This window comes from Staurois parvus, unplaced genomic scaffold (assembly GCF_062004578.1).
Source record: "Staurois parvus isolate SC_StPar_1 unplaced genomic scaffold, SC_StPar_1.0 ptg000472l, whole genome shotgun sequence".
NCBI classification, from domain to species: domain Eukaryota; kingdom Metazoa; phylum Chordata; class Amphibia; order Anura; family Ranidae; genus Staurois; species Staurois parvus.
In genome coordinates this window covers 2,815,046-3,060,000 of record NW_028318268.1, presented here as the reverse complement: position 1 = coordinate 3,060,000, position 244,955 = coordinate 2,815,046, and the positions used below count along the sequence as shown (strand labels likewise).

At 41.5% G+C, this 244,955-nt stretch overlaps 2 protein-coding genes across 4 annotated transcripts in view; both read left to right on the top strand.

Annotated features, from left to right (window-relative positions):
- The window catches only part of LOC149452452 (lamin-B3-like), an 81,896-nt gene extending 30,071 nt beyond the window's left edge, over nt 1–51,825 (top strand). The window contains exons 5-12 of one of the 3 annotated variants that reach the window (XM_089689397.1): nt 15,511–15,636; nt 16,638–16,858; nt 19,314–19,542; nt 27,281–27,388; nt 32,130–32,249; nt 34,986–35,081; nt 35,178–35,231; nt 51,404–51,825. In XM_089689397.1, the coding sequence (XP_089545523.1) occupies nt 15,511–15,636; nt 16,638–16,858; nt 19,314–19,542; nt 27,281–27,388; nt 32,130–32,249; nt 34,986–35,081; nt 35,178–35,216 (939 nt within the window). In that variant the 3' untranslated portion in view covers nt 35,217–35,231; nt 51,404–51,825. The remainder of the gene's footprint in view (nt 1–15,510; nt 15,637–16,637; nt 16,859–19,313; nt 19,543–27,280; nt 27,389–32,129; nt 32,250–34,985; nt 35,082–35,177; nt 35,232–51,403) is intronic. The other 2 variants (XM_089689399.1, XM_089689398.1) reach the window with 2 other exon arrangements.
- Nucleotides 51,826–80,369: 28,544 nt separating this feature from the next.
- On the top strand, nt 80,370–238,143 carry SH3GL3 (SH3 domain containing GRB2 like 3, endophilin A3). Its single transcript, XM_089689396.1, is given in 10 exon segments — nt 80,370–80,527; nt 179,926–179,994; nt 186,902–186,974; nt 192,023–192,166; nt 199,339–199,388; nt 199,390–199,469; nt 201,428–201,590; nt 219,245–219,348; nt 224,629–224,753; nt 237,430–238,143. Coding segments are annotated over 10 exon segments (1,059 nt in total). The 5' UTR covers nt 80,370–80,482; the 3' UTR covers nt 237,636–238,143.
- The last annotated feature ends 6,812 nt before the right edge of the window (nt 238,144–244,955 follow it).

Genomic DNA, 244,955 nt, shown 5'->3' with positions numbered 1-244,955 from the left:
TTGACAGGTACCCGCTTCCTCTTCCGTGGAGGTGTCCTCCCTTTAGTGCAGGAACCTGGCTGTGACAGTCGGGTGCTCACTGCGCATGCGTGAGAAGCGCTGAGCTTTGTGAATGGCCCGGCATCTTCTGGGACACATAACAGGTCCCAGAAGACGCCTGGCCATTCACAAAGCGCAGCGCTTCTCGCGCATGCGCAGTGAGCACCCGACTGTCACGGCCGGGTTCCCACACTAAAGATGCCGGCGGGGGAAGAATAAGATAAGGTCCTGCTGCAGGGAAGAGCTGAGCGACTGGCCCGGTATTCTGACACGGTGTCGGTGATAAATACCGGACTGGCCGCTCTATATTCACTCCATAAGACGCACGGACATTTTCCCCCCTTTTTGGGGGGAAAAAGTGCGTCTTATGGAGCAAAAAATACAGTAAATTTAGCTGGATCAACAGAAAGTGAGCATTTTAGAGAGGGAAGCAGCTAGCACAGAGTTGGTGACAAGCCAAAAAATAAAGGGAATAGGTGCAGCGCTTGAATAAAGTGCATATGAAATATAAATATCAGTTAAAATAAATTCACATATAAATAATTACAGCATATGAGAGTGATATAACCAACCTAAAACATTTTAAGAGATCTAAATTACCACCACAAAGTGGTCTGTGGTAGTACCTGGAAAGATGAGCGATCTGCGGAGGTTGTAATATGCTTTGGCGCAATTACATACTATCTTCTGGTGAGTGCATAGTGGTGGTGGATTCAATCAAGGAGATTTCACCGTTTTGACTGTCTACACGGATGAATTATGTATGAAGAGTCTCTTTATTTATTTTTTTTTATTTTTTTTTTGGACTGAGCACTTTGTTTTAACACTGTTTTATTCACTTTGTGTTGGTAATTTATACATCTTAAATTTTTGTTAGGTTGGTTATTTAGCTGAGTGCATTTCCAGATCTACTTTAGATGTGATCTGTTTGCTCACATAAATATGGAGTTCAAGGCCTACTGGCTGACTGGATATAAATGTAATGCATTGTTTAGGTAAGGCCTCAGACTATGTAGATACAGCATTAGATAAAAAAAAAACAATTTGCCTACATCAAAGGAAAGGTGTGTCAGTGTCCAGATGAACCAGTGCTGATCCAACACAATATTTCCAACATTCCTGTTCGGGAGGAGCTGATTCCTAGGTCGACACCTCTCTATTTAGGAATGGATTGAAATTTAGCCGGTCCTGCTGAACCAGACAAATTTTGATCCATCTACAGTATGGCTAGCTTAAGGAATGTGAAATGTTCAATGATGTCAAATTTGTGGAGAAGGAAAGGGAAGCTTTTCTTTTATCGGTACAATAGTAAAAATGGTTCTGTGTTTTTGGCCCTGTCTACCTGGAAGGCATGTATTCAATACCAATTAACTATTTATACTTAAAATGATCCTTTTACATACACTTTTTTTTTTTAAACAAACCTGTTATACTTGCCTGCTCTGTGTATTGGTTTTTGCATCGAACAGCCCTGATCCTCCTGTTTTCGGGTCCCCGGCTGGTGCTCCTGGCTTCTGCCCCTGCTGAGTGCCCCCATAGCAATCAGCCTCCACTCGTGCAGGCTTGCCCCCAAGCCATGCTCTGTGTGTCCATTGACACACAGAGCACAGCTTGGCCGCCAAGGGGAAAAGGCATTACTTTTTGAATTCTCATATTGTCTTCATTATAAGATTTGAACACAGCTTAGAGATGTAAAGCTGAACTCCTGACAAATGAATACAAAAATTTTAATTCATATATGGGATCTTTTTTACCTGCTTTGTATATTTGTCTATACAGTCCTGTGTTGTACTTAGGAAGTCTTCAGGATGTGACTGGACAGTGAAGGAGAAGAGCAGACTGATAAGGTCCTCTTATATTCACTCTGGTCTGTCAACATGTTCCTCTCTAGCAGATGAGCAGTTCAGCACATTAGCATCTTTTTGATTTGTGTCACCCTCTCCCAGTCTGATCCCTGCTGTACAGGAGATTACAAGACAGCAATTGCCTTTAATCCACCAATTAAATGCCTTTTAATCCTTTCGCTGCCAGGTCCTGACTGGGGAGGTTTACACACAATCGGGTAGCTGTAGCCCGCAGGATTGTGTATAGTACTGACAGGCAGACGCCTGCCAGGTGGAAGCATTCGGGCGGCAGCGCTGCCACCTGATTACTTCCACAGCACACACCTTGCCATGTATTCTGGGCTCCGCTTGCCCATCTGTGTGCCTGGGGCTGACATGGCGGGTGCTGACGGGTAGAGGAGAAAGAGGAGAATGGACACATGTCTGCTCTCCTCCCCTTCTTGTATGCTGTGACCTGGAAAGCGATGTGTATTACTTCACTTCTGGGTCACTCTGTCACTTTTCCTAGCTAAAATAGCTATGGAGGAATGTATTGCAATGCGACCTGCATTGCAATACATTCAGTGGATCCCAGAGGAGACATGCAAAGGAAAGGTTAAGCAAAAAAAAAAAAAAAAATGTTTTGCAATATTCAAAAAAAAAAAAAGTTACACCCAAGCACATGGCATCATTCTCCACTAGCCTTGGAGTTCCAAAACAGTAGGGGACTGCTCCACATACAGTACATTCATGAAGTATTCAGAGCCCCAATATGTGCCTACAGTCGTTTTAAATTCCTGTTTTCTTCCTCATTAATCTACACTCGCCCCAAAGTTAAAACAGAATTTTAGAAATGCTTGCAAATTTATGAAAGAGAAACTGAAATATCACATTGCCATAAATATTGCAACTCTTTGTAACGACACTAAAATTTTGGCTCAGGTGCCTCCCATTTCTCTTGATTGTTGCTGAGATGTTTCTACGTCTTGATTGGAATCCACCTGTGGTAAATTAAATTGATTGGACATGATTTGCAAAGGCACACACCTCTCTATAAAAGGCCTCAAGCTGACCGTGCATATTGTATCAAAGCTATGAGGTTAAAACTGCCTGCAGAGCTCAGACAGGATTATTGCAAGACACAGATCTGGCTACAAAAGAAATTCTGCACTGAAAGCTCCCAAGAGCACAGTGGCTTCCATAATTCTTAAATGGAAGAAGTTTAGCACAACCGGGACTTTTCCAAGAGCTGGCCAAACTGAGCAACTGGCGTTCGTAAGAGAGGTGACCAAGAACCTGATGGTCACTCTGAGCTCTAGAGATCCTGTGTGAAGATGGGACAAAGTTTGAGAAGGACAACCATCCCTTCAACCCTCCACCGATCTGGGCTTTATGGCAGAGTGGCTAGGTGAAAGCCTATCCTTAGTGCAAAACACATGAAAAACCCAATGACATCCCAATAGTGAAGCATGTTGGTGGCAGCATCATGCTTTGGGGGTGTTTTTCAGCAGCAGGGTCTGGGAGACTGGTCAGGGTCGAGGGAACGCTAAACGGAACAAAGTACAGAGATTTCCTCAATGAAAACCTGTTCTATAGTGCTCAGGACCACAGACTGGGCCAAAGGTTCACTTTTCAACATGACAACAATCCTAAGCACACAGCCCACACAACACAGGAGTGGCTTAGGGACAGCTGTGTGCTAGAGTGGCCCAGCCAGAGCCCTAGTTTGAACCCCTTTTGAACATCTCTGGAGAGACCTAAAAATGGCTGTCCAATGACTGCTCCCATCCAACCCGAATGAGCTTTAGAGGATGTGCAAAGAAGAATGGTAGAGGATCCCCCAATCCAGGTGTGCAAAGCTTGTCGTGTCAAAAGACACAAGGCTGTAATTGCTGCCAAAGGTGCTCAACAAAGTACTGTGTAAAAGGTCTGAACACTTGTATATGTGATACTTCAATTTTTTCTTTGTAGCCTCCCTGCCAGTATTCCTGAGTGTAGCTCGGGGTAAAGTTTCAGTACCAGAAGCGGTAACCCCGAGCTACACTCAGGCTTTCCATGCAGCGCTACACCGGGATCTGTTCTTCTCTTACCTTGTCCTGCACTCCCGTGATGTGTCCCCTGTAATGTCCTCCGGCCGATGCCGGCATCTGTCTTCTGGGTTCCGTTCCCTGCGACGTCGGGACATACGGGGGACGGAACGGTGGGAAATTTTGAAAATGACAAAAAGTGACATTCACTAAAATCACATAGTAAAACATTACTGTATCAAACCATTTCACATACATTTTGTCCCGAGTGCTTTGTCCTGTGCCCTGCCTACATTTTGACTGTTCTTTCTGACTGGAAACTGAGAAACGTCCATGGCGTCCAAAAAGCGTCCCTTTAGTTCAAAATCGGTTTTAGACCAGCTAGAGGAGCGATAGTAAGTAAATTAAAACCACTTGCAGAATTGAGTGATAATAATTTGTGGGGAAATTCGTCATCAGACACTGAAAACGATTTTGCGACTTTGCTCAGTGATGTGCCAATTTATTTCAAATTTCAGTGTTTTTGGTTTGATTATATTATTGAATTAAATTTATTATATTTTTTATGATTATTTATTAAATTATAATTTATGTTTTCGTGTTTCAAATTTTAACATACCCAGGATGTTTACTAGACTCCTTGTTCGGACAGATTTCAGTGAGTTATTCCTAAAAATTAGAGGCCTACAATAAAAAAAAAAATACATATATCCATGCAAAAAAAAAGTACCGCTTTGAGCACAGAAATATGAATATAATCAGACCGCTAGGGAGGTTAATAAATTCCGACCTTTCTAAAATTCTATTTTCACTTTATCATTATGGGATAATATATTAATTTTAAACAAGTGTAGTATCAGGCTGCCACATAACATGGAAAAAAGTGAAGGGGGTCTGAATACTTTAAGAATGCTCTATATGTAGTTAGGGGAATTATTGCCAGACAGTAAGGTGCAGTAACAATCGGTTTCACTAATAGGTCCCCTCTTAAGAAATGAGATGCATTAGAATCATTCCTGGGAGGATCCTTTGTGTATTATAGGCATGATTGGAAAAATAACATGAAAGCCCAATCTGACAAAATCAATGACTCAAGCAGTACACTACATTCTCATCGTTCATTGGACATCTTGGGCAGAGTATATCTGCTTTAAATATTTTTTTTCTCTTTAAAACCCTGCCTGATGCCTCTTACTGTATGCAAAAGGCTCAGTGGTATTTTGTTTCTTCTTTTCTTAGTTAGTAATCCTCCCTGAATATTGTTGAAACCACCACATATCTGACTACAAAACACAGGCCTTGCCTTCCATAACTTGCATACATATTACCTCTCAGCCCAAATGGATAACACCTGCCACTGACTTTGCCTGTCCAAAGATAATGCCTGTATGACGATTCAGGCAGCAATTGTTTCTTCCTCCAAATTCCTTCATAATGTACCACAAATATTGAATCCTCTTTAAAAATAATTCAATATGTAGTAAAAACCTTCTTTACTGAAAACTGGTCAACCACTCCTAGTAGGACTATTTTGGCTAAACTCCTGCTTTCCAGAATTTCTCACACTTCCACATATACCTAGCTGGACTTCTTGGAATCCAATATCTACACTAAATATTTTGCCTCTGGTGAAATATAGCCAAACTATAATTCTCCTATGTATCTCAGAGTGCACTCTTGTGGCCTGTTTTCAGCTGACAACTGGCTTAAAGCCTGCTGTCATCACTCAGCTGGTCCAGGTCAAGATCCACCCAGATGCCTGGACCAGCAGCTGGCTCAGCATCCCGGCGAGTAGCTGATAGCCTGAACCAGCCGCTCCCGCCCCCTTCACAATCTGGCTATCCAGTGAGCGCTGGAGGGACAGAGCAGAGCACCCTGTGACTGTTCTCTCGCTCTGGGAGGACGGTAAATGACTTCCTCCCATTCTAACCGCGCATGCGCGGCGATCGGCGGTGCACTGTGTCCCTCAGACACAGATCACAGAAAGAGCCAAAGATGTTGGCTCGGTCATGTGATCAGCTGTGTCCAATCACAGCTGATCACATGTAAACAGGGAAATGCCGGTTATCGGCATTTCTCTCCCCACGAGCTGTCACGCTGACAGCTCGTGAGGAGAGGAGAGCCGGTAATCGGCATTCCTTGGAGGGGACATGTACACAGATCATCAGAGCACTGATTATCTGTGTAGCCGCAGCAGCGCCATGTCAGTGTACAGCAGTGCTCATCCATGCCACCTGCCAGTGCCACATCAATGCCACATATCGGTGCCCATCTGAGCTGCCTTTCAGTGTCACCCATCAGTGCTACCAATCAGGGTCGCCTATCGGTGCCATGTGAGTGCTGCCTTTCAGTTCCCATCAGTGATGCCTTTCACTGTCCATCAGTGTCCATCAGTGCAGCCTCATTAGTGCACATCAGTGAAGGAGAAAAATCACTTATTTACAAAATTTTATAACAAAAACTAAAACTTTTTTATTTCAAAATTTTCAGTGGTTTTTGGTTTAAGAAAAAATAAAAAAACCCAGAGGTGATTAAACACCACCAAAATAAAGCTCTATCTGTCTCAAAAAAATGATAAAAATTTCATATGGGTACAGTGTTCTATGACCGCGCAATTGTCATTCAAAGTGCAACAGCGCTGAAAGCTGGAAATTGGCCTGTACAGGAAGGGGGTATAAGTGCCCTTTAGGCTAGTGGTTAAAAACGCACTACTAAAGATGATAAAGCCAATGAGAAATGGCACAACCAACTTACCCAGCTAAAAAAGTAAGAATCTTGCCCTCCGGAAGTTTAACTGACGTGTGCCGTCATGCAATGCTGTTCATAAATGAAGTTTTTATGTCAGTTTTTTTCCCAAAAATAGTGTTTTTCTTTTGGTGGTATTTGATCACCTCCTGGGTTTTTTTGTTTTTTTGTTTTTGTTTTGCTATAAACAAACAAAAGACCAAAGATGTTGGAAAATAATATTTTCTCATTTGTTATAAAAAAAAAATATCCAATAAACGAATTTTGTCATAAATTCAGTCCAAAATGTATTTTACTACATGTCTTTGGGGGAAAAAAAATCCTGATAAGTGTATATTAATTGATTTAGGTGAACGTTTATAGCGTCTACAACTATGGCATAAATACTGGAAGTTACACAGCTTTTACTTTGACTGCCTGTCACATTTTCTTGAGGTGCTAAAATGCCAGGGCAGTAAAAACACCCCCAAATGACCCTTTTTCGGAAAGTAGACACCCTAAGCTATGCAGAGAGGCATGTTGAGCCAATGGAAGACTTATTTGTTTTTTTTGTTTTTTCTACAAGTTTTTCTAAAATGGCAAAAATGGTTTTGTGTTTTTTTTTGTCTTTTTTTTTAAATGGTATATTGCTAACACATGGGTATATTTGGAATTCCACTCCATAATATATTCTACTACTTCTCCTGAGTATGGGGACACCACATGTGAGACTTTTTTTGGCAGCTTAGCCGCAGACAGGAGCCCGCAATCCACTGACAGTAAATTCCTTATTCCACTTCCTCACTACCTATCACAGTTTCAGAGGCTCTGAAATTCCAGGATAGTTCAAAACTCCACAAATTACCCCTTTTTGGAAAGTAGACACTCCAGACTATTTTGCTGAGAGGCAGGTTGAGTCAGTATAATACTTTATTATAAATTGTAAATACTTGTAAATACTTTACAAGTTTTTGGAAAATTAACAAAAAAAAAAAAACTTTTTTGTTTTATACAAAGTTGTCACTTAAATGATGTATTCCTCAGACGTACAATGGGTATATGTGGAATTACACCCCACAATACATTCTTCCACTTCTACCGAGCATGTGGATACCACATGTGTGAGACTTTTTGGGAACCTTAAGAGACATGTTGAGTATTTTGCAGATCTCCTTTTTAATTTTTGTTTTTTTTCTTCATTTTCCAAAAACTTGTGGCAACAAACGAGATCTGCAAAATACTCCCATGCTTCTTATCTAATTTCTTGGGGTGTCTACTTTCCAAAAAAGGGTTTTGTACTATTCTGGCATTTCAGGGTCTCCGCAACTGTAGTCGGGAAGTGTAATGAGGAAATAAAGTCCTTTAAAAGCCTGAAGGTGCTTATTTGATTTTGGGGTCCCATATGCGGCTAGACTGCCAAAAAGTCTCACATGTGGTATCACCATACCCAGGAGAAGTAGCAGAAGGTATTTTGGGGAGTAATTCCACATGTACCCATGGCATTTGTGAGCAATATATTATTTAAGTGACAACTTTGTGTGTAAACAAAAAAAAATAATAATTTTCCAGAAACTTGTGGTAATAAATAAATTCTTCTATTGACTCAAAATTCCTCCCAGCAAATAGTTTGGAGTGTTTACTTTCCAAAAAGGGGTCTTGGGGGGTGTTTATCTTCGCAGCATTAGAAGTTTATGCAACACATCACTCACTCTTCTAACCACTTTAAGACCAAGCCTTTTCTGATGCTTTTTGTTCACATGAAAAAAAAACAGTATATTTTGCTAGAACGTTAATTTCAACCCCCAAACATATATTTTTAAAACAGATGCCTTAGTGAATAAAATGGTGGGTGTTGCAATTTTTTATATTACATAGTGCTTGCGCAGTGATTTTTCAAACACAATTTTTTTTGGAAACAATACACTTTTTTTTTTTATTTTAATGCACAAAAACACAATATATTGGCCAATTGATTGGTAAGATATAAAGGTGATGGCATGCAAAGTATATGGATACCAAACATGACATGCTGTAAAACTGCGAACCCCTTTGTGCAACAGCGACAAACTACATACATTTGTAATATCCATAGGCGATTGCTTTAAAAGCCTTTACAGGTTACCATTTTATATTTACACAGGAGGTCTAGTGCTAGAAATCTCACGTTCGCTGCAATGCCTCACATGCGTGGTGCAACTGCTGTTTACATACCGACGCAGGGCCAGTGCTTGCTTATGCCATTGCGTGGGGATGAGGGTGCTTTTAGTTTTATGGGGTTTTGTTTTTTGTTTAAGATCACTTTTACTGTTCTCACCACAGGGAGTGGAAATATCCCTTATGATAGCAATAAGCAGTGACAGGTATTCATTTTTGAGAAATCTGGTGTTCATTAGACTCCTAGATATTGGTGTGATCAGATGATTTCCCAATTTAAAAATGGCGCTGTTTATATCCGGCGAAACTGAAGTGATGAAATGCTTGTAGCTTCTGGTTTATTAAACTATAGAGATGATTGGCGCCATTCCGGTCTCTAATCAGCTCTATGGTCAGCTGGCGGAAACGCCTGCTGCATTCTCAGGTTCCATAATGGCACAGGACTGCCTGAGAAAGCCGTGGCAGGAGGGGAGGGGGGGCGGGGGCAGGCCATCTCCTCCCGCTGCTTGTTCTTGCCAAGCAACATCCTGGTATAACCACTCAAACTCCACTGATATACCCAACAAGGACCAGCGACATACTGGTACGTGGGTTTTTTTTTTTTTGTTTTTTTGTTTTTTTTTTTTTTTTTTTTTATGCAGCCTGTGAGCTGAATGGGGGGGAAAAAAGAAATTAAATCTCTTCCAGAAAAAGTTGTGGTATGCCACCCACTTCTGATGTTGGGCATACACAAAATGTTTTTTTTTGTTGTTTTTTTTTTTCCTTCAGCCCGTGGGCCGAATGCAAAACAAGAACCTTACAGATTCCTCTATTCACATGGATCGATGTGGATGAAGAAATCTCTGCCTAAAAATATATGCTGATGCATAGGTGTGATCCACCCCAGGCCCCCATGCTTGGGCATAATATGGTCTTTTTTTAACTGTGGATGAAAAATCTCATCCAACAACACTGCACAAACTGATGTATATTCTGAGACCCTGTTGCTGTCAGAATAAACAGGTTGGTGCTGCAGCTGAATGGCATTCCTGCAAAGAAAAGAACAATGGTTACCAATAAAACAGTAACTCAATAAAACAGAAGACGCCTATGTGAAGCCAAGCTATCTGCAAGAAACCCCCGCAAAGTCCCATTGTTGAAAAAAAAGACGTGCTGAAGAGGTTACAATTTGCCAAAAAGCACATTGACTGGCCTAAAGAGAAATGGCGCAACATTTTGTAGACTGATGAAAGTAAGATTGTTCTTTTTGGGTCTAGTGGCTGGAGACCGTTTGTCAGATGACCCCCAAACACTGAATTCAAGCCACAGTACACTGTGAAGACAATGAAGCATGGTTGCGCAAGTATCATGATATGGGGATGTTTCTCATACTACGGTGTTGGGCCTATTTATCGCATACCAGGGATCATGGATCAGTTTGAATACATTGGAATACTTGAAGAGGTCATGCTGCCTTATGCTAAAGAGGAAATGACCTTGAAATGGGTGTTCCAACAAGACATCGACCCCAAACACACCAGTAAACGTGCAACATCTTGGTTCCAGACCAACAAGATTGACATTATGGAGTGGCCAGCCCAATCCCCGGATCTTAATCCAATAGAAAACCTGTGGGGTGACATCAAAAATGCAGTTTCTGAGGCAAAACCAAGAAATAGAGAAGAACTGTGGAATGTAGTCCAATCATCCTGGCCTGGAATACCTGTTCACAGATGCCAGAAGTTGGTTGACTCCATGCAACACAGATGTACAGCAGTTCTCAGAAACTGTGGTTATACAACTAAATATTAATTGATTCAAAGGAAAGCAATCTTCAAACATTTTTCAGTTTGAATTTGTAAAGAATACAAACACTGCTATTTTTTTGAACAGTCTAATCCAGCAATGGGCAAACTACGGCCCGGCGGACCTTTTAATCCGGCCCGCGGAGCGTGATACTGTCAGGATGATCTGTCCCCCTCGACGTATCTGCGCATGTGCCGGAGATCGCCGATCGGCTGCTAATCCCTGAAACTGGCACATGCGCAGATACGTCGAGGGGGACAGATCCTCATAGGAGACAGATTTTCATGCTACACCGGAACGGCGCGGGAACACGGCGAGAGGAACGCGCGGAGCAAAGGTAAGTGAATTGACACAGGGGGGGCTTGGGGACTTAATATGGGGGATGAATTAATATGGGGAATGAATTACTATGGGGGGGGGATGAATTACTATAGGGGGGATGAATTACTATATGGGGGATTAATTACTATGCTTACTATGGGGGAATATTACTATACTTACTATGGATGACACATACACATCATTCATCTACTCTTGGTCCGGCCCCCGGGTCCAATATATGAACCCATTGCGGCCCTCAAGTCAAAAAGTTTGCCCACCCCTGGTCTAATCACTTTTCAAATTCAGGAACAACACAAATTTGATCTATTTTTCTTCATATTTTGAATAGAATGTGTAGTGTTCCCAATGCATTTGTGTGTATGGAAATAAAAGCTATTAGAAGGATTTTGAGCTTTATTCACTTTCTTCAACACACTATTATTTTGAACACAACTGAATGTGCCCTAGACTGTGCCATGCTGTACCCTATACTAATAGTCCACTAGTGTATGGTAGGAACTGAAGCAGTCCTTGAGGCAGAAACCAGGTTGGCCAGGACAGGAGGGACAAAAAAAGCGGGTGTCATGCCTAATTCCGTGTCTACTACAGACTCATCTTTTTTGGGGTGACTTTTTGGGTTGGGGTACCAGGAATGGCATCAGGAAAATGCCTCTCATGCAGCCAGCTCACTGCTTCTGGGTGGGGGTTTGGGCCACAGCACCTTCTGGATACAAAAGGGCTGTGATGATCTCTTCCTGGAATTTTAGGAAGGATCCACTTCATCGAGTTGCTTTGTGAAGCAAAAAAGAGTTGTACAGAGCAAATTTAAATAAATATACAGACAATTTTTTGGGAAGCTAAATATGGCTTTATCATCTGGTCGTTGAAGTCCAGCCTTCCCATGTTAAGGTTATAGACGTGGACACAGAGAGGCTTCTCAACAACACCAGCTGCCGTGGAAATGGTCGTATCTGCGTGAACAGGACGAAAACATCCCGCTTGTCCTTCCATTTCACTGCGAGAAATTCATCATTTTTCAAGCAGGCCTTGTATAAGTGGTACCCCATATGGAAAAAGGGTGACACCAAGCCACAGCTTCCCATGTAGTCTGGGCATCCGGGGGGCTCCACGTGACTATCTTTTCCCTTGTAAATCTGAAAATTAGAAACTACTAGAAAAAGACTAGTTGCGGACTCACCTGGAGTAGGGAATTTGTAAATGCTCAAGGATAATGATTCAAACAAAGGAGAAGGTGATCAATGGCCCATGAAAACTTTTGTTAACCCAGACAAAATTAAAAGTATAAAACAAAACACAAAAAATTGTACCAAACTCCACAGGTCAAGAAACCAGAAGTATGAACATATAGCTCACTGTGTAGCAGTGGGACTGTGGTGGGCATTCTGACACTGGGTGGGAACTGACTACCTGCCGCTGACATCCCCAGTGACACTAATACATTGATCAGTGCTAATAAAACTAGTACACTGACACTGTACTAATGACACTGGGCAGGAAGGGGTTAACTTTTGGGTGCTGAAAGGGTTAACTGTGTGCTGTATGTGTTTTACCTTGGAGACATGCTGTGCAGAGAAATACAAAGCAGCATGTCCTTGTTGGCAGGAGAGAGACCTATTTTATTTACACACAGGTCTCTCCCCTGTCAGTTTTGCATGGCAATCGTTGGGTGCCGGTGGGGAATCTCTGGACGGGACCCGGTGATTGACATGCTTAGCCGCCAATGTCCGCACAGGACATTTTTATCAGTTTCCTCCTCTCTTATCTCTTCCATTAGATGATTTTCTAAACGCCTCCCATTTTTCCCAAAATCTCATCATTTTATCCTCTAGCATATGGCGGAGTTCTTCCACCTTATACACGTAATCTACTCTGCTTATCCAGTCTTTCACTTTCGGTACTTCTTGTTCTTGAAAAAGTTTAGGTATAAGTCTCTTTGCCGCATTTATCGTATGAAATGTCACCATATGTTTATATTTTTCTACCGTGTTCTCTGTTTTGTGAAATAGACATGTGCCTGGATCTTTTGGGACACTAACTTCTTTAATCTCCTGTATTTGGTATACTGCATCTGCAGTAAGAATTTTATAAATTCGAGAAGTACCCTGTTTTTTTGTATCCCTCTTCTACTGAACAATTGTTCAAATGGATTAAAATCTGCCACCATCCTAAGGGGTTTATGGAGCGTTACTAAAAAGTGTCTTAATTGAAGATATCACATTCATCTAAACTAAAGAATAACTCCTTATTTCTTAGCTCCTGAAAGGAGCAGATTTCATCCCCCTTCAATATATCTTTTAATTGTACGTTTCTTTTTTTTTTTGTCCATTTACCTGAAATAGTTTCTTTCCCTGGTGGGAAGGAATCTGAGGCTGCCAATGGCATCAATGTAGAGTTATACTCCCACCCCTTTTTGTTTGTGTATTATTATATCCCATACCCTAATTACATTCCATGCATATGTGCTCATACTCTGTGCCAACTTACTGTGCTTGGGCGGTAACCATACCATCTTATCCAACTGTGTCTTATTGTGTTTTCTATATCCACCCAAATTTTCTTTTATTGCATTATGTGTCCAATCAAAAATACATGCCAATATTACTGAGTAATAGTATCTCCTAAAATCTGGTGCATTTAATCCCCCACTCTCCTTATCTCTACACAATACTTCATAGTTTATTCTCAACCTTTTGTTCTTCCAGATAAACCTCAATATCAATTTTTTAACTATCTTAAAATAGGTTCCCAGACGTTGTATAGGTAACATATGAAATTTGTAGAGCATTTTCGGGAAAATAACCATTTTTACCAAATTTATTCGTCCTATCCAAGATATGGGTTCTACCGCTAATCTCCTTAGTTCCTCCTTAATTTCATTTTTAAATGAGACATAATTTATTGTATATAAATTTTTTTATGGAGGGGGTCAATTTTATTCCCAAATACTTTAATTCTCTTTCCCTCCCATGAAAAGGGAATTCTCTGTGTAGGGCATTATTTTCGACATTTAAAATCTCTGATTTAACCATATTAATTTTTAAATTTGATAGCTCTCCATAGTATTTCATAATGTTCATCAAATTAAGAGAATGTCAACCTAGGATTAACCACATAAAATAGCATGTCATCAGCATATGTTGCTACATTATGTTCAGTCTCTCCTATCCGAATTCCTCACACGTCTATACTCTTCCTTTATCATTGCTAAGAGGGGTTCCAAAGACAGAACAAACCGCAACGGCGAAAGCGGGCAACCTTGTCTTGTCCCATTATACAGCCTGAAAAACACCAATATTGAGCCATTGACTTTTACTGTTGCTGAGGGACGACTATATAGCTTTCCTATCCACTCTCTCATTTTAGGGCCAATTCCCAGCACTTCCAACGTTCCTAATTACTCCCAATATACTCCGTCAAAAGCTTTCTCTGCATCTACTGATATCGTCAGGACAGGGATTTTTCTTTATTACTTTTTTGAATGAGGAGTAGTGATCTCAATCCCTCCCTCCAGAGCACAAACCCCACCTGATCCAGGTGGATTCAGTCTGACATTAGGTCTTTCAACCTGTTTTCCAGTACCTCTGCGTATAATTTGGTATCTGTATTTAACAGAGAAATGCCTACAGCCACACCACCCTGAATGGGCCCGATCTCGTCCGACCCATTTTTATATCAGACTTGAAAGGAATATTACGTTATATCATTCTTTGCTACAAATTAACTTATGAGGTAGGCTATAAACCTCAACACTTTGAGAACATTTGGGACCTTTGTCCAAATCTCCTAACACTTCTGTTTCAAAACCTGGTGAACTGGAATCTGTATAAAATGTGTGATGCAATTCAATGTTTTGTGATGGCTTTATGTTTGGGTGCTGTACCAAGGAACAAAAGCCTTTTTTTGTATTTAGCAAGGAAGAACTGCTTTTAACACAAAAAAGCTTACTTTTTATTGAATTAATACCTGTTGCAATTGATGTTTATTTGCCTAGAGTTTAGTTTCTTTGATAGTATACATCTGTAATTCTACTCACAGTAGACATAATACAATAAAAGATTCCTGTTTGATTTACTTGACTTTCTTCCTCTCCCCACTGTCCACCTGTTCTTTTGTCTTAACTGTTTATGCCCACAATCTACTGATTTTCAAATAAAAAGTCCAGCTCGCCTCAAGTTTGTGTTTTAATTGTTAAATGAACAAGTACCATATTATAGCTGTATCAGGTGTGTAATCAGTCTCAGACATTTACAATTTGTGTAAAATAGTAAGGTCCCTTTTCCTCTTAGTGCCTGGTCATACCGGTACAATTTGGGAATTGAAATCGCATCTAATGAATGTGAATATCCATTTCTTAATATTTTGTAATTAGCTGTAGCGCGATTTCTAAAGTAGTTCTCGCATTACTTTTTTTGCAGTTTTGTTGCGATTTCACATACATAGAATGTAATGTAAACGGCACTGCAATTTGCAAGAAATCGTTGAAAATCTTTATAAGTATCTTTCTGAAGTTGTGCTGAAATTGCACACAAATTGCAATTTTAAATCGCAGCAGTGTGACTGGTGACTTAAAGTACATTGTGATATGTATAGTGATAGATGTTGTTGATTTCTCACAGTTGGAGAACGCACAGCTTGCAGCTGCCAAGAACAGTGATTATGCCAGTGCAACCAGGGAAGAGATCATGTCTACGAAAATCAGAATAGATACTTTGGCCTCACAGCTAAACCAGTGTCAAAAACAGGTACTGATTTCTCTTTCCTAAATAGAAATGTATTCATTGTACTTGGGGTTTTTTTTTTGTATGTGTTAGTATAGTGGGCACTTGCCAACCGCTCACAATACATTTTACTACAGGCGGGGGCGGCACATACAGGCAAAGTGACTTGCCTGTACCAACTCGGAGCGTGCAGCACTGACCACTGTGTCCACCAGACACAGCAGAATGCGAATCCCAGTACTCGGGACCTGCTGATCATGTTATCGCTGTACAATCACATGATCACAATGTCAACAAAGCTGTTAATCAATATGATTCTTAATATCTTTGTTTCCTTTACTAGTCCGCTGCTATCACATGGTATCTGGGCCAATCACAGCACCCTGTACCATGTGATTAGCTATACCCAATCACAAATCACTAGTATTCACAGCTGTCATGAGCTTAACCCACTCATGACAGTTCAAAGCATTGCTGGTAGAATGATCTTTGTTGTGCCAGCAATTAAAGTGTAAAAAAAAGTAAACACAGAAATTGCAGCATGTGAGAGATTTCGAAACTCACTGCAGCCCTTACTAGATAAAAAAAAATATATATATATGTGAATGAGAACAAGAGCATTTCTTTCTTTCCTGTTCTGCTGTGTCTGCCAGTCAATCACTGATCAATAGCGTAATGCTAGCCCAGCTCGTGTGCTGCGTAGATGAGAACAAAGGATGTCCAATCGGCTGCAGCCCAAACAATCCACTTTATTGAGCCAAGATAAATCCAATAGATACAGTGGGGGGACTGGCATGTAAATGCATTTCACGCTAAAGACAGCACTTATTCATTACCCCTAAGGAATAAGCGCTGTCTTTGGCATGAAACGCGTTTACCTGCCAGTCCCCCACTGTATTTCCACTGTCTGTATTGGTTTTATCTTGGTTCAATAAAGTGGATTGTTTGCAGTGCAGCCGATCGGACGTCCTTTGTTCTCATAAGTAACTGTTATTTATTTGCTAACGGAATAAAACTTTTGGTAGAACTCTGCACTAGAAAACAAAGTGAGAGAGCTTCAAGAGATGCTGGACCACACACACGATTTGCATCGGAGACAGATGTCTGAGAAAGACCGAGAAGTGGCTGAGATGAGGCACAAACTGCAAGAACAGTTGGAGGAATATGAGCAATTGCTGGATGTGAAGCTTGCATTAGACATGGAAATAAATGCCTACAGAAAAATGCTGGAAGGAGAAGAACAAAGGTGAGGAGATATACAGTACATATGTGTAACTTTTTGTGAGGACTATTATAAAGTAGGCAATGGTTTAGAGAGTGCAGTGTGTGCCAAGGTTTTAACTTTAAAGTTGAACGCCGGGTATGATCTTTATTGCATACTTACATTTGGTCCAATTTTTTATTTTTTTTCTCAGGGGTTGTAAACTCTGGCAAATTTTAATAATAAAAAGCCTTCCAAGGCATAATATGTTAGTATACATTGCATACTAGCACTTATGAAAAACTTGCATACTAGCACATATGACAGACTTGCCTTTTTAAAATTAAGCCCTCCAGTGGCACGCTGTCACCACTGACAGAGCTTCCATCTTTACCCGGTTTTCTATCGGGGTTCGCGGGATCCGGTCTTTCGAATGGCCGAGCTGCAATGACTTCACTCTTGCACATCTGCTCTGAAGTCATAGGTACGGCACAGAGCTCTGAAGGGACGGTATGAGTATGCCATCCCTTCAGAGTGCATGTGCCCGTGACCTCACCTGCTGCAGCAACAGTGAAACTTTCCTAAGCGGTGCACATTTAGGATAGATTTACTGTATTTACAGGTAGGCTGTATTATAGGCTTAGCTGTAGGTACAATTGAAGAAAAATTTAGTTTACTACCACTTTTTTTAATGCAAGGTGTTCTTGTGTGGCAACTAATAGGGAGACAGTTCTGCAGAATGACAATCCTGTTTTTTTTTTTCCTGTTATTTTTTTTTTACTTTGATAAAGAGGGTATACATACCCTGAAAATTGTTTTGTACTATATGGTACTTTTAGTAAATTGGTGTTCTGGTAGTTAAAGTGGTTGTAAAGCTTTCTTGTTTACCTGTACTGTGCAATAGTTTTTGCACAGAGAAACACTAATCCTCCTCTTTTCGGGTCCCTGTCCCTTCCCTCCTGCCGTACGTGCTCGCTCCCAAGCCAGCTCTGTATCTCCATAAGACATGCAGAGCGCAGTTTTGCCCCGCCCTCTGTTCCCATTGTGTCTCAGCCAGTGAGGAGAGAGAGACCCGGAAGAGCTGAGGCTCTCATGCACAGTGCTGGATTGTTATCAGGCTCAGGTTAGTATTAGAGGGGCTGAGGGGAGAGCTGCCCACTGAAGGTTTTTTAACTTCATTGAATGTATGAAGGTAAAAAAGCCTGCAGCCATTATAACAAGTTTAACCTTTCTACATTGGTGTGGAAATTTTTAAAAAAAAAACTGCTTGTCCAGGGGCTAAATCAGGGCCCCAATCTACTTGTCACTCATGACAATCTACTTGTCTTGATGAGAAAAAAACAAAACTTATTTAAATCCTGCTTTAAGTAATGTCTGGGGCTTTTAAAAACAAAAGGGGCACTGTACCCGGGGACTAGCAGGGAGGGGAGAGACCTTGCAGTGTAATCAGCACTGATTGGCTGCTTGTCAGGAAAGGGGGAGTGTCAGGCTGATCATTTATCCCTTTAACTGCCTGAGCAGTTTTTGCATTTTTTGCACAAGTTTTTAAAAAATCATTTAAGGCCTGAAGATTACACAACTCCAAAACATGATATTTTTTGAAATCGGAGACCCTAGAGAATAAAATAGCGATAGTTCCAATTTTTTATGTCCCTTGATATCACAAAGGTCTAGGAAACACAACATTTCAGTAAACAATACACTTAAGTTAATTTTAGGGTCCAAAAAGCAATAAATTTATCCTTTTTTTTTTTTTTGTAAAATATAAGATAAGGTTGCATTGAGTAAATAGATATCCAACATGTTGACTCTTAAATTTGCGCGTGCTCGTGAAATGGTAACAAATTTTAGTAACTGTATATTTTCTATAGGTGATGCTTTTAAAAAGCCCCTTTTATAGGTCATCAGTTTAGTGTTACAGAGGAAGTCTGGTGTTAGAATTATTGCTCTCATTCTGTCATGTCGTGGCAATATGAAACGTGTATCGCAATAGTTTTTTTTTTTTTTTTTTTTTCTATCACATAGGGGACAAAAAGGACCCTATGTGATGATTTTTAGTGACAGGTTCTCTTTTTTGAGACATCCAGGGTCTAAAAGACATTGCATGTCTCCCCTGTGCTTCGCTGAATGTAATGCAGTGCACATCGCAGGAAGCTGGCACCATAGTGGTCTGCGTGGAAGCAATCGGATGCAGTGCTGCCGCCTGAATGCTTCCACCTGACAGGTGAGCCCTGCTACTACATGTCCCGGGTGTCGGGCGATATGAACTGCACATCCCTGCTGCTAACACCTCCTCCCTATGGTCCTCAGGAACCTTGTCTGTTTTTGTTTTGGATCTTTCCTGCCTTTTAGGTTTTAATGACCATTGTCAATGGGATGGGAATCTGGAATTCTGCTGTTCCTACTGGAACAGGAGTTAGTCTTCCAATGGGGACAAACAATCCAGGTATAGCTGTCGTAGAGGAAATAAACTATTTAATTTTTTTGTCCTAAAATCTAGGCTGAATCTATCTCCAAGCCCTGCACAGAGGAGTACAGTCTCTCGAACCAGCTCAAGACACACAAGCCGTTTAGTACGAGGGAAAAAGAGGAAATTGGATGAAAGTGAAAGAACATCGAGCAGACCTGGGTATAAGATCATTCAGAATGCCAACGTTTCAGGACCCATATCTATAGAAGCTGTAGACCCTGACGGGATGTATGTGAGACTTTTGAACAATTCGGATCAGGTACTTTTCACATTTCATTTGACAGTCTAGATAATTCTGTTTTCATTAACAAAGATGTCACAAAGTGAGCCAATTCTGTAAAAGAGCAATAGCATGTCTCACTGTGTTACGAGTTGTTGGTACTCATCTGCGGTCAGGTTTGTGTCACAGCTGCCATGCTGCAGTTTAAAACTGGTCATACACGGGTCGTATTTAGGTTGGGACATCAGGAAATTTGCTTTGTGGGCGGCCCTGTTGGTCACACCCCCCTTTTTGACTTTCCACGATTGAAAAATTGGAGGAGTCTGGTGGTAAATTGGCAGGTGAACAATGGCTGCATCCAGTCAGATGCAGCCACTGTTTTGGTATTCTGGCAGCCGCCATCCGTCAGCATACAATAGCATAGCTATTCCAGCTATATAGCATAGATGGAGAAATGTTACTTTTTTTCTAGTTAACTTGAAGGTTGACCTTTTAAATATAATGGGGCAGGCCAGCTCAACTTTACAAAAAGTACTTCTAAGGGTTCATGTACACTGCAGCTGATAAACTGACGTTCAGGAGCTTTTCTGGGGGGGGTTTCAGCAGCCCCTGAACTCTCCCTAATGTTTTCCTATGTGTCCATGTACACACGTCTACAGGAAGTTAAGTTTAGTCGTGTTTGTGTGTTTTGTTTTTTTTTTTGTTTTGTTTTTTTACGCACCAAACTTGCGTTCAGGAGTAGATTTTATCAGTGTTTCAAACGCTTGTAAACGCAGCTAACTGCGTTTATAAGCGTTTGCGTTTATAAGCGTTTTTTAACTGTTCCATATCCAGATGCTGTCCAGAGCCTTTTTTTCATCATCAGAAATGCACGCAAAGCAGTTTCCATGTATTCAAATGGACCCGGTACACCAGCGCAGTCAGTTCCAGTCAGTTCGCAGTCAGTTCCAGGTTTCGCGTGAAGGAAAAATGGTAGAACGTGCCACATTATGCTCATGATGGGATCCATAGTGAATACAAGCAGATAAGACAGGTGCTCTCTCTGCTTCTGCTCTCTCTGTCTCTCAGTGTCTGAAATAGTTAATTTTTTACTGTTTTTCAGTGCATTCTGGGCATTTTGGAAGGTCTGCTGATGTTATCTTTAAAAAATGCTTCTAAACGTAAATGCGCATAAACACGGTATGCAAATGCGGCTAAACAGACGTGTTTTTTAACCTACATTTTCCAGCAGTCAATTTCCATCGTTCAGAAGTGTTTTCCAAATGTCCTGTGTACATGGAGCCTTAAATGCATTGTGTATTCTGCAGTGCTGCAACAGGTTTTTTTTTTTTTTTTTTTATCTTTTCACTGCTGCACTTAGGGAATAGGTCACATAATCATGTTTGCCATATTGCTTTTTTGTGAATTTGTTTTTATTTTGGTGCTGCACCATTGATTAGTGTGTAGTCATACAGGAAGGAAAGACCGTATTACAAAAGAATCTATGAAAACATAAGTACTTGGAGAGAGCACTTTCTGTCTTGGGTTTAGGGAGATCTTTGTAGACATAGTGGAACACCGATCACTGTACAGGACCTCTGTGTGAGGTCCTGATCATATGATCACTGATTGGCCAATCAGTGATCACATGAATAGTAGTAAGCAAGATGTCACTTTGACATCATTGCTTACTACTAGTGAAATCTGTGAATAATCACAGCTCTCACAGTATTTCTCAATGGCTGCAGGAATGCAGCCAGAGAGAAGGAGAAATGACTGCTTTTACAGCCTTTATGGGTGTAAAAGCAATCGGTGTAAAAAAAAAAAAAAATCTTCATTACTCTCCACAAGTAGTAAAGTGTCTCTATGGTGACACTGTACTGCTAGGGTGATGGTATGTTAAAAAAAAAAACAAATAGTATAAAAAACATTTTAAAAAAATTGTGAAAAATTTATAATTTTTGGTTATAAACTAATTTGGGTATTTTTGTGTTTTTTTGTTTTTGGGTTTTTTTGTTTTTTTTTTTTACTAAAAAGATAACCGAATAAATTTTGGCCAAGATTTATGAAAGATTATTTGCAAAATGTTATAAGAAAAACATTTTTTTTTTCAAACTTTTTTGCCTTTCATTTATATAGCAAAAATAAAAATCCCAGTGGTGAATAAATACCACCAAAAAAAAGTTTTCTGTCTCAAAAAAATGCATATGGGTACAGTGTTGCATGACCGCGCAATTGGCATTCAAAGTGTGCTAGCACTGAAAGCCGAAAATTGGCCTGTTCAGGAAGGGGGTGAAAGTGTCCGGACTTGAAGTGGTTAATCTGCATTTTGGCTAGAAAATGACTTGGAATCCTCCAAAAAATATTTCTGAAAGCAGAGGTCCTGTAGAATAAAGTGGTGACATTTGCAATTTTTTTTATGATGCACGTATGCGCAGCGGTTTATCAAAAATGCATATTTTTCAGGGGGGAAAAAACAACATAGAAATAAAATGAATGACGTATAATCTATGATACAAGCTCGATTTTCTCCAAAGAGGTTCTTGTCATATAATATCAATGAGCAGTTTCTCCCTAGTATAGTACACGAGCAGTTCGCTTTTGCTTACAAAATAGTCAAGACAAAAATAATGAAAGGTTTATATAGAGCTGAACAATAAAAATAATCAATAGAGAAGTATAACTAAATCAAAGCCTTTCAGGTGTATATTGGTAAAACCAATAATATCAATGGACACAAGAGGGCGCCCAATCACTGCAATTTAAGATGACAAGGAACAGAGATGATGTAATCTCAAAAGTTAAAAAAAAAAAAAAAAAGTCTGTAAAACCAACAAAAAAATTTGTCCCAAATAAAAGGAAACCTCCAGGTCAAACTCACTCTGACATGCTGCTAATAAGTGTGGGTGTCCTTGGGCAAGATGGCCCCCAAAGGGCTCAACTACTTATACCCCTCCATTTGATCGAAGAGTAGATGCAAGACTCCACCGCATATGTGCAGCCCAGGAATGGCACCGGTGTCACCCATACTCAAACCCTGCCCTCTCTAATCACTAGAAAACAAGGGAGTAACTGTCAGCACAGCACCAACCATAGACTAGATGACACACGTTTTTCCAAGGCCATCCAACAATCCTGATAAACTCCCTGAAGAGCTATACATCTCCTTTGTGGTCAGAGGCTAGGAACTGTGCGGGGAGCCTCCCCCCCCCCCCCCCAGCTACCCACATATTCTAAGCCAGTGGGTACAGGGTACAAAGCAAGGCCCCACAGAGGCCACAATCATCCTTTATGAACTACCAAAAATATCATCCCCCTCACCCAACTGGAGGTGGCCAGGAACAGCCGCTTGATGGCACTTACGAGGTGCCCTACAACCTGCCCACGGAGCTACCAAGCCTACAAGAGTGACAGTCACAAAAAAAAACAATATGTAAACATAGTACAAAAAACACATCACATAATACTAGAAACCTTACTAAAACAATAACCAAATATCACTAATAGTACATTCAGATTGGGAACAGCTGGGAAAACCTTCACAGAAATGATTTGTAACCAATAGCCTCATCAAGGCCAGAATGTACTGTTGCTTTGAGATTGTGTATCCATAGTCTCCCTTTGAAGCAAGAGTTTGTCAACATTGCCACCCCATTCATGTTGGGGGACATACAAAAAATTGTATTTTGAAAGTATTAAAGTTATGATACAAACCAGCGTGTCCGCTAATGGGAGTTCCTATGTTGCCATTAGAAATAAGTTCAATATAGTCTTGAATCTGTTTTCGGAAAGACCTCTTTGTTTTCCCGATATAGATATATGAATGAGGCACCATAGCTGCAGGTCATGATGTAGACTATTTGAGAACTCTGGCAGTTCACAAGGTATTTTGGGGTCCAAAGGTGTCTATTATGGAGAAATATTTCCCTTCCCCGTATACATCCATGGACATTGCTTACAAACCCCACAAGGGAAAATCCCACAGAATTTAAATTATTTATATTTCTTTTGTCCATATGACTCTGGACTAGTTGATCATGAATAGAACATGATCTCTTGAATGTTCTGAATAGTTTTTGTTATAGTTGCTGGCAACTTAATCCAAAGTTAGAAGATGCCAATATTTCAAAAAGATCTTGCATGTCTTCTTTGCTGCCTTATATATTGGTACTCAATGCATGTGGTATTAGGTTGCAACTGGGTGTTTGTATGGAAAATGATGTAATTTGCCGCCTTAAGAACAGATTTGGTTTATAACCCCATCCCGCAATCTCGCTTGTAGGTCTCTAAGGCTGCGCTCACACCTGGGCGTTTTGATTCGTGTGCAGAATCGCTGCGATTCTGCCTGCGATTTCAAAACACTCTGGTAAAATGGCAAATTGCACAGCAATCATTTTAGATGCCATTTTGTTTTAATGGCACCGAAAAACGTGGTGCCGTTCTGTTACGATTGTAAATCGTGCTGTAGTCGTGGCAAAACCGCATTGCTTGAAGCTCGACACCCAAAAGAAGCTCTTGAACTTTTTTGGGTGACAAACTTCAAAGGATGTGGTTTGCTGCCATTGCAGTGTGATTTATCGCAGCAGAAACGCACCATATTTTTAGGGGCCATTAAAATGGCATTTAAAATTCACATTGCGCGATTTTGTCATTTTTATCAGTGTTTTGTGTTTGAATCAATGTGATTCTGCCCACACTTCAAAATGCTCAGGCATAAATACAGCCTTCCTTCCCTCCCCCCTATGCTTTTATGCTGTTTGTGCTTTCAGTATTTTTTTTCTCTATACCATACAGTGGGGTTTATTTACTGAAGTTGGTTCACTCAGAATCTCGTGCAATTCTGCATAGAAACCAATCAGTTTCCAGGTTTTATTGCTTAAGCTTAGTTGAACAAGCTGAGGTTAGAAGCTGATTGGCTACCACGCACAGCTGTACCAGATTCTAAGTGAGCCAGCTTTCTTAAATAAACACCAGTATTTTCAAGTAGTTTACATTCCTGATGACTAACCCCAAAACACGTTGACGTTAACTGTCTGCGTACATGGAAGAAAAATATATTTGAAATATATTTTAAAAATATTCTTCCCAAATATATTGCCATATATTTTAAATACTAACATTTTGGTGTGTATGTGTATATGTGTGGATAGATAGATAGATAGATATAAATTAATATATATAAATGTACAGGTTTGAGTAGCTGAGATGTGACCTGTAGCAATATGTAATCATAAATGTAGTTTCATTCCTTGTTATTAAAGAGGTATGCAGAGGTATTTAGAGACAGGTGCTCACCCATTAGCATCTGAAAAGACAGAGCAGCTTCCTCAGGCTGGAAGTAACACCTATGTGCCAATAAGATTTGTCACCTTCCAGGAAACCTGGAAGGAAATGGCTTGAGACCGTTTGGCTGCAGATGACCAGTGGGGCTCAGATTTGTCTGGGGAGCTTTAAAGTATATACATAGATCAAAGGAATATGTTTAATCTCTCATAAAAGCTAAAATATTAGTTGCAGAGAGATGAAGATACTTCCTTCTGATTAGGCACTTTGTGGGCTACATTTGCATGTAAAAAACGTATTTGTGGCCTATGTAGAATGCCAGAAAAATGCAGGAAATGGTTATGTGGTGCCGGATCGCGACAGCTGAACAGTGATTGGTACTGTCGCAATCGGACTGATGAGCTGGTGTCGGAAATTCAATCCCTGACTTGGTGATTCAAACCGTTCCTGGTCCAATCGACTTTGGGCATTTCAGGACCCAGAACATTCTGTGGGCGGGTGCAGGAACACCCCCCAGAGCCAATTGGCCAAGAACTCATGTCCAGCCCATGTCCATATTCCCATAAATTGAGGACCCTGATGTATGGACATGGTGATTCGTATGGAGCCCGTCCTTATTGATTGACGGATCGCGGACTTTCTCTGACTTGCTCCAGTTGCAGGATAAATCTTGGTAAAAGTTTTTTATGACTTTTGTTCCCTTTTTATTTTATAGTGAATAGCCAATTGTGTGTCTTCTTGTATTTTTTGTATTTTCTGTAACTTTTTATACTTTGTATATATTTTATGCACTGCCCACTTTGGGATATTAAGTCATAAAATTAATAAGTGACTTCTGGGTACTTAAGCTCGGGCTCATATCTCCGGAGAGATTAGATTGTATTGTATTTTAGTGTCTTTATTTGCTCGGTCAAGTTCATTGCCAATCTGTATACAACTGCACTGCATGTTGGCAGATTGTAAAAGTAACAGGTCTGCCAGACGGAGATCTGTGTGTGTGTGTGGTGTCCCATCAGGCCAGTAAAACTGTTGGGTGGTGGCAAACTACCATTTGTGATGTGTGTGGTGGTGTGTGGACAGTGGAAGAGTGATTAACACCGGGGTTCTAGCTTGGAGGATAGCTGGAGGAATCCTAGAAGGGTGTGCGATTGCTAGGCTGCTCCTCAATTCTAATTAGTGCACCAAATTGTATGTAAGATTTGTGTCTGCCTGTGTGTTGGGAGGACAGCTGGATCGGCGTGGAGTCTCCCTCCAGTGGTGGCCAAGAGGTAGTGCCGTCTGTGGAAGTATATCACGGCCGGTCTTATATACTTTTTATATATTCAAAGTTAAGTCCCCCTTATTCCCTCTTTACCCCAAGTCGCGGCCGCACGTGCGCGCCTCGTTTAGCCAGTCGCTGTGGGCGTGGCATGTGGGTAAACCGTGAGATATATAGATAGGGACATATATATATATATATATATATATATATATATATATATATATATATATATATATGAGACAGAGAGAGATATTCTCATGTTGAAATGCGTTTTTTATTCCGAAATATATGAATGTTTTTAAAAATACATTTTAAAAAAAAATAATATTTTTATATTTTTGATTTTTGGTGTTAGTGGTATATGTTTTTCTGACACTGTTAAATTCCCATACCTCTATCGTTTTTGTATTTTGTAGGGGTTAATAGAACTAAGGGGCTGTCACAGGCTCTCATCGAGAGCACAACTAGACCCACCCTGGCTAGTTACACCATTCATAAAAGCTGGTATGACAGTGTCTGTGAATTGAAAACAATATACAGTATGAATGGGGGGCAGGCACATTATTGAAAGGTCAGCCCCTCCAATCATAGATCTGATTTCATTTAGGCAAGTTGTAGTACAACTTCTATGGATCCATGAGCTTGCCCCGCCGCCCTGTAAGATTATGGCGGCTAAGGTTGGGGGGGTGCATTGACGGAGGAGGATTTCACCTAACAGAAGAGGTATCTGCAGAAGAGACCCTTCCTACTGGGTGTAAGTATTATCCTTTGTGCTGATTTTCTAATTTTTGTGTTTATTTTTGCTGCACTTAGGCTTTAATTGATGGTGGGTTTTTATTGCAGTTCTTGGCTTTATATTTAAACAGCACTGGTTTCCCATATTCTTAATTTTTTAGGATCTAGGTCCCCACCGGAATTCAGTTTTGAAAAGCATGTTCTGCTTCCACACAAAATCGGCCACAAAACATTTATTTATTTTCTTTGCATTGTGAAGATGTCTCTTGTGAGCTATTCAAAATCTTTTCTACAAGCTTGTACCGCAGTGCACCCAACACACGTATAAGGTTCAACTTGCAAAGTTTTAACAGAGATAAGCATCTTTATTTTGGCCGTGTGGCTGAAATTTTTAAATCTCATTGGACTCATCTGTAAATTCCCCCTTTTTTAATTTTCCTACTGTAAGGTTTATTAGGTATATATTTTTACATGTTTCACTGAATGGTATGAACTGTAATAAAACTACTTGTTACACAGGATCAACAAATAAGTGGATGGACAATTAAAAGACAGCATGGAAGCCTTCCTGAAATTGTTTATAAACTTCCAGGGCGATTCATCCTTAAAGCTGGCCAGCGTGTTACAGTAAGTACTAAATGAAGAGACTTTGTAATTCCATGTTTTATGCGAACGGCTGCATTTTCCAGTTCCAAGTAAAAAGAGAGAAGGCCAATGGTAACTTATAGAAGAGAACCTTAAAAAGCAGCTGTGGAAAAAATGTAGCGCAACTAAAATGTTTTTAATCCAATATACAGTAAATGTGCAAAAAAAATCTCCTTAACCATACCAGGCCGCATGCCCTCAACATGGGGGGGGGGGGTGCTTTGGGGCAGGGGGCTCCCCACAACCTCTTCCCCACAACCCTCAGATAACGCCCCCCCCCCCCCATGTGAGTATGGGGTACATGGTACCACTACTCATTCATTAACAAAAAGTGTAGTGTGAAAAAAGACAGGAGACAGTCTTTGACTGTCCAATGTCAATCACGATGCCCGCCAACATTCAGCTGTCAGTGGGGAACCCCGCTGATAGCTGATGACTAAAAACTGATGTAAGCTCACCCGTTTTTTTTCTTTGAAAAAAAACATGGCTGAACTGATGGAAAAAACAGAATGCCCGTGTGAGTGGACCCTTAGAGGTTTTGTTCTTGTTTGTTTTTTTTTTTTTGTTTTTTGTTTTTTTCTTCTCAACCATTGAGGGACACAAGAAGCCTTCAACTTTCAGATTATACTATTTCCAGTATAGGACATTGGCAATAAGAAAACAAAAAACTGTAGGCTAGTCCAGGATATAACCTTTTCTACTACAGACATGTCTCTGTTGTTTGCTAGAGTCCTAGGAGAATTAATGTATTTTATTTTTCTCTGTTTTAACCACTTCAGCTCTGGAAGGTTTTACCCTCTTCATGACCAGGCCATTTTATGCTATTTTGCAATGGACTACTTTAACTGACAATTGCGTATTTAAGCAACACTATTTGCAAATTACATTTGTCATTTTTTACATACAAATGGTGCTTTCATTTGGTGGTATTTGATCAGCTTTGATTATTAGTTTTCTCTGGCTACAGCTAATCACATGGTACACGGTGCTGTGGTTGGCCCAGGTACCATGTGATAGCTGTGGGCTGGTCGCAGCTCACTGGTAAAGGAAGCAGAGCTGGTATGAGTCAGATTAATTCATAACTGCTTTGCTGACATTGTGATCGTATACCGGTGAACACAGCAGTTGTCGGGAGTGGTACATGTACGTGACCCAGCCTGCATGTGCCACCTGCCCGAAATAAATGTACTGTGGGCGGTCAGCAACTGGTTACAGATCAACCTAGGTTTGTGTGTGTTTTTGTGTGTTTGTTTTTTTGTTTTGTTTTTTGTTTTTTTTTAGCTGCTACTGTACTTCTCTTCGCTCACAGCTATCAAGCACATTCATCCTTGGCCTGCCATTTGGACCGTAGTGTACTAGACCCCCACTATGCTGGATGAGTAAGTGGTCCATTCCCACTGTACATCCAGCCGTTTCACCTTAACGAGTTGGCTGCCATAACCTTGGAGAGTGCCCCTGCATTAAGGGACCCAGCTGTTGGAGGTAGTTTTCAGAAATGTTCTTGTTGGTGGATCCTGTCCTACACCTGATGTTGCTGTGATTTTGCTTTGCCAAACCATGCCTGATTGGTCATATTTCTAAAAAGGGATCTAACTGCTGATGCCATTGACTTTCAGATTATTGAGCACGTGGAACATACTGTATGTTTTGTGTCGTTTTAAAGGCTAGTTGTGATGGCTTCACATTAGTCTCTTATTAGAGCACATGTATAGGGCCTTCTAGTTAAAGTGGTGGACTGCAGAACTTTCTTGAAAGAAACTTTCCACGAGTTGGCCTTTGAGCGACATCTCTTTGGGCTGGCTCTAATTGCAGTCATCTGAGATGCTACTGAGAACAAAAGTTTTCCTCTTCCCCAGCAGAAAAACCTAAGGAGCAGATGAAGTCCTTTCCCTTTTGTTCCTGCCCAGAATTTTCTTCTGTAACTTCCAAGAAGTGTTCTTTTTTTTGTTTCAACTTCCACATTGTGACCCCCTTCCTTCCCAAGGGTGGTATTCCAGGCACAAGGTTTGGCACTCCAGGGCTGCCCAATTCATTGGCAAGCCTGCTTCTGTGAGTTGTTGCTTCAGGGGCCTTTGGTTGATGGAGGAATCTTGTTTCCCAATCAACATCTTGGAACGTCATGTAATCTGGATGTCCCTTTGAATTAACCCAGCATTGAATTAACCTTTTTGGGGGCAATCTGATTTGGATTCAGTTGAACCATCAAATAGGTAACATGACATCTTGCAAAGGCAAGAGGTAGTGCAGATGCTGTTCTGGGTGGAACGTTCTGTGCTTGCCTTATCAGCCAATTACAGTCTGGGTATAGACAATAGGCAAGCACATTTTATTATCTGAAAATGTCTGAACCTGGGAGAATAGTTCCTGCACCCAGAGCAGATATAGGACCTATGTCACATGTAGGGTACACAGGATGTGTACTTCCAGTTTCATCAACGAACTGGATAGGTTTGTATCTAGGTTCATGTATCTACTAAACGGTTAATACTCTGGTGGCTCCGTGGGATCAGTAAACCCTGATCTGTGCATTTCTTCCTCTGAAACTTGTCTGATCTGCAGAATGAAGATGGAGTGCATTCTGGTGCCCCTCATTGTTCCACATTGGCCCAGACAGATACAGTATTCCAACCTGGTAAATCTTTTTGCAATTGCAGCTTCATCAGACTGTATCTGTTGTCACAGGGACAGATTTACTACCCTGTTTCTTGCTCACTGGCTTTAACAGTATTTCTGAAGCTCAGGTTCTAAAGGACATATGGACTTCTGAGTCTGTGATTCATACACTCCTCGAGACTATGAAGTCCACTTTCTGCAAGGCCTACCATCAGACATGAAAGGTGTACTTTGCTTAAAGTGACATTAAGGGCTTTCACTGTGGAATAGATACTTTTTTCCTGCAGTTGGACCATTGTTTGGCTCTTAATAAAAGGGCCAGATAAAATGCCCTTTCTGTTCTGTTTCAAGGACCATTTGGCTTTCCACATTCTTATTAGGACCTTTGTGCAGGGGATCTCCCTGTGTGGTTCCTCCAGTCTCTAGACTTTGTTTCTGTGGGATTTGAATCTGGTTCTTTGCATACTGCAGAAGCCGCTTTTTATGCCTCTCCCTTTTCTGACCCACAAGGTTGTATTTCTTGTGGCCATCACCTTGGCTTAGCTAATTTCCGAGCTGGTGTTCTTATCTGCAAGCAATTTTTCTTTTTGGTTTTGGACAAGGTGGTATGACCTGTGACTTTCATTCAAGTTAGTTTCTGCTTTCCACCTTAATCTTGATATGATTCTTCCATCCCATTCTCTGGCTGTAGTTCATCAGAGGGAAATTTTCCCTCCATTCTTTGGATGTGGTTCAGGCTGTGCAAGCCTTTCAGCCACTGCTTCTTTCAGGAAGACTGATTCCCTTTTATATAATTTTGGGCAGGAAGGGGGCATCGGCTTCTCAATCCACTATCTCTAAGTGGCTTAGACAGGCTGCCGCTCAAGCTTATGGGTTTAAAATCAGGCATACAAAGCAATAAATTACCCATATTTTGTAAAATATAAAAGATGAGGTTGCGCCGAGTACATAGATACCCAACATGTCCAGCCTTCACCTTATGTGTGCCCGTGAAATGACGACTAACTTCAGTACCATATATTTTCCATAGGCGACACTATAAAGGCCCCCTATTGGTCTTCAGTTTAACATTACAGACGAGGTCAGGTGTTGGACATATTTCTCTCATTCCGGCATGCAGTGATATGTAATATGTGTAGTCAATGTTTTCAAGCATAGGCACCCCCGTCATTATGATTTTTTTGGTTACAGGTTCTCTTTAATGAGACCTACAGGGTCTAAAAGATGCATTACATTCTTTCCCAGCCATACTGGCTGGGGAAACTTACAGAACGCCCGTAAATAACACTATATACATTGCTTCTAGGTAAGCAACAAGAAGGGTAGGAGATTGGATGTGAATATATGGTGGCGGTATACTTTACCGGGGGTTTTTGGAAGCAATCAGACGGCAGCGCAGCCACCAGAATGCGTCCATCTCACAGGCGTCAGTCTGCTTGCCAGATATACCCACTCTCCTGGTGGCTGCAGCTGCCCCAGGAGTGTGTGTAAACAGCCCCCCACTGTCAGGTCCATAGAACTTGGCAACAAAAGGTTAAACCAGCATTAAAGTGGAGCTCCACCCAAAAGGGGAAGTTCCGCTTTAAGCCTTTGTCCCCTGATCCCCATTAAGGATTTTTCACCTTTTGGGAGTGGGGGGGGAGCAGGTACCTGCTCCCACTTCCGCTGCAGTTGTCTAAGGCGATCAGAAGCGGAAGTTGTCCTCCCCTCCCTGTAGTCTCCTGGGACACGTGACAGGTCCCAGAAGACTACGAGGCCATTCACAAAGTGCAGCACTTCTCGCGGATGCGCAGTGGGCACCCGGTATGAAGCCGCAAGCTGTCACAGCCGGGTGCCCACACTGAAAATGCCGGCGCCAGGGAGAGAAGACAGCCGGTGAAACCAGCCGTGGTGAGGACACCGCTGGACCAAGGGACAGGTAAGTGGCTGTATTTTAAAAGTCAGCAGCTACAGTTTTTGTAGCTGCTGACTTTTATTTTTTTTTTCAGCTGGAACTCCGCTTTAAGTATCATTTTAATGCCTGTTTAATGCACAGACAAGCTCCTATTGTCTGTTTTTAACACTGCTTTTTAAAGGCATTGCTTACATTTGTGTCATGTAATTATAACAGATTTGGGCTGCTGGAGCTGGAGCGTTACACAGTCCTCCCACTGACCTTGTCTGGAAATCCCAAAAGTCCTGGGGAACAGGGGATGATGTCAAATTAACTCTATTAGATTCTACCGGAGAGGTGAGTTGTTTTTTTGTTTTTTTTGTTCTTCTGAACCCTTCATTTACATTTAATACTGAATATGGCATCTTTGAAGCTTGCAGTCAATGATATTTTCACTTTTAATTTGCAAAATCACAATTCTTTCACAGAATTATTGGATTTCCCATGCACTGCATTTCTTAAATGGCTTTTTATCACATCTCCCATCATAGTGGGTGTAATGTAAGGGACCCAGCATTGCTAATGGACATTTTTTCCTTCTTTATAAATTTTCATTTTTCTTGTATGCAGGTCTGTAGTTGCTGAAAGTACGCTTGTACAAAAGTGCATTACTATTAAAGATGAAAGACTCTTTTAACTTTAATTGCAATAACCACCATAAAAGCTGCTAGTAGCAACTCGTACATTTTTATGTTTTTTTTTTGTTCTGTTGATTTTTTTCATTAGTATTCATGGAGGAGTCAAAATGGATGGTAATGGAATACATTATTTGAAAATGTATGTCTGTGCAAATAAAAGAAAATTATTATATATGTGTGTATATATGAGTGTGTGTATACATGTGTGTGTGTGTGTGTGTGTATATATATATATGTGTGTGTGTGTGTGTATGTGTATATATATATATGTGTGTGTGTGTGTGTGTGTGTGTATATGTGTATGTATGTATATATATATATATATGTATGCGCAGTGTTTAGTCCTGCTCTGTTCTCTTCTGCTTGGCTACAGAAAAAACATCTCCCTCTTACCTCCATAACTAATAGGAGAGTTGTTCTGTAGTTCAGAGTTAGGGCTGGGCAGGGCTAACACTGCTTGACATCGCAGTATGGCAGAATGGAAGTGAAGTTAGATGCTGCTTGGATTATCAACAGACTTGCCGCATGTATTGCAGGCATATACTAAATGTTTTTAAATCATGATTCAACTTCTTGTTACCATTAAACATTTTTTGTTTGTTTTTTGACGAAGAGTTGGAATTTGTGGAATTTTTTTTTTTTTGTGAGCTCATTTTGGCGATTTCCTGTCAGTGTGTTTATCTGTCCTAGACAAGAAATCAGGGTTGCATCCTCTGGCTGAAATCCTCTCCTACTGTCACCAGTGATTGCCACATGGGAGGCAGCCCTATACAAGTATCAGAGGGCTGTCTGCTCTAACTAAGCAGCGGCAGGCACAAGTTTCTAGCATATAATAAGTCCGATGCCCTTAAAGTGTCACCAAACCCAGGACCCTGCATTCACTATATCTGGTCTCCCACAGTATACAGAACATGGAAATGGAAATATTTTAGTAAATATAAACTGCTAAATACCTTTTCTCATCAGCAGTATATAGCACTCTTGTAACATCCATCAGTGTCCAGCTGAGCACTGGTTTAAAGCTGGTAGAAGGAGTTTTCCTTCTCCACTGATTGTCTTATGCAGCTGCAAAACCCCTGACCCTCTGTCTGGACAGCACTGATTGGCCCTGTGCTGATCACATGCACTTTCTCAAGAAAAAAAAACAAAACACTCTAGCAATACACTCCAAACTGAGCATGTGCAGCTTGCCCCAAGGCTCTGTTCTGTCAGCAGATGGATTGGGGACAGTAGAAGAAGGGGAAGATCAAAGAACACAGGTTCAACCATCCTTTTTACACAATGTGGAAGATTAACCCTTTAGGTTCCAGAGTGAGTTTAACAAGCATTCTTTACTGCATATACAGACTGAAATTACTTTTGTGGGTTTAGTAACACTTTAGGGCTAGTTTTCATACTGTGAATGGTCCATGGATCACACAGGAATGTGCACTGCATATCCATGCAGTTCACATTCAATTCATTGTGGTGCGATTAGAGTCCATTCATTTTGAATGGGCTCAAATTGCACCATATTTCACCAAAGTAGTGCATGCACTACTTTTGGAAATGCACTGCAACTGGATCTCGTTTTACTTTTGTACCATGCATCTGGTGCAGGCAAACACAGTGCATTTCAGACCTGCATTTGGTGTGTTGTTAACATTGCACTTCTCACAAGGGCAGTGAGATTTGAATGTAGTGTGGGAAATGTGCACAGATCACGGGTTTCCAGCACCGTATTCTACTGTGAACCGGGACTTCAGTCATCTTATGCTGCGAGTGGTGTTGACATATATTGAAAATAGAATTGGAAGACACTTTGTTTTTATACATTAGGGCATAAACTTTATCGATTGCTTTAAAGTGTATGGTCACATTTTCACAAAAAATGAATAGGAAAGCAAACACCGTATACTCCCCTTGCCCACCTGTCTCTGCTTCAATGTCTGTGGATGACTAGCTTTCACTGCCCACACAGCCAATGCGGGGATCTGGATATTTGAAAGCTGCCTCTTTTGGGACTGATCAGAGCAATTCTGATTGCAGCCACTTTGACCAGTCAGAATTGCTCTGATCCACCCTGGTGGCCCGAGGGATAGAAGGGGAAGAAAACCATGGATTTCAAATTCCCAGACCCTTGCGTGAGCAGGGAAAGCTAATCATACTCAGAGGTGAGTACAGCAAGGACTGTGGGGAGGGTGTACAGTGTTGCTTAGCCTTTTCATTTTTGTGAAGGTGAAATTACTTTTAATTCTGTGGTTTTGTTTAGTGTACTGTACTTGTTGACCGTAACCTGCATTGCATGCAGATGTCCATAAGTGCAGTGACCAGAGTATAGGATTGTGTCTGTTGCTTCCATTCAGCACTCTCCCATCTCAAATACACTTTTTTTTTATATTTTTTTTTCCTCCAGGAGTGTGCTGAATTTACCCTCGTTAGGGTACAGAGGGAAGAAGGAGAGACTGATGATGAGTTTTTGGAAGAGGAGTTATCAGAGTTTCATGTTAGGGTATGTAAACGGCTTGATTTAATTTGATCATGTATTTCTAGAAGAGATTTGATTACACTGTCTTATACACATTGCTGTTTCTGTTTGGTGATTCAGCCAAAACGAAAGAAAAAGAAATGTTGCTTAATGTCATGATGGCAGTGTGTGCAGGTGAGGTCTCTTGCATGGATCGTTGTTTGCATGCTGCATCCTATATAAATAAATATTACATGTGCTCCTGTTGACTGCCATTCTGTTTTCCTCATATACTGACAGCCATCTCATAGCTTGTAATCCTCATTTTATGGAATTAACTGAATATAATATATATCTAATTGATTCTGTAATTCTTAGCAATGTTCGGCTGTTTTGTCTCCCTGCTTTGCGCATGTGTTTTTATTTACCTTTGCTCAAGTTCATTAAATTTTTTTGCATCCTTTACAATGTATGTGTTTATAATCTATATGAAGGCAGAATACACTGAGAAGGTGGTTCATCCGCCTTTTTTTTTTCTCGGCTGAACGTTTATCACTCCCAGTGGTGCCATAATTTAATGTGTGGCTGTATATTTCTATAATTGCAGTTCAGCAGCTGACCAGCCTCCATGACTTATTTTGGCCTGTTCCAGAACTGTGACACACTGATAGTTCTGTATGACTGTACAAGGCTGTAGCAGGAGATGTCCTGTAGGTGGATGTAGTCCACTACCTCTGGAATGGTAAAGGGTTGTACTCAGATATTTCTGCCCTAGGCATGTGTCATTGGCTTTTTTTTTTTTTGACTATCCACATACTTCACCCACCTAATGGACAATGCTGTTGGGGGTGCAGTGTTTATCCCCTTTATGACCGTGTAACACGCTATATCCAGGAAGTGGGAATTAATTCTGGGCACCACATATGTGGTAGTCTGTACTAGAACCACACTCCCAGCAGTTGGCACTGACACGTGGCTTACAGTTTCGCCTAGATGGGACCTGGCAACAGCTAAGCTATCACAGTGATCATTCTTCCTGTACCCATTCACTGTGTTGTCTTTTGTGAAAAGGAGAAACAGACTTCTCTGCTAGCGAAGAAGAAATATCAGTTAGTGGAAGTGGCAATGCAAGTGTTTGTTAGTGGCAGTTATATGGTCAGTGTGTTTTCAGGTTAAAAAAAAAAAAGGTTTTATATCTAGTGTCAGTGCGAGTTTTAGTGTCAGTGTGTTTTTAGGTAGGACAAAAAAAAATGAATTCATACTGTTGTTTCTTGGCCCTACTAGGGGTACAAAGAACAAATCATGCACACATATGTGGTATTGCTGCGATTTTTCAGGAGTAAGCTTTTCGTCCGCCTACACTGTTCAACAGGTAAAAAGTTTTGGGCATAAAATTAGCTAATCTTACATAATTTTGGGGTGCTGAAAATGAAAATGACCCTAAAAAATGTTGATTGGCTCTAGTTTCCATGATATATTCACCCATCTAATGACGTAAGCCATTCAAAATTATGATGCAACTTCAGCTGCATATTGCGCAATTGATACTGGTGACCAATAGAAAATTGCATGTATACTGAGATGATGCAATATTAGCCTTTAATTGCATCACTTCACTGCAAAAAAGCTGCAGTATCTGTAGCTGATTGTAGTTCGACAGCGTCTTTACATTTCGTTTTATGCTTATATAGGCTACTCAGTAATGCCTCGAACTTGTGTGAATAAAGCAGATAATTTCTGCTATATCTGCGGTGAAATAACTTTTATCTCACAAAAAAGGAGGATAACAGGAATGATTAAGAAAGCCTACAACTTGTATTTTGGCTGCAAGATAGGAGACCAGGACAAGAGCTGGGCAACACATATATGCTGCAATTCTTGTAGGACGGCACTGGAGCAATGGTTGAATGGAAAAAAGGCATCTATGCCTTTCGCTGTGCCAATGATTTGGAGAGAGCCAACAGATCATGTTAGTAATTGTTACTTTTGTATGGTGCCTCCAACAAAAGGGCTAAATAAGAAGAAAAAGTTATCTGTGCACTATCCAAATATTCCATCGGCAATACGTCCAGTTCCTCATGGAGAGGGGCTACCAATTCCTAAAGCACCAGAATCCTTCGTGGTTGAGTCAAGTGAGGAAGAACCTGAAGCGTGTAGTCATCAACCGTCAACCTCACATGACCCAGACTTTCTTCCATCCACACCCACTGAACCACACCTCATTACACAAGTGGAATTGAGCGATCTTATCAGAGACCTGGATCTTCCGAAGAACAAGGCAGAGCTTTTGGGGTCAAGACTACAACAGTGGAATCTCCTAGCAAGTGATGTTCGTACGTCTTTTTACCGTCATCGTCAGAAAGATCTGATCCCATTCTTCGTCCAGGAAGGTGATATTGCTGTATGTAACAATGTTCATGGTTTAATCTCAGCCATCGGCGTATGCTATGATCCCGATGAGTGGAGGCTGTTCATTGATGCTTCAAAGGCGAGTCTTAAAGCTGTTTTGCTCCATAATGGCAATCAGCTGCCGTCAGTTCCAGTTGCTTACGCAGTTTCAATGAAAGAAACGTATGAAAACTTGAAAGAGCTTTTAAGGTGCATCAACTATGATGAACATCAATGGTCGATTTGTGGTGACCTGAAGGTGATTGCTATCCTACTTGGACTTCAAGGTGGATATACTAAGTACTGCTGCTTCCTCTGTGAGTGGGACAGTCGTGCGAGAGAAATGCACTATGCCAAAAGAGACTGGCCATTACGCCAGTCATTGCAGCCTGGAGAAAAAAATGTTAACTATCCAGCACTTGTAGACAGCAATAAGATCTTATTACCTCCATTACACATCAAGTTGGGATTAATGAAAAACTTTGTTAAGGCAATGGACAAGAATAAAGCAGGTTTCAAGTACCTGATTAGCAAATTTCCAGCACTTAGTGCTGCAAAAATAAATGAAGGAGTCTTTGTTGGGCCACAGATTCGTAAACTTATTCATGATGATGAGTTTCTTTCTCTGTTGCGTGGAAAGGAAAAGGCTGCCTGGACAGCATTTGTATCAGTGACATCAAATTTTCTTGGAAACAATAAAACACCAGACTACAAGAAAGTGGTAGAAAAACTCATCCAGACGTACAGAAATCTGGGTTGCAACATGTCTCTAAAAATTCATTTTCTACATTCGCATCTGGATTTTTTCCCACCAAACTGTGGAGCAGTGAGTGATGAACATGGAGAGCGCTTCCATCAAGACATTGCAGCTATGGAAAGAAGATATCAAGGTAAATGGAGCCCATCAATGCTTGCTAACTATTGCTGGATAGTTGTAAGAGATAGCCCTTTCCTCGAATACAAGAGAAAAGCCAAGAGAAGCAAAACCGACACAAACTGAAGACAAAACTAGTGAGAATCCTAAGTATTAAAATGATTCAACTTGGCTTATGGCTATAATTTTTCTTGGTAATCCTATGCAATATATTATGCCATTTAGGCTTTATGTAGTCAATATCACTTGCTTTATATTTGTGGAAAGACATCTATCTATATAATTATTGTGCATTATGTAGTCATTACGCCTATAGTAGAAAACTTTCCGTTTACAGAAAAACTAGAGCCAATTGACAAATTTCATTGTTATATTTGAACTCAGAATGTGAAATTCATTAAGAAATGGATCCTTTTGTTTCCAAAACTGGCAAAAAATAAAAATTTGTTGAACAGTGCTATAAATGGCAGACTGTAGGCAGCACTGATGTGGGTTAATGTACCTGTACATCAGTCCCCATCAGCAACTCCTGCGTGGCTCACCCGGACTCAGCAGATCACATTATCAGAGAAAACCATTGCTATAGCCTGTTACTGTAGGCCGCATGTACACTCAGAACCGCACTCATCACCTGTCCCAGTGTCACCAGTTCTCACGCCATATCCCAAACTAGTGACCTGATCACAGCCATATCCCATACCAGCATCTTGATCACCGCCATTCTCTATACCAGTGCCCTGATCACAATATGCCATACTGGCACCATGATCACCATCATTCACCATATCAGAGCCCTGGTCCCAGCAACACACCATATCAACATCCTGATCACAAGCATAACCTGTATCAGCGATCTGATCACCACCATACCCCATACCGGTGTCCTGATCACTGCCATACCCCATACCAGCATCCTGATTAGTATCAACAAAGCCAGTGTCCCCAATTTTTTGCGTCCAAAAATGTGATGGTCAGGAAATTACATGCGTAATTTATGCCCCTAGAACGCCTTAACTGCTTCCTGTCCTGCGACGTACCAGTACTGGAAATTCCAAAGCTGGTAAAAGTATAAAAGTAATCCAAGCAGCTAAAGAGCCGCTTGATTACTTTTACAGGCAGCAGAAGAGGCCCCCTTTTTTTTTTTTTTTTTTTTTTCGCCGCCACCTTTACTGGGCTTTCCTGAAGGACCGGGAGCCTGGTAACGAAACGTCTAGCAGTATCTGGCTCCAAGCACACAGCGAGAGTAACTGATGTTCCTTCCACTGCGTGATTTCTGGAACTGGAAGCGATGAGGAGCTCGTCACTTCTGGTTTCAGTTCTTTATTTACTTGGCCATTACCAGCTAGGGAAGCAGCCGATCAGACCGATCTGTGTCTGATCCGCTGCACTGGAGGCCACAGGCCATAAAGAGCACCTGTCACAGCCTATGCTGTCACGAGATGTTGTTCATCCCTTGTGATAGGGATAACGTTGATATAAAAAGAAAAAATCCACACAAACTATACACTGTTTTTTTGTTTTTGTTTTTTTTAATTTTATTTGTAAATAAATGAGAAACCATTTTTAAAACACCCCTGTCCCCCAGTGCTCGTGCACAGATGCAAATACATGCAGTTGTACCACACATATATGTAAACCGCAATCACATATGTAAGGTATCGCTGTGAATGTCGGAGTGAGAGCAATAATTCTAGCTCCAGGCCTCCTGTGTAACCCTAAACTGGTAACCTGTAAAGGCTTTTAAAGTGTCGCCTATGGGAGTTTTTAGGTATCGTAGTTTGGTGCCATTCCACAGGCGGACACAATTTTAAAGTGTGCTATCTATATACTCATCATAAACTCATCTTTTATATGTAAAAAAAAAAAAATTAGGCATGCTATTGTATTAAAGCAGAGCTCCACCCAAAAGAGGAAGCTCCGCTTGTTTGTACCCCCCCTCCTTCCACTGGCACATTTGGCACTTCTTGGGGGAGGAATATATATATATATATATATATATATATATATATATATATATATATATATATATATATATATATATATATATATACACACACACAGTCAGGTCCATAAATATTGGGACATCGACACAATTCTAACATTTTTGGCTCTATACACCACCACAATGGATTTGAAGTTAAACAAACAAGTTATGCTTTAACTGCAGACTGTCAGCTTTAATTTGAGGGTATTTACATCCAAATAAGGTGAACAGTGTAGGAATTACAACATTTTGCATATGTGCCTCCCACTTGTTAAGGGACCTTCCAGGTCTTTTGGTGTTGCTGAGCTCACCGGTGCGTTCCTTCTTTTTAAGAATGTTCCAAACAGTTGTTTTGGCCACGCCTAATGTTTTTGCTATCTCTGATGGGTTTGTTTTGTTTTTTCAGCCTAATGATGGCTTGCTTCACTGATAGTGACAGCTCTTTGGATCTCATCTTGAGAGTTGACAGCAACAGATTCCAAATGCAAATAGCACACTTGAAATGAACTCTGGACCTTTTATCTGCTCATTGTAATTGAGATAATGAGGGAATAACACACACCTGGCCATGGAACAGCTATGAAGCCAATTGTCCCATTACTTTTGATCCCTTAACAAGTGGGAGGCACATATGCAAACTGTTGTAATTCCTACACCGTTCACCTGATTTGGATGTAAATACCCTCAAATTAAAGCTGACAGTCTGCAGGTAAAGCACATCTTGTTCGTTTCATTTCATATCCATTGTGGTGGTGTATAGAGCCAAAAATGTTAGAATTGTGTTGATGTCCCAATATTTATGAACCTGACTGTGTATATATACAGTTGCAAGAAAAAGTATGTGAACCCCTTGGGATTACGTGGAGTTTTGCATGAATTGGGCATAAAATGTGCTCTGAACGTCATCTAAGTCACAACAATAGAAGAACACAGTCTGCTGAACATAATACTACACAAACATTAGATGTTGCCATGGTTTAATTGCACATAACATGTAAACATTCACAGTGCAGGGAGGAAAAAGTATGTGAACCTTTGGACTTAATAACTGGTTGACCCTCCTTTGGCAGCAATAACCTCAACCAAACGTTTCCTGTAGTTGCAGATCAGACCTGCACAACGATCTGGAGTAATTTTGGACCACTCCTCTTCACAAAACTGTTTCAGTGTAGCAATATTCTTGGGATGTCTGGTGTGAATCGCTCTCTTAAGGTCATGCCACAGCATTTCAATCGGGTTGAGGTCAGGACTCTGACTGGGCCACTCCAGAAGGCGTATTCTGTGCTGTTGCAGCCATTGTTTTGTTTAATTACTTGTATGCTCTGGGTCATTGTCCTGTTGCATCACCCATCCTCTGCGGACAGATGGTCGTACGTTTTCCTGCAAAATGTCTTGATAAACTCTGGAATTCATTTTCCCATCAATGACAACAATCCATCCAGGCCCTGAGGCAGCAAAGCAGCCCGAAACCATAATGCTCCCTCCGCCATGTTTTACAGTGGAGATGAGGTTTTGATGTTGGTGTGCTGTGCCTTTTTTTCTCCACACATAGTGTTGTGTGTTCCTCCCAAACAACTCAATCTTGGTTTCATCTGTCCACAGTATATTTTGCCAGTAGTGCTGTGGAACATCCAGGTGCTCTTTTGCAAACTTCAAACATGCTGCAATATTCTTTTTGGACAGCAATGGCTTCCTCCGTGGTGTCCTCCCATGTACTCCATTCTTGTTTAATGTTTTCCTTATTGTAGATGTGTCAACAAAAATGTTAGCACGTGCCAGAGATTTCTGTAGGTCTTTAGCTGACACTCTGGGATTCTTATTTACCTCATGCAGCATTCTGCGCTGTGCTCTTGCAGTCATTTTTACAGGACGACCATGCCTAGGGAGAGTAGCAACAGTGATAAACTTTCTGCATTTGTAGACAGTCTGTCTTACCGTGGACACATGAACATCAAGGCTTTGGAGATACTTTTGTAACCCTTTCCAGCTTCATGCAAGTCAACAATTCTTGATCGTAGGTCTTGTGAGAGCTCTTTTCTGCGAGGCATGGTTCACATCAGACAGTGCTTCTTGAAACCAGTAAACCCAAAACAGGTGTGTGGTTTTTTAAGGGCAGGACAGCTGTCAGCAACACATCCAATATCATCACACTGATTGGAGTCAAGGTTGGCTCACTACTGGCTCCAATTAGCTCTGGGAGAAGTCATTAAGCTAGGGCCTCACATACTTTTTCCTCCCTGCACTGTGAATGTTTACATGTTATGTGCAATTAAACCATGGCAACATCTAATGTTTGTGTAGTATTATGTTCAGCAGACTGTGCTCTTCTATTGTTGTGACTTAGATGACATTCAGAGCACATTTTATGCCCCAATTCATGCAAAACTCCACGTAATCCCAAGGGGTTCACATACTTTTTCTTGCAAGTGTGTGTGTGTGTGTGTGTGTGTGTGTGTGTGTGTGTGTGTGTGTGTGTGTATAGATAGATAGATAGATAGATAGATAGATAGAGATAGATATCTATATATAGATATATATCTATATCGCTCATAGATAGATATATAGATATATATATATATATCGCTCATAGATAGATAGATATATATATATATATATCGCTCATAGATAGATAGATATATATATCGCTCATAGATAGATAGATATATATATCGCTCATAGATAGATAGATAGATAGATATATATATCGCTCATAGATAGATAGATAGATAGATATATAGATAGATATATCGCTCATAGATAGATAGATAGATATATAGATAGATATATCGCTCCTAGATAGATAGATAGATAGATATATATATATCGCTCATAGATAGATAGATAGATAGATATATATATCGCTCATAGATAGATATAGATAGATAGATATATATATCGCTCATAGATAGATATAGATAGATAGATAGATATATATAGATATATATATATCGCTCATAGATATATATATATAGATATATATATGTATATGTATGTCAAAAGAAAAAATTCATTTGGGCGCTGTGTTGCATGCCTGTGTACTGTAATTGTCACGCAGAGTGTGGGAGAGCTGAAAATTTGCCTGGGCTGGAAGGAGGGTGAAAGTGTCCGGATTTGAAGTGGTTAAAAAAAAATGTATTTTGCACCAGTTTTAATTTCTTATTAAAAAAAAAATCAGGATATATCCTTTAATATTTCCCACCAAATAAAAGCCCAATTTGTCCTGGAAAAAATGAGGTATAAGCCACCTGGATACACAAAGTAGTTGCGATGATATGTAGTTACAGTGCTCAGCATAAATGAGTACACCCCAACAGATTTGTCAGAAAACCTTTACTTTCCTTTCAGAATCAGCATTTTCTTTTGGGACACTATACTACAAAATACTCCCACAAAGGATTGCAAAAAAGAATACACCCCAATGAAAGTCTTGGGAGCAAAGCTAAATTTTAGACCACAAAATCCTAATTAACAAGAAATCAACTACAGGCGAGTCTACTTATTCATTAAACAGGTGTCCAGTAGATTATAAAAGGGTGTTACTTAACAAAGAAAACCCCTTTCCGTTTCATGCTGTCAGCAATGGCACCATATGGAAGAGAAATTTCACAAGGCCTGAGAAAGAAAATTCATTTCAGAAGAAAGGTGAAGGCTACAAGAAGATCAGCAAAGCTTGACTTATCAATCAGAATACTATAGCAACAGTGATAGAAAAATTTAACAAGGATGGAACTGCAACCATCTCACAGAGATGTCCAGGCCATCCACTGAACTTGACAGGAGTGTCTTCTGATAAGAGTTCAAGAAAATCGCCATACAAGTTCACTGCAGTTGGCTAAAGAAATGGAATTCAAAGTGGGGTGATTGTTTCCTGTGACACAATATGACATACACTGCAAAGGCATGGCATGCATGGATGTTGTCCATGAAGAAAGCCTCTCCTAAAGCCCATGCACAAAAATGCCTGCCTAGAATTTGCCAGGGCCCATGCTGAAAAAAGAAGACTACTGGGACTCTATACTCTGGAGTGATGAGACCAAGATGAATGTTTTTGGAACGAATGGCTTCAAAACTGTATGGCGTTGCAAAGGTGAGGAGTACAAAGAGAAATGCAAGGTGCCTACAGTGAAACATGATGGTGTTAGTGTCCTTCTGTGGGGCTGCATGATTGCTGCTGGTGTCGGAGATCTGCATTTCATTGATGGTACTATGAATTCCGATGTAATGCTCTATATTGAAAGAGAAGATGCTACCATCACTCCGTGCCCTTGGTCATTGTACATTTTTTCAACATGACAATGATTCAAAACACATCTAAAGCCTCTGTTGCATTTCTGAAGAGCAGGGTGAAAGTGATTCAGTGGCCAAGTACTGTATGTCTCCTGATCTGAACCCAATCGAACACCTATGGGTAATTCTGAAGAGATAAGTTGAGCATCACTCTCTATCCAGCATCCACGCTCTAAAAGAGCGAAGTCCTTGAAGAATGAAAAAAGATTGATGTAATATGTCGCCAACTTGTTCGTTCATTGCCTAGAAGACTCGGCGCTGTCCTTAAAAATCATGGAGGTCATACAAAATACTAGATGGAGTAGTTTTTGTTGTGAGGTGTATTCATCAGGTATTTTGTAACCTAAGTGATATTGGTAACCTTACTTTTATGTAATGAGCTAAACAAATGTTCTATAAAACAGTTTTGTCAAAATTTTGGAAATTGTTCTTTTGCTCACTGAGATATTGATTAAAATCTTACTTGTCAAAAGGGGTGTACTCATTTATGCTGAGCACTGTATACTAATGCATGTCAAACTTCCAAAATTGGGCTTGGGTGTTGATTTGTTTTGACCTTGGTCATGAAGGGGGTTAAGGGACCAATCCCTCATCTTTTATATACAGAGAGTTGATGGGATGACCACTTCAACTGCCAAAAATGCAAGATTCCTGGGGTAATATGACCTACACAAGCATAACTGCTTAAAGATGGAAACAGAATGGTTACCTCCTATTTGATTCAATATAAATTTGTAGATATCTAAATTAATGTGGTGGAATGCCATGTTTTTATGCATGGCCTTTGATATGGACTGGGAAATATATGGGTAGTCTGCAAATAAGGTAAGGATGTGCCCATTCTGTTTTTGTGTTTAACCGCCTCCCACCCTCCATATAGTAATATGGACGCAAGGTGGTTCTCTTGTTCTGGGAGGACGTCATATGACGTCCTCCCATTCTCACCGTGCATGCGCGGCTCAGGGAGCGCGCAGCGCGGCGATCGCCGGTGCGCTGTGTCCCTCGGACACAGTGAATCACCGATCATGGAAAGAGCCGGAGATGTCGGCTCGGTCATGTGATCAGTTGTGTCCAATCACAGCTGATTACATATAAACAGGGAAATGCCAGTTATCGGCATTTCTCGCCTCTCGAGCTGTCACGCTGACAGCTCGAGAGGAGAGCCGGTAATCAGCTTTCCGCGGATGGGACATGTACGCTGATCATCAAGGCACTGATGTAGCCTCAGCAGTGCCACCTGTCAGTGTCCATCAGTGCCTTGTGTCAGTGCCTCGTGCCAGTGCCACATCAATGCCACATATCAGTGCACATCAGTGCCTATCTGAGCTGCCTTTCAGTGCCGCCTATCCGTGCCAGTCAGTGTTGCCTATCAGTGCCATGTATCAGTGCTGCCTTTCAGTGCCCATCAGTGATGCCTGTCAATGCCCATCAGTGCCTCCTCATCAGTGCCACCTATCAGTGCCCATCACTGCAGCCTCATTAGCGCACATCAGTGAAGGAGAAAAATCACTTATTTACGAAATTTTATAACAAAAACTAAGAAAAACCTTTTTTCAAAATTTTCAGTGGTTTTTGGTTTAAGACAAAATAAAAAATACAGAGGTGATTAAATACCACCAAAATAAAGCTCTGTCTGTCACAAAAAAATGCAAAAAATTTCATATGGGTACACTGTTGCATGACCGCGCAATTGTCACTCAAAATGCGACCGCGCTGAAAGCTGGAAATTGGCCTGGGCAGGAAGGGGGTATAAGTGCCCTGTAGGCTTGTGTTTAATTGATGGGTAGTTCCTTGTTCTTCCCCAAAGCTTGTTTCACTTAATTTGCCCTAAATAGATTAACATCTCAACATATAGAGAAAAAGAGTAAAAGTAGAATTCAAGGATTATCTTCACTAATTATAAAAATACTCCTTCCCCGCCTAACGCCTATGCCAAGGTTTCTCAACTGGGGTTCCACGAGAGGCCTTCAGGAGGTCGCAGGCAGCGGATGGGTAGATTGCACTCCTCCGCATGTAGAGCATTGCAGGCAAAAAAGGAATTTCTCCTCTGTTTGCTGCAATCTCCTCCTCCCCTCCTGTCCATTTCAGGTATGTGATATCACCTGGTATGGACAGGAAGAGAGGAGGGGCCTGCAGGAAACAGTGCACCGCAAACGGAAAAATCACAGCTGCTTCCCTGCCATCCTATCCATATGAAACCAGTAGGAAATGAGTACTGTAATGTGCCGCACTCGAGCTGTGTGCCCCCTAATTTGTCCTTCTGTGTGCCCCATAATGTGCGCTGCTCCTACTGAATGTGCCCTGCTGCTCATCCCCATGTACACGGTTTCTCAATTTGGACCCAGAATTGAGCATTTCTGCAGAAATAAAGCAAGGCCGTGTTTCAAATTAAATAGGAACGTTTTAAAACTCCATGATTTAATGCTATTTCTAAAAATGTTCTATTGGCTCACTGATCATACCAGTGTTCCGTGGAACATTATTTCAGGGGTTCCCTGACGTCTCAAGCTTTTTGCCAAGAGCCAAGGGTAAAAGATTGAAAAACCTTGATCTACATAAACCTGTGGAAGAAAGATGTAAATTCTTGCCTGTTTTCAGGTTGCCCTGGTTTGGTCATGTGGTTGGTTCCCTTGTGTCTGCCAATGCTGGCTGCAGGAGAGGGGAGGGAGCACCTACAACAGATGGGCTAGTAAGCCTATGGGTGATTGATGTCATTGCTTAGGCATTACTAGCCATTGCCAAGCACTCTCTCTGTTCCCCTGTAGCTGCTAGGTGCAGATCACGTGTTTTTTGTTTTGCATCTTTCTTCCACAGATTAGTTGGTACAGGTTCTAGGAGGGAAAGGGAGCCTTTAAAAAAAAAAAAAAAAAATTTAAAATAAAAAAAAAAAACCCTCAAAAACATTTTCACCTTTCCACCCCCCTTCCTTGTTTTTTGATGGAGTGGAGAGGGAATAGAATCCCTGTCAGCTTTTATTGCTGTCTTCGTCCCCATTTAAGGAGATTCACCCTCTCTATTTGTCCTGTTTACCATTATCATTGAAAGTGAAAGTTAAAAATCCCAAATTTTGTGTTGTCCCCATAAAAGTAATGAAATCTTCCAATGGGGACACTAGCTCTGGTGACCTGGGGGTCCCAAAGGAATTCCCCTAATTTGCAAGGGTTTCTTCTCACTTTGTTTTGGCTCAAGAAATTGTCCAGCCCCCAACCCCTAAAACCCCCATGCACGTCACTCACTAATGACTTGCATTATCCTCACTTTGCCACCTGGGGTGTGCTTTTCCATCTCCCAGGAGGCACGGTCTTTCATTCAGTAAAGGGGGGGCGAGCTTAGCGCATCATCAGGAGACGCTCCGGCTGAATCTGTAACAGCTGGCAACCTCTCGACTAACGTCACACCAAAACATGGTGGCACATGACCAAGCGCTGCCAGAGGAGGTGAGGATCTCAGCTGGATCTGCTGGGTGGGTGAGTATCTGAAATATGCAGAACACATCACCAGGTAAGCTGGGGTTTAAAAAAAAAAAAAAAAAGGGGGGGGGGGGGGGGGGGAGTCCACTTTTAAGATTAGTTAGTCATGTAAACCTCACACATGAAATATGAACAAACCATATCACTATAGTGTGTACTTGTCTCAATTAAAACCACTAAAGCTGACCATACACATATAGATTGTCATTTGAGAATGTTCGTTTCAATAATACTCATTTGATTTTCTAATTGTTAATGGGGTCACAACGATGTTCATTTCCGACATTTGAAGGGGCAGGAAGGAAACCTTTTTTTCGATCAAACTAATTTTTGACAAGTGTATGTGGTTATCCTACAGAAACTACATTCATTTTTATATTCGAATGTTAAAAGCAAAGGACAATTTTTGAACGACATTCGTCCATCGAATGTTCAAAGAATTTTCGGACGACTTTTAAGAACATTCTCATCTGAAATCCTAAACTTGTATGGGCAGCTTTTTCTTTTCCTTCTTTTTTTTTTTTTTTTTTTTTTTGATTGTACACACAATACAAAAACATACAAACAATTCTGATCCAAGACCAGACCTACGGTGAATATAAAAAGTCTACACACCCCTGTTAAAATGTCAGGTTTTTGTGATGTAAAAAAAGAGACAAAGATAAATCATTTCAAAATGTTTTCCACCTTTAATGAAACCTATAAACTGTACAACTCAGTTGAACAACAAATTGAAATCTTTTAAATGGAGGGAAGTAAAAATAAAAAAACTAAAATAATATGGTTGCATAAGTGTACACACCCTTAAACTAATACTTTGTTGAAGCACCTTTTGATGTGATTCCCGCACTCAGTCTTTTTGGGTATGAGTCTATCAGCATGGCACATCTTGACTTTGCAATATACGCCCGCTCTTCCTTGCAAAAACATTCCAAATCTGCCAGAAGGCATCTCCTGTGCACAGCCCTCTTCAGACCAACCCACAGATTTTCGATCAGATTCAGGTCTGGGCTCTGGCTGGACCATTCCAAAACTTTCATCTCCTTTTTCTGAAGCCATTCTTTTCTTGATTTGGATGTATGCTTTGGGTCGTCATGCTGAAAGATGAAGTACCTTTTCATGTTCAGCTTTCTAGCAGAAGCCTGAAGGTTTTGTGCCGAGATTGACTGGTATTTGGAACTGTTCATAATTCCCTCTACCTTGACTAAGGCCCCAGTTCCAGCTGAAGAAAAACAGTCCCAAAGCATGATTCTGCCACCACCATGCTTTACTGTGGGTATGGAGTTCTTTTGGTGATGTTCAGTGTTGTTTTTGCGCCAAACATATCTTTTGGAATTATGGCCAAAAAGCTCAACCTTGGTTTCATCAGACCATAACACATTTTCCCACATGCTTTTGGGAGACTTCAGATGTGTTTTTTCAAAATTTGGCTGAGCTTGGATGTTTTTCTTCGTAAGAAAAGGCTTCCATCTTGCCAATCTACCCCATAGCCCAGACATATGAAGAATACTAGAGACTTGTCACATGTACCACACAGCCAGTACTTGCCGGATATTCCTCGATGTAAGTATGTGGCCTTGTATAAGGGCAAGGATTTATTAATTATACCTTTACAAAACGACAGATGGGGCTTCAGACTTTCCAATAGAGTAATAGAGATTTGCAGGCATAGAATAAAGTAACAGACAAGAATGTCCTCTGTGCTCTAGTTGGCACTATTTCTTCGACCAGCCCCAGGAGGTGGTGTATGGCCAGCTTATGTGTCATTTCTGTCTGCTGCTGCGTTCTTCTGCTGTCAGCATTAATCACTTCTAACAAGTTTTCCTGACACCAGGAGAAGAGTGGTGACAGGGGAGGAACCTCTATCAGATTGACAACCTCAGCTCTGTTCCTTTTGAGGTGTGGGGGGGGATACTGAGCTCTGCAGTGTGTAATTTCTCCTCCTCCTCCTCCTCCTCCTCCTCCCTCCTCCCCCCTCCTCCTCCTCCCTCCTCCCCCCTCCTCCTCCCCCCCTCCTCCCTCCCTCCCTCCCTCCTCCTCCTCCCCCCCACAAGCTTTATAAATTGTGGACTTTGACTAGATGTAGAGAAGAGATAGCTATAGACAGGTACAACTCATGTAGGAGGATTTGTGTCATCTCTGTGTATCACCTGAGGCCAGTCACTTCTACTTCTAGATTCTAAGATCTAGCTGGGTCCCTAGAGCAAGCTTTCTCAACCAGGGTTCAATTGAACTCAACAGGTTCCTTCAGAGAGGTTACCATGGATTCCTTGAGCAGTGGAAGATTGATCTCCTACTACTTACAATGACCACCAATGTAAGGTGACAGTTTCCCACTGACATCCAGTGTATGGGGTCACTTCTACACATCAATGTATAGGGGATTTTCTCCACTGACCATCAAAGTAAGGAGACCTTTTTCTATTGACAACTAGTGTAAAGGGAGGCTTTGTCGGGTTGTCAGTACTCCAGTTTTGTCATTTTTCTTTGTTCTTCAAATGTTCCGCAACTTGCTGATCATGTTAATGTGTCATGTCCTGTAGATATCTTTTCTAGCAGTGGTTTCCTGAAAATTATTTTAGGGGATCCTCTAGGGCTGCCTTCCTTAACCCTTTTATCCTAAACTATACACTTTTTGCTGGCAGAGAAGGGCAGTTTGTACTTGTTTTAATCTCAGGTTACCTTTCCTTAAAGCACCTCTGGCCCTATGCCTTGGAAGGAGATTCTATGTCCAGCCTTGGAATATTTTCTTCAATGCCTTCAAGCCAAATTGTTCAGCCTTTCCCTTACAAGTCTTAATGAAATCATATGGAAACTTATGGAAAGGGCTTTTATTTGTGACCAAATGACACGGTAATGGCTGGAGGTGTGCTGTGATTGTTTTGGAAGCATCAGCTGGTCTTGCTGAAATTGTACAATAATAAGGCTGTAGGTGCTGTTTGAAAATTGAATAAATAATGAGATTTCTCTGGGTGAATGAACTTTGCAAATATCAATTGCCCTCTGTTCTATTACTGAATAAGATGGCAAATGTGGCTACAGAGCACTGTAGAAATCAGATTTTATGCTAGCCGTAGTGGTGAGAGTGGGCTAATTGGGGGAAAACAATTATTGTCCAGACACGAGGGTCAGTTTCAGCATTGTAAAAGTAGATTGTTGTTGAAATGTCCTCATTATTGACATGATACTGATGAAGACTTTGTGTCATACTATGTGTACTAATTGTGCTGGATTGGTGTTCTTGCTTTCTTGAATTTATTTTCTGAATAAAATCTATTTAATTTTTAGTGTTTTTTGGGGGGGTTTTGTGGGGAAAAAAAGTAGATTGACAATTGATTTCTTTCCTTTTGCACTTTTTCTTTAGGCTCACCAGACAGGGGATCCCAGCTGTTCTGTCATGTAATCCAGCCACTGAAGTGTGAAAATGAAGTCCAAGTGGAGAAGTTCAATTTTTTTTTCTTATGTTTGCATTTGGCCAGATGCCTTTTTTTTAATGCTACTCACAGATTTGTCATCTCATTTAGAAGAATAAAGGCGTATGGTCTAGAAGAGCATTTCTAATTTAGTCCACAAATGAAGGACTCTGCACAGTTTCGCACAGGTTTTGAAGTTGCACTGATTTGACTTGGGATAGTTGTATTTGTGTTTTCTGTCCCTCCTTTTTGCTGCACATATTCATAACATCTTGAGGGAAAATAACTTTATAGCACTGTATATTGGTTCATTTTTATATTTTCATTTTCTATTTATAGTTGTAAAATATAAATAAAAGATATTATTTCTCAAGCCAGAGAAGATTGCTAGTCTTGCTGTGCACTGAAATGGTGGCTATTAAAACTAATTTCACATTTAAGTCCATAAATACAGGGGATTATACTGTATGGTAGAGCTATAGTGTAGTGTGGCCTTCTTTGCACAATACATTTTTCTTACTTGACATTTGTACTAGTAGCAGTTAACTACTTCCTGTCCGGCCCATGTAGATAAACGGGCGGACGGGAGCCCTGCCAATGCGGGTGGACGTTTCTAAACGTTCCCCCGCATCCATTGCCTGTGTGCGCTTCCTGGGAACACAGATCGCTGTACGGGACCTCTGTGTGAGGTCCCGATTCATGTGATCACTGATCGGCCAATCAGTGATCACATGAACAGTAGTAAACCAGATGCCACTTGCTGACATTGCTTACTACTGAAATCTGCGCATGATCAGAGGTCACATGGTACAGGGCTATTTACAACAGCCTTGTACCATGTGACAAGCTGTGACCAATCACAGCTCGCCCAGTATTTCTTAATGGCTGCAGGAATGCAGCCAGAGAGAAGGAGAAATGATTGCTTTTAGAGCCTTTAATGGGTGTAAAAGCAATCAGTTTAAAAAAAAAAAAACAAAAAAAAAAATCTTCATCACCCCCACAAGTAGTACAGTGTCACTATGGTGACACTGTACTGCTAGGATGACAGTATGTTAAAAAGAAACATAAATAATATAAAAATGTAAAAAAAAGTTGAAAAATTATCATTTTTGGTTATAAACTAATTTTTTTTTTTTTTTTTACCTAAAAAGGTAGATTAATACATTTTGGCCAAGATTTATTTATTTATTTTAGATGAAGAAAGATTATTTATTTGCCAAATTTTATAAGAAACACTTTTTTTTTCCGAAATTTTTGGACCTTTTCATTTATATTGCAAGAAAATAAAAATCCCAGTGGTAAAACAAATACCACCAAAATAAAGTTTTATCCATCTCAAAAAAATGCAAAAAAATTTCATATGGGTACAGTGTTGCATGACTGCACAATTATCATTCAAAATGTGATAGCACTGAAAGCTGAAAATTGGCCTGGACAGGAAGGGGGTAAAAGTGTCCGGAATTGAAGTGGTTAAGAGACTGGAATGGAGCTATACTGGTATTGCTGATCCAGAACTAAAATAATGGAAATCTGGTGTCCTTTAAGCATTTCTTTTATGTCCAGATTGTTCGTAAGATTACTCCATCAAAATTGGGTAATTTAGCTCATCATCTATCCAGAATTCAACTGAAATCCTGAGATCATACATCCAATTACTTTGTAAGATCTTACTACCTAATTCTTGGTTCTGCTGATCTCGCACCAAGTGTGTCTTTTCCTGTTGCGTCTCAGGTAGAAGACACTGTTGGTGAACATGGAAACTGGGGTAGATGGAAAAATAAATGTTATCACTGTAAGATATTATGATCAGTCCTGTAAATGCCTTAAAAAGAATCTGATTATACAAAGTAGAACTGGTTCCAACAAATGCAAACCTGGAGGGGTTTCTCTATGAGATTATTATATTTGTTTTTTTTTTTTTTTTTTGCTGCTTTTTAATTAAATGTTGCTATCGCATGGCTATTGTATTGCCATCATCTCAGATTCAGTGAATCCTTTTTTTGCCAATCTTTTTTTCAGCTGGCAACATACATTTTGGTTGGATAATCTGTCTAAATATTAAAATCTAACATCATCCGCCTGCCTCTTCACCTCAGATAATCAGAGGAACCTTTGCATTCTATGAAGAAATACAAAAGTTTCTGGTGAAAGGCTGAGCAGCACTCCTGAGTATATTTTGTTCTAAGAGTGGGACGGGAAGTTTGTCACACTTCCAGAACAAGGCGCTGTATACTGTATGTAGCTGAGAATATATATAGGTAATACAGAAGGCCCAGCAAGCACAACTGTTTGTTTGGGCCAAGCTGCTACAAGCTATTTACTGCACTATTTAGAGGGACATTTAAAAGTGGAGTTAGGCTTTAAATGAAACCTGTTCTAAGAGACATATGTAGGCTGTCGCTGCTAACGTCTCCTTCTGAATATAAAAACTAAGTCGAGAAGGAACATCCTAGTCGCACAGTACAGGACACGGCTGTGTAGTCTTAGACCCTGGGCTATAAACTTGCACATTCACATGATTGGACACTGGTAAAGATCAGGCACTGATGTCGGACAAGAAGGCTGCTCCGTTCTAATTCACCCAATGGTGTTCTATCGGGTTGAGGTCAGGACTCTGTGCAGGCCAGTCAAGTTCCTCCACCCAAACTCGCTCATCCATGTCTTTATGGACCTTGCTTTGTGTACTGGTGTGCAGTCATGTTGGAACAGGAAGGGACCATCCCCAAACTGTTCCCACAAAGTTGGAAGCATGGAATTGTCCAAAATGTCTTGGTATGCTGATGCCTTAAGAGTTCGCTTCACTGGAAATAAGGGGCCAAGCCCAACCCCTAAAAACCCCACACCATAATCCCCCCTCCACCAAACTTTACACTTGGCGCAATGCAGTCAGGCAAGTACCGTTCTCCTGGCAACTGCCAAACCCAGACACGTCCATCGGATTGCCAGACAGAGAAGCGTGATTCTCATTTTTTTCACAAATGTTTGTAGAAGCAGTCTGCTTGTCTAGGTGCTTGATTTTCCACACCTGTGGCCATGGAGGTGATTGGAACACTGGAATCCAATGATTTGGAGGGGTGTCCCAATACTTTTGGCAATATAATGTATGTAGGAGAGTGTCCAAAAATTGACCTTACATTTTTTTGGTTAAGTGCAGGTAAAGGGTCATGATCCAAACAGTCATTTAATGTTTGCATTTTATTTATACCAGGTACAGATACAAGGATGTACATGAGCCCTTACTGATTCATTTAGAGCTTTCACATAGGCAATAAATTCTAAAGCAACCTTTAACGCGCTTCAATGCACCTATAATGTTAATGAGCATTTTGGATGTGCTGCACACACGTTCAAGATGCATCAGGTAATGCCCTCTGAAATGTGTTTATTTTTTACTAAGCTCAAATGGGAAATGATCTCTGTTGATGCACATTACAGTATGGGGTTGATTTACAAAAGGCAATAAGGCTGTGCACTGCAAATGCAGTTGCTTTGGATCTGAGGGGAAGCTCTTCTCATTTCTTTCATCCAATCATTTGTAAGCAGTGTACTTGAAGTGCACAACCTATTTTCCTTCAGTAAATTAACCCCTATGTGTTTACAGCATGCTTGTGATCTGTTTCACTAGAAGTGAATGGAGGCGGTTGCAAACCTTTAATGCCTGCCAAACGCTTCAGATATATCGTGTATATCTAGATACATCAATCTCTACATCTCAAATACCATACATCAAGTTAAATTGCCTCCAATCTTTGGCAGACCCTATAATATTATTATACAGGACTTGTATAGCACTGACCGTTTGCTCAGCGCTTTACATTATGGAGGGAGACAGTACAGTAACATTACAGTTCAATACAAGAGTGATTAGAGGGCCCTGCTCCTTGGAGCTTACAATCTAGTAGGGAGGGGATAGTGGTACAAGAGGTAATTAGCTGTGGGGGATGGAGTGGTAGGAAGAGTAGAGGATTCCAATATTAGCTGGGGTCGGGGTAGGCTTCCCTGAAGAGATGGGTTTTCAGAGTGCGCCTAAAAGTGATACACCAAGGATTGAAGTTACACCTACTTGTCTTCAATGCGCCAATCTTGTAGCTGCATTAATTACTTGTTCTTCTCTAACCACCATGTTTTGGATTGGAAACCTTCTATAGACATAAGGTTCTTTGTGTGGTCCAACCGTTCCCCTATTTTTCTAACTTTGGCACTTCTTCAAACGCAGTGGCCAAATTGGTCATGGTGTCTGAATTACACTCTAATGGCTGAATCAGAATGGCATCAGGTGATTATAGTTGCTATCTGTAATTTTATATTGGACCTTCAAGATGTTACATCTCTCCCCACCCAGTGGAAAGCTTTGAAAGCTGTATTGTGTGGCATTTTCATTCAACATGGTGCTAGGCTAAGGAAAGAAAAGTCTAAATTTATCATGGATATTCTTCATAAGTTACACTCTCTGGAAATTCGGCACAAATCTACACCTACCCCAGAGCTGTTGGAGCTTTCAGCGATCAGGTCTTCCCTTTTGCAGCTCTATGATGTTGCTCACAAAAATTACCAGGATAGATTCTTGCTTGGCAGATTTTGTCAGTGACAAATGTCAGTGGTCTCTTGTGCTTTCTCTTCACCCACGCACTGCTCAGACATATCTATTACTAAAACTGCAGTGGGGAACTTAACTTCCTCTCCTTCCCTCATTGACACATTTCAAACATTTTTCTCTATTTTAAATCCTCCCTTCTGACACTTCAGAGTTCCTCCATCTCCTCTCCAGTGCCTCAGGGTCTTTATAGAGGAAACCTCCTTAGCGACTGTAGATGACACCACTAGGAAAACTTTCACCATTGAAGAACGTCTTGCTACTATCATCTCTACTCCAGCAGGTAAGAGCCCTGGCCTTGATGGGTTTACCCCAAAATTCTACTACACTTACAAGGAACTTCTTTCACTCAGGGCATTTAATTCAATCTCAGAAGAAACCACATTTTTACCTCGGAGTCTAGAGGCTCATACCTAATTAATCCCTCCCAATGTTCTAATTACCATCTCATTTCTTTAATAGGTGTAGATTTAAACATCTATGCTAAGATGTTAGACTCCCATTTACAGCCACTTCTTCCCCAGCTTATGTACTTGGACTAGGTGGGATTTGTCCAGGGGTGGGAAGCCTGCAACAATGTCCTATCTCACCTCTGGTAACTCTGATGTCACTTGGCTCTTCTCCACATGTATCGTCACGTGACTTCGTAAGCCAACAACAATACCCTTAAGACTCTCTGTATTATGGATCACGCGCATAATCACAAAACCTTCCTTTTTCTTTCTATCACTTGATGCCAAGGAGGCATTTGACAGGGTCAGTTGACCTTTTCTCCAGCAGAGCGTAAAGCAATTGGTACTGGGCCCCAACATGCGACACAAAATCCTGGCATTATATGCCATCCCAGGTTCTAGGTTAAGAGTCAATGGCTATCTTTCCCAGGGATTTCCTATTAGGAATGGCACCTGTCAAGGCCTACTCTACATTACAGTGATTGAGCATTTGGCTAATGCCTTCAGTATATCCTTTGATCTCAGGAGTGAGTTTGGGCTCACTTCACATAAAGGTATAATTTTTTTTTTTTTTTTGCTGGCGACCAGTTACTGTGTGGAACTAGTCCCCATATCTCCATGCCCTCCATATTGCACAGATTCCAGAGATTTAGTACCCATAGCAATTTTAAAGTCAATCTGTCAAAATCAGAAATCCTCCAATGTCACCTTATCCCCTAAACAAATCTCTGCCCAACAAACTAATTTCTCCTTCAAATTTTGCACCTTGGCAATCAAATACCTGGGTATTCATGTTCCTTCTGACCCTGCCTAACTCTATACCTGTGGTTTCTAAACTGTGGCCTGGGGGCCAGATGTGGCTTTTTGCTCGCCTTTAACTGGACCTTGAGGCACTTTTCCTTCCATTGATAGATGACACTATCCCTCCCACTGAAACCAACAATGAGCAATATTCTTGCTACTGATATAAACAATCGGACACTATTCCTCCCATTGATGCCAACAATGGAGCACACTTCCTCCCACTGACACCAGCGATGGGGAACTCTTCCTCCCACTGACACCAGCGATGGGGAACTCTTCCTCCCACTGACACCAGCGATGGGGCACTATTCCTCACGTTGTCACCAGCGATGGGGCACTATTCCTCCTGTTGACACCAGCAATGGGGCACTCTTTCCCCCGTTGACACCAGTGATGGGGCACTCTTTCCACCAGCCCCTGTTGACACCAATGATTGAGCACGCTTCCTCATACTGACACCAGCAATTTGGGGTACTCTTCATCCCACTGACACCAGCGATGGCGTACTCTTCCTCCTCCTAAAGATGCATTGTTAACACCCACTGATGCCAGAACACTTTATACTCCCAATGGCCGCAGTCCGGCCCACCTAAAGTCTAGAGGACCGTAAATTGGCCCTTTTTCTCAAAAAGTTTGGAGACCCCCAGCTCTAAACTATGATTGTGCAATGGACCATATCTTATCGGATTGTAAACCATATGACTGTAAATGGTATTCATAGTTTAACAGGATTCATATTTTTAAAATGGATATTATCCATAGATTTCTATACACTACCTAAGTAGCCCCTTACAGATTATTAAATCCCTCCAAACTGCTTTAGTTACCTTCATTTGGGAACACAGCCGACCTCACCTATGTAGGACATTCCTGTCTCTAAAGTTAAATGTGGTGCGGGGGCTCTTGACGTATTTTGTATCATACAGCGATTATTTTAAATATAATGGTTAATTGCTTCCTCTAGGTCCTCTCTATGCTTCCAGGCTCCATAATAAGTGGGACATGTTTCAGTATTTTCTCACCGATTATTCCCCCGCTACTGGAGATCACTGCAGGATTCCACTTTCTTAGAATAGGTCACTGATTAGATCACATAGAGTAAATGGAGTCACTCTTGGCTCAGGAAATGGAACATACGAACTGTGCCATAGAATCTGGATTTCCTGGAAAGTGTCTAGAGAATCACAACAACTCAGATTTTCTCTCTGGGTAAGGAACATGATGTATTTGATCCACCACTTAGGAGTTGGACCCTCAGAGATCATCCCCTCCTTCCCTCCCCCCCCCCCTTCTGTGTTTCTTCCCTTTTTTACTCTTTTTATTTCCCTTTTTTTTTTTTTTCCTTTCTTTCTCCTTTTTTAATTTTTTCACTACTTTTTTCTTTTATTGAACTTTGGCATTGAGAGTCTGCCAAGTCATACTTTGATGTATACTGCACTCCAACAAATGAGGGCAACATTTTATTTGATCTTTTATTTATTTATTTTCAAATTCTTTATGATCTTTTATCTTTTCTTCTTCAAACAATTTTATTAACAATAAACCGGAATTACACAAACAAGGAGACATTGTTAATGTATACTAGGCATTAAAGTGGCAGCAGGACATAATAAAATGAATGAGGGTCAAGGTATTACAATTAGGGGTAAAATTTGCGATTCTCGCTGGGACCAAGTACCAGCGGGTTAAAACTTTATAATTTCCACTTCCCATTTATGGGTATATAGAGGGGGGGACGTGGTGGTCGAAGTGGCGAAGAGTGAGTATAAGTAGGAGATAAGCCCACGTCTATGAGGGTCTTTGCAACACGCTCGTTCAAAGAGAGATCTGGTGTCTGGCCGATTGGTTATTGTAGCGTAGGGGGCGTAAAAGTGTTGTAGCTGCAAGTATCTAAATATCTCGGAGGCTGGGAGGCTATGCGTTTCCCGCAGCGAGGCAAAGGATTTAAACTTATTCCTCTGTAGGAAGTGATGCGTACGGAGCAAATTAGCAGAGGACCAGGCTTTGAATAAACTGGGTGTCTGCCAGGCCGGGGGAAAAGCTGGGTTTCGTAGAAACGAGAGCATAGGATTATGCAGTGATTGGAGGAGATAACGGGTTTTCAGTTTATCCCATAAGGATAAAAAGTGAGAAGTGATGGGGTTGGTTATAGAGTGGCGGTCTATTGGCCTCAATCAGAGTAGGTTAGCTGTGGATAAGGGATCACATTCTATTGATTCAAGTGCAACCCATTGAGGGATTTCAAAGGTTGCATGATATTTAGGTAATTGGGCTAAATGCGCTGCTTGATAATATTTGCCGATGTCGGGTAGGCCTAGACCTCCATTGAGCTTAGGGCGGTATAGGGTGGAGCGGGGTATACGAGGTAATGAGGGGGGACTGGGACTGGAAGGACTCTAAACAGATATAGAATTTTTGGGAGGGTTGACATCTTGATAACTGCTATTCTGCCTAGCCATGTGAGGGGGAGGGAAGACCATTTGGACAGAAGAGCAGAAAGGTGGTTCAGCATCGGAAGATAGTTAGCTGCGTAAAGGTCTGATAACTTAGGAGTCGGTTTGATTCCCAAGAAAGGGATATGACACTGTGACCACGGGAATGGTAAAATCTGTTTCAGATGTGTCAACTCTATAGGGGAGAGAGAAATGTTGAGTGCTGTAGATTTATTAGGGTTTATTATTAGACCAGAGAGCGAGCCAAACGCCTCGAGAAGCCGAAGTAGGGAGGGAGAGGAAGTCAACGGAGATGTAAGAAAGAGCAAGACGTCATCCGCAAAGAGACATAACTTATGGTGTGTGCCCCCTATCTCGAGTCCCCTGACATCCAGGTTAGCTCTAATTAAGAGGGCTGGGGGCTCTATAGCCAGAGCAAAGAGCAAGGGGGACAGAGGGCAGCCCTGTCTTGTGCCTCTGGAGATCGGGAACTGAGCTGACCTGTGCCCCAGATACCTAATTCTGGTCGAAGGCTCTCGATACAGCGAGAAGATCCAGGTTAAGAAGTGTGGGCCAAAACCCCACCGATGCAAAATATAATCGAGGTATGGCCATGAGACTGTATCAAATGCTTTCCGGATATCTAGGGACAAGAAATATGCGGGAATATTACGAGATCTTGCTAAGTTTGCCAAAAGGGATGCACATCTGATGTTCTCTCCCGCTTGTCTAGTTGGGATAAAGCCCACTTGGTCATTGTGAATTAGAGAGCCAATATACAGGTTAAGACGTGAAGAAAGGATTTTTGCTAGCAGTTTGATGTCAATGTTAAGGAGAGAGATTGGCCTATAATTGGACCACTGCGTGTCATCAGAATTCGGCTTTGGGATCATTGAAATGTTCGCTTGCACTGTTTCATGACTGAAGGTTTGGCCAAATAGTAAAGCGTTAAAAGCATTAGTGAGGATAGGTGTGAGGAGATGAGCAAATTTTTTAGAGTAAGTGGCTGAGAAGCCATCTGGCCCTGGGCGTTTACGTAGCTTTAGAATTTTAATACCGTCTAAGGTTTCGGCTGGGGAGATGGGTCGTTCAAGTGCCGCTAACTGGCACTCTGAGAGTTTCGGGAAAGAAATGGAAGTTAGAAGGGTATCAGCTTGTGCGGGGTCGAAAGGTGTGGAAGAGGAGTAAAGCTGTGACAGGTGTTTATGGAACGTCCGTAGAATGTGTTCCGGGTTACTAGTGAGGTTGCCAGAGGAGGTGTGTATCCTGATAGGTTTAGTGAGCTGGTCGAGCCTGCGAAGTGAGAGAGCCAGGAATGTGTTGGGTTTATTTGCCCTAGTATAGTATTTGTGCCTAGATCTACGGAGTGAGAGTTCCGCTTGGTCTGTGAGAAAGAGAGATCTAGGGCCAATCTAGATCGCTCCAGGACTTCACGGTTGGCAGGCGTAGGAGCCGCCTGGAAGGCTTGATGAGAACGATCATAGGTTTGCTCCAGTAAGAGACGTTGTTGCCTTTTGGTTTTATTTAAGAAGGATGCTTTGCTAATGCAAAACCCTCGCAATACCGGTTTATGCGCTTCCCATAACAGGAGAGGGGAAATATCAGGTGACTGATTAAGAGAAAAATAGTCTTTTAAGGGCTGCTTCTATTTCTAGACAATGAGCTGGGTTTGCAAGCAGGTTATCATTAATGATCCAAGAGGATTCAGCAGGGGATGGGGCCAACGAAGCCATAGATGTGAACACGGCGCAATGGTCAGACCAGGGGATGGGAATTATTTCAGAAGTCAGAAGTCGGGGGAAGAGGCGGTGGTGATGAAAATATGATCTATCCTAGAGAATGACCGGGGGGGGGGGGGGTGAGAATAGAAGGTGTATAGGCGTTTGGTCGGGTTGAGTTCTCGCCATGAGTCTATCAAAGAATAATGTTGTAGTATGGTTTGGAAGGTTCGTTTAGAAGCAGGGATAGGAGATGGTTGAGGAGATTTGTCGAGAAAGGGATATATTACACTGTTAGAGTCTCTGCTAACAACTAAAGTTCCGCGTTTATGGTGGTCTATAACCGAGAGTATGTGTGAAAGGAATGGTAAAGGGTCTTGGTTTGGGGCATAGTATGCAACAATGGTGTCATCTACGTCAAGGAGTTGCCCCACTAACAGGAGGTAACGACCCTCCGGGTCTTTGATTTCGGTGCATAGCGTGAAAGGTGTTGTGCGATGGAAGGCAATCAGTACCCCCCTACGTTTGGCGGTGGCAGAGGCTGTATAGACCTGAGGTTATCGAGGACCAAAAAACTTAGGACTGGAGTTGGGAGTGAAGTGTGTTTCCTGTAGACAGACCACGTGGGCTTTAAGTGTAGCAAAGGTTCGGAAAGCCTTATTACGTTTCTGCGGGATATTGAGGCCCTGAACATTCAGGGTAAGGACATTTAACGAGCCCATGGGGAAAGCGCATAGTGGTTTGGATAGCATGGCACCATTGCCCAGGGTGGAGCCTGACGATTACTGCGGGGGATGAGATTGTTACGGAGTATGTTGTGCAAAGTCGTGGAGTCATGTTGGAGGGAGGGAAATGATCTTTATATTTTATGCTATATTACTTCTCACCCTTGGGATGCTTCATCTTAAAGCATTATTTTACTCAATGGAACTTTTGTTGCCATTTTCCTTTTCCATTTCATGTTCCTTTGTGTGGATTGTGACACATGCAGTTGTGACTAGATTGTTAGTAGAATGACGCCACAATTTTTGTATCCTTGGTTTCCAATATTCTGAAAGTCTTTTTTCTTTTGAAAAAAATAAATTGAACAAATGCATGTAAACTCGCAAGCAAGATTGCTCATTGAACGTGGAGATTCTGTTATAAACGAGCCCTTAGTGCAGAAACTCTTATTGAGAACAGACAGAAGAAGATGTGTATTATGCACAATGCTGACAGACTGCACTTTGATAATTGCCCACTAAATTGTGAGCCACCTCCTCTAATATTAAGAAAGCATTCCACATTCAGTCCATTTCTGAACACAATCTTTATCTCGCTCCAGTTTGTGCCTCTTATATATCTGATTCCCCATGCAATTTTTGCCTAATTGTGTAAGTTCCCTAATTTTTTAACTGTTCTAATTCTAATGCACTGATGACTCAATGTTTTCTCTGTATTACAGATGATGACAGATATGTTCCCGTTTCTTTTTGAAAATATTCCACTGTAAGGGTCCATGCATGCTGTGCTTAAGATAACCAGTTCCCTTGGCAGAAAAAAAAACATCTTCGGCTCATGCACACTGGCTTAAAAAAAGCAGAAAAGAATGCTAATTTGGAGTGTTTTATACTAGTGTTTAGGAGCATTTAGCGGGTTTTTTTCTGCCAGAAAATGCTATCAAAAACACAAAACAGAAGAGTTTTTTTTCTACCGTTAAACGTTGAACTTAAGAAAAACACCTCTAGACTACCTAATGTGCATGGACACATAGGATACCATTGAGCTGCTTCTCCAGGCAACATGCTAGATTCCTCTAGAAGCAGTATTTTTTTAAGCTAGTGTGCATGGACCTTAAAAGTCATAAAATCAAATGAGCATTTCTTCAAAATTTGTGCAAACTTCATTTCAAACACATCACGTTGCAAAAAATAGAGTAGGAGTAGTACTCTGTTTTTGTAGGATCAACTGTAATCTAAGGTATTCACATAATATAACAACATGCAAATTATAAGACCGTTTATTTGAAGCACTTTCATATCCTCACGTTATTTGTTGTATCAGTGCAGATGACACATCATAGCTGAGATAATGAATATCTCTTTTCCACAAGTATCTCACAAAGGATAGTACTAACAACTTGTCCTGTACTGAATATTTGTGATGGGTTGCACAATCTTTTAGCTTCTGTGTTGACTCCACTATATAGAAATATGGTGTGGGCAGTAAGTGCAGGAGAGGAGTGTGGAGGGTATGACAACGGGCAATATGTTTAGGAGGGGAATTTGGAGCATAGGGTAGCAGGATATATACAGTTGTGTTCAAAATAATAGCAGTGTGTTGAAAAAAGTGAATAAAGCTCAAAATCCTTCTAATAGCTTTTATTTCCATGCACACAAATGCATTGGGAACACTACACATTCTATTCCAAATCAAAACATGAAGAAAAATATATCAAATTTGTGTTGTTCCTCTAAAAAAAATTGAAAAGTGAATATTAGACTGTTCAAAAAAATAGCAGTGTTTGTATTCTTTACAGACACAAACATTCACTATATAAACTGAAAAATGTTTGAAGATTTTGCTTTCCTTTGAATCACTTAATTAATATTTTGTTGTATAAGCACTGTTTCTGAGAACTGCTGTACATCTGTGTTGCATGGAGTCAACCAACTTCTGGCACCTGTGAACAGGTATTCCAGCCCAGGATGATTGGACTACATTCCACAGTTCTTCTCTATTTCTTGTTTTTGCCTCAGAAACTGCATTTTTGATGTCACCCCACAAGTTTTCTATTGGATTAAGATCCGGGGATTGGGCTGGCCACTCCATAACGTCAATCTTGTTGGTCTGGAACCAAGATGTTGCACGTTTACTGGTGTGTTTGGGGTTGTTGTCTTGTTGGAACACCCATTTCAAGGGCATTTCCTCTTCAGCATAAGGCAGCATGACCTCTTCAAGTATTCTGATGTATTCAAACTGATCCATGATCCCTGGTATGCGATAAATAGGCCCAACACGTAGTATGAGAAACATCCCCATATCATGATGCTTGCGCAACCATGCTTCGCTGTCTTCACAGTGTACTGTGGCTTGAATTCAGTGTTTGGGGGTCGTCTGACAAACTGTCTCCGGCCACTAGACCCAACAAGAACAATCTTACTTTCATCAGTCCACAAAATGTTGGGCCATTTCTCTTTAGGCCAGTCAATGTGCTCCTTGGCAAATAGTAACCTCTTCAGCACATGTCTTTTTTTCAACAGTGGGACTTTGTGGGGGCTTCTTGCAGATAGCTTGGCTTCACATAGGTATCTTCTAATTGTAACAGTACTCACAGGTAACTTTAGACCTTCTTTGATCTTCCTGGAGCTGATTGTTGGCTGAGTCCTTGCCATTTTGGCTATTCTTCTATCCATTCGAATGGTAGTTTTTCACTTTCTTCCACGTCTTTCAGGTTTTGGTTGCCATTTTATATTTCAATATTTTTATTGAGAAACAAGCATAATAAAACGTAAAACAAGATGGCAAACAATAAAAGAGAAAAAGAAAGGGCCCACCCACAAGGTGGAACAAGATTCAGAATCATAAGCATAACACTGGTAGGTAAATAAAACAAATTAGCAGACAATAGCATTACAATTCACATAAAAAATGTCATAGCCATGAAAACATACAGGTTTCATAGATCAATAAACAAAAATTAAGTCAAAATGGACCAAAAATAACAGAGAGAAAAAAAATATTTCAACAAATAGTAGAAAAAGAGAGGAAGAGAGAGACGAAAAGGAAAGTACTCTTAATTGAAAGAAAAAGAAAAAAGAAAAAAAAATATAAGAGGGGGGGGTCAGCTGCCAGACACTCACGATACAGTAATATAAGTAATCCAAGAATCCCAAGTCCTCTCAAATCTGGACACATCATCAGTGACGATACTCGTCAGTTTATCATTAACCATTATCCAGTTGAGTTTTTGTTTCACCCTATCCAGCGGGATCAAGGATTGCTTCCAACTCTTAGCTATGGTAATGCGAGCCGCCAATATGATATATAAAATTAATTTAATCAATTTTTTGGGAACATCAGAGGGTAGTATATTAAGCAAGGCCACTTCTGGCGATCTATGGATATTAATTCCTGTCACTGAGTAAAGAAAATTAAATATGCGGATCCAGAACCTACTCACGACTGGACATTTCCACCAGACGTGGAATATGGTGCCCTCTTGACCACAGCATCGGAAACAGCCAGATGAAACGGAAGGATATATTATGGCTAGGCGAGCAGGAACCAAATACCACCGAAGTAGCGTTTTGTAATTAGATTCAACAAGATCAGTGTTAATCGAAATCTTCGATAGGGCATGGGCCGCAGTCCGCCAGGTATCCAAATCCAACGAACTATTTAAATCCCGTTCCCATAGAATCGTGTAAGATAATTTAGTTAGGGGATCAACTAACAAAGCATAAACAATGGACAAGCGACCTCGCATCATCCCACTTGCCCCACAGGAGACCTCGAGGGAAGTAAGCGCACAAGGTTCTGTGAGTAGTCTAAGTTTGCTATCAATAAAAGAGCGAAGTTGATGGTAATGAAATATCTCTCCACGAGGCATCCCACAAAAATTCACAAAATAATGAAGAGACCGAGGGCGAACCCCATCCAAATAATCACCAATACGTAGCAACCCCTTATTAATCCACCATTGGAACCTCGCGAAAGACAAACCCGGGGCAAACTCAGGATTACCAAACACCGGAGCCAACGGGGTATGCGGAGAGAAGAAAGGTTTACGAGCTCACCATCTATCCCACACTGACAATGAATAGGATAGAGTAGGACACAAAATAGGAGGGCGCAATCCATTGGGAAGCCACATGAGAGTACCAATAGCATATGGACGGCACGAAAGAGCCTCAATCCCAACCTATTGGGGGACATATCCCCTGGCCGTAGTACAAGATAGTTGTGCTATTTGGGCCGCCTGAAAATATGCGAAAAGATTAGGGAGTCCCAAACCACCATGCCTCTTTAAAGAAAATAAGGTAGATTTGTTCAGCCTAGGGCGCTTTCCCCTCTATACAAATCTGGAGACTGCAGCCTGTAGTAAGGCTAGTTCTCGTTTGGGAATCAGAATTGGTAATGAAATTCCTGAAATAGTATAATAATCTAGGTAGGAAGGTCATTTTAATAGAATTCTACCGAACCAGGAAAGTGAAAGATCCTGCCAGGCTAGTAAGTCATTTTTAAGTCGTTTGAAAAGCGGGAGATAGTTGGCCTGGTATAGCGTTGATAAAGATTTCGTAAGGAGAATCCCCAGATAGGGGAGAGAACCAGGGGCCCACTGAAAATCAAAGTTTTCCCGGCAGTAGCGAACCTCTGAATCGGGTAACGAGATATTTAAAGCAACAGTTTTAGATGAGTTGAGCGTAAGACCGGAGACCTCAGAAAACCGATGAAACAGATGGAAGAAACCAGGTAGAGACGTTCGAGGATCAGATATGTACATAAGAACATCGTCGGCAAATAGGGCGCATTTATGAACCCTTTGACCACAGGTAACACCCGATATAGAGGAATCAGCGCGAATAGCAATCGCAAGAGGTTCCATCGCCAACGCAAAGAGCAACAGAGAAAGAGGACATCCCTGTCTAGTTCCTCGCTCTATCGAAAAAGGGACTGATTTATGTCCACGAATGGAAACTTGAGCTGACGGGGTAGAATAGAGGGCCCGCAACAGCGTTGTAAAATAAGGGCCAAACCCAAACCTGTCCAATGTTCTAAACAAATAGTCCCAGGATAGACTGTCGAATGCCTTCTGAATATCCAGTGACAGTAGTAAAATTTCCCTTTGTGACGATCCATCCCAATTGGACTGCACAGCTGACAGCAAAGCTATAGTCCGCCTAATTTGGTCCGATGTTTGTCGACCACTTATGAATCAAGATTGGTCATCATGAATGTATAAAGCTAAGAAGTTATGGAGCCGTAGGGCCAGGATTTTAGTAAGAATCTTTAAATCACAATTAATTAAAGAAATAGGCCGGTAATTGGAGACCACAGCGGCATCCTTGAAAGGCTTGGGAATGACACTAATGAATGCCTTATTTTCCTCTGGGAGAACCACTCCCCCCTCCCGCAAATAATTAAAGTACAGGGCCATATGGGGTATCAGAATGTCCGGGAAAGCTTTATAGTAAGTATTGGGAAGACCATCTGGTCCCGGGGCCTTATGAAAGGCCAGGGATTTCACCGCATTCCCAACTTCTTCACAGGAGATGGGTTGTTCCATTAGCTCCCTATGTGCCTCCCGGAGGGGGGGAAATGAGATAGACTCCAAAAAAGCCTCCAGAGAGGAAGAAGAACAACCCCCCATGGGCGAACTATAAAGCTGAGAGTAAAAAGACTGGAATTTGTGGAGGATCTTACCCGGGTCCTAGGATAACGAACCGTTGTCCAGTCTGAGCTTGGGGAGGGCCGTCTGGGAATGTCTAGGAGTCAGCTTGCGTGCCAACAGCGTGCCAGGCCTGTCCCTCCAAGTAAAGAATTTATGATTAGACCAACGAAGTTGTTTATCCGCAGTGGTAGTAAGACATAAGTTAAGTTCCAGTCGGGCCTGGTCAAGTTTAAGTAACAAATCAGAACTGGGATGTTGCTTATGTTGAGCAACCAGGTCAGTATACAACTGAGTTTTAGTAGCAAGTAGGTCATTTCGGGCTTTTTTTAAACGAGAAGAGAGTTGAATAATATATCCCCTGACTGAGGCCTTATGAGCTGCCCAATTAATCGCCGGGTTCGTGTCCTCTGCTTTATTAAAATCAAAAAACATTTGTAGGTGTGAGGAAATTTCCCGACAATGAGAGGGATTACCCAAAATAGAGTCATTAAGACTCCAATGAAAAGCCGTCTTACCAAGAGTCTCGGACGACAAGGTGATAGAAACTGGGTCGTGGTCAGACCAGGGCGTGGAAAAGATTTTAGCAGTGACAAGTTTGGGGAGTGAATATGTAGGAAGAAAAATATGGTCAATGCGAGAATAACTATTATGAGCCCTGGAGTAGTGGGAGTAGTCTCGAGAAGTAGGATTAGCCTCCCTCCATGCATCAATAAAATCATATCGATATAAAAGTTGAGCCAATTTACGGCTCTGTCTAGAAGGAGGCTGAAGCGTGGCGGTTTGGGAACGATCCAGAGTCTGGTCCAATGCTAAATTAGAGTCACCAGCTAGAATAACGTGACCCTCAAATTCTCCGACCAGAGTGCTTAGCAAAGATTGGAAAAATTCAACCTGATTGGCATTGGGGGTATAATAAATTATAAAAGTGATAAGGTTTCCTCCCAAGTGGCCTTTCACCAAAAGATATCGCCCCTCCTTGTCCCGGATAATTTTAGATTCAACAAAGGACACTCGGCGAGAAAAGCATAGGGCCACCCCCCGCTTTTTCTCTGTAGCATTAGCAAAAAAGCAAAGAAGGGTAATTTTTATGAATATAACGTAGAGAGAAGGAGGGGGGAAAATGAGTCTCCTGTAAGGCAACTATATCCGCCCCAAGGGAGTGGTATGAGCTAAAAGCCTGTATGCGTTTGGATGGGGAATTGAACCCCTGAACATTGTGAGAAAGGAAGCAAATTTCTCTGCTAGTGGACCGTACGGAAGACATGATAAATAATTATGAAACTAAGCATAATAAAGACCCCTCGTTCCTTAAAAGTATGAAGATCCCTAGAAGTCCCTAAATGTCGCCAGCTGACCCCCCAAAAAATCAGAAAAAAACAAAGAGAAAAAAATCGGAAGAAAAAAGAAAAGAGAACATTCGGAACACAAAAGTCCAAATGCCAAGTGACCGCGGTACACGAAACAGTACTAGTAAATGAATGAAACAATGTACCAGGAAATACAGAGCAATAGCCCTGTAGTGGAATAGGTCTGCCCAGAGAAACATTCCCGGGGAAGAGTCTTCCAATCAGGGAGAGCGCAAAGACACTCTCCGGCACCAACAGCAATTACAACCCATCAACAATAAATCAAACGCACAGCGCATTGAACATAAAAACAAAGCAATTAAAACCACTTGAAATGGTATTCAGCAAACAGATGCAATTAACACCCCAAGTCCCACCCCCAGCCCATCCCCCTGCACCAATACAGCAACAGAGGCCAACGCTCCTAAGAGCCACAGAGAGGCCGCCATCAACGAACACATCCCAGCGAAAAGAACACAAAAGTTCAAGAAATCCTCCCAGGCGGATTCCCGGGACCCCTTCTTCTTAGATGATGGAGTAGTCCACAATGGCTGGAGCAGCGGAGGTCGAGGAGCCGATCCCGTAGGAGAATGGAACGTCGGACTGCGAGATATAATACCCAGGTGAAGCAGCAACTCCTCGCCATCCTGGAATGTAGCAAACCCATAGGACTTTCCATTAAGAGTGAACTGTAGACGAAAAGGGTAGGCCCAACGATATTTAATGTCCTTTTGAACCAAGTGAGAGAGAAGTGGCTTGAGGGATCGCCGTCTCTGGATAGTGGCCGACAGACATCAGCAAAGATTTGTACCTTGTGCCCTGCAAGCTCTATATCTGGATTCTCCCTGCCAAACCGCATAACCGCTTCCTTAACCTGGAAAAAATGAGGCTTGACGATGATATCTCTAGGAGGCCCCCCTTGCCGGGGGGGGATCAGTGCTCGGTGAATGCGATCAATCTCAAGGTGAAGGTCATCAATAGCAGGCATAGCAGACCGCATGAGGGTGTGTGCGCAGCTAGTAAGCTCCTTAACCGACTCAGGAAGACCTCGAATGCGAAAATTGTATCGCCTGGCCCGATTCTCCAGGTCATCAATTTTAAAATACGCCTCCTCCAGGCGATCTTGCAAGTCGGTGATCATGTTAGAATTTTGGGAGATACTTTGGACTGTCGCATCAACTTTAGCCTCAATACTGTCTAGACGGTGGCCCAAGGCCTGAAAATCCTGCTTTAGATCAGCCGCCAGTTTTGAGGTAGCTCTGTCTAATTCGCGTTGCAGCAAATCTGCGAACCGAGCTATCAAAGTCGTATCACCAGAGTATAGAGGCGGGTCAGGAGGAATCGTTGGCGAGGAAGCCGGGCTATCATCCACGGGCTCAGGACCGCTATGCTGGCTTGAAAAAATGGCAGCTATTTTGCTGCTCAAGGGCGAGGATGCAGGGGAGTCATGGCTCAATGAACAGGCCGAAGCCTGGGACTCTAATGGCACAGGGGTGGAGGGTGACTGGGGGGGCTGCAGGGAGTCATTCACCCCCAGCTGATGATGATGCTGCTGCAGTCCTCCCTGGACCAGCGTGGGACGAGGAGCCCATCTTCTCCCTCCGAGGGAGAGGTGCTGCTGCAAGAGAGGCAGAGGAGACACCAGGAGCCGCGGGCGCCGATCCGGCCGCCATCTTGGATCTCCCAGGCCCCGCAGGGAGCTGCAGCTGGGAGCCTCCATGGCTCTTCATCGCCGTCTTTCCGGGCATATGAACAGAAGCCCGAGATCCGGAGAGAGGCAGGGGGGGGCCCCGGGGGTGAAGCGGCACTATGCCCTTTTATGGGCTGCTGTCAGTGCCGGAGATGTGCGGAGCTAGTGCCGGGACATCCGATTTTAGCTGAGCAGCCTATCATTTTCTGCACTTCCTTATATGTTTTCCCCTCTCCAATCAACTTTTTAATCAAGGTACGCTGTTCTTTTGTACAATGTCTGGAACGACCCATTTTCCTCAGGATTTCAGAGAGAAATGCACTGTAACCAGCATGTACAACATTTGCTGCCTTCCTTCCTTCCTTAAGGGCAATAATTGCCACCTGTTTTTCAAAGAATGAATGACCTCACTAATAGAACTCCACACTGCTATTATTTTGAACATGCCCCTTTCAATTAGTGATTCAATTACACAGAATCAGCAGCATGCATGTCATGACTGTTGGGTCTGTTGGATTTCTATTACTCTACTACACCTGCCAGTAAATTATTTGCCATGTAGAAATATCATTTCTACCAAAAACAGTGATTGATCAGGTTAGTGATGTCTGACTGCTATTATTGTGAACACAACTGTATATGAATAATTTTTTTTTCATCCAAAAAAGTTATTTGTTTTGAAATGGGTATGAAGTAACAACACTGCTGCTGCCAAAGACATGCATCTATACTGTTATGTTGTACATATTCAGTCACTCGAATGGACAAGACAAGGTCTCTGCAATATAATATACACAAAAGGAATGTACTGCATAGATGATTGCCTAGTTATCAAATTGCTGAGCACAAAGGAGATGAGAGACCGAATCATAGATCACAGTGTAAAATAATATAGCAAAGCCCATGTAATTGAACTATATTCAGTTGGAAACAACAAAAAAATACCCAGCACACTTACCAGCTAGCCTTCCAAAAAAAAAAATTATGCCAGTATTAGAGGTTTCCGCCACACAGCCACTCACTCTTTTGGGTTAGGCTGCAAAAAAAAAAAAAAAAAATTACATATATGCCCATGTGCTAATTCTAATGTTGGGCATACCATACATTTTTCCTGGCAGAGATTTCTTCATCCTCGTCAATTGATGTGAATGGAGTAATGGTGCGCACAAGAAAAGAACCTAACAGATTCCTCCATTCACATCAATTGATATGGATGAAGAAATCTCAGCCTGAAAAAGTGTGTGGTATGCCCAACATTAGAATCGCCTGTCACTCATCCACCCACTTTTCTAATCTTGGGCAAACATTCAATTTTATTTATTACAGGTACTTACAGTATATAGCGGCATTAGTTTATGCAACATTTTACATGTACATTTTACATTCACAGTCCCTGCCCTTAAGGAGCTTACTATCTAAGGTCCCTAATTCACATTCACACATAGTAGGCTCAATTTAGACAGGATCCAATTAACCTAGCAGAATGTCTGTGGAGTGTGGAAGGAAACCCATGCAGGCACAGGGAGAACATATAAACTTCTGTGGTTGGGATTCGAACCAACAACCCTGGTGCTGCTAGGTGGAAGTGCTAACCACTTAGCTACTATGCTGCCCATTTAATGTTTATTTTTTTGTTCAGCTCGTGGGTTTTGGGCCACAGCACCTTCTGGTTACAAAAGGGCTGTGATGATTGCTTCATGAAATTTTAGGAAGTATCCAGTTCTTCCAATTTCTTTGTAAATTACAAAAGCATTGTATACAGCCAATTGAAATAAATATATAGAAATTTTATTATACCAGTGTCTAACTCTGCATGATGCTAAATACGGCGACATCAGTTGGTTGTTTAAAACTATGACTCCCATAAAAGGATTATAATCGTGGACACAGGGAGGCTTTTTAATGACCCCAGATGCCGTGGTAATTTGGACCGCTGTGCCTGCATGAATAGAAGACAGGATGAATACATCCTGTCTGTCCTTCCACTTAACTGTGAGTAGTTCTTTGTTGTGCAAGCAGGCTTTAACCCTTCCCCCCCACACCTCACCTTTTATGTCCGATGTTAACGAGCTGTTCGGGGAAGTTCCTGCAGTTAGGTCGCATAGTACCACAGCAGCCAATTCCTAGATTGAACAAATGTCTAAAAGGTGGCTTGCTCATTTAAAAGTTGTCCACATACAAATGGTATCCCTTACAGAACAAGAGTGACACGAAGTCCCACACTATTGCCACTGTTCCGCATTTAGTCTGGGTGTTTGGGGGGCTCCACTTGACTGTCTTAAGTTCAAAATTTGTATGTATAGCCTGTTGCCCTGTCACAGAGCTTATACATTTTGACCACATATCTGGCATGCTTGCTGGGGAGATAATTTATTGCAAGCCTGGCCCTTGCAGCAGGGTACTAGGTATATGATGTATCGGGTCTGTGGACCAATATAACCGCAAGTCATTCTTTTTTGTAATGCTCATATTAAGGGTTAGGCCAAAAATGTAAAATTTGGAAACTGTCAAAGGTTTCCACCCGAATGGCCTGGCAAGGTTTGGATTTAGGTTAGCAGTGATATTGTTGGGCAGAAAGATTTCATTGGTCCACAATCAAATTGTAAAGGTCTCCAGTGAAAAACAGATAAAAAAAAAAAACAAATCAAGGGGGCATTAACCTCCCTGGAGTTTCAGCACCACAAGCGGTAACCCCAAGCTACATTCGGGAATACCTTGCAGCGTTGCTGTGGGATTCCTTCTGCACTTACCTTGTCCTGCGCTCCCGTGATGTCCCCCCTGCAGCATCCCCGGCAATGTCCTCCGGCCAATGCCGGCATCTGTCTTCGGGGTTCCGTTCCCTGCGACGTCGGGACGTACGGGGATGGAACGGCGGGAAATTTAAAAATGTCAAAAAGTAACATTCACTAAATACACTAAAATCACAAAGTAAAACATTATTGTATCAAACCATTTCACATACATTTTGTCCCGAGTGCTTTGTCCTGTGCCCTGCCTGTATTTTTACTGTTCATTTTGCCTTGATACTGAGCTTGTTCCATAGACACAGACAGTGGAACTCAGCCCTGCCCCCCACTCCCTTCTCACTGACTGTGATTGACAGCAGTGGGAGGAGTCTGAGGGTTCTACTCCCTAGCGAACTCCTTCCCCCTCTCCACCAGATTTCTCCCAGCTCCCTCACGACTCCTCCCAGCTTTCTAACAAACTCCTCCCTACTGCCTGACAAATGTCTCCCTGTTCCATCACAGGCCTTCCCCTCTGCCCTGAAGACTCCTCCCTTCTCCCTCAAAGACTTTCCTGCTCCCCCACACAGATTTCCCACTCACTAGGCAACTCTTCCCATCAGTCTTCTCCAAGCTGTCCTACAAACCCCTCCCTTCTTGCTCACAGACTCCTTCCCACTCCCCGACAGACTACTCGCTCCCCTGCATACTCCACTCTGCACATTCAAATACTCATCCCTGTTTCCCTGTAGGCTCCCTGCTTCCTTGGATCCCTAGTAAACTCAGTCTTCAATCAAAGGAGTGGAGACCGAATCTATTAGGGAATGGGGAGGAGTCTGCAGGGGACTAGGGAATGAGTGAAGCAGGGAGGAGTCTGGGGGGAACAAGTATGAATCTTCAAAGGAGAAGTGAGGAACAGTCTGGTGGGGAATGGGAAGAGGTCTGTGAGCTTGGAGAAGACTGGTTGGAAGAGAAAAAGTCAGCCAGTGAATAGGGAGGGGTCTGCTGGGGGGGGGGGGTATGAGGGAGTTGGGAAAAGTTTGTGAGGGAGGAGGGAGGAAAATGTGATGCAGGTGGGAAAAGTTTGTCAGGGCGCTGTTATGAGCCTGCAAGGGAGCTGGGAGAATTCTGTAAGGAGCAGGGAGGAGTCTACAAGGGAGCTACTCCCAAGCCAGGTTATAAGGAGGGATTTTGAATGGTGACAGCAGATGTCTTGTCACTTTATGCAGTATACCACACAATTTAGGTTTAACGGTGGAATATTATTTGGATAGGTGGTCTGATTTACCCACTACTCAGACTTCCTCATGGCATCACTGAGGTTCGTGGACACCCATAACTATTTTTGATTTGGTGGTCAGTTTTTTTCCTCAAAAGAATGGAGTGGCTATGGGGGCTAAATATGCCCCAGTTTGACCAACCTATTTATATACAAGTGGGAGGAGAATGTCGTCTATGCCCATCGTCCATCAGAACTTATGATGTCGGCTAGATGTATAGATGACATCCTCCTCCTTTTGGGATGGACCTCCTGAATCCCTGGAGGATTACATGCAAGTTTTTAACAATAATGATAGAGGCATCTAGCTAGAATTTTGAGGCTAGCCAAACATAAATACAAGTTGTTGACCTAAAAATTTCTAATGTAGGAACTAATTTCATCACCTCCACTTTTTTTTTTTTTTTTTTTAAACAACCGACCGAAATTCATTTATCCCTACAGATAGTTGTCTCTATCATTCAAGGTTAAAATCTATTCCTCGTAGTCAATTTATGTGCATTAGGTATAACAGCGCTAGAATACAAAATTACTCATTTCAAGCAGAGATACTGAAGAAACATTTTATTAAAAAGAGGTATAATGTTGACATTCTGTGCAGTCCTATTCAGTTGGTCCAGGAGTTGGATAGAAATATATTGTTGACTGAAAGGCCAGTACAAGCAGATGATAGTGCTAATATGAAGGGATTTGCATGGTCCCTGGTTACCTTGTTTTTTTTTTTTCTACACAACACTTTTTGGTGATGAAAATCGTGACCAAACATTGGCACATTTTGTAAAATTATAGGGTTCTTGGACCCAAGTTTCCCCCTAGGCCACAGGTGGTGTTTAGGGGTGCTCCTTCTTTAAGAGATCACCCAACATATTTGATCTCCCTGAGGATCTAACTTTTTTCACAATATGACGGGGTTTTTTAGTTGTAGAAAGTGCAACATATGCCAGTTTAATGCATTTAGCAAGAAAAAGGCTGAGACCTTTACATCTACTGCCACTGCTTGGAGCTTTGCAATTAAGCCTTTACGTGCTCAATGGCTAGTGTGGTTTACCTCCTGCAGTGTCCTTGTGGCCTCCAATATATTTGAAGAACCACCTGGACACTGCAGGTTTGACTTGGAGAACATTTGGGGAATATCAGGCAAGGCTTCAAGGGACACAGTCTCCCAAGGCATTATGCTACCATCCATAATAAGGATCCCACTAAGACACTATTAGGAATAGATACATTTGTCCCCCATTGGAGGGGCAGTGCAGTTAGATGTTAGATGGGAAAGTCTTATGTCCCATATGGTCTAAATGTAGATTGGGACGTCTACGCATTTAAATAATAATGTGGGACATCCCCTACATTAGGATATGCATTTTCTTATTGGAATTTTTCCTTTCCCCTATGGATATGTGACTTTCCTCCTATAGTAGACATATTTTTAGAGAGAGGGCTAATTTGCCCTTTCATTTAAGTATATGAATATTTTAACATTGTTTTTGTGGTTTTAATCTTTGTGAGTTTATTTATTAATACGGTGTTCTTTTGTTATTTGTATAGAGGTAAAATAACTATTTTAAGTGCTGCTTTGATCAGGTTGTAATTTTTACTTTATCTCAGACACCAAAAATACATTTCTAATATTACTGTGAGTGCCCACAAGATGGCGCTTTGATTTTTTTTTTTTTTTTTTTCTTGCTCCTTCAGTGGACTGTAGTAATTAGAAATATATTCCATTTTTTTTTTTTTTTTTTTTTTTTTTTATTCGTCGTGCACTTGGTGTCATTTGTTTTGTGCAAATAGTGTATGGGGAATCTTTTAGTTTGTTTGATGTATGGGATTTAACATAAGGCTGCGGTCAATTTCCAGGCATCTCTTATATTTAAGTTGAGACTCGGTTGTGAGCCAGCCTTGAGGGAAACAAGGCTTGGGGAGCAGGTTTACTGTATTTTGTGGTATGTCAAAAAACAAACCGAATTACCCTAACAGTTCATTTTAAAACAAGGGGTTTAGTTTGCACACATTTGCAAATGCATGTGTAAGCTGCAGCGGCCACGTCATGGCACCCCAATATATCTACAGCCTAAGGCTAAGTTTACACTAGCTTTGTCAGCAGGCATCAGACAGGCCTTTGAGAAGCGTTAAAAACACTTACCAAACGCCTGTCTAGCATCTGTCAAACGCTGTAGGGGTGTTTGGCAAGCTTTCGAAATTAGTCAAGTGTAAACGGGCCCTTAATTCTATACATTTTGAGAGTCTCCAAAGCTGGAGCACATGGATAGATTAAGGGCAGGTATGGCAGGAGGGAGCCCGCCCCTCCTTAAAGGGTATAGGGATGAACTGGTCACCCAGAAATAGTACAGTGGCAGCAAAGGTATCCAGTGTGTCCCCTCACCAGTTCACCAGCAGTACAAACAAATGGCAACCACCCCAACCTATAATTGGCCTTTGTGGTATGTTACCAAAACAAGGCTTGGATAAACAACTGAAAATGAGGCTTGGTTGAAATGAACTGTGTATATATACGTGATGATGCAGCATGGTGTCCATGACCCAGAAGGCGTCCTTTGATGACAAAACGCGTTGGACGGAGCCTCCTGCTAACATCATGGTGTACCAGAAGCGCATGCCAGCTCAGTCATTTCATTTCAATGCACAATGTTTTTATTCGTGTGTGAGAGTATTTTCATGCTAAATAAATGTATTAGAATATTTTACACTACAAGGCATATCTGTTTATTCCACACGAGTCTTACCGCTGGGACCTGCCAAGGTTGTTTGGATCTGGGAATGTGTGGGAGATGCTATTAATGTCTATGCTAATTGGTTGAGCTTTCTATGACCGCTCTGAGAAAAGGGGTCATGTAGACCTAGTAAGCCTGCACTCTATCACCTTTGCTGGCATTGGATGCTGATGACACTATCAACTTAGTTCTTGTTCTGCAAAGAGATCTTTATGGTCTGTCTCAAGGACTTTTTTTTTTTTTTTTTCCCTTTTCCTTGATTTTGTTTGGACTGTCCTGGACATTCATTTAACTCACAGTGAAGGAAATAAGTATTTGATCCCCTGCTGATTTTGAATGTTTTCCTACTCACAAAGAAATGATCAGTCTAAAAATCGAATGGTAGATGTATTGTAACACTGAGAGAATAGCAACAAAAAATTCAAAATCTCTAACAAATGATGCACTGATTTGTATGTTGATGAGGGAAATAAGTATTTGATCCCCTATCATTCAGCAGAATTTCTGGCTACCAGGTGTCTTTCATACAGGTAACAAGCTGAGATTAGAAGCAGTGTCTTAAAAGGAGTGCTGCTAATCTCATTTTGTTACCTGTATAAAAGACACCTGTCCACAGGAGCACTCAAACAATCAGATTCCAAACTCTCCACTATGGCAAAGAGTAGACCAAAGCGCTGTCCAAGGATGTCAGGGACAAGATTGTAGACCTACACAAGGCTGGACTGGGCTACCAAACTATTGTCAAGCAGGTTGGTGAGAAGGTGACAACAGTTGGTGCAATGATTCACAAATGGAAGAAACACAAAACAACTGTCAGTCTCCCTAGGTCTGGTGCACCATGCAAGATCTCACCTCGTGGAGTGTCAATGATCATGAGAACAGTGAGGAATCATCCCAGAACTACACGTGAGGATCTTGTCAATGATCTCCAGGCAGCTGGGACCACAGTCACCAAGAAAACAATTGGTAACACACTACGCCGACAAGGATTGAAATCCTGCAGTGCTCGCAAGGTCCTTCTGCTCAAGAATGCACATATCCAGGCCTGTCTGAAGTTTGCCACTGAACATCTGAATGATGCAGAGGAGGACTGGTTGAAAGTGTTGTGGTCAGATGAGGCCAAAATCGAGCTCTTTGGTATCAACTCAACTCGCCGTGTTTGACAGTTGGGATGGTGTTCTTGGGGTTATAGGCAGCATTCCTCCTCCTCCTCCAAACATGGTGGTGGAAACAATCTGCTTTGGGGGTGTTTTTCTGCTAAGGGGACAGGACAACTGCACCACATCAAAGGGACGATGGACAGGGTAATGTACCTTCAAATCTTGGGTGAGAACCTTCTTCCCTCAGCCTGGGCATTGAAAATGGGTCGTGGATGGGTGTTCCAGCATAACAATGACCCACCACACACGGCCAAGGCAACAAAGGAGTGGCTCAAGAAGAAGCACATTAAGGTCCTGGAGTGGCCTAGCCAGTCTCCAGACCTTAATCCGATCGAAAATCTGTGGAGGGAGCTGAAAGTTTGAGTTGCCAAACGTCAGCCACCAAACCCTAATGACTTGGAGAGGATCTGCCAAGAGGAGTGGGCCAAAATCCCTCCTGAGATGTGTGCAAACCTGGGGGCCAACTACAGGAAATGTCTGACCTCTGTGATTGCCAACAAGGGATTTGCCACCACGTACTAAGTCATGTTTTGTGAAGGGGGTCAAATACTTATTTCCCCCATGAACATGCAAATCAGTGCATAATTTGTTAGACGCATTTCTGCTGAATTTTATGTTGCTATTCTGTCTCTCAGTGTTACAATACACCTACCATTCGAAGTTTAGACTGATCATTTCTTTATGAGTGGGCAAACATTCAAAATCAGCAGGGGATCAAATACGTATTTCCTTCACTGTATTTTGCTTTTTGTATTTATGTTATTAATGTTATGCTATTATTAATTTTTTTTTACACTTCTGTCACTTGTCATAACACAACAGTGGTATTTTATTTTAGACTGACCCACCCACCCCCGCCTAATAACACCCACCCCCAACCACTGACACCCCCTCTGACACTGACTGCCATCCCAGACTGACCCCCCCCCCATCCCCTCTAGACTATCAACACCCACCACCACCACCACCAACTCTGACCCCACCGCCATCCCAGACTGACCCCCCAACACCCTCATCTACCCCAGACTGCCCCCCAACACCCTCATCTACCCCAGACTGACCCCCCCCCATTCTCATCCAGACTAGCCCCCAACCACTGACACCTCAAACTGCCCCCCCCCTTACCGCCATCTACCCCAGAATTCTCCCCCTCCCAACCCCACGTCTGTCCCATCCCGTCTAACCGACCCGCACTCCCTGGACCAGGGGCGGACTGACAACTCATGGGGCCCCTGGGCAATAGGGGATCATGTGGCCCCTGTATCCTTGCCCAAATTCAAAAAAGCCTATGAAAAAGGTACCAGGGGCATCTCATGGGTCCCCCTACTGACCCCGGGCCCTCCGGCAGTGCCCGAGTTTCCAAATGGTCAGTCTGCCCCTGCCCTCTACACCCAACTTCTGACCCCCCCACACTGATTAGTTGGGGGATGTGTGTTCAGCTCCCGCACATAAAGTCACATCCCCCGTGTCACTAATTTCCCCCGGCACTTATGGGGTTACTGATGCTCCTCGGGATCCCGCCCAGCGCCCCGCCCCCTCCACCGATCACTGCTTGTAAGACCGGAGCCGAGCCTGCAGTGATTAGACTGGGGGGGTTGGGCTTCTGACTGCTCCAATCACACACAGGGGGCGGGGCTCGTGCATCTCCAGACGTCTGCCGCTCCTCTGTGTTCTGTCAAAAGAGGATCGCCGGACACCGGGCTCCCCTCACCTATCATCCCCAGGACAGCATGTCGGTGGCCGGGCTGAAGAAACAATTCCACAAAGCCAGCCAGGTGAGACGATGACCCAGTGTGTCCCCCCCGTTATCTGTCACACTGTACTCCTTCCATCTGTACACCCCCCATGTGGACACCATACACCCTCCATCCGTACAACGTGCTCCCCACTGTCCATACACCGTGCAACCTCCATCCTTACACCATACACACCCCAAGTGGACACCCTGCACCCCCCATCCGTACTCCGCGCAGCCCCCCCATCATCTGTACTCTGCTCACCCCCATCATCTGTACTCTGTGCGTAGCCCCCCCATCCGTAGTCCGCGCACCCCCCCATCCGTACTCCGCGCGCACCCCCATCCGTACTCCGCGCACCCCCCCATCATCTGTACTCCGCGCACCCCCCCATCCGTAGTCTGCACGCATCTCCATCCGTACTCTGCGCGCAGCCCCCCCATCCGTACTCTGCGTGCAGCCCCCCCCATCCGTACTCTGCGTGCAGCCCCCCCATCCGTACACTGCGCGCAGCCCCCCCCATCCGTACTCTGACTCTGCGCACCCCCCCCCATCCGTACTCTGCGCACCCCCCCCCCATCCGTACTCTGCGCACCCCCCCCCCATCCGTACTCTGCGCACCCCCCCCCATCCGTACTCTGCGCACCCCCCCCCCATCCGTACTCTGCGCACCCCCCCATCCGTACTCTGCGCACCCCCTCCATCCGTACTCTGCGCACCCCCCCCCCATCCGTACTCTGCGCACCCCCCCCATCCGTACTCTGCGCACCCCCCCCATCCGTACTCTGCGCACCCCCCCCATCCGTACTCTGCGCACCCCCCCCATCCGTACTCTGCGCACCCCCCCCCCATCCGTACTCTGCGCACCCCCCCCATCCGTACTCTGCGCACCCCCCCCATCCGTACTCTGCGCACCCCCCCCATCCGTACTCTGCGCACCCCCCCCATCCGTACTCTGCGCACCCCCCCCATCCGTACTCTGCGCACCCCCCCCCCATCCGTACTCTGCGCACCCCCCCCCATCCGTACTCTGCGCACCCCCCCCCATCCGTACTCTGCGCACCCCCCCCATCCGTACTCTGCGCACCCCCCCATCCGTACTCTGCGCATCCCCCCCATCCGTACTCTGCGCACCCCCCCCATCCGTACTCTGCGCCCCCCCCCATCCGTACTCTGCGCACCCCCCCATCCGTACTCTGCGCACCCCCCCCCATCCGTACTCTGCGCACCCCCCCCATCCGTACTCTGCGCACCCCCCCCATCCGTACTCTGCGCACCCCCCCCATCCGTACTCTTCGCGCTGCCCCCCCCCATCCGTACTCTTCGCGCTGCCCCCCTTATCCGTACTCTGCGCACCCCCCACCCTGGTTCCCGGTCATTATTTTCCATGCATACCCCTGCCTACCCCTACACACGTGTACACACATAGATCACACCCCCTTGAAACAAAACCTGCAAGAAAAGTCCCCAGGATCATTGATTAGAATATTAATGTAAGATCTTCATGTGATTGAGCCTCGTGGGAGGTGGAGGGATTGGACCCACTTATAGGGATGAGTACACCTCTGTACGGAGCACACACCGGCACTATACGGATCATCCTACTCACTCTTCATTCTTCCAGCAAGATTTGGTGTAGAAGCGTCAGTCCTGTGTGCAGGGAGCCCTAAGCCTCGCTCATAGGGGCGTATTATGGTCTGTGCCCATGGAGGGCCGTGGTTCCCTTCACCGGGGAGGCACAGGTGTTCCATGCGCAGTCAGTCTCATGTCATTCGAGATGCAGTAGCTGCACATGCACACACTGCTCCCAATCTGACATCCATTCAGGTAAGCACGGCTCTCCACAGGCACACGCTTTAGTACGTCCCATGTGAACGAGGCCGTAATGGTGGCCTGACACTTTGGTTTCTTTTAGCAATCGATTTCCCCCTTATAGGAATAATTGATCTATAGTTGGTAATCCATTCCATTGATACGCCACCCACAGGGAAGAGGATATGGATTGATATTTGGAATTGATGATCGGAAGCAGGGGCGGACTGACAACTCATGGGGCCCCCGGGCAATAGGGGATCATGGGGCCCCTGTGTCCTTGCCCAAACTCAAAAAAGCCTATGAAAAAGGTACCAGGGGCATCTCATTGGGCCCCCTACTGACCCTGGGCCCTCGGGCAGTGCCCTAGTTTCCAAATGGTCAGTCCGCCCCTGATTGGAAGTTATCATTCATACAGTGCTGTAAAAAAGTATTTGCCCCTTTTTTCTGATTTTTTTTTTTTTTAATAATTTTTGCATATTTGTCACACTTAAATGATTCAGATCCTCAAACAATTTTAAATATTAAACAAATATAACCCAAGTAAATACAAAATGCAGTTTTTGATGATTTTATTTATTAAGGGGGAAAAAAGCTGCCCAAACCTGCCTGGACGGGTGTGAAAACGTAATTTCCCCCCTTGCTAAATTAAGAATGAACTGTGATTAACCAAATATTTTTATAAAGCGGAGTTAAATTTCACTTTCCGCACCCAGGCCTGATTACTGCCAGACCTGGTAAATCAAGAAATCGCTTAAATAGAAGCTGTCTGACAAAGTGAAGCATGCTAAAAGATCCCAAAAAGCAACAGATCACGCAGCAATCTAAAGAAATTCAGGAACAGATGGGAAACAAAGTCATTGACATGTATCAGTTTGGAAAAGGGTTAAAAAACCATTTCTAAGGCTTTGAGACTCTAGTGAACCATTCTGAGAGACAATTATCCACAAATGGAGAAAACTTGGAACAGCGGTGAACCTTCCGAGAGGTGGGTGGCCTACCAAAAGTACACCAAGAGCACAACGAGTCATGCAGGAGGTCATAAAAGAACCCAGAACAACATCTAAAGAACTGCAAGGCTCAGTTACCTCAGTTAGGGTCAGTGTTCACGATTCAACAATAAGAAAGAGACTGGGCAAAAATGGCATCCATGGGAGAGTTCCAAGGGGAAACCCACTGCTGACCAAAAAAGGACACAAAGGCTTGTCTCATATTTGCCAAAAACATCTTGATTATCCCCAAGACTTTTGGGCAAATATTCTGTGGACTGATGAGACAAAAGTTGAACTTTTTGGAAGGTGTCCGTCCCTTTACCATATGGCATAAAACTTACAGAGCGTTTCATAGAACATCATACCAACAGTCACATATGGTGGTGGTTGTGTGATGGTCCGGGGCTGCTTTCCAGCTTCAGGACCTGGACGACTTGCCATAAATGATGGAACCATGAATTCTGCGCTCTACCAGAAAATCCTGAAGGAGAATGTCCGGCCACCAGTTGGTGACCTCAAGCGCACTTGGGTTATGCAGCAGGACAATGATCCGAAACACACCACCAAGTCTGCTTTTGAATGGCTCAAAAAACAAAAAAATGAAGGTCTTGGAGTGGCCTAGTCAAAGTCCGGACTTAAATCCAATTGAGATGCTGTGGCACGACCTTATACAGGTTGTTGATGCTTGAAAACACACCAATGGGGCTGAATGAAACAATTCTGCAAAGAAGAGTGGGCCAAAATTCCTCCACAGCGAAGGGAAAGACTCATTGGCAGTTATCGCAAACACTTGATTGCACTTGTTGCCGCCAACAATTGTGGCATAATCAGTTATTAGGTTTAGGGGGCAATTACTTTTTCACATAGGGCCAGGCAGGTTTGGACAGATTTTTTTCCTTAATAAATGAAATCATTTAACCGCTTCCCCGCCGCCCTATAGCACAAATGCTGCGGCAGGGCTGCACCGAATCACGTGTGTATATATGCTTGATTTAGCATGTCTGGGTAGGGGGCGCGCATTGCTCTACCCGCGCCGCCATTGACGACTATGGCTGTCAATCACAGGGTCCCGGACGGAGACTCCTCTCCGGCACCCGCTGATTGCCGAAGAACAGTGACAGAGGAGAAGTGTGTATGTAAACAATACAGATCTCTCCCTTGTCAGCTTCAGCATGCTGCTTTGTTTTGCTCTGCAGAGCAGAGCAATACAAAGCAGCATGTTTACACAGTAAATCGCACACACAGTAAAACAGCACACAGTTAACCTTTTGTTCACCCCCAGATGTTAACCCCTTCCTGCCCAGTGTCATTAGTATAGTGTCAGTGCTTTTTATTTTTTTTAGCACTGATTAGTGTCTCTGGGGATGCCAGTGACAGTTAGTGCCAGAATGCCCTCCGAAGTCCTGCTATAAGTTGCTGATCAGCGCCATTACTAGTATTAAAAAAAAAAAAAAAAATTCCAGTATATATACCGCCATTTGTAGACGCTATAACTGTCATGTAAACCAATTCATTTACATGTATTGGAAATTTTTTTTCTTTTTTTTTTTTTTTTTTAGCAAAGACATGGACAGTTTGGCCTAAATTTATGACGAAATTTGATTTTACAAATTTTTTTTTAACTGGATATGTTTTATAGCAAAAAGTAAAAATTTTTTTTTCTTCTTTTCAAAATTGTTAGTCATTTTTTGTTTATAGTGCAAAAAATAAAAAAACGTACAGCCAATCAAATGCCACCAAAAGAAAAGCTCTATTTATGGGAAAAAAGGACTTGCATTTCATTGGATGCAGCATTGCATGACCGTGCAATTGTCGGTTAAAACAGCGCAGCACCGTATTGCAAAAAATGGCCTGGTCAGGATGGGGGGTAAATCCTCTGAAGGGCAAGTGGTTAAAATCTGCGTTTTGTGTTTACTCGGGGTTATCTTTGTGTAATATTGAAACTTACATATTTGTCACACTTAAATGATTCAGATCATCAAACAAAAAAAATCAGAAAGGGGGCAAATATTTTTTCACAGCACTGTATTTCTGATTTCCTCATACAATCGAATAATCTGACTAATCGAAATATGATCACATTCATGAGCAAAGCATCTCCGTGCTGCTGATTGATGCCAACATGATCGATAACTTTCCATCCTGGCTGATTTTGACTCTAAATCGAGTCTAAACTGAACAGAAGGGAGGTTATAGCAATTCCACTACTTACTGATTCACTAGTTTTGATCCATTCACACATCCATCGGATAATAAACTGAAGCTTGTATAGTGTATGTGCTGGTCTCAGGGATTCGTGTTTGTCCGTGCACAGATTTTATTTCTATCGGTACCTGGGATAACATGTAATCAATGATGCATAGGGGTCCTGCGTGTTTTGCTTGATAAACGACCGTTATTACTCTTCTCTTTCATGAAAGGATATACGAATGATACTTTTGTGTCACTTTTATAAATCTGGAATAACGGCTGAGAGAATTTTGTGTTTTAATTAGAGAAATGACAGTTGGAGGGATGTCTTGCGTTACCCTACATATTCCTTGTAGCACTTCTTAGACTAAAATGTGTATCTATCTTCTAGTACAGGGGTGTCAAACTGGCGGCCCTCCAGCTGTTGTGAAACTACAAGTCCCATCATGCCTCTGCCTTTGGGAGTCATACTTGTAACTATCACTCTTGCAATGCCTCATGCACACGGGACGATTTTACAGCGGCTGTTTTTGGTTTTTGACGGGTTTTTTTTCTACAGCTAATAAACCCCCCAGCATGTTATCCTATGTGTCCATGCACACAGACTGTAATCAACTTTTTTTGGCTGGAGAAAAACCCAGGACTAGTGGGTTTCTAGCAGATTTTTTTTTAGCTGTAAAAACACTCGAACGCTGAAAAACACGGTAAAATGCCACAAACTGGTGTTTTTGAACTTTGTTTGACCAAAAAAAAAAAGAAACGCTAAAAAAATAAACTCGGGTAAATGCGAATGCAAAAAATGCTAAAAAAAAGCGCGGAAAAAACACATATTTTTTAACGTGATTTTACACAGCTAATGTTACCAGCGTGATCAAAACGTCCCGTGTGCATGAGGACTAAAGGGTTAGTTCACCTTTTTTCATTAAAAAAAAACTGAACTCTCAACATCCCCCCACCCTGTACCCCACTGCACTTGGCTCCTTTCATGATTATCTCCTGCTGCCCATGCGAGCATTAGAAGTGCCGGTGTAGTGGCATCATCATGCTTGCAATGGCAAGCAGTCATTGGTCAGCACAGCCATGTCACCATGCTGACCAATGAGAATCTCTCTGAGCCCTCTGTGTTCTGGGATGACACCCTGGAAGACTGAAGGGCACTTTTTAAATGCCTGTGCCCAGGGTCGGACTGACCATTTGGAAACTCGTGCACTGCCCGAGGGCCCGGGTCACTAGGGGGCCCCATGAGATGCCCCTGGTACCTTTTTCATAGGCTCTTTTGAGTTTGGGCAAGGACACAGGGGCCCCATGATCCCCTATTGCCATGAGTTGTCAGTCCGCCCCTGCCTGTGCCACTACATTGGGTAATGTGGGCAGTGGCAGATAATCATAGAAGGAGCGAAGTGCAATTGGTGGGGGGTTGTGAATTCACTTACCTTCCCATTTTTTGTGAAACGGGGAACTAAAGCTGGCCATAGAATCTCAGCCAGTTTAGCAGGGACCCAATTTGATGGTTGTATGAATTGGGTACAACCAGCCTGTTGGATTTTTTTGTGTGATTATTGCCAGTGGCTATAGCTGCTAGCAACAACTGCTGTCTTCAGGGCCCCCACCCCTACCCCACTGGGAAAAATTCAATAACTCTGCGGAAGGGATTCCCCATCAACACTGACTGTTGATGGGTGGGAATCAAGTGATTTTTTTTTTTTCTTTTCTGCAACACAGAAAAGTTTTGAGCACTCCACAATCGCTGTCTTTGCGCATGCATTTGCAGCACAAAAAAAAAAAAATCATAAAAAGTTTTATCCAATTATGATTGGAGTTTGGGAGGAGCCTGGGCAAACTGAGACTTAAGCTGGCCATACGTGGATCGAAATGTCAGGTTCAGCTGGGACCAGACAAATGTTGATCCTTGTACAGGCAGGCTGGTGTATTGATCGACTTGTGTATAACCAACCTGTTGGAAAATATTCTCTCAATCAGTGTTGCCAGCTATAGCTGATGGTGCTAATTAGTGTATTCTGACAGCAGGGAAGTCTCCCCACTGTCAGAATGCAAAGACTGTCCGGGTGTGATTTCCCCCAATCCACATCGAGCGTTGGATAGGGGATTTGAGTTGTTTTCATGTGTTCAAAAAAAAAAAAAAGGTTTTGTCTGGCATTAGGTTTTAATGAAGATCCAACCAGAGGATAACCCCCTCCATAAGGACTATAGCACGGGAAGTCATGGGGATGTTGGTGCACAAATATCATGGATGGATTTCATCACCGTAACTGAACAATCTATTGCTTCTACTTAAGTGATCCTTTTGAGTCTGCTTTTTTTTTTTTTTTTCTGCATTTGGGGTTTATTTCCTTTTTGGTGTTTTGAATTACGGGTGGAATTGCCACGATTCTGCCCGCAATATAAAAATGCGCTGTTAAAATGTCAAATCCCTCATCAGCGTGTTCAGGTGCTATTCATTTTGCACGACAAGCTGTGCGATGCATGTTACCCAAAAGATGTTTCGGAGCACAAGTTACACAATTTGGTTTGCGAAATTGCAGGGTGAGAGTTGCGGCAGAATCGCACCGCATCTTTTAGATGTCATTGAAATGAATGGCACCTAAACATGCGGATGTGCAATTTGACATTTTTAGCAGCGTGATTCAAAACGCCTATATGTGAACGGAGCGTTAATACAAATGTTATGCTGGAAGCGGTTACAATAAAACAGCCAATACTGCCATCAGCCACATTTTGAACCATGGGTGACCATGTCTGCACCACCCATCCCGACAAGTCAGGATGAAAAATGATCGACCAAACAGTGGTTGCATCCAGAGGTACTTGCTGTTACTGTGGATGCTGTGGCTGTCTGAATACCGTAGCGGGTACTGCAGGTTCCTCCATTCACACTGTTTAGTGGATTTAAGTGTGAAGCACATCTGGGAAAATGAAGTCAGTGGAGCAACTGTACATCGTCACATGACAGCGCAGGGAACGCCCTAGAACTTTGTATGCATACTACCACCCTTGACCCTGCTTTCACTATATCTGGTCTCCCACAGTACACAGAAATAAATTTATATTAATAAATATTAACTGCTAAATACCTTTTCTCATCAGCAGTTAGAGCAGTATTTTGACCTCTATCAGTGTCCAGCAGAGCACTGGTTAAAGCTCGTAGGAGGGGTTTTATGTTCTGACTGTCCTGTGAGGCTGTACAATCCCTGACCCTCTGTCTGAGTGCTGATTGGCCCTGTTATTATCACATGCACCCTCCCAAAGAAAGAAAACAACCCTCTACCAACACCAAACAGAACATGTGCAGAGTGACTCGTAGAGCTCTGTACTATCAACATATGGATTGGGGACAGTAGGGAAAGGGGAGGATCAGAGAAGACAGGATCAAACAGCCTTTTTACACAGGGCAGAAGATTAACCCCTTCTGTTCCACAGTGAGAATAACAAGCAAGTTTTACTGCATATACAGACTGATTTTACTGTTGTGGGTTTAGTAACACTTTAATACAGAGCAATCAGGTATTTTAAGAAAGGCCATAGATGATACGATTTTTCTTTCCCGCAAAGACAATTGCTCAATTTCCTCATCAACACAGTATTGATGGGGGAATCCCTCCCGTGGAGCTATTGTGTTCTCCTGGGGGAGGGGATCCATCCCTGCTGGGAAAACAAAATGAATATTGCTAGTAGCTATAGCCGCTGGCATTAATCGCATCCAAAAAATCTGACATGCTGGTTGTGCCCAAGTTAATACATGGATCATCTTGGGTACAATCCGCTTCCCATACATGGTTCAACTCTCAGCCGGCCACTGCTGAACAGGCTGAGATTTGAACCATCTGTGGCCAGACTAATTTTCCTTTGTCTAATTAGAATATTTTTTACCTTTATCTCAAGCTAAAATGTGAAATTTAGTGTGAATTGGAATTTATTATGAAAAAAATGTTACCTGTAAATTAAACAAAATCAGCATTTCTGGCTTCTCCCTTATTATTTCATCCCTCATATTCTTCATATAATCTCAGTTTATTCCCTCAGATTCCGAGGTTATATGAAATGTTCTGACATCAGACGTGCATTTGGTCATGCTTTGATGGGTATAATCCGGTGCTATGAGAGATGGTGACACAGCGGACCTGATATTATTTTTCCTTGTAGTGAGGATTTACTAATTATTGTTTTTCAGTTCAGGAAACAGGTATTTCCTGCATCAGAGTGACGTGCTTTCAGACCACTCTATTCATTAAAAAACAAATGTACAGAATACAAAAGAGAAAATGGCACAGCAATGTGTGTGTGTATATATATGTATATATATGTATGTATGTATATATATGTATATGTATGTATGTATGTATATATATATATTTATTAGTATGTGTTGTATATAGGTGAGCACTGACAATAAATAAATATCAAGCCGCTAGCACACAAGGTATAGGTAACAATCCCCACAAATATAAAAAAAAAGGTGCAGCGCTAAAATCACAGTACAAAGCTTTATAAATCAAGTGGAACAGTAAAATGCATCATATAAGTGCACTTAAAGTGCAAGGAAAAAAAAAGAATATTCAGCAAATAGTATTATGGTAATAATGTCTGTGATTACAAGTGATAATCCGTAAAGCAATAAAAATAAAATGGTATAGTCCAAAAAGGTATAAATAAATGTCCGTAGGACACAAGGTGCAGCAATCTTGGGTGTCAAAATATATTTATTTATTTCAGGTACTTGTATAGCGCCGTTAATTTACGCAGCGCTTTACATATATATTATACATTCACATCAGTCCCTAACCCTCAAGGGGTGTACAATCTAAGGTCCCTAGCTCACATTCATACGTACTAGGACCAATTTAGACAGGAGCCAATTAACCTACCAGCATGTCTTTGGAGTGTGGGAGGAAACCGGAGTACCCGGAGGAAACCCACGCAGGCACAGGGAGAACATGCAAACTCCAGGCAGGTGGTGCCGTGGGATCCGAACCAACGACCCTAGTACTGCCAGGCGGAAGTGCTAACCACTTAGCCACTGTGCTGCCCAAATATATATTCTCTTTTGTATTTTAAGGAAGTTTACAATGCCTTTTGGGTACTACAGCTTTGCACAGTTATTATTGTAGTGAGTACGAGATTTGTTTTTTACCCCAATTGTACAGGAATATTCTACTATTATTTTATTTTTTTCTTTCAAAGAATGAGCTAGTAGACCTTCCTTCCTTTTTTTTTTTTTTTCTTTAAATTACCGTAAACCGTCTTAAACATGTAGTTGGCAACTTATAACAACTAATTAGGTTCACGCTTTTCCAACCTCAAGTCTCAAATCAGTTTCCAGGAGAGGATAGAATCTTCATGGATGCTCTAAAGTTGCCATAATTTCTTCTCATTCAGTTTTATAAATGAGGTTTACTATGATTTTATGGTTGGACTTCTGCTCTGCCCTAAAATTCTCTAAATAATTTAAAGCAGATATTCAGGGTTCTGGATATTGCATTCTTGAATTGTGTAACATCAGGATTTAGTTTTCTGTGGTGCTGGAACATCTGCATTGGGTGTGATCCTTGGTAGGTCGTTGGCTGTTTATTATATTGTTTGAGCAAGACATGAACTCGTGATTTGGTGAGTTGTTGCAGGTCAGTTATTCGATCATTAAATCTGAACTCTGGGACTTAGACAAAAATGTACCCTTGCAGTGGGCCCCCTGCACTGCAAGGGTTAAAGGCTTGTGTAGCCTGGGGGTGCAGGGGTAAGATGTATTATTGACCTGATTTCTGGCTCCTAGATTCTCCAGCACTGTCCTTGAGCTCCAGGCTGTTGGTAGTCCCTTAGCGTCGCCATGTTCGGTGCAGGGATATTAACCCTGTATTCAGGGGCGGACTGACAACTCATGGGGCCCCCGGGCAATAGGGGATCATGGGGCCCCTTTATCCTTGCCCAAACTCAAAAAAGCCTATGAAAAAGGTACCAGGGGCATCTCATGGGGCCCCCTGCTGACCCCGGGCCCTCAAGCAGTGCCCGAGTTTCCAAATGGTCAGTCTGCCCCTGCCTGTATTGTATGTGAGGAGGCAAATCTGTAACCACGGCCTGAAGCTGCTATGAGCAGACACTGAGGGAAATCTGTTGCATAGATTGAGGGACACTGCTGGATTAAACTGAACCTCAGCATGTTTTTTTCTAAAAATCCTCCTATGCATTTCAATAACGTGACTAGGGCACACCAACTCCTTTTGCAAATGCTGCACCTGCCGGGCACTCTTGCCTGTCAATCTGTGCAGTGCGGTCTTTTCTAGCCACAATTGTAGCAATCAGCCCATCCTGCAAATAGCTTTGAGGGGTCAGCGTATTTTTCTTTTTCCCTTTTTATTAAGATGAGCCCCCCCGTCCTTCTTTCAGAGCTTCATGTGTAATGGGGCTGGTGGTGCATTTGATGTAGTATCGCTGGTGAGCTCTGTTCAGGGGATATAGCATTGCATAGGGGCTTTTTGGAAAATGTTGCTGTAGGTGAACTCAGACCTTTGGGTAGGTAATACATCTTATCCCTGCACTCCTAGACTAAACAATCAGTTATTTCTTGCAGTGCAAATTGGGGACCTCCACTGCAAGAGTCCATTTTTTTTTCCCCCATTTCCAGAGTTCAGTCAAAGCATCAATATGACAGCCAGGCAACTAGCATTTTCAGAAGGGGAGGTCAACATTGGCAGTGATTCTCTCACAGCAGGCTTCTTTTTATTAATGGGGTTTTCAAGTTGACTTGATGGGTTTGCGTTTTAAAGATTTTATTTTTTATTAGCAAGGCAGCTCTTCCATTCAGTTCTTCTATTTCCGTCAAGTCACGTCATTGAGATTCTTCAGATCTTAAGATGATTGAAATACAAACACATTTCTTCTATAAAGTATATGGATCTCGGCTGAGAAGACCTGACACTGAACATCTTGTCTCCGATTGATAATTACGTCCTCTTGGTGATCGTCTTCCAACGCTGACCTGTTCTCCAGGCCTGTACAGTGCACTCATCATGAATGGCAGTGAATCAGCCGCTATGTATTATTCACAAGTCGCTGTCATCACATGTAGAAATGCAGGCCTGCTAATAGGTTCCATTTTGATGGATGTTCATGCTGAATTACTGATTAGTCAGAAGCCAGCCTGTGATCTCTCCTTCCATTCAGCAGCTATTCATGAGGGTTATGGTCCATTCACAAGGATGTCATCCTGTATTCAAGCACGGTGAATAATGGAAACAAGGATGAAGTATACACAAGGGAGAATTAGCGTGTTTGTTTTTTTGGTTTTTTTTTGTTTGTTTTTTTTCAGTGTAGCTGTGCTAGTTCAATATTTGAATTTAATGGACAATATCTAAACAAAATCAATTAGAACGATGGCCATACACCTATAAATACAGTATGGATGGAGGAAGCTCCCACTGAGGCCTTTGTATTCTAACAGCCGACACCATAGGCTGCATAGGATCTGATTGGATGTAGCTGCGGTTCAGCCGCCAATCTTCTGCCTGGCTCCTTCCATTTTTCGATGGGGTGTTGGGCGGTGGGGTGATGATGGGGCCAATCATGGAGCGAATTGTGGCCAGTTCATCAGGAACTCACTGCAGTTCACATAGTACATGGTCAGCTTTAGGCCAAGTTCACACTGAGCATCAGCTTCCTTTTAAAGTGGAACTTTACACATAACAACTTGATAACAAAATAATGTTCTTGAGCAAGAAACCTTCATTCCACATGAATAATTCTGCTACCATCATTGATGTGCGCTGTAAACTACCTCCAGCCTTGCTCCTGTGTCTTCCTTCTGGAGGCTGCCATTTTGCTGAAGACCAGAGTCTTGAGCAGCATTTATTTATTATGAATGCTGCTGCTAGACTCATACGTCTTACCAACCGATCAGTGACTGCTGCCCCTCTCTGCCAATCCCTTCATTGGCTTCCACTAACCCAACATATAAAATTCAAAATACTATCCACAGCTTAGAAAGCCATCCACAACACTGCCCCTAGCTACATCACCAACCTCATCCACAGATACCGCCCAAATCACCCACTCCACTCCTCCCATGATATCCTCCTCTCTAGCTCCCTCATCACCTCCTCCCACACTCGCCTCCAGGACTTCTCCAGAGCCTCTCCCATCCTCTGGAACTCCCTACCACAGCATGTCCGGTCAGCCCCCACCCTATCTGCCTTTAGGTGATCTTCACTTCTTCAGGGAAGCCTACCCCACCTCCACCTAAGAATTTTGCTTGAATCACCTCCGCCAGATCATCCCCCGCAGCTATCACCTTTTGTATCACCTCCCCCTGCCTTTAGATTGTAAGCTCCACGAGCCGGGCCCTCCTATTCCTTCTGTACTGAAATGTATTGTAATTGTACTGTCTCCCCTATATTGTAAAGTGCTGCACAAACTGCTGGCACTATATAAATCCCGTATAATAAAAATAATATTTATTTCAGGTACTTATATAGCGCCATTAATTTGCGCAGCACCTTACATATATATTGTACATTCATACCAGTCCCTAACCCTCAAGGGGCGTACAATCTAAGGTTCTAACTCACATTCATACATACACATACTAGGGACAATTTAGGCAGGAGCCAACTCATCTACCAGCATGTCTTTGGAGTGTGGGAGGAAACCAGAGTACCCGGAGGAAACCCACGCAGGCACAGGAAGAACATGAAAACTCCAGGCAGGTGGTGCCGTGGTTGGGATTCGAACCAATGACCCAAGTGCTGCCAGGTGGAAGTGCTAACCATTTAGCCACTGTGCTGCCTTTAAATCTTTAGACTGTCAGCAGAGTGGTCTCTTCAAATTTGGCACAGTGCCTACAAATCGAGAGCAACTGAGCATGTGCAGAGGAGGGTGAGACAATAGATCACTGGATTATAAACAGTATAGGCACTTATTGTTAATGTTTTACATAGCTATACCTGAAATAGGGGCTGGCTGAAGTACAATTTTTTTTGAATGAACAGTGTCATCAGCACATTTGACAACTAGATAAAATGTCACTCAAGTACTTCAAATATAGATTTGCTTTTAACATTCAATTTTGGAATTAATGGACTTTCACTGTTAAAAATGTGTTCATTTAAGAAAAATTTTCTTCCTCTCCCTTCGAATTTTTTTATCACTGTAGTAAAAAATGGAAATCGATTTGACCCCTCTGATCATTACAAAATGAACATTTTCAAACAATTTTCTAACTAAAGTTCCACTTTAGGCTCTTTTTTTTTTTTTTTTTTTTTAATGGTCATTTAGGCCAATTGAAAGCAAGCAAATGGAGGAAGGGAGTTACTAGGAGGAAGAGACTTAGGTGTGACAATACGTGTTACATGCATTTTTTAGGTGCCCAAATTGAAGTCTTCAGCACCAAAACTTGTGATCCTGCCCCACAAAGTGCCTGTACTTTGGTACAAGGACATCATGGGCAGAACAGTGGCTAAATGGTTAGCACTTCTGCCTGGCAGTACTAGGGTCGTTGGTTCGAATCCCAACCACGGCACCACCTGCCTGTAGTTTGCATGTTCTCCCTGTGCCTGCCTGGGTTTCCTCCGGGTACTCTGGTTTCCTGCCACACTCCAAAGACATGCTGGTAGGTTAATTGGCTCCTGTCTAAATTGGCCCTAATATGTGTATGTATGAATGTGAGTTAGGGACCTTAGATTGTACACCCCTTGAGGGTTAGGGACTGATATGAATGTACAATATATATGTAAGCGCTACGTAAATTGACAGCACTATATTTATATATATATATATTTATATAATAAAATAAATAAAAATCATTCAGATGTAAGTAGGACCCCTAGAATAAAATGGAAATCTTACTGATGAGTGGTGTCCTGACAATTTACTTAGGTGTCAGCAGGGACTTTGTCATTCTAAATCAATGTATTTTAGCCAGACAACTTTTCTTGCTGCTCCTTTTTTTTTTTTTTTTTTTTTTTTTTTCCTGCGATTCTATAGAGACACTTGATGCACTGATAGCATTTACTTTACAATGTGAGTCTTTACAAATCGTTGCTGGGCATGACTAAAGCTGGCCATACACTAATAGAATTTTTGTTTTGAAATTTTTCATTTTGGGGTCAAATCGATGTCCATCTACAGTGATGAGAAAATTTGAAGGAGGAAGGAAATTTTTCTTAAATGAACACATTTTTAACAGTGAAAGTGCATTCATTCCAAAATTTTTCTTTATTTGAAGATCATAAAATTGTAATAGAGGAAACATGGGAGACAGGACATGCATTTGAAGGAGCCTGTAGTGGGTACTATTGGGTAAAACTGGCCAGATACTAGAATTTGTAAAGGGGAAAAAAAATCATTTTTGGAACACATGTTAGATTTATTAACCTCCCTGGCGGTATGATCATGTCAGGAATTTTGTGCTGAAAGCGGTACCATTTTTTTGCATGGAAATATGTAGTTTTTAATTGTAGGCTGTAATTTTTAGGAATAACTCACTGAAATCTATCCGAAAAAGAGTCTATTAAACATTCCGGATATGATAAAACTTGAAACACGAAATCATAAATTATAATTTAATAAATAATCATAAAAAATAATAATATAATAATAAATTTAATTCAATAATATAATCAAACCAAAAACACTGAAATTTGAAATACAGAGGCAAATTCGCACATCGCTGAGCAAAGTCACAAAATCGTTTTCAGTGTCTGATGACGAATTTCCCCACAAATCATCACTCAATTCTGCAAGTGGTTCTGATTTACTATCGCTGTTCTAAAACCGCTTTTGATGTAAAGGGACGCTTTTTGGCCGCCATGGACTTTTCTAAGTTTCCAGGCAGAAAGAACAGTCAAAATGCAGGCAGGGCACAGGACAAAGCAGTGGGGACACAATGTATGTGAAATGCAGTGAAAAAGCAATGACAGCAAAAATGTCATTTTTTAAAAAATTTCAAATTTCCCGCCGGTTCTGCCGCCCGAACGTTCCGACGTCACGGGGACCGGAACACGGAAGTCAGATGCCGGCATCCGCCGGAGGAGATGGACGGGGACGCTGCAGGGGACACATCGTGGGAGCGAAGGACAAGGTAAGTGCTGCAGGGACCCCCAGAGAACGCTGCATAGTAAGCCCGAGTGTAGCTCGGGGTTACCGTTCTTGGTATAGAAATTCTACCCCGAGCTACACTCGGGAACACCGCCAAGGAGGTTAATAGTTAATGGGATCCAAAAATGATATACATTTTTTCAGCATTCAACAAGTGATAAAAGCGTACACATATTTTATAATGAATATGAATGAAAATAATTAAAAACCGAAAATATTAAATTGGAACTTAATTATATGAATATGTTTAGTAATTATATTTTTATTAAAATGAATAAATGCATGCTAAACTTCAGACATAAGTTATATAGTTAATAATAATAGAGGTTTTTAAAAGTGTCTCCAAAATTTCTTTGGAGCAGGGTGTGCTGAGGGCTAATGGTGCCTCTCTCCCTTAACTTCCCTTTCCCTGTCATCGCTTTGCTGTTGGGGCCGCCTCTCACCCTTAGCTTCCCAGCATTGTGAGCAGAGCTGGCTGTTTGTAAAATCCCCCCACTTGTTCCAACCCATCCTTCGCCCCGCAGTGAACTTTAAATCATCACAGAGCACGAGAACTAGCAGTGTAGCAGTGGCTCATGGGTTATGTAAGTAAAACACACTGATTAATTTTCTGCATAGAAGGAATATATACAATGGTATTACTGGGAAAAATAAGCACAGCTCTCTCTGTCAGGCGTGTTCTGTGTTTAGTGTCTGCCATCCAGAAGGACATATCCTGTGAGATATAGAGAAAATAGACTGAGCTATAGAGCGAGTTCCTGTGCCTTCTAACCCAAGCTGGGGGTATATGCTGCTGTGTGATACCACATCATACAGTACCTGATTGTGGAGACAGACTAACATTCTAATTTTGTAATTTAGATGTTTTAACATTTTTATACATCTCATAAATTTAATATACATTATTTATTATAAACATTGGTGTATTTAGCAATTTTTGATCATTTAAAAATAATTATAAAATTATGTAATGCATATCGTTATATAATGTACATTTTAATAATTGAATATTTTTTCATATATGAATTTAAAAAATATACTTTTTTTAATAATGATAAAAATTAAATATACAGTGGATATAAAAAGTTTACACACCCCTTTTGAAATGTCAGGTTTCTGTGATGTAAAAAAAATGAGACAAAGAAAAATAATTTCAGAACTTTTTCCACCTTTTAATGTAACCTATAAACTGGACAACTCAGTTGAACAACAAAATATGGTTGCATAAGTGTGCGCACCCTTAAACTAATACTTTTGTTGAACCACCTTTTTGATGTGATTCCAGCACTCAGTCTTTTTGGGTATACGTTTATCAGCATGGCACATCTTGACTTTGCAATATTTGCCCACTCTTCTTTGCAAAAACACTCCAAATCTGTCAGAATACGAGGTCATCTCCTGTGCACAGCCCTCTTTAGATCACCCCACAGATTTTCCATTGGATTCAGGTCTGGGCTCTGGCTGGGCCATTCCAAAACTATAATCTTCTGGTGAAGCCATTCCTTTGTTGATTTGGATGTATGTTTTGGGTCGTTGTCATGCTGAAAGATGAAGTTTCTCTTCATGTTCAGCTTTCTAGCAGAAGCCTGAAGGTTTTGTGCCAATATTGACTGGTATTTGGAACCGTTCATAATTCCCTCTACCTTGACTAATGGTTCCATCAGACCATAACACTTTTTCCCACATGCTTTTGGGAGACTTCAGATGTGTTTTATGCAAAAGTTAGCCGGGCTTGGATGTTTTTCTTCATAGGAAAAGGCTTTCTTCTTGCCACTCTACCCCATAGCCCAGACATATGAAGAATATGGGAGATTGTTGTCACATGTACCACACAGCCAGTACTTGCCAGATATTCCTGCAGCTCCTTTAATGTTGCTGTAGGCCTCTTGGCAGCCTCCCAGACCAGTTTTCTTTTCGTCTTTTCATCCATTTTGGAGGGATGTCCAGTTCTTGGTAAAGTCACTGTTGCACCATATTTTCTCCACTTGATGATTGTCTTCACTGTGTTCAATGATCTCTCTAATGCTGCCTTGGAAATTCTTTTGTACCCTTCTCCTGACTTGCCTTTTAACAATGAGATCCCTCTGATGCTTTGGGAGCTCTCTGCGGACCATGGCTTTTGCTGTAGGATGTGACTAAGAAAATGTCAGGAAAGACCTACTAGAACAGCTGAACTTTATTTGGGGTTAATGAGAGGCACTTTAAATGATGGCAGGTGTGTACTGACTCCTATTAAACATGATTTTGAATGTGATTGCTTAATTATGAATTCGGCTATATCCCCAGTTATAAGAGGGTGTGCACACTTATGCAACCATTTTAGTTTTTTATGTTTACTCCCCCCCCCCCCCCCACAAAGATTCCAGTTAGTTTTTCAATTGAGTTGTACAGTTTATAGGTCACATTTATGGTGGAAAGAGTTCTGAAATTATTTTGTTGCATTTTTTTACATCAGAAACCTGACATTTTAACGGGTGTGAAGACGTTTTTTATTTTCACTGTATAAAAATATTTAATTATTATTTAAATAGTAATTCTTCAATAAAAAATAATATAATATTTTAAGATTTAATTTCAATAAATGTATTCTATAAATTAAACAAAATGTATTTTTATTTATTTTTAAACATATTAAGATTTTTAAAATTTTTAGTAATTTATATTCAGTTTGAGAATACAAAATGGTGATGCGAAGATGTGCATTTTTTTTTCATTATATCATCACTATTTAATTGTAAATATTGAAAAGTTCATACTATGTGTGTCAGATGTAGTTGGAGATACACAAGTGCAAAATATTGTAACCTTTTGCTTATTTACTTTTGCTTTTTGTTTGTTGGATTTGTCTCTGTAAAGTAACTTTTGTCGTCGAGGAGTAACTGAACTTGCTTGCTTCAAGGATGATCTAGGCCTATGTCAACATCCCCTGTGATTTGGCAAGTCACATGGGGTGTTTCAGCAAATAACTGTGGGTCAGCCGTCGTGATATTGCAGTGCAGCATGTGCCGATGACAGACATGGCAGGAGGATGTCTTCACTGACGTCACACAGAGCATGCTGTGGATGACAGAGAAATAGTGCCTATATAAGTACCTGAAATAATAATAGTGCATGCGTGGTGACGTCACTGTAGTAAAAATCGGGCTAAATCAACATAACTGTGCAAGTGAGGACAGGATGAAGGGCAGTGACAAGTAAGTAATAGCACATTGATTATAATGTGGAAAAGTCTGGATTGTGAGTTTACTACTCCTTTTGGGGGTTTTAAATTAGATTAGCTGACTCAGTGATGGCAAAATGACATGTTCTGAATTATTTTTGAGAATTTCCGTATGAACAGAACTGTTCGTTTTTAAAAAACGCAGTTTTGTAGAGTATGGTAGAATGAATAATGGTCATAAAACGGCAGATGTTCTTGTCACACAACACATGCACACAGTGAGGACATGACACCGGGGCCCTTATGTGTGAGAGAGGTTTGTTCATGTATCTGGAGCAATGTGGAGCTGCATGCAGGCAGCCTGTGTTATTCAGTAGAGATGCAGTGACTGTACGGACCCACCTGTACTTATGAATTTCAGAGGTGTGCAGGGATCGGTGTATGCTGTTTGGGCGTGTGTGTGTGTCCTTAGATGTGTCACCAGCACTCTTCTCAATGCAGTAGATCAGGGGTCTCCAAACTTTCTTAACAAAGGGCAGGTTTACTGTCCTTCAGACTTTAGGAGGGCCAGAGGGGCCAGTGGGAGTGGAAAATGTCCCAGCATCAATGGGAGTTAAAAAAATGACATACTGCTTGTAGTTAGTGGAAGGAGGAATAGTGCCCCATCATTGGTATTGGTTGGAGGAATAGTGCCCCATCATTGTTATCAGTGGGAGGAATAGTGCCCCATCATTGGTATCAGTGGGAGGAATAGTGCCCCATCATTGGTATTAGTGGGAGGAATAGTGCCCCATCATTGGTATTGGTGGGAGGAATAGTGCCCCATCATTGGTATCAGTGGGAGGAATAGTGCCCCATCATTGGTATTAGTGGGAGGAATAGTGCCCCATCATTGGTATTAGTGGGAGGAATAGTGCCCCATCATTGGTATTGGTGGGAGGAATAGTGCCCCATCATTGGTGTCAGGGGGAAGGAACCGTGCCCCGTCATTGGTGTCAGGGGGATGAATAGCGCCCCGTCATTGGTATCAGTGGGAGGAATAGCGCCCCGTCATTGGTATCAGTGGGAGGAATAGCGCCCCGTCATTGGTATCAGTGGGAGGAATAGCGCCCCGTCATTGGTATCAGTGGGAGGAATAGCGCCCCGTCATTGGTATCAGTGGGAGGAATAGCGCCCCCGTCATTGGTATCAGTGGGAGGAATAGCGCCCCGTCATTGGTATCAGTGGGAGGAATAGCGCCCCGTCATTGGTATCAGTGGGAGGAATAGCGCCCCGTCATTGGTATCAGTGGGAGGAATAGCGCCCCGTCATTGGTATCAGTGGGAGGAATAGCGCCCCGTCATTGGTATCAGTGGGAGGAATAGCGCCCCGTCATTGGTATCAGTGGGAGGAATATCGCCCCGTCATTGGTATCAGTGGGAGGAATAGCGCCCCGTCATTGGTATCAGTGGGAGGAATAGCGCCCCGTCATTGGTATCAGTGGGAGGAACCGTGCCCCATCCTTGGTGTCAGGGGGAAGGAACCGTGCCCCATCCTTGGTGTCAGGGGGAAGGAACCGTGCCCCATCCTTGGTGTCGGGGGGAAGGAACCGTGCCCCATCCTTGGTGTCAGGGGGAAGGAACCGTGCCCCATAGTTGATGCCAGTGGAAGAAATGGTTCCCTTGAGGACTGGATAGAGGCAAGCAAAGGGTCGCAGTTTGGAGACCACTGCAATAGATGAATGATTGCAGTGCAGTAAAAATGTTTCCTTTTATAGAAATGGGAATGATTGAGCTGCAGAGATTTCCCAGCATGCTGAGATGTTTTGTAATAATGAACGTTTCTGGTGACCTCCATTTGCAATGTGGCTAGTTCAGTTCTATGATCCTGCTACTTAAGGAGAACCTCCCTAAGTGTTTTTGCAGCCAATATGCTTTTCTTCCCCTTTTCTCTCTGTAATTGTGCAGACAATGATCACAAGTGTGGGAAGTAATTACAAAACTGAGCTCATTGCATGCACTCTTATTTAATTAATTAAACATTAACTATGTCCCGGTGCCTTGCTGTTTTCTGTTCTATATCTGCTGTTGTGGTAACTAAATAGTCACTCCTCCGAATGGACCAGAGATGCTGACAGTCTAGGTCAGGCAAACCTGAAAAGAAATTCTGTCATAGAAAACACAATATTTTATTATTTTCAGTTTATCAAGCTGAAATAGGATCTTTTCTGTATTGGCCATAACAGATTATATTTCAGCCATATTCATGCATTAGAGAGAATCTGTGGTGGTGAGAAGATGTGGTGGCACATTCAGTCCCTGTTCTGTAGAGTTTGCCAAATTATGATTTTTTTATTTTTTTTTAATAATTATTATTATTATTGTACCTAACCATATAAAATAATTACCTATTAATGTACAGGTCCGATACAGTGGAGATGAGGGGTTTAATGTGCAGAATAAGCAAGGTAACGTCTTACTATACAGATCACTAAGGAGACAGAATAAAGATGAGATGTCCCAGGGGTTGGGGGAGTTAAAAGGTTGAAAAGATTCCACAATCAAATTATCAAAACCACCCCACCTTGAATCTGCTGCTCACTTTGATCCCTTCCCTCATTAAAGGGGAGGCCGTGTTTACCTTTTGCGATCACTGTGAGTGGCCATCACAGCAACCACAAGGCACAGAGGCTCTCTGATTGGCTTTGTACATTTTGCCTGTGATCTGCGCTGTCTACCTGCTGTGTTTTCTGTATGGCAGTAGTAAGGTGGTTACATTTAATAACTAGGGCACTCTTTTGGTCAGGTTGTAGGTGTAAAGTCAGCCATACATGGATCAAAATTTAGTCGGTTCAGCAGGGACTGGCCAAATGTCAATCCATGTATTGGCTGACTGGTTGTACATAAGTCGACCAGGCTGTTGGGTTTTTCACAAATGATTGGTGCCATCGGCAATAGCTGGCAACACTAATTGTGTTCTGCCAGCAAGGAAGCCTCCCCGCCAGCAGAAAATAGTGCTGCAGGAGTGATTCCCGTATCAACACTGTGCTGATAAGGGAATCCCAAGCAATTTTTTTTCCTTCGACCCATGGTAGACAGAAAATTGCATAATCTATGGCCTGTTAATGTATTCTGTGTTTACATTAGAATGCTTCTAAGTCACTGTTGGGAGAGAATGCAGAGTGAGATAACACCGCTTAGAATCTGACTACAATGCAACCAAAGTGCCTTTATGACAATTGAAGACAAATTGTTCCACAGTGCATGCAGCTAAATAGATCCATGAGAGCTTTAAAGCTTGTTAGGAACAGGTATACTGGCTACAGGTTATCTTTTAACAGCAGAGTTTACCTCTTCCAGAAAATAGCCAATGCTGATTTGTGAAAAGTTCATTAATTTTATTGTCACACCTGTGCTCTATAAACGACTTCAGTCTTGCAAAAAATTGCCTTGTAGGCCCATAGTTTTGGACAATGGTATCCAATTTTTTGAGATAGAACAGAGCCTTTTAAGTTCCCCTTTTACTTCCTGCCCTGATTTGAAAGGCCATACATATTCATTCACACACTCCCTCTTGCAGAAATGTTGAAGGAAAGGAAGACTAGACCTAGTGAATGAAAGTTGGTCAGAGAAGAACCATTGCCATCAGTTTCTCCCTGTCATATTTCTACCTCTACATTCAACAAAATGGAACATTAAGTGCACCAAAGATTGTCATATCACGTAAATTAAATAAAGAGCAGTTAAATACTTAAATATAATAATAATGAAAACATTTTTAGAACACCCCCCCTCTTCAGGAGTAAGATTCATGACCAATAAAATCAATGTAAATGTGGCAAAACGGTTTAAAGCTAGTGTATTATCAGCAATCCTCAGACTAGTCATTCAAGGGGGCCACGAGAGAGTCACCAAACAGCAACCAGGATTCTGATGTTAAAGTGAGAAGTCAACATTGAATTAGAGTATAAATGCAGTGAAAGTCCACCATATGCACAAGCCCCAGTGTTGGGCCCCAGGATCACAACCAAGTCACTGTGGTCCATTTTTCAAATTTGTTCCCCAATAGATGTATCCTATGTATCCAGGAAGATCCTATGGCTATTGCCGGAACATAAATCCTATTAGTGTTCTCTCTGGTGGTCCAGGGATTTCCCAAAATATACTGGCTATAAACAGGTTGTGCCACATTCACATTGGCTTTATTGGTCACCAGTCATCACTCTTGAAGAAGCTGGAAGTCTCTCAACAGAAAGTGTAGAATATATTGCTCAGTTAGTCTTCCACCATTATTTCTATTGTATATCTAGCATACTGTGAAATGGTATTGTGCAAACAAACGGTTATAAACTGTGTGAGCTTCTTTCAGTGTCATGTGTAATAAGATATGGGGGGGGTGTGTGTATGTATGTGATAATAAAGATAGATATAGATAGATAGATATATATATAGGATAGAGATAGATAGATAGAGATATATATATATATATATGTACATGTGTGTGTATTTTCTGGCGTATAAGACTGCTTTTTATACTTAAAAATATACCCCAAAAATTGGGGGTCGTTTTATACGCGGGGTATAAAATGTGAACCTTGAGTTTGTTTGGGTCAAGCTGGCTGGATGTGTGGTAACACTGTACATACAGTATACCGTGCTGAGCCAAGCTGGCTCAAAACAAGTGTCCCTATGACAGATTAATCTGTCAGCCCGCTGGATGTGCGGTATATACAGTATACTGCGCTGAGACAAGCTGTTTCAAAACGTACCGGTACGTCCCTACTGTAATCAATCCGCTGGATGTGTGTATGTACGGTAGCTGCGGCTACATACAGTATAAACTGGGCCAATCACGGCGAGTGCTGTATTCTACTAATGAATACAAAGCCTGCTCGGATTGGCTGAGTGAGAGAGGTGGGCTGATGATGTCACAACCTCAGCCAATCCGAGCAGGCTTTGTATTCATTAGTAGAATACATCGCTCGTCGTGATTGGCCCAGCGTATACTGTATGTAGCCGCAGCTACCGTACATACACGCATCCAGCAGGCTGACTACAGTAGGGACATACCGGTACGTTTTGAAACAGCTTGGCTCAGCGCAGTATACTGTATATACCGCACATCCAGCGGGGTGACAGATTAATCTGTCATAGGGACATTTGTTTTGAGCCAGCTTGGCTCAGCGTGGTATACTGTATGTACATTACTGCACATCCAGCGGGCTGTATATATACTGTATGTAACCGACGCTACCGTATTACCGCACATCCAGCGGGCTGTATATATATACTGTATGTAGCCGAAGCTACCGTATTACCGCACATCCAGTGGTAACCATCTGATTTGGAATTTGATCCATATGATGACTGTCTTACAAATGTATCACAAGATGTCATTCATGAACTTATGATGTCAGAGGATGAACATGAGGATTTTGAAGGACTTTAAGTACCAGTAAGTCATAACCATTTCAATTAAAAAATCTGATGTTTTTAAATGGTGTTGCCTCGGAAGGGGGGTAGTCTTATACGGCGAGTATAGCCCAAAACCTATGTTTTAACTGGAAAATTAGGGGGTCGTCCTATACACCCAGTCGCCTTATACGCCGGAAAATATGGTATATATTTTTTTTTTTATAAATTATAGGTATTAAGACTTTCTTTGATACCTTGAAAGTCCAATTTTGTTGAATGTAAAATTAAATTGTGCAAGAGGGATGTGGGTACCTATATTCTGATTATTGAATAACCTGGATCCATATAGACTGCCATATTTCTAGGACTGGTTAGAATGAAAGGGAGAAGATCTGATTGCTAGGAGTGGAGTTCATCATTCAGACACTTCATATCATAAGGCTCAGAATTTAATGCATCCTATAAAGAGCTAGGCCTACAGTGGATATAGAAAAGAATCATTTGCTTTAAAATCACATTTTGTAGCTTTGCAGACTGAAATGGACACAGTTTTTGTTTTATCCAGCTGTATTTACTGTTCAACTTATAACATACAAGTGAAAGCTATACCACCAAAATGTCAGAAACAAAATTCAAAAACAGAACTAAGTTGGGAAAAATCTCCTCCTAAAAGTGACTTGTAAACTCAATTAAGTGTAACTAATCACCTTCTCTATGACACACAAAGCCATTTAACTTTTCAACTGTGATCATGGTCATTTTGACTAGCTCCACATGAAAAGAACTTTCCTGGAGCATTTCAGTCCCTGGCAGTGCTACTGAAGCAAACCATCAGCTATGGGTGGCAAGGCACTGTCAAAAGATCTCCAGAATAAAGTTGGAGAGGCACAAGTTAGGACATGGATACAAAAACATTTCAAAGGCTTTATCAATGCCTAGAAGCACAGTGAAGTCTATTATTAAGAGGTGGAAGGTATTTGGTACAACACAGACCCTCCCTGGGTCAGGACATCACTCCAAACTGGATGAAAGAGCCAGGAGAAAACTGGTCAGAGAGGCTACTGAGAGGCCTACAGCAACTCTGAAGCAGTTGCAGGAATTGATGACAAAGAGTGGTCATTGTGTGCATGTGACAACAATATCACAAATTCTCCACAAATGTGGCTTGTATGGGAGGGTTGCAATTAAAAAGCCATTCCTGAGGAAGGGCCACATGCAGTCATGACTGAGCTTTGTCAAAAGATTCTTGAAGATTCTGAGGTCACATGGAAAAAGGTGTTCTGGTCAGATGAGACGAAAATTGAATTACTTGGCCTCAACACTAAACTATATGTCTGGTGGAAATCCAATCCAGCTCACCATCCAAATAACACCATTCCTACAGTAGAGCATGGAGGTGATAATATCCTGTTATGGGGGTTCTCTGCAGCAGGGACTAGAGCACTTGTCAGAATAGAAGGAAAAATGGATGGGGCAAAATACCATCAAATTCCTGAGGAAAATGTTGTGCCCACTGCCGGAAGGTTGTCAGTGGGAAAAAGGTTTACCTTCCAACATTACAATGACCCAAAGCACACAGCAAAAATGACCACACAATGGTTGAAGGAGAAAAAGGTGAATGTCCTTGCATGGCCAAGTCAGAGCCCAGACTTAAACACCATTGAAAATCTGTGGAATGACTTGAAGACTGCAGTCCACAAATGGTCACCATGAAATTTAACTGAGCTTGAGCAGTTCTGCAAAGAAGAGCGGGCAAATATTACAGAGTCTAGATGTGCAAAGTTAGTGGAGACATATCCTGACAGACTAAAGGCTGGAAATAAAGCAAAATGGGGTTCAACAAAATACTGACACAAGGGGGTGATCCGTTTTCCTAATCTGTGATCCTGTTTTTTGGATTTTTAAAAAAATGTTCTGAAATGGCATTATATCTTTCACTTGGATGTTATAATATTTGCACTGAATAAATACAGCTGGATAAAACAAACTGTTTCTGTCTTCATTTCAGGCTGCAAAGCAACAAAATGAGATTAATATAAAGGGGGGGATTGCTTTCATTACCCACTGTATATACAATGACATCGCTCTTGTAAATCAGCAGTTTACTTTGTCATTACATACACGTAGTTAGTCTGGTTGAAAAAAAGTCCATCCAGTTCAACCAGTTATTGTTTCGACGTTCTGATGGTAACGGTAAAGGCGACGAGAGAGAGAGATCCACAGAGAGAGATAGAGAGAGAGATCCACAGAGAGAGATAGAGAGAGAGATCCACAGAGAGAGATAGAGAGAGAGATCCATAGAGAGAGATAGAGAGAGAGATCCACAGAGAGAGATAGAGAGAGAGATCCACAGAGAGTGATAGAGTGAGAGAGAGAGAGATCCACAGAGAGAGAGAGAGAGATCCACAGAGAGAGAGAGAGAGATCCACAGCGAGAGATCCACAGAGAGATCCACAGCGAGAGAGAGGGAGATCCACAGAGAGAGAGATCGATCCACAAGCTCAGAAGAAATGGTTAATTCAGACAAATGAAATGGGTAGATGCGGTTCTGCAGGGAAATCATTGTTCGGGCCTTGACAGTTTCTGTTTGTGTTGTATTTCACTCTTGTTTCTTAAAACATATCAAGTAACAGCTGTGAATCCGAAACATGAACACAACCTTGGCAGAGCTCGATGTCAGGGGAAATATGGCCTACTTACTATTCTTACTAATCTAAATCAGGATCGGGGCCAAGGAAGAGCCGCCTATCGAGCAAAAGCCTTTCTTTGGATGCCTTTTACGAAGGAAACATTGGTAAATGATTCAATATTGATGACAAATTATTCGTTCTGACCGGCTGTTCTAGTTGGTCATACAAAATAGTGAAAAAATTCTAATATAGACATGGATCTCTCTATTCATCTGTATATCATACATTTCTTTATGCTTTTATCAATCCAGATTGATTTAAAGAAGTAATGCTCTTATAAGGTGTGTTGTGTGAAATCTGTTTCATTTTTCCTATTACTTACATTTTCAGGGTCCATGCACGATAGGGACAGAAAAAAATTCCAGAACATCTGGCAGAAAAAAAGCCACATAAAGTGCTCATAGTGGCTTGTGTTGCACAAGAGTTTGAGATTTTAGGGCATTTGCTTTTATGGCTCCATGCATAAAAAATGTGAGTTTAGTGTTTTGCCCGTAAAAGCAGTTCAATATTATCCTATGTGTCCATGCACATTATTTATTTCAGGTACTTGTATAGCGCCATAAATTTACACAGTGCTTTACATATATATTGTACATTCACATCAGTCCCTAACCCTCAAGGGGCGTACAATCTAAGGTCCCTAACTCACATTCATACATACACATATTAGGGCCAATTTAGACAGGATCCAATTCACCTACCAGCATGTCTTTGGAGTGTGGGAGGAAACCGGAGTACCCGGAGGAAACCCACGCAGTCACAGGGAGAACATGCAAACTCCAGGCAGGTGGTGCCATGGCTGGCATTTGAACCAACAACCCTAGTACTGCCAGGCGGAAGTGCTAACCATTTAGCCACTGTGCTTCCCATTAGCATGATTAGAGTTAAGCTCAATGTTTAGAGGCAGGAAAAAAACCCTTCTGTACTGTGTCTTTTGACTGGACCTTTCTGGCAGAAAAAAAATGCTAAGGGAACTGCCATTTTTTTTTTTGGTTTGTTTTTTTAAGTCCAGTGTGCATGGAGCCTATAAGTGCTGTGTGTTTTCATCTTGTTTTTTTAAAGCCTCCTAAATGCAGCATTTATAAGTGTTACGTTTTTTTTTCTGCCCAAAAGTTCCTTTAAAAAATGAGAGGCAGTAAAAAAAACCTTCAGAATCACATTTTTTTTAAAGGAACTATTGGGCAGAAAAAAAAAAAAACTTAACACTCATAAATGCTGCGTTTTTAGGAGGCTTCAACATTTTGAAGTGTACATTGAAAAACAAGCAAAGGAATGTTTTAGAAGAAGACAAAAAATAAAAAAAAACACACAAAACACTTATAGACTCCATGCACACTGGACTTAAAAAAAAAAGTTCCCTTGGCAGGACTCTCCCCCCACACTGATATAGAGTGTTTTTGTACACAGTTTAGGTGAGTTTAGCATTTTTTTTTCTGCCAGAAAGCTCCAATCAAAGACAGTGCAGAAGGGTTTTTTTTTCTGCCTCTAAGCACTGACAATATGCCAGTAAACTCACTAATGTGCATGGACATATAGGCTAACAGAGCTGTTTTTGCAGGCTGAAGAAAAAACATGCAAAATACCTGTATAAGCAGCATTTTTTTTTTTTTTTTTTTTTTTTTTTTTTTTTATGCCCAGTGTGCACTGTGCAGGCTTATAATGGACATGCTAGCATTGCCTGAAACTGGGAGGTGAGATATTTACATAGTTAGTTAGTCTGGCTAAAAAAAAAGACAAAAGTCCATCTAGTTAAAAAAAAAAAAAAAGAAGTTATCCTATACCCACAGTTGATCCAGAGGAAGGAAAAAAACCAGCAAAACATGATCCAATTTGCTTCTGCAGGGGAAAAAAATCCTTCCTGATCCCCGAGAGGCAATCAGATATTCCCTGGATCAACTTTACCTATAAATGTTAGTATCCAGTTATATTCTGTGTATCCAAGAAAGAATCCAGGACTTTTTTAAAGCAATCCACTGAGCTGGCCAGAACCAACTCTTGAGGATGTCTATTCCACATTTTCACAGCTCTCACTGTGAAGAAACCTTTCCGTGTTTGGAGATTACATCTTTTTTCCTCCAGACGTAAAGAGTGCTCCTTGTCCTCTGTAATGACCTCAGGGTGAATAGCTCTACACCGAGTTCACTATATGAACCACTGATGTATTTATACATGGAGATCATATCCCCCCATAATCTCCTCTTCTCAAGAGAGAATAAATTCAGTCCCTCTAATCTTTCCTCATAGCTGAGCTCCTCCATGCCTCTTATCAGTTTGGTTGCCCTTCTCTGTACTTTCTCCAGTTCCCCAATGTTCTTTTTGTGAATTGGTGCCCAAAACTGAACTGCATAATCCAGATGAGGTCTTACTAATGATTTGTACCGGGGTAAGATGATATCTCTCTCTCTGGAGTCTATACCTCTCAATACAAGAGATGAAATAGAGACAGAACAGCCCTTGTTAGGCTCCATGCACACTGGCTTAAGAATCGCTGCTTCTACAGGAGTTTTATGTTTTTCCTGTAGAAGCAGCTCAGTGTTATCCTATGTGTGCACATTTGAATGATTAGAGGCATATTTTAAGCCCGACATTTAGAGCCAGGAGAAAAAAAACTTTCTGGTTTGCATTTTTGATTGGAGCTTATCTGGCAGAAAAAATGCTAAACTCCCCTAAACTGTGTTCAAAAAGCTCTATATCAGTGCTTTTTTTTTTTCTGTCAAGGGAACTGGCTTTTCTTTTTCTTTCTTCCTTCTTTTTTTTTTTTTTCTTTTTTTCTTCTTTTTTTTTTTTTAAGCCCAGGGTGCATGGAGCCCTTCGCGGTTAGCCGCATATATAAGCGTTTGGCATTTGAAACTCTATTAAAATCTACTCCTCAACACAAGTTTGGTGTGTTCAAAAAAAACAAACTGTAAACTCAACTGCCTGTAAACAACGATGTGTACATGGACACATAGGAAAACATTAGGGAGAGTTCAGGGGCTGCTGAAAAAAACACAGAAAAGCTTCTCAGCTGCAGTGTATATGGAGCCTAATAGTTTTTAATGTGATTGGTGAAGGCAGCAGCAGAGACGGGCACTCCTACTGATCCTGTATAAAAGTGTAGGCTGATTTTTGCAGTGGATTACATAGAAATCAAATTTTAAAAAAACTTAATGGCTTTTCTCATTTTGTTGTTTTTATTTGCAAATTTTTGATGTTTTTCCCATGTGCTAAAATGCACATCATGGAGTTAAATATTTATAAAGGGTCCCCTCCCCAATATTGTATGTTTTCTGAAAGTGGAGGACCTATATATTAAAATACATCATCTCTGAGTTTTGCACCTCCTACATTACTGAGCTAATATTGATCAAAACCACTACTGCAGCTGTGAACGTTTCCTAAGTTGTAGTTACAGCAGTGGCAGTAATAGATCTCAGGATCTCCTTCGTCCAGATGGTGTGATGATATCTCATCTGTCAGCTGACCACTCTTGGGGGGGGAAGACAGTCGGGAAGGTTAAGCAAACTGGTCTATTAACTGTTACTTACTGCTAGCTGAGGGTGAACGTCTTTGTAGCTCTCTGAGGGGAGTTGTAATAACTCTGCATAACTGACTTCCCTACAATGTCTATCAACATCCTAAATCTATGCATACATCATGAATCCGTAGATTCTTCCATCCAATTTGCACAGCATGGATGGGGGAATCTGTATTGCCAGATATTGTGTTCAAGTAACCACAGCACCCGTGACTCTCCATGTCTGATCACTGGTTGCATTGGATTTAATTCAGTTGCTGTTCAGTCATAAATGTTTGCCTTGCTCAGTCATTTTTTTTTTTTTTTTTTTTAATGAAGTTTTGTTGAGCCGGGTGCTGCCAATAGGGCCTCCTACAGCTCAAATTTCTTAGATTTAGCAAGAATTGCCAAAATTCAAGCCGTGTACGGCCAACTTAATCAGGAGGAAGGGTTAGTTATGGAGTAATATAATTATTATTATTATACAGTATTTATATAGCGCCAAAAAGTTTCCTCAGCGCTGTACAATATAGTGGGGCACAGTACATGAGACAATACAGTAACAAAACAATGTTCGAGGGCCCTGCTCCTTTGAGTTTACAATCTAGGAGGGAGGGGATAGTGGTACAGGAGGAAGTGGCTGTGGGGGATGGAGTGGTGGGAGGAGTGGAGGAGATCAGCTGTTAGGTGAGGGTGGGGTAGACTTCCCTGAAGAGATAGGTTTTCAGGGTGTGCCTAAAGGTGAGGAGGGTAGTTGACAGTCTGATGGAGTGGGGTAGTGAGTTCCAGAGGATGGGGGAAGTCCTGGAGAAGTCTTGCAGTCGGGCGTGGGAGGAGGAGACCAGGGAGCTAGAAAGTAGGAGGTCTTGTGAGGAGCGAAGAGTACGGGTTGGGTGGTATTTGGGTATCAGGTCGTGAGGTAGTTTGGGGCAGTGTTATGAATGGCTTTGTACGTCAATGTTAGTAGTATGAATTTAATGCTTTGGGCAATCGGGAGCCAGTGGAGGGAATGACAGAGGGGGTGGCGGATGCGGAGCGGTTGGTAAGGTGGATGAGTCTGGCCGCTGAGTTCAGGATAGACTGAAACGGGGATAGTCTGTGTTGGGGTAGGCCGGTGAGGAGGGAGTTGCAGTAGTCGAGTCGTGAGATAATAAGGGACTGAATGAGTTGTTTAGTAGTGTCTGGGGTTAGGAATGGACGTATTTTGGAGATGTTGCAGAGGTGGAGCCTGCATGAGTTTGCCAGCGATTGGACATGGGGTTGGAAGAACAGATTTGAGTCTAGAGTGACACCTAGGACTTTGGCTTGCAGGGTGGGACTGATGGTGGCGTTGTTGGTCTTGATGGAGAGGGTGGGAGGGATATAAGTGGGCGCTCAGGTAATGTGGTGACCCTTTTCAGGCTAAAGCAGCTTCGTAGCATAAGAGGACGATGGCAGAAACGAGGACTGGCAGACCAGGTGGGCAGTGGCCATAACTGCTTGAAAAGGAGTTCTCTTTTGTGATCGGAGTTCCTCTTTACATTTATAGCAGTGACCTGTCTTCTGCAGCCTTGAATACATGAGCAGATTTAGCTTGGCTGAAATTTTACAAGTAGTGATCTGGGGTAAGAGATCTCGTATTTTATGAACCGGGATAGCTTGTTACACTTTTTAATATCTTTTGCTGTTTTGGTCATTGAATATCCTTTATTAAACCATTATTTCCAGGATCCTTCCCTTTTTTCTTTTTAAGTCATCAATATTAAATAATGGAATAGTTTGTACTAAAAAGAAAACCTTTCCAGAGAGAATATGTGGTTAACGTGAAGCTCAAAGCTTGTGCTGTGAGGTAGTGGAAGCATTTGAGGAACGTGTGTGGGGGTGATCTGGAAGTAATCTCACAGGACAGATATCTGTGGAGAGTACAGCACTGTACCAATCAAAAATGAATTCTACCTTATATGAACCTTCGCAGATAAGGTCTTCTGATAGTATATGCTTAGTTGTGAAACGCTACAAATAAATGAACAGAAACCTAAAATTCATATTTTGAATTTCTTCTCATCTCTGCAATACTGGAGACTTGTAGGTGAGGCCTTGTATGCAGAGCTTTCTTTAGGTGCTCATGTGTACAAGTTCCTGACATCCCATTGTAGGCAAGTGCAGTCTACAGTCTCTACTGCAGGTGCCGCTCAATGGCAGTGCAACTGGAGGAGGGCATCGAGAGAATCTGGGTTTCCTCGGTCCCCTGGAGCAGCCAGTTGGTTATGCTGGCTCCATGTGACCCTGGTGGCCATCTTGGGTCAAGCACTCTTTTTAAGTCTTTGCCCCTGGGTTTTGGTGTGTTTTGCCAGTGGCTAGCGTAGGGAGAGGAAACTCATTCAGGCGGAGGGTCTAGAGAAGTATGGAAAGAGCAGGGCCTATGTCTACGAAACGCCCCTTTGGGTTGGACCGGCCAAGCCGCACGCCGCTCCTTGTTGGACGCTATCTACAACTCTGACTTGCATATCGCTGACTCTCTGCTTTGAACTTTGTTTCCTGGTCAGGTTTGTTTCCCTGCCGAACTTGTTGAGGTTTCTCAAGTTTTTGGCAATCTGGGACTCTGCATGATTTCAGCCACTGCACCCAGCACACTGACTGCTCACTTTATATACAAGATTATGATTGAAAACTGTTTTTCTCCATTTGTGGGTACTTACTACATGGCCTAAACATTTTACTATCTCAAAGGTGCACATGGCAGCATTGGTCCAGATTGATGCTGCAGCCTTCTGTCCTATGCCCTCTGTCCCCTCAGCCAACAGACCATGGCTTGCTTTCTGTCATTTTGTATGGTTGTGCATGTTGTAAGCCTAACCGCATCTCAATAGTGTCAGTATTTAACATCTTAATGCTGAGCTCCAAGGAAAATTAAATATCCTTCCTTGCAGTGAGTTGCCCCCACTGCAAGGCTAAATATTCAGGGACCAAAAAAGGAGCCCCAACAAGCTCCCTCCCAGGCTTTAAGGCTGGTGTCCGTAGCCTCTTCTCTTCTTCACCTGGTGGTCTAAGGTCCTCAAGTACAATGCAGTGCCCATATCCCCGCATTGCATGTGAGGACACCGAGGGACTGTCCACAAGCCAGAGCATAGGGGAGCACTGGCTGCTAAAGAAGAGGGGATCATGTAAGTAAAACTGCTTTTCTAATACCCTAGACACAATTGCGCATTTTACCCCTTACAGTGAGGGGGCAGGCCCACTGCAAGGAAGGATTTTTGTTTTCCCCCAGAGAAAAGCATTAAATAACTTTGAACAATGCAAAAACCTTCATCAAAGAGAACCTTTGGGTAAGGTTACTGAGAAAACGTGCAGCATTCGAAAATAGTTACCAGCATAATCTGTCAGTTTAAACCTATTTTGTTTTATGGTTTTGATCCTCTAGTGCTGCTTTGGGTCCCCAAAATATGGCACACCACCTTACCTACACCCCAAAGTGCAATGTCTGGGGCCTCAGTGCCTAAATGGCCCATCTCCTGGCCCCAGCATTGCCATAAATATCAACATTTAGACATTTGTTGATGGGTTTTTCAAAAACATTAGGCACAGTACAGCCAGACGACATATATGTTTGGTACGAGGGTGGCAACTCCCCCCCCAAATGATGACCCAATAAACGTCTAAATAGGTTCTGCTGGTGTAAACCCAAAGTCTCATTGGATTCATAGGTTGAGAGATTTATTGGAATGGACCTGGAACTATGTGTTTTCAAGCTCATTGCTGATTATCTCCTCCATAGAGGCATCTCATAAATATTACATGGTCATGTTGGAAAGTAGAAGTACAAATGTAGAAGAAGGAAGATTCATGGATAGAGAGGCATTAGAACATTGGAAATCCAGGATGGACTAGAGGGCAGAAAGAGATAAGATTGGGGGGGTGTTATGTGGCAGGGGCAGGGAGGCAGGCCCCTCAGTGTGTGAGCTGAGTAAGTTCAAAAGGACAATGGCTCGTGTGAATCTGAGAAAGCATCTATATGGTCCAAGTGACGATGTATGTGGAGTATCTGTCATGATGAAGGCCTATCAGTTCTTCCATGTGCTGCAGGTGAGATAGCTCTGTGCACTGTTCTTCCATTGTAGGAGAGGATGTTGATTTCCAGTGCATTGGAATGACATTCCTGGCAGCCAGGAGGAAGACGTGGAGCAGAACATCATGGCTGTAGAGTTGTGGTCAGGAAACATGGAGAGTAGGACAATGGTGGAGATACAAGTGTTTGCATATCGGACAGTGTTGTAGGTGTGAAAGATGCAAGACAAAAGTGGTGTATTTGGGGATGGGACCACCACATGTCCCGTACATCCAGCAGGTGTTTTTGGAGTAAAAGGAAAAATCCTATGAGGAGCGGTCAATGGCTATAGTACATAAGAATCTTGTAACTCTGGTTTTTTTCACCGCTGTCGGCACCACATCTCTCATTGCAGCTTCTCTGATTTCCTTTTGGGTGGGAGCATCCTCTTACCCGTGTTAAAGGGAACAGCCAGTCAGTTTGAAGGAGGGGAGAGGCTTGCATGGGCTGTGTGTTTGAATCAGTCTGTTCAGGACTTGTCCTGGCCTGGAGCAGCTCTTAAAGAAGAACTCCAGGGAAAAAATGTCCCCCATGCATTGGGGCTGTGCCCACACTGTATGGGTTAACTGCTTGTTTTTGGCTAGGGGAGAGGATATATCCACCAATCCTCCCGGTGTAAGACCGGTCCCTGCTGCTCCTGCCTCTCCTTGTTTTCTTGTGCTCTGGACGTGAGAATGGCAGTAACAGTCCAACACTGGACATGGGGGAGCGCCATTTTCTGGAGGATCAAAGGATCGGGTGAGTATAAGCTCTGTGTTCACCCCTAGACAAAGCGAGCAATTAACAACCCATGCAATGCAGGCACAGCCCCACTACATGGGGGAAGAACCCTTTAGGAGAAAGGTGACACCCTGAGTCCTCATGTACACGGGACATTTTGATAATGTTGGTAACTTTAGATGTGTAACGTCACGTTAAAAACTTGAGGTTTTTTTGCATTAGCATTTAGCAGCGTTTTCCGGTGTCTGTGTTTTTTTTTTTTTTTTTTTTTTTTTTTTTTTGTGGGGTTTTTTTTGTAAAAAAAAATGGCCAAAAACGCTGGTTTGCGACATTTTACCGTGTTTTTCAGCATTAGAGTATTTTTCCAGCCAAAAAAATGTTGATTACAGTCTGTGTGCATGGACACATAGGAAAACATGCTGGGGGGTTTACTGGCTGTAGAAAAAAACATCAAAAGCCAAAAACAGCCGCTGTAAAAACATCAAGTTTGCATGAGGACTGAATCTTTATATTGTGCAAGTGATGGGGGATGGGCAGAAGCAGCAGGAATAAAGAAAGTTGGAGGCAGCATCTGATGTAGAAGACTTTAGCTGGTGAAATTTTATTCTAAAATTGTATCCTTTTAGTATTACTTTGCCTGACTCCCAGCATACAACTATGAAACATGAACATGTGACCCAAAAGCACCAAAAACACAACTGTGATACGTTTATCATTCATCTCAATGAGGAGCTGCGTTTTTGGTGTGGTTTTGAAAAGCAGCATGCAGGACTTTTTCAAAATGCATCACACCCATAGCACAGTGGTTTGAAGAGTCATAGGATTTAAAGGGCAATATTTCTTATTGTGTTTTTAGCAAGGTAAAAATGCAACAAAAATGCATCAGTGTGAAAGCAGCTGGGTGGTTTTAGTGAAAAGAGAAGTGGAATCCGAAAAAAAACAAAAAAAATACCCTACTCGCCTAGATGGTTGCAGCACTGATCCCAGATGCAGTTTTTCACTGCCAACTCTACACTGGGAACTGAGTAATCAAGCACCGCTGATCGCTCCGTTCCCAGTTTTTCAGTGACCAGAGAGTGACTGTCAGTCACCGGTTCTCTGCTCTGCCCCTCCAGCAGTCACTGGAGTGCTGAGCTGTGAAGAGGGCAGGAACAGCTGGTTCAGACAGGCTGAGCCAGCTGCCAGGCAGGCATCTGGGTGGATCCTGATATTATTGTCAGGATCCCTGCAGAGCCTGGATTAGCTCTGTGATGTCAGCTGACAGCATACTTTAGACCACTGTCACTGAATCTGGGTCACAGGAGTGCAGAATGAAGTCCACTCCTATGACCTACAGGAAAAGTACAGCCAAAATAGCTTTGGTCATACTTCTCCTTAAGTAAAAATCCTTTTTTTGTGGAGTGATGAGTGTGGATACACTCCCTTCTGAAAATATTCATAGTCTGTCTTAATTGACAATTTTTTTTTTTTTTTAATTATCTGGCAAGAATTAGGATGATGGAAGATTGGCTGGTGGTGAGCATTCACTCCAATGGGTAGCATTACCACTGCCATATTTTTATTTACATTTTTTTTTTTTATTATAAGGGGGTTGCTATTGCTAACCTTCTTCAGCTAGCTGCCTGGTCGTTATGCTGACCACTAACTCTACTACTGTCTGAGTCCCTGACCTGGGATAAGGATGCAGATGGGGAAGGACTGAGAATGTCAGAAGTTGTTACAAACTTGTTCTAATCAGTGACCTAATGTTCTGAAGCAGGAGGATCTGCTAGACAGCCAGACAACTAGCTTTTTAAAAAGGAGAGCTCCGCAATGGATACTTCCATATCTCTGTTTTCCGTTTTTTTAATAAAAGCATTGCACACGTGGTAATACTTTCCAGCCTTGCAAAAGGGAGAGATCCAGTTCTTTTTCCATTTAAACCCATCTCTGGAGAGAACACATGTGCTCCCTTGTAGTGGGGCTGTCCCCATACTGCGAGGTTTAAATGCTTGTTTATTTCTAGAATGTTACAAACAGCACTTTTACTTACTTGATCCTCCGCTCCCCTGACGGCTGGCGCGCTCCCCTGACGGCTGGCGCGCTCCCCTGACGGCTGGCGCGCTCCCCTGACAGCTGGCGCGCTCCCCTGACAGCTGGCGCGCTCCCCTGCTCCCCTGACAGCTGGCGCGCTCCCCTGACAGCTGGCGCGCTCCCCTGACAGCTGGCGCGCTCCCCTGACAGCTGGCGCGCTCCCCTGACAGCTGGCGCGCTCCTCCGCTCCCCTGACAGCTGGCGCGCTCCCCTGACAGCTGGCGCGCTCCTCCGCTCTACTGACAGCTGGCGCGCTGCTCCGCTCTACTGACAGCTGGCGCGCTGCTCCGCTCTACTGACAGCTGGCACGCTGCTCCGCTCTACTGACAGCTGGCACGCTGCTCCGCTCTACTGACAGCTGGCACGCTGCTCCGCTCCCCTGACAGCTGGTGCGGTCCCCTGACAGCTGGCGCGCTCCTCCGCTCCCCTGACATCTGGCGCGCTCCCCTGACAGCTGGCGCGCTCCCCCGCTCCCCTGACAGCTGGCGCACTCCTCCGCTCCCCTGACAGCTGGCGCGCTCCCCTGACAGCTGGCGCGCTCCTCCGCTCCCCTGACATCTGGCGCACTCCTCCGCTCCCCTGACAGCTGGTGCGCTCCCCTGACAGCTGGTGCGCTCCCCTGACAGCTGGTGCGCTCCCCTGACAGCTGGTGCGCTCCCCTGACAGCTGGCGCACACCTCCGCTCCCCTGACAGCTGGCGTGCTCCCCTGACAGCTGGCGCACACCTCCGCTCCCCTGAGGACTGGTCCTCAATGTCCACACATCTAATGCATAGCTATGGACCCTGCATTGTACTTGATGATGTCCAGAGATGTGCTACTATTAGGGCACAAGGAACAATAAGCTTCAGGGGGCCAGTATTAGTTTAGAGGGAGTCTGTGGTAGCTAAAGGTTGGGTAAGTAAAAGTGCTTTTTGTCCCCCCCCCCCCCCCCCCCCCAAGACTTAAACACGCACTCAAACTTAAACAATAACCTTCTCCAAGAATAATCCATACACATCCACTACTTAGTGGCTCTAAATTCTATTTTTCATAGCTCCATATGCTCCTGAACCTCTCCTTTTCCCCCTCATTTCTGTTTGTTCGTAATGAGCAGTTAATTTTAGTTGCAGTCATGTGCACTGCTCTCTGCACACTACACATCCCATAGTCCATCTCAGGAGTGAGCAAGAAACGTGGCTACGTTCCTACATACAATGGGAACATGGAGAACGAATGTAGCCGCCTTCTAACAGATTACAGCAGCAAAAAAAGGGAATTTGGAGGAGGCTGAGCTCAACAGAAAGGAGTTTCTAGTTTAAGAATACATACCTGAATAGAGTAGAATAAACCAGATTTTTTTAGTGTTTTTAAGCTGCGGAAATTACTTAGAGTAGGGTTTAATATCCCTAGAATTGTTTATTTCAGGTACTTATATAGCACCATCAATTTACGCAGCACTTTACATATATATTGTACATTCACATCAGTCCCTAACCCTCAAGGGGTGTACAATCTAAGGTCCCTATCTTACATTCATATATACACGTACTAGGGACAATTTAGACAGAAGCCAGTTCATCTCCCAGCATGTCTTTTGAAGTGTGTTTAGGAAACCGGAGAAAACCTACGCAGGCACAGGGAGAACATGCAAACTCCAGGCAGGTGGTGCCATGGCTGGGATTTGAACCGACGCCCCTAGTACTGCCAGGCAGAAGTGCTAACCATTTAGCCACTGTGCTGCCCTTAGAAGTATAATCTTGGGAAGGATTTACCCAATGCACACTAGGAGGGTAAAAAAATATTTTTCGGGGAGAATAAACAAATATTTTTATTTTTCCAAAGGCTGTTTTCTAGTTTTTGCTTTTTCCACTAAACCTTATCTGGGTTTTCTCCAAGATGAAGAGTTTGACATCTAAATCCTCTTCTGTAGGGACAGCCCTCTGTAAAGTTGTCGGCTCTCTGCAGGTTTGCTGTCTGCTCTTTTCTAATACACATTGTGTTACGGAGGGGCTGTTTAAAGGTTTCTGTATACTCTGAAAGTGCGTCAGAAGAGGTCAATTATGCACAGAAACTGTCCTGGAATTCAGCACAGAGAACACTGAAATAAACGCTAGACCACGAAAATATCTGTTAAATAAACCGTGCACAAGAATCGGGTTATGTTACATGGTTTATAATGCTGAAAAAGACACCAGTCTATCCAGTTCAACCCATGTGTGTGATTTTCATTTTCCAACAATTCCCATAGCCCTGTATATTGTGCTCCTGATCCATGGGCATGAGAGGTCAGTTTGTTAGGACAGGGGGGGGGGAGATTTACTAAGTCTGGAGCACTCAGAGTCTGGTGCAGCTCTGCATGGTAGCCAATCCACTTCTAACTTCAGCTTGTTAAGAAATGAAGGCCATGCATGGCTCTAATTCCGACGTTTTTTTGTCCGAAAATCGAAAGCGTTGTTCGCTCGGTAATCCGATGGTGCCATCAATGATTTTGAAAATTGGCCGACCAAGTCATAAAGTTCACCCCATATAACAGGCAAAACTTCTGTTCCTTCCAGATCACGGCTCATGTGCATATTCTTTTCGGAAAAATGATCGTACAATTTGACCATCATTAAGTCGAAAATTGGTTGTTTTTCACAAATTTTCCAACATGCCCGATCACCGAAAAGGGGAGGAACCACGAAAATCGGACAGTGCCAATGACCCACTAACAGAACGAAAATCGGCCGATTATTCTTAGGTCCGATTTTCGGAAAAATCGGTCGCATTTCGACCCATGTATGGCCGGCCTAAGGCTAGGTTCACATCTGTGCGGGTGGTGCCGCTGAGGATCTGCACAAAAATCCATGCAGCCGCACCACCCACACAGAAGAATGCGGACCCGTGGGCGGGTACTATTCTAATGGCACGCCACCCACACTGGAAATTGCAACCGCACTGGGAACCGAGGGCTGCGGTTTCCAAAGAAGTGCAGGAACTTCTTCCCTGCATGTCCCAGGGCACGGGAGTCCATTCAAATAAATGGGCTCTCGTGCCCTTGCAGAAAACGTGGCCCTCAGGAAAACGTGGCCCTCAGGAACGCGGATATGTAAACCAGGGGTTAAAGGATAAGTTTACCTTTCATAACATGTTACACCCATATTCAGGATGCACCTGTATCACTATCCCCCCCCCCCCTCCTAGATTGTAAGATCGAAAGAGCAGGGCCCTCGAACCCCTCGTGTATCACATTGTATTGTTATTGTACTGTCGCATGTACTGTCTCCCATTGTAATCTACAGCACTGAGCGATCTGTTGGCGCTATATAAATACTGTATAATAATATTAATGAATAGACTGGCCCCCACTTTGACAACTAGTGGGGGATCTTATCCTCCTGGCTAAATGGTCAGTCCGCTCCTGTCCACCACTGTTGTCTTCCGTGGACGTTCATGCCTTTTTATGTTTCTGAGCTCACCAGTGCGTTCTTCTTTCCTCAGAGTGTACCAATTTGGCCACTCATAATGTTGTTGCTATCTCTCTGATGGATTTGTTTTTTGAAGCCTTACAATGGCCTGTTTTACTTACATGGACCGCTCCTTTGAACGCATGATGCAAATACCACACTTAGAATCAACTCCAGACCTTTTACCTGCTTAACCGATGAAGAAATAACGGAGTAGCCCACACCTGGCCATGAAACAGCTTTTGATTCAACTGCCCAATTACTTTTAGTCTCTTGAAAATGGGGGTATGGCTACTCTTAAGAGCTGTAATTCCTAAACCCTTTCTCCAATTTGGATGTACATACCCTCAAATTAAACCCGAGAGTGTGCACTTTCAGCCCTAATCCCTTATATAACTATAGCTTGAATATGTTTTGATAAATACGTGAAAAATCTAAAATTGTGCCTGTGTCCAAATATATATGGACCTAACTGTATAAAGAAGTGCAAAAACAGGCTGCTCAGCTAAAATGATCTCAAATGCTTTAAAATTGCTACCAGAAAGATGTGGAAGAAAATTGAAACCTACCATTCAAATAGGGTTGCGACCTCATCCCATTAAACCGAACACATATTAATTACACAGATTCTGAGGCTAATTTAATGCAGATAAGGCACTAGGTGAATTTAATTACCACCTTAATCAACCACAGAAGCTGTGCAATTGATACGTGTTTGGTTTTAAAGGGCTAAGGTGACAACCCTACATTCGGATGAATAAAAGCCAAAATGGCAAAGACTCAGTCAATGATCAGCTCCAGAGTCTAAAGTTCTCTGTGAGTACTGTTACAATTAGAAGATACCTATGTGAAGCCAAGCTATCTGCAAGAAGCCCCCGCAAAGTCCCACTGTTGAAAAAAATGACGTGTTGAAGAGGTTACAATTTTGCCAAAGAGCACATTGACTGGCCTAAACAAAATGCTGCAACAGTTTGTGGACTGATGAAAGTAAGATTGTTCTTTTTGGGTCTAGTAGCCAGAGACAGTTTGTCAGACGACCCCCAAACACTGAATTCAAGCCACAGTACACTGTGAAGACAGTGAAGCATGGTGGTGCAAGCATCATGATATGGGGATGTTTCTCATACTACGGTGTTGGGCCTATTTATCGCATACCAGGGATCATGGATCAGTTTGAATACATCAGAATACTTGAAGAGGTCATGCTGCCTTATGCTGAAGAGGAAATGCCCTTGAAATGGGTGTTCCAACAAGACAACGACCCCAAACACACCAATAAATGTGCAACATCTTGGTTCCAGACCAACAAGATTGACGTTATGGAGTGGCCAGCCCAATCCCCGAATCTTAATCCAATAGAAAACTTGTGGGGTGACATCAAAAATGCGGTTTCTGAGGCAAAACCAAGAAATAGAGAAGAACTGTGGAATGTAGTCCAATCATCCTGGGCTGGAATACCTGTTCACAGGTGCCAGAAGTTGGTTGACTCCATGCAACACAGATGTACAGCAGTTCTCAGAAACAGAGCTTATACAACTAGATATTCAGTGGTTTTTCTTCATGTTTTGATTTGGAATAGACTGTGTAGTGTTCCCAACACATTTGTGTGTATGGAAATAAAAGCTATTATAAGGATTTACTCACTTTTTTAAACGCACTGCTATTTTTAACACAACTGGGTATATGTATGTGTGTGCATACAGTGGATATAAAAAGTCTACACACCCCTGTTTAAAATGTCAAGTTTCTGTGATGTAAAAAATGAGACAAAGATCAATAATTTCAGAACTTTTTCCACCTTTTAATGTAACCTATAAACTGTACAACTCAGTTGAACAACAAACCGAAATCTTTTAGGTGGAGGAAAGTAAAAATAAAAAAACTAAAACAATAGGGTTGCATAAGTGTGCACACCCTTAAACGAATACTTTGTTGAAGCACCTTTTGATTGTATCACAACAGTCAGTCCTTTCGGGTATGAGTCTATCAGCATGACACATCTTGACTTGGCAATATTTGCCCACTCTTCCTTGCAAAAACACTCCAAATCTGTTAGATTGCGAGGGCATCTCCTGTGCACAGCCCTCTTCAGATCACCACACAGATTTTCCATTGGATTCAGGTCTGGGCTCTGACTGGGCCATTCCAAAACTTTAATCTTCTGGTGAAGCCATTCCTTTGTTGATTTGGATGTATGCTTTGGGTCGTTGTCATGCTGAGGGATGAAGTTCCTTTTCATGTTCAGCTTTCTAGCAGAAGCCTGAGGGTTTTGTGACAATATTGACTGGTATTTAGAATTGTTCATAATTCCCTCTACCTTGATTAAGGCCCCAGTTCCAGCTGATGGAAAACAGCCCCAAAGCATGATGCTGCCACCGCCATGCTTCACTGTGGGTATGGTGTTCTTTTGGTGATGTGCAGTGTTGTTTTTGCACCAAACATCTTTTTTTTAATTATTATACAGGATTTATATAGCGCCAACAGTTGGAGCAGCACTTTACAATATAGAGGGAGACAGTACAATTACAATACATTTCAGTAGAGAAGGAATAGGAGGGCCCTGCTCATGAAGTTTACAATCTGAAGAAAGGGGGAGGTGGTACAAAAGGTGACAGCTATGGGGGATGATCTGGTGGTGGTGGCTCAAGTACAGTTCTTAGGTGGAGGTGGGGTGGTCTTCAGTGAATAAGTGAGTTTTTTCAAATATCATGTAAAGGTAGGCAGGGTGGGGGCTGACCCGACATACTGTGGTACGGAGAGGCTCTGGAGAAGCCCTGGATGTGAGCATGGGAGGAGATGACAAGGGAGCTAGAGAGCAAGATGTCTTGGGAGGAGCCAAAAAGTTCACCATTGGTTTCATCAGACCATAACACATTTTCCCACATGCTTTTAGGAGACTTCAGATGGGTTTTTGCAAAATTTGGCCGGGCTTGGATGTTTTTTCGAAAGACGAGTCTTCCTTCTTGCCACTCTACCCCATAGCCCAGACATATGAAGAATACGGGAGATTGGTGTCACATGTACCACACAGCCAGTACTTGCCAGATATTCCTGCAGCTCCTTTAATGTTGCTGTAGGCCTCTTGGCCGCCTCCCAGACCAGATTTCTTCTCGTCTTTTCATCAATTTTGGGGGGACATCCAGTTCTTGGTAAGGTCACTGTTGCGCCATATATTCTCCACTTGATGATGACTGTCTTCACTGTGTTCCATGGTATAGCTAATGCCTTGGAAGTTCTTTTGTAATTTTTCTCCTGACTGATACCTTTTAACAATGATATCCCTCTGATGCGTTTGACGCTCGCTGCGGACCATGGCTTTTGCTGTAGGATGCAACTAAGAAAATGTCAGACAAGACCTACTAGAACAGCTGAACTTTATTTGGGGTTAATGAGAGGCACTTTAAATGACAGGTGTGTACTGACTTCACATGATTTTGAATGTGATTGCTTAATTCTCAACACAGCTACATTCGTTATGAGAGGGTGTGCACACTTATGCAATCACATTATTTTAGTTTTTTTTTATGTTTACAAATCCCCCCCCCAAAAGATTTCAGTTTGGCCTCTTTCACATAGTTGTTCAGTTTTTCATCAGTTTACAGCCGTTTTTTTTTCTGCCGTGTTATGTCCATTCTCGTCCGTTTACATGCATTTTTCGTCTGTTTACATCTGTTTTCCGTCTCTTCCTTTTTTTTTTTTAACAGAAGAAAAATAGGGTTTTCTTCCGTTCCAAAAAACGGATGAGGACAATAACAGAATGCCCATGTGAAAGGGGCCTTTATATATATATATAATAATATAATCTCCCTTCATTCCTTCTGTGGCTATGATGAGGGGTTTCCTCTCACCCTAATTGAATTTGTTTTTTCTTTGTTATATAGTATACAGGTATAGTTGGAGTATCCTAGACAGGTAAACCCCCCCCCCCCCCCTCCCATTCACATGAGATTTAACTCTGAGGTGCCAAAACTGTCCACATCTAGCTGTAGGAGTACACTGGATTCTTTCTGGCTGCAGCTGTGACTTAAACCCCGTATGGATGAAGTCTTAAGCTGCCCATACACTATCCAAATTGAATTGACTGAAATTTGCTTCATGCATGGCTCTGTCACCATCCTCCCACTTGACATCCATCAATTCAAAAAGTGAAGGCGCAAGATAGAAAATTGATGGCTAAACAGCACCTGCATCCAGTCAGATGCCACTGCTGTTCGGGTATTCATAGACGCTGGTGCCCGCTGTCAGAATACAATACCCACAAGGGGAGACGCAACCATTCCTGCTGTTTGGTGTAAATGGTAGAATCTGAGGGTTTTTTTTTTTAAATCTTTTTATTCAACCCACAGGAGCAAATGTATGGCCAGCTTTAGAGGTCAGGGGCTGACTACCCATCAATACAGATCTTTTTGTTTGTGTTCCACGTAGATAAATGCATGTATAGTGCAGGACACTTTCATTTTTTTTGTCGGCAAAACACATGCAGGAAACTTCAGCAAAAACTCACTCTAACAGTAACAATTCATATTACAGTGAATATGTAAAGTGTAGAACTATGCCTAGGCCCCAAACCTGTGCTTCACACTGTGCAAAACCCATATACAGGCTACAGTGGAATCCCATCAATTCCAAGTGTCCCTGTAATGGAGATAAGTGACATTGATTATCTCTATTGATCAGCAGTACATGAGATTAGTGGAGCTCTTGCTGACTCAGGTTGCGTAAGCTGTATGTAATTAATGAGGTGTGCTGGCGATGGTGACTGCTGGAGAATGAAAGGGAAGATTAGATCCACCCTGTGTTAATGGGTGCTGCGTATAAATTATTCACATCTACATATGTCCCATTCTGAAGTGACATGGCTGTTTTTATAGGACGGAGTGTGGAAGGGGAAGAGTCGGGATTGGGCTCTTACTGCTGTCCTGGTTCTCTCATTGGGGATACAATGCTTTGAAAAAGTCTTCATACCCCTTGAAATGTTCCACATTTTGTCATGTTACAACCAAAAACATAAACGTATTTTATTGTAATTTTATGTGATAGACCAACACAAAGTGGCACATAATTGTGAAGTGGAAGGAAAATTATAAATGGTTTTAAAATTATTTTTTTTTTAAAGATAAATATATGAAAAGTGTGGTGTGCATTCATATTCAGCCCCCCGGAGTCAATATGTTGTAGGACCACCTTTCGCTGCAATTACAGCTGCAAGTCTTTTTGGGGATGTCTCTACCAGCTTTGCACATCTAGAGAGGGAAATTTTTGCCCATTCTTCTTTGCAAAATAGCTCAAGGTCTGTCAGATTGGATGGAGATCATCTGTGAACAGCAATTTTCAAGTCACAAGCCACAGATTCTCAATTGGATTTAGGTCTGGACTGTGACTGGGCCATTCTAACACATGAATATGCTTTGATTTCAACCATTCCATTGTAGTTCTGGCTGTATGTTTCGGGTCGTTGTCTTGCTGGACAGTGAACCTCCACCTCGGTCTCAAGTCTTTTGCAGACTCTAACGGGTTTTCTTTTAAGATTGCAGTAATATTTGGTTCATCTATCTTCCCATCAACCCTGTCCCTGCTGAAGAAAAGCATCCCCACAACATGATGCTGCCACCACCATGTTTCACGGTGGGGATGGGTGTGTTCAGAGTGATGTGCAGTGTTCGTTTTCTGCCACACATAGCGTTTTGCTTTTAGGCCAAAAAGTTAAATTTTGGTCTCATCTGACCAGAGCACCTTCTTCCACATTTTGCTGTCCCCCCCACATGGCGTTTTGCAAACTGCAAACAGGACGACTTATGGCTTTCTTTCAACAATGGCTTTCTTGTTGCCACTCTTCCATAAAGATCAAATTTGTGGAGTGCACGACTAATAGTTGTCCTGTGGACAGATTCTCCCACCTGAGCTATGGATCTCTGCAGCTCCTTCAGAATTACCATGGGCCTCTTGGCTGCTTCTGTGATTAATGCTCTCCTTGCCCGGCCTGTCATTTTAGGTAGATGGCCATGTCTTGGTAGGTTTGCAGTTGTGCCATACTCCTTTTTTTTTTTTTTTTTTTCTTCCCATTTTTGGATGATGGATTGAACAGTGCTGTGTGAGGTGTTAAAAGCTTGGGATATTTTTTTATAACCTAACCCTGCTTTAAACTTCTCCACAAGTTTATCCCTGACCTGTCTGATGTGTTCCTTGGCCTGCATGATGCTATTTGTTCACTAATGTTCTCTAACAACACACCTCTGACGGCTTCCCAGAACAGCTGTATTTTGTCCTGAGATTAAATTACACACAGGTGGACTAAATAGGTGACTTCTGAAGGCAATTGGTTCCACTAGATTTTAGTTAGGGGTATCAGAGTTAAGGTGGCTGAATAGAAAATGCATGCTACATTTTTCAGATATTTATTTGTAAAAAATGTGAAAATCGTGCCATTTTCCTTTCACTTCCAAATTATGTGCCACTTTGTGTTTGGTCTATCACATAAAATCCCAATAAAATACATTTATGTTTTTGATTGTAATATGACAAAATGTGGAAAATTTAAAGGCTTTAGAGACAATCTCCCCAAATTGAGGGAAAATCCCACCTCCTGGAACATTTTTGGAAGATTTCTTTCTATTCCTGTTCCAGTAACAATGATAGAATTTTGGATTTCTTCTCATTTTATCCTAGTGACCAAGTTTTGGTCTTCCCCCAAGTCTACTCAGAACTAGAAGGTGAAAGTTTTAGAATCTATTGTCCTATTTGTTTAAAGGTTTGTGTATATATGTGCGCGTGTGAGATATATAAAATACAAACATATAGAAATGTTTCCCCCACCCTTAAATATGATGGGAAAATAAAAAGCTTCTTGTATCTTACAATCAGTTTAACGTTTTGAGAGTTTAATTGTCGTGGCTGCATTTGTTTTCTTTTTTCAAGTGTCTTTGCTTTATTTTGACCTGGTAACCCAGCGAAAAACACACTTCCTTTCCCTGGGTGGCTACATTACTCCTTCACTGTATCTATGGAGGGAGCAGTGGTTGTCATCCTAGGCTGCTCTCCTCCTATGTACTACAAACATGTCCGTATCGCGTCATCTTCATTACGTAGAGGGCAGGGCAATTAGTAATTTACAGAAGGTGGGAAAAAAGATATTTTTCAGTGCAGCTCACAGGAATTGATAAGAATGCAGCATTTTCAGCAAGATAAACCGGTATTTTGTTTATATGCTAAAAATGTTTTTAGTCTGGGGAAAAAAAAAGGAAACGCATGCAATCACCACATTTAACCACTTGCCCTCCAGAGGATTCACCCCCCCCCCCCCCCTTCCTGACTGGGCCATTTTTTGTGATACGGCGCTGCGTTACTTCTTCTGACAAATGTGCGGTCGTGCAACGCTGTACATAAATGAAATTTGTTATTTTTTTCCCCCCCAAAAAATAGAGCTTTCTTTCAGTGGTATTTGATCACATCTGCAGTTTTTTTTATTTTTTGTGCTGTAAACAAAAAAAAATCGAAAATTTTGAAAAGAAAACCAATTTTTTTTTTAGACTTTTTGCTAGAAAAAATTGAAAGAAATCAAATTTTGGCATAAATATTAGGCCAAAATGTATTCTGCTCCATGTCATTGCTGAACAAAAATCTTAATACATGTAAATTAATTGGTTTACGTGAAAGTTATAGAGTTTACAAATGGCGGTATATATATTGGAATTTTTTATTTTTATTTACAGTCCGGTCCATAAATATTGGGACATCAACACAATTCGAACATTTTTGGCTCTATACACCACCACATTGGATTTGAAATGAAACAAACAAGATGTGCTTTAACTGCAGACCAGGGATGAAACCTAGCGTCTGGTGATGTCTGCAGTCAATTACAGCCTGAAGTCTGGAACGCATAGACATCACCAGACGATGGGTTTCATCCCCGGCGATGCTCTGCCAGGCCTCTACTGCAACTGTCTTCAGTTCCTGCTTGTTCTTGGGGCATTTTCCCTTCAGTTTTGTCTTCAGCAAGTGAAATGCATGCTCAATCGGATTCAGGTCAGGTGATTGACTTGGCCATTGCATAACATTCTACTTCTTTCCCTTAAACTCTTTGGTTGCTTTTGCAGTATGCTTTGGGTCATTGTCCATCTGCACTGTGAAGCGGCTGTCAAGGTCCTACCTTTTCCCTGAGGTTATGTTACTCCATGTGCTGGCGTCCATCTTGGATTCTGCTGTGCATGATGGGAATCCTTTTTATGCCTTCAGGTCTCCGAGGTCCACCCCCCAGAGGGGCGTGGCTGATGACATATAAGCCTGTGGCCCGCACATGCTCTTTGCACTTGTGTCTTGGTGTTACTATTACTCTGTTCTGACTCTCGTGACTCTCCTGGTATTCTGATTCGGCTTGTGACTTGACTATTCTTTGTATTCTCCTTTGATCTGACCCTCTGTTGCTGAACCCGGCTTGTGACCTGTGATTCTCGTCTGCTATCCTGTACTGTTTTGTCCTGTTGTTGTTGACCCCGGCTTGTCTGACTACTCTTTTTGTTTCTTCCACCAGCTACACGCCATTGGCGGCGGCCATTACCGCAGCTGAGGTGTCTCGGGGGCCGCGACCTGGTTCCTGGCTGCGTCAAGTCCATCCCCACCATCAGGGGCCCTGGTGAAGGGCAGCCTGGGACTTAGACTCCGCGCCCTGAGGGACTTCGGTCTGTGGGTGGTGGTTGTCGTCAGCCAGTGCGTTACATTGTTAGGCCTGCCTCTCCGTTCCCCGGCTCCTGCCCTGACAGCCGCGTCCAATGAGTTGTGAAGCATTTGGCTGAATATGAGCAGATAATATTGCCCAAAACACTTCAGAATTCATCCTGCTCCTTTTTGTCAACAGTCACATCATCAATAAATACAAGAGAACCAGTTCCATTGGCAGCCATACATGCCCACGCCAAGACACTACCACCACCATGCTTCACTGATGAGGTGGTATGCTTAGGATCATGAGCAGTTCCTTTCCTTCTCCATACTCTTCTCTTCCCATCACTCTGGTACAAGTTGATCTTGGTCTCATCTGTCCATAGGATGTTGTTCCAGAACTGTGAAGGCTTTTTTAGATGTAGTTTGGCAAACTCTAATCTGGCCTTCCTGTTTTTGAGGCTCACCAATGGTTTACATCTTGTGGTGAACCCTCTGTATTCACTCTGGTGAATTCTTCTCTTGATTGTTGACTTTGACACACATACACCTACCTCCTGGAGAGTGTTCTTGATCTGGCCAACTGTTGTGAAGGGTGTTTTCTTCACCAGGGAAAGAATTCTTCGGTCATCCACCACAGTTGTTTTCCGTGGTCTTCCGGGTCTTTTGGTGTTGCTGAGCTCATCGGTGCGTTCCTTTTTAATAATGTTCCAAACAGTTGTTTTGGCCACGCCTAATGTTTTTGCTATCTCTCTGATGGGTTTGTTTTGTTTTTTCAGCCTAATAATGGCTTGCTTCACTGATAGTGACAGCTCTTTGGATCTCATCTTGAGAGTTGACAGCAACAGATTCCAAATGCAAATAGCACACTTGAAATGAACTCTGGACCTTTTATCTGCCTATTGTAATTGGGATAATGAGGGAATAACACACACCTGGCCATGGAACAGCTGAGAAGCCAATTGTCCTATTACTTTTGGTCCCTTAACAAGTGGGAGGCACATTTGCAAACTGTTGTAATTCCTACACCGTTCACCTGATTTGGATGTAAAAACCCTCAAATTAAAGCTGACAGTCTGCAGTTAAAGCATATCTTGTTCGTTTCATTTCAAATCCATTGTGGTGGTGTATAGAGCCAAAAATGTAAGAATTGTGTTGATTTCCCAATATTTATGGACTTGACTGTATTTATACTAGTAATGGTGGCAATTAGTGACTTCTAGCTGGACTGTGGGACTGCCGCAGGCATTCTGATGCTGGGTGGGAACTGACTGTCACTGACATCCCCAGTGACACAAATACAGTGATCAGTGCTAATAAAAAGTACTGACACTGTAGTAATGACATTGGGCAGGAAGGGGTTAACATCTAGGCGATCAAATGGTTAGCTGTGTGTTGTGTTTTTACTAGGGAGACAAGTATATGTATGTATATATGTATGTGTGTGTGTTTGTTTGTTGTGTATGTATATATGTATGTGTGTGTGTGATTTTGCGCAGCCCTGCCACCCTGTAGCACTATTTCTACTATAGGGTGGCAGACAAGCGGTTAAGGACTGTAAGCTGCAATATATTACATTTTTTGTTCTTGGGTTTGGGTATCCTTTAATTTGTAGAAGCATATTTTTAACGGTTATCATATGGGTTCATTGTTCTCCCAGGGCCATGTTCCCTTGGATTTGACTTGATTCATCTATCCATGCAGCCATGACCACAGCTGGCCGGCTTGCATCTTCAGTTGTTTCACAGTTGGTATAGATTAAGCCATGTACTTAAAAGGTGCTCTGCTTGGATGGATTGTGTGGTTGCTGATGATTGACTAACAGGTACTTGGCAGATAGTGCTGAAAATAGTGGGCTGTAGCCTTCAACAGTTGTGACTGGTCTGTAGGGCTTTATTCTGTGACCCTCCATGGAAGCTCTTCCCACAAGGGCTTGAAATGTTTGAGATATGATGACTGCCAGCGAGGTCTATCATAGACGAGTTTTGTGTAGCTTAAAAGTATGCTGCAGATTTTGTTTTCCTATATGATGACATTTGCACCAATCAAAAGCTGACCATAGGGTATGACATGACGTAGGATAAGACTGGCAACCTTTTCAGCTCATTATTCCTCACGCTCTCACCTTGGTGGCACCAAAGAAAGATTAGAGGAACTGAATGTATTCTCTCTTGAGAAGAGATTAAGGGGTGATCTGATCAACATGTAAAAATACATCAGTGGTTCGTATAGTGAACTCTTTGTAGAGTTATTCACCCTGAGGTCATCACAGAGGACAAGGGGGCATTCTTTACGTCTGGAGGAAAAGAAATGTAATCTCCAAACACGAAAAGGTTTCTTCACAGTGAGAGCTGTGAAAATGTGGAATAGACTCCCTCAAGAGTTTGGTTCTGGCCCGCTCAGTGGATTGCTTTAAAAAGTCCTGGATTCTTACTTGGATACACAGAATATAACTGGATACTAACATTTATAGGTAAAGTTGATCCAGGGAATATCCAATTGCCTCTCGGGGGATCAGGAAGGATTTTTGTTTCCCTGCAGGAGCAAACTAGATCATGCTTTGCTGGGTTTGTTTGCCTTCCTCTGGATCAACTGTGGGTATAGGATTATAACTTTTTTTTTAAATGGTTGAACTGGATGGACTTTTGTCTTTTTTCAGCCAGACTAACTATGTAACTTTATCTGTACATGTGCGAAGTCATTTGTTCTTGGCAGAAATTCCATTTTTAGTCAATAATGCCCCTTTTTATCACTTCAACTGGTTGGGTGCTGGCTTGTTTATTTTTAAATGTTTCTATAGTAATCAATTAATCATATGTTGTATATTAATATCCCCTTTTCCTGGCCACCCCTATCTCCTTGACTAAGCCCAGTTGGGTTGAAGGTGGCTAGAGGTGGGGATGCTTAGCAAGTCTGGAGGAGTAAATATTTTTTACTTGGAGTGACATGATCGGTGTGGGGCCTTTCTTGGACGAGTATTGCGATCTCCCTGCCATAGTTACTGACTCTTTTCCTGTCCAGCTGGCTGTTTGGATTGTTCTCACCTTTCCGTGTTCCAAAGCCTCCTGTTGCATTCTCTGTACTATGAAATAAACAAAAAAAAATCCAACAGAAGAAGACAGTCCAATAATGAAAAGTGAACTATAAAATCGTCCATTGTCTTTGTATACGTTTTGTTTTATTAGACTAGCTGTGTTTCTTCTCTTTCGGTTGTATATTTCAAGGTGTAACGTTCACCGCAAGATACATTTTAATAGCAGAAGAAGTTTATCTTTTAATGCTTCTTGTGGATTGCTGTGACTATAGTCTAATCGTTACTTTGAAATGCATGAAATATGATGACAGTAAAGCATTTCTTATGTAGAAAGGTATATTGTCACCTCCTTTATTGCAAATACTGATTCATGGGAATGAAGAAGCTCTGGTGTAATTCTAAATGTGGAGTAATGGAGATGATTAACGGTGGTGCTGCATAGAGAAGAAACAGCCTCGTGACTGCAGCTTGCTGAACAGGTACTGTGTGATATTATAGATATTATGATGGGATTACAGTCAGATGTACTTCAGTTCCCAGAGGAATTCCGGCATATTTTTGTACTGTCTGTAGCACCACTAACTCTTCAGCAGTCACAAGGCAGCAGGCATCATTTTTTCTTTTTTTCTTTTTTTTTTTTTTTTCTTCCTGTAAAGGGTGACTCATATCATTTACTATATGCTTAGAATATAGATCAGTCAGAAAAACTCTTGTGGCTCCAATCTAATTCCATGATCCAGTATTTAAAGCCCAACTCAAGAATGTTATTTCTCATATAAAAAAATAATTCCAAATGCCTATTTTGCTTAAAGTGGAACTGAAGGCATTTTCAAAACACTTGCAAGCAGGTAATCTGTTGTTGGCAGAAGATACTTGCGGTATCTCTTCCTCCATAAAATACACCTACCTACCTGCCTGCTCACAGCATTGCAATCTGAGTTGCATGCACAGCTTAGTTGAAAATACTACATGGTTCCCATGTGCCGAGATGACTGACGTCATCCTGCGCCAGCCAATGAAGAGGGCTGAAGACTGGCAGTCAGGGCGAAGATGCCAACGCTGGGGAGAAACTCGTCGTGGACTTCAAATGGTCCTTCTTCATTGTCTGTGATGTGGCCACCTTCTATTGGTGGAGGGGATACTTCCGGTAGCCAGTTCCTTTCTCATCTACTCCAGAGGCAAGAGAACTCACAGGGACAATGAGGGGACCAATGCTCAGGAAGATAAGCGGGGATAAGCAGGATATTAGCTTGGTTCAGAGAAGAAAGTATGACTATGATACATTACACTGCAGGATGGCTTCATTTTTTTTTCCTGGAGTTGGGCTTTAAAGGAGCTCCATGCTCTTCTGAAAAAAATTGGCTATAAATACTGTAGGTGTTGATTTTTATTAGAAGAACACTTGCCTGTTCATGGATCCAGTGATGTCCTCAACCGAGCAGATTCTTTTAATCCACTTCGGGTGCAGGTGCTGGCATTTTAAGTACGGGAAACGGCAATGAAGCCTTGTGGGTTCACAGCTGGCTTCCTACTGCACTTGCGTCAAGCCCATTGCACTTTGTAAATAGTCCGCTGTCTTCTGGGGACTGTGAAGAGTCCCAGAAGGTTGCGGGGGAAGGAGGGGGTCCAAACTTCTGGTTCAAATTGACTGGAAGTGGGTACCTGTCAAAACCAGGTACCCATTTCCCCCTCCCAAAAAAAAGTGCCTAATGTGGCAGTAGAGTAGGGGATGGATGCAAACAAGCGGAATTTCTCCTTTTGGGTGAAGTCCTGCTTTCACCCTGAGCTTGATGTTCAGCTTGTCAGACCTGAGAATTTATAAGAAAATACTACTATGGGGAAACGTCTTGCACTTAGCTCTTTTCCAGTGCTCCTGTAGGAGAAAATATGTAGGAGAAACTACCAAATATTGTTCAGCCTCCTTTAGCCTGAAATGTCTAGTGACCTACAACAACAAGGTGCACAACAATGTTCAAAGTCACACTTTTGCTGCGATAAACCAAATCATCCCTTAAAATACCTGCAGAAACAGACACTTCTGGAATCGTTGATTTCCTGGTCCTGTGCTGTGCTCAATGGTTTCTCCCACCGACATATCATTATCAGACATGGCAGTGTTATGGAGGTTGGCAGGAGGAACCACAAAGCACAACATGGAACTCTGAAGATCAACACTTATAGAAGAGCATTCAAGTGGGAATGTCTTTGCATTATAATTTAATTTGTCAGTGGGGGAATCAGGCGAGGTCAGTATTATATTTAAAGGGACCAGTTTTATTCACACTTTAATTCTAAGACTGATGTTTCAATATATTTATAAGCAAGTATAAATATTAATTCTGAATGTAATATGGCCCCTTAAAGTGGACCTTTCTCCTCCCTAGTTTTCCGCCACACATAGCGTTTTGCTTTTAGGCCAAAAAGTTTAATTTTGGTCTCATCTGACCAGAGCACCCTATTCCACATGTTTACTGTGTCCCCCACATGGCTTCTCGGAAACTGTAAGTGGGACTTCTTATGGCTTTCTTTCAACAATGGCTTTCTTCTTGCCACTCTTCCATAAAGGCCAGATTTGTGGAGTGCATGACTAATAGTTGTCCTGTGGACAAATTCACCCACCTGAGCTGTGGACCTCTGCAGCTCCTCCAGAGCTACCATAGGCCCCTTGACTGCTTGTCTGATTTAATGCTCTCCTTGCCCTGCCTGTCAATTTAGGTGGATGGCCATGTCTAGGTAGGTTTGCAGTTGCGCCACACTCCATTTTCAGATGATGGATTGAACAATTCTCCATGCGAACGTCTCCACAGCTTTATCCCAGACCTGTCTGATGTGTTCCTTGGCCTCCATGATGCTGTTTGTTCACTAATGTTCTCTAATAAACCTCTGAGGGCTTCACAGAACAGCTGTATTTATACTGAAATTAAATTACACGTAGGTGGACTCTATTTACTAATTAGGTGACGTCTGAAGGCAATTGGTTCCACTAGATTTTAGTTAGGGGTATCAGAGTAAAGAGGGCTGAATACAAATGCACTCCACACTGTTCAGATATTTATTTGTAAAAAAAATTGAAAACCATTTATCATTTTTCTTCCACTTCACAATTATGTGCCACTTTGTGTTGGTCTACCACATAAAATCCCAATAAAATACATTTACGTTTTTGATTTTAACATGAAAAAATATTCATACCACCTTGGAATTTCCCATAGTTTGCCAATGCACTCTATGTAATTATTATTTTTTTTTTGCTTTTTTTTAAATATTCCTTTTGTGTGATTGGGTTTTATTTGCAAAAAGAAATTTCACTTCTTTCAGTGAGTTTTGGGGAAAACCACCTGGAAAGTAAACAGCATGTTTACCTTTAGTAAATTACCGTCTATATCTGTATCCTTCACTCTTTTTAAAGCTGACCGGTTTCACAGTTACAAGGAAATATTCTTGTAAATGGATGTTAATTCATTCTGTTTAATTCAAAATGCCTTTTTTTTTTTTTGCGGGGGGGGTGAAGGAGAGCTGAACTTTGTTTACAATGTCCCAGACTAACAGTTTAAAGATTCTGCCAATTTTAAAAAGTCTTTCAAATACTAGTACAGGGGTTAGACAAAAAAAATGGAAAAAAATTTCTGTAGACTTGTATTTTTTTCTTAAATTTTATTTTGGCCATCAGATGGAACTGCTGTCAATTTACTTTTATGCTGAACATGCTTGTAATTTTCCCATACATGACCCCTTTTGCCTTTCCTGGATTTCTATCATTTACAGTATATCCATCACACAGCTGTTTTTCTTTCCTAGCAGGTTATTTCCCCTGCGATCCTACTTTTGCACATGATTTCCTATTGCTCCATCTACAACATTTAGGTCTGTTTAAAAACATGCAAACCCAGGCATGTTTGCTGCCTGGGATCCACAGTGCATTCACCTATATGTGGTAGAGCGCGTGCATGTGTGTGACACACACACACACACACACACACACACACACACACACACACACACACACACACACACACACACACACACACACACACACACACACACACACACTGAAAAGTGTTGACAGCAGAAAAAAAATGGGCATTGCAGCTTGTTGTGTATGGGGCTGTGTAGCTGCAGAGCGGTCAGGGTGCCTATGCTGACCCATGTTGCCTGGGGCTCTTCAGCTGTTCTTGGGTGCAGTTTGAAGCACTCACACTACACAAATGAACCAAACCAAGAGGACCCTGGGTATGGCTAAAACTGCCAGTGTGAGTGAATTTGTAGCCCTCATGCACCCTGCAACTCTCAAACACCTGTTTTTACAGCCATTTGACTTTTTCATTTTTCTTTTTTTTTTTGTCTGTCTCTAAACACCCCTCCTATGTTAGCCATTGTGTCCACAAACACATTTAGAGGAACTTAGAAGCAGGATGTTTAGGGGCAGAAATCTGATTGCACCAAACCTGGGTTCAAGAGAGGGGCTTTTGTGCAGAAAAAACACCTGACACGTCTAAACGTTGGTAAACGTGTCTAGCTCTTGAGCATTTTTTATTTCAATTGCCAGCATCAATTCAATTTTCTGGCCAATGAAATAAAGAAAAGCACGTTTTCAAAAATTCTCCTAAGCACCATTTTTACAGTTACTTGCTCCTGCTAGGAGATGAGCATTTACAAATGCCCCAGTGTGCCTGAAGCCTTAGGTTTATCTTTAATTATGATGATTAACTGGATGTCGCTCCACTTTCTTAAACTGAACCTCTCCAAAACAGAGTTTCTTCTTCCCCCCCCCAGCCCGGACACCACCCCCATTTGACTTCTCTATCACATCGAACAACGCTACCATCAAACCCGCCCCGCAGGCCAGAGTACTTGGTGTCATTCTGGACTCCAACCTATCCTTCCAGCCCCAAGTCCAATCTTTAACAAACTCGTGCAGACTCCACCTCCGCAACATCGCCAAAATACGCATGTTCCTAACCCCTAAACAGCTCATCCACTCCCTCATTGTATCACGATTCGATTACTGCAACTCCCTCCTTACTGGCCTGCCTCTCCGCTGGCTATCCCCGCTTCTGTCGATCCTGAATACGGCTGCCAGACTCATTCACCTTTCCAACCGCTCTGTCTCCGCCACCCCCCTCTGCCAATCCCTCCACTGGCTTCCGATTGCGCAACGGATCAAATTCAAAATCCTAACGCTGATGTACAAAGCTGCCCACCATACTGCCCCGAACTAAATCACTAACCTAATATCCAAGTACCGCCCAGCACGCACACTCCGCTCCTCACAAGACCTCCTTCTCTCTAGTTCCCTGGTCTCCTCCTCCCATGCCCGCCTCCAGGACCTCTCCAGGGTGTCACCCATCCTCTGGAACTCCCTGCCCCAACCCATCAGATTATCACCTACTCTCCTCTCTTTTAGGCGCACCCTGAAAACCCACCTCTTCAGGGAAGCCTACCCCACCCCCTGCTAACCTGCCGACCTCCTCCACTCTTCCTACCACTCCATCCCCCACAGCTATCTCCTCCTGTACCACCATCCCCTCCCTCCTAGATTGTAAGCTCGAAAGAGCAGGGCCCTCGATCCCCTCATGTTTTGCATTGTATTGGTATTGTTCTGTCACATGTTCTGTCCCCCTCTGTAATGTACAGCGCTGAGCGAACCATTGGCACTTTATAAATACTGTATAATAATTAATAATAATAATTATGAATTAATAAAAAAAAAAAAAACACACTAGGGCTCTATTGGATGTTAAACATAGCAGTTAGCACAATATCATAATACATAGCATAATAAACATCACAAAACAGTGCAGTGCTAAAATAAATTAAAACTCATGTGCAATACAATAGTGCAATGCAAATATATCAAACTCTTATGCATCGCCACAAATTGAAAAAATAAAACAAAGGAATTCAAATGTGAAGCCAAAAACTGTAAATTCAGTGGTTCTTCAATTATAAGGGAAATGGCAGATGTGGATACCAAACTTCCTAATGATAAACCACACAGCACCTCGGTATACAACAGAGGGAAGCTTATCAGAATCATATGACCCCCAATTAAGAGTAGTCAACCAGTACCTGTGTATCAATAAAAGATGTCCAACTTTCCTCAAAACCGCATGTTAAACAATGATACTGCTGCATTCTATCAGATCGCTGTGCATATATACTCAGTTGGACATAGTACCATGAAAAAGAAAAAAACAGTCTCTCCATAGTGTAATCCAGATTAAAACACTAATTATACATGCTTTGAATTTTGTCCAATTTCTCCTAAATTGGCTGAAATACAAGCTGTGAATGGCCCTGTCAACACCTCCCAGCTCAGCAAACTTTGACTGTTTGTCGAAGTTCACTGAGCTGAGTGGTGTTGACAGGGCCAAGTGGTACAAAAGGTTATAACTGTGGGGGATGAATTTATGGAAGAGATAAATATTTAATTGGAGGAGTTATAGGCTTCCCTAAAGAGATGAGTTTTCAGCGATCACCTAAAGGCAGCCAGAGTAGGATATAGCCAGACAGCTTGAGGTGGAGAGTTCCAGAGGATGGGAGAAGCTCTGCCGAAGTCCTGGAGATGAGCAGGGGAGGAGGAGACAAGGGGGCTAGAGGGCAGGAGATCATGAGAGGAGCAGTGAGGACGGTTTGGGTGATATTTGGAGACAAGATTGGTGATGTAGCTTGGGGCAGAGTTGGGAATAGCTTTGTGTATGAACAAGTTATAATATTTTACAATCACGTGTGGTCTGTGTCAATCTTCTGTTGGGGCAATAATGACCACTGGAAACAATGTACAGAGGTGGTCCAACTTACTGAAATATCTTTGTGTATGGCTAATAATTTCTCATGTGCTTTGTTATAAGTGATGATGTTCCCTGTAGGTCCTAATGGCATAGCAATGTATTCCCGGTTAGCCAGATGACTGACCACTCGTCTTAAATAATGAGACATCTGCCTGCATAATCTGTGACCTCTCGGATATTTGGAGTTTAAATGACTTTAATGAAATGGATATAAATAATATGTGACCATCGTTTTGCAGTCATTAGTATAGTACTGCGTTGCAGATTAAAAGGCTGTTCTAGAACATCTCATACAAAATAATTCAGTTCTATGGTTGTGCTGTGCTGCAGCTTTTACGTGTCCTTGGTTGCTTTTATCCCTCTTGTATGACAGCAGTAGCTGAAAGGTTCACGTGTTCTGTTGGGCTGGAGGAAACGGGGATTGAGGTGCAGCAGGATATGTGAAATCTTTCTAAGATAGTAAATAGGAAATGCATACTGTTCAGTAGATGTGCAGACACTCATGCTCTCATAGACTTTAAAGCCATATATTGTATACACCAGTCTGAGTATTTTGTCTCATTTTATCCCCATATTTATACCTACAGCAGCAGTAATAATGTAGTTGTCAGTAATGACTAATGTGAAGGGGGCAGTACATGGTTGTTTATAATGACTGGTAAATGTAGCGTTCATTAAAGTGCAACTCCAGGAATGATTTTGGTTGCATACTTACCCCCGGCCAGGTATAAGATCATGCCTGGAGTTCAGATTTGGGGAAGTTGACAATCACTGTAGTAGTCAGTGCTACTACAGTAATGGTCGTGATCTTCAGGTCTGGGCTGCTCCACTGCACACTGACCACAGGGGGTCGTTGACTCTAGTGCTGCCATTCACAGAACACCTTGTATTTTTTTTTTTTTTCCAAAAAATGCATTCTCTGATTGGACAAGGTGGAGATTATGACATCCTGCCTCTTCACCTCGCCCAATCAAAAACAAAACATATATAAAGATATTACATTACTTTATGTTGATATTTAACCTGAAATTTAATGGGCCTGTTGGATTTTCTAAATTTTATTTCTTCGTACAGAAAATGTAGCAGATGGTATTAGGTGGGAATCTTCAAAATGCCAAGCTGTACAGGAACAGAGTCAGTAGCTATAGCAAGCAAGGAGGGCTGTTGTTGTCAGAATGGTCACCATGTCCAATCAGAGAACACCTTGTATTCACTAAAAATAATTCAAGGCTTTCTGTGAATGGCACAGTGCTGCGTGAACGACCTTCTGTGTTTCTGTGCAGAGGGGCAGGACCTAAAAGATTGCGGTTATCACTGTAGTGGTGATGACTACCTCAGTGATTGTCAAAGTCCCCAGTTCTTCAGGAATGAGATAAGTATGTAGGCTACTTTCACACGGCTCCATTGTAAAAATGCATTTGTGTTTGTGATGCATTTCTGGTTGCCTGCACCTGTGAAAAATGACGTGACTCAAAAATGCAAACTCTGTATACTTACATTGCTCCGGTGCATACTTGCACCATTTGAAGCTGGATCAAGGTAGGTATGCAATAAAAATCATACCTGGAGTTCAGCTTTGTTTTATACAGCACTACGGGAGTAAGAAGCCATGGGAACTACTGAATAACGTACATGTGGTTCTGAAATACTAGGCAAAGTTGGTTAGATACCTCAGAATCTTAGTTATGAGGGATGGCAAGTGGACTATAAGATAGATCAGGGGTCTCCAAACTTTCTAAATATGAGGCCAGTTTACTGTCCATCAGACTTTTGGGGGGCCAGACTGTGGCCATTGGGAGTAGAAATTGTCCCAGCATCAGTGGGAGTAAACAACGCATCATTAGTATTAAGGAGAGGAATAGTGCCCCTTCATTGGTGTCAGCGGCAGAAATAGTGGCCCATCGTTGGTTTCAGTTTGCTGTTGCCATTAGGGGGGGGAATATGGCCCCATCATTGGTGTCGGTAGTAGAAATAGAGTCCTATTGTTGGTGTCAGTGGGGGGAATAGTGCCTCATCGTTGGTGTGAATGGGAGAAATAGTGCCTCATTGTCGACGTCAGTAGCAGTAATTATGCCCCATTGTTGGTGGGAGGAAAGGAATAGTATCTTGTATCAGTGGGAGGAAAAGTGCCCCGAGGGCCAAATAAAGACAAGCAAAGGGCCACATTCGGCCCCTGGGCCGCAGTTTGGAGACCCCTGGGATAGATGGATACACTGGTTAGCAGCTGCAGTTTTACAGACGTGGTAAAAGTCCATTGTGAAGAATTAAATGCTCCATTTTTGGCCACAGTGTGAACTTTACATGATCTGTTTTCACCTATAATAATGGGTCTGAAAGTCTGTAGTCATGACTGAAAGAACGGCAGGCAATAGGCTAAGATAGATGTATTGTTCTAACACAATACTTTGTATTTTACCATGATAGTTCTCTCCTAAATCTGCTCAGATCATAAAAATAATGGTCACCGAGATACTAGATGTAATCCATATTTTTTTTCATAGATCCCCAGTTTATCACCCCCTAGATTAATTTATGCATTCGTGTAATTAGCCCGATGTGCATCCATTATCAGGGTTAGACCTTATTTGCCATGTAGCAATGCATTCAGAATGTTTTGTAAGTTGGAAATATATGGAAAACATTTTTTTAACCCCTTGACACTGGCATCACACAAATATGCGGCCTCGCAGAACTGGGCTTTTTTTTCCGTGGGACCGCATATTTGCGTAACCTGTCACATAGCGCGCTCCCAGCACAAAGACCGGAGTGTCACCGAGAGCCCTGGGTCCCGTTCTAATGATTGGGACTCCCAATTCCGGGTCACATGATCTCTGTAATAGCCTCTGATTGGCTATCACAGTGATCAGTCACTGTGAAGCCCACCTCCCCTTGTTTTTTTTTCTCTCTCTCTGAATGAAGGAGAGAGTCTCTTTCCCCTCTTTCCCCTCTTTCCCCTCTTTCCCCTCTTTCCCCTCTTTCCCCTCTTTCCCCTCTTTCCCCTCTTTCCCCTCTTTCCCCTCTTTCCCCTCTTTCCCCTCTTTCCCCTCTTTCCCCTCTTTCCCCTCTTTCCCCTCTTTCCCCTCTTTCCCCTCTTTCCCCTCTTTCCCCTCTTTCCCCTCTTTCCCCTCTTCTCAAAAAATCAGGAGATATCCATTACCATTTACCACCAAATGAAAGCTCAATTTTTCCTGAAAAAAACAAGGTATAATCCACCTGGATGTAAACAGTATTTGTGATATGTATGGTTTTACTAATGCATCTCAAAGTTTCAAAATTGTGCTTAGTGTAGCAATTGTGCACACAAAGATGGACGCGGTCATCCATCTTGCTAAGGATCCTCCATCTTGTATCTCTCCCCCCTGCAATTTCCCCCCTCCCTCTCTGTTGAGTGACGCGTGGTCCCTGTGCTCTAGGGTTCAGAAGTGCGCAGGCAATCGGGTACAGCGGGACAGCTCATGGTTAGAAATCCCAATTTAGCTGGTGCCCGGGTGTCTGTTAGCTTCTCAATCTGAGAGAATCGTAAAACCATAAACCAGTCCTTCACTTGGCTTCAAAGACATTCCAGCTGTAAAACAGACTCACATTTAAAAATCCACTTTTCCATATAATTTTATATCTGAAGCTGGGAAATAATTACATAAAAACCAAGCATATATTCGGTTAGCTCCGTTTAAGGCAAGTCGTCTATATCTAACACCCTCTAGTTGAAATCTACAGGAGAGCAGAAAACGATATCTCCTTAACCGTCCCAAGCAGGTATGTCATATTTAATATCTAGACGTTCAGCAGATGATTCTGCTTATTAATCTACTAGTGGCTAGGCAGCTACATGCACCTAGGGTAGGTTATTGATCATGATATAAACTGTGAGGGATTTTGGTTCTAGCTTGGGTCCCTGCCTAAACCCCCCTCCCCAAATGTGGTGATTGGTTCTTTGCTTTAAGGAGACACCCTGAGTTCCTAGAAAAAGGCTGTTATGCTGGAAGCAGTTAAGTTGAAGAATTCTCCCTTTTAACATTGGAACCAAATTTGGGAGAACGGAACCCTTTTGCTCTGACACTGGAATGCTGCTTATACCAGGGCTGACGGCAAGTACTTTACCTCTCTAAACTTCTTTCTGTTATCTCTTTGCTGTGTTATTGGTCTCTGTGTGTGTGTGTGTGTGTGTGTGTGTGTGTATGTATGTGTGTGTGTATATATATATATATATATATATAGGCTACATCTTTTGCATGCTTTCTTCAAGAGCACAAAAAACAACAATTGTTCTCTATGTGGCCTGTTCACACCACCGCACCGGTATTACTTGCTTTATTTTTTCTGCACAGGAATATGAAATGTGCATGAAAACTGATGTAAACTTGTGTCTGCAAGTGAAATCTGCATGTCAGTTTCCATCACTTTCCTTGAACATATGGTGTGAATGAGGCCTTAAATGTTACTGCATCCAATTTATATCGTCTGGACAGATCCTACTGTATGCATTTCACTTTATCACAACTGCACAATGCCTTCGTATATTCATGGTGTATATTCTCATGATTGCACAACCTGACCTATGTGGAAGAACCGTTGTTGATCTTGTTTCCCATTATGTACATACTGTAGGTGTGATTAGACAAACCCTTATGTATCTAGGGATCTAACTGTAAAGTCCTAAAGCTTACATTTCAGGGTAGCGCGCACGCCCTGTGTGCCAGGATGTTTTTCGTGGGCAGGAAGGACTAATTTTTTGGGTTGGTCATACCCACAGAAAAATAGGTATTGCCGGCCATTTGGCATGTTTTATCATTATAAATGAGCGCAATGAAACTAGGGTTTATTATTCAGTTCTGATTTCTTTCCAGTGCTATTTAAAAGTGTTTGGAGTAAAAGACAGCCACTTTCTGCACTTTTAAGCTCGAGCCCGGGGCGTTATTACGTCAGCCTCCTGCAATGGCCAACATGCAAGAAAAGAAATCCAATAATCCAGAAATTCAATCTCATCAGGTTGGCCCATTTCAAAGGTCGTTATGCCCGCTCTTAGCTCTGTTTCTAGTTTACTTTGACCCCCACAGTTTCTTGACTTTCTTTGTGTCTCCGTGGTGCTGATGGTAAACGGCAGTTATGGTTTTGTTCTGTTTTTTCCGGTCTAGTGAGTTACTGAGGACTAGCAGTTATCTACACCTTACAAAGGGCTGTAGCTCCCCATTGTGGGATAAGGGAATTATTTTCCGGTTCACACTGAATTCTGTGCGGATTAGATCCGATCCAAAAGGCATAGATTCGCATGTCATCTGAAAAAACATTGTTTTCCCTGAATCGCATCAATGCGGTGCGATTCTGATCCAGTTAAAAAAAAAATGGGGGGAGGGAGGTCTTGTGCGAGTTTAGTGCAGGTTCAGTGTGAATTTCATCTACGGCTATACAAAATCCACTCAAAAATTGCATTATTTGCATTAGAATTGCAGAAATTACGGGATCTGCTCATCCACATTGTTCTTTTTATGTATAATCCTGTTGATGCAGTAATATCATTGTAGATTCTGTAAGCACTGTTCCATTTCTTTTTTTCATTGTCTTGGCAATAAGTTGTTTTGGATTTAAAAAAAAGTGTTGGCTACAAATGGTCATGACAATAGAGGACACCACGTCCTGACTTTTTAATTTGCACATGCTCCAGTCGTGGCTCCAAAATGCAAATTCTGAAACAATTGAAAAATTGTAATTTTACAAACCAGGATATTGCAGTGTGCTAGCAAATTTAAATGTTTAAAGAGGAGTTCCACTTAAAAGTGGAAGCTCCGCTTGTTTGCCTCCTCCCTCCCTCCACTGCCATATTTGGCACCTTTTGAGGGAAAGGGGACTGGATACCTGTTTTTGACAGGTACCCGCTCCCACTTCCGGCTTGGTTTGCCGCGGTGAAGTGAGCTGGAAGTTCGGCCCCCCCCCCCCTTCCTTCCTTCTGCAATCTCCTGGGAACTATTACAGGTCCCAGAAAACTGCTGGACCAATCAGGAGGTGCAGCACGACTCGAACATGTGCAGTGGGCACCAGGCTTTGAAGCCGCAAGCTGTCACAGCCTGGTGCCCACAGTTGAGATGCCGGTGCCATGGAGGAGTGAAGGGACAGCGCGGGTGAGAACATCGCTGGACCCTGGGGCAGGTAAGTGTGTGTTTATTAAAAGTCAGCAGATACAGTTTTTGTAGCTGCTGACTTTTAATAAACACAAAAATGGCATGACAAAGAATGACACAATATATGAATGATGATAATTGATGTTTAATGATAGCAATATGAAATGTATGCGCCGCTTGTATTCACTAAAATAGGGGTGATACTAATATTTTTGGATTTTTGAAATAGAGTATAGTGGCAGCAATATATATAATATTGTATTTAGAAGCTAATCGTTTTTTGAATCGGGAGATATAGTGACATTTGGATAATAGTTTCAAGGTGGTCACTTACAGAAGTATATAAATGGTTAAACATACATTTTTTTTTTATCTTAATGCAAGGCATGCATTAGGGTAAAAATGTTTAGGCTTTATAACCACTTTAACACGCCGGTCGCACTGGGTGTGACTTGGCATGCGATTTGCATGCCATGCGGCTTAAAAATCGCATGCCAAGTCGCACCCTATTGTTCGCAATTACAGAGGTCACATCGGTGCGATTCTGACTTGGTCGGAGCCGCACCGATTTCTAAAGCTGTACATGTACTACTTTTGGTGCGATTTGCATATACATCTGTGTCAGATGTCTTGCAAATCATACCTGAAATCAGCATGTCCCCCGACTTTGAAATCGTGCGACTTCACTGTAAGTCGCACGATTTCAAAATCGGGCTTGATGTGACCGGGGATGTAGGTCTCTTTTTTTTAAATTGGAGTGCTCTCTGTTGCATGTCTGTAACTACCTATCGATACACAAAAGGATCTTTTTATTTGTAAAGCAATGTTTGGCTGTTGTAACGTAAATGAAAAGCTGCTCCAACATTCTTTTTTAGAATTTAGTATTTTAGGGCTGAAAATGCCACTCTTCTATTTGCCATATAATTGAAGGCCTAGGCACTTTGTCATGTGACCTCTGCTGCAGTAATAGGTTGGCCAATCTGAACTCTGATCCTTACTAGCAGTCACTTGCCTAAGCAGCCAAGCCATCGGACCTGTAGCCATCGGACCTGTAGCCATCGGACCTGTAGCCATCGGACCTGTAGCCATCGGACCTGTAGCCATCGGACCTGTGGCTAACACTGGAAGAAGTCTAAAGCAGCATTTTCTCCAAGAAATAAGTATTTTAGGCTTTTAGTTTACCCATCATCCCAAAGAAGATTGTAAACCGTATTATGTTCACATTTCTGTACAGCTTGGCTCAGTGTCATGTAATCTCCCGTTTACTTTCTACATGGCAGCGCAGACTGTAAACCGCTTATCACTGCTACATCATTATAAATCAACTCTGTCAATTCTGAGTCACCCACAAATATGATTATGCTTTCCCAGTCTCCTTGCGTGCCAGGATCATCTGCTGGATTTTTCTAAAGTTTCCTGGGGTGGGGGTGGGGGGTAGGTTAGTGGTGGCATAGCAACAAATGTTTGACCGTGTTCTAAAGCCCTGTAGTACCTTTTTATAGGCCAGTCCAGAGTAGATGAATATTTTCCTGCTTGTTTTCTGCAAGTGTTACTAAACCCAAGACCCTGCATTTACTATATCTGGTCCCCAACAGTACACAGAGCATGGAAATGCAAATATTTTAGTAACTATAAACTGCTAAATACCTTTTTTCTCATCAGGAGTATATAGAAGTCTCGTGAATTCTATCAGTGTCCGGCTGAGCACTAGTTAAAGCTTATAGGAGTAGTTTTCATTTGCCCCTGATTGTCCTGTGAGGCTGCATGACCCCTGACCCTCTGGACAGTGCTGATTGGCCCTGTGCTGATCACATGCACCCTTCCAAGAAAAAAATACACACCAAACTGAGCATATGCAGAGTGCCTCCTAGAGCTTTGTACTATCAGCAGATGGATTGGGGAGTGTGGAAGAAGAGGAGGATCAGAGAAGACAGGACCAAACAGCCTTTTTACTCAACGTGAAGGATTAACCCCTTAGGTTCCACAGTGAGTATAACAAGCATGCTTTACCTTGACTGCATATACAGACTGTTTTACTGTGGTGGGTTTAGTAACACTTTAAGGAGGTGATAACATATAACGCAACAGGTAGCTCATTGGAAAGGACAGCTGAGCTAGTATCTAAGTTAATCATTTGGACTAGATATGGTGGTCTGCCTTTGATGTGATGGAGGCAAAAGATTCGACAGTGAAAAACAAACACACTACTGTGCAAAAAGTTCAAAATGAGGATGCTTTCAAATACAATTAAATGTATAGCTTTTATATCTCAACAATATGTAAAATGGCATCTATTCTGCCAGGTAAACTTGCTTGGTTTAGGGTTTTGCAGGCATACTGTCCAGTGCTAATTAACCACTTGCCATCCATAGTCTGTATATAAACAGCCTGGATATCAAGTAGTTGAAACAAGCTCAAGCAGCCATGAGTATGGCACTTTTTTTTTTTTTTCAGCCATTCTTTGTTTTTGTTTTGTATTTTTTTTTTGTAAAAGTGATTAGGGCAGTTGTAGAGCCACCCGATCACTTTTACAGTACTGAGAAGGCTATACCTACTATTCATACTTTACATTTGAGATCACATTTTCCTTTCTTCAAACCTAGCACTGTGTACAGTTACTAAATAGTTAAGTGTTTACCTCCTTAACCATATAACATTTTGCAAGTAGTGCTATTGACCATCCTGATAATCTTTAAGAAAGTGGAGACAAAGCAGCTTTTTTCTGTGAAGTTGTTTCCTCAACAATACTCTTTCCTGAACACAATTCTTGTTTGGTGGTTTTCATATGACCGATGTTATGAAGTGCAAGGGATGCTTAAAGATGCTTAGCTGATGCTCTTAACTGTTTTTGCACATTATGTTCTTGTGTAGCTCTATGAAATGTAGCAACAATGCTATGTTTGTTCTATTTTTAAGCTGTCTGTATGACTGTTGAAGGCCAAGGTTGTAAAAAATCCTTTTACAACTGTTCTGTCTCAACAATCTAAGCATTGAAAGTGTGATTTCTGTAACTTACAGTTGTGATGAGATAGCGATAACTTCAATCTTAGTTGAATAACACAGGCAGTGACTCGATCCAGACAACACCTTGTCGATCTTATGAAGTTTATTCCATAAACTGAGAGAATCTTACAACAATGAACATCGGATAGGTAAAAATATCATAATGTGATCTGCTTCCATAAGACATCAGGCTTGAAGCTGAAGTGCATTACTGGGAAATGAATAAAAGGGTGGGGCTAGCCATACAGCATGAACTAAACCAAAGGAAAGGGAGGAGCAGAGACAAAATACAAAGAACACTTAAAGGCATATGACAGTCATGTGAAACATGACAACAACCCTATTCAGTCCTATGAATTGCTGACAGCCATGTTTTTACGTTATAGGCAAAGGAGATGTACACCCAGGGGCGGCCCCATGAGATGCCCCTGGTACCTTTTTTTTTTTTCATAGGCTTTTTTGAGTTTGTCCAAGGACACAGGGGCCCCATGATCCCCTATTGCCCGGGGGCCCCATGAGTTGGCAGTCCGCCCCTGTGTACACCTTAAGTGATTGGAACGTTTGATATGGAATAATTTACATGTAACCCTCTGTTAAATGTGTCTCATAGTTCTCTCAACAGAGGTAGGTACTGGCACCAAGCTGAAGATGGAGGTGTCAGGGTCTATGGCAGACTGGCTTATAGAGAATAATGAATATCCTACCACAGACTCCAGCTGCCTTTAACTTAACTCAGACACCCCTCTAATGAATGCAATATAGTGCCAGAGATAGTAAGCCTTGTGGCAACCCCAGGGTAGGCTAAGCATTGACATTGGAGGATTCTATTACACATAGGAACCAGGTTAGATTTAATTTCTTGATGCAGAGCCTGGGGTAGGGTGGTGCACTAATGATTTATAGGCCTCATGCACACTGGACATTTTTTCAGTTGCTCCCAGGAGCGCCTGGCATTATCTTTTCCCTCTTTCCTGCCTCTAAAAGCCCCTGCATGTTAGCCTATGTGTCCATGCACACATAGGCTTTTAGATTAGTTTGTAAACATAGGCATTTAGAGGAAAAAAAACAAACCCACTGCCAGCACGTGCAGGAGCAGCGGCATTTTGGCAGAAAAAAATGCTTGGTGTGTGGAAATGCGTTAAGTGTTAAACACTTTTACAAGTATCAAGCCTTTATTATGCCAAAATGCTGCTGCCAGGAGGCCTTAAAGAAATGTGAACCTATCCTTTTAAAACCTCGCCTATCTAAGGATAACTATTCTTTGCTTTCTTAGCTTTCCCAAAACTGCCTACAGAGTAGACAACTCAAAGAAGATCCTGAGATTCCCCACACATGATGATATGTGTTACACAGTTGTTGCAAAATTGCTCATAACCTTCCTAGTCTCTTATATCTATAAGTAGCCTAAAGCAGGCCATAGACGGTTCAAATCTTGGTCCGTTCAATAGGAACCAGCTGAGAAATATTTTTAAATATACTTTTCAAATATACTGTATGTCTTTTAAAAATACAAATCTACATTTTTGGAATGCATTTACAAATATATGTAAAAATATATATTTGTAAAGACATACAGTATATTTGAAATGTATTTTTAAAAATGTTTCATATATTTTGTAATATATATCCCCACAGTGTGTGTGTGTGTGTGTGTGTGTGTGTATGTATGTATGTATGTATGTATGTGTGTGTGTGTGTGTGTGTGTGTATATATGTATGTATGTATATATATATATATATATATATATATATATATATATATATATATATATATATATATATATATATATTTATTTATTTTTATATATATATATATATATACAGTGGGAATCGAAAGTTTGGGCACCCCAGCTAAAAAATTTGTATTAATGTGCATAAAGAAGCCAAGGAAAGATAGAAAAATCTCAAAAAGGCATCAAATTACAGATTAGACATTCTTATAATATGTCAACAAAAGTTAGATTTTATTTCCATCATTTACACTTTCAAAATAACAGAAAACAAAAAAATGGCGTCTGCAAAAGTTTGGGCACCCTGCAGAATTTATAGCATGCACTGCCCCCTTTGCCAAGCTGAGACCTGCCAGTGTCATGGATTGTTCTCAATCATCATCTGAGAAGACCAGGTGATGTCAATCTCAAAGGTTTTAAATGCCCAGACTCATCTTACCTTGCCCCAACAATCGGCACCATGGGTTCTTCTAAGCAGTTGTCTAGAAAACTGAAACTGAAAATCGTTGACGCTCACAAAGCTGGAGAAGGCTATAAGATGATAGCGAAGCGTTTTCAGATGTCAATATCCTCTGTTCGGAATGTAATTAAGAAATGGCAGTCATCAGGAACAGTGGAAGTTAAAGCAAGATCTGGAAGACCAAGAAAAATATCAGACAGAACAGCTCGCAGGATTGTGAGAAAAACAATTCAAAACCCACGTTTGACTGCACGATCCCTCCAGAAAGATCTGGCAGACACTGGAGTTGTGGTACACTATTCCACTATAAAGAGATACTTGTACAAATATGGTCTTCATGGAAGAGTCATCAGAAGAAAACCTCTTCTACGTCCTCACCACAAAAATCATCTTTTGAACTTTGCAAATGAACATATAGACAAGCCTGATGCATTTTGGAAACAAGTTCTGTGGACCGATGAGGTTAAAATTGAACTTTTTGGCCGGAATGAGCAAAGGTACGTTTGGAGAAGAAGGGGCACAGAATTGAATGAAAAGAACCTCTGTCCAACTGTTAAGCATGGGGTTGGATCAATCATGCTTTGGGGTTGTGTTGCAGCCAGTGGCACAGAGAACATCTCACGAGTAGAAGGAAAAATGGATTCAATAAAATTTCAGCAAATGGTAACTTGATGCCATCTGTGAAAAAGCTGAAGTTAATGAGAGGATGGCTTCTACAAATGGATAATGATCCTAAACACACCTCGAAATCCACGGGGGATTACATCAAGAGGCGTAAACTGAAGGTTTTGCCATGGCCTTCACAATCTCCTGACCTCAACATAATTGAAAATCTATGGATAGACCTTAAAAGAGCAGTGCGTGACAGACAGCCCAGAAATCTCAAAGAACTGGAAGACTTTTGTAAGGAAGAATGGGCAAAGATACCTCAAACAAGAATTGAAAGAATCTTGGCTGGCTACTAAAAGCGTTTACAAGCTGTGATACTTGCCAAAGGGGGCAGTACAAGATATTAACTCTGCAGGGGGCCCAAACTTTTGCAGACGCCATTTTTTTGTTTTCTGTTATTTTGAAAGTGTAAATGATGGAAATAAAATCTAAGTTTTGTTGACATATTATAAGAATGTCTAATCTGTAATTTGATGCCTTTTGGAGATTTTTCCATCTTTCCTTGGCTTCTTTATGCACATTAATACAAATTTTTAGCTGGGGTGCCCAAACTTTCGATCCCCACTGATATATATATGTGTGTGTGTGTGTGTGTATATTTATTTATTTATTGAAATATATTGAATAAGGTCAGAACTGTACCATTTCAAATATATGGCAATATATTTCAAATATATTTTTCTTCCATGTGGGTGGTCCCGTAGTCTTCTGGGACCGGTCACGTGTCCCAGAAAACTGCATGAAGGGTGGGGGAGGACAACTTCCGCTTCCATTGCATAGGCTGTTGGAAAGGAAACCTGTCAAAATCAGGTACTCGCCAAAGGTGCCAATTCCCTACGGGGAGGAGGGCACGAGTCCTTAAAGCATAATTTGCCCTTTTGGGTGGAGCTCCGCTGTAAGGACTTTTACTTCAGGCAGTTCTTGATATCCTGTCTTACAAAATTGAATTGATCACAGTAACTAGAAGGCAGTTGGATGGGCAGACATGATTAGACTGCTTTAGGCATTTTTCAAGGCCAAAATCTGAATGGGTGCCTCCAACAAAATGTTTGTGTTTCGGCTCAATGCGATAGGTAGGTAGTCCTGCTGTAGGTGTTGAACATCGGCTTATCAGGAATTGGATAAAGCTAAACTGTCCAATAACTATCCTTCCAGATGATTGTTAGTTGGGTGGTGTCTGTAGGTCATTTAGACACTAGATTCTCATCCACAACAATAAAGTCAGCTTATCTTAAAAGAAATCTGAGCACCATAACTTCAATTCTAAAAATGCTTACTGCCTGGCTGCTACTCTGCCCTTCTATTTTTAATAATTTGAGTCACTGCCCTAGAACAATTAGTCCAGGTTCACATATATGCGGTGTTGTACATCGCATGTGATTCGCACAGGAACTGCATCGCATCACTATGCAAATCACATGCGATTTGTGTGCGGTACGATTTGGATCCATACATTTTGTACGGCTCTAATCGCAACACACCAAATAGGTGCAGGACCCTTTTTTTTGGTCTGCACTAGAATCAGATCGCATGGGTATTCACACCTATGCGATCCGATTCTGCACATCGCGGACTGATTTTGGGTTGTTGTTAACATACACACCCGCATCGGTTCACATGAATGGGGTGCGATTCTGATGCAGTGCGGAATTCGCACAGAAAACACTGCGAATTCCGCACCGCATCAGTGTGAACCAGGGCTTAAGGTCAGAAAAGTCACAGATAAATCAAAACATTCTTATCTGCATACTTCTAAAAAAAAAATCTGTGTGTTTAAAGCAAGGGGATCGGCATGACAGACGGCTAGCATTTTCAGAATGATACATCAGTAACAGCCTCCATGTCTCTATAGTACCCTTTCCTGGAAAACTCTTTTTTGACTATGTACCATCCTGTCCCAAACGACATACATTATCTTTGAAGCTAATTGCTATGTACTGTATAGTTCCGTCTTCCAATCTTCCATCACAGTCCAATGTATTCGCTGATTTGTGAGAACACTCTGCCTGCTTTCCATGGTGGAACTGAATGTCAGTACTTTCCTGAATACATGACTCAATGCTGGATATGTGAAGATACAACATACATCAACTAGTATTATGCAATGAGATGAGTATTAACAGATGTGTCCACTACTGGGATCAGCTGTCTTCCTGGGGACATAACATATTACTCCCACCATCTGCAAAAACCCACAAAGGCTTTAAGGACTGAGAAGCATGAGAGCGTGTACTATTCCTAAGGAACGCTGTAGGATCATTAATAATAATAAGAATAATTATTATTCTAATACAGGATTTATATAGCACCAACAGTTTGCTCAGCACTTTACAATATAAAGGGAGATAATACAGCAGCAATACAGTTCAATACAAGAGGGTTAGGAGGGCCTGATCCTGGGAGCTTACAATCTAAGAGGGAGGGGTTAGTGGGGTCACCCTTTTCTGCATGCCTATGCTACAACCCCTTTTCATGCGAGCATATTCCTTTTATATATGGGTGACAGCTCAGCTGAAAATGCAGATATGCTGAGGTGTACTACAGAAGCCAAAAGAACTGGTAGTAAAAGATTCTGCCTGTATTGGCCCTCAGGGGTCCCAGAAAGGAAGGGGGAAAGCTGTATTCAAAATTGGCTTTAAAGTGGTTGTAAAGGTAGAATCTTTTTTTACTTTACTGCATTCTCTGCATTAGGGTGAAAAATTCTTCTGTGTTCACCCCTCCCCCCCCCCCCCCCCCCTTATAACTACCTGAGCCCTGTCTTGATCTGGTGCTGTGCCAAAGAGCAGTGGTTGTCTTTTCTCTCTCTCCTCACTGGACATTGAGGCAGTAGTGGGAATCATTGGTCATTGGCTCCTGCTGCTGTCAATCACAGCCTGTGGGGAAACAGCAGGGGATGGGGGCCATGGATCAAGCCCGCACGGGTGCCTCCATAGCAAGGAGTGCCAGTGGGGGGACCCCAGAAAAGGAGGATCAGAGCTGCTCTGTGCAACACTATTTTACAGGTATGAAATGTTTGTTAAAAAAATTAATTAATTAATTAAAATCGCTTTTAAAGGGATAAGTTCACCTTTTAACAAAAAATAATATATGTACATTTTTTTTTTTTTTGCAGGTAAAAAAAATGTGTATTTATTATTTTTTGTTTTGTGGAGCATCTAAAGCATTGCACCAGTGATCAGCAGATAGCTGGTGCCATGCAGGTCTCCCCCTGACCTATCAGTATATCTGTTTGCTTGTACATCCAGGAAGACTCGATGAACTACCAAGACAGCACCATGGTAGTTCATTGAAAACTACAAGCCGAAAGCCGCAGATGCTGTCAGAACTTGTAGTTTTCCCATTCACAGAATACTGTGAATGTGTTACGCAGCCAGGTGGGCGGAGCCACGGTTGTTTAATATTGTGACAGCAGGGAGGAGAAGATCCCCCGCTAGCTGTCACAATGGGGATCGGGGGGTGCAGGGACCGGTCTGATCGTAACCTGTTACACCCTGTATATGGGTGAACATGTAACATGTTATGAAGGGTGAACTTTAAGACAGAACTATGCAACTATAAAAAAAAAATTAAAAATGTATGCAGCTCCATAATCATAATGAATAGGCAGTGATGTGCACTAAGGTACTGTGTGACTTGTGCCACAAGGACGAATATATGATGGTCGGTGCACACTAAAGTGGTTCTGAAAGCTCAAGGTTTTTTACCTTCGTACATTCTATACATGACGGTAAAAAACCACCTCTGTGCACTAGTGCCCCCAGCCCCCTTGATACTTACCTGAGCCTCATCATGATCCAGCGATGTGAATGACAGCCTCGGCTGTCCTGAGTCTCTTCCTCCTCATTGGCTGAGACAGCAAGAGGGAGCCATTGGCTCCTGCTGCTGTCAGTCACAGCCAGAGGAAGGGGAGGGACCAAGCTGTGGCTCCGCGTGTGAATGGACACATGGAGCTGTGGGGGCACCCAACAGACAGGAAGAGCCAAGAGAGCCTGCGGGGGACCTGAGAAAAGGATTCAGGCTGCTCTATGCAAAACCAGTACACACAGCAGGTAAATATAGACGTTTGTTATTTTACAAAAAAAAAATGAACCTTTAGAATCACTTTAAGGTAAAAATCACCGCACTGTCCATCCTACCCACCTCCATCCCTAAACCCTTTACCTGGCTTCTGTCACTGTTACATCTCGGGCTTGGCTCCCCTTACTCCCTGCTCACGGGAGATGCTGACATAGGTGCCTGCTGCCGTCAGTCAGACCTCTTCTAAGAGGGGCTGTGGCTTACTGGCGCTGTGTCTATGTACAGACAGCCCAGCTCAGGAGCGCACAAAGCTGCCGCCTTCTTATTATTTATTTATTTCAGGTACTTATATAGCGCCATCAATTTATGCAGCACTTTACATATATATTGTACATTCACGTCAGTCCCTAATCCTCAATGGGTGTACAATCTAAGGTCCCTAACTCACATTCATACATACACATACTAGGGCCAATTTAGACAGGAGCCAATTCACCTATCAGCATGTCTTTGGAGTGTGGGAGGAAACTGGAGTACCCGGAGCAAACCCACGCAGGCACAGGGAGAACATGCAAACTCCAGGCAGGTGGTGCCGTGGTTGGAATTCGAAACAACGACCATAGTACTGCCAGGCGGAAGTGCTAACCATTTAGCCACTGTGCTGCCCCACCTGGCTTGCTAATGAAGGATACAGAGGAGGGGAGAGTGGACAGTGATGATGGGGGACTTTCAGAAGGGAAGGTAAGGGACCTCTGTGATGGGAGTCACTTTGGGTGGGGGGCCCATGGAACCCAGCTTAATTTGGAGAGATGGGGAGACGCCTGCCTCAGCTCCCTATATCCCTATTATGTGTAAATCACCCTGTGCCTGTTAGTGGTACAGGGTGATCTGTCCTAATATTGGGGTGGGGGGTTGTTGATTGTTTAATGTTATGTGGCTGCATCCCATTTTTCTATTGTCTGTCTGGCTTGGAAGCAACTATTATGGGTTGTATGTGTTTGTGTATTAGCTTAGTGGGGGGGGGGGAGTGTCTCCAGCAGCCCTCCCTCCTGATGGGACTGTCTGCTGGTGTGAAGTTGGAATACCTGTCTGTCTCTTGTTACTAAATGTAGATTGCCCCGCCCTGTGTCATTATGCAGGGAGGGGGGATTTGTCCCCTGAGTGTCTATATCTTGTATCTGTGTTCAAATAAACTAGTCTATTTCCTGGTTTACTTCAAGACTGGTGTCGTCTAGTCTTGTATGGTCTGCTGTGGTGTCTGTTGTCTGTGTTCGGATGGGGAAGCGGTATTCTAACGTAAGTACTCAGGCGCAGTCTGGGTCGGTTCCGTTACAACCTCTCTGTTCAGTATTGCTGCACAGAGCAGGTAAACAGAACATCTTTTATTTTAACCCCAAAAAGTTAGTATCACTATAATGAATACCCTATATAGTGCAACAACATAAGGATTAAGGCAACATATCAAGTTGTTGTGGAAACAAACAAATTCATATGTGATATGGAGTAAAAAGTGTACAACTTCCGAAATTAGAAGCTCCTGCCGAAAACGTTGCGTCCAAACACTGTCCATAGCCACTGGTGCTTTGTTTGTGTTACCAGATTGAAAGCTGTGAATAATGATTGGGCCAGATGGGTACACTTGGCAACTGGATGATCTTGCTAAGCATAGTACAGCTTGGTGCATAATTTACATGTGAGGTTTTTTTTTATTTGGCAATATTGTATGTTTTAATAAAAATGGGGTTACGCTATGTGGAGCCTCCTGTTTATTTTGAGCATCATTCCTGTTGGAGTTGGTTGGTTATATGTGATTTAGTAGCTGGTTTTCTCACAGTGAATGGATCTTTGTTCCTACTGTATGTGACCTACCTATAACTTAGAGGTCGCAACATTTGGTAAGTGTTCTTATGGGTGGAGGTGTCACTGAGTGAGTTTAAGCACCAGGTGATAATTTTAATCTTTATGTAATAACTGTATACAGGGGATTCATCATTTCAGTTTTGCATTGTATACTTAATTTTAATTGGTAAGCACTGGTTATTCTATATCCACGTATTCGGACACAAGTCATAGTACTTTAGAGTATATGGCTGCCTTCTTGTTGTTATAGTGGACATACAAATCTGTATTCATTAATACACAGAAAAGTGACAGAAAAAAAAGACCTAGTAGTCCATTGAGTTGGCCTTTATGTATTTATAATTTTTTTTTTTTTACTTTTATGTTAACTTTTTATAGATTTATGTTTGTCCCAAGCATGTTTAAAGCCACTTACTGTTGACTGCCCCACTACCTCTGCTGGAAGTCTATTCCAAGCAACAACTACTCTTTCAACTAATACATTAAATGTATCATTTGTAAACGCAAGAGGTATACATTCTTGAATTTTGGCTTGGTATCCGCTTCCTGCAGTTCCCTGTAAGGCCGCATTCACACTAGCGGGCTCGTGTTAGGGTTCGAATGTGTTGTAAAATGTATTGCACTTTACATTGTTCGCTTTGTTTTTTTTTTTTTTTTTTGACACTTCATTTAACTCTATGCATGGCAGCTTGTTGCAGTGTGTTCCACCTTGTTGGAATGTGCTGCGCAAGAATGCAACTCAACCCACTTTTTATGTGAATTGAAGCAATAGGACATAAGGCAATTTGCCTTGTCTATACATTGGGACTGTTATGGATGGCAATGTTACCCAACAGTGCCAGATGGGCTGGTATATATGTGCCCTGAAGGAAACCTCAGCTGGCAGAATGAGAAGCAACACAAGGAGCCAATCAGTTGTTTTGGTTTTGTTTTTTTTTTTTTTTTTTTTTTTTTTTTTTGTGCATGGAGCATGCTGACAGGAGGAGAGAGAAGAATGAAAGATAATAGACCTGTAAGTGTTACTTAAATGCAGCAGAGAAAATCAGGTCTGCTGCTGTACCAGACAAGGCTGCGCTGTGAACTGTGTAAATTGCAGAACTGGATGGACATGAACACAAATCCTCTGGTTGGTTAAACAGTGTATCTAGCTGTTTCCTGCAGTTTGGCTTTAAGGTAAATTTTGCTGTGAGAAATACATAGGTGCCCTTGTTGGCTTGTTTTGAAAATGTCTGCTTCAGGGATGTCCAGACTTTACTTGCTGCATGCTTGTTTTAGGTTAGTGACTCGTATAATATGAATGTCCGCATGATATCCAGGCAATCAGCATTTTCTAAAGGAGAACAATAGCCACTTACTTACATATTATTACTTTTTGAACAGTATACTTTCATTTAAACTGTTTGAAAGATGGTATTGTTTTTGCCTATTATTGGAACGTGGCAGGTTTTTGACTTTTTTGGCTTCATTGTCAACACTTGGATCAGCTCCCAGATAGTTTCAGCATTGCTATGCCTCAATTATGTTTTTTTTTCCAGCAAATAAAGATTATACACCTTTGCCAAGTTTCTAAAGCGGCTGCATTTTTTTAATATAATTGTTTATTTAAACTTTTTTGGGTTTTTCAAGAGAGCATGAAGAAAGAGCAAAAATATATGAACGTTTTATAGGCACCATATGACACAATAGTGTACATATGACACTGTGAAATCGCAAGAGAACAGCTTCCCAAGACATTATCTGGAGAGACCAGTTCCATGGGGTGTGTATAGGTTTGTGGAAAATGGCAGAATAGAGTTACCAATATATATTCAGAAAATAAACGGGGGGTGTGTGTGTATATAATTTTATTTATTTGAGATGGAGTGGGGGAAAGTTTGCAGATATGTCGTTGTGACAACTAGGATCTGGCAATGTTACCAATGGATTATGGTCAAATCAATATTCCAGCTGTCAGATATCTATATTCTAGTGGGGGAGGACAGAGCTAATGCATCTTCCACTGTGTAAGCACTGGATATTCGCTGCCATAGGGTCTGGAATTGTAATAATTCTGATAGGGAGTAACTCTGTAGGGTTATGTGAAATGGATGTTCTACAAAGATCCCCATATCCTACCCTCATGAAATTGCGTAACATTTGTTTATACCTCCAATTAAGACCTGACCCTCTTTACTCACCCCCGACCTGTACAGGGATGGTGTAACGGAACTGTCCTCAGACTGCAATTGGGCACTTCCGTTAGGATACCGATTCCCTGTCCGAACACCGACCACAGACACCACAGCAGACCATACAAGACTAGACAACACCAGTCTTGAAGTAAACCAGGAAATAGACTAGTTTATTTGAACACAGATACAAGATATAGACACTCAAGGGACAAATCCCCCCTCCCTGCATAATGACACAGGGCGGGGCAATCTACATTTAGTAACAAGAGAAACACAGGTATTCAGACTTCACTCCAGCAGACAAGTCCCATCAGGAGGGAGGTCTGCTGGAGACAACCCCCCACTAAACTAATACACATAAACACATAATCCCATAATAGTTTGCTCCCAGGCAAGACAAACAATAGAACAATGGGATGCAACCACATAACACCGAACAATCCTGAACCCCCCACCTATCTCCTAGACATGTCTACACAATATTAGGACAGATCACCCTGTACCCCTAACAGGCACAGGGTGATTTACACATAAGAGGGATATGGGGAGCTGAGACAGGGATCTCACCACCTCTCCAAATTGTGCTTAGTTCCATGGGCCCCGTCACAGGTGGGAAGTGTTTATATACAACAACCATTGGGTGGCCCAGTGACCAGGGATAATGGCCATTCACATCATGCTCTGTGGACATTCACTATGGCTGGGCTGATGAACTGTTAGTGAGATGCTGGAACACTGCTGCATTTAAGCACTTCTTGCCCCATAAAGGCCACTTCAGTCTGAAGACGTCTGAGGTCTGTAAGAAACATGAAAATGTCGGTGTTTTTATTTTAAAATCTGTGTTTTTTTATTTTAATTTGAATAATCTGTGGTTAGAACCTTTGTCAAGTTTTTGTTTCAATCTATGTTCCCATTTGCAAGAGTCATTCTCTTGATTTCTTCAATGACCATTGTTACTGGAATTGAAACTCCAATCAGAAACAAAAATTTTGAGTTGCCACTAGAGCAAGAATATAGTGAGGAAATCTTCAAGTGGGGACATTGATTCTGGTGACAACTGGCTAAGTGGTGATTTCCCTTGAAGTACAGCCAAAGCTCCTTCTCCTGTGGATCACATGAGTACAGTTTGTTCTACACTCCTATGACCCATTTTCAGCCGAAACCCGGCTAAAGTCCTCTGCTGACGTCACTCAGACGGTCCAGGCTGGGGAAAGATCCCAACTTTGAAGTCGGGATCCACCAAGATCCCTGGGCTGGCACCTGGCTCAGCATCTCATCAATCCACTGAGAGGCTGAACCAGCCCATCCAGCCCCCGCCACAGCCCAGCGCTCTAGTGAGCACGGGGTTTGGGGGCAGTTCATTACAAAACAGGAAGTAAAGGGAAATCTCCCCAGTGGGGCACAAATGGAAGAAGAAAAACATCTGTCAGAGATTTCACCATTTTATTATACCTTCCAAGATGGAAAAGAAGAGTTTTAGCTTTAGTTATACTTTAATTCTTTAAATGCCGGAGATGATTTTTGCTTTTTTTTGCACACTGTATAAAATTATTTTATATAAAATCCCCAAAATTATAAATTTTATGAAAGCAGAGAATAAAATGTTGGTAGTTCCAATGTTTTATTTCACATGCTATTAGTGCACATTTTTAGTAAAAAAAAATGCACAAACAAATTTTAGTGTATATACAGTGTGTATGTATGTATGTATGTATGTATGTATATTTTTAGTAAATTGCAAACTATGTGGTTGCACTGAGTAAGTAGATACCCAATGTGTCAGGCCTTTAATACTGTGTGCCTGTAAAATGGTGACAGAATTAGGTTTAACTGCAGGTGACTGCGAAAATAGGTTTAATGGAGATGGGCTTTTAGGTGAGGGTGGGGTAGGCTTCCCTGAAGAGATGGGTTTTCAGGGTGCGCCTAAAGGTGAGAAGGGTAGGTGACAGTCTGATGGATTGGGGTAGTGCGTTCCAGAGGATGGGGTAAGTCCTGGAGAAGTCCTGCAGTCGGGCGTGGGTGGAGGAGACCAGGGAGCTAGAAAGTAGGAGGTCTTGTGAGGAGTGAAGAGTACGGGTTGGGTGGTATTTGGGTATCAGGTCGGTGAGGTAGTTTGGGGCAGCGTTATGAATGGCTTTGTATGTCAATGTTAGTAGACATGGCCCTAGAATTATTGTTTTCATTCCGGCACACACGGTGATCTGTAATACGGTATGTGTAGCGCAGTCAATGTTTTCCTGCATAGGTTCCCCCAAAATGTGTGTTTATGTGCATGGGGGACTTTAAAATTTATGTTGGGACATGTAAGTTATTATGCACTTAACTTTTTTTTCTAGCACATAGGGGACCAATACCCCCTAGCGTATGTTTATAGTGACAGGTTTTCTTTAATGTCTTCCCTACACTCCAATGAAGCTAATGGAGCTCAGATTGTGTGGCGCAATGCTTCTGGGTTCTTACTAGCTAGGGGAGACCAGCAATTGGTCATTCGCTGATCTCTCTCTCCCCGTTGACACTCGCCATAAAGGTTTTGGAGTTGCAGGTATGATAGCAGAGCCTGATAGACCTGGTGGGTGGGTCACACATGTTCCTGGGGTCCATGGTAGCTTCCATGTGGAAGCTGACAGATGCCAGAGGGCTTTTGATGTTTACATGCTACAGCAGCCAGGAATTACATATGGATGTGGCAGTAAAAGGACTAAGGGACAGTTAGGTCCATATATATTTGGACACAGGCACAATTTTAGATTTTTTTCAGGTATTTTACCAAAACATATTCAAGCTATAGTTATATAATGGATATAAGCTGAAAGTGCACACTCAGGTTTAATTTGAGGGTAAGTACATCCAAACTGGGGGAAGGGTTTAGGAATTACAGCTCTTGAGAGTAGCCATCCCCCTTTTTAAGGGACCAAAAGTAATTGGGCAATTGAATCAAAAGCTGTTTCATAGCCAGGTGTGGGCTACTCCTTCATTATTTCTTCATCAATTAAGCAGGTAAAAGGTCTGGAGTTAATTCTAAGTGTAGTATTTGCATTTGGAATCTAGTGCTGTGAACCTACATCATACGTTCAAAGGAGCTGTCCATGCAAGTGAAACAGGCCATTGTAAGGCTTCAAAAATGAAACATATCCATCACAGAGATAGCAGCAACATTAGGAGTGGCCAGATGAACAATTTGGTACATTCTGAGGAAAGAAGAATGCACTAGTGAGCTCAGCAACATAAAAAGGCATGGACGTCCACAGAAGACAACAGTGGTGAATGATCGCAGGATCCTCTCTATGGTAAAGAAAAACCCATTCACAACAATCAAACAAGTGAAGGACGTATCATTGTCAAAGTCTACAATCAAGAGAAGACTTCATGAGAGCAAATACAGAGGGTTCACCACAAGGTGCGAACCATTTATAGGCCTGAACAATAGAAAAGCCAGATTAGACTTTGCCAAAAAACATCTAAAAAAAGCCAGACCAGTTCTGGAAAAGCATTTTTTGGATGGATGAAACAAAGATGAATCTGTACCAGAATGACAGGAAGAAAAAAGTGTGGAGAAGGCTTGGAACAGTTCATGATCAAAAGCACACAACATCATCTGTAAAACATGGTGGAGGCAGTGTGATGGCATGGGCATGCATGGCTTCCAGTGGCACTGGGTCATTGGTGTTTACTGATGTGACAAAAGCAGCCGGATGAATTCTGCAGTGTTTAGAGATATACTGTCAGACCAGATTCGGCCAAATGCAGCAAAGTTGATTGGACGGCGCTTCACAGTACAGATGGACAATGATCCAACACGCACTGCAAAAGCAACCCAGGAGCTTTTGAAGGAAAAGAAGTGGAATATTCTGCAATGGCCGAGTCAGTCACCTGATCTCAACCCAATTGAGCATTCATTTCACTTGCAAAGGCAAAACTAAAGGCAGAAAGCCCCACAAAGAACAACTAAAGACAGATGCAGTTAGAGCCTGGCAAAGCATCAGAAAGGAGGAAAGCCAGTCTTTGGTAATGTCCATGGGTTCCAGACTTCAGGCAGTCATTGCCAGTAAAGGATTCTCAACATTATATTAGAAAATAACATTTTATTTATGATTATATTAATTTGTCCAATTACATTTGAGCCCCTGAAATGGAGGGATTGTGTATAAAAATGGTTGCAGTTCCTAAAATTTGTATTTGATATTTATGTTCAACCCCTTGAATTAAAGCTGAATGTCTGCACTTCAAATTCATTTGGATTGTTTGTTTCGTTTTAATTTATTCTGGAGCCAAAAGTATGAACATTGTGCCTGTGTCCAAATATACAATATGTGGACCTAACTGTATACAGGTTCTTTTTAAGCGTCCTCCCTCAGAACATGAATTTGATTAAATTTGTTCAAATGTTGCTCAGTAATGGACAACAAGGATTGTAGTTCATGACCCGTGTCCAGGTACACAGCCTGTGATCTCTGTAGTTCCATTATTATTGGCAAGTTTTCAAAGAATTCAGCTTCTCTTTAACAATTGGATTGGAAACACCCTTTGTTGTTAAATAGCAAGGAAAAGGGAGCAAAACAGGAAAACCATGCCTAAGACGCATTCAAATGATCTTGAAGATATTTTTAAAGCTGAACTCTAGGCAAACCACTAAAGAAAAAATGATTTTTCACGTAAGTTGAATATAATACATGTAATAAAGCTTTGTGAATGGAAACCCTGGGTGCTCTGAAATGATAATGTAGGCTTGGAGGTTAGTTGGTGACTTGCCTCCCCCTCCCCAGAAGGGGGTAGGTAGTCCAACCATTGAAATTGTGTCTCCAAATCATTCTCATATCAGGGCACACTGGGTATATGGGGCCAACGGCAGCTCTAGAAGTCATTGAGAGGGGCATTCATACAACAGAGGATGTCTGCTTTACAGTTTTGTGTGTTTTTATATTATATAAGAGTTGCTTTCAGTAGAATTTCCTCTGGGTGCTGTGTTTCTGGCCTGCTGCCATTATAGATTCAAGCCTGATTGTTTTCAGAGAGTATATGTAAAGTATACAACAAAACAATATAGCATGTTAGGGCTTGTCAGAATTCAGGCTCACTGGAGACAGTAAGAGAAGCTATTCATAACTTGCCAACTTGATAGGATGTAGATGTGTCGTTACAGCAAATGCTGGCTGCAGCAAGATTTGTATGTTGTATACTCCAGACAACCTTCTATTTCAGCTGTCCAAGAGGATACAAATTATCCAATGAGGGTCTCCAATTTGTATACATTTATCTTCTGCCCCTGGCTGCACAGCTTCCTAATCCCACCCCCCAGTAACTTCATCTTCATTGTGACCCTTATTTAGAATATCATCATACCCTGAGCCCACCTTATCCTTAAAGCTGAATTTCAGGAAATCAGCCACTTTGTAAAATGTGCTACTGGTAGTACATAAGTTTCCTCCATTGAGGTGCATGCCATCTTGTGCACTTATATCTTTTATTTACATCTGACCGTTTTTTATGGAGCACTGGGAGTATAGCTATCACTATGCATGTAGGGCTCTAACACAGAATTTGCTTTCTCACACAGCAGCAACTCTGCCTTCCCTCCCCCTCTGCTGTTCATTCACAGCCTTTGGCTGCATTCATACTGGCAATTTAGGCAGGTGTGAATTGTAGCAGCAGGAATTAGAGATTCCTTCTTCTGCTCTTAGCAGTTAGGTGTGACCACCACCCCCATTTACTATAATAACAGGGTGGCGGCAGCCACAGCTATTTGCTACTGTCCACACAGCCAGTGATTACCTGCGGTGATCGCTGCTCGCCGGTTTTAGCATGATGAAAGGATCCAAGCCCCACTTCACATTACATTAGGGCTCCAATTGTTCCCCAAGATGCTCTTGGGTAGTTTAAAAGGGTGTCTGTGGACACAAATAGAAAATAGTATGCGGTGCTACAACCTCCAACCAGTGTTTTGAAGGATAAGGTGTAACTGTCAGGGGAAACATAGAAGTCCGACAGCGGTGCAACTTGAAGTAGAATCACAGCTTTTGATTCATCCATACATAAAAGAATCTATTCCACAACAAGATTGATGCTACATGAGGCTTCTGTGGGTACATGAAAACAAGTTTGACTTTATTTGTTGTGGAACAGTAGTCCATGACTTGTACAAGAGACGTTCAAGTCAAACCAGGACTTTTAATTTTACAAGTATAAAGAGATGCTAGCATGACGGTACTAGAAAAAACAAAAGAAAAGAGCGCAACCTGTTGTGACGATCGTGGCGTCAGACCCCAGCCCTTCTCACCAAACTCGTGACCGAAGGACTAGTCAATCTAAAACCGCACTGTCACGTGCGTAACAATGCCACGCCCAGCTGCACCCTGAACAAGGATTTTCCAGCTAATGGACCACAATCAATGTATCTGCAGCCTGAGAGCGATTGTTACTGGGTCAGGTTAATTACGCAATTAACCCTTCACACTGCCACCACCTCCTTTTCATACAGAGAAAGAGGAAACTTGGCAATATTAGCAATAACACTATAATGTTTGCCTAAGCGTCTGTATACCGCTGTCACTGCAGGCAGAGAGATACAGAAGTTTAAAACACACAGTAGCGCTCTTCAGAGACAGGGGTTCTTAGTTTGCATTAAAGAGCTTTAGAAACAGTTCAACACTTTCAGAAAGTAAGATTTATTACTAGAAAGGTCAAAAGGGTGCAATAAAAATACTTACAGAAAAAAGATGTAGCGTGTATATGTATATATATATATATATATATATATATATATATATATACACACACATGTATACAGAGAGCAATAACACAGCAAAGAGATAACAGAAGTTTAGAGGGATTGTCACGTGCCTGATGGGAGACTGAGTTGACGAGGTCGGCCTCACTTGTGTCCCTAGCCCTGACCCCACTGAGGTTGGAACAGGGGGAGTCTAGGGACCAGGGGGACAAGAGCGCCAGGAGTTGTTGCTTGTAGCTCTTGCAGATGATGGCCTTGGTAGACTGAGTATCCACTGATTTAGGGCACAGTAGCAATAGAGCAGGCAGGTACTGTGGATTGCCGGATGTTCAGTAGAGCAGGGTAGGTTGCCAGGAACAGGACTGGAGCAGGGTCAGACAAGCCAGGGTCATAAACAGTCAGGCAGCGCAGTACCAACTCAGAAGAGAAAGCCAAGGTCAGGAGCAGAGCTGAAGTCAGGAACCAGGAGCAGGAGAGCAATCGGAGTTGGGTCAAGAACAAGCCGGGTCAGCAACAAAGGGAACGTCCGGAACTAGCAGGACACGGGGGGAGCTGAAAGACCAGTCAGCACTGAATCAGCACCGAGGTGCTCTTTAAATAGCCCGCCCAGTGCTGACAGGCGCGCCTGGGTCCTAGTGCCTGCCCGGCGAGGTCATCTGTGACAGGTGCGCCTGGGTCCTAGTGCCCGCCTGCCTGTATGCCTTGTCGGAATCCTGCGCAGGCGCAGATTCATGCGTTGCGGCAATCTTCTCGTTCCCTGATAGAGATAAAGTACTTGCCGTCAGCCTTGGTTTAAGCAGCTTTCAAGTGTCAGAGCAAAAGGGCCTTATCTCCCAAAGTTAGTTCCGATGTTAAAAGGGAGCTTCTTCAACTTCAACTCAACTTAGCTTGGTTTTCTGCTCCTAGCATAACAGCTTTTCTAGGAACTCACCAGGGTGTCTCCTTGAAGCAGAGAACCAATCACCTCATTTGGGGAGGGAGGTGTAGGTGGAGACCCCAGCTAGAATAGAAATCCCTCGTAGCTTATATTATGGCCCATAACTTAACCTCGGTGCGTTTAGCAGCCTTGCCACTAGTAGTTTAATATGCAGACGCATCTGCTGAACGTCTAGATATGAAAAATGACATACCTGCTGTGACGGTTAAGGAGATATCATTTTCTGCTCTCCTGTAGATGTCAGCTAGGGGGTGTAAGATATCAGGCGACTTGTATTAAAGTGACCGATCTGAATTTATGCCTGTTTTTTATGTAAGTCTTTCATACTCCAAGATATGAAATCATAGGGGAAAATGGATGTTGAATATAATGTCTGGTTTCCGACTACCTGGAATGTCTTTGAGCTCAGTGAAGGACTTGGTTTTATGGCTTTACAATCCTTTTCCAGCAAGAGTCTCGCAGACATACGGGGGGGCCAGGCTAATTGGGGTTTATAAACATGAGCTCTCCCGCTGGGCCCTGATGCTTTTTTGAACTCAGCATCCAGGGACCATGTGTCACTCAACAGAGAGGGAGGGGGGATGAGGGAAGCTGATTTGGGAGTAGAAAATGATAGAAGATGGATGCCTTTGCCAAAATGGAGGTTCGCATCCATCTCTGTGTGCACAATTGCTACCCCTATAAATAATCAGAAAGTAGCATAAAACGAGAATGGGAGCGAAAAAATATTAAAGTATAAAAAAACACAGTGTAATAGATACCATACAAATGGAGCCAAATTGGGTCATAAAAGTGAGGAATTACACCCCGGTCACATTAAACCCGATTTTGAAATCGTACGACTTGCAGTGAAGTCGCACGATTTCAAAATCAGGTGACCTGCCGATTTCCTTGCGATTTGCAAGACATCTGACACAGATGTCTATGCAAATCGCGTCAAAAGTAGTGCATGCACTACTTTTTGAAATTGGTGTGGCTCCGACCAAGTCAGAACTTCACCGATATGACCGCTCTACTAACTGACAATAGGGTGCGACTTGGCATATGATTAGCAAATCGCCTGGCATGCAAATCACACTTGATGTGACCGGCGGCTTAGGCAATGTTCTGTCAAACAGTCAATGACAGGTGTACAGCCAGCAAAAAAATGTAGTCCTATTCGCTTATGGCAGCCTTTCACTGGATTGAAGCTTTGATCTAGAGGAATACATATAAGAAAAGAGAGGAGAAAGGCGCCTCTAAGTGTAAACTGTAAAACTTGATTTATTGCACATAAAGACAGCAACTTACAGGAGGGTAGGTTAAAAAAGGCACTTCAATGTTCACCAATAGGAATCCGCCAAGGTGAACAGCATTGTGTGCAGCTCTAGCTAATGATATGTCTTCTGTCATTGTCAGGCATAGAGGCTGGCAAGATGGAGGAGGTCTGGCACCGAGGCTTGGAATGCACCGTAGAGGACAGCGTGTGCGTGATGACGTCACCAGGCATCGTAGTGACGCGTGTCCTGAGCATGTGCTGTAAGATGGCAGGCCTACCATGCGTCTATATAACATGTAGTCATTTAGAGATGGTTTTCATTTAAAGGGCCCTGTGACTCATTAGACTAAAACATCACTGATATTAGGAAATTGATAAATACAAAAATAAGCGTCATGTTACATAGTTACATAGTCTGGCTGAAAAAAAGACAAAAGTCCATCCAGTTAATCATTAACCGTGTTATTGCACTTACTCAAAATAAAGTAAACACATAAAAATTGTACATAATAACAGATTAAAAGATAATCACTTAAGAAAGGAGAGGATCGCCATTGGATATACACTGATAAAAAATTGATTATTGGGGGTGTGGTGGCGATTTGTTGGTTAAAAAAATTGTTATGGACAATATTAATTTGACAAGAATTATGTATTAATACCCATCAATTTGATGGTTATTATCCGCTCAACCATTGGGCTTTTAATTATCTCCAGTCCATAACAATTTTTTTAACCAACAATCGCCACCACGCCCCCAATAAAATTCTATAATTATTTATGATCAATTTTTTATCAGTAGATATCCAATGGGGATCCTCTCCTTATGTGATTATATTTTAATTCTGTTATGTACAATTTTTATGTGTATATTTTGCGTATGTGCAATAACATGATGCTTATATTTGTATTTATCAATTTCCTAATATATCAGTGATGTTTTTGTGTAATGAGTCATAGGACCCTTTAAATGAAAACCGTCTCTAATTGACTACGTGTTATATAGACATAACCCACCTAGTTCCATCAGCTTGACAAAGGAGCGCACTAGGACTGCCATCTTCCAGCGCATGCTCAGGAAACGGGTCGCTATGACACCCGGTGACGTCATCACGCACACGCGAACAGATTTCTCCTAATATTGTGCTAAACCATGGGGAGCAGGACCTTAGAAGAATGGTGTGGGCCCAAAAAATGTATCCTGAAAATGTAACTGTGCAAATGTTCGTGATAGATATATATATATATATATATATATATATATATATATATATATATAATTTTTTTTTTTTTTTTTTTTTTTTTTTTTTTTTTTTTGCACTGACAGTACCCAACTGTGTTGTTGCATTACCTGATATAGAAATTCTAATTCATTTTTATATGAAGATGCATTTTAAAGCGACACTGTCATCACCCCAAAATATGCCTCAAACCTCCCCGGCAGCCTTGCTGTATCTTTTCTCTGTTGTGAAGCAATGCAGTCGACTTCAGTCTCATCAGCATTTGGTTGCAGCACTTTAACTGACACAAGCTACCAGAGTGGAGATTATTATACCTCTTCTAGTACAGGAGTAATTTAAAGTGGTTTAAACCTCAGGCATAAAACATGAACAAAACATATACCTCTATACGGACGAGTACAAAGTGTCATTTCTGTCTGCTGCTTCATTCCTCTGCTATCCGCATGAATTACTTCTGACAAGTTTTCCTGACACCAAGCGACAAAATGGTGACAGCGGAGGGACCTCCATCAGATTGACAGTCTCAGCTCTGTTCCTGTGAGCTGTGTGGAGAGGAGTGTGTCTCTTCCCTTCAATCAGTTCTCAGAGCTCTCCGGTGTGTAATTTCTGCTCTCCACCGCCTTTTTTCTGAACTCTCAGACAAGCTTTATAAATTCAGCACTTTGAAGGGATATAGATAATAGAAGACTGGATTGATGGGTACAACGTATGTAGAAGGATTTGTTTCATCTCTGTTCATCACCTGAAGCCAGTCACTTCACTGGGTATACATAAGGGTTTACAGATGGTCATCCCTCAAACAGAGCTGCAGTAGGTGTGCTTTTCTCAAAAAAAAAAAAATTAACTCCCGACTACAATTTCCATATAAACGAGTCTTTTTCCTTAAAGTTGAGCTGAGATAGTGGGAGTTTGCTGGTTGTCTTTGAGATCTGGGGAATTACATTTACTGTAACAATTTTAATGTGCTTGCCAGCTGAAATAATACAAGATTTGGCCTTGTGAAAGCAACCATCAGGGTGTAGCTTCAAGTTGGAATTCAGTGCTACAGTGTCTCATAAAATCTACATTCCAAAAAATACAGTGAGTTTTTACAGCATTCTTTTTGAGTCGTTATTTTAAAGTGCCAGTTCACAAAAAAAGCTTCATGTTTGATGGGTACAGAGGGGTTAAATCCCCTTACAGTGTATTTGCAGAGGTAAGATCTGTGTGCTTGAGTTCCTGCCCTGCATACTTCGCTTTTTAGGCAATTTTAATTTAATGCAGAACTCCAAGTAAACAGCTAACTACATAAATGAATTATGTATATCCTGTTATGCGTTACTGGACAATGGACTTGTAATTCTGTCCATTCAGTTCTGAGATTTCCACAGCTCAGGATCATCTAGCAGGGACAGGGACCTGGTCATTCTCTGCTACAGGTTTTCTTTCACATACAGGCACCATCTTCACTCTGTGACTGGACAGTGAAAGGAAGAGCAGAACACTGATAAACTCGTTGGTCTGCTCTCTCCTCCTATCCGCATACACTGCATTACAACTGACTCACTTTTTTGTGCTTCTCCCTCCCGTCTCTAAGCTTTGCTGTACAGACGGCTGCAAAAGGCTGATTCCAAGTTAAACCCGGGCATTTACAAAGCAAAATGATATTGGATAAACATAATTTGAGTGTGGATATTAAGGTGTATTTAAACCCAAGAACGAAAATGTTATATATTGCAGCTAGCAGCTGCATTTGGTTCCGTTTTTAAGTTTTTTTTGTTTTTGTTTTTCCTTAATTTTATCAGATGATCCGGTCAGTAATACACTTCCTGTCCTTGGGTGACAACGCTCACTTGCCGTGCTAGATCTGTGAAGAAGCAGCATTATTACCCTAGGACAGGAAATGTGTTGGAAGACCTCCCTCTCTCCTCATCTGCATAATATAGGGGGAAGAGGTGATCTGATGATCCGGTCACTAATACACTTCCTGTCCTTGGGTGACAACGCTCACTTGCCATGCTATATCTATGAAGAAGCAGCATTATTACCCTAGGATGGGAAATGTGTTTGAAGACCTCCCTCTCTCCTCATCTGCATAATATAGGGGGAAGAGATGATCTGATGATGCAGTCAGTAATACACCTCCAGTCCTTGGGTGACAACGCTGCCTTGCCGTGCTAGATCTGTGAAGAAGCAGCATTATTACCCTAGGACGGGAAATGTGTTCGAAGACCTCCCTCTCTCCTCATCTGCATAATATAGGGGGAAGAGGGGATCTGATGATCCGTTCACTAATACACTTCCTGTTCTTGGGTGACAACGCTCACTTGCCGTGCTAGATCTATGAAGAAGCAGCATTGTTACCCTAGGACAGAAAATGTGTTAGAGCACCTCCCTGTCTCCTCATCTGCATAATATAGGGGGAAGAGATCCTGTAGTCCACAAATAGCTGAGCAATGCTGAAACACTGCGGAGTTCACCATAATTTGTGAGATCACTGGCAGAATCGGCAGGTATATTTTGCACTTACATGTTATTTTTACTAGATCAAAGGAGAGAGAATGAAAGAAGTTAATTCATAGAGTTTAAATACACATTAACACCCGTCACATCAAAGCCGATTTTGGAATTGTGCGACTTACAGTGAAGTCGTATGGGTTTTAAAGTCTGGTGACTTGCCGATTTCAGGTGAGATTTGCATAGACATCTGACACAGATGTCTATGCAAATCGCACCAAAAGTAGTGCATGTACAACTTTAGAAATCGGTGCGGCTCCGACTAAAGTCGGAACCGCACCAATATGACCGCTCTAGTAGCGAACAATAAGGTGTGGCTTGGCATACGATTTGCAAGTCACGTGGCATGCAAATAGCATGCCAAGTCCCACCCTATGTGACCGGGGTGTTATGGATATTTTTAGAAAGTGGTGAATGTGATATCTCCTAGATTGTAAGCTCCAAGGATCAGGGCCCTCCTTTCCCTCTTGTATTGAACTGTATTGTTGCTGTATTGTCTCCCGTTATATTGTAAAGCGCTGAGCAAACTGTTGGCGCTATATAAATCCTGCATAATAATAATTTTAGCGAACATTCACTACAGGTGTATTTTCTTGGGGTTTGCTTTTCAGTTAGTGATTGATTCATCTGCATTGAATGTTTGGTGAATGTCACATCCACAACTTTATAAATATACCCCCTAAGTATTTTAGGCTCAAGTTACCTTTTCAGTTTATTTGATCTGTTCATCATTTGTGTAAAGATAAAAAGGAATAGAAACAACTGGCTTCTCATAAGCTGAATATATGTGATCATTAGGCAGTGTGCAGTGTATGAAGATTACAAGGATGGGAACAAAGTGTTTATTGTATTGTGCTTGTAGTCTGGGGAGACTGAAATCTTTTGTTGAACAGAATGTTGTCAGCAGCAAAGCTTATAATAAAATGCAGAATATTTGTGCGACGTGCCCCTGCCAGGCGCTGTGGCTGACAATGTGGCAGATATGCTAAGTGGATGTTGACTTCATTCCTCAATGAACAAGAATTGCTTTGCAGTTTCTCATGTATATGTCTAAATAACCTGTAGATACAAAGTACACCATACCCTGATCCAGGGGTCACCCAACTAGATTAGGCCAAATAGATGTACAGTGGATATAAAAAGTATACACACCCCTGTTTAAAATGTCAGGTTTCTGTGATGTAAAATGAGACAAAGATAAATAATTTAAGAACTTTTTCCACCTTTAATTTGACCTATAAATTGTGCAATTCAATTGAAAAACAAACTGAAATCTTTTTTAAGGGGGGACCTAAAAAACTAAAATAATGTGGTTGCAGAAGTGTGCACACCCTCTTATAACTGGGGATGTAACTGTGTTCAGAATTAAGTAATCACATTCAAAATCATGCTAAATAAGAGTCAGTACACACCTGCCATCATTTAAAGTGCCTCTGATTATCCCCAAATAAAGTTCAGCTGTTCTAGTAGGTCTTTCCTGACATTTTCTTAGTCACATCCTACAGCAAAAGCCATGGTCCGCAGAGAGCTTCCAATGCTTTAGAGGGATCTCATTGTTAAATGATATCAGTCAGGAGGAGGGTACAAAGGAATTTCCAAGGCATTAGATATACCATGGAACACGGTGAAGACAGTCCTCATCGAGTGGAGAAAATATGGCGCAACAGTGAGATTACCAAGAACTGGACATCCCTCCAAAATTGATGAAAACACCAGAAGAAAACTGGTCTGGGAGGCTGCCAAGAGGCCTACAGCAACATTAAGCTGCAGGAATATCTGGCAAGTATTGGCTGTATGGTACATGTGACCACAATATCTCGTATTCTTCATATGTCTAGGATATGGGGTAGAGTGGCAAGACAGAAGCCTTTTCTTACAAAGAAAACATCCAAGCCCAGCTATATTTTGCAAAAACATATCTGAAGTCTCCCAAAAGCATGTGGGGAAAATGTGTTATGGTCTGATGAAACCAAGGTTGAGCTTTTTGGCCATAATTCCAATAGATATGTTTAGCGCAAAAACAAAACTGCACATCAACAGCCCCAAAGCTTGAATCATGCTTTGGGGCTGTTTTTCTTCAGATGGAACTGGGGCCTTAGTCCCCAGAGGGAATTATGAACAGTTCCAAATACCAGTCAATATTAGCACAAAACCTTCAGGCTTCTGCTAGAAAACTGAACACTAAGAGGAACTTCATCTTTCAGCATAACGACCCAAAGCATACATACAAATCAACAAAGGAATAGCTTCACCAGAAGAAAATGAAAGGCTTGGAGTGGCCCAGCTAGTGCCCAGGCCTGAATCCGATAGAAAATCTGTGGGGTGATATGAAGAGGGCTGTGCACAGGAGATGCCCTCACAATCGGGAAGATTTGGAGTGTTTTTGCAAGGAAGAGTGGGCAAATATTGCCAAGTCAAGATGTGCCATGCTGATAGACTCATTCCCAAAAAGACTGAGTGCGGGTATCACATCAAAGGGTGCTTCAACAAAGGATTAGTTTAAGGGTGAGTACACTTATGCAACCATATTTTCGTTTTCTATTTTTCTTCCCTCCAACTAAAAGATTTCAGTTTGTTGTTTAACTGAGTTGTACAGTTTTTATAGGTCACATTAAAGGTGGAAAAAGTTCGGAAATGATTTATCTTTGTCTCATTTTTTTACATCACAGAAACCTGACATTTTAACAGGGGTGTGTTGACTTTTTATACCCACTGTATTCACCTCCAGTCAAATATACCATCAACTACATCAGTCTTTAAAGTCATTTTAAATGTAATTGTAAAATAGTTTGATTGGATTGTAATGGGCAACCCTAAAAAAGAACTCTCATGAGCATTGAAAAGTTAATAGGTTCAAACATTCGTGTCTAAAAACCTGTATTTGCCTCTCTAATGAAACGATATTGAAATATGTAAAACAAATCCCTTCTTTATTCCATGCTTTCCGACTTCTGTGAATCACATCCCCTGATAGAAGCCCCATTTGTGGGTGTTGCTAATGTTGAGCTCAGGCAGAGCTCAGTTTCCACCTCACCTTGTTTAGTAAGCAGAGCTAGGGGATGGAAGCGTCAGCTGGAGGGCTCCCACTTTGTTTCCCCTTCTGACTTTTCACTATCACTAGGACAGTCTCCACCTGGTTTCGTTTTAGGTACTGAGTCACTCAACATATATTTAAATTGGGATATGGAATGCAAGTGCATAATAAAAACTGTTTAGCCAAAAGTTGCTTGATCCAGTCTAGTTATCCTTTTTCCTTGCTTTTTGTGTTTTTCCTTGAATAACCAAGACTACAAGGAAATGAGATCCTATGCTGGTCTGTTATGGTGTGGGTGTCTGCACCATAACCAGTGATGCTGTGTGGCCCAGCTACCATCTTCCTGGGTCTATTGGTAGCTGCAGGATCCTTTTGGCTGTGTGTATCTCGAGATTCGCTTCCCCCATCCCCACAGCAAATTGGATTTGGAAAGCTGGAACTTATAGTGTGCTAGATGGGTTTGTGAATTGTTTCACTTATAGCAACCAATGGTGATGTGCAGCCCAGTCACCAGCATCCTAGCAAACCAAAGAACAGAGGGGGGGGGGGGGGGGGGGTGAAATGCGAATGAACATGCCTTCTTCTGGATTCTTAGTTTCAGCACTTCCCATCGGCAAGCGCATGGTGTCAGAAGGTGCCATTGATCAAGACTCATTAGTTAATTGTTATTAGTTGATTGGCGGAAGGGGGTGTTGTGCATACTGATGACCATACCAACACAGCTTGGAGACCATGCAGAAAGACAGGACAAAGTGCTACATGCAGAACCGGAGCAACCAATGAAAATTTAGACCTCTTCTTCAACAGGTTCAGTAGTCATTGTTAGCTGTACAAAAGGGGTAGGCAAACTTTGTTTCTCCAGCTGTGGTGAAACTACAAATCCTATTCTGTTTCTTGCAGTGCCTCATGGGACTCATAGTTCCTGAGCAGTTGGAGGACCAAAGATGCCATAGAACATCACTGTACCTCCAAAAGCCTTTTATAGCCTAACGTCCCTATAATGGCCATATTGAAAAGGATTGGAGATTACCAGTAGGTAAAAGCACTAACTCTCCAGCACCTCAAAGGGGTCAATGCCAGGTACTCCAAATACAAGTAGGTACTCTAAATGTCAGGGCTTCACTGGTACAGGACTGTAATGTCACCCTTTCACAATACCCAAAACCTTCCTATGTAAGGAAAAACCATGATGATGATGCCAGTTTGCCTCTTTAGTGTTGTTTTCTCCAATACAGTTAATACACTTTAGCATCTTTTCTAATACATCACAAGAGCCCATTAAAACTACTCTTTCTGTATCTTACTGCTCACCATCATTATTTGTCTGATCTCTATATTCTTCCTACATAGCACAATTCAATTTCAGCCTCTTCAGTGTTCAATATGAGAAGTGCAGAGTACTCCGACTTTGTTTAGTGTAGAATTGTATGTGAGTCACCACCATAATACATCAATACTGGAACATCTTTTCATCATTTGACTTTAGTAATACCTGATCCTAGTAATAATAATAGACATGTAACTCTTTTCCTCATAGGCACAGTCTGATCCATTCAAAGTATCGATGGGAATCTACAGTATTCTCACTAATGTGCAGCTTGTTTATCTTCATGTTGACATTGGTGATATGGTTACTGGACAACATTAGCTTTTGTGTACAAACCATTCCTAGCAAAGTATAACTCGTGGGCCTTCAGCTCTTCACCTTTTACACAGTCAGGGTATTTGTCATTTACATATAAGTTTTCTATATTGAAACAAAAATTGACCCCAACATCTGGTTACGTAAGGGGTCCCAAAATGTGTTTAATTTTGGGCAGAGTGTGGGGCGGGTTAAAATTTCTGCTAACTTTTTATTGCTGCATGTGCTCATCTTTGGATATTTCTCCTTACTCTGTGTATTTGACAGCTGTCAGACAAAATAGGAAATGTTTGAAAATCTCCCCACTTCTTATCTGTTTGATGGGTTTCATACAGAACTGGAAGCAAGGGAATATCCCACCCAATAGGCACAGAAGCAACAATAAAATCCCATGTTCTAGAAGAGTTAGAACTGCCGTCAGTGTTGCTGTTGTATTGCTGTTCGTATCCATATGACGGAGGCTTCTTCTCGTGTCTTTTCCAGGAAACAGAGTCAGATAGAATAGCAGAAGAAAGATCCCATTTATGGTTATACCAAATGTATTTATAATACAGACTTTAAAATCTGACAGATTACATCCAAAAAAGTGACAGAAATCCCAACCTGTATTCAAGATTTGCTTACGATGTTAGAACTACCCTCTTCTATGAGACCCCAGTATCCTTGTAGTATATTGCCTATACATACAGCTGTGGTTTGAACCGTTATCTATTTAATGATAATTACAGATGTATTGGGGATAACATTTTAAATTCAGTTTAATCCAATCTAGTGTAGGGATAGTTAATTGCCTAGTATAGGATAGTCAAAGCTGGGATGAGTTATAAAAGATAGTTATTTGGAAACCCATAGGTCTTCCTTTTGTATTGTTTTGATGCTAGTACTGACCTAGATATACAAGATCTTTTATAGTTCCATACAGATTAAAAAAAGTCAGACTGGAAAGCCTTTGTGTGATACTGTCTATTCCAATACCTATCACAGTTTCAAATATATTGTGTAGGAGAGTTGGGAATTTCTTGGTACTGCAATTTTATGGTTGGATTTCTGTTTTAGATAATGTAGTTTCCACTCATAGCAGTGGTCTCCAAGCTGCGGCACGTATTTCTGCCTTTATCCTGCCCCTGGGGCACGATTCCTTCCACTGACACCAACAATGGGGCACCATTACTTCTACTGATGAATGATGGAACACTCTTCCTCCCTCTGACATGAAGTATGAGGAATTGTTTTCCCCATAAATACCAATGATGGGCCACTATTTCTCCTCCTACTGCCCAAGTATTTATTTTTTTTACTCCCATTGATCACCTAGCCTGATACACTGTATACTCCCACTGGGGCTGGAGAATTTTCTACTTCCTCTGGCCATTGTCCAGTCCTAAAATCTGAAGGACACTGGCCCTTTGTATAAAATGTTTGGAGACCCCTAATTTATAGGGATAGACTTGTTTCAGAGAATGAAGGCTGTTTAGTAGGTAAAGCTTCAATGTTCTCTTTTTCAATTCTGTAATTCGATTTCTCCAAAGGACCGGAAGTTCAGCGGGTGAAAAATCTTGGTGTGGACCGAGCCTTTGCTTTCCATTTAAGAAGGTTCAAGGGGGTCATTAATAAAATATATTGCTGGTATGCAGTGACATTTTGTAATCTGTCTTCACATGGATACCTTTTAGTGCATGTATTCACAGGCATTTGTGTCAACAATGGTTTTCTTCCCATACACCTTAATAAGAATAATGTGATCGGGTGAGATCATGGTTTAATGTCGTTCTTTATTTATTCGCTCACTGTACTGGCACTTCCATTCTTATCCTGATTATAGATTATATGAACTACACATAATTATACAAACTGGATTTAATAAAATAAATACGTTTAATCATTTTAAAAAAATAACTGAAGTGAGGGGGGGTTCTCTGTATTTGCCCAGAGTTCTGTATTATAAAGTAATTAAATGTCTCCTCTTATTTGCTTAGAATCAATATGTGTGTGTATGTCTGAAATATATTCTAACCTAGTCACTTAGCTTTTTTTGTAAGGAATAATTTCAGTAAGATCATTTTCCATGCTAAAGTACTACCTAAAAACTGCAGTAGTATATATAGATCTATGAATATTGTGATGTGCCTTACATATAATACACCTCATATATCATCAGGCTTAATCTTCAATAAGAAAAACTGAGAAAAAGAACTTTAGCAGATATGTTTACATTTTTTTTTTTTTACATTTTTATTGTATGCTTTTTTTTTTATTATTAACAAAATAAGCAAGTTGGTAAGTTTTTGATTGACTTAAATGAACTATATATGCACCTCTAAAGTCCACTCTTTTTTCTCAGCTTTTATTATTTAATATTTAAGTCTCCCTTTTGTAAAGCTATGTACTATTCTGTTATACATAAACCAGAATAGCCGGACACTTGTGTTACAAAATTTATGTTTTTGTTTTTTTTGCAGCTTTTAAGTGAAAAAATCAGTGGAGCAGAAGGAACAAAACTCGACAATGATTTCCAAGAAATGGAAAGGGTAAGATTTAAGTGATTTAATTTGTAAGTACATAAGAATATAAATTGTTGGACATTGCAAACTATGTTGGCGTAGTTTTTTTTTAGACAGTCTCACTCTGCAAAGGTGGAAAATGCCTGATGAAGGATTGGAAAAAGGTGAGTGCCTGCTGCTGAGATGTCTATAGCTTTGGTTTGAACTTGTTCAGATGTCTTCTTTATAAGTGGATCAAGGAGACACCACATGTACTGTCCTTTTGGGGATGTTACCTAGCATACAGTGTCTAGTGGATTTATACATCAGGTAGAAAAAAAATGGTTAACTGACCGGCAGAAATCCAACTCTGAGACTGTTCTTGAAGGTAATGTATAGTTTTTTGTTTTGTTTTTTTTTCTTTACATCCAGCCAGCAGGTAGAACTCCAATCTTCTTTTGCAAATATTTTAAAGTTTTCAGTACAGCTTTATTAACACATTAAAAAAAAAGCAAAATTAAAGTAGCAAGGCCCCTTTAATCTATTAACTTGAAGCAGACCTTCACTGAAAACCTGAAATTCTGCTCTTTCTCCTCCCTGCCTACTTGCCTCCTCTGCCAAAAATGAAATCATTTAATTTTTGGAGGGGGAAAAGGGGAGTGAGTACCTTTTTCTAACAGGTACCAGGTCCCACTTTGCTTAGATTGCCTTGCCTATACTGGTGAAGGACTGGCCCAGGTGAGGACAGCATTGTATTTCTGGACTGGTCAGTGTCTTTTTAATCAAAGTCAGCAGCTACAGTATTTTGTAGCTGCTGACTTTTTTTCTCCTAAGAGACTGAAGAACCTCTCTAAGTTGAGAGAATGTTTGTTTGTTTTCCATGTAAAGGGTTGGGTTCTTTTTTCCTAACTCCACTAAAGCTTTGATTCAGGGGTACTCTGAGAATGTCTGCCAAGATCATTGTTTTGGACTAAGTTTACATTTTTAGGGGGAGGAAGAGTGTGAAGTAAGAAAATAAAGATGGGAAAGGTAGCTAGTAGCTATGAAAGTAGTGAATGTAAGATTTATTTAAAAACAAAATGTGTGACAGGAGAGATTCTAGGGAGAGGTGGGAAGGACAGGGAAGGTGTTGTGATGTAGGTGAGGAACCCAAGTGGAGAGTACTCAACCTAGGAGGCAGTGCTTACATGGATAGACCCACTAGATGGATGTAATTAACCACTTGCCAACCACCTACCCACCTGCACTGTACTGCAGTTATGATTTATGATGGGTAATATACAGCGGGTAAATTAAGTATTGAACACGTCACCATTTTTCACAGTAAATATATTTCTAAAAGTGCTATTGACATAAAATTTTCCCCCCAAGTCGGTAACAACCCATGCAATTCATACACATAAAGAAGCCAAAACAAAAGTTCAGAAATTAAGTTCTGTGTAATGAAATGGAATGACACAGGGAAAAAGTATTGAACACGCTAACTGAAATGTATTTAATACTTTGTACAAAATCCTTCGTTGGTTATAACGGCTTCAAGACACCTCCTGTATGGAAAAACTAGTTGCATGCATTGCGCAAGTGTGATTTTGGCCCATTCTTCCACACACAGTCTTCAAATTTTGATGGTTCCGTGGGCCTCTTCTGTGAATTCTGATCTTTAGTTCTTTCCATAGATTTTATATTGGATTCAATCAGGTGATTGGCTGGGCCATTCTAGCAGATTTATTTTCTTTCTTTGAAACCAATTGAGAGTTTCCTTGGCTTTGTGTTTGGGATCATTGTCTTGCTGAAATGTTCACCCTCATTTCATCTTCATCATCCTGGTAGATGGCTGCAGATTTTTATCAAGAATGTCTTGGTACATTTTTCCATTCATCCTTCCTTCAATGACATGAACTTTGCCAGTACCATATGCTGAAAAACAGCCCCTTACCATCATGTTCCCATCTCCAAACTTCACTGTTGGTATGGTGTTTTTGGTGCCATTTGACCTCCAGACAGGGTGTGTATTATGGCATCCGAAGAGTTAAAATTTGGTCTCATCTGACCAGACTATATTCTCCCAGTATTCTACTGGTTTGTCTAAATGTTGTGCAGCAAACTTTAAACAAGCTTCAATCTTGCATAGCAAGCGTGCATACAGGTCAAGGCGGTTGAGTGCATTACTTACTGTTTTCTCTAACACAAATGTACCTGCTAATTCCAGGTCTTTCTGAAGCTTTCCACAAGTGGTCCTTGGCTCTTGGACAACTCTTCTGATAATTTTTCACTCTTCTGTCAGAAATCTTGTGAGGACCACCTGTTCGTGACTGATATATATGGTGAAATTATGTTCTTTTCACTTATGGATTATGGCCCCAACAGTGCTCACTGGAACATTCAGAGTGTAGAAATCCTTCTGTAACCAATGCCATCAGTATGTTTTGCAATAATAAGGTTGCAAAGGTCTTGAGAGAGCTCTTTGCTTTTACCCATCATGAGATGTTTCTTGTGACACCTTGGTAATGAGACACCTTTTTATAGGCCATCAGTTGAGACTGGACCAGCTGATATTAATTTGTACTGACAAGAGGCAGGATTGCTTTCTAATTACTGATAGATTTTAGCTGGTGTCTTGGCTTTCCATGCCTTTTTGCGCCTCCATTTCTTCATGTGTTCAATACTTTTTTCCCTGTTGTTCCATTTTATTACACATAACTTAATTTCTGAACTTTTTTGTGTTGGTTTCTTTGTATGTATGGATTGCATGGGTTGTTACCGACATGTGGTGAACATTTCCTGTCAATAGCACCTTTAGAAATATATTTACTGAGAAAAATGATGTGTTCAATACTTATTTTACCCGCTGTATATGGAGACATGGTGACACCACTACACTTTGCTATTGCTAATTTTTACACTAAACGCATAGGAAGCAGAAATGCTTCCTAAATCCTCCCACTCTGCAGTTTGCACAAAAAAAAATAACATATTTAAAAAATGGGGCAGATGGACCACTTGCCCTTTTTTCTGCCATCACTCGTCTGTTTGCTATCCAACTGTGCCTAGATAGATCAGCTACCCTTAATGCTGATGCTATCACACTGATCAGCTGCTTTTATCTCCCCACTTCATGCCCTTCTCCTTTTTCATGAGAATTGTATGAAATATTGTTTTTTTTTTTTGGTGTTTTTATATTCTATAAATATAAAAACATATTCTGTATAAATTAGAGCATAAAGATGTGGGTTTGACTCAAGAATGTTTGAATCCACTTACTATTAATTGACTGACTGGGGTGATTATCATCTCATGTCGGTGGGCACCCTTGGGATTTATAGTATCAGAAAGAAGATAAGCAGCCTTTGTCAAGCTGAGGAATTTATACATTTTACAACAACCCAGCAATTTCTTTACATTTGTGTACAGACAATGGTCATATTAATCTTTCTGCAAAGGTATCCCTACCACATTTTCAGCACACACAGTAGGTCTTTTTTGTGTGCACACATCCAAACAATTGCTTCAATCTGTCTCAAAGTAAGAACAGGCATGCCTTGATCATAAATCCTGAATGGTTAGAAACAAAGGTTCAGTCCTTTTGCCATGGTTTGAAGTTAAAGTGACTCTGTCAGGTTATAAAAAAAATCTAATTAACGGTCCCTGCAATAAAATAGGTATTATACTCGCCTCTGACGGCCTGTGTCTTCTATCATCCCTCCATTCAAGAGCTGTAGCCTTTGCCAGTCTCTTCGGTATTTAACAGTTCCAGTCAATATTCAATCCATCTATTCCCATATGGAAGAAAAATATATTTGAAATGCTACAGTTTTGGCCATATTCAGTATATTTGTGTGTATATGTGTGTGTGTGTATGCAGTTGTGTTCAAAATAATAGCAGTGTGTTGAAAAAAGTGAATAAAGCTCAAAATCCTTCTAATAGCTTTTATTTCCATACACACAAATGCATTGGGAACACTACACATTCTATTCCAAATCAAAACATGAAGAAAAATAGATCAAATTTGTGTTGTTCCTCTAAAAAAAAATTGAAGAAAAGTGAATATTAGACTGTTCAAAAAAATGGCAGTGTTTGTATTCTTCTTTACAAACTCAAACATTCACTATATAAACTGAAAAATGTTTGAAGATTTTGCTTTCCTTTGAATCACTTAATGAATATTTCGTTGTATAAGCACTGTTTCTGAGAACTGCTGTACATCTGTGTTGCATGGAGTCAGCCAACTTCTGGCCCCTGTGAACAGGTATTCCAGCCCAGGATGATTGGACTACATTCCACAGTTCTTCTCTATTTCTTGGTTTTGCCTCAAACTGCATTTTTGATGTCACCCCACAAGTTTTCTATTGGATTAAGATCCGGGGATTGGGCTGGCCACTCCATAACGTCAATCTTGTTGGTCTGGAACCAAGATGTTGCACGTTTACTGGTGTGTTTGAGGTCGTTGTCTTGTTGGAACACCCATTTCAAGGGCATTTCCTCTTCAGCATAAGGCAGCATGACCTCTTCAAGTATTCTGATGTATTCAAACTGATCCATGATCCCTGGTATGCGATAAATAGGCCCAACGCCGTAGTATGAGAAACATCCCCATATCATGATGCTTGCACCACCATGCTTCACTGTCTTCACAGTGTACTGTGGCTTGAATTCAGTGTTTGGGGGTCATCTGACAAACTGTCTCCGGCCACTAGACCCAAAAAGAACAATCTTACTTTCATCAGTCCACAAAATGTTGCGCCATTTCTCTTTAGGCCAGTCAATGTGCTCTTTGGCAAATTGTAACCTCTTCAGCACGTCTTTTTTCCAACAGTGGGACTTTGCGGGGGCTTTTTGCAGATAGCTTGGCTTCACATAGGTGTCTTCTAATTGTAACAGTACTCACAGGTAACTTTACACCACCTTTGATCTTCCTGGAGCTGATTGTTGGCTGAGTCCTTGCCATTTTAGCTATTCTTCTATCCATTCGAATGGTAGTTTTTTGCTTTCAGGTTTTGGTTGCCATTTTAAAGCATTTGCGATCATTTTAGCTGAGCAGCCTATCATTTTCTGCACTTCTTTATATGTTTTCCCCTGTCCAATCAACTTTTTAATCAAGGTACGCTGTTCTTCTGAAGAATGTCTGGAACGACCCATTTTCCTCAGAGTTTCAGAGAGAAATGCACTGTAACCAGCATGTACAACATTTGCTGCCTTCCTTCCTTAAATAAGGGCAATAATTGCCACCTGTTTTTCAAAGAATGAATGACCACACTAATAGAACTCCACACTGCTATTATTTTGAACATGCCCAATTCAGTATAATGAGCCTGTCAGGTTTTTTTTTTTTTTTGCACGCGATTACTGCCATCGGCAGTAATCATTGTGTTCTATATATGGTCGTTCATTAAACTTTTGGACCCATATTGGTGATCCTCGGTGTGCTGGTGACATTCTCCTTTGCTGATTCTGTTTTGGTTCCAGCCGACGGTTGCTGCAGCACCCACTTCACTTATAAATTTTTAACGCAGGAACGTGAGCGTTGGGATTGTACACTTGCATGCTGCCGGCAGAACATAACGCTGCAAGAGGGATTACCCCATCAATACTGACTGTGCTTAATGAGGGAATTGAGCAATTTTCTTTCTTTTCACCTTAGGTGGAAGGAAAGAAAATCGGCCATCTATTCCTTGCCTTACTCTTTTATGTGTGTATATTTGTATGACTATGGTAAAGGATTGTAAGCTTCCTTGGATTTAAATGGTTCATTGTTCTCTGAAAATGAGTGGATTATGTTATTACTGTATAAATGAGGAAAACAAATGAAAACACTCTTATCTAAATTAAAAAAAAGAATGTGCAGAATAAAATGCATGCAAATATCCGACTACAACAGCCTCCCAAACCTTCCTGTCTCAGGTATATCCAGGCTGTTTGTTGCGGGGAAAACCCTTGCACTTCCAGGTAGTGTTAGAACTTACTGGTAAGCCCCACCTCACACATTCCGAAAGGGCCAATACCAGGGGCGGACTGACAACTCATGGGGCCCCGGGCAGTAGGGGATCATGGGGCCCCCTACTGACCCCGGGCCCTCGGGCTGTGCCCGAGTTTCCAAATGGTCAGTCCGCCCCTGGCCCATACCGATCATGGGCTACCGAATTGGCCAGTATCATTGTACAGGAAGCAAGAAGGGGCATGGAAGTTCAGGTCCTATCAGGAAGTGTTGGAGCTATGCTTATCAGGACACTTGATGCTCAACCCCAACAAGAGGGTCTGAAAGGCTATGTGAAGGTACCTCCAGGTGCCTGGATGTTATATCTGCAACAATTTTTTTTTTTTGTTTTTTTTTGTTTTTTTTTAGTTAGACGACAGATTCTCTTGAAAGTATATCGAAGTCCAAGGACAAAAAATAACATATGGGAGTTTACCAGTCTTTAAATGTCATTGTTGCACTAGTTTTGTGGGGGGGGGGGTTTGGGGGGGGGGGCTAAATGCATTTTCTGAAAACACAGAAAAATACCTGTTGATCCTTCCAAAAAACCAGCACCATTGTATGTAATCGCAAACAAGATTGTCAGCCTACTCCTTTCTTTTCTGTGGACTACAGAATACATCTTCTTATGTTGTGGAGATGAGGACGGGGGAGGTATTTATAGTCCAAATCTAAAAAGCAGCCCTGGGGTGACAGTACTGCTCTTCGTAGACAGAATGCAGTAAGCGAGTGTTGTCATCTTAGAACAGGAAAAAAAATAGAAAAAAGAATACTAATGCCACCACCGTATCTAAGGACTAATGAGCTGTAAAATATAACATTTTTGTTCTTGGGTTTAGATGCATTTTAAGTAATTCCAATTTTATAAAAATGCAAAATGTTTATGGAGGAAGAGCCTTTTCTGTAATTGGTAATGTGGAGGTATATTTTAGTTTTCTTTATATAAAGAAATCAAATAATAAAAGGTTGTGTTTTTGTTCTAGAAAATTGACATCACCAATAAAGTGGTTGCTGAGCTTCTTTCCAAAACCACGGAATATCTCCAACCCAATCCAGGTAATGATTTATACACAAACCTTTCAGAATCTCATTACATGAAAGTGCTAAATGATAGAAAACTGATTCTAAATCTCCAGCCACACAAAAGCACCTCACCCAATGTTTCATTAAAGAAGGGATTTCACTATATTGAGGCTGGGTTCACACTGGTGCGGAAATTGCAGTGTTTTCTGTGGGAATTGCGCACTGCATCAGAATCGCAACCCCATTCATGCAAACCGATTCGGGTGTGTATGTTAAGTTAACACCCCGAAATCAGTCCGCAAAACGCGGTGCGATGTGCAGAATCGGATCACATAGGTGTGAATACCGATGTGATCCGATTCTAGTGCAGACCCAAAAAAAGGGTCCTGCGCTTTTTTGGTGCAGATGCGGTGCGATTTGAGCCAACAAAATGTATGGCTACAATTGCACCACACACAAATCGCATGTGATTTGCACAAGAATGCAGTGCGTTTCCTGTGCGAATCACATGCGATATACCGCACCGCATATATGTGAACCTAGCCCAAACCTTGACATGTAATTGTAGTAATACAATAGGTGTGGGAGCATGCAGAACTCCCAAGGTGAGAAGGATCATTGTTGGAGTGCATTCACTCATGCAGTTTTTTAAAGCCCATCTCCAGGCAAGTAAAAAAGTTTTCCCATGCAGTAGGGTTGTGCCTGCACTGCACGGGTAAACCTCTTGTTTTGTCTAGGAGTGAGGAGAAAGGACATAATCCTCTGATCCTCCGTACTCAAAACCGGTCCAGCACCCCACGCTCCAACAGGCTTGAATTGTGGACTGTTCCGGATGTCATCAAGCCCAGAGCAGGCTCCATAGACCAGGAACAGTCCAGAGCTGGACTGTGGGGAAGAGCCATTCTTCTGTGGAATGAAGGATCAGGCGAGTATAAATGTTCTCCTCAGCCCTAGACAAAAACGAGCAGTTAACCCGTGCAGTGTGAGCACAACCCAATTGCATGTGAAAAAATATTTTCTTGGTTGGAGTTGGGCTTTAACTGAGCTTGGGCACGGTTCACTCCCTTGTTTTGGTCCGTTTGCGTAGTGTGAACCATGCTTGGGTCCACTTAGAAGAGGTGATCCTCGGCACAGTTCATTTGTTTTCCGGTACGGTCCGCTTCAGTGTGAGTGCAAACCGTTTGATAGCAGAACCCTTCAGAGATCACTGAGCACAAAAGCTGGGATCACTGTGGTCTGGTTGGTAGAGGTGATGATTAGAGATGAGCGAATTTTTCAAAAATTCGATTCGGCTGATTCGGCGAATTCCAGGAAGAAATTTGATTCGATGCGAATTAATTCGCTACGAAGTTAACTTATAAAAAGGGTTTCTAGGCTTCAGAGAGCCTTTAAATTAGTGCAGAACACTGTACCTTTAATTTAAATGCCCTTGGAGATGAGGAAGGAGAAGGAGAAGGATGAGAAGAAGAAGGAGAAGGATGAGGAGAAGGAGAAGGATGAGGAGAAGGAGAAGGATGAGGAGAAGGAGAAGGATGAGAAGAAGGAGAAGGATGAGAAGAAGGAGAAGGATGAGAAGAAGGAGAAGGATGAGAAGAAGGAGAAGGATGAGAAGAAGGAGAAGGATGAGAAGAAGGAGAAGGAGAAGGAGAAGAAGAAGGATGAGAAGAAGAAGAAGGATGAGAAGAAGGAGAAGAAGGAGAAGGAGAAGGATGAGAAGAAGGAGAAGGATGAGAAGAAGGAGAAGGATGAGAAGAAGGATGAGAAGGAGAAGGATGAGAAGAAGGACAGTTCTGTGACAGTTTCTGTCTATTTCTGACAGTTCTGTGACATTCACTCCATACAGCGGTTTCAAACGCTGTATGGAGGGAATGTCCCAGAACTGTCAGAAATAGTCTATTTCTGACAGTTCTGGGACATGTATGGAGTGAATGTCCCAGAACTGTCAGAAATAGTCTATTTCTGACAGTTCTGGGACATTCACTCCATACAGCGGTTTCAACCGCTGTATGGAGGGAATGTCCCAGAACTGTCATAAATAGTCTATTTCTGACAGTTCTGGGACATTCACTCCATACAGCGGTTGAAACATTGTATCTATTTGTTTCCATAAATGGATCCATTTATGGAAACAAATAGATACAATGTTTCAACCGCTGTATGGAGTGAATGTCCCAGAACTGTCAGAAATAGACTATTTATGACAGTTCTGGGACATTCCCTCCATACAGCGGTTTCAACCTACTTCTTCTTCTTCATCCTCATCCTCAGAAGAAGAAGAGGATGAAAATAAGAATAATTCCAAGCCGGCAAAAAGTGTATGTGCAGAGTTCCTCTATTCTGCAGATACACTTAGAGGAGCTCTGCAGATACACTTTTTGCCGGCTTGGAATTATTCTTATTTTCATCCTACTTCTTCTTCTTCTTCTTCTTCTTCATCCTCATCCTCTTCTTCTTCTTCTGAGGATGAGGATGATGAAGAAGAAGTAGGATGAAAATAAGATTAATTCCAAGTCGGCAAAAAGTGTATCTGCAGAGCTCCTCTATGTGTATCTGCAGAATAGAGGAACTCTGCACATACACTTTTTGCCGGCTTGGAATTATTCTTATTTTCATGCTACTTCTTCTTCTTCTTCTTCTTCATCCTCATCCTCTTCTTCTTCTTCTGAGGATGAGGATGAAGAAGAAGAAGAAGAAGTAGGATGAAAATAAGAATTCCAAACCGGCAAAAAGTGTATGTGCAGAGTTCCTCTATTTCTGACAGTTCTCTGACAGCTTCTTCACATGTACAGCGGTTGAAACATCTGTATCCTAAATGGAAACTAATAGATACAATGTTTCAACCGCTGTACATGTGTTCCTTCTGTCAGAGAACTGTCAGAAATAGCGGAGCTCTCTGCAGGGACACTTTTGCCGGCTGATCGGGAAAAATCCGATTCGCGCACCCGAAGTAGGCAAATATTCGGATTCGCTGCGAATCGAATTTTTCCTGAAATTCGTATCGAATTCCGGTTCGCCTGGTTCGATTCGCTCATCTCTAGTGATGATGTAAGTGTGCCTGGGAAACGCTTAAAGCCCAACGGGGAATGGAGCCAATCCAACTCTGGCGTGGTTAGATTCAACCATTCCCAGTGTGAGTACACTTTTTAGATGGAAATCTCAACCAAAGCTAATAGATTTTCAAATAAACAATTGTACAAACATTCCTACGAAAATTTTTATAAAAATTCTGACAACATTTGATGACTTGTACTTCAAAATGTAATTTGCTTTTAACATTCAATTTTGGAACAAATGTACTTTTACTGAACAAAAAAAAACCACGTACACTTAAAAATTCATTCCTTCGAGAAACATTTTCCATCCTGCTGCTTTTGACTTTTCTTGTCACTGACACTTGAAGGCAAATGTCAATTTGATGCCACTAAGCATTAAAAAATTGAGCAAACACTCTTAAAACAAAACTTAAACAAAATTCTACTAGTGTATGGCCATCTCAAATGAAATTCATTGGAGATCGGTACAGTTGATTAAGGGTCCATGCACACTGGCTTAAAAAAATGCTGATTTTGAGCACTTTTTTTTGTACTAGCATTTAGGTGCTTTTAGGGGGTTTTTTACTGTCAGAAAACTGCTCCCAAAAATGCAACCCAGAAGACCTTTTTTTGTGCCTCAAAACGCCGAGCTTAAAATATGCCTCTAATCATCCTAATGTGCATGGACACCTAAGATGGCATTAGTTGCTTCTACAGGCAGAATGCTAAACTCCTTCTAGGAGCGGTTTTTGAAGCCTAATGTTACTGATATCTTTGTCCTCTGTAATATGTGACTTCATTGTCTTGTACTACTTTAAAGTGGTAAAACAGGGGCACAAAGATTTAAATATACAGTTTAGTTGCCTCATCTGTATGCATTGGTCACTGTCTAATGAATTTGTTGTTTACCTAAATTACCATCACTAACCTCTCTCTTTTAGATTGTAAGCTCTAGGGAGCAGGGCCCCTGTATTGAATTGTATTGTAACCGTACTGTTTGCCCTCATGTTGTATAGTGCTGCGCATACTGTTGGCGCTATATAAATCATGTATTCTAATAATAATAACCTTAGTATAACATGATAACAAGATTGTGTGACTTAAAGCAAAGTTGTCCCATGAGAAGGTCACAGTGTTGCAGAGCAGACTTTAACTTTTTAATTCAATGTTTCTGTAGCCATGTTAAAAGTGGAGAACAAGTAATTTTGGAACCTGTTATAGAAATCTCTTTTAAGCAAGCCGCATGTGATCTGCGGAGAAACTGCATGGAAGTGTTGGAGCTTTGTCAGAAGATCCAGTGCAAACAGTGCCAAGTGTCTGGATGTTACATAGTGATCTTCAACATGGCACCAGAGGTTTTTTATTAAACGGATAAATTAACATGGAACTCGAGACCAAACTTTTTGAGAATTTTGAGATTTATCATCAAGACAAAAAGTGAGGGGGGAGTCATCCCAAGTGGGGACAGAACAAGAAAACACTTTGTTTTCGTAGAATAGGGAAGAGTTCAAACCTGCCATTGGGTATCGATTGCTAACCATGTCCTTGTAAGGGAGTTCCTCCCCTAACCTCTTTTTCCAGTGACAGGACAGCAAACCAGCAGGTCATACGTGATGCACTTTTCTTTCCTGCAAAAAAACAAAAATTTCCCCCCATCAACACAGTCAGTGTTGATGGGTGAATCACTTCTGTGGAGCTATTGTGGTCTCCTGGCGGGGAGGAACCATCCCTGGCGAGAGAACACAGTGATTACTTCTAGAGGTTACAGCCGCTGGCAATAATCACATGATAAAAATTCGGCAATGCTGGTTTTACCCAAGTTGTACAACAATCAACTTGGGTACAATCATCCTGCCCATAGATGGTTTGAATCTCGGCTGGTTCCTGCTGAACCAGCTGGGATTCGAACCATCTATAGCTGGCTTAACTTGGAGGGCTACAGCCGTATTTTTTATAATGCCATCTCTTTAGTAAGAAGATATGACCTAAATAACAGTTATACTTGAATGAAAAAGTAGTATGGTATACTTTCACTCATTTCTTTTTCAGCATATCGAGCTAGGTTGGGAATGTTAAATACCATGTCAAAAATCAGAGGACAAGTTAAAACCACAGGCTATCCTCAGACCGAAGGTTTACTTGGAGACTCTATGCTACGATATGGCCGAGAACTAGGAGAAGAGTCGGAGTTTGGTGAGTGAAGACTGAGGGATTGATTTGCTAAAGGCAAATAGGCTGTTCATTTGCAATGGAAGTTGAACTTTGCAGGATATGTTTTCCATTGTCCATGCGCTAAACTGCACAAGTGTGAATAGGTTTAGTTTTGCCCAGAGGTGTAACTAAAAGCCGCCAGGTGTAAAATCTGAACGTTCCATTCAGATCTTAAAGTGACAGAGACTTTGTCTCCTATTTTTCATTAAAATTGTAAACTATTATGGAATCACATGGAATAGTAGAAAAAGGGAAATGAGCTGTGAAGACTTTCCTTAAAGTATAACTAAAAGCAAAACTTTTTTTTTTTTTTTGTAGTTTAGGATAGAGTGTAGGGGAATAAGAGGGATAACCCCTGTCAGGTTTTTATTGCAACCTATGCCCCTATTAGGGAGATTCATCCTCTCTATTTGTCCCGTGTACCATTATCATCAAAGGTGAAAGAAACCCCAAATTTAGAGCAATAGAGGAGACATTTTCCAATGGGGGGCTATTTCTGGTGACCTGGGGTCCCCAAGGAATTCTCATAATCTGCAGGGATTTTCTCACTGTTTTGGTTGGAAAGGAAGTGAAGATAAATCTCCCAATGGGACACAGATGGCAAAAAATAAACTGACAAGGGTACCCCCCAACACACACACACACACACACACTATTCTATCTGAAATGGAGAAAAAAGTTTTGGCCATAGTTCTATTTTAATCGTACAGTACAAGAAGACAAGCTTCCATTAATCATGTCCATGGGTTTTGTACTGCCACCTTCAGGTGAGTGCACTGACAAACAAAGCTGCTAGGACAGTTGTTAGGTGATAGCTGATTGTCCTCTACACTCTTTAGAGGACCACTTTGTACCCTCTGCAGCCTTGGTTCCTTGTCTTTGAGTGGCCTTATCATTGAAATGTACATGAATCATCTGAGCACATGACGGCATCACTTCTTTTTTTTTTTTTTTTTCCCATAAATGAAAATACACTATTGTCTAGCTCCCCTGTGTGACCTAATAGCGTGACAAAATAATCACATGCTCTCTGAGCTTACATGAGTATTGTGGGTCTCATACTACTGTGAGCTCTGTAGTCAAAGTGGTTGTAAACCCTTACATTTACCCAGTGAAGTGACTGGCCTCAGGTCATACACAGAGATGAAACAAATCCTCCTACATGAGTTGTACCTGCAGTCTTCTCTTTACATTCATTACAAGTGCTACATTTATAAAGCCTGTCTGAGTTTGCAGAAATTAGGAGGCAGGGATCTGAAGTTACACTCTGTAGAGCTGAGTGAGAAGAGTTCTGAGAGCTGATTGGAGGGAAGAGACACACCCCTCCCACACAGGAACAGAGCTGAGGCTGTAAGTCTGCTGGAGATCCCTCCCCAGTCACCATTTTTCTGTTGGTGTCAGGAAAAGATTTCAGAAGTCATTCATGCTGATAGCAGAAGAATGAAGCAGCAGACAGAAATGACACTTAGTGCTCTGTATTGAGACAAGTACACACTATAAAAGGAAATGCTTTGTTCATGTTTCATATCTGAGGTTTATAACCACTTTAATATCTCTCAGTAAGACTGACCCTGCCTAGTGTACTTGTGTTGAGTTTGGAGGATCATCAAGGCACAATCACTGTGCTCCTCAAGTAACCAAAAAGCAGAACCTGCATTAGCATCAAATACGGCTGCCCTTGTGTACATATATATTTACAAGTTCCAAATTACAGGCGTACCTTGGTTTACAAATTTAATGCGTTCTGCGGGACTTTTCGTATTGCGAAAAAAATTCATAAAATAAAAAGTCTTATCTGTTCAAAACTCTTTATGAAGTGCACTTTAACCAGTTGCCGACCGCAGATAGCCGAATGACAGCTGCACCGCGGCCGGCCAGTTCTGGGAGGGCGTCATATGACGTCCTCCCAGAACGCGCTCGCCTGCGCGCCACCGGGGGCGCGCACCCAGCGATATCTGTGATCGTTGTGTCCTACGGACAGAGCTGATCACGTGATGTGGTAAAACGCCAATCACAGCGGCCTTTTACCACGTGATCAGCCGTGTCCAATGACACACTGATCACAGGGAAATGCAATTGCCGGTTCTTGGCTGCACTTTCCTCACGCTGTCAGATCGTGAGGAAAGTACTGCCGAGAACCGGCAGTTGTTAGAGCAGGGATCGGCACCGATCATCAGGGCACGGATGATCAGTGCCCTGATGATCGGTGCTCAGCAGTGCCACCCACAAGTTCCAACCACCTGTGCCCAGCAGTGCCCACCAGTGCCACCCAGCAGTGCCACCCACCTGTGCCCAGTAGTGCCATCCAGAAGTGCCACCCACCTGTGCCCAGCAGTGCCACCCACCTGTGCCCAGCAGTGCAGCCCAGCAGGGCTGCCAGTCAGTGCCCAGCGGTTGCGCCAGTCAGTGCCTAACCGTTCTGCCAGTCAATACCTAGCAGTGATGCCAGTCAGTGCCACCTATCAGTGCTGTCTATCCGTGCCACCTCATTAGTGCTGCCTATCAGTGCCGCCTATCCATGCCTATCAGTGCCACCTATCATTGCTTCCCATCAGTGCTACCTATCAGTGCTGCCTCATCAACGCACATCCGTGAAGGAGAAAAATTACTTGTTTGCAAAATTTTATAATAGAAACAAAGAAACTTTTTTTTTTTTTCAAATTTCTTGCACTTTTTTTGTTTATAGCACAAAAAGTAAAAAACCCAGCGACGAGTAAATACGACCAAAAGAAAGCTCTATTTGTGAGAAAAAAAATGATAAAAATTTCATATGGGTACAATCTTGCATAACCGTGCAATTGTCAATCAAAATGCGAAAGCGCTGTAAGCTGAAAATTGGCCTGGTAAAGAAGGAGGTACAGTTGTGGCCAAAATTATTCAACCCCCAATGCTGTAAAGGGGTTTAGGGACTATAGTGTACATTTGGAATTGTATTCAGAATCAAATCCTACAAGGACGTTGTAACTACCCAAATGCAACTAAAATGACATCAATTGTTTATGTAATACAGTAGTAAATGGTTCTTATGTGGTTTCTTCATTGCCACAATTATTCAACCCCTTAAAGACTACCACTCTGAAGAACAGAGGTTCATACAGGTGCTTTCCATCAGGTATTGAAAACACCTGTGGATGTCACCGAGCAGCAATCAAGCATAATAAGCACCAATTAGGCAGCTTTAAAATGACTGTGATACTCAGCTCCTTCTAGACATTTACTGGTGTGGTTACAAACATGGTGAAGGCAAGAGAATGGTCCAGGAAGACAAGAGAAGAGGTGATTTCTCTTCACAGGAAGGGCAATGGCTATAAGAAGATTGCAAAGATGTTAAACATACCAAGAGACACCTTAGGAAGCATCATTCGCAAATTCAAGGCAAAGGGCACTGTTGAAACGCTACCTGGTCGTGGCAGAAAGAAGATGCTGACTTCGACTGCTGTGCGCTACCTGAAGCGTAGAGTGGAGAGAAGTCCCCGTGTGACTGCTGAGGAACTGAGAAAAGATTTGTCAGATGTGGGTACAGAAGTTTCAGCCCAGACAATAAGACGCACACTGCGTAATGAAGGCCTCCGTGCCAGAACTCCCAGGCGTACCCCCTTGCTGTCTCCAAAGAATAAGAAGAGTCGACTGCAGTATGCCAAAAGCCATGTGGACAAACCACAAAAGTTGTGGGATAGTGTTCTGTGGACTGATGAAACAAAATTAGAACTGTTTGGGCCCATGGATCAACGCTATGTTTGGAGGAGGAAGAACAAGGCCTATGATGAAAAGAACACCTTGCCTACTGTGAAGCATGGTGGAGGGTCAATCATGCTTTGGGGCTGTTTTGCTTCTGCAGGTACAGGGAAGCTTCAGCGTGTGCAAGGTACCATGAATTCTCTTCAGTACCAGGAGATATTGGATGGAAACGTGATGCAGTCCGTCACACACCTGAGGCTTGGGAGACGTTGGACCTTTCAACAGGACAATGATCCCAAGCATACCTCCAAGTCCACTAGAGCATGGTTGCAGAGGAAAGGCTGGAACATTTTGGAGTGGCCATCGCAGTCACCAGACTTAAATCCGATTGAGAACCTCTGGTGGGACTTAAAGAAAGCAGTTGCAGTGCGCAAGCCTAAGAATGTGACTGAACTGGAGGCCTTTGCCCATGAAGAATGGGCGAAGATACCCGTAGATCGCTGCAAGACACTTGTGTCAAGCTATGCTTCACGTTTAAAAGCTGTTATAACTGTAAAAGGATGCTGTACTAAGTACTAAGATTGAATGTCACTTGGGGGTTGAATAAAACTGATAATGCTGTGAGCACAGAAAAGACATTTGTGGTTATTTCATTATAACTGTTATGTTATATTTGTCTGACCTACAAGTGCCTCTTTAATGTAAATGTAAGCAAGATGACTGAATGATCAAAAGCAATGTCAAACTGGCCAAAACACTCAATTTCAGTGGGGGTTGAATAATTTTGGCCACAACTGTATAAGTGCCCGGTAGGCAAGTGGTTAAAGGCATAGTACTGTACAGGGACATGATTAAAAATGAATTAGTAAATGCATTGAAAACCAATTAATCCATTCCAGAGGTCAGAAAAAAGTAAAAAAAAGTCTTCTGTTCAAAACTCTTTATAAAGTGCAGTTTAAAGGCATAGTACTGTATAGGGACATGATTATTATTATACAGTATTTATAAAGCACCAATGGTTCGCTCAGCGCTGTACATTACAATGGGAGACAGAACATGTGACAGAACAATACCAATACAATGCAAAACATGAGGGGATTGAGGGCCCTGCTCTTTCGAGCTTACAATCTAGGAGGGAGGGGATAGTGGCACAGGAGGAGATAGCTGTGGCGGATGGAGTGGTAGGAAGAGTGGAGGAGGTCGGCAAGTTAGCAGGGGGTGGGGTAGGCTTCCCTAAAGAGGTGGGTTTTCAGGGTGCGCCTAAAGGAGAGGAGAGTAGGTGATAATCTGGTTGGTTGGGGCAGGGAGTTCCAGAGGATGGGTGACACCCTGGAGAAGTCCTGGAGGCGGGCATGGGAGGAGGAGACCAGGGAACTAGAGAGAAGGAGGTCTTGTGAGGAGCGGAATGTGCGTGCTGGGTGGTACTTGATTTAAAAAAATTCGTAAATGCATTGAAAACCAATTAATCTGTTCGTATTGCGGAAAAAATTTGTAAACTGAGGCATTATTTTCAATGGATTTTTATTCGGAAACCAAAAATTACATTAACCAAGGCGTTCGTAAACTGAGGTATGCCTGTATATAGAAAACCATTAATACACATTAGAATAATCTTTAACACGTCAAAAAGGCACTAAAGTGTCTAAAATTCCCCTTTAATAGCTTGAGCGGTGTAGACCAGAGTCATATTGTAATAATATAAACTTGTGAGCTACTATGGTGGTATATAGATACTTATAAATAATTAACTCCTATAAATGTGACGGTGCATCAACACAAAAACACATACTCATAATATTATGTGAAAATGAATAAATAAAATATTAAATGTGTCGCGCTCCTCAATATTATTTAGTAGTGAATAGTGTATAAATATAAAAATAATAAATAATAAAAAATAAATAACATTTAAATAATTCTAAATGGATCCATAGTGATAAAATTTAAAAACCCCTGGTGTTATATTTAATTAACCATACAAATAAAATAGTGTGAAAAAAGCTGATAAATTCAGATTATATGGACACAATATTAATTAAATCAGGTAAACTAAAAAAAAACCCATACGTAGTGGTATATTATGTGCAAAACTTATATGTGCAAAAAATGCAAAAATATTTCATAAAACAGTGAAGAAAAAAAAAAAAAAAAAGAAAAAAAAAAAAAAAAAATATATATATATATATATATATATATATATATATATATATATATATAAAATAAAAAACAGTATACTAATTCATATAAAAATTGATAAATCAAAAATGATAAATAAATAATAATAAAAAATATTAATAAGACAATACAAATAATATAGTTTGCTCACTCTCACTTGTGCAGCCAAAAAATAGTAATGAGAGCTATATACTAGTTATCGTTAACTCAGGTGACAAATGATTGTCCCAAACGTGGAAAATGTATTGCTGTTGAGGTAGATTGTAATATTCCTTTCCTTCCACTAGATGGCCTTTTCTTCTGTGTTATAAGGGTTGGATAGATGGAAGTAGATATCTCCCCTTGTCCTATTAAAGACTATCTCCTTTATCCTCTTCTTCCCTTTTGCTCCTCCAATTTAGTCCATGTAAAAGAAAGATTCCCACATAGTGCTTTATCCTTCATATAGAATTTCATGTGTCTCCAGCCAAATGCAAACTTACATTTTCACAGGGTAATACAGAGCGTTTTGAAAATGTGTGTGCCCTCGCACAGTGACAGTACTCGCCGTTCCGTTGTTGGTGGCGTCGTGACGTCAGAGGAGGAAAATGTAATACATTTGTAATACATTTTCCACGTTTGGGACAATCATTTGTCACCTGAGTTAACGATAACTAGTATATAGCTCTCATTACTATTTTTTTGGCTGCACAAGTGAGAGTGAGCAAACTATATTATTTGTATTGTCTTATTAATATTTTTTATTATTATTTATTTATCATTTTTGATTTATCAATTTTTATATGAATTAGTATACTGTTTTTTATATTATATATATATATATATATATATAATTTTTTTTTTTTTTTCTTCACTGTTTTATGAAATATTTTTGCATTTTTTGCACATATACGTTTTGCACATAATATACCACTACGTATGGGGGTTTTTTAGTTTACCTGATTTAATTAATATTGTGTCCATATAATCTGAATTTATCAGCTTTTTTCACACTATCTATTTTATTTGTATGGTTAATTAAATATAACACCAGGGGTTTTTAAATTTTATCACTATGGATCCATTTAGAATTATTTAAATTTTATTTTTTATTTATTATTTATTAATTTTATATTTATACACTATTCACTACTAAATAATATTGAGGAGCGCGACACATTTAATATTTTATGTAGACCAGAGTCATACAATTGCTAAGTTCAGCAGTACATACTCTACATGAAATGTTCGACTATGGTTTGTCTCTAAATGAGTTCTTTGTGGCCTGTGCATTTTGTCAATAAACTCTCCATTTATACCAGGCAGTGCTTTGTTGGATGTTGGGGAATGTATGAAGCAAATGGCTGAGGTTGAAGGATTCTCTAGATATTAACGTCAAGCAGAACTTTATTGATCCACTACAGTCCTTACAAGACAAAGACTTAAAAGAGATTTGTGGTAAGCATTCACCATTTTCCATCTATTGCACAGCTTGAGAAGAATTGCAGCAATATTTCTAAAATCTAGCATTGAGGAATTGCGCCATGTTCAGTGTGCTATGTGCAGATGAGATTTATTCCAGAATGAGTAATTTTCTAATATCTGTTCAGCCAGGAAATTGCTTTCCTTAGTTCCCCAGATGGCATGTGTTTACCTGGATTATTGATGGGTTAGGACACAGCTGTTTCCTGTACTTCCATCATGTCCCTTTCTAGTTCCACGATGATCACTGAACATAGAATTTTCTGTGTACATGTATTGCTCAGGTGGCATAAGCAGACCTGAACTTAAAGCTGACTTCTAGGTATGACCTTCATTGTATAGTTACATTGGTCTAGTTTGGGCCATTGGAAGTATACAGCAGTGCTGCTGTCTTCTGGATGCTGTGCGGAGTAGATTTTTTGCTGATCACTCACCATTGCTTCCATTCACAGAACTCCTTCTATTTCTTTTCATTGACTACAAGGCGTTGCCTGATTGTATGAGGTGGAGATCATGATATCACCAACCCACCTTCCACCTGGCCCAATCAGAGTATGCCACGTCTCGCTCTCTCTCGCCCGTCTCGCTCTCTCTCTCTTGCCTGTCTCTCTCTCTCGCCTCTCTCTCGCCCGTCTCTCTCGCTCGTCTTTCTTGCTGTCTCTCTCTCTTGCTGTCTCTCTCGCACTGTCTCTCTCGTCCGTCTCTCTCGCCCATCTCTCGCTCTCTCTCTCTTGCCCGTAGCTCGCTCTCACCCGTCTCTCTCTCGCCCGTCTCTCGCTCTTGCCTGTCTTTCTCTCTCTCGCCCGTCTCTCTCTCGTCTCTTTTTTGCCTGTCTCTCTCTCTCACCCGTCTCTCTCTTGCTCTCTCGCCCGTCTCTCGCTTTCGCCCGTCTCTCTCGCCCGTATCTTGCTCTTGCCCGTCTTTCTCTCTCTCTCCCGTCTCTCGCTCTCGCCCATCTCTCTCTCTCTCGCCTGTCTCTTGCTCTCTCTCACCCGTATCTCACTCTCGCCCGTCTCTCTCTCGTCTCTTTCTTGCCTCTCTCGCTCTCTCTCGCCCGTCTCTCTTGCTGTCTCTCTCTCTTGCTGTCTCTCTCTCTTGCTGTCTCTCTCTCTTGCTGTCTCTCTCTCTCGCCTGTCTCTCTCTCCCCTGTCTCTCTCTCTCTCTCTCTCTCTCTCGCCTGTCTCTCTCTCAGTCTTTCGCCAAGTGCCTCTCTCTCTCTCGTCTGTCTCTCGCTCTCTCTCTCGCCTGTCTCTCGCTCTCGCCCGTGTCTCTCTCGTCTCTTTCTTGCCTATCTCTCTCTCGTCCGTCTCTCTTGCTGTCTCTCTCCCGCGCTGTCTCTCTCGTCTGTCTCTCTCTCTCTCGCCTATCTCTCTCTCATCTGTCTCTCTCTCTCTCTCGTCTCTCTCTCTCTCTCTCTCTCTCGTCTGTCTCTCTCTCTCGTCTGTCTCTCTCTCGTCTGTCTCTCTCTCTCTCTCGTCTGTCTCTCTCTCTCGCCTGTCTCTCCCTCTCTCTCGCCTGTCTCTCTCTCTCGCCAGCCACTCTAAATCCTTGATAATGCTCCACCAAAGCCCTGCTCAGGTGTGTATCTATTTAAAATGTCAGGTATTATTCATTGGTGCTTGACCATTGTTGTGTTACTTTTTCTTCCCCTCCCAATCTTTTCTTTTTTCTTTACATTGTTAACATTTAATGAGTAAATCATTGTATTTCACTGAATCTGTATCCCATAAAATGAAATATCTCCAGGTAGTCATTGCTCCCAGTACTGGTGGTTAATAACCATCAATTGACTAAACTGAATGCACTCATCCAGCTACCTTTTACACTTCCATATCTTCAGATATCACATTCCATCTGCAGGCTAAAATCTTTTTACCTGTTATGTTAAGCTCTGAGATTTGTATCATTTTAATGAACTGTTTCCTTCTCTCAGTATCACCTGAAAAAGCTAGAAGGCCGCCGCTTAGACTACGATTATAAAAAGAAGCGACAAGGGAAAATTGCGGATGAAGAAATCCGACAAGCGGTGGAGAAATTTGAGGAATCTAAAGAACTAGCGGAGAGGAGCATGTTCAACTTTCTAGAAAATGATGTACGTATGTAGCTGCTTTGGGTGGGACACATGTCTGCACTGCCAGAAGGAAAATGTGCTTTGTATTACTTCATAATGGTTTAACTTCAATTTGCAGCAACCCAATGAAAACCCAGTCATCATATACAGCTCAGTATGAAGATCCGTGACAGTGGGGTGAAAAACTAGTCAAGTCTATGAATGTGTTAACAAAATAGGAATTGGGAAGAAAATGCAATGTATAAATAGAGTATTTTGTTAAATTTTGTCTTACTTTTCCTTTTAGTAACCGTAATATATTAAAAGAAAAGTGTGGCCAAAACTTTTTTGGCCATACTTTTCTGGGTTACAGGAGTGCATTTACTTATGTTCTCCTGTGACCCAGAATCAGCAGGCTAAAGCCCGCTATTATCTGATGTCAGAGGCACTCCAGGCAGCCAAAATTGTCAGGATCTACCCAGATGCCTGTTCAGCAGCAGGTTCAGCCAATCAGCCTACTGCTGATATCCAGAGCCGGCTGCTCCTGCTTCCTCCCCAGCCCGACGCTCCAGTGAGCAGGGGAGGGGTAAAGTGGAGAGCCAGCGACTGACAGTCACAGCTCTTTGCTTAGAGCTGACCGAGAACTGAGCGAGCAGTATTCATGTGTTCGCTCAGTTCTTGGGCTTAGAGCCAGTGGGATTTTCAAATCCCACATTTTCTCTTTTAAATAATTACTATTCACTTGTACAACCCCAATTCCAAAAAAGTTGGGATGATGTTTAAAATCTACATAAAAACAGAATGCAGTGATATGCAGATCTCACAAATCCATATTTTATTCACAATAGAAAGAAAAAAATAAGATAAAAAGGCTCTTTAGTGAGCCTTTTTAGAGCCTTTTTTGCTCTGTTTATTAACCTCTTCCCGTCTGGCCCATGTCGATGAACGGCCGGACGGGAGTGCTGCCGATGCAGGTGGACGTTTCTAAACTTCCCCCTGCATCCATTGCCTGTGCACGTTCCCCAGGAGCGCGGGCACCGCGATTGGTGCCAGCTGTGTCCGGAGGACACAGCATCCCAACTTTTTTTCCGAAGGACACAGCGGAACACTGTACGGGACCTCTGTGTGAGGTCCCGATTCACGTGATCATTGATTGGCCAATCAGTGATCACATGAACAGTAGTGAACAAGATGTCACTTCCAGACATCATTGCTTACTACTTGTGAAATCTGTGAATGATCACAGAGGTCACATGGTACAAGGCTATTCACAACAGCCATGTAGCGCGTGACAAGCTGTGACCAATCACAGCTCACACAGTATTTCTCAGTGGCTGCAGGAATGCAGCCAGAGAGAAGGAGAAATTATTGCTTTTACAGCCTTTATGGGTATAAAAGCAATCCGTGTAAAAAAAGAAAAAAAAAAAATTCTTCATCACCGACCACAAGTAGTACAGTGTCACTATGGTGACACTGTACTGCTAGGGTGACAGTATATCTAAAAAAAAAAAAAATAAAACCATAATTTTTGGTTATAAACTAATTTGGGTTATTTTTTTTTCTACTAAAGAGATAGATGAATACATTTTGGCCAAGATTTATGAAGATTATTTGCAAAATTGTATAGGAAAAACACTTTTTTTCCCAACATTTTTGGTCTTTTTCATTTACATAGCAAAAAAATAAAAATCCCTGTGGTGAATAAATACCACCAAAAGAAAGCTCTGTCTCAACAAAATGCTAAAAATTTCATACGAGTACAGTGTTGTATGACCGCGCAATTGTCATTCAAAATGTGATCGCACTGAAAGCTGAAAATGTTTTTTGTTAAATAACAAACATGTCATCTTTACCTGCTCTGTGCAGTGGTTTTGCACAGAGCAGCCCCAATCCTCTTCTCGGGTCCTCCACCGGTGCTCCTGGCCCCTTCCCGAGTGCCCCTATAGCAAGCAGCTTGCTTTCAGGGTACTTGTGCTTGCTCGCTCCTGAGTTGGCTCTGCCAATGGCTGCTGCTGCTGTATGTGCGCCAATGAGGAGGGAGAGAGCCTCTGCTCTCGTACCAGTGCTGGATTGAGATCTGCTCAGGTAAGTATTCAGGGGGGCTAAGGGGGAAAGTCGCATGCAGAAGGTTTTTTTTTTTACCCCCATGCGGAGAATGAAAACTTCTGCCTTTACGACCACTTTAACTCTTCACACAGCCGCCATTAAGAGTGCCTGTATTTTATGTTATTTTTTTTTTTTGTTTTTTTTTATGATTGTCAGTGCCATCTAGTGGTCATAACACAGTATTTTCTTGAAATAATTGCAAAAATTCAGTAATATAGCCATTAGCTGGAGCTAACCATCATAAGAAATAAACCTATTAGAAAAAAAAAAACAGATTAATTGTGATGGCTGTGGGAATGCTTAAGACATTTGCACTGCAACTGTTTTTATAACTAGAACCCTTTGTTTGAAGGATTCTGCCAAAATGTACTTTCACAAATATATACCCCTTACCACACAAGTTACAGCAGAATTGCATAGCCATAAGAGGTCATGAACAGAGCTGGGGCCAGGACTATTATTATTATACAGGATTTATATAGCGCCAACAGTTTGCTCAGCGCTTTACAATATAACGGGAGACAATACAGCAACAATACAGTTCAATACAAGCGGGAAAGGAGGGCCCTGCTCCTTGGCGCTTACATTCCAGGAGGGAGGGGCTAGTGGTACAAAAAGTAATAATGAGATGTGGGGGATGGATGGTAGGAGGAATAGAAGATTCCATTATTAGCTGAGGGCAGGATAGGCTTCCCTGAAGAGAGGTTTTTGGAGATCGCCTAAAAGTGAGCAGAGTAGGCGATAGTCTGATAAATTGGGGTAGAGAGTCCCAGAGGATGGGGGAAGCTCTGGAGAAGTCCTGGACTAATGTATTTTTCACTATGCGCTATAAAATGATGCAGAATATACTGATATTGTACAAATAAGTAATAAATGGTTGGCATATTTTGAACCATATTACTGTAGCTTCCCATAATTAAAGTCTAAAGGCAGATATAATGGAGCATAATAAAGTAACTCATCCTATAGTATTAAAAATAATACTAAAGATTGTGGCTGGAAAGAGATGCACAAATCGGAAACAGGTATCATGTTTCTTGATTACCCATCTCTGTGCACACTGCTATTGGCTCCTTAGCGCACCACACCCAACTCTCCGGGACACTCCTTGCCCTCCTGCATGCTGCTTACAGCTCCCATGCACACTTACCCCAATTCCAATACACAGCGGCAGTATTGTGGCCAGGAGACCCAGGCCCTCCCTGTATCCCTGAAGTTCCGTCTCACCCTCATGTCTGCCATCGCCCAGAGACAGATGTGGGAATGTCTGCCCTCTACCAGAGCCAGTGAGTACAGCAGCCCAAGCTAGAGGGAGTTGCTACTGCTACCCCGGCTGCTCTGTGTGGTGCTGCCCCTTATTTCTGCTGCTGTTCTGAATATCTGGTTGCTGAGGGTCATCAGCTTGGTAGGCACAGCTGGTTGTAGCAGCGGTGGCTGGTTCTTGGGTTGCAGTGTGGTCGGATAGAGTCAACACACAGAAAACACATAGCAATAGAGGGGAGATCAGGACCAATGAGGAACTATGCAAATCACAGGGGCAAGTTCTGAACAGGAGTGATGGGGGGGAGTGCTGGAAGATGGACCTAAAGTGAGCAGAACAAGGCTACAGGAGATAAAAGAGCCGACAACCTCTGGCAACCCACTATACTCTGATGAGAGCACTTCTATACCCCTGACCATCTCACAATTACTGTGCTTATCTGTCACCCACCTCGTCCCCCTTATGTCTACCATCAACAGCCCCCCCACTCACACTGCATTCCTCCCTGGATACCTTGCCCCCACTTAAATGTCACCACTCCCTAGCTAACCTACCCCTTCCTACCCACTTCACCTCCTGGAAAGAACATCCCTCTTTGGACACTTCACCCCCCAACAACACCTCATAAGGTATCTCTCCCTAAACTCTGGTCACAGCACATCCCTCGCCAGCCACCACACTCTCCCCTCAAAATGAATTCCTCTCTGGTCACCTCATGCTGAAAATGCATTTGTCCCCCCCCACCACCTCACGTATAACCCCCCAGACAGTGCATTCAGGTTTTGCTGCTTTCACATACAGTGAAGGAAATAAGTACTTGATCCCCTGCTGATTTTGAATGTTTGCCCACTCACAAAGAAATAATCAGTCTAAAATTCTAATGTTCGGTGTATTGTAACACTGAGAGACAAAATAGCAACAAAAAATTCAAATTAAATGCATGTCTAACAAATGATGCACTGATTTGCATATTCATGAGGGAAATAAGTATTTGATCCCCTATCATTCAGCAGGATTTCTGGCTACCAGGTGTCTTTCATACAGGTAACATGCTGAGATTAGAAGCAGTCTCTTAAAGGGAGTGCTGCTAATCTCATTTTGTTACCTGTATAAAAGACACCTGTCCACAGGAGCAATCAAACAATCAGATTCCAAACTCTCCACCATGGCAAAGACAAAAGAGCTGTCAAAGGATGTCAGGGACAAGATTGTAGACCTACACAAGGCTGGACTGGGCTACAAAACTATCACCAAGCAGCTTGGTGAGAAGGTGACAACAGTTGGTGCAATTATTCGCAAATGGAAGAAACACAAAACAACTGTCAGTCTCCATAGGTCAGGTGCACCATGCAAGATCTCACCTCATGAAGTGTCAATGATCCTGAGAACAGTGAGGAATCATCCCAGAACTACACGTGAGGATCTTGTCAATGATCTCCAGGCAGCTGGGACCACAGTCACCAAGAAAACAATTGGTAACACACTACGCCAAGGATTGAAATCCTGCAGTGCCCGCAAGGTCCCTCTGCTCAAGAAAGAACATGTCCAGGCCCGTCTAAAGTTTGCCACTGAACATCTGAATGATGCAGAGGAGGACTGGTTGAAAGTGTTGTGGTCAGATGAAACCAAAATTGAGCTCTTTGGCATCAACTCAACTCGTGTTTGGATGAGGAGGAATGCTGCCTATGACCCCAAGAACACCATCCCAACTGTCAAACATGGTGGTGGAAACATTCTGCTTAGGGGGAGTTTTTCTGCTAAGAGGACAGGACAACTGCACCGCATCAAAGGGATGATGGACGAGGCAATGTACCCCCAAATCTTGGGTGAGAACCTTCTTCCCTCAGTCAGGGTATTGAAAATGGGTTGTGGATGGGTGTTCCAGCATGACAATGACCCAAAGCACACGGCCAAGGCAACAAAGGAGTGGCTCAAGAAGAAGCACATTAAGGTCCTGGAGTGGCCTAGCCAGTTTCCAGACCTTAATCTGTTTGAAAATCTGTGGAGGGAACTGAAAGTTCGAGTTGCCAAACATCAGCCACCAAACCTTAATGACTTGGAGAGGATCTGCCAAGAGCAGTGGGCCAAAATCCCTCCTGAGATGTGTGCAAACCTGGTGGTCAACTATAGGAAACGTCTGACCTCTGTGATTGCCAACAAGGGATTTGCCACCAAGTACTAAGTCATGTTTTGTGAAGGGGATCAAATACTTATTTCCCTCATGAACATGCAAATCAGTGCATCATTTGTTAGACATGCATTTCTTTTGATTTTTTTGTTGCTATTCTGTTTCTCAGTGTTACATTACGCCTACCATTCGATTTTTAGACTGATCATTTCTTTGTGAGTGGGCAAACATTTAAAATTAACAAGGGATCAAATACTTATTTCCTTCCGTGTATGTGGCAGGGAACCTACTAACAGGAGGAGAGACCAGAGCAAGAAAAGAGAACAATTAAACAATCTGTTAACGTCTCTTCACTGTCCAGTCACATTCTGGGAGCAGGTGACTTATCTGTATTGCTTAAAGTATAAACACAAGGGACATTACTTCCCTTCATAGAGATACTGTATGTCCCTTGTTCTGCTGTGTCCTGGTTTAGTGGAAATCGTCCTCCTCTGGTACACCCCCAATAGATCTAAGAAAGCTTCATCAAGAGTGCCTGACTGTGCCCACCCTTTGTGCCCAGCTTTGCTTTTCATATCCCTTACAACAGCTTCTCTAAAAAGTGGTCTATGAATGCTGCTTCATTCATTGGAGCTATAGTATGGTGGAGCTGAAAGGGATGATGGGTCCTTGTTTAGCAGAAGTTTTCTTACTCCAGTGACCTCTACAGCACAAGGGACATATCTTCCCCTAAAGGTAAGTATGTGTGTATATAATATATATATATATATTCTATATATATATCATTTTTATTTTATTTTTTTTAAGTGGAGTTCCACCCAAAGGGGGAGGAATTATCCCGTTAGGAATTGGCACCTTAGGGGAGATGAGGGGTGGGTGGCAAGTGAGTGAGTACTCAATTCTGACAGGTTTCCGATCCAACCGCCTAGTTGATTAGCAGCGGAAGTTCTCCTACCACCTCCCCCCCCCTCCCCCCCCCCCCCCCACAGTCTTCTGGGACATGTGACGGGTCTCAGAAGACTGTGGAATGGGCAGCGCTGCTTGCGCATGTACAATGGTAACCCGGCTATGGAGCTGCAAGCTGTCACAACCAGGTGCCCACACTTAAGATGCTGGTGACGGGGACAGAGGATGGCTGGTGGACTTGGCTACAGTGAGCCCACCGCTGGATCAAGGGACAGGTGAGTGGCTGCTAATTTTAATAGCCGTCATCTACACTTTTTGTAGCTGCTGACTTATTTTTCTCACCGCAGACTGGATCTCTGCTTTAACTTGGGCTTAAGCTGTAGTAGAGAATAGCCAGGTGAGCAGACTGGCCCTGTTTTCTGACAGGCATGTGCAAATGTGAAAACTGAATGGACCGGAATATAGCTTCTGTGACGGGTAAAATGGGTTCTATATATGTACTGCGTTTGTAGCCGTCTGCCTGGAGTTCAGCCTAAACCTTCTCCAGCCTTCCGAAGTCAAATGATCAGCGCTGGGTACATGTGACCTGGTTCGGGCAAGCAGAACATCTCCAGCAATTGTATAGTAATGTGCAGTCCACCTCCTTCCTTCCGCATACATAATAATTGGCTAATTACAGCACATGAAAATTAATAGCATGCCCTGTATTCCTGATGGATCTTGATGGAAAGGTCAGGGGAGGGGGCATAGTCGGGGGTGGGAGGGGGAATATTTTAGCTCGGGTTTAGAAAGATTGAGTTTGATTAAATGCTGTGACATCCAGACTGATGTGTCAGTAAGTTTGTAATTTGAGAGGAGACCGAATGGAACGAGATTTTACATTTTAGTTACAGGTTGATATTAAAGGCTAAGCACACCTTTCAAAAATAATAAATACACATATTTTACATTCTGAAATTTCCAGCGATTGTATAGTAATGTGCAGCCCACCTCCTTCCTTCCGCATACATAATAATTGGCTGATTACATCACATGTGCATTAATAACATGACCTGTATTCATATGGATGAGCTTATTAGGGTGTGCTTATTTATTATCATCTCAGTCAGCCAAAAAGAACCTAATCCACATAGAAACGAGTTGAATTTGAATATGTTTTTAAACCCTTGTCCAGAAGTAGGTCTTAGGCCCCATGTACACGGGACACTTCTGAACAATGGAAACTGACTGCTGGAAAATGTAGGTTAAAAAATGTCTGTTTAGCCGCGTTTGCATACCGCATTTATGTGCGTTTGCGTTTAGAAGCGTTTTTTAAACATAAGTACAGAAAAATCTCCCAAATGCCCAGACTGCACTGAAAAGTGGTAAATTATTAACTATTTCAGACTGTTTCAGAGAAATACAGAGAGCAGAAGCAGAGACAGCAGTATGTGATGAGATTACTTAGGTGGGAGTTGCTCATTAACATTTCTTTTGTTTCCAAGGGTGGGAAGGTGTCTGGTGGAGGAGTCATTAAGGTCACCTGGCAGGGAGTCTTCATGAGGAAGTTGAGGTGTGAATGGTCATTAACATATCTTTTGTTTCCAAGGGTGGGAGAGGTCTGAGGTGTGAATTGGTCATTACAATGTGTGACAAGTTGGTAGGAACATCCTGTGTTCAGTGTTTTATCCATCTGAGTACCCTGAAAACACTTTCCATGCATTTTTCATGATGAAAAAAGGCTCTGGACAGCATCGGGAACTGGCAGAGTTAAAAAAAAAATTCCAAATGCAAGCTCTTATAAATGCAAATTGCTGCGTTTACAAGCATTTGGCATTTGAAACACTGATAAAATCGACTGCTGAACGCAAGTTTTTTGCGTTCAAAAAAACAACTGTAAACTCAAATCCCTGTAAACGACTGTAAACGAAGATGTGTACATGGACACATAGGAAAACATTAGGGTGAGTTCAGGGGCTGCTGAAAAAAACGCAGAACAGCTCCTAAACGTGAGTTTATCAGCTGCAGTGTACATGAGCCCTTAGACACATTAGTTCAATATAATGATCAATTAGATAAATGTGTAGAGAATGTTTACTTCCAGTACTTCAATGAGAAAGGAACTAAACATTGCCCCCTTATGGACATTCTTTGAAGTGCTTTATCAGTTCACCTAAACTTTTATTAAGTGTTCTTGCATAGCAAGGAACACTTATTGTTATCTCACATATATATTCTTATTCTTATTCTTATTATAGCCATATTTGCCACGCTAACTCCTCCCACAGTTTTTACACTACAAAGACAAGTAATATATCAAAACGTGCGCATTGATCCCGATCGGATTGCTATTACTTTGTAGAACGTTTCGCCGAATCGTTCAAGAAATATCGCGGTTTTTGCGGCGAAATTTTCCCATAGGAATGCATTGAGCAGCACAGCACAGCTAGAGTGTGCAAAGGAAAAATCAGAAAAATCAGAACATGATTTGTAAACTGCCATCACTCTTTCATTTTCAAGCCCACCTACACATATCTTATATCAAAACGTTCAGCTAACCCTGCTGTCACTAAAAATGTTCACGGCTAAGCCATACTCCTGATAGTTTTCAGAATATGACCATTTGTTTGCACATCACCCCTCCCATTGACTTTCATTGAAACTCCACTCTAGACACCAGACATTTTAAGGGACGTTTTTAAACTGCGACTGTGCCTTCATTTTTAATATTGCAGAGACATACTATACATCAAAATTTAGGCCTTTTTCTTGTGATTGTCGCAATATAAACCTTTTCACGGTAGCATTTATACTTTTAAAACTACAAGCGTTTGAAAATGGCAATCGCCAGTGAACTTGGCAAGTTTAAACAGCCTGTTTAGAGCAGACCTTCTCACACACCTGTGACTGACTGAGGTAACAGGTGCAAGCAAAGGTCACTCAGGGGGCAGCTGAGTCACATTAGAGTGAGAATGCTGCAGTGTGAAAGGAAAAATCAGAACATGATTTGTAAACTGCCATAACTATGTCATTATCAAGCCCACCTACACATATCTTATATCAAAACGTTCAGCTAACCCTGCTGTCACTAAAAATGTTCACGGATGCCAGTAGTGTACCGCGCTCCAATATATTCTACCTTATGTGATATAATGAATTCATAAGTGTACCACCGATAATCAAATAATTACATCAATTAATTATACTTAAATATATGATTTGTGTAAATATATAAAATAAATTAATTTATCAATGTGAAAAAACAAAAACTATGAATGCAAAATATAAATAAAAAATAAAAAATATTTGCAGTGGGAATGACAGTTCCTTCTGTATAAATGAGATGGTGTTATTATTCAGTCTGGATAAAAATAAAATAAAATTAAAATAAAAAAATAAAATAAAATAAAATTAAAATAAAAATAAAATTAAAAATTAAAATTAAAATAAAAATAAAATGAAAAATAAAATAAAAATTAAATTAAAATTAAAATAAATAAAAAATATTTGCAGTGGGAATGACAGTTCCTTCTGTATAAATGAGATGGTATTATTATTCAGTCTGGATAAAAATAAAAATAAAATAAAAATTAAATTAAAATAAAAAAAAAATAAAAATAAAATTAAAATAAAATTAAAAATAAAAATAAAAATTAAAATAAAAAAATTAAAATTAAAATAAAAAATTAAATAAAAATAAAATTAAAAATAAAATTAAATTAAAATAAAATAAAAATAAAATCAAAATTAACATAAAATTAAAATTAACATAAAATTAAAATAAAAATAAAATTAAAAAAAAAAAAAAAATTATATTAACATAAAATTAAAATTAAATTAAAATAAAAGTAAAAATAAAATAAAAATAAAATAAAATAAAAATTAAAATTAAAATAAAAAAAATTAAAATAAAAATAAAATTAAAATAACATAAAATAAAAATAAAAATAAAATTAAAATAAAAATAAAATTAAAAATAAAATAAAATAAAAATTAAAATTAAAATAAAAAAAAATAAAAATAAAAATAAAATTAAAATAACATAAAATAAAAATAAAATTAAAATAAAAATAAAATTAAAAATAAAATAAAAATAAAATAAAAATAAAATTAAAATTAACATAAAATTAAAATTAAAATAAAATAAAAATAAAAATAAAATTAAAATTAACATAAAATTAAAATTAAATTAAAATAAAAATAAAATTAAAAATAAAATAAAATAAAAATTAAAATTAAAATAAAAAAAAAATTAAAATAAAAATAAATAATTGATATCCCGGATAAGACACTATGTTTCTTTTCTTTAATATTTAATTAATACTAATTTTAGCACGCAATTGAACTTGGCAAGTTTAAAAAGCCTGTTTAGAACAGGCATGCTGACATTCCTCTCAGAGTGAGTTGTCATAGCAACCCAGCTGTCTCAGCACAGTGAGCCTACTCCGCCCTCTCCAGGTGCAGCAACCAAAGGTCACTCAAGAGGCAGATGACTCATGAGGCTGGACTGTGAGGTTCAAAATACAAGCTGAAATGCATTTCTCACTATCAGGCTTGCAATGTGCACTGCTTACATTTCATCAATCATTTGGTAAAGGTTGCGGCAAGAACACTTTACACAATTTCCCCAGAAATTGTAGATTGTCTAGTTATTAAGTGTTCTTGCATAGCAAGGAACACTTATTGTTATCTCACATATATATTCTTATTCTTATTCCGTTTCTTATTATAGCCATATTTGCCACGCTAACTCCTCCCACAGTTTTTACACTACAAATACAAGTAATATATCAAAACGTGCGGATTGTTCCCGATCGGATTGCTATTACTTTGTGGAACGTTTCGCCGAATCGTTCAAGAAATATCGCGGTTTTTGCGGCGAAATTTTCCCATAGGAATGCATTGAGCAGCAGAGCACAGCTAGAGTGTGTAAAGGAAAAATCAGAAAAATCAGAACATGATTTGTAAACTGCCATCACTCTTTCATTTTCAAGCCCACCTACACATATCTTATATCAAAACGTTCAGCTAACCCTGCTGTCACTAAACATGTTCACAGCTAAGCCATATTCCTGATAGTTTTCAGAATATGACCATTTGTTTGGACCTCATCCCTCCCATTGACTTTCATTGAAACTCCACTTTAGACACAAGACATTTTAAGGGACGTTTTTAAACTGCGACTGTGCCTTCATTTTTTATCTTTCAGAGACATACTATACATCAAAATTTAGGTCTGTTTCTTGTGATTGTCACAGTATAAACCTTTTCACGGTAGCATTTATACTTTTAAAACTACAAGCGTTTGAAAATGGCAATCGCCAGTGAACTTGGCAAGTTTAAATAGCCTGTTTAGAGCAGAGCTGTCACACACCTGTGACTGACTGAGGTAACAGGTGCAAGCAAAGGTCACTCAGGGGGCAGCTGAGTCACATTAGAGTGAGAAAGCTGCAGTGTGAAAGGAAAAATCAGAACATGATTTGTAAACTGCCATAACTATGTCATTTTCAAGCCCACCTACACATATCTTATATCAAAACGTTCAGCTAACCCTGCTGTCACTAAAAATGTTCACGGCTAGGACATACTCCTGATAGTTTTCAGAATATGACCATTTGTTTGCAAATAACCCCTCCCATTGACTTTCATTGAAACTTCACTCACAGCCACCTGAAATGTTAAGGGACGTTTTTAAACTGCGACTGTGCCTTCATTTTTAATATTGCAGAGACATACTATACATCAAAATTTAGGTCTGTTTCTTGTGATTGTCACAGTATAAACCTTTTCACGGTAGCATTTATACTTTTAAAACTACAAGCGTTTGAAGATGGCAATCGCCAGTGAATTTGGCAAGTTTGAGCACTGTGTTTAGAGCAGAGCTTGTCACACACCTGTGACTGACTGAGTCACAGGTGCACCAAAGGTCACTCAGGGGGCAGCTGAGTCACATTAGAGTGAGAAGTGAGAAAGCTGCAGTGTGGAAGGAAAAATCAGAACATGATTTGTAAACTGCCATCACTCTTTCATTTTCAAGCCCACCTACACATATCTTATATCAAAACGTTCAGCTAACCCTGCTGTCACTAAAAATGTTCACGAATGCCAGTAGTGTACCGCGCTCCAATATATTCTACCTTATGTGATATAATGAATTCATAAGTGTACCACCGATAATCAAATAATTACATCAATTAATTATACTTAAATATATGATTTGTGTAAATATATCAAATAAATTAATTTATCAATGTGAAAAAACAAAAACTATGAATGAAAAATATAAATAAAAAATAAAAAATATTTGCAGTGGGAATGACAGTTCCTTCTGTATAAATGAGATGGTGTTATTATTCAGTCTGGATAAAAATAAAATAAAATTAAAATTAAAAAAATAAAATAAAATAAAATTAAAATAAAAATAAAATTAAAATAAATAAAAAATATTTGCAGTGGGAATGACAGTTCCTTCTGTATAAATGAGATGGTATTATTATTCAGTCTGGATAAAAATAAAAATTAAATTAAAATTAAAATAAAATTAAAATAAAATTAAAAATAAAATAAAAATAAAAATTAAAATAAAAATAAAATTAAATTTAAAAAAAAATTAAAATAAAAATAAAATTAACATAAAAATAAAATTAAAAAAAAAAAATAAAATTAAAATTAACATAAAATTAAAATAAAAATAAAATTAAAAAAAAAATAAAAATAAAATTAACATAAAATTAAAATAAAAATAAAAATTAAATTAAAAATAAAATTAAATTAAAATTAAAATAAAATTAAAATTAACATAAAATTAAAATAAAAATAAAATTAAAATAAAATAAAAATAAAATTAAAATTAACATAAAATTAAAATTAACATAAAATTAAAATAAAAATAAAATTAAAATAAAATAAAAATAAAATTAAAATTAACATAAAATTAAAATAAAAATAAAATTAAAAATAAAATAAAATAAAAATTAAAATTAAAATTAAAATAAAAAAAAAATTAAAATAAAAATAAAAATAAATAATTGATATCCCGGATAAGACACTATGTTTCTTTTCTTTAATATTTAATTAATACTAATTTTAGCACGCAATTGAACTTGGCAAGTTTAAAAAGCCTGTTTAGAACAGGCATGCTGACATTCCTCTCAGAGTGAGTTGTCATAGCAACCCAGCTGTCTCAGCACAGTGAGCCTACTCCGCCCTCTCCAGGTGCAGCAACCAAAGGTCACTCAAGAGGCAGATGACTCACCAGGCTGGACTGTGAGCTTCAAAATACAAGCTGAAATGCATTTCTCACTATCAGGCTTGCAATGTGCCCTGCTTACATTTCATCAATCATTTGGTAAAGGTTGCGGCAAGAACACTTTACACAATTTCCCCAGAAATTGTAGATTTTCTAGTTCTTATTCTTATTATAGCCATATTTGCCACGCTAACTCCTCCCACAGTTTTTACACTACAAAGACAAGTAATATATCAAAATGTGCGCATTGATCCCGATCGGATTGCTATTACTTTGTAGAACGTTTCGCCGAATCGTTCAAGAAATATCGCGGTTTTTGCGGCGAAATTTTCCCATAGGAATGCATTGAGCAGCACAGCACAGCTAGAGTGTGCAAAGGAAAAATCAGAAAAATCAGAACATGATTTGTAAACTGCCATCACTCTTTCATTTTCAAGCCCACCTACACATATCTTATATCAAAACGTTCAGCTAACCCTGCTGTCACTAAAAATGTTCACGGCTAGGACATACTCCTGATAGTTTTCACAATATGACCATTTGTTTGGACCTCACACCTCCCATTGACTTTCATTGAAACTCCACTCTAGACACCAGACATTTTAAGGGACGTTTTTAAACTGCGACTGTGCCTTCATTTGTTATCTTTCAGAGACACACTATACATCAAACTGTAGGTCTTTTTCTTGTGATTGTCACAATATAAACCTTTTCACGGTAGCATTTATACTTTTAAAACTACAAGCGTTTGAAGATGGCAATCGCCAGTGAATTTGGCAAGTTTAAATAGCCTGTTTAGAGCACAGCTTCTCACACACCTGTGACTGACTGAGGTAACAGGTGCAAGCAAAGGTCACTCAGGGGGCAGCTGAGTCACATTAGAGTGAGAAAGCTACAATGTGAAAGGAAAAATCAGAACATGATTTGTAAACTGCCATAACTATGTCATTATCAAGCCCACCTACACATATCTTATATCAAAACGTTCAGCTAACCCTGCTGTCACTAAAAATGTTCACGGCTAGGACATACTCCTGATAGTTTTCAGAATATGACCATTTGTTTGCACCTCACTCCTCCCATTGACTTTCATTGAAACTCCACTTTAGACACAAGAAATTTTAAGGGACGTTTTTAAACTGCGACTGTGCCTTCATTTTTAATATTGCAGAGACATACTATATATCAAAATTTAGGTCTGTTTCTTGTGATTGTCACAATATAAGCCTTTTCACGGTACCATTTATACTTTTAAAACTACAACCGTTTGAAGATGGCAATCGCCAGTGATGTCAGCAACTTGGAGCAGTTTGTTTATAACCATGACTCTGCCCTTGGTGTGGAGGGAGTTGCCATAGGAACCCAGCTGTGTGAGCAGGAAGCAGAGAGACAAAAGCTAACCTGCCCACTCCAGTTGTGTGGAGGCCAGAACACCACACAATTTCCACAGAAATTGTGAAGACGCCAGTGAAGTGAGCAATTTGAAGCAGTTTGTTTTTAACCGCTCTTCTCTGCCATATTTGAAATCTAATTCTTTTTCTTATTATAGCCATATTTGCCACGCTAACTCCTCCCACAGTTTTTACACTACAAAGACAAGTAATATATCAAAACGTGCGCATTGATCCCGATCGGATTGCTATTACTTTGTAGAACGTTTCGCCGAATCGTTCAAGAAATATCGCGGTTTTTGCGGCGAAATTTTCCCATAGGAATGCATTGAGCAGCACAGCACAGCTAGAGTGTGCAAAGGAAAAATCAGAAAAATCAGAACATGATTTGTAAACTGCCATCACTCTTTCATTTTCAAGCCCACCTACACATATCTTATATCAAAACGTTCCGCTAACCCTGCTGTCACTAAAAATGTTCACGAATACCAGTAGTGTACCGCGCTCCAATATATTCTACCTTATGTGATATAATGAATTCATAAGTGTACCACCGATAATCAAATAATTACATCAATTAATTATACTTAAATATATGATTTGTGTAAATATATAAAATAAATTAATTTATCAATGTGAAAAAACAAAAACTATGAATGAAAAATATAAATAAAAATAAAAAATATTTGCAGTGGGAATGACAGTTCCTTCTGTATAAATGAGATGGTGTTATTATTCAGTCTGGATAAAAATAAAATAAAATTAAAATTAAAATAAAAAAATAAAATAAAATTAAAATAAAAATAAAATTAAAATTAAAATTAACATAAAATTAACTTAAAATTAAAATTAACTTAAAATTAAAATAAAAATAAATAATTGATATCCCGGATAAGACACTATGTTTCTTTTCTTTAATATTTAATTAATACTAATTTTAGCACGCAATTGAACTTGGCAAGTTTAAAAAGCCTGTTTAGAACAGGCATGCTGACATTCCTCTCAGAGTGAGTTGTCATAGCAACCCAGCTGTCTCAGCACAGTGAGCCTACTCCGCCCTCTCCAGGTGCAGCAACGAAAGGTCTCTCAAGAGACAGATGACTCACGAGGCTGGACTGTGAGCTTCAAAATACAAGCTGAAATGCATTTCTCACTATCAGGCTTGCAATGTGCCCTGCTTACATTTCATCAATCATTTGGTAAAGGTTGCGGCAAGAACACTTTACACAATTTCCCCAGAAATTGTAGATTGTCTAGTTACTATTATTATTATTATAATATAGGATTTATATAGCGCCAACATTTTTCACAGAGCTTTACATTATAAAGGGTGTCAGTACAGTTACATTAAAAAAAAAATTAAGAGGGTTAGGAGGGCCCTGCTCCTGAGTGCTTATGATCTAATAGGGAGGGGCAAGTGGAACAAAAGGTAATAACTGTGAGGGATGAGTGAATTTGAGAATTATAGGTTCAGTTGTTAGGTGAAGATAGGATAGGCTTCCCTGAAGAGAAGAATTTTCAGGGCTTGCCTGAAAGTGGACAGAGTAGGCGATAGCTGGACAAATTGGGGTAGGGAGTTACAGAGGATGGGAGAAGTTCTGGAGATGAGCATAGGAGGAGAAGCCAGGGAGCTAGAAAGCAGGGGGTCTTGGAAGGGGCAGAGAGGATGGTTTGAGTGATATATTGAGAACAAGGAGGGATGGGCTGATATTTGATCTTGATGAAAAGTCAGGGGACGGGGCATAGTCGGGGGTGGGAGAGGGAATATTTTAAGCTCAATTTTAGAAAGCCTGAGTTGGAGGAAGTGCTGTGACATTCAGATCGATGTGTTAGTTGGAAAGTTTGTAATTTGAGAGGAGCTTGAAAGGGTTCTAGTTGCAGGCTGATATTAATGGCTAAGCACACCTTTCAAAAATAATAAATACACATATTTTGCAATTTGAAGAGCAATGCACCCACAATCAGCAGATTGTAGGTTTAGTGTCAGGCTCCCGCACAGTCTTCCTCTAGCTCACAGGTGTCAAACTCCAGCTGTTGCCAAACTACAAGTCCCATGAGGCATTGCAAGATTGACAGTTACAAGCATGACTCACAAAGGCAGAGGCATGATGGGACTTGTAGTTTAACAGCTGGAGGGCTGCCAGTTTGACACCCCTGCTATGCCTGTATCCCCATATGGGCTTTCAGTTACAAAGCTAGAGGAAGAATAAATGAACTACGAAGATGCTGAGCAACTCACCTGCAGCCCATTCAAACTACAAGTACGTCTGCCACAGTGGCAGATGGTGCTTGTAGTTTTTTTCATTCACAGAAATCTGTGAAAGAATGACATGGCTGTGCGGGCGGAGCCCCACACAGCTTCCTGGTTTTCAAAAAATGACAGCAGAAGAGGGGAGTGCTGATGGCGGGTGGTGGGTGCATAATAGCATGCTACCTGTTACACCCTAAATATGGGTGTAACAGGTAACATTCTCCCAGAGGTGAACTTATTTTTTACCACTGATGGAAATTTAACTGCAGTCTGGAATTTGTTGTAATCTGAAATATAATCAACTTTGCTCAGCCTATAGAACTTCAACACGGCACACTCTCATTGCTGGATTATGCTTGAAGTCCAGAGTGCAAGGGAAATCATTGCTCCTGTCTCATTGGCCACTGTATGTCTCTGTATTGCAGATTGAACAAGTTAGTCAGCTGGCTGTATTTGCAGAGGCTGCATTGGACTACCACAGACAGTCAGCTGAGATCCTGGAGGACCTCCACAGCAGGTTGCACAACAGGTGAGACTTTGGATCCTGTACTTGTTACACTACACAACACTGTATGAGATGTGAGAGGGGAGGAATTCTATATCCAGCTGTTCCTAATGAAGGAGGAACTCTGCTAAGCACGGTTTGTGTGTGAACTGAATAAATATTACTACCCTCGTACAATTTCAGGAAAAACATGAGACCTCAAAGCACAAGAACAGAACACAGCAGTGTAAGCAAATCTTTAATTGAAATAAGAAAAGTAATACACTCAAAAATTAAAACCTTGCATGGAAAGCATAACCGAGGGGATGACTGGTAACTAGGATCCATTAGTGCAGTGGTCTCCAAACTGTGGCTCGGGGGCCAGATGCGGCCCTTTTCTTGCTCTTTTCCAGCCCTTGGGACACTATCCCTTCCACTGATACCAACTACGGGGCATAATTCCCCCCCGACACAATGAAGGGGTACAATTTGTCCCAATTACACCAACAATGTGGCCCAGTGACACCAATGATGAGGCACAATTTCTCCTAATGATACCAGCGATGGGGCGCTTTTTCTCCCACTGGCACCAAAGACCTCTTCTACCCCCACTGGCCACAGTCCGGCCCCCCTAATGGCCGAAGGACAGGCCCTTTGTTTAGAAAGTTTGGAGACCCCTGCACTAGTATAGTGTCTTGCTGGAGTGGAACTCCAGGTCCAGTGTATGGAGTGCACACCAGCTTTGGAGAGCAAGTTATCGCTCACATGATCTTCTTTTCCTTTTTTTTTTTTTTTTTTTTTTTTTCTAGACAATCTTAGGACAATGGTTACATGCGTTCCAGATGTCCTGATTTTATTTATTCTTTTTATTGCTGGTTATAGCAATTCAGTCTTTTGTAACATTATGTTTAGGTATCTCTAACATACAAGCAGATTTCTCTCATTTCTGTACTTTGCAAAAAATTAATATCACTAGTTAGTGCAGTGCATCAGGATTTGCCAAGCGGCTACTAGCAATAATGTCTTAACCTGGCCATAGATGACTTGTCTTTTTGGATTCCTCCATCCACACAAGCGGAGACTCCTCTTCTGTCTCCGCTGATTGAAAAAACGTTTTCAAAAATCCCGTTCAGCAGATTTACTTCTGTCAAGCAGGAACAGCCATAGATGAACTGAAATTCAGTTGCTCCCTGCTGGACCTGACTAATTTTGATCATTCTATGGCCAGCTTTAGCAGGCTTGTGGTGAAAGATGTCCATAGATGTCAATGCTGTTATTAAGGAATTTTTACAACGTTCAGTGTCTCTGAATATATCCCTGTTTTCATTTTAGTATTTAATATCTTTTAGCAGAATATATATTTTTGTAAGTGGAAAGATGCGGCAGTGACTTCATGCTCTCCATCTCATCCATTCAGAGAACACTTTGCTTTCATTGAGAAAATGCAAAGCATTCACTGAATGGTGCCTGTGCTGAGTGGCCGCCCTTCTGTGTTTAGAATGCAGCAGGACAACCACTCGGCAAGGGACCCAGAAACAAAAATATAGATCACTGTAGTAGCAATGTCTACTTCAGTCATTTCTAGCTTCCAGGGGCATCAGCCAGGTATGGTATATGCAAAGTTCCAGTGCCTGCAAAAAGTATTCATACCCCTTGAAATTTTCATTTACATGTTACAACCAAAAACGTAAATTTATTTTATTGGGATTTTAGGTGATAGACCAAAACAAAGGCACATAATTGTGATGTGGAAGGAAAATGATAAATGGTTTTTAAAGTTTTTTTACAAATAAACATCTGAAAAGTGTAGCGTGCATTTATATTCAGACCCTTTACTCTGATACCTCTAACTAAAATCTAGTGGAACCAATTGCCCTCAAAAGTCACCTAATTAGTAAATCGAGTCCACCTGTGTGTAATTTAATCAGTGTAAATACAGCAGTTCTGTGAAGTCCTCAGAGATTTGTTTTTTTAGAGAACATTAGTGAACAAACAGCATCATGAAGGCCAAGGAACACAACAGACAGGTCAGGGATAAAGTGTGGAGAAGTTTAAAGCAGGGTTTGGTTATCAAATAAAATATCCCACGCTTTGAACCTCTCATGGAACAACTGCAAACCTACCAAGACATGGCCATCCACCTAAACTGACAGGCCAGGAAAGGAGACCATTGATTAGAGAATCAGCCAAGAGAAATTAAATTACACACAGGTTGACTCTGCACCTAAATTAACCATTTAGTGGATGATCAAGAACTTCAAGGAGAGAGGTTAAATTGTGAAAATTGTGACTTTGTGAAAATTAATATTTGAGTCATTCTGAAAACTTTTGGCCAGGACTGTACAGACAATTACCTGTTGATCCTGCCATAAATCCATCGATCTCCTAACTTCCCATTGTTGGCTTACAAAATTGCATCTGCTGCACTGAAATCCTAAGCAATGTTGTTAGTCCTGCCTATGTTTTCCAGTGCTAGACCTTAGAACACCTCCCATTCTCCTCCAGAAGTTGCAGTTTAAAAGAAATGGCAACCCTGTAATGGTGTGAAAACCTTTAGGGCCTGTAGGGCATGAACAGTAGTTGAGAGTAACATTTGAAGAAGGAGCATTCCTGTGTAGCTTCTCCCACTCCTCTCCAAGTCACTGCAGCCAGATAGGTTCATTCACACCAGGGGTGGTGGAATGGATTTGGGTGGCTCTTCCACTGCTGATGAGGCAAAATGTCTTGTCACCTGTGTGCTCAGTTCACACCACTGCATTCCGTGGTGTGCACTGAAAATAGTCTCACACCGCACATAGGCCCGTTGAACTTTAAAGAAATGTCTGCGTGACATTTCAATAAAGTTCATTTAAAAAAACTTTTTTTGGTTGATGGAAAAAAACTTGGTGTACCCAGTTTTAGGCTTAGGCTACACTTGTGCGAGCCCATGCTGCCCTTCTGAAAAGTGATCTGTGTTGGATCATTTTTCAAAGGCATTTGACAGGCATTGGTGAGTCTACAGTCAGGTCCATAAATATTGGGACATCGACACAATTCTAACATTTTTGGCTCTATACACCACCACAATGGATTTGAAATGAAACAAACAAGATGTGCTTTAACTGCAGTCTGTCAGCTTTAATTTGAGGGTATTTACATCCAAATCAGGTGAACGGTGTAGGAATTACAACAGTTTGTATATGTGCCTCCCACTTATTAAGGGACCAAAAGTAATGGGACAATTGGCTTCTCAGCCGTTCCATGGCCAGGTGTGTGTTATTTCCTCATTATCCCAATTACAATGAGCAGATAAAAGGTCCAGAGTTCATTTCAAGTGTGCTATTTGCATTTGGAATCTGTTGCTGTCAACTCTCAAGATGAGATCCAAAGAGCTGTCACTATCAGTGAAGCAAGCCATCATTAGGCTGAAAAAACAAAACAAACCCATCAGAGAGATAGCAAAAACATTAGGCGTGGCCAAAACAACTGTTTGGAACATTCTTAAAAAGAAGGAACGCACCGGTGAGCTCAGCAACACCAAAAGACCCGGAAGACCACGGAAAACAACTGTGGTGGATGACCAAAGAATTCTTTCCCTGGTGAAGAAAACACCCTTCACAACAGTTGGCCAGATCAAGAACACTCTCCAGGAGGTAGGTGTATGTGTGTCAAAGTCACCAATCAAGAGAAGACTTCACCAGAGTGAATACAGAAGGTTCACCACAAGATGTAAACCATTGGTGAGCCTCAAACAGGAAGGCCAGATTAGAGTTTGCCAAACGACATCTAAAAAAGCCTTCAAAGTTCTGGAACAACATCCTATGGACAGATGAGACCGAGATCAACTTGTACCAGAGTGATGGGAAGAGAAGAGTATGGAGAAGGAAAGGAACTGCTCATGATCCTAAGCATACCACCTCATCAGTGAAGCATGGTGGTGGTAGTGTCATGGCGTGGGCATGTATGGCTGCCAATGGAACTGCTTCTCTTGTATTTATTGATGATGTGACTGCTGACAGAAGCAGCCGGATGAATTCTGAAGTGTTTCGGGCAATATTATCTGCTCATATTCAGCCAAATGCTTCAGAACTCATTGGACGCCGCTTCACAGTGCAGATGGACAATGACCCAAAGCATACTGCAAAAGCAACCAAAGAGTTTTTTAAGGGAAAAAAGTGGAATGTTATGCAATGGCCAAGTCAATCACCTGACCTGAATCCGATTGAGCATGCATTTCACTTGCTGAAGACAAAACTGAAGGGAAAATGCCCCAAGAACAAGCAGGAACTGAAGACAGTTGCAGTAGAGGCCTGGCAGAGCATCACCAGGGATGAAACCCAGCGTCTGGTGATGTCTATGCATTCCAGACTTCAGGCTGTAATTGACTGCAAAGGATTTGCAACCAAGTATTAAAAAGTGAAAGTTTGATTTATGATTATTATTCTGTCCCATTACTTTTGGTTCCTTAATAAGTGGGAGGCACATATGCAAACTGTTGTAATTCCTACACCGTTCACTTGATTTGGATGTTAATACCCTCAAATTAAAGCTGACAGTCTGCAGTTAAAGCACATCTTGTTCGTTTCATTTCAAATCCATTGTGGTGGTGCATAGAGCCAAAAATGTTAGAATTGTGTAGATGTCCCAATATTTATGGACCTGACTGTATATGTTGCCTTTTCACAGCCTGTTTTAATCCTGTAAAGGCCCATCACCAATGCAGCAAGCAACCACATGCAATAACCCCAGTTGCAGGGTGGTAGCAGCCTGTTCCTGTTCACTTGAATGGGTCGTGTTCAGTGGTAGTACTGCCCGCTGATGGGGTGGGGAGGATAATTTTTGATGCAATGTGTCTGACTGCACTTGCAGCTTAAGGCAGACTGTAAAAACGCAGCTCAGATACCTGTTTCTACCACTCCCCCCAATCACAAGTGTAAATGAGCCCTTAGAGAGTTGTCACAGGAATTGGTGTTACCATTGAAAGATTTCCCCTCGATTCTTGTTCAGGTGGCAACTTTAATATTTTGGATTTGTCCTCACATTCATTCCTGCTGACTTCGGTGATCAAAACCAATTGGAGAAAGGGAATCTCCATAACTGGGACACAGATGGCATAAAAACCTGACAATAGTTCTAACCCCTCACCGTGCTTTAATGTTATCATTTGAATATAAGCCTACCAAAACGTAATCTGGACCTCTGATCTAGTGATCTTCCGTGGTCTACAAGAGAGGTGCATTGTAGTCCTAGCAAGTGTCAACCACTATTTCTCTACAAAGTGTCTTCAAACACTACCTGTCCTCTTTTTAGCATGTTATCTGTAAAATGCACCGTTGCTATTCACAGAATGAATTCTGCGTCAAGCCGACCTAAGAGAGAGCACCATTCAAGATCGATAATATCAACAATAGAGTCAAACGAAAAGCTGCAACATAATGGGATCTCCTGCAATTCATCCATCAAATTATCAGGTACAGATGAGCTTCCCTCTTATACTCAATAAAACACCAATTGTGAAATGAAATCTTTATTTTTAGCTATGTAAATAAACCTTAGATAGACGTGTGTGTATGTATGTATATGTATATATATATATATATATATATACACACACACACACTGTATTGTCAAAAGTATTGGCTGGCCTGCCTTTACACGCACATGAACTTTAATGGCATCCCAGTCTTAGTCCGTAGGGTTCAATATTGAGTTGGCCCCGCCCTTTGCAGCTATAACAGCTTCAACTCTTCTGGGAAGGCTGTCCACAAGGTTTAGGAGGGTGTCTATGGGAAGATTTGACCATTCTTCCAGAAGCACATTTGTGAGGTCAGGCACTGATGTCAGATGAGAAGGCCTGGCTCTCAGTCTTCATTCTAATTCATCCCAAAGGTGTTCTATCGGGTTGAGGTCAGGACTCTGTGCAGGCCAATCAAGTTCCTCTACCCCAAACTCGCTCATCCATGTCTTTATGGACCTTGCTTTGTGCACTGGTGCACAGTCATGTTGGAACAGGAAGAGGCCATCCCCAAACTGTTCCCACAAAGTTGGAAGCATGAAATTGTCCAAAATGTCTTGGTATGCTGACACCTTAAGATTTCCCTTCACTGGAACTAAAGGGACCAAGCCCAACCCCTGAAAAACAACACATTACCCAGTCCATATCAGTATAGATATCCAGCATGATATTTTTCCCCATTGAGATCTGTTGTGTTTTCAAAGTGTACCTTTAATTTTTTTGAGCAGTGTATTTACCGAGAAAAATGGTGTCCGTTTTAGAAGACTGTTGCCCTATAGGTATTGTATATTAATTTTCAGAGCTAAAGCTGTCCATGGATGATGCAATTTCCTTTGCAACCACGGATTGCAAGAAAGAATATTGCTAGATTCCCCCATCAACTGTGTTGATGGGGGAATCCTTTCCGCAGAGCATTTGTGTTCTCTCGGTGAGGGGGGGGAGCTGTCTTTGCCTAGAGAACACAATGATTATTGCTAGTGGCTAAAGTCACTGAAAATAATCGCATGAAAAATCCGAGAGGCTAGTTGTACCCAAATTGCACACCAATCAAATTGGGTACAGTTATCCTGCCCATAGATGGTTCAAATTTTAGACAGTTCTTGCTAAACTGGATGGATTTGAACCATCTATGGCCAGCTTGAGGTATACACAGCTTATAAATACATTTTCAAGACTTTTCCAGGACATGCATTTCCATCATTCTAAAGAAATTTCATGTCCTTTTACTTTCTAATATTTTGTTAAAACTGTACTACTCCAATCTTTTTTTGATTCTTAATGTCCATCCTTCAAACCAAGGCACTGATACCTAGTTCTCAAACTATACTGACAAACTGCATCCTTGTCATTTTTGTATTGTCCTACTGGCCAAATGTTGCGGCCATTTTCATTGTTACCTGCATTTTCGCATTAAAAAAAAAAGAGTGCCAGTATATTTAAAGTAATATGGGATACCACATCCTATTGTCAAACATCTGGAAATATAAAACAAACAAATAAATTGGACCAAGAAAGTCCAGTTTTATTTTTTGTTTTATCTTTCCAGATACTAAGGGAAGATGAAAAGATTGTTTTTAAAGAATAAGTTCACAGTTTGAAAATAAATAAATGCAAATTTTTTTACTGGTAAAAAATAAAAAGGTGAGAAAGGCAGGTGGATGACAACATGATCTTTGCCTCAGCCAATCAGTGGAAGTTTTGTGTGCATTCATAAAATACAAAGCTTCCTTTGAATGGCTGGGCAGCATTCAGCCTGACTCTAATTGGTTCTGGGACGAGAAGATTCTTACTACTGGAACACAACACTACACTGTATGTAGCTGAGGCTATCTACAAATAATACAACGTGCCCTCCAAGTGCACCTGTGCATTAAGTAGTTTTGGCTAGCTTGTCCCAAACAAACTTTTTAAGGGATGTTAAACATGGAGTTAGGCCTTAAGATGCAGTTGGTGAGCACCTACAGTACCTAATGATGAGTTTTCCACAATCCATATGAAATGCCAGCATGTTTCAAATTTCAGGCTCAGTTCACAAAGTTTTAACATAAGGACAAGAATTTTAATTTCAGCCGTGCTACTGTAGTTTTCACTTCATCTGAGTTCTAAATACCTGACACTCTTTTGAAAATAAAGATCCTTACCCTAGTATTAAAGCTTTGTAAGTAGAACCTTTTGAGTGATGTAGGAGTCCATTGATCTCCATTAGTGTGCTCATCTGCGTGTTAATCTGCAGGAGAGCTGCTTATGTTATAACTTTGATGTTGAACCCTTTTCTGTGCTTAGAGGTGTAAAAAGGAAGAACAGCACAATATATGTATGGAACATCAGGAGACTTGCTGTGACCAATGTACAAAAACCCCCCCCAAAAAACCCCAATGCTTTATCCTATTTTCTGAACCCTGCTGTTGCTGTTCATTGTTGCCACTGTAAAGTCTCTATACATAGTGTATTGTTAATCTGGCCACATATGGATGGAAATTTGGTTGGTTTAGCAGAGACCGGACAAATTTCAATCCACGTGTGGCCACTGTGGTGGAACAGAAATCAATCGAATGATTTATTTCTGTTCAGCTGCCCTCTCGTTATATTTTTGCTTAGTTAGGACCAAAGGCAACAGGTTGCAGCACTGATTAGTGTATTCTAACATCAGGGGACTCTCCTCGTTGTCAGAATAAAGTGATTGAGCGTGGAGGATTCCTCCATCCACATCATATGTGCCGTTGGGGGAATCATTTTTCTTTTATTCAACCCGCTGTATTAATGAAAAAACTGACCTGTGTATGACCACCTTTTAGTTGATGTTTTGACCTCTACTGACAACTATGTATTGCAAGGGACTATCTGAATATACAAGGCTGAGATTGTCAAGGTAGGCCTTCAGATTGTATAGGTTTGGAAAATCCAAAGCAGATTGTACAACTGGATTGAATTGTCCTATGTTATCAAAATTAATCTGAATAGAAACACACCAATAACCTGAAATGGAACACATGCACATCAATTCAGCCATGGCTGTGTTTCTGGTTTTGCCTTCCATTTAATATGTGCTAGATTATTAGTGCAAAATCCTGACTGCAATCTTCTGTATTTGCCTAAAATATGTATTTGCATGCATATTTAAAGCAGAGCTCTGGGCTCTCTCCAAAAAATTAAAAGTCAGCAGCTACAAATACTGTAGCTGCTGACTTTTAATATAAGGGAACTTACCTGTCCAGGGGGTCCAGCGATGTCCTCACCCCAGCCGTTTCTCTAATCGGCTTCAGGTGCTGGTGCCGGCATCTTCTGTAAGGGAAACAAAGTGAAGACTTTCTGCTTCACAGCCAGTTTCTTACTGTGCATAGCTCACTGCGCTTTGTGAATGGACCGCACTCTTCTGGGACCTGTTAAGTGCCCCACTAGGCTGCGGGGGTTGGGTTGGAGGGGCAAAATTCCAACCCGGATGTGGGAGTGAGAATCTGTCAAAACTAGGTACCCGCTCCCTCAAAGTGTCAAATGTGGCAGTGGAGGGAGAGAGGAGGCAGACAAATGGAACTTCCCATTATTGGTGGAGTTCCACTTTAAATTCCCACAGGTTCCTTTTAATAAATGAATGAGCAAATTAATTAGGTTAGTGCATTTTTTCCCCAATTCTGACCAGCTTAGACAAGACACACTCAAGAGGGTGAGTGGAGTCATAATAATCCTCAATTCTTCCACATGTGGACAGTTGTTGGAGCCATAGAGATTTCATTAACAGTAAGTGTTTTTCTACAGACAGGCTTTTTTTTTCGGAAATGAAGCTATGGTTATCCAATGTTATACAGCTAGCTAAAATGTGAATAATGCTTAGGCGAGCTCTCCTTTTAAAATATTAATGGGAAGTTACATATCTTGTGTGAAATGTGAGCAATTAGCATGTAGTTAATTACTGCCTTGCAGCCAGCTTTTCAGAGTTGGAGATGATGTGATGAATATCAATGAGATATGCTTGTCTTTAGTTTGGATGATTTCATACCAGACCCACTATAATGGAACCGATTCTTATACATACAGTACATTAAAGTCATCGGTTCAGTAATAATAATGAATTGTGTGGTATGGATGTGATCTCAAAGTGCCTTTATTGCGCACTGCAAGCCCTGACTAAACTGTTATAAATGTGTCCTTATTTGTAATTACAACCATTCTCACAATCCTGATCATAAATGATGGCCATTTGGAATCTGAAGTTTTATCCCAGTCCATTGCCATCAGCATATCTGGGTCCCTTCACTATAGGTCCTTCCTCATTGTAAACCCCCTGGGTGCCCAGGATGTCCCAAGTACTCTCATTTGCATTGACTTTTTATGGGTTGATAGGTTGGGAACCTGGTTCTACCACTTTACGTAGCCCCACTATTAGCCATTGAGTCTGTCCATCACAGTAATAAGACTTAGGAGATGGAGGTAAGTGGATATCAGAGCACTCAGGGTGCATCCTGTGATCATGGATATTATGTGTCAGCAAAAGCTAGCTTTAATTTTTTAATTATTTTTGAAGCGGGGGCTTGGGTAAACTGGGTGCCGAATGCAAAATATAAACTGATGATCTCCTGTAAATAATATCACAATCGTATTCCTAAATCTTGTGTGAAAGTTTAAAGTGGCCCATTTGTGAAAATGTAACAGGCCAAAAAGCTGTAGACTTACCCCTCGTGCTGCCCACATCACTGATTGCCACTAAGTTTTTTTTATTGCAGGTACTTATATAGCGCTGTCAATTTATGCAGTGCTTTACATATATATTGTACATTCACATCAGTCCCTAACCCTCAAGGGGTGTACAATCTAAGCCTAACTCACATTCATACATACACATACTAGGGCCAATTTGAGACAGGATCCAATTCGCCTACCAGCACGTCTTTGGAGTGTGGGAGGAAACTGGAGTACCTGGAAGAAACTCACGTATGCACAGGGAGAATTTGCAAACTCCAGGCAGGTGGTGCCATGGTTGGGATTTGAAACAACGATCCTAGTACTGCCAGGCGGAAGTGCTAACCATTTAGCCACTGTGCTGCCTGAAGGGGGATTGTTCCCCAAAGTCGGCTCAGAAGCATGTTTCCAGAACTGCTGACCTCATCGTTCAGTGGTTCCTCCAGCAAACCTCCATTTCATGACAATGTTCTGTGTCGTCCTACCCTTCCTACTAAGAAGTCCTTGGGGCTTAGTGGGCAGTTGGCAAACCAAACACTGTCATGAGTGCAAGGAAGAATGTCTGTTAGACCACTTCCAAATTTTGTGGAAAAACGGTAGTCCTACAAAGTAGTTTAGCACAGCACTATAGATGGTACTATACAGTCTTGGCCAAAAATATTGGCACCCCTGTATTTCTGTCAGATAATGCACCGCTTTGCCCAGGAAATTGTTGTTGTTACAAATGTTTAGACATTCTCATATTTATTACTTTGGTTTTTTATTGGTATGACAAAAACAAAAGCGGAGAAACAAAAAGCCAAATCTGACACATTCCTCGCAAGACTCCAATATTTACTGTACAAAATTATTGGCACCCTCAATTTAATATTTGGTAGCACACTCCTTGGAAAAATAACTGAAATAAATCACTTCCTGTAACTATCAATGAGTTTTACACCTCTCTACTGGAATGTTGGATGACTCTTCTTTCACCAACTGCTCCAGGTCTCTCAGATTGGAAGGGTTCCTTTTTCCAACTGCTGTTTTTGAGATCTCTCCACAGGTACTCTATGGGATTGAGATCTGGACTCATTGCTGGCCAGTTCAGCACTTTCCAGTGCTTTGTCCTAAAGCATTTCTGGGGACTTTTTGACGTGTGCTTTGGGTCATAGTCCTGCTGTAAAACCCATGACCTCTGATGGAGACCCAACTTTCTGACACTGGTCCCGACATTGCACCCCAAAATTATTTGGTAGTCTTCAGATTTTATGCCATGCACACGGTCAAGACATCAGTGCCTGAAGCAGCAAAGCAACCCCAAAACATCAGTGAACTTCAACCACGCTTGACTGTAAGGACTGTATTCTTTTCTTTAAAGGCCTCATTTATTTTTCTGAAAACAGTGGAATGATGGGCTTTACCAAAGAGCTATAATTTTGTTTTGTTTGTCCACAGTACATTGTCTCAAAAAGATTTTGGCAAACGCCAGTCTGGCTTTTTTAGGTTTCTGTGTCAGCAGTGGGGTCCTCCTTGGTCTCCTACCATAGTGTTCCTTTTCATTCAGATGGTGATGTATAGTGTGAGCTGACACAGTTGTACCCTGTGGCTGAAGGTCAGCTTGAATTTTTCTGGAAGTTGATTGAGGTGCTTTATCCACTTATTGAGCAATCCTTCGTTGCAATCTTTGATCAATGTTTCTCTTTCATCCACATCCAGGGAGATTAGGTACAGTGACATGGTCTGTAAACCCATTCTTGACAATGTTGCGCACAGTGGTCACAGGAACATTAAGATCTCTGGAAATGGACTTGTAACCTTGAGATTGTCCATGTCTTTCCACAATTTATGTTCTCAAATCCTCAGAGAATTTTTTGCTGCTCTTTCAATTTTTCACCATTTGAACTAGTTGCTGGTGTAATTTCTATATTGTCAGCAATTAATACAGGTGATATTTATTACAAATTACAGAAGCATCACAAATTTGGAATGCAATTGTTTCTTACAATTTTGAGAAGGTGCCAATAATTTTGTCAAGTCCATTTTTGGGGTTCTGCATGAAATTTGGCTGTTTGCCCACATTTTTGTGTCATACCAATACAAACAAAAGAAATAAACACGAGAATGCCTAAACATTTGTAATTGCAACACTTTTCTGGGCAAGGCGGTGCATTATCTGACAGAAATGCAGGGGTGCCAATATTTTTGGCCATAACTGTATACAGTTAAAAAAAAAAAAAAAAAATGACGTAATAAATACTAAATCTCCAAGCTGACACCCAGGAATGTGAGGAAAACAACCCTCCTGCCCTGCAAGGGTTAAATGTTTTAGTTTAGGGGTGCAGAGATGAGATACTTACCTCACTTCTGGCTTCGGCAGGCTCTTTTGATCTTTACGGCTGGTCTCCTGCAGCCTCCTCTACGCTGTTTTAGGCTGCGGTCACATGCTTGCCGCACCACACACAATGCAGGGTTAATCTCTTGTCTACCATAGTACATTTATAAAAGACAGCTTGGTACCGGCTTTAAAAGCAGGCAAATGGCTTTCTGAAAACTGGTCTGGGCAACTCTACAGCCACCTGATCACTTTTCTGGGGCTCTCATCAACGGTACCACATATATGAGTTATCCTTGCAAACTTCGGAGAAAGCAATAATTCTGGGGCCACAATTCACGGTTAATTCTAAACTGTAAAGCCTTTAACTCCTCAGTCACACCAGGTGCAACTTGCCATGCGAGTTTCAAATTGCAAGGCAAGTTGCACCCTATTCTTCATAATTAAAGCGGTCATATCAGTGCGATTCCGACTTGGTCGGAACTTCGCCGATTTCAAAGTACTTCAGGTGCGACTTCCATAGACATCTATGCCTTGCAAGCCGGAGATGTTTGCAAGTCGCACCTCAAGTTGGAATGACATCATTCTTTGAAATTGTGCAATTTCACTGGAAGTCGCATGATTTCAAAGTCGGATTGGTGTGACGGGGGGGGGGGGGGGTTAAAGTGCTGCCTATGGAGAATTTTGGGTACCATTATTCTTTTTTTTTTTTTTTTTTTTTTTTTTTTTTTTTTTGCGATTCCGTGGACTGACCATTTGGAAACTCGGGCACTGCCCAAGGGCCCGGGGTCAGTAGGGGGCCCCATGAGATGCCCCTGGTACCTTTTTCATAGGCTTTTTTGAGTTTGGGCAAGGACACTGGGGCCCCATGATCCCCTATTGCCCGGGGGCCCCATGAGTTGTCAGTCCGCCCCTGGTGGGCGTGCATAATTTTAGGACTTAAGATGTTTAGCAACTGTTTACTCAAAGCTACCCAATCTTTTTTTTATATTTTAACAAAAAATTGTGTGTGATTTTTTTTTGTGTTCTAAAATTCAATGTAGTCTATTTTTGTCTGAAAATATGCATTTTGTAAATAACAGCGCAAGTATTGTGCAACAAACAAAGTTCAAACTACTACTATTATATTGTCTAGGCAGGGTCTCTGCTTTCAGAAAATATATACTTTTAGAGGGGTTTATAGTAATTTCTAGAAAAAAAAATGTAGAAAAAAATTGCCCCGGTAGATAAAAGGTTTATGCTCCGCAATATATGTAAAAAGTATTTGCGGTTAGTGAAAAAACCTTGTAACCATGTGAGTGCTGCAACCAAAAAAGTTTGTATACTAAATGTATAAATTAATATGGCCCTTCACCTTGTGCACTTCTCAACTTGATGACCTAAAATTAACAAAATATAAACAATCCTACAACCATCAAGTACAGTCTTTATAAAGTAGAGTCCATAATGTTGTGTCATTAATAAATAGTGCAGTCCAACAAACTGATTGCAGAAATGAGTGCTCAATCCAACACAGATTCCAGTGAAAACAGTGAAAAGAGATCTTGAAAGTAAGAAATTGGGATTCCTCCACCGAATGAAATAAGCCTCTTACCAAACACATTGATCTCAAGATCAATACACGCCTGTGTGCTCTCAACCAGCACTAATCCATGTATTATCCAGCTCTCATCTCAACCTCTCCATGCTGTCACAGATCAAAGAAGGAATCCTTTCAATTGTGCAGATGCAATATTCCTCCGGAGAGAAGATCAAAGGAGCTGCAATGGTGTTCTATCATAAAAACTATTTTTTGTTGTTATAAAAAGCAGACACATACTCACAAAAATGGAATAAATTGGACCGCATTTCAATCAGATGCTGAAATCTCGATCTCCGCGTGTATGCGATGTCACCAGCTAGGCGCTGGCCAACATGTGTCGCCACCAATCGGCATCGTCGGGGGTATGGAGCATGGCCGGCATCGCCAGTGACCATTCTTATATACCACGAAGGATATCTATTCTGCGCATGTGCACGCCGTCCATATTATTTGGTCTTGGCTCGAATGCATTAATTGCTAAAAATGAGAATTAAAAAAAAGGAAAGGAGGAACGTTCCAAATGATAAATATATTGAAAATTTGATAATAAGCTGATTATTAGGAAACCGGCCTCAATATTTCAATATCCTAGAACAGGCCAAAGTGATCTATGCCCTCTAGTGATCATTTTAAAAATTGACATTTACAAAATGCACAAAATACACAATCCTTCCTATTCAAATAAAATTATTTAGAACTAAAATAATAACATATTTAAAATGGTCAGGACAAAAAATGTGTTAGAAATAATAAGATGTGAGAGGAAATAAATATTTTTTCAATTTCATCTTTTATTTAATTTTCAATCCACTACCTATTTATCAAACAATTGAGATCCCAGTCTATATTAAGTTCATGTGCAAGTGGTACATATGCAATGTTCTGGAATAGGTACAAATCATACAATGCAACATTCATTGACTGTGCCAAAATTACAATGACTATGGAAATGTAACTGATTCTGTTTAACCACTTTAGGTCCGGACACTTTCCCCCCCTTCCAGTCCAGGCCAATTTTCAGCTTTCAGTGCTATCACACTTTGAATGACAATTGCGCGGTCATGCAACACTGTGCCCATATGAATTTTTTTGCGTTTTTTTTTAGACAGATAAAACTTTATTTTGGTGGTATTTATTCACCACTGGGATTTTATTTTTTTACTATATAAATGAAAAATGTCAAAACATTTTGAAAAAAGTGTTTTTCTTATAAAATGTTGCAAATAATCTTTCTTCATAAATCTTGGCCAAAATGTATTCATCTATCTTTTTAGTAAAAAAACAAAAAAAAAAACAAAATTAGTTTATAACCAAAAATTATAATTTTTCAAAAAACTTTTTTGCATTTTTATTTTTTTATATTATTTGTGGTTTTTTTTGGTTTTTTTTTAACATACAGTCACCCTAGCAGTGCAGTGTCACCATAGTGACACTGTACTACTTGTGGGGGGTGATGAAGATTTTTTTTCTTTTCTTTTTTTACACTGATTGCTTTTACACACATAAAGGATGTAAAAGCAATAATTTTCTCCTTCTCTCTGGCTGAAATGTTGCAGCCATTGAGAAATACTGTGAGAGCTGTGATTGGTCACAGCTTGTCACATGGTACAAGGTTGTTGTGAATAGCTTTGTACCATGTGACCTCGGTGATCATTCACAGATTTCACACATAGTAAGCAATGATGTCAGAAGTGACATTTTGCTTACTACTATTCATGTGATCACTGATTGGCCAGTCAGTGATCACATGATCGGGACCTCACACAGAGGTCATGCACAGCGATCGGTGTTCTGCTGACACCGGATTGTGGTGCCACGCGTTCCCAGGGAGCGCACACAGGCAGTAAATACAGGGGCCGTTTATAAATGACTCGCTTCCGCACTGCTCCCTTCCGGCCGTTTATGTACATGGGCCAGACAGGAAGTGGTTAATGCAGAATATTACACACAGTAGTAGTCCTGTGATTGAAATGCTTGTGTTGATGACATTTGTCAAGACCAGGGATGAGCGCAGGTGTGTTCAGAGAAGAGTCTAGACCCACTTGCGCTATCCCACCAGGAAACTGTCAAAGCCAACAATCAATCATAGGCAGCTGAGGCATTCCTCACCCTCACAGCCACAGGTAAACAAGGGGAGTGTTCTAGGTGCAGCTGCAGGGCGAGGTGGGGAACACCTCTGCTGCCTGATTGGTTGTTGGCTTTGACAGCTTCCTGTTTGGATAGCTCAGATGGGTCTGGACTCTTGTTCAACCTGCCTGAGCTCATCCCTGATGAAGACCAACTGACAGCAGACAATAGAATGCTAATTAGTTGCAAAATTATTTCAAACTTTCTATTTCATATTTTATTTTGCTTTTTGCGATCATTTTATAATATTTTTTTTTTACTTCTCCCTATCCAGCTTCGAATGCTGATATGTGTCAATTAGCTTGTGTGAGAACTCTATTTGTTTTCTACTGTTGGGGGAAGAATATGTGGTTGATGACCATACAGGGAAAGCTTTCTCTCCTACCTGTAGGCACAAGCCTACTGTGCTAAAAGGTGGATTTGACCCAGGCCTAGAATATTGCAACTGACATTCCTGTGTGTTTGTTATATTTTACAAATTCTATGGATTATGTCATATGTTCTGTCTGTCTGTCCACACTCATGTACTTTGGGCTTTCTCCGGAGGGCACTCCCTCTTCAAGTGTGTGCTAGTAGCCAAGTGCCTCTTTCCAGCAGCTGGAGGGGGACCTATAACAGACCAGCTGCCTTCCACCAATCCAAAGTAATGATGGCTCTACTGAAGCTGGCCGATACATTATCAGTATACAGGTCTGCCTGACTGCATACAAATTTTTTTTTACAGATTTAGCAGCCTGTAATAAAAATGCAGACCATTGTGTTTTTTTGTTTTTTTTGTTTTTTTTTTAACTAAAACTGTATGTTAATAAAAGCCTTATTTAACCACTTCCTGTCCGGCCCATGTATATAAACGGCTGGACAGGAGCAGTGCAGGGGCGGGTGGCCATTTTTAAAAAATGTCCTCCCCACTTCCTTGCTTGTGCGCGCTCCCTGGGAGCGTGCAGCACTGTGGTCTGGTGCCCGCTGTGTCCAGAGGAACACCGATCGTTTTACGGGACCTCTGTGTGAGGTCCCGATCATGTGATCACTGATTGTCCAATCAGTGATCACTGATTGGCCAATCAGTAATCACATGAACAGTAGTAAGCAAGATGTCACTTCTGACATCATTGCTTAATACGTGTGAAATCTGTGAATGATCACCGAGGTCACATGGTACAAGGCTATTCACAACAGGCTTGTACCATGTGACAAGCTGTGACCAATCACAGCTCTCACAGTATTTCTCAATGGCTGCAAGAATGCAGCCAGGGAGAAGGATAAATTAATGCTTTTACAGACGTTATGGGTGTTAAAGCAATCGGTTTAAAAAAAAAAAAATCTTCATCACCCCCACAAGTGGTACAGTGTCACTATGTTGACACTGTACTGTTAGGCTGACAGTATGTTAAAAGAATTTAGAAAAATTATAATTTTTGGTTTTAAACTAATTTGGGTTATTTTTTTTTTTTTTTTACTAAAAGGATAACTGAATAAAATTTGGCCAAGCTTTTATGAAGAAAGATTATTTATTTGCAAAATTTTATAAGAAAAACACTTTTTTCTAAATTTTGGGACTTTAACATTTATATAGCAAACAAAATAAAAATCCCAGTGGTGAATAAATACCACCAAAATAAAGTTTTATCTGTCTCAAAAAAATGCTATAAAATTCATATGGGTACAGTGTTGCATGACCGCGCAATTGTCATTCAAAGTGTGATAGCACTGAAAGCTGAAAATTGGCCTGGACAGGAAGGGGGTAAAAGTTTCTGGACTTGAAGTGGTTAAATATGCGCAGATGTATTCATGTATACAGATTGGTCCGTTATTGCAAAGTTACCTGATGAATGTTGATACTGCAAGAGTTGGTCTGGGCCCATCAGGCATCAATGTTTGCTGCCTCCTAACTTACCTACAGTCCATTAAAAAAGGTTTTGTTTGCCCTCTTTCCAGGTTCCACCATCAATTTGGACCAGCCCTGTTGCAGAGCACTATATGACTTCGACCCAGAAAATGAAGGAGAACTTGGATTCAAAGAAGGCGACATCATCACTTTAACCAACCAAATTGATGAGAATTGGTTTGAAGGCATGGTCAATGGGGAATCTGGTTTCTTTCCAATCAATTATGTTGAAGTTGTGGTCCCTCTTCCACAGTGAACTTCAGAGACAGTTCTATCATGTGACAAACAGACTGAGAATTTTTTGAATGTGGCATTCTGTGAACGCCTTGCTACTTGATCAACTTTAACTTTTGTGTGTCATCTCTTTTATATGTATTTATTTTATAATCAATTTTATTTTTTATGAAAGCATTGACACTGCTACCCACAGACATGCAAAAAGGTATATAAATATATTTTATTGTTGTATGAAGACCGTATCATGTTGTTTCATATGTGACTTTTGCGGCTTGTCTGTGTCAACTATTTTTAAAGAGTTTTTTTGTTTTTAATGCTCACTAAAAGTATTTTAAAACAATAAGTATATTCCGTTTACAGAGGTAACTAGTTTATTTTCCTTTTAAAAGAAATCTTTAACTGTGAATATTCTAATGTACTTTGCACAATATTTGTTAAACTCAACCATGTCAAGGTAAAATTGTGGTAAGTTGTCTAATATAAACACCTGTCTATATGACCAAATATAATAAATATATTGGAACATAGCCGTTATCACGTCTGTGAAGAGAATCCTACAAGGAAATGCTGTTATTCCATAAATAGTTTGTATTTATTCCCGGCTTTATAGATTGCAAGTTATAGTAATGAAAGTCATTGTTAGGTGTGCGGAAAGCTGGGTCTCATTTCTTAGCCCTGGTTCACATATATACGGGCCGCGTTTTGCACGGGCACAAGAGCCCATTCATTTGAATGGACTCCTGTGCCCCGTGACACGCAGGGAAGAAGTCCTTGCACTTCTTCTGAAATCGCAGCCCGCACGGGAACCTCGGTTCCCAGTACGGCTGCATTTTCCAGTGCGGGCGCCGTGCTATTAGAACTAATGGCACTCGCCTGCGGGTCCGCATTTCTCTGTGCGAGTGGTGTGGCTGCACGGATATTCGTGAGGACCCGCAGCGGCACCACCCGCACATATGTGAACCAGGGCTTACTGCTGGTTCACCCCAGAAACTGCATGTGAATCGCACAGAAATGCTGTGCGGTTCCCATGCGATTCACATGCAGCTCTGTGCAGTGCGATTTAAGCCCATTCATTTTCAGCCTAGGTTCACCTTATGAACCGCATGTGAGTTGCACCTCATACCTGTGCAATTTGAGCCCATTCATTTTTTAATGAGCTCCAATCGCACCAAACAAGTGCAGATGTTAACTTAGAATTGACACCCGCAGCAGATCGCAAAACACAGTGTATTTGCAATGCGGTGCAGGAAAGGGGACACAGGGATCGTTGTGTTTCCCACCTCTCATCAGTGTGAACAGGGGCTGAAACCTCGCTGCACCAAAAGCATGCACTACTTTTTAAAATGCACTACAACCGGATTACAGGATAATTCTGTACCACGCAATCCGGTGCAGGCAAATGCACTGCCTTAGCATCATGTGTTTGGCGTGTCGTTAACCTATTACTGATATCTACTGCTGATTGCCAAAGGAATGTGTTTTGCATGTGCTGTGAATCGCACAGGAGTGCACAGCGCTTTTTTTGTGCGGACATGGCGTGAACCAGCCCTTAGACTGCCGCAATTTCAGGTGCAGTTTGGGAATTGAAATCGTACCTGAAATCGGATCTCATGAATGTGAGTGTCTTAACATACGCGATTTGCTGCAACGTGACTCCAAAAGTAGTTCCTGTATGACTTTGTTGCAATTTCACATATAGACTACAATAGAAATTGCACTGCAAAACGCAATGGAATTGCAAGAAATCATTGGGAAATCTTCAGAAAACACAGCAAACAAAACGCATGATTTTAAATCGCATCCAGTGTGAACCAAGCCTTAGTGCCCGGTCATACCGGTGCGATTTGGGAATTGAAATCACAGCTGAAATCGTATCTAATTAATCTGAATGTCAGTGTTTTAACGTGCAATTTTCTGCAGTGCGATTTCTAAAGTAGTTCTTGCATTACTGTTTCTGCAGTTTTTTTGCCATTTTACATACATAGAATAGAATGGAAATTGCACTGCAAATTGCAAGAAATCATTGAAAATCTTCAGAAGTAGCAATAAAGTCTTCAGAAATCGCACTGAAATTGCACACAAATCGTGCGATTTTAAATTGCAGCAATGTGACCAGAGACTTAGGTTTGTCTCACACTGGATGCGATTTAAAATCATGCATTTTGTTTGCAATTTCACTGTTTTATGAAGATTTCCCAACGATTTCTTGTGTTTTCCATTGCATTTTGCAGTGCGATTTCTATTGTAGTCTATATGTGAAATCACAACAAACTGCAGAAAAAGTCATACAAGAACTACTTTTGGAATCACACTGCAGCAAATCACATATGTTAGGACACTGACATTCATTAGATCCGATTTCAGGTAAATCGCACCTGAATTTCCCAAATCGCACCTGAAATCGCGGCAGTGTGAACCAGGGCTAAGAGTGTTACTAAACCCACAACAGTAAAATCAGTCTGTATATGCAGTAAAACATGCTTGTTGTTCTACTCACTGTGGAACCTAAGGGGTTAATCCTCTGCATTGTGTAAAAATGCTGCTGGATCCTGTCTTCTCTGTTCCTCCCCATCTTCCAGTGTCCCCTTCTTATCTGCCTGATAAGACACATCGTGTGGAGTCACTCTGCATATGCTCAGTTTGGTGTGTATTGCTAAAGAGGTTTTTATTTTTTTCTTGGGAGAGTGCATGTAATCAGCACAAGGCCAGTCAGCGCTGTTCAGACAGGTCAGGGGTTCTGCATCCTCCTAGGGCAGAAATAAAACTCCTCCCACAAGCTTTAACCAGTGCTCTGCTGGACACTGATAGGAGTCACAAGACTGCTCTAACTGCTGATGAGAAAAGGTATTTAGCAGTTTATATTTGCTGAAATAATTGCACTTCCATGTTGTGTGTATTGTGGGAGACCAGATATAGTGAATGCAGGGTCCTGGGGAGACCAGATATAGTGAATGCAGGGTCCGGGGAGACCAGATATAGTGAATGCAGGGTCCTGGGAGATCGGATATAGTGAATGCAGGGTCCGGGGAGACCGGATATAGTGAATGCTGGGTCCTGGGGAGAGCGGATATAGTGAATGCGGGGTCCGGGGAGAGCGGATATAGTGAATGCGGGGTCCGGGGAGAGCGGATAGAGTGAATGCGGGGTCCTGGGGAGACCGGATAGAGTGAATGCGGGGTCCGGGGAGAGCGGATAGAGTGAATGCGGCGTCCGGGGAGAGCGGATATAGTGAATGCGGGGTCCTGGGAGAGCGGATATAGTGAATGCGGGGTCCGGGGAGAGCGGATATAGTGAATGCGGGGTCCGGGGAGAGCGGATATAGTGAATGCGGGGTCCGGGGAGAGCGGATATAGTGAATGCGGGGTCCGGGGAGAGCGGATATAGTGAATGCGGGGTCCGGGGAGAGCGGATATAGTGAATGCGGGGTCCGGGGAGACCGGATATAGTGAATGCAGGGTCCTGCATTTAGTAACACTCTAGGATATCTGTATCGATGCACTAGGTTTCACTGCCCCCTGTCAAGGGTAGACCCCATGCTTTTTTTTTTTCCTTCTTTCTTTCCTTGCAAGGTGCAAGATGTTTGCTGTACGTGGCCACAGATTCCAGCGGACGTCAGCTAGCATATTATGACTCTGTCTTCCTATTTTAACATGTGAAACTGTTCTCCATGGACATCACTTCCTGCTCTTAGATCTCTGAAAAAAAAAATCCACATCAGAATGCAAGAAATTTTACTTTTTTTAACCACTTGCCTACCTGGCACTTATACCCCCTTCCTTACCAGGCCAATTTTCAGCTTTCAGCGCTGTTATACTTTGAATGACAATTGCGCGGTCATGCAACATTATACCCATATGACATTTTTATAATTTTTTTTCTCACAAATAGAACTTTCTTTTGAGAAAAAGAGCAAAATTTAAAAAAAAAAGTTTTTGTTTCTGTTATAAAATTTTACAAACAAGTAATTTTTCTCCTTCACTGATGTGCATTGATGAGGCTGCACTGATAGGCAGCACTGATAGTCTGGCACTGATAGTCGGCACTGACTGATGGCACTGCTGGGCACAGGTGGGTGGCACTTCTGGGCGGAACTGGTGGATGGCACTGCTGGGCACCGATCATCAGGGCATTGATCATCAGTGCCCTGATGATCAGTGCCGATCCCTGGTCTGACAACTGCCGGTTCTCGGCAGTACTTTCCTCGCGCTCTGACAGTGTGAGGAAAGCCAAGAACCCGCAATTGCGTTTCTCGGTGATCAGCGTGTCATTGGACATGGATGATCACGTGGTAAAAGGCCGCTGTGATTGGCCTTTTACCACATCACATGATCACCTCTGTCCCTAGGACACAACGATCATGCAGATTGCAGGGTGGGGCAGAAATTGCAGAGGGCGCGCAGGAGAGTGCATTCTGGGAGGACGTCATATGACGCCCTCCCAGAACTGGCCAGCCGCAGTGCAACCATCATTTGGCTATCTGCGGTTGGCAACTAGTATTAAAGGATAAGTTCACTTTTTGGAACATGTTACACCTGCATTTAGGAACATGTTCCAGCAACTGCAGCCTCTCACATCTACCCCCACCCCCTTCCAGTTTTCCAGTTCCAGCGAGCGGGGATCTCCTCCCTGTGCCCACCATCACTATTTGAAAAAGCGTGGCCATGCGGGGCTCCACCTACATGGCCATGTCATTTATTGTCAGCTCCTTGTGACTGCGCAAACTACAACTACCATCAGCCTTTGCGGCTGACAGCTGCTTGTCCTGAATGGACTGCGGGGTCACTGATGAGAAGTCTCATAGTTCATTCACAAGCCCTGTAGTTCATAAACCGTCAACCCATTGGCAGGTACGAGCTGAAAGCCAAAGGGCTGGTCTGCAGGAGTCTGGCACTGCACCCCTGATCACGGGTGCAACGCTTTACAGGCTCCTTAGAGAAAAAAAAAATGAATAAATGCACTTTTTTTTATCCTGCAAAAAAATGTGTACTTACTATTTTTTCCCAAAAAGTGAACTTCTTTAAAAAAAAAAAAGCTAAATCCCCCATGGCTTTGTATGACTTCAAAACATCACCCACTCATTGGTAGCTGTCTGCCTTCTAATTCCCCAGGAAAATCTGGAAATACTCCTGAAAGACTGCCATGCAACGATTTACCTACTTACTGACTACACTATAGCCAAACGACGGCCACAGCGCGGTCATCTAGTTCTGGGATGGCGTCTATCATGGCTGGAACTAGGGGGGCTATGCCCCCCCCCCCCCCGATTTTAGTTTTGCCCCCCAAAGCCGACCCACTATACTCCTCTAACCTGCCACTATGCTGCCCTAATCTGACACTAGACCACCCTAACCTGATACTTTCCTGCCCTAACCTGACACTATACCACCCTAACCTGATACTTTCCTGCCCTAACCTGACACTATACCACCCTAATCTGATACTTTCCTGCCCTAACCTGACGCTATACCACCCTAATCGGATACTTTCCTGCCCTAACCTGACGCTATACCACCCTAATCTGACACTTTCCTGCCCTATCATGACACTATACCACCCTAATCTGACACTTTCCTGCCCTAACCTGACACTATACCACCCTAATCTGATACTTTCCTGCCCTATCATGACACTATACCACCCTAATCTGATACTTTCCTGCCCTAACCTGACGCTATACCACCCTAATCTGACACTTTCCTGCCCTATCATGACACTATACCACCCTAATCTGATACTTTCCTGCCCTAACCTGACACTATACCACCCTAATATGATACTTTCCTGCCCTAACCTGACGCTATACCACCCTAATCGGATACTTTCCTGCCCTATCATGACACTATACCACCCTAATCTGATATTTTCCTGCCCTAACCTGACACTATACCACCCTAATCGGATACTTTCCTGCCCTAACCTGACACTATACCACCCTAATCTGATACTTTCCTGCCCTAACCTGACACTATACCACCCTAATCGGATACTTTCCTGCCCATTTTAGCGCTTCACTTTATTTACATTTTCTTATTATAGAAAGGTTTGTGGTTCCTATTGGTGCGTATAGCTGCTTCCATGTGCGCTCGCTAGGTCTCACATATATATGTAATGAAAGAACTACTTTATAAATTGTGCTGCAGTAAATTGCAGATGTTAAGACACTGACATTCACATTCATTAGATGCGATTTCAATTTGCAAATGACACGGGTATGACTGGGCACTAACACTCCGAATTCTGAAACAAATAATCGTATTTCCACAAACAATGAACATATAAATAAAACTTTGCTGAGCCTACAATAAATCCTCAATCTCCATTCACCAATCCTACACACATAAATAAACAAAACCAAAAATCAAACTGTGTTTTTCAATAAAACAACTCAAAACAATACATTAAATCAGTCCCTAGTGTTGCGTTCCTTAACCGCTTTCCAGCTGGCCCATGTAGGGGATTTACTGCTACAGGCGGCTGCTCTGTGTAGAATCGCGTGTAAATACATGATGTGACGGGAGTCACTTTGGTTGGGGGGCCCATGAAACCCAGCTCACTTAGGAGAGGTGGGGAGACCCCTGTCTCAGCTCCCCATATCCCTCTTATGTGTAAGTCACCCTGTGCTTGTTAGGGGTACAGGGTGGAATGTCCTGATATTGGGGTGGGGGGTTGTTGATTGTTTAATGCCATGTGTTTGCTTCCCCTTGTTCTATTGTGTGTCTTGCTTGGGCTCAAGCTATTATGGGATGTATGTGTTTATGTGTATTAGCTTAGTGGGGGGTGTCTCCAGCAGCCCTCCCTTCTGGTGGGACTGCCTGCTGGTGTGAAGTTTGAATACCTGTGTGTCTCTTGTTACTAAATGTAGATTGTCCCCACCCTGTGTCATTATGCAGGGAGGGGGAATTGTCCCCTGAGTGTATAAAAAGCCAGTTCGAGTTTCAAATAGAGAGTTCCGTGTTCAGACAGACTGGTGTCGCCTAGCCTTGTTTGGTCGGCTGTGGTGCCTGTGGTCGGTGTTCAGACGGGGAAATGGTATTCTAACGGAAGTACCCAATTGCAGTCTGGGTCGGTTCCGTTACACATGATTCTGATTTTCCAGGTAGAGGGTTGGCATGCTCCCACCTACCAGCACTGTCATTGGCTTGCATGTCGATCAGTGACACCAAGTCAGTTCCCCTCAGTGTCAGAATGCCCACCGCAGTCCCGCTATAAGTCGCTGATCACCGCCATTACTAGTAAAAAATAAAAAAAAATCCCAGTATATACCGCCATTTGTAAACGCTGTAACTTTAACGTAATCCAATTAATTTACACGTATTGGGATTTTTTTTTTTTAGCAAAG